Raw genomic sequence first — 272,207 nt, 5'->3', positions numbered from 1 at the left:
AGCAAGTAACATTTTTGCCTTCCATTTTATGTCCATTCCAATATAGTTTTTTTGTGTATGGTCATGTCTAGGATTGAAATGTTTGATATAGTATTCCTTTTTTCTTCATAATTGACCTGTCCACATATTTTTTTTGAATTTGCCTTGCACATATTTCTTTATTTCTCCATTGTTATTTGGGCAATCGTTTAGATTAATGCCCTATTTATTCATCCACTTAATGTTTTGTTTCATCCATGTGCTCTTCCTTCTATCTACTCTTTCTCATGCTACTATTTTTGGCCAACGATGTACCTCCATCTTTTCTATCCTCCTTAAATAACTTAGCAGTTGGAACATAGCTAATGCTTCAATACGGAAAGCCCCCGCCTCCGCTGAGACAATCTCATATGAGATAGATGACTCAATCTTGGGGCTAGCCGTAATCAAATGCTTTTGTAATCTTTCTATTTGTTTCTATTTCCTTGTTAAAGTACTGCTGCCCCATACTTCACATCCATATAATACCACTGGAATCACAAGAAGTCCAAAAAGAGTTTTCTTAGTTTTCCAATCCCATAACTCAGCTCTTCTACATCTATTTTAAAATGAGTATAAGACTTTCCAACCTCTTGAATCCTTTTTGCCCTCCATGTCTCCCTACCTCTGTTGCCAGAAACGTGACGGAAGAAACCCGTTTCGCATTTCAATGACAGAAATGACATTTCCCGTCGCCTACGTCCGTTTCTACCAAGGAAATCCGTTTCAATTACGTTTCTAAAATATCAAACAAAAAAACCGTAAAAGTTCCAGTCAGAGAGCTTTTTAAAGGAGCTGTCCACTTTGCAGGGAGAAGATTTCTTGGGTATTTGGCATGAGTAAATTAGTTGTTTTTAACCAGTCTTTGACAAATATCACTTTACCTGCAGAGTAGTGGCAAATAAACTTATGGTTTTTTATTTCATCTTTTACTTAACATGCCAGTAAAGATTGTGAAAATAAATTAATTGATTATAACTTATCTTCCACTTTCCCTCGGAGATTTTTACCGTAAATTAATTGTTTATTTTTTTATCTTGCCAGTTTTAGTAGGTAAAATCAATTATATATATATATATATATATATATATATATATATATATATATATATATATATATATATATATATATATATATATATATATATATAATACACAACTTTTAAATATTCTTTTTTTTTTTTTTGGTTATGTTGCCTTTGCCTTAAACCATTTCTTTAAAATACTCAAAAGCTTGTCTTTTTTCATATCTTTGTTGGAGACTTCATTGCAAACAATTTATACTCTATCTTGCTCTAATTGAACTCTTGATTTCAGAATTTTAACTCTGTTTGCTCCCATCAGATTTCTTCATTTGCTGGGATTGGTTCTATTTGGTGGTGATTTTAGTGATTCCAAATTTGTTTCACACCATTGATAGTTTGTTCCTTGATTCGATTCGCTTCTAATATTGTGCAGTTTTCGTGTCACTCCAAATTGTTCCATTTGCAAACTGACTTCCAACAATCTTTGCAGTCAATGATATTCGATATCAATTGTTTGTGCTTGTTCGAAAGTGCTCAAAGTTATATCATTGTCTCAGTTACTTGCCAGTAATACCCATTGGCATTCTTCACATGCAAAACCCTAAGCTCAGAACTTTTAATTGTTCTCAATTGCAAATGATTCTTCCCTTACATGCGTTACGCATTAACTCTCCTTTGCGTAATTTGAAACTTAATCACCGTTGCTAGTTCTCTTGTTCTGGCATGATTTCATCTTCATATTTTTATCTTTTTCTAATGTATCTATTCTGATTCTAAAATTTTCAATTCATACAACATGTTGTTGACAACTTTAAAAATTGTGATCATAACGATGTATAAGGATCAATAACTTACATGTTATTATCTCCAAGTCCATACTGCGATTTTGAAGTAAAAATTGGTACAGGCATCTCCTTATACACTGTTCATATTCCGGGCTCTTTTGCCACTGTCTTATCGCTGTGTGGCTCCTCTCATTTATCATGGGTTCAATGTTCTTCATCATCTTATCTGTGCTTGTGCTTTATACTTCTACTTTGCATTCTACATTTTCTCATTGTGCTCGATCACTTGTCACAGATTTTGGATTTGCCATGGCCTTGATATCTCTATAAATAATGCACTCCGGGATTTCGGGCTTTGATGTTGTCCGGAGTTTTGGAATTTGTTTTTCTTTGCTCAGACTTCCGGATCCCGGAACTGCGGGGTTTCGGGCTTTCAAACCTTTGAACCTTCGTGAATTTAGGGATCCGGACTACGGATAGTCATTATTTGTTTCACTTTCAATTTGGGAGTTTCGGAACTGTGGGAACTGTGGGGTTTCAGGCTGTCACTAAATTTTGGGACTCAAACTTTTATTTCAATTCTATGCATTTTTTTCATTTTGGAATTTTAGGAAGTGAGTTAGGGCATGTTGGTTAATTTATTTTGGCTACCAGTTGCTCTTCAATATTTATTTTGCTGCTTATTTTTAAACAAAATATTTTAAATTTATATATTAATAGTATTCATACTAATTTATGTACTTAAATTTTTAAAAAAATATTAGAAATAAAATCTTGAGAGAGTAAATTATGGAGCCACATGGCATTTTTGCTAATAGACAATCGTTGCTTATTTCCACTCACTTTTTCTTCCACAACTTACCCCATGTCTCCATGCGGTTGCTTATGAGCATGTTTTGCTTAAATTAAGCAGCTGAAGTGTGCCCATGTAAAATTCTAATTAAGGGAAAATGAAAAATTGGAATCTTTCCCTATTTTAGTGGAGCAACAGCTACTTAAAATTTGATAATAAGCTTTGGACATGCCCTTATTTGTAATTCCTTAACAATAGTCCTTTACTGCTCAAAACTTTACAAAGCTTTAAGACTTGTTTATTAATTTTTAAATTTTTTTTTTTAAAACTAATTTCAAGTTTTAAATTTAAATTTTGATTTTATTTAAATTTTAAAATTTTTAAAAACTTAAATAAATTTTATTTTTGAGAAAATCAAAATTGAAATAAATTAAAATTTTATTTTTGAGAAAATCAAAATTGAAATAAATTTAAATTTTAAAAATAATTTAAATTTAATTAAAATTCTTGTTCCTTTGTATTGATGTGTGTATGGGCTAATTAGGAGTTGGCCTACTATACTTTTGGTGAAGTAAAATTGTATGCTTGACTTGTAAAATGTCTAATTATTTATGTGACCAACTTATGTCTGTAGTTGTAGTTGGGACTCATATATGACTATTCTAGTTTCATTTTAGAGCATTTCGTGTGTTCTTATTAATGTGATGTACTTCTGAGGATACAAGTTCATATCACGCGATTAGGAAAATGATTCAGGAGGAGATTTTCATATGCATTTGTGCCATTTGAAGAATATCATAAGCTATAGAGAAGAGTGTGTGGAAGATGATTTGATCAATGACAAGTTGTATATTGAAGTCTCTAAAACTATATCATTCATATTATTGAGATTGAGGTCCTAGCTACTAAGTTCCTACTCAAATCTAGGCATGTGAGATTAGTGTCTCTGGTGGGTTGGTGCTCAAACTACATTAAGGGGATGAATATCTCTAGTAGGTTGGTGCCTACTAAAATTGATGTAAGTGATTCATTATTTTTTGAGGTTGGATTTGGATAGTATTTCCAAACAACTATTATCTTCATGGTTTTTCCCATCCTAGGTTTCCACGTATATCTAGTGTTCATTGTATGAATGTGTGTTGATATACATATTTTATTTGTTGCATCATGGAGATAATTAAGTGAATCTGACTTGAAGTTTGAATTGATAAGATATTTATAGTAATTAATGTTGAGCACTAAGTGAAAATTAGATATACTAATTCACCCACCCCCTATTAGTATATTGTGTGCCCTTCACTTCCTACACCTCATTCTCATTATGTCTCTTCGCACTTATTTTGGCAATTCTTCCTAAGCATGTGAATGGCATAACACATGGTTTGTTTGTATTTTGCTAGCTATTTTATTCGCACAAGCCTACTAAAGAGTTATTATTCCATTGTTTTGATACTTTATCTCTAGTTTCTTGGAGAAAACTTCCTCTAATATCCTTTTCAAATTATGAAATATGATGGCATTGTTTCACAATGATGGATTTAATATTAAGATAACAAAATATTCATTTAAGGTGTATTGAATTAACTTGCAAGATAAGAATAAAGTGATGATGAGGAGAAAGAAACTATGTTATTAGGCATACGGTGAAAAAGTTAAGTGAAATTTTACATAATCTAAAGGGATTATTATAAAATACAACAATATTTAAAGCCAACGAGCATAGAAAAAGAGGGATGCAGACTAGGGGAAGTGGTCATGAGAAGTGTGTAAGATGGAAGACCTAAGATACAACCGAATAATGTGTAGGGCTAGTGCATAAGGTGTGGTGAGAATTAGGGGAAGTATTTATTAAAAGTGTGAAGATAGAAGGACAAATGTTAGGATGCATGATAAAAAAGAATAATGAGACAAGCCCAAAAGAAGACTATGAGGGTGAACAATACGACTTTATTAATAAGGTGGAACTTTCACATATAGAAAAATAAGACTAGGCAAGGAAGATGAAAGAGAACTTTAGACATATAAAGAACCTTAAAGAGTGAATTAAAGATGGAAAGAACTATGATTAAAAAATATACAATCCTTATGATTCCTAATGAAGGTTAAGGTTGGAAAATTTCTACCTAAAAAGGGGATGTGCGGGGTAGAGCTTCTCCTGCTTGCGCTAGGGTTTCCCTAGCTACACTGCCTTTCACATCTGCTACAGAGCGCGTTGGTGATCGGGGGTATGGCTGTTTTGCAATTGGGGGTCTGTGTGGTGTTGTGGGTGTGGGTGTATCAAATTCAGTGTGTGGGAAGATCTATTCGTAGGAGTTTGGTCCTGCTTTTGTTCATGGCGACACATGTGGTATTTACCAGTTTGGTGGTGGCTGGTGCTGAAGTGCCAAAGTCTTTTTATGTGGGTGAGGGCTCAAAAATGAAGAAAGTTAATCGCTGCTTCCCTAGAAGCCAAGATTGCCCAGTTTTGGTTATCTCTCCTGATTTAGTTGTAGAAGATGTGTCATATTGGAGTCATCATGCTCTCATTTGCAAATTTATTGGCATCCGTATTCCTCTGTCAGCTCTGGAGGCCTAGATCAGACGAACATGGAAGGTTGATGGTGATATGGATATTATGCTCGTTGTGAATAGCTATTTTGTGGTCTCTTTTTCCAATTTAGTTGATCGAAATCAGGTTTTTGAGGGAGGACCCTATTTATATAATCATGCTGGGTTATTTATCAAACCCTGGCATATGGGTTTTAATTCTACTGAGGAATTGCCTTCTAGGGTTCCTGTTTGGATTTGCTTGTCGCGTCTTCTGCTGGAGTTTTGGAGGGATGATATTCTGCAGTAGATTGTTGCTCCACTTGGGAAGCCTATTGCGGTTGCTCAACAAACCCTAGAACATAAGGTAATTTCTTATGTTCGTATTTGTGTGGAAAAGGATTTGAATAACCCCTTGCTGGATTCTCTTGAAATTTGAATTGGCACTTCTTCATGGGATCAGTCGCTTGATTACAAGTCTCTGCCTTTTCGTTGTTGCGTCTGTCATGAATATGGACATCTTCAGCGACATTGTCCTAAGGTTAATCAAAATTCCCATTCTAATGGTTTCTCTCCTTCTTCACCACCAAAGGAGGCTGAAGCGGACACAGGGAAAGCCTCAATGAGTGATACTGATTTGGGTATGGATAAGGAAGGTTTTGTTACTGTTAAATCTCGGGCAAGGAATCATGGGCAGAAAAGAACTCTCAGAGACAGGCAAACTAATGAGGGCCTCTATCGGTTTGTGGTATTGAATTCGTTGGCCTTAGAGGAGGGAACTCCAGTGGATGTTGTTACAATTAAGGATTCAAGCTCTAAGGCCCAGATTTCACAGGATATTGTTGTGATGAATGACCCTCCTGTTGTGCAAGATCAAAATGTGTCCGTGCATGAGCCTTTGCAAGATGACATGGTTCTTGCAGATTTGGCTAAGGCGGTTTCTGGCAGGGGTAAGGGTTCTTCTCAGAGCTTCGGTGTGCAACAATGCCCTCTCAAGAAAGGTCCCTTTGTACCTTCTTCTACTGTTGGGTGTAAGAAGGATCTTGAAAAGATTAAACTTACTGGAGATTTATTGGTGGAGTCTGGGTCTGTTAAGACCATTGATGCTCACTTTTCTCCTCCTCCTCCATGATTGTTCTCTCTTGGAATGTAAGGGGGTTGAATAACACTTCCCATCAAAAGGATATTCATGACATGGTTGCAGTTCATTCTCCGGACATCTTCTGGGTTCAAGAGACTAAGGTTTCTATTGATGTCATGGTTCAGTACGCTTCTCGTATATGATATTTTGGTCAGTGTCAATGCATTAGGTCTCATGGTAATTTTGGAGGCTTGGCTCTTTTCTGGGATCCTCATAAGATTGTTCCTCTCTGGTGGATTTCTAGTCATTCTTCTATTTCCATGGTTGCTTCTGCTTTAGATTCTGGTGAGAAGATTCTAATTTCTAATGTTTATGCTCCACTTGATATTCGAGGTAAAACCCAGCTTTGGGCGCATCTTAGGTTTGTCCACTCTTGTGCTCCTTATCTTCCTTGGATCTTAGGAGGTGATTTTAATTCTATGTTGATTCTGGAGGAGAAAAGAGGAGGGTTTCCTCGATTGGGTCCAGCTTCTGATCTTTTTCATGCTCAGGTGGATTTGCTTGCTTTAGTGGATGTTGCCCTCTAATCGGATTTTTACTTGGAATAATAGACAAAGTGGAGAGGGAGTGGTTTATGAACGGTTGGATAGGTTTCTTGTCTCCTATTTTTGGGTTGGTGGTGGCTTGGTTACTTCTAAAATTCTTGACTAGAAAGGCTCTGATCATTGGCCTATTAATTTTTCTTCTTCTTCTTTTGTGGCCCCAAATAATCCTTCTTTTAAGTTTCAACTTATGTGGCTTCAGGACTCTTCACTGCATGACTTAGTGGCTAAGTGGTGGAGAGAGGGGGGTCCTGATTTTGGCACAGCTATGCATTTCTTTGTTAAGAAGCTTCAGTATGTCAAGTATCACCTTAAGAGATGGAATGTGCCATGCTTTGGTAATCTTAAGTCCAGGAAGAAGAGTGCCTTGGAACATCTTGCTATGATTACTCGCTAGATCTAGGATAATGGTTTCTCAGATGCTATTGGAATAGCAGAATCCCATGCTTTGTGCAATGTCACTAACACATTTGGGGTCATTTTCCGACGAACTATTGTCGTAATTCCAACATATTATTGTCGTAGATCCGACGAAAGGATGAAAAGATTTTCGTCGGGTTATTCGACAGACAAATTTTCGTCGGAATTTCGACGCATTCTTTGTCGGAAGTTGACACATAATGTGGTGGTCTAATTCGTTGGAATTTTGACGAAGTCGCCAATCTTTCGACGAACCATGCACTGAGTTTTTCGTCGTAGGTACAACATTCCCGTCGGAGCATAGTGCACTTTTTTGTCAGAATTTCGACGAACAATACAAGGAAGCTTCGATGGAAATGATGCACCTGCAACGAAATGTATAACATTCCTATCGAAACATAGTGTCCTTTTTTGTCGGAATTCCGACAACAAATGCAAGGAAGCTTCGACAAGAGTGTTGTGTCTGTGACGAAATATTTCATCGCAGATACAACACTCTCGTCAGGGCCTGTGGTGGGCATGTCCGTCGAAATTCTGACGAACACGCTATATTTAAAAAAAAAACAATTGCCATCAGGGAATATAAAGAATTGCAAATATGGAATATGATTTGGCTTTGTTGGACCCTGCAATAAAGATTCAATACATATTAAATTCAATAAGATTAATAGTGGAGCATGTTGAAATGTGGCGACTGATCAGCAAAGTACTGTACACTCAACATGTATCCTCGCCGGGGTCTGGGGCCGGGCCAGGCCCCGGGTAGGGGTTCGGGGGCGGCAGCCCCCGAGAAAATTTTTTTTGCCGTTTTTTTTGTTGTTGATGAAAACCGACATTGTAATAAAACCCTAAAAAAGGCCGACTTTGTTTGTTGCCCTAAAAATGCATGTTATAAGCGACTGGGATGCTTAAGGCACTGTAAGGTTGATGTACTATTTTTGCTGGATAATAAGAAAGATTGGACGACTGTGTATGGTGGACGTAACCCATTCTGGGTGAACCGCGTTAAATCTCTGTGTTATCTGTGTCTTGTTTTATTTCTTTATCTTTTGTATTTAAATCTGCATATAATTGTTAGTTCATATTTGCTTCGGATCTACTTGAAACCCTAACAGAGCATAATGAAATATTGAAAAGTTCGTTACCTTATTGAGCTTCTCTTTGTTTCAAGAATAGTTTAATATTCTCTACTTAATAGGGCCAACCACGTGAAGGTGGAAGCTCATTTGGCCCTTCCCCCCCATAACATCACTCTAAATTCCCTGTTAACATATAACATTCATTCATTCTTTCATCCATTAATAAAATATAACATTCATTCATTATCACATAACATTCATTAACACATAACATTCATTAACACGTAACATTCATCAACATTCATTAACACATAATTACATTCATTAACACATAAAATTCATTCGTTAATAAATAATACGATTACAATCGTTTATTTATTTTATTTTATTTTTATGCTAAGTAAACACTAAGTGGAGCATCGTTTTCTTCATCATTTTACCCCTCTTCAGTTGTTGTGCCCTTTGCTCGTGATCTTAATGTATGCCTAGTCCTGTACTCACGACAAGGACGCCTAGGCAAGGGGGACTCCGCTGCAATAACAAAGAAATGGGTTATATTTATAAGATTTTTTATTATTGTTACAAGTATTTCATTAATTAAAAGAACATTACAGGGGTGCTCTTTACCTGATGGGGCCACATCATCTTCTTGATCATTTTGTCTAGCCTCATCCTCAACATCCTGAACACCCTCTAAATCCTCTAGAGTTGAAGCACACACAAAAGGTTACATTAATCAATACACCAATTGTAATTAAATTCATTTAAAGGAATAACAATGGTCCTCTTTACCTGATGTGGGCACATCACGAACTTGATGTTGTCTACCTTGATCATGCTCCACTTGTTCACCACGCTCTACATGCTCTAAAATAAAAACAAAAAAGGTTACATTAATTATTACACCAATTTCAATTAAAGATGTTTAATTGTATTAATAATTACATAAAAAAAATTGTATAGCACATGAATACCTCCAGTACAGGGATGCACACTACAACCTTCATCATGTGCAGGTTGTGTTCCACCCTTAGCAGGATGCATTCCAATGCCATGTGTATTGTTATCATTGCTTGCTTATTTAAAACAAATATAGTCACTTTATGTTGGAAATTAACACCAAATAGATTATTGCTCAAGTATTCAATTTTAAATAATTTTTATTTAGCTTATTTACCTGTGTGACAAATGCATTGAAATCTTGTGTTTGCCCACTAAATTCTCTTAGACGTTCAACCACGGCTCCATAGCCTTGCTAGAAGGCAATTTTCACGTCATCTTCTGTGGGCGCTCTATTGAATTTAGAGCCCTGCATTTTTGCTTAATATCATGAATTTTGTTTCTATTGTTTGATTAAAAAAAATGTTTGCAATTTATTATTTCGATGCGATATTTCATTTATTGATACTTCCAATTCATGCGACAACTTTCATATAACCACCAGAGCCAAGTTTGTGTTGCCTGTGCTTTTCTAGTCTTTCCTTAGTTGCCTTCGATGTGTCGGGTAGCCTATGAAAAGTTTGAAATATGTTAGATTATGTAAATATAAAGAGTAATTAGTACATAATTACATTGTTAATAGTATCACATACCTTCCTTCGCCCAGTGGTGTATTTCCTTTTCTCTTTTCAGCTTTCTCCTTTCCATCTAAAACCAGGTCCTTGCACTCCCTCTATGGAATCATGGAGGGACACTCGTACTTTCTGTTCTTCTCTAAATGTGTCCTATATTGGTCCCTCACATACTTTACATATGTGCCAACTTTCTGAAGGACCTTGGTTTTGTTGAATGTGTCATTTCCGAACAACACAACCAAACGGTTTATGAGTTCATCTTTTAATTGTTGATTTTGGGCATTCCATCATGTACGTATGGTGGGCCCAAAGATCTCTAATGTAATATCATTTAGATATTTATAAAAAACATCATTGCCTGCAAAAGAATCTTGGGATTATTAGTCAAACATGAGTGATCAATAAGTAAATTACAATTGGACTATATATAATTATTATTTTAAAGTACTTGGAACCTTCTCTATCTTTATGGGAACAAGATCACCAGTCACCACAAATATGACTGGCAACGTTCCCGTACTAGTAATACGGGAAGATCCAAGAAATGCTGCTAAATTATCACCACTAGTGGCCTCTACATCCCTAGGTGTATGTCTTGTTGCACAGGTCGGTGTAGTACTCGATGACTACATGTTGTGTGTTGTCGACATAACAGTCAACAATATAGGTGCCGATGATGAGGTCGAATGAGGTGGTGAATGCACGGGAACATGGACAACACCTAAAGATTAATACATTAAATATACAATACATTAAATATAAGAGCAGTAACACATTAACGGAAGGAGAGGAACATGTGAAAATGTGAGTTGGTGTATGCACAAAACATGGTCATCACTTGAACTAACTGGAGTACCCTGATAATGGCCACCAGCTTCATGAGGATGCAAAAATTCATGTAAAAACAATACGTACATATTTTAGTTCATGACATAAAAGAGTATAAAATATAAACTATGAATGAACTTATGTTATAATTAAAGATTTCATGACTGCTTACTTGCAAGTTTTGTGCTCTCTCTGTCAATTGTTTCACCCTCTCATGTATCTCATAAGTTTGAGGGACTATGAATAACAATTTAAGAATTTCTTTATTATATTGTTTTGCGTCTTTCTTATCATTTCAATAGGGTTTGTGGAATATGCGATGTCGTCATCGCATAATAGTGAGTCCACCTCTGTATCGATGTTCTCAACTACTACAGGTGCCTTTCCCCGAACATCCGTCTGTGACAAGAATATTAGTAACATAATCAAAATTAATCCAACACCCTGAAGACAATAACATAATAATATAACATTTTGCTTGTATCTAATTTTGTACAATTACAATGAGGTTTACCTGCTCGGTAGAAGTGCCTGGAGCTACATCCCGGTTTGTGCTATGTGTCGGATCAATGTTGCGCTATGACAAAAATTAAATATAAAAAAACATTACTGAAATGAAACCAATAGACTTACCAAAAAAACTTAATAATAAAATGGTATATTGGAGTCATTAATTGGAGCTTGGTTTAAATGGTATATATAAGTACGCACCACCCCACGATAGTAACTTTGTTTGTATCTATGTGATTCAAATTGTAATCGATTAGCAGCTCTTCCCCTGCACTTATTGATTTTATCGCACATACGAATACACGATTTCCCTCGCACACCTTGAATATGCAATTGGGTTGCCTATAAGTTGACCCAAGTCGTGTACTGTTTATAAAACCCGCAACATTCCCTGTTGCTTTTGGCCTTCCGTCAATGTACATAGCCACTCTTTTACTTTGATCATTATCTTTTAGCTGTATATAATTTGCTGACAGTGCATACCTACGCATACTTCGTGTATATCGAACCAGTTGCATCCAATTTTTGTAATTGTAACAGGGTTCGACATACTCCATCAATTCAACGACTTTGTTGTAATAGACCTTTATGTTGTCCATGGAAAATAGGCCCAATCCATGTAATGACGATGGTGCTATGCGATATATCCTCTCGTTAACACAAAAATCAGTTTTTATTAGAGGAAGTTCCTTGGGTACCCATTGTTTCTGTAGAAGTTTGTACCTCAAGGGCACCTTGATGTCGCCTATGCTCTCGTCATCATAAGAACATGACCTCCCTTGAGCAAGAAACAATTCCATGCGTTTATGGAATTTTCTTCTAATCTTTTGACCTCTAGTTGATCTCCCTCTTTTAGACCTACTAAATGTCTCGCTTTCCTCTTCTCTTTCTAAATTTCCCTCGCTCTAGGAAGACACATCTGAAAAATATCTATTTGGTGGTACCTACACTCCATCAAATGAGAGAGATAGTTGGGAGATGGTCGATTGTTATTGTGAGAGGAAATAAATTTTAGGATTCCATGGAGAGAGATGACAAGAAGTTGTAATAGATGGTTCACCATATCTTCTTGATTTTTTGTAAATGCTGCAAATATATTTGAGGGCGGGTTGTCAAAGGTCTTGATAGTCATATTTCAAGTTTTATCTAAAAAGGGAGCTGCCCCTTTCAAATGCAGAGAAAGGTTGTTTATTTGATTGCAAATTATTCAACTATTAGTAGTTTTGTCACTATTCTTGGGCGATTCTTATATATAAAAGAGTGACAAAATCTATTTTAGTAACACTCATTTAGACAGTCGTCAAAAATATCTAAATTGCCCTTTTTGGAAAGATGATTGTTGCAAAAACTATAAAGCTATTATGAAATAATTTCCATTATTTTATCTTTTAGTTTATTGGAAATGGACATAGGCTATAGGTCTTCAACTAATCCTCCATTTATAAGAAGGGGATATAAAATTTGGCCATGCCAAAGGTTGAGAAAATATTAGAAATGCCTACTTTTTTCAAGAATTGTATGTTCTTTGATTTTCACTAGTTTGATATTTTGTGTATTAGCAACTATTCTTAAATGCTTGGTAAAGGATTGAAGGATACTATGTCATGTTCCACATAGTCTTATCGTACAAAATTCTTACCTTCATATTAACTTTGGAGCAATTGTTTATCATCATTCTGAATATTTTGATTTCTATGCACAAACTTTTTTGATCACAAAGAGTATGAAGCTGCAATGTCAAGTGTAATCCTCCAAATGTTCAAGTGGACAAGTAATTTAAGAACTTCACAATTTTCTTTTTCTTAACGATGTAAATATTGAATGCTTATTGCCTTAATTAGTTTTCATATTAACAACACTTGTTGCTCTGAATTGGAGTTTGTGCTTGGCAATCAATAATGTATTTTCCATTTGTGTTTCACATGATTACACTCATTTCAATAAGCCACCATGGGGACCAACTTGGCTAAGTTGGAAGTAGATAGTCATATGTGGGAAATATATTTATTTGTGGCATTCTTAGTTAATTATCTAGAGAATAACAAGACAAATGAATTATTTGTCATGTAAGAAACTCATAAGGAAAGAAATGGCTAGATATCGGTGTTATTCTATTTTTATCATTTTGTCATTTGAACCATTATTTGTTGTTGTAGCATATGTTGACTGTTTAGGATAATAATTATCCTGTTTAGACTTTAAAACCTATTCAATATCTTCTTTGTTTTGCATGAAAAGTAAAGATATTCACTTAGTTTTACATTTGGAAGTTCATTTTTTATTAAGAAACAATTCTTATAAAAAGGCCTGAATGCATGAAATTCAGTCATCAAACTGCTTGTGAGCATCATCAGGCCACAACATCATAAGCACATTAGCAGATGTTCTCTTTTTCTAGCAACTCTTGATGATTCCAACATTAAGGTGTTAAAAAAAATTGATTTCAAGATTTAAATGTTAAAAAATATACTTGTGTTTGAACTTTGGATAAAGATATTGATCTTCATGCGGGTTGATGTTTTTAAGATGGATAGAGTGCAAGATTGTCAACTTGGAGAAAATAGCGACAAGGTAGGATGATTGGATACAGAACGCCAGTTTTTTGAAGGTTTGTATTGAGTCAAAATTGATTTGACAAGCAAGGACAACAGTTTTAGAGGCATAAGAGAATTTGGATAACCTCTGAGTTGGAAATGAAAGGTCACAAATTTCTCAGTAAAATCAGAGGTTTCTTGTTGTCAGGGATTCTCACGGATTGCCAGGGATAAAGTCAAAAAAGCCTTCTTTGAGAAGATCTAAAAGAGGATAATCCAGTGTTTTAAAAGAATTCTGAAGCAAAGTTGCATAGTCCCAGGACGAGAAGATCAAAACAAAATAATCTATGTAAGGTGAATCTTGACAGAAAAGCAGTGGATTAATTTTCCTTGTGAAAAAACTGGAATTCGACAGTGTCCTAGGTCTGACATGCATGATTTTCCTAGTTCACAGCTGGCATGGTGAATAGATAGAAGCGAGCATTTAGGAAGATTGTTTTTGCATGAATAGACATAGCCAAGTGAATTGATTTTGATTATAAATACAATAAGATGGTAGTTCAGTTGGTAGAAGAGAAAATAAGCCTCTTTTATTTCTGAAGAGCGGTTTTTCATCATTGAAGAAGATGATGTTTGAGCAGTATCGTGTATGGAGTTGTTGTGTGCTTGTTGATACCAGATGGATGTTCTTTCTCGTGTGAGTTTTCTTATTGTCAGAGGGAGCATGAAAGCCATTTCTTATCAGAAAAAGCCACTCATGATACATCCTCTGCTTGCACTTTGCCACTATCTGGCAAGGGGTTTGAGGAAGGAACCCATAGGGAAATGAAAGAAGGATTTGTTTAAGTGGGGAGCGATAGCCAGTCGTCTCTGCGACGACATGGAAGTTGCAACCCCTCCCCAACATATTATGTTTCCCTATAAGCTTCTCCTTCCACTTTCTCTGATCCTGAGCATAAAGGTTGGAGATCTTCCTCTAGTTTGGGGGCGATTTTATTTCTTGCTAGGATCTAGTTTCCCTTCCGGAAAAGTAAATTTTGTGTAGGAGAGAACGAAGCATCTCACAGTCCGATTGAAGACATCGGGATGATAATGGCATGGCTCAAGCACTTTTGTTTCTATCAATGTTTAGTTACAAATTGTGATTTTGTTTTATCACGAGTGCCAACGTATGGGTTGTTTTAAGGAATATTTTGTAACAGAATTGTGTATGGCTTTCTTGGCTTGTTCATTCTAGATGACACGTGTCTCTTGCCCTCAAGCTTTTTGATCCCTTATTTTCTATAAAAGGGAAATCAAGGCCATTAGAAAGGGTTCCAAAATCTCTGAATAGGGTCTCTTGTGTAGGTCCGGTCTGCAAGATTAGGTTCTAGTTTTGAGAAGTCATGAGTAAATACCAGAGAATTGTAATGTCATTTTGCATAGAAAAATCGAAGATAGTCATCTGTTTCAAATTTCAAATGGGTTCTTCTGTAAATGAAATGTATTCGGTTATTTGATAGAAGATAGCTTTTGAATTTAATACAAATATAATTTCAAAATCCTTACTCTCCTGTGTATGATTCTATCTTCTTTTGAGTTAATGGAATCAAGGGTTTCATTTGCTTGTTGCATTGTTATGATGTATGCAATTTTTCATTTCATGCTTTAATCCAAGGGGTTAATTAAAATGCTTGAATGAGATTATAAAGGGATAAAGCTTGTACTAGGATTTGATACGTAGTTCGGGTAAGAAATTATAAACAAAATGATATTGTAGTTGCTAAAAGCTGGCTTATTATTAAACCACTCCAAGATGGGTGTAAAGAGAAAGCAAGCAAATAATAAATGGTTTCTATAGGGTGTATTGACTTATACCCGCCGATCCATGAGAAGAATTGTCACCTTGCCTTTATGTAGACTGTGCAGGATCCTCGTCAAAGGGGTTCAGGTTCCTGCATATGTAATTCATTTATCTTATGTTAGCTTACATCTTATATGAAGGTCAATCATAATCAGATTTACATAAGTCACATGATACGTATGCTAAAAATTACATAGTAGACAACATGAATAGATTTATTTCTTGTTACAATATGCAGTCATCATAGTTTATACAATTATTGGAATAAATGGTAAAGAGTATTCTTCAGGACTGTAAAAAATCAATCATTTCATCACACTGCACAATACACAATTAGGGGTAGGTAAAAGTAACTTATTTACTGATTAGAATCAGGTACATACAACTAAATACATGTTTGTCTTAAGCATTTTATCAAATGGTTCACTACCTTGCATAGACAAGGCAACAAACTGTTTGAAAAAATGTCTCAAAGAAATGTGCTCTCATGGTGATGGAATGCCATGACAATCCATAGTAATTTGATTGTCATGGCATTCCATCACCATCATTGCATTCCATCACCATGAGACCGCATTTCTTTAAGGCATTTTTTCTGACAGTTCACTGCCTTGTCTATGTTACCACATTTTTCATACATTGCTTATATTTTTCTTCAAATGTTTAATATCCCATAGGTCAATTTTAATTTTTACATATAATTATAATATCCCATTTAATTATAATTACCCATTTAATATCCCATTTAATTATGTAATTGAAATATCCCATTTACATATAATTATAATATCCCATAGGTCAATTTCAATTTCAAATTACTCTACAAAGCATAAGACTTCGAAAAACTTCATTCCCGCAAGGCAAAGTAGAAGACCATAGGCGCACACAGGAGAGGAGATTCACAAGGTTAGAGAAGGTGGTGAATGAAGACTTCATTCGTGCACGCAGGAGGAGGAAATCAGTTTACAGGTGAGCAATCACTTAGCTTCATCTTATGTGCATTTTATAATATATATGGGATATTTCAATTTCATAGATATATGTAAATGGGATATTATAATTATAAGTAAATGGGATATTATAATTATATGTAAATGGGATATTTCAAAACACAAGAAAATCTGCTTTGTATAGTAATTATAAGTAAATGGGATATTATAATTATATGTAAATGGGATATTTCAATTTCAATTTTTACGTATAATTATAATATCCCATATAATAGTTCTTAATATAAATAGTACCCTTTTGAAAGAGTGCAACTCGTCATTATTTATGCCCTTTGAAAGGAACATAAACTTTCATAATCAGGTCTGCACTTCTTATTTAAATCAGATGTGCACTTCTCATTTCCAATTCAAAACTAGACACCAAGGAACTAGACAAATGCACTCTGGAATAGAAGATTTAAGGACAAAGGATGAGCAGGATTTCGAGGCAATCCTGAGTGAGGATTTGGAACATATTCTAGTGGACGACTAAGGGAGGGTACTGATCTGGATTCCAAACCACAAATTTGGATCCGGACTGATAGAGGTGATCATGATAGATGAAAATAAGGCTCCGATTAACGTGAATGAAGGGACATTAGGAGAAGGTGGCAAGAGATTTGGACACTTCAAATCCAAAGATGGATTTGGTTTTCACGTGATATCCGATTTTTTTATCGTTTAGACAGAGCTTGTTGTTTGATAAGGACAAGAAATCTGCATCTTGAAAATAGAAGGATCTTATTAGTCTTTTTCGAGATTGTTGCCATTTCAAGGGATCATAAGGCTGAGGTTAAATAGGAAGGCAGATCAAGAAATGAATGTAAGAGGAGAATTGAGGGAAAATGGTTCATCACTTTGGGTTGAGCTGCATATGTGCAGAGGAGACATTTCGACAGCAATGCAGGATACTTTTTAACTCAAATGACCTCAGTTGGGATGCGCTGTGGCATCTGGCCAGGGGTATTTTGGGCGGGGAGAGGGCCTGGTGTGATGGTTTCATCTATGAGATGATTTTGTGCCCAATGGTTGACATCCTCGATTCCAAGGAAGCATGCATACATATGATCGATGGCTAAGTAAGATCAGATGATGGGAAGGCGGTAGCAAGCACTATTCTGGACTTGGATTCAGGCGATTGGACTAGTGTTCTAGACGTGTACTTTAATCTGGAACATCACATAGTAGATCCACCAGAGGAAGAGTCTGAGTCAGAGGACGAAGATGCTTGGGAGGCCAGGGCTGTGCGAGAAAGGAAGAAGAATTTCATGGAAGAGGCTTGGGAGGTGTTCCGGGTGGGTGTCAGAAACTGTGACTTGGAGCCCTTCAGGAGATTCCTGAACTCAAATGATAACAGGCTTAGTGCAGCCTCGACTATGTATGTGGTGGAGATTGGTGAAAGGCTCGCTGCAATTTTTTGTTATGTAGAATAGTTTTTTTTTTTCTGTTTCTGCTACTATGTAGCCTGCATATGGGATGCAAGGGAGTTATCCCCTTTTGATAGCACTTAATAATAATAAAAAATTCATATAATTGCAATACATGTGTGAGTTCTGATCTTCCAGTATACTTAAGGTTCCTAGTGAAGACACGTTGGTCGCCTCGCACATCACATACGATGTCTTCCCCTAACATTCAATTTACTGTCCATATACAAAAGAAGTACTCAACACAATCCCAACATTCAAAGAACATCCTTCAAAGCTTTCATAAAGCATACAAACCCTTGCAATACCAAGAACAAGTTCCTTAAAAACCCTAGAAGATCATTGAAAAGGGAAACAAATAATTCTGATTATGTTTGAAATGCACATAAGATGAAGCTAAGTGATTGCTCACCTGTAAACTAATTTCCTCCTCATGCGAATCTCCTCTCCTACACGTGAATGAACTCTTCATTCACCACCGTCTATGAATCCGATCCTCTCCTGCTTTGTCTTGCAGGAATGAAGTTTTTTGAAGTCTTTTGCTTTGCCTCGGAATGAAGTTTTTCGAAGTCTTTTACTTTGCAGAGTAATTTGAAATTCAAATTGACCTATGGGATATTATAATTATATGTAAATGTGATATTTCAATTACATAATTAAATGGGATATTATATGGGTAATTATAATTAAATGGGATATTATAATTATATGTAAAAATTAGAATTGACCTATGTGATATTAAACATTTTTATATGAAATTATAAGTAAACAATGCCAATATATGGGATATTATTTACAAAGAAAGTGCCCCTTGTCCCTTATCCTGCGAGATAATATTTACAAATAAAGCGCCCCTTGTCCCTTATCCCGATGGGTGTTTCAATGTGATTTTCAACCTCGCAGGATAAGGAAATGATAGTTTCCAAAGAGTGCATCTTATCTCACGACACATTTGCATCAATGATCTGGCACTGCGGGATAAGAAGAAGGAAAAAATTACAAAGGAATTCTTATCCTTATGGAGCGACTAAAAGAAACAAGTAGTACATGCCTATCCCGCAATGATCCAAGAGCTCTGTGAGAGGCCCGTGAGATAAGGGTTATCTTAGGCACAAAGGGGAAATCTTATCCCGCAGGGTCTCCAAGTTACCATAATAGCATTATAGGGCAACATGGGACAAGTCAACAAAGAAGGATGCTATGCTTTCTTATCCGGCGCGTTCCTGCAGGGATAAGGAAAGAGTTGCGGGATAAGAGTTATAAGCTGGAAATAAGGGAAAGCTTATCTCGTGTGTTCCCACGGGGATAAAAGGAGTATTGTGGGATAAGACAAAGCTAGTTCAAAGGCTTATCCCACAGACGGTAGGAACATAAAGGAAAAGAGATTGCAGGCGGAAGGCTAGGAGCAACGCGGGATAAGGCTTCCATGGTAAAACACATAAAAGCTTATCCCAAAAGGATATAAGAAGGGGTAAATGACATCGCGGGATAAATATTCCTAAGTACTGCTAAAAACCTCGGGTCTTAAGTCCTTTATCTCCTAGGAAGGCTCCGTGCACGACTGCTTAACCCATAAAGTTCTCCACATGTTCTAAATAATCACTTAAGTGTCATCCTCAAGTGACTCGGTTGCGCGGGATAAGATTTCCTTAGGAAGCACCCCTTGTTTCTTATCTCGCGGGTGGTTTCAATGAGAATCTCAATATTCTGGGATAAGGAAATGGTAATATTTAAAGAGTGCATCTTATCCTGGGACACATTTGTATCAATAATCTGGCACTGTGGGATAAGAACAAAGAAATAATTACAAAGGAGTCCTTATCTCGAAAGAACTACAGGGCAAACAAAGAGAAACACAGGATAAGGAGCGGTCAAAGGAAACAAGCAGTAAAGTCTTATCCCAAAGGATTTCCAAGCCGCTAGAATTGCATTGCGAGGCAACGCAGGATAAGCTAACAAAGAAGGATGCAGTGTTTTTCTTATCCCGTGCGTCCCCGCGGGGATAAGAAAAGAGTCTTGGGATAAGAAAATACTTAAGCAAAAGGTAAAAGGGCTTATCCCGTGGGGCACCAAAGATCCAGAACAATGGTGAAACTCAAAGGTGCGTCACGGGATAAGAATTGTGAAGGGGAAATAAGAGAAAGCCTCATCCCGCGCATCCCCACGGGGATAAGAAAGATGCTCCGAGATAAGAATAGGCTAGTTCAAAATCTTATCCTGCGGATGATAAAAACACAAAGAAAGGGGCTTGTAGGCAAAAGGCGAAAGGAAGGGTTAAGATCAACACGGGATAAGATCTCTAAAGAAAGCAAATAGAAGCTTATCCTGCAAAGATAGAAGAAATGGCTAGTGACACCACGAGATAAGTAAAACAAAGGAAAATTACAACAAAAGCTTATCCTGCAGGAAAGTTAAGATGGCTAATTTGACATGAGGAACTTTAAGAGAATGCCACACCATTATTCAAGGAAGGCCAACGAGCAATCCTGATCATCAACTGCTAGATTGACAGATGAAATTCAAAGATGGTGCCAACGATTACCTCTGCCCAACACGAATGAATTAATGGTGCCGCAATAAATTGAAAATCCAGTGGCATTCTTTCTTACCTTGCATCCAAAGAGATTTCAGAGAAACATAAAGCGAGAAAAAAGGCGAATTTTAGCATTCTAGCGTGCTTCCAAGCATTTTCAGTTGAAGAGAAAACTAGTAAGTGCTTTTTTCCCGCTTGTGTGCATTGTCAGACTGTTACAGTAATATCTCGAGTTGCCTATGTGTGTGCCCTAGAAGTCAGTAGATTTTACTCTTGCATTTGCTTTCCAAGTTTTTAATCAGTCCAAATTGTTAAGATGGCATCCCCTGCTACCAAGAAAGCCTGCGTAACTGAGGCAAGCTCCTCAATTCCCATCACTAAGGCTATACCTCTAGATATGGTTCCCCCCATGCCAAAAATTGTAGGTGCCCCTTCTGTGCAATCAAGCCCTATAACCTCCCCGCAAGTATTAGAGGAGGTCGAAGCTAGCTCCCCTTCGAAAGCGAAGGCCACAAAGAGAAAGAAAAACTGCTCGAAAGACCGTCACTATCATTTCTGATAGTAAATCTTCAGATGAGCCCTCTCCCGCTCCTAAAACAAGGAAGCCCACTCCAAAGAAGATGAAGAGCACCAAGAAATAAACAAGGAAGCCCACTCCAAAGAAGAGGAAGAGCACCAAGAAGGCTTGAGCCAAAGTTGCCTCTGCTGAAACCCCATCCCTTGCACATGATCCTCTTGCTCTAGTTAATCCATCTGCTGAGGAAGCCCCAATTCCTCAAAAGCCAATCCCACAAGGAGAAAACCCTTAGGAGCCAGCCAAAGAGGCTGGTCAAATAAAAGAAAAGACCCCCAAGCCTGCAAAGCACACTAGGGAGCCTTCCAAAGGGGAGTCATCAGCTCAGGTGGAGCAGCCACCAACACAACCTACTTCTCTTCTTGCTCCTGCCATGACCCTTGAAGAGTTGCAACAAGAGGTTGAACAAATATTAGAAGAAATCGCACGGAGGGCAACCAAACAGACTAGGAGCCTATCCCAAGACCTGCTGGAATTATTTGAGGGATCCACAATGCAGGATCATCTAAGGAATGTATTCAATGACAAAGAGGTAGGGTGTAGGGATGAATTCACCAAGGAAAGGGGTAGGGACATTTTTCATTCATTTTATGGCATCAGAGACAAGGACATCCCAATGTGCAACCCCTGGACATTGAACCTTGGCAAATTGGTGGTGCCCAATGTTTTTATAGAGCCTATGCTCATAAGGGGGCTGGAAAAAGCATATGATGTTCCAATTCGGACGATTAGGACTACTGAAGGATATGTCCTACTAGACATCTCTCCCGATTCTATCATTCAATGTTTTGATTAGATAAGACTACCCTCACAATTATAAACATGGATATTTTGAAGAGCAACTATGAGAATAAAAAGGATGGGTACATATAGGATTGTGTTCCTCATTTCATGAGGAAACTTTACAAAGATTTACGGAATTATGTCCTGCCATCTAAAAGGGAGCCCTTCAAGCTTGACTGTTTTCAGCCCTATTTTGTTAAAACCTATTATGCACTAGGGCAGGTCCTTGGAGTTGATTGTGGGCTCACCGAATTTCCCATTGATTTTATGCTGATGGCCATCAACATTAAGCACCCCTCAATAAATGAATTGTATGATTTTTCAAGTTCTATTCATGAGAAGATTGATCAGGGATTGGTGAGAGCTGAAAAATAAGGATAAAAAATTGGAATTCTTGCACTATTCTTTGGTGTGCCACTTAATTATTTATCAAAACAGTGCATATTGCGGCCCAAAGTTGAGAATAAATACAAATGATCCCTACATAGGTATCTCTTGGCAGGTGAAAAGATGGACCCAGGTTTGGGACAAGGGATCTAAGTTTGGTGATTTTTGTGTATTCTTCGACCATTTTGTGATGAACATTTTGACAAGACTTGGGGTAGTACTGCCGAGGCTACCTAAAGAGATAATCAAAATATTGAGAGTAAGGAGTTGTAGGGCTGATGGATATGTCTATCCTGAGGGTGCATTTACCCACAATTTTGGGGATTTCTTCTTTTATGGCTATTGTACAATAATAAGAATTTATGGATGTGAGCAGGGGCCCCAAGTATTGCCTATTGTTGTCTCTCCAAGGTTAGCATTCCTTGAATTCATCTGGAAAATGATGTGGATGGAGAGGGAACAAATCAAATATGATAGAAAGGGAAAATTTCTCCCCAGGGTAACAATTTTCAATGAATTCAGTTGGGGTTGTGAGACCTTGGAGAAGGTACAAAATTGTTTGGTGAAGAATTACAGGCTGAGGGTTTCCCAAGCCAAACATTTTGACCCTGAAGGATGCATAAATGATATTAGAGTGAACAAATTGAAGGAGAAGGGACACTTTCATTCTTTTGTAGAAAGGGAGGACCTAATGAGAAATGCCCATCTAGGTGAGGCAGAGCAGAGGAGGAAGAAGTGGGACCTCATGAATAAATTTGAAAGAGAAAGGAAGCAAAAGGATCCCAATTTTGTAGGTTCCTTCTGACATTTCGGGATTGATTTTGCTAGAATGTCTTTCATGCTAAGAAAGGCAAATGATATAATCAAAGATGAGTTGAAAAGAAGAGAGGTCAGGGATAAAGGAGTTGAATACAAAGAAAAACCAATTGACCCAGCTCCTAAGGCTCAGACTGAGGAAGCATATGCAAAGTCCTCCAAAGGGGGTATACAAAAGGATGAGGAGGTGACAATAGAGCATGTTAGGAAGATTGAAAGAGGAAAGGCTAAAATATCTAACCTTGCAGATATCCAAGAGGATTTTGATACTTCGGTGCCGCCACCTTCTCCTCCAAGGGAAACATTCCAAGATGATGCAAATGTCGAAGTTTTCAATGATCTAGACAGGGCTCTCATCCCAAGCACAATCCCTATAGAAGAAGAAGATGATGAGAGGATTATTGCTTCAAATAACTTTATGGCGGATGGCAATTTTGTTAATACCCTTGAGTTTAGATCATTTTGGCTAAGGGAGAAATTGAAGAACATGTCTGATGAAGAAATAAATTTTGACAAGAACAATTTTGATTGCACTCCTCAAGAGGGCAGAGAAATGGTAGTGAAAAGCGGAGTGCTCCTTGTCCCGGGGTGGAATTTTCTTGTTAGATCAAATCATGCAGTAGAAGGACCCCAATTTTGCCAGAGAGTTTGGAGATCATGGCTCCAGTGTAAATATAAGTTCAAAAGCTTTTTCTTTATGGTCAAAGGCCCCTAGCACTAAAAAGCCCATATTTTTGCAAGGGGTGCAACACAAAACATGGGATGTTGATGTAAGGACCTTACATGACACTACTGCTTCAGAGGTTGTAGCAATTTCCAAGAATGCAACCCAATTTGCTCAGCTGGCAGTAGAGGATTTAGAGCAAAATCATATAAAGCTAAAGGATATGCATGTTGTTTTGAATACCAAGTACAATGAATTATTTGTTGAGAACATTGCATTGAAAGAGCAAATAAAGAAGATGGCAGTTGACTCTTCTGGAGGAATTAGACCCGATGAGCTTGAGAAGATAAACAAAGAAATGCAAAGGGTCAAAGATGAAGTTGTAAGCAATTATTTTAAAATTAGGAAAGATTCAATTTTGAGAATTTCAAATAAAATCATTGATAAATTGGATGAAGTCCTCACTTCATATTCTTTGACATCCAAGCTCCTGAGTCAGCTTGATGAATTCATTGCATTCTTTTAACCAATGAGAGCTACGTGGCTGCCAAAGGGTGAAACCTTGAAGGAGGTTATGTTAGCAGTGAAAAATGTGGCTCAACCACCTCAGATTGTATGGGTAACTTGGAAATTTTTTAATTTATTGAATAAAGAGTTACCCAACATAGAGGAGGAAAGGAAAGCATTGATGGGAATGATTGATTCTTTCCACAGACTCAAAAAGTGGCATGTCCCTACAATTTTGACAGATGACGGGCAAATTAAGAGCTTAGAAGAATGGTAACATGGTTTCCAGGAAGCAATAAATGTCGTTTTGACATCCGTGGAAGGTGATCCAAACCAAGGAGATACATTTCTTAATATTGTTGATAAAATAATGGAAGTAGAGCAAATGTATCATAGCTTTGCCCTAGGAGTAGCAGTTGTGCCTACCCACAAAACAAAGGAATCTATGAATAAATTGCATAGCCTGAAGGGTTTTTCTTGGCCAGCTAATGAGATTGAGGCGCTACATAAAAAGTACTGCTCCTTGGAAGAAGAGCAGCCTGAAGAGGAGGACTAGTCACAGTCTTTCCATTTTTTCTATTCCTAAAAGTTTTGTGTAGGATGTTCATTTTGGGAAAATGATTAGAACACTCAGCAAGGAGCAATCTCCAAGACACCAGCCATCGCATGCCAGATTGAATTTTTTGATTATGACGGAAGCAGATATGAAGTACAGATGTGAGAACATCTTTTGTAGACCCACAACTCGAGCTTCCAGGATGATGCCTTTTCAACTGCCATCATTCAATGCAGGTTGCACACAGAGGTCAAGGTCTTAGGCTTTAGGTCTTTTTTGTAATGCAATTAGATTTTGAGATGTGTCTTCTTTGGCCCGAGGCTTGTTTTGCTCCCTTGTGTTATAAAAGGGAATTCAGGGCCAAGAAGAAGGATTCCAGAATCTTGATTTGTATGCATTAGAGAAACCTTAATATAACAACAAAGAGTCTTCTAGCAGTTTTGGTGACTCATTATAATATTTTCATGAATGTATCAATTTTATATTAAAAATCAATAAAGAGAATATTCATTTCTGGCTCATATATTTTGTGCCATGTTGTATGAATAGTTGTGTTAATGACATACGCAATTTGCCTTCTCCAAGGGGGAATGTGTAGTTTTGGATGGGTTTCATTTCAAGCTAAATGAACTAAATTTTGTCTTGAATACTGCAACAAATTCCGAGAGAGTGTGAGGAGGATGTGAATGCATTCTCAATCTAAAAATTGTAAGCAAGTCTTAACTGTTTAGTATTGGACTTTAATGTTGATAATGTTACTCTATTTGTCACTAGGATTGTGATTTGACTCTATTTTCCCTTAGAACAAGTATTGGTCATACTTTCCCGAAGTCTACAGGTCATCTTGAATACTGCAATAAATTTTGTTTTCATTTCTAGCTAAATGAATTAAATTGTCTTGAATACCGCAATAAATTCAGTGGCATCCTTTAATGCAACACACATTCCCTAAGGTATTATCTACAATAGCTCATGCAAATATCATAGACTTGTTAAAGTATCAAGATTGGAAAACATCATCTCCTCGAATTAGATTAAGAGCATAGATACAAAATAGTATTAGGTGCATCATACATCATAATAGGAATCATTGTGTTATTGCATAACAAACCATTAAAATGACTCATCCATTAAATTTTTCATAAATATCTCAGCAGGGAACACAACATGATGCACAAATATTTGTAATGTAAAAGTATAAATGACTTGACATGTAAAGATACATGTAAAGATAATCACAAAGTAAAAGTCCTCCCACATAATTACAAACAAGTCCTCCCACATAATCACAACATTTAGATTTCACCAAAAAATATCAAGAAATCGATATCAAATAGATAATATTCAAATCACATACATCATACATTTAAATCATGTCATCGATCTTCTTCATCCAACTCTTTGTCTGTATCTTCCGATCCAAAATCAACATTGTAAGGATAATTGGTCATATCATCACATCATCATCATCATCATCATCATCATCATCATCATCATCATCATCATCATCATCACCATGAACATTAACTCCTACATCATTGTGATCTTGTTCCTCTTCTTCGATATCTTCGTCGGGCACATCATCAACTAGTTGTTGATCTTGATCATCATGTACATCATCTTCTAGTTCTTCTGTATCTTCTTCTTCCATGACATTATACTTTACCGACCTTCCTCTAGGATCATGTCTAACAACAAATGACCAACCTAGTTTATGTGGAACCTATGAGTAAAATGCCTGCTCACATTGGCTTGGAAGAAGATAGGGCTCATTTCCAGCTCGTTCAAATGACCTTGTATTCACCATTGCGAATCCATTATCATGTTCAATAACAGTTCTGTCAGGATCATTTTCATTCAATCGTAGCCTGTACCATTGGACGACAAAAATAACTAATTTGAAGGACCCAAAGTCACACTCAAATATATCATCCAAAATCCCATAGTATCAATTTTATGAGACTTGAGGATGTATGTAGCTTCTAGATGAAACATTAGTCACCTGAAATACTGCAGTTATCCCAGAATCACAAGTTTTCTTCGTGTCATCCAACTTTTTGGTGCAAAATTTATGACCATTGCACCACATAGCCTTGTGGTGTTTCACCTGCAATATGTCAAACATGTAAAAATTATTGCATCGCCAGTTGATAAACATATTTATTCTTGGTCGAATGTATGCAAAAAACAACATATATATATATATATATATATATATATATATATATATATATATATATATATATATATATATATATATATACAATTTAAAAAAATTAAATAATATGGGTGATTAAAATATTTATACGTACCTATTTATGTCTTAAACCATATGCCAAATCAATTTCCCTTGGTGTAACATTGGAATCTCCATTATGATGAGCTTCTTTAACCAATAAAGCCACACCTTCCCATGTTAATGCGCGACTAGATTGTTGACATCGTTCAATCCATAACATCATCCAATCAAGATTGTTAGTGACATAAAAATGTAGTGCATTCCACTCTCGAGCAACTGTAGAAAAAATAACTAGAAATTTACCATTGATATATATTGAAGATTAAGAATTAATTAACTACAATATATATAAAAACCAAATGTAAAATGTATTCAGATTAATGTCCATGAACATCCAATAATTACCTCTCACTTTCCTCAATCTACCTTTCCACATTAGGTACTCCCCTTCGAATTTGTTAATGGAGTTGGGATCCCAAATGTGATCTACATGGATCTTTGCCACAAACTTAGGAAGATATTCAGTAATGTACACCATAGTCTGGTATACCATATATCCCTCCACCATAGAACCCTCAGGATGTGCTCTTTGTCGAACCAAAGCCTTCAAAAATTTCAACTGCCTCTCAACTATCCACATTGACCTTGTATGTACAGGTCCGCACAATTCAATCTCCTCAACTTGGTGTATGAGGTAGTGTTCTTGTGCATTGAAAAATGTCGAAGGTAGACACTTTTGCATTTCACACATTAGATGAGCAATTTTTGTCTTCCAAAATTTTATATCTTCTTTATGGATTTCTTTAGATGACAACCATCTACAAGTGATTCGAGATGCAAATATATTAACGAGAATTAATAGAATAATATACAATATATTACATAACAAGTAAAACAAATGGAAAATATAATACCTATACAACAAATTGAACAAATAACACTACTTACCTCATGTATTTTCCAAGATCATATATAACTTGCTTGACATTATTGTTGAAGTGGTCTGGGAGAGATAGAGGTAGAATGTACTGCAACAATTATAAAATGATCCTTTCATTGTTTTTCCAAAACTAGTACTAAACATAATACAATAAAAAGTACATGCAGTAAACAAATATATAGAAAATATACAAGAACATGAATTACCTTAATGAAGGCATGCCAATCATGCATTTTCATCCCTGGCCCAAATTCACTTTTCTTTGTTATGAGATTGTTTATATTCGCAGCAAATCCTGTGGGAAAATGAATTTTTTGTATGACCTCTTTTATAGCATTGCTTTGCTGCTCCGTTAATAAGCAAGGAAGGGCACTTATATTAATTCGGTCTCCATCGCTATTTAATTGAATGACATTTTTAATTGCATGATTGGATTCCCGAATGTCAATACAAATTTTGACAATTTTTTCTTTGTCACGCCTTCCATCCAATATTTTCCATAACGTATTTGTTATATTCTTTCCAATATGCATAGTATCAAACAAATGCACAATTTGTAGCTACTCATCGTACGAAAATCTACTAAATTATTTGGGATAACTTTTTAGTCCCTTTGGAAGGTGGTAATTAATGCCTTGACGACCTTCATGAAGCATATAAGTTTAAAAAGTTAACAACGACAATCATAGTCAATTACAACATGAGTAAACAAAACATAATATAAAAATATAAATTCCAAACATATCATATATTATAGATAGACAATTAGATTGAATGACATTAGCTTGACGATTAATTCTATTATATTCCAGCTTCCATAGGCGAGCTGTTATTATTCGTGGTTTTGATGTAGTCTTAGCTTTGCCACTGAAAAGATGTTTTTCAATAGTTCGATACTTATGATTTTTGTAGAGGAAGTCCCTACACTCATCAAGCACATGATTTCCTAAACTTGTTGAATAACGAGATTTCATCTTTGAACCACAAATTGGACATGCAAATTTTCCCTTTGTTTGAAGACCTACAAGATCATGTATAATTGGATTAAATATGTCAATTTTTATAATTATATATATTGAATGGATTTTTAAAAAAATCCATGATTTATACTTTAAAAAATTAAACATTATTAAAGTGCACAAGCTGAGCATTATAACATACCACAAAAATGTGTTAGCCCTGGGGCATCATGAATTGTCCATACAAGCATTGCATGGAATTGAAATTGTCTTTGTCCTATTGGTCTAGAGATGTCATACATAGTGACACCATTCCATAACTCCAACAACTCGTCGATAAGAGGCTCGATATATACATTCATATCTTTAACTTGGTTCTTACCTAGTTGAATGAACAAAAACATTACATAATTATTATAACCATTTTACTACAATATATATAATTTAATGTACATGACTATAAAATGAAAAAAATACCTGGAATAATCATTGCCAACATTATGTGCTCCCTCTTTATTGACATCCATGGAGGAATGTTATTGTTGATAACAAAAACAAGCCACACCGAGTAAATAGATCTTAGCTCTCCAATTGGATTGACACCGTTCACTGTCAATGAAAGCCTGAGATTACGAGGTTCTTATTTAAAGTGTGGCCATTTTTCCTCTATGTCCGTAAATGCAGAACCATCCGCAGACATTCTAAGAATGTCATCTTGACTTCTATGGCATGCATGGTAATCCATAAATTGCACAAAGATTTCACACCTAAATAATCGTTGCAAACGTGGAATAATGGGAATATAACGAAGAACCTTGCAAGACACCTTTTTTGTTAGTTGATCTGTTTGATATCTATTGATATGACATTCAAGGCATTCTGTTGCAAATTCATGTTGTTTATGATATATAATATGATCATTGGGACATGCATATATTGCTTGATACTCCATTCCAATATCTTTCATAATGGCAGATAATTCTCGATATGAGTGAGGTAGAATATTTGATGGTGGTAACAAAAAATCACCTATCAATCTAGAACCAAAAAAAAATGTTAATATAAAGAATATTAATGGTACATATTTCACCTTTTATTTACTAGTGATGAAATAACAACAAAAATAGATGAAAAAAGATGACATATATGACAGACCTTATCATATGTGAGATTGTTATGTTGGACAAACCATTCATAACCTTCAAGTTCACCAACAACAATACAATAGAGAGAAGAGTTGTTTGGGAGCCTTCATAAAGGGGCTCGTATTCCTTCTCAAGTATAGGTAGATCATGAACAACATCAAAGTCGTCTTGATCATCATGATAAACTGCGCCAGTACTAAATGTGTCATGGATCAATGTATTTGTACCATCATCTTCAACTGTGTTTTCTAGCACATGATCATCTTCTTCCATAGGATCATTATCTTCAGCTTCGATATTCACACCTCCATGTTCCTCCACTTGGAAAACCACATTCTCCGAGTCGTGGTAGTCCATATCATGTGCCCTAGGGCGCCCAACCTATATAAAAATGATCAACATAAATAAACCATGATCATGATCTCATTAACAAGTGATTGTTTATGTATATAAATTGTTAAAACGATATAAACATTTACAAATGCAATCGATATAAACACATATAATGGAAAACTTACCAATGGACGATAATCATGCCCCCCTTCAATATGACCATGCTACCTACAATGTTTCTCAGGTGTTGTGATTAAAAGTCATCTAGTCTTTAAGCCCTTACAATTTTTGTAGGGACAATAACATTTCCCGTCACCTTTTCTTTTCAAGCTAGACCACAATCTAGCAATTGTCTCCTTATTTTTCTCTTCAGTGATATTATCTGACATGAATTTTCTTCACAGGCAAAAAAATTGACCTATGGAAAATTCGGTCTATAACCTTCACAAACCAAGCAAAACGATGTCGCAAGTACAGAAAACATTGTTCGCGCGCGGTTTTTTTTTCACTTTTTCACTTTTCTGTTTTTCGTCGGAATTTCGACGAATGTCGGGCATGATACCAACGATAACTGGTTTCGTCGAAATTCCGACGAAAGCCGGGCAATATTTAAAAAAAATAAACAAATTTGACACAAATTGCCTTGTAAGATCCGACAGAACAAAAGAAATCCCATAGTTCGTTGAAATTTTTTGTCGGAAAATGCACCCAAATGAGTTAGTGTGTGGAGGAATGGGAGCTTTGTGAGGAGATGTTTTGGAAACAGAAGGCTCAGGTTGATTGGCTTCAAGAAGGGGATATGAATACTTCTTTTTTCTACCACTTTGTTCAGGCTCAGCATAATAAGGGATATATTTCCTCTTTGGTTTCCTCATTAGGGCTTCAGATTTCGTCTTTGTCAGCTATGTCTCGTGAGGCTCGTCAGTTCTACTCTGATCTTTTTTTTAAAGATTCCCCCTTGTCGCGGGGGAGGAGAATTTGATTATTTCTTGTATTCCATCTCTAGTGACCAATGCAATGAACGCTTCTCTTATTCGTCTGATTTGAATTCCCGAGTTAGAGGATGTTGTGTTTGGTATGAACAAAGGTAAAGCTCCAGGTCCGGATGGGTTTCCTATTGAATTTTTTTAAGAGTTTTGAAATATTATTAATTTGGATTTATTGGAGGTTGTTTGGGAATCTCTTCATCATAAGCAGATGCTCCATACTCTGAATTCTACTTTCTTGATTCTCATTCCCAAAAAGGAAGGTGTTGATAAGCTTGAATTTTATCGCCTTATTGCTCTCTGTAATGTGGTCTATAAGATTATTACTAAGTTGATTGCAGAGAGGCTCAAAACTTGTCTTCCTCTTATGATTTCTACGAAACAAGGGGGTTTTGTGGCTGGCAAACAAATTCTGAATGGGCTAGTGGTGGCTTTTAAGGTTATTCACTCTATGGCGAATTCTAAGGAGCGAGCTATGTTCATCAAATTGGATATGGCCAAGGCTTATGACAGAGTTAAATGGAGTTTTCTTCAGAACATTCTTTTAGCCTCTAGATTTAGTACAGAGTGGGTGAGTTGGACTATGAGTTGTGTTACCTCTTCGTCTTTTTTGGTGATTGTGAATGGTGAACCTTCAGTGCCTTTTGGTGCTTCTCGTGGCCTTTGCCAAGGGGATCCTCTTTCACCTTACCTGTTTATTATTATGGCTGAAGGTCTGGGCTGTTTTCTTAAGTTTCATACTTCTCAGGGCCTGATTCATGGTTGGCAATGGGGTGCCTCAGAATTCACATCTTTAGTTTGTAGATAATACTACTCTTATGGGTTTGGCTTGTATTAGGGAAGTTGAATCTTTTCGACAAGCCTTGGATATTTACCTTGCTGCTTCTGGTCAGATATCCAATGAGCATAAATCTTCCATCTTCTTCTTTAATACTGCCCAGGCCATTTAGAGGCGGATTGCTCCTATTCTTCAGTTTCAGGTTGGGTCTCTTCCCTTTGTTTATTTGGGTATTCCTCTTACTGTTGGTCGGCATCCCAGGTCTTCTTGGCAATTTCTTCTTGATAAGTCGCATCAAAAGGTTAGTCATTGGACTCACTGTTGGTTATCTACTACTGCCAGATTGACTCTCTTAAAATCTATTATTCAAGCTGCTCCTATGCATTTTCTTAAGGAATTTGATGTCCTCTCTTGACAATTTCTTTGGAGTGGTACTTTGTCGACTGCTAAATGGAGCATTGTTAAGTGGAAAACTATGTGCAGAACTAAGAATGAGGGTGGTCTTGGTTTACATTCTGCTATTTTGAATGGGCAAGTTCTAGCTGCTAAGTTATATTGGTGTTGGTGCACTTGTCAGAATCATCTTTGGGCCTGTATTCTCACCCATAAGTATCTTCCAGATATTACTATGTTTGATGTTCCTCATTATCCTATGGAGGGATGGGGTTCTATGATTTGGAATACTTTGAAATTGGGGGCTCAATTAGTTAAGAATGGGCTCTTTTGGATATGTCATTCTAGTTCTCAAGCTCTTTTTTGGTTGGATTCTTGGGATGGTCATCCTCCCATTCTTTCTACTCATCCTCACCTTCAGTCCCTTTCTGATATTTTTACTGTTGTTGGTTGGGATATTGTTGACCATTATAAGACTGCTCATAATGGTGCATTGGTAGCTTGTTTTCGCTGGAAGTTTTTTTCCGAATGGCCACTTGGAGGTTCTATGGAAGATAGAAAAGAGCTGGCTCAAATTCTTGAGTCTCATGAGTGTACTACCTTGCCTAGGAATAATGTTTTGGCCTTGTCTAGTAGTGATTTATCTAGAAATGTTTTGTTTCTACTGGCTATGCTGAGTTGTTACAACAGACTTTTGGGGGACATTTAGGTCCCTTGGTGGAAGCAGGTTTGGTATAAGCTCTCTTGGCCAAAGTGCAACTTTTTCATGTGGTTGGTGGTTCATAACCGGTGTCTTACCTGGGATAATTTATTAAGTGTGGTTTTTAGGGCCCCTCGATGTGTGTGTTGTGTTGTAATAGGGAAGAGAGTGTTTCTCATCTCTTCTTTCAATGTTCCTTCACTAGGCATATTTGTCATTTATGGTGGGAGTTGTGGAACCAATCTTGTTGGCATTTCTCTTCTTTGGCTGAGTTTTTTGTTAGATGGAGAAAGGCCCCTGCCAAAACCTCTTTTCTTCAAGTTGCTTGGACTCTTGGACCTTCTTTTATTCTTTGGCATATATGGTTGGACATGAACCGTCAGATTTTTCAAGATGTGGTGCTGGGAACCCACCCCTTGTGGTGGAAAATTCTCCACTCTTTGGGAGAAACCATTTAAGCAAAATGTGACTTATCTGAGGTTGTGGATTTGGGTGATGCTATGTTCTACAATCGACTCCATTTTCCTCCTCCACAACGCCAACTCATGAGAAATAGATGTAGACACCCTTTTTGGAAGATAAATCGGGTGGGGAGGTGGTGTCCTCCTCCACGGGGTATTTTGAAAATCAACACGGACGGGTCTTCTCGGGGTAACCATGGTCCTGCTAGTATTGGTGGCATTGGTAGAGATAGCTCGGGGACTGTTCAGTTTCTCTTTTCTATTTATAAAGGTTGTTATACTAACAATTTGATGGAGACTCTTGCCATTTTATTTGCAGTGGAGCGTGCTTGCGCTCTTGGATGGAGCAGGATCATTTGTGAATCAGATTCTCAAGTGGTGGTGAATTTGTTGACTCAGTAGCAATCTGGAGATGTTAGTTGGTAGTTGAGTTTAGTTGTTAACCCGATTCTTTATTTGTGTGATTCTTTGATTTATGTTTCTTTCACGCATATCCCTAGGGAGCGGAATGGTGTTTTTGATTGCCTAGCCAAATGGGCCTCTGAGAACATGCATAATTGGTATTCATGGATAAGGGCCAATTACCCTTGGATTTGCCTCATTAGTTGGATCACTTAGTGGATCTTGACAGGGTTGTTTGATGCCCTTGATTTTTTATTCTTCTGCTTTGAATAAATTTTAACCCCTCCTTTATTTCAAAAAAAAAATGAAGGTTAAGGTTGGAGTAAAAAATAAATAGTATGTTGTGCAAGTGTTTTGTGTTTTGATTGATGCAGGTACAAGGCATCAACACCACCTAGCTTCATAGGTTTGAGCGTGCCTAGACAATCCCTGATGGTGGTATATGGAGATAACATTAAGGCCCAAGTGACTTAACCCTAGTCATCATCTCAAATTAGGGTGATAATCTTGGTCTTGAGTCTACCTTTTCGGCTTTCTATGAAGGCAACGTCTGTGTAACCTATGTCAGTGATCTTTGGTGGTGTAATTTTTGATGGATTTATTTTGGTGATGATTAGTATTGCTGGACATTGTTGTTGCTAGGATATGTTGTTGTCATTGATGTCAATATATTCCTACTCCGGTGATTGCAGATTGGTTTATTGGGATTATGATTTGGTGTATGGAGTATTTCTAGTGTTATTACATCTTTCTGTATTGGTTTAAGTGATCTGGAAAGCTTACTTGATCATATCATATGATCCGGTTTGCAGTTTGTTTGTTTGATCAATGCTTTGCAGAGTTCAATATTTCCTCCGGTATATTCCGATGTGATCCGATCTTGAGCTAGGATTTTGGGAGATTGTTTGGGATGGTCTTATGTATCTTCATTGCAGATGGTTCGTGATTTGGTGCTCTACAAGTTATCTTTCTTTGTAACAATTGTTGCTATTTGAGTATTCTTGACGTTCAGATGTTGATCGATGAAGATTTGATAAGTGGTGTTGGTGTATCTGTTATTGATGATTCTAACGTGTTTTCTAGTGTTTCCTAATTGTGTCCTATTTTTCTTGATGATCCGCATTGATCGTTGTGCGAGTTTTTGTTGATTGTGTTGATCTGGTGATGTTCTTTGTGTTATGCGGGTTTCCTGATGGTGTAGCGTGTTGTGGTTGATTTTGGCGTGATTACCAGTGGTGATGATCATTTGGAAGTTTGATTTAGGTCCATGTTATGTCATGTATATCATTATATTCGTTTGGTGGTCGATCTTTGTATCATGTGATGTAATTTTGTATTTGTAAGTTGAGGGTTTAGCCAACCTTGTTGTCAAGGTTGATGAATTGTATAAATAGGTGATATTGTCATGCAATTTAGGTATCGAGGTTGTGTCAACATTATCAGAGAGTGGTGTATGTGGGAAACAAGGATTCATCCGTTGGTGTGGTGTATTGAGCAGAGATTGGTGTTGCAGAGCAGACATTGTGCTTAGCTAGAACTGTCATCAGGCATTTGCAGATGCTATTATTGCAGTTCATTCCTTCTGGATTGTAGTCTGAGTCTTGTTCTAAGTTAGTGACACTTCCTTGAGGGTTGTAGCCTTATGAGTTATTGTATCTTGAGCAGTGAACTCTAGGGAGTGTGCCTGAATGCATGTGCATTCCATATTGTAATATTTTCACATACTACTGCAGAGTATTATCTTATTGTGGGTAGGTTCCCATCATGGTTTTTCCCTTAACCAAATCTTCCACGTCGAAATCTTGGTGTTGTGTGTTGTGCCATCTATTTCGTTATCTTTGTTGTTGCTATAATTTATCAAATCTATATTTGTGGTTAAGATTGTTGATCCGGTGAAAATTGATTGATCCCCCCCATCTCAGTTTTCCTTCATTGTTGTTGCCAACAAGTATTATTTATGTTCTATTTTATTAATAATATTTATGTTATTAATATTGTTATTAATGATATAAATATTCCTCATCCTTATTATTATTATAATTATAATTATAATTATTAATACCTTTATGTGACATAATTGTTAATATTAGTATTGTTATATTTGCCATTTTGTGGGGGTAAATGATTATTAAATAAATATAATATTTAATGTGTGGGAGTAATTATATTGGTGTTTTATTAAATGTTGTAATTATTGTGTGAGTTGTTATTGTTTAGTTATTTGGTTGGTTGGTTGGTTGGTTGGTTGATCATGGCTTTTGGGAATCTTTTTATGGTTGGTTTTTGGGAAATTTGGGGTTTCTTTTTTGTTGCAACTTTTGGAAGAGATTGGAGAGGATTATTGTTGCTACTTTGGATATTTTGGTGGAGGGTTTTGTGTGAAATTTGGGTGAAACTCTTGCAATTTTGGACTAGATTTTGTTGAGATTTTGGTTGGTAATTTCTTGGAATCGAGTGAGGCTTAGATTGTGAAAGGGATTTGTTGGAAATAAATTGAAATTTCTTCTGTTCAAAGAGGTTCTAGCTAGAATGTGTTGATGTGTAGGATCCATTTTCTTTCAAGCTTCTCCATTTCTTTTGTTTTTTTGAACCTTTGAAGTAGGGTTCTTCTTACTTCTTATTTTCCTTTGAGTCTTTCTTTGTAATGGAAATATGGTGTATTTATTATCATTTCTATAAATCTAAAAAAGTTGTTTCAATTTTTGCTTTAAAATGATAGTTTTTGTGTTCAAATGCAAATTGTTTTCATTGTGCAAATTGGGGGCTCTTTGAGATTTTTTTGTCTTGTTTTCTATGTATATGTGTTTGGGATGGTTTGGTTGAGTTTTTGAAAGGTGATAAGGCCTATCTTAAATGGGTTGTTTCTTAATTTTGTTTTTGGAGTCATTTGGTTACCCGATTGAGTTCCTGAAATCACCCTTATGCAAATGTGAAGGGTTATGTGCAACTACACAGTGTTGGACTGCAAATGTACAAGAATAGCCTAAAAATGTGCAGCATTATCCTATAGATGCATAGGATTTGGGCTCGAGTGCACAACTCTTTGTTTGATCTTGTTTTGGTTCCCAGAGTGTCCTAGAGGCTTAGTTTGATCTTGTACCCTATTTATCATGTATTTTTGGGTCTAATTTCAATTTAATTTGGGTTGAATATCCATTCATATGCCCTTTTATATACTTTTTTGTGGAAAAATATAGTTGATTTTGTATTTGGGAGTCGTTTCATGGTTGAATCCTTAATGTGAAGGCCTAGAGAAGCCTATATGTATGATTATGTGTTTCAGTTATAGATTATGGATTCATGAATGTTATATATGATATATCTATGTCCTAGATGTTTTATGATTCCTTGAATTTAACCCTAGGGAATGGGTATCTAGATGCAATTAGGAAGAGTGGCTCTTGATGGGGTTAGAGCCCTAATCAAGTTGCTAAGGTAACTCATTGGAGAGTTTCTTAATCAAGTGATAACCTAATTAATGAACTAGGTTAAAACACATTAATAAGATAAAATGGTGCCCCACCCATGGAATTGAGTTCTTGTACAGACTAAGGATGGGATTGGGAAGGCTTGGTCGTCTAAGGGATGTTGATTTGGCATAATTGAACCTCCTTGTCTTCATGAAAGGATTGTTCAGTTCTGCATGAGCTGTCAAATGGGGGTTGGGACTCATGTCGAGGCTACCAAGATAACTCATGTCGAGGCTATGTGATGACACTCTTTTCTTCATTTACTTTAGTATCCTATCTTGGTTGGTTGTGAGTGGAATCCTCTAGTAGATCCTTGTCATGTTTCATATTTGTCCTTGTTTTGGGCTTTATACTTGTTTATACCTTATGTTCTCATGAATGTTGAGGTTGTGCTTGAGAGTAGACCTTATTCTCTTTCTTGTTGGATTGTGTGTTTAAGGCCTTGTGTTTATTTCATAAGCACGGTGGGTGGACCTGAGGGTTCCACATGGTCGGGTGGTCACTAGCAACCTCCATTAGGGACCGGTAGACTTGTTCATGTGTGTTAGGAATGATTTGTGTCCTCTTCATTACAGTACCTTTATCATTCAGTTGCAAGTTATTCAACAAATGTAAATGTAATATGATATTATCTTTGAGAAGCATTGTAACTATATTGTAACTGATTCTTGGGCACTCCATAAGGAGGATGGTGCAATTAGATTGATGTAATTAATATTCATTGTAGTGGTAGAATAGTGTTTAGGTAGATCGATGTTGGTATAGACTACCAATATGTAATTTTATGTCTAATCGTATTTACTATTGAAAGGTTATCATAGGAACTTTTTGGTTTGGTGATTAAAATGAACCTAGTTGTAGATGATAATTGTCAATTATGTTATGTAATGTTATAGTAATTTTATTAATTATTTATGTATGCTAGTTGAGGTTGAGTGTGTTGCATAGTAGGACTTTAAGGAACTCACAAAGGACATTGTTTAGAGATGATTACTTATATGATGAGTTAAAACATGCAATGTATTATGTCCGAAAAAAATTATTGTTATGTTATTTTAGTTTGTTAGTTGTTAGTCCTCTAGGGTTCCTTAGCAAGCATTATAGTTAGGGGGGCACATGTATTGTTTTTTTTCGAAGGTGTCTGCCATGTCATAGTTACAAGTGGAACTAACAAAACATTCAAGTTGTACCTTTGATGTCTACAATCTTGTCTATAATAGGTTTGATTTAGTCGGTTTATGGAGGGACTTGGAGTTTGATTTAGCGGTTATTCTTTTTTCCTTCCTCTTTATTGAGGACATGGATAACCATTGGAATTTTCCTCAATTAGAAGATTATTTATTCCATGCGTGGGGGCCTCTAGACACTAGTGTAAAATAAATATTCCAAGAAAACTATATGTTATGCATTCAATGTTCTGGTAGAGAAGGTGTTTTAGTAGTAAATAATATATCTAAATTTACATAAAAAAATTAAAAAAAATGAAATGATAACTAACCTATCTAAAGCTATAGGTAAAACCATTTATATGTAATATTTTGTGGTCAAGATGACGAAAATAAATCTCCATGATGAATGTATGAATGGCTGATTTTATTAACGTCTATGAGACTAAGTAGTCTAAGTGACCAAGAATTGCGGCCATAATTTATCTTCACAATTCTTTCAATGTTGGATCTCCTATAATGGATCTTGAATAAGAAGATAGCAATTTGGCTAATCCTAGCTTCTTCAAATAAATGGTGCATATGCCAACCTTCAAATTGTTTTCATACTAGGTTTGGATATCCTCACAAGTTGTGCACTCCATGATAAAGTGGCATTTCATCTTTGCCACTCTCTTATTACAAAATAGACAAGTTCTCTCTACATCCTAGGCTTTCTTGGGTAAATTTCACCTACAAGTTGGGATAAACTCAAAATATGAAATTTCTCTCATACTACGTTGTGTTTCCTTTAATTAATGCCCCTAAATATATTTTTCACCATGGTACCAAGTTGGGATAAACTCTTTGATGTAGCACTCTTTTTTTTGCCAAATCTGATTTGTCCACAAGGCAGTCCTAAATTTTCCCACCAAATATTTTTTTCTTTTCATTTCTATTAGGAAATTCATGTAAATTTTTGTCACACTTGTTCAACCAATTATTGTTCTACTTCATCCAAGTTTTCTGCCTACAAATTAATTCCTCCACAACTATTTTTGGTCATCAATGTTTATCCATGTTTTCAACCTTATTTAAATAACTTAGTAAGTGGTTTATCATTGATACCTCCAACAAAAAAGTTCCTATTTCAACCAAATGAATTTTATAAAGGATTATGATTTTGACTTTTGAGATTTCTGACCAACAAACCAAAAAGTAATTTCTTGGTGTTTACAGCCCCTCTCTTGGGACAAGAGCATGAGATATTTTTCAAGCAATTAAAACTTAGTGAATTATTATCAACAAATTGATGTGAACATGACCACCTACCTCATTGGTTGCTTTGCCCGTTATGTTATATAATAATCCTGATCAAGAGCAACACTAAAGATTCCTCTATTTTCTCGGTTCATGAGGATTTTATCTTTCGAAAATATTTTTTTGCATGTGGTGAGCTTGTTTAATGTGTTGGTTGATTGGAATGATTCCAATCTTAACAAGTAGGGTGCATGATCCAATTTCATGTCAATATGCCAATCCCCAATATCAAACTCCAACAATCTAGAGATAAAATATTGAGAAAATTATGTAGTCCACCACACTTAAACCATTATAAGTTGTGTACATGTGATACCACCTGAAGCTAAGCAATCTTATTCCATTGCAAATAACCATTCCAAACAAGCTACAAATCCCTAATAATTATGCCCCAAAGTGTGTCACACTCTAATTTACATCTTGTGATAATCTTTCCCAAGCTTGATCTCTGCCTTCCTGCAACCATAAAGTATTGTTGTCCCCTCTTTCTTCAGTTCTTAATTGGAGTGAGTGATTGTTAGTTGTTCGTGCATCAAAGTCACCCATTTAAATTATATCCTTTAGGGTGTTGAATATAGAGATGTCTCTTTTTAGTGAGGCATGTTGGTCTTCACTATTTAAATTTCTCCTCTTCTAGATCTTTGTATTTTTTTGCAAATCTCTAACCAAAACACCAATGAAAACTATGTTCCTTTAACCTTGGACACATAGGTTAAGTTAGATAAATTAAAGCTCCAAGATGTAATAATACACAACAATTATACCATAATAGGTCAACATTAATAGCGATACTTAACAAGTTGGGTTAGGTTCAAACTAGCATATATAGTTTCCTTCCATACAAAGATGAAGAGAAAAATATATATGGATTCTATTACTACTCACAAAACAAAATCACTCTTTGTAAACTTGGAAATATTTTTCTTGCAAACCTCTGACCAAAAACTTTGTTCTTTTAACTTAGAACATGTAGGCTACATTAAATAACTTAGAGCTCCAAGTTGTATGTAATGTCCCATTTTAGGATATTCCTAAATTTTTCCCTAAAACCACAATTCCAATTAAAAATTTAAGAAATTTAATATATTTTAGAATATAAATTTACCAATTGATATGCCCTTTAAGATAATTCTTGGTTTAGTTCCTACACACAATAGTAGTCACTAGAAATTGACATTAAACCATAAGCCAAGATAACATCTAAGCATTATTATGCATCATGATATCATATACATATTATTCCAATGTGGTTTCCTATAACAATCTCATTAGGAATTCGTTGATACATTTGCAAACTACAATCTCAAGTTTGGTCGCCCTTGTATTGCGAGAGCATGGAAGGTGGGTCACCCTTCCATCCTCAATTTACCTTGGAGTCTAATCATCCTTCTTGATCAAGCCCAAGAGCATGGAAGTTATATCTCCAATTCCACCTCTTGGCCCATGAGCATGTGAGGTTGGTCATCCATTCCAACTCAAGGTGGCATACTTGATAAGATTATGAAGGTCAATCTTCCTTCACCTCTCATGAACTTGGAAGGTTGGTCATCCTTCCTATTTCAATATGTTTCTCTAAATTTAAAATGGATTATTATAAGAATCTACTATTATATTTTAAAACAAAGAAATGCATTTATCTTACTCACAAACATCAATAATTTTTGCAAGTATCCACAATGGCATAAATGCATATATATGCCTACAATTTACTCTATCCATTAAATTTATCTTTTCTTCTATTTGCTTCTATTAAATATTTATTTATGATCCCGATTTAATTCTAATTCCTCAATTCCTTTTCCTTTTTATGCTTGTTCTTATATCATTATATTCCTTCAACAAATGAATTTTCTTTCTATTTATATCTTCATGGCGAGAGTCACAACCCTTCATCCAAACCGTTGCCCTTGTAAGTGTACACCTCATAATTAATCAATGTCTTTATGTTTATTTTAATTATTATTTCAAACTTATTGGTAATTTCTTCCCAATAACATTTACTTCTTTAATGAAATCACTCATATCTTTCAATCTAATCATCTAGGATATAATTAAAGGTTGTGATGGGACTATCATAAAGTTGCAACCTCTTTAGTCTAGTGGGAGGAAAAAGGTTGTGATCTTTTCTTTCAATTTGGTAGGGGCGTGACAATATGCCCTTCCCAAGATTTCTTGTCCTTAAGCAATTTCAAAGTGGAATGATCATGGAGAGAACGTTCAAGATGACCATCAATAGAAAAAGGCTTTGTCCATGCAACTTCAACTTTTCTTTTATGAGGATCTATTTCAGAATTCAAGTATTAGAAAGATTGATGATCAATGTATAGTAGAACTCCTTTAGCAACAAATATAGTGTATCCATTTCTTCAAAGCTTGAATTATGACATAGAACTCCTGAACATAGATTGAATATCTCCTTTGGGCATCATTCAACTTCCCACTAAAATATGCAATCGGTCTTCCTTCCTAACTTAGGACCACTCCCATTGCACTAGCATGAGCATCACAATCTACCTAAAAGATTGTTGAAATCCAATAAGGCTAGTACTAGTTGCTCCATCATTTTTTTCTTAAACGGCTCAAAGCTCTTATGTGCTCCAGATGTGCACTCAAACTACTTTTGGTCTCCTCTCATGGTCTCAACCATTAGTGTGCAAATGGTACTAAATTTTCTCATAAAATTTTACTAAAAACTTGTCAATCCATGAAAAGATTTCACCTCTACAATGTCTATTGGTGTCAGACATTCCACAAATGCGCTCACCTTTTTTGGATCTATCTTCAATCCTTTAGTTGAGATGACAAACCCCAAATAGACTAGCATTGTCTTCATGAAGATGCTTTTCTTGATGTTGATCAACAACTTCTCTTCCCTTAGTCATTGGAACACTTGTTAAATATGCCACAAATGTTCTTCCCTTGTCTTGCTAAAAATCAAAATATCATCTAGAAACAATGAGGAATTTACCTAGGAATTTCTTCAACACTTCATTCCTCAACCACAAGAATGCACTTGGCGCATTGGTTAGTCCAAGGGGCATTACTAACCACTCATATATCTCTTCATTAGTCTTGAATACAATCTCTCGTTCATCTTCCTCCCAAATTCTTATTTGATGATATCCACTCTTGAGGTCAATCTTGGTGAAGTATTTTACACCACTCAAACAATCCATTATATTATCCATCCTCGACAAGGGAAATTTGCACTGTACACATCCTCCATTCCCCATCCTTCTTTGGTGCCAAGACAATAAGTATCATACAAGGGCTCAAGCTCTCTTGGATAAGTCCTTTCTTCATCAACTCCTTCACCTACCTACTCGGCTCTGCATTCTTCATCGTTGTCATTTGGTGTGCTACTTTGTTTAGGAAATTAGCTCTAGGCATGAGATCTATGTGATGACTGATACTCTAAATTCATATAAGTCCTTCTAGAACATTCTCTGACACAATATATTGATACTCCTTTAGTAACTCTAAGACCTCTTGTGATACTTCTTCTCCTTTTACGATGACACCCCCTGTGTCTTCACTATCACACTTCCTTGGAATGAGGGAAAAACACATATTTTTGTGTCTCTATCCATCCAAAAGTTTCCTACCATCCACCAAATAGATCTTGGCATTACCATATTCTTATACTCTTCCTCTAGAGGAATCAAGATATGTGTCTTCACATTCCAATCCACAGTGTGGGTGTTCTTTCCCCCATCATGTATAGCCCTTCTATCATACTACCAAGTTCCTTCCCAACAACAAATGGCAGGGATCCATTGGCATGATATCACACAACACTTCATCTTTGTATGAACCCATATGATTTTTTATTATGAATTGTTCACTCGCTAAGATTTTTTAATCATCTTGAATCCAAGCAATCTAGTATGAGTTGATTTCTTCTAGGTGTAGGACCTAGACCTACATCTTATTGGTTAAGACTTTAAGCAAATAAATTGAGGATTAAACTTAGAGAAACATGAAAGCTTGATACCTAAATACTATTGATAAGGCTTGTAGGGATTTTCAATTTTTTCAAACATTTTCTTTAGAACAATAATTTCTTGTTTGATTCAACTCCACCAAGAGTTGTGTATTTTTAACCCCATCAATAACCATCTTTTGCTTCAAGAAATTTGTAGAATCCAAAAACTATTACCAACACTTGTTCAACTCATCTCCTTGAGTAAATATCTATTGCTAAATGTTAATACCATTGTGTACCAGCGGAACAACTTTACATATCATTTTCTAGACCAAAGTAGCTTCATTCACTTTCTATAGTTATGTCATCCTCAATTTCAGGCAAGACTACAAATGGTGTAATCATGTGACACTTCGTTGTTTTAATCTTATAGATGTGTATGTCAATTGTGCAATCATTTTGTTACAGAGCATGCAAGAGGCATCAAACATGATCAACCAACAAGTGGCAAGCTTAAGTTTCCAAGTTCCTTTGTTTCTAATCATGTAAATTACCAAAGTTTAGTATAAAATGACCTATCAACCAAAGACAAAGAAGCTCATTGTATTTGGGAAACGTTATGTACAGATTGGGCTGCCCTTACAAGACTCTCTACAACCAATCTCATGGCATACCCACACTTGTGTTGTGTACATGTGACTTTATGCCTTGTACATTTGATTAAACAGATAAAGTGTTTCATCTTATGCATGGACCTATAATGGGATTACACTAAGTTTGCTACTCCATTAAACCTAGCTTGAATAATGTTATATTTTCAAATCAAGTGTTTCCACACAGAGAATTTTGACAAATCACAATCTTCCATATGTGGTTACAAACGCATAAGTTGGTTGGCTTAGATATTGAATTTTGGTCTAAAACATGCACCATATTTTAATTTGGATGCAATATTATGACTTTTCAAGAAGTGGAAAAGCTACTAGGAAGAGGCATTCTCATAACTATTAAGTATAAAGTAATCATAAACACATATAGAGTAAACATGTTGAAAACACATCAAGCATAAAACAAAGACATAAATACACGTAAGACAAGAAGCGTGCACATAAATACACGTAAGATGCAAATCATACACAAATACATGTAAGACACGAAACATACATGGGAAAGGCCCTCACATATAGAAGTGCAATTTCCCTGAGAAGAGGGCTATATAGTTAACCCTAATTGAATGTTGGATAAAGTAGGTTTGTCTTGTAGGCTAGCATGAACTTAGCTTTGATACCAATTGCAATGTTCCCTTTTGGGATATTCCTAAATTTTGCCCTAAAACTACAATTCCAATTAAAAATAAGAAATGAATATATTTTAAAATATATATTTACTGATTGAGATGCCCCTTAGGAGAATTCTTGGTTTAGGTCCTAAAACAATATTAGTCACTAGAAATTGACATTAAACTATAAGCCAAGATAACATCTATTTTAACTAAGCATTAGTATGCATCATGATATCATATAAACATTATTCATGTTAAAATCCAATTAAAGCAATAGCCATTCCAATCTAGATCCCTATAATAATCTCATTAGGAATTCATTGAAACATTTACAAACCGCAATCTCAAGGTTGGTCACCTTTTTATTGCAAGAGCATGGAAGGTGGGTCGCCCTTCCATCCCTCAATTCACCTTGGACGCTGGTCGACCTCCTTGATCAAGCCCAAGAGCATGGAAGGTTGGTCTTCCATCCCACCTTTTGGCCCACAAGCATGGAAGGTTGACCATCCATTCCAACTCAGGGTGGCATACTTGATAAGAGCATGGAGGGTTGTCTTCCGTCACCTCTCGTGAGCTCGAAATGCTGGTTACCCTTCCTATTTGCAATCTGTGTTTCTCTAAATTCAAAATAGATTACTATGCAAATCTACTATTACATTGTTATAACAAAGAGATATGCTTAGATTACTCAGAAAGATTAGTAATTTCTGCTAGTATTCACAATGGCATGAAAACACATGCCTATAATTTAATCTATTCACTGAATTTATCTTTTCATCTATTTGCTGCTATTAAATATTTGTTTATGATCTTAATTCAGCTCTGATTCCTCAATTCCTTTCTATGCTTGTTCTTATATCACACCATCCCTTCCGACAAATAAATTTTCCTTCCCTTTATATCTTCGTGATGAGATAGTCACAATCCTTCATCCAAGCCGTTGCCCTTGCAAGGGGTACGCCTCATAGTAGTCGCTGCCTTTATGTTTATTTTAATTATTATTTCAGACCCATTGGTAATCGCTTTCCAATAGCATGTAGTTAATCTAAATCGACTTCTTTAATTAAATCACCCATATCCTTCAATTCAATTCTCTAGAATACAATTTAAGGCTGTGATCATATAGTTATAAAGGTTGCGATAGGGATTGTCATAAAGCTGCGACCTCCTTAGTCTAGTGGAAGGAAAAAGGCTGCGATCTTTTCTTTCACCAAAGGCCTGTTATCCTCAATTTGGCGGGGGCATGACAATGTAAGAACACACAACAATCATATCAAGTGGCCAACATTAATAGTGATACCTAACAAGTTGGATTAGGTTCGAACTAGCTTATATAGCTGCCTTTCATACAGATATCAAGAAAAAAAATATATGTTTGGAGTCTGTTGCTACTCACAACAAAATCATTTTGTAAACTTGGCAATATTTTTCTTGCAAAGCTCTGACTAAAAACCATGTTCTTTTAACTTTGGACACATAGGTTAGGTTAAATAAATCAGATCTCCAAGATGTAAGAACACACAGCAATCATATCATAAGCGGCCATCATAAATAGTTATACCTAACAAGTTGAGTTAGGTTCAAACTAGCTTATATAGCTGCCTTTCATACAGAGATCAAGAAAAAAAATGAGAGTCTGTTGCTACTCAAACAACAAAATCACTCTTTGTATACTTGGGATATTTTTGTTGCTTGCATGGAATAGACAATCTGGTATTTTTCAGTTAACAGCAATCATTTTCAGCCCCAATTATATCTTTAAGAGTTAAAAAATTAAACATTTTTATAATATTCTACTTCTAGTCTACTCGTGCCTAAAGTTAAATATTCATATATTATCATTTAAAGTTCAACCCACACAACTTGCACGTAACATTAAACACTACACATTTAAGAAGGAAATCTTCCAAGTTAATGCACACAAAACTCATGTGAAATGTTTTGCAATCGTTCATTTACCATTCTCCAAATCTCTGGAAACCAATATATTCATCTTACACTCATTAACCTCTATCTAGAAGAAGAAATCCCAACAAAATCAAATCCCAATGTGACTGCAATTGTAAGCAAAAACTGATGCATTCATCTAGTAAACTGATGGCTATGTCATTGCTGTAAAATGCTCAATAACCGGTAAAGAAAAATGCAATTCTATATGAAACAGAAATCAGAGAAAGAATCAACAGCCACAACGAACTCAAAAATACTAAAAAGCATAAATGTACACATTACTTAAAGACACAAGCAACTTCGGAGCTTCCATTTCAAAGTGAACCTCCATTTTGTATACATCTGTAGCCCAAAAAATCTGATAATATACAGTCCCTATTTTATACCTACAGTCACTAGACCAGGGAATCTCACAAAAAAAGTCCACTATTTTCTGTCCTGTAAGATTGGTTCCTCATGCAGACTAACAAAACTAGGGAACCTCAAAGATAATTGCATGGAAAGTAATCGATCTGCCTATAAAGTATAAAGGTAAAAACAGAAATGAATTAACAAAGCCAGTTTTAATCCTAGACATAGCATTGTAGAATTACTGAGTTGAGCCACATTCACAATCAAATGATTAACAATTTCTATTTATTCCACTTGTGCTTTTTCTTTGGTCTCTCTCTGTCATTCACTTGTTCTTTCATCCTTTTCTTTGACCGCCCCTTCCATGATCCTTTCTTTGACTAATCAAAAGAATAAACAGTACCAACATATTTAGAAAATATTGATCTCTGAAGACATTCAAAGCAATCAGGGGAGAAAAAAGCATATATCAAATACAGAAGCATAATATAAAAGAAAAAATAGCATGCTTTGGCTTTCAGAAACAGAAAATAAAAATAAAAACTTCAAGAATTCACATTAAGTCGTAGAATTGATGAGTACTCACATCAATTAAGAAGGTCTTCAAAGGATCTGCACTCCTGCCACTTCCTTTCTTAAGCCAACCGGAACTTCTATGTTTATTTTGTCCCATTGCTCCCCTAGCAAGTTTGACAACTTTGCTAGCAGCTTCTGTGGTGGGATCTACAAGATAATCTGGTATAGCACATAGGTGTGATGAAGGTTGCTTCTTGCTCAGTACTTTGTCATGTTTTAAGAGATCTGCATGCCAGGAAAGATATTCCCAGAAAGTTAATTCAAATAAAAGGATCAGATTGTAAAATTAGACAACAGCTATGAATCGGCTAACCAGGAAGCAGTTTATATCCAGAATGACTTCCAAATTAGAAAAAGAAATACAAAAGCAGAGAAATACTGCAAAGGATAACATTTCATTACCCAAATCTTTGGGATTGTCCTCAAAATGAGACTTTAACCTGACCAGCCAGAAATATATAAGAAAATGAACAAACTGATAATAAGGAAAATAGTAGATATGCACATTAACAAGCAAGACATGTAACCATTAGTTGAGGACTTTACCTCTCAGAGTTTAATAATTCATTTCGAAGCTCATTAGCCCGTGCCTCTCTCACTGCTGCTTTGGTCACACTATGAGCAACATCCTACAAAAATAACTAAACGTGAATATAACAGGCAGGTCTACATCAACCAACACTAGGCTACTATTCCAACAACCTAAAGATGAAAAAGTTTTATATTCAAAAGCATGCTTGTGATATTCATTTGTATTATTTAATAATGCAATTAAATAATCACTTCAAAGCCTTGCACCACTTTACCTGAGCTCTATACCGCAGAGATTCAACTGCATTATTTGTCAGCAAGGGAAAAGGTGCTATGAACTTAACAGACTCTATATCTTCATCCTTACCACCACTCAAAGCCATTTTAATTTCTCGGAATATACCTTCTTCTGCTGGAGAGACCTGCAGCGACAATATAAATCCATCATTTCAGAAAAGTATAGAAACATTGCATCTAAGCTAAAAATTATTAAAATCCAAACGTACAACCATCTGTACAATTGGTTATCTGGAGCAAACAGAAGGGTTGGTATGCTGGAGGGCAAGAGGAGAATATGATGTCTCTCCCTCCGATATTCTTCTCCCTGTTTCCAATCCAGCTAGATTTTGCCAGACAGATCAAGGAGGTCCTCAGGCAGCTAGGAAAATTAAAGAGGGAGGCATGTTATCGAAAACAGGTGAGGTTTAGCATCTTCTTACAATTTTCTTATCATGGCTTTACTTTGAAACAGGTTTTTCTGCAAAGAGAGCATATGTTTCCTGTCTAGACTGTTGTTTCTGGTTCCTAGCTCATTGAAAGTGGCTGCCTATATATTTCCATCACAGAAAGTCAATCACAGGTGTTTATGAGAAGAACTTATTTCCAATCAAATGCTGATTGAGGATCTGGATCAAGCCTCTCCAATACAGCAAACCACCTCAGTTCCCAGCGTACTGACCAATGGTTGGGACAGATCTTTGTATATCAGAGCTCCCAAATATGTCATGTCCCCACAATGAGACTCAGCTTTGCGCTGTGAAAAGCAAGAAATAAAAGTGTTTTTAACACTATTTATTAATAAGTAATATTAAATAATAGTATTAATATATTTAATAATAACAATAAAGATTTATTATTTGTGGCTAAGGCAACCTAAGCTAAGATTTTAATTTAAATATATTTTCTTTTCACCACTTGTGCCAACCTGTGGTATTCATATGTGATAAGCGCCTATATAAGAGCTACAAGGAGCCATTTCTCAGCATCACGGAATTAATTTTTTTGATCCCTGCTTAGGGTGTGCCTAGTCTGAGACAAAAACCTCAGCACTAGTCTTTACAGGTAGAACAAAAAATCTACCTGATCACCTGTTTGTTGATCAGAGTCAATTTATTTAACTAGGTTATTCACACATTCATCTGTCCAAGGATCGCTGGAGCTTCCCAATTGCAAGAGGATAAATTCATTGCTGATACCATCGGTTGCATCAAGGAGCATACGCGATATGGAAGGTGGCTCTATTCTGGAACGCAGCTCCTAAATCAAGCAGCCAGGACTAAATACAGTCAGCAAGCCAGATCGACTATCATCAGATCAGCATCAACTTTCAAGCCTCTAAGTGTGCCACTTCCAAGGCACACATCTAATAGCGACAAAGGCCCTGACTATGTATCCCTGCAATGAGCAACCTGACCTTTGTGAACTCACCCCGACTATGAACGCTACAGATTTACTAAAACTGGTATGGATAATTACAAGATTGGCCCGTGTTTGACCTGTTTTCTGCAACAAGTGTATTGATCTTTCTTCTGAATCAAGGGGCCTGTTTTATGATTTCTTGTATGTATTCTTGAACTGCTATTGTATGAAATGTTAAAATGTATTTCTGAACTGAGCTCTGGATCAGTGGTGTTGATTTCTTCACTGTGAACGATCTATTCTGGATTTACAGATTAATACTGAGTTGTTATATTTAAAATATTACTGTTTATTCTGAGTCATCTTTTGGATTTGCAAAGAGTTTTCTGAGCTGGTAAATTACATTTTGTATTATTTGATAATGCGATTAAAATATCTCTTCAAAGCCTCACGCCACTTTACCTGAGCTCTATACCACAGATATTCAACTGCATTTTTTGTCAGCAAGGGAAAAGGTGCTATGAACTTAACAAACCCTATATCTTCATCCTTACCACCACTCAAAACCATTTTAATTTCTCAGAATATACCACCTGCTGGAGAGACCTGCAGCGACATTATAAATCCATCATTTCAGAAAAGTACAGAAACGTTGCATCTAAGCTAAAAAATTATTAAAATTCAAACGTACAACCATCTGTACAATTGGTTATCTGGAACAAACAAAAGAGTTGGTATGCTGGAGAGCACGGGGAATATGATATCTCTCCCTCCAATATTCTTCTCCTTGTTTCCAATCCAGCTAGATTTTGCCAGACAGAACAAGGAGGTCCCCAGGCAGCTAGGAAGAGCAAAGAGGGAGGCATGGCATGGAGAACAGGTGAAGTTTAGCATCTTCTTACAATTTACTTTTCATGGCTTTACTTGATACAGGTTTTCCTGCAAAAAGAGCATATGTTTCATGTCTAGCCTGTTGTTTCTGGTTCCTAGCTCACTGAAAGTGGCTGCCTATATATTACCATCACAGAAGTCACAGGTGTTTATGAGAAGTATTTATTTCCAATATAGCAAACCACCTCAGCTCCCAATGTACTGACCAATGGTTGGAATAGATTTTGGATATCAGAGCTCCGAAATGTTGGGTAAACTTATATATATGGTAATTTTGTGCATACCTCAGCTTCTGAATATTGGACAGCCGTTTGCAGAAAATGCTGGGTGTCCTTTACATCTGTCTCCTTGTTAGTATGCTTAGCCAGTCCAAAGTTTTAAAATTCCCTCACCTATATGAATAGCTGCTGAGTTTTACCTTCGACGGTGAATGCAAAGTAGATATACATGATTTCATTTCAGAAATTTAACAGTTGGCATTGAAAAGGATAGCTCCCATCTGGCTATCTTCATGAAGGGTTGTTTGGCTTTCTCATGGACAACCTCAGAGAACACTATTCATGGAATCATGGCCAAGGTTTGGCTTCTAATAGGCAAAGTTTTGTTACTCTGTCAGTGTCCTTATAAATTCTCTTGTTTTCTAGCAGCTTTCCATCAACCCATATTTCTAACTGTTTCTTTTGGAGAATGATTTCCTAACCTTGTGCCCAAAGATTGTTGTAAGAAGCTGATTATGGTTATACTTCCTCAGTTTGTTGGATCCATGTCATCTAACAGCATGACATTACTCATTCCTGTGAGTGTTGTGCAGTTTCTTGCAGTGTTTTGTCTTCGAGCCTATAGATAATGGCTAGGTTGAACTTTCTGTCTTGTACTTGGATCAGTTCATTTCTAGACCGTACAACCACCAGCCCTTTAATGACTGTCAGGTGTGCTCCCATAACACCTGCTTTATTTTTTTGTAAATGAAGCTTTGTACTTGTTTTATCGAAATTTTACTTCAAAACTAATGTAGGCATGAGAAGAAAGAAAACACACAAGGGATAATAAATATAGGGTTAGACATCAATGGGCCATTTGAAATAAGGTAAGCTGTTCTATGGTTATACCACCACCATAGGTTTTAAGCCATGTTCCACCAAGTTTTTCAAATGGGGATGGGGGGCAGAATGACTTTTCCAAGATGCCAATTTTTTGGGGACAGCAGGAAACAACAATTAAAACAATAGGAAAATGTCAAATATTCATAAAGGCATTCGCCATATTCATATTATGAAATATTAGAGCTGAAATGAGCATTCACATGAATCGACATACAAATTGAGAACATTTCAATGTCTAATCATTTGAATTTCATCATCCATGTGCCCATACTGTTGAATGTACTACCAGAAGAAACATGGAAGCGGCTGGGGAAGCCCACCCTATGGCCACCCACATTCAACCTGGTGGGAGCGGACCAACACGGCATTAAGCCACTCGGCCTGTTGATGGCCCAGCAAGTGACAATTGGTACACAACCATTCTTGTTAGATTTCGTGGTTATTCCCTCGAAGAAGAAAGGCTATGACGCCATCCTGGGGAGAGCGTGGTTGATCAACGTGAGGGTAAACCACAACTGGAAGAAAAATACACTTTCCATGGAGAAGGGAGGGCGGAAATATACCATTGACCTACACACCCAAGATGTTGGCGAAGAGCTCACCTCTTCCGACTCAGACTCAGAGGACTCTAATAAAGGGGAAGGGGGTCCCGATGAAAGAAAGGGTAAGAACGCGATGGAGCCGAACAGTGAAGGGGTGCTCGAATTGGAGGGATGTTCTGAAGGTGAGGTATGCTCACTTAACGGGCTCTTCCACTGGCAAATGGAGGATTACGAAATGTTCCAAAGCTATAGGCTCGAAGTAGAGGAACCAGAGCAACCAACAGAGGTGTACTTGCCGGAATACAAAGAATATTGGAAGGGAGACGCCCCAAACCCTGGCGACGTAGATAATCTGAAGAGTGTTGGCAATGATTGGAACCCTGTGTGGAAGACCGCAGTCTTCAAAATCTTTATTATTCTTCTTCTTCTTATGTACGGGAAGGAGACCGTGGTCCCTGTAGAATTTGTGGTTCCAGGTCTTCGGATGGCCATGGAAAATAAACTTGCCACCAATAGGCCCAAATTGAAACCCTACCACGCGAAGCACGCAGGGGACCCGAGAGGCCGGACGGACACCCGAGAGCCCGAAGGGGGACCCGAGAGGATGGAAGGGGACCTAAGAGGCCAGGCAGGCGACTTGAGAGGCACGGGACAGAAGGAGACTTTTGGGCGAGGAAAACCGAGAAGGATGAAGGGCGATCCCAGAGACAGGGGACCCGAGCCGAAGACTCTTTAGACAATTTCAAAAAAAATTGTGAAAAAAAAACACCACCGTACGGGGCCGTACGGCAGATGACCGTACGGTTGGAAGAAAGAAAGAAAGAAACATACGGTCGTATGACAGGCGACCGTACGATCAAAAAATTATTAAAAAAAATTTTTTGAAAAAAATCGCACGGTCGTACAACAGCGACCGTACGGTCAAAAAAAAAAAGAAAAAAAGAAGAGAGAAAGAAAAAGGGAAAATGGCCACTGTACGGTGGGACCAAGGTGACACCACCGTGCGGTGGAATCACCGACGGTGACACCACCGTGCGGTGGGAGCCACCGAAGGTTGTTGCCGAGACATGAACCCACCACCGCACACCGCACGGCCCAACCACCGCACAACACTGAACACCGCCGCACAGCAAGGGATAAAGGAGGAGGAAGACGCACCGCACGGCCCGATCAACACGCACAACAAGGGTTACGCACACCAACGCGTAGCAGCCGCAAAAGGAAAAAGAAAAAAAGAGACCAAGCCCGCGCAATCCACACAGCCACGTAAGGGCAAAACGACCGCCACAGGTAGACCAAGCAGCCGCACGATTGGAGGTGCCAGTGCTGTTGTTGACTGGAGGTGTGTCCGTATGGTAAGAGGGGTGTAGGCCGCATGATCGGAGGTGCCAATGTTGTTGTTGACCGTACAGGGAGGTTGTATGGCCGGGGTGCCATCGATGACATTACAGTGCCAAAAAAAAAAAAAAAAAAAACGACGACTGCCAGATTTAAAATGATTTGCTGGAGTTTGAAGCCAGGACACTGGATATTCAGAGTGGAAAAGAAGGGTTTTTGGCATCTTAAAATATCACAGAAATGTGCTGCCCCTCGACCCCCAGTTTATTTTGAGCTACAGAAGACCACGGGAAGTGTTGTGGTTGTCCGTACGGTAAGAAAGAAGCCTGACGCTAAGCATTGGCGGGAAGCCATAAGCCATAGAGAGAGACGGATTTGGAGGTTGCGAACAAACAGAGTTTGAGGGAAGGCATTGCAGGTCCGCGCAGTTGTATGACACTAGGGAGTTATTCAGTTCAATTTTTAGCCTTTGGGGAGTGTGATGGAGGATTTGAGGTGTCTCCTAGCATTTGTGCCAACAGATTGTGGCCACCTCCAGGCATGACTGGTACGCTTTGAGGAACTCGGAGTATGTCTCGACTGGACGTGAGGTTGCCTTGGTGGATGCACAGAGGGCTCGGGAGGAGCTGACCACCAGGTTGGAGCCAATAGTCGCGTGAGACTTAGTTCAGCATACCTAGGAGTTGGATGCCGGGAGAGCAGCACGGGTGGCTATCGAGGACAAATTGGCTAGGAAGATAGTATCAATTGAGTAGCAATTGGGGGCAGCTGAGACTGAAAAACGTGTTTTGTAGACAAGTTTGGGTTAGGCACAGGAGGACTATGATGGCAAAGGAAGCAATATTGGTGAAATCCGCACTTGAGCATCGGATGGTAGCAGAAAAGGGTTTTCAGGCGAGGACGCGGGAAGTGTATAAGATCTGGGCCCGACTGGCGTCAGTAGTTCCTGCCGTTCATCTCTATTTTGTATTAAGTCGTCGGAGTCGACTTCTTTTCTTGGGGGGGATGATGTTGACGGGAATAATCATTATGTTATGTTGTTATATTATATTTATGTTGTCGTCGGTAATAATGAGTTTCGGCGGTCAGTTGGTTAGCCGACGGGTAGGTAGTTGGAGTCGCGATGGTTGTGTCGTGCCCCTTCGGCTATTATATATTGTGTACCTTTTCTTCGAAAGGATCATGATAGTCGTGTCAGATGTAATGTTATAAGCACTTATTGTACATGGACTGTGGAATTAATACGGAGGCTGGTTATTTAATATATTTCCATTATGTTCTGTGCATTTACTTTTTGCATTTAACCGTTTACCCGAGAGGGCAAACACATACAACAAAATGAAAAGGCTGAATGTTATGTACCTATGGGTATGATATTGTAGTGCATATAGGTAGACAGAAATGCTAACATGTGGCACACATCCCTTATTAGTTATATTGGGTAAAGTGGACAATTTGTGTAATTAATTTTATTGGGTGATGAGTAGGCCTACATTGGAATTAGAGATTTCAACCTCATCTTTGCCTAAATCATACCTCTAATACCACTTGATAAGATCCACAAACATAACAATGTCAATAAGATAATGTAGAAAATAGATCACACACAACACCAGATGATTGTGGGCCAAGATTCCCTAATATCCAACACATACGAAAACTAGAATTGACCCTTACGATAGGGTAGCACTATACAATACTCCTTATGGAAGAAGCCACTCACCACTATATCTCCACGACATCCCAAATACATACCATACTCTTCACATGTCCTAACAATTATATTCACCTCCTTTATAACCATCTCCTCTTAATTACATAATGGAGGGATTAAGAACCAATTAAAATGCAGGCCTACTCATTACCTAATATAATTAATTACATAAGTTGTTCACATGACTCAATGTAAGTAACTTAAGGGATGTGTGTCACATGCTAGCATCTCCATCCACCTATACACATCATAATAACATAGCCCCAAGTACATAACAATGAGAAGTTACAATTACAAAAAGACAAAATGTATACAATTAGATTTCCTACTACTATGCCTCTGCCTTAATTATTATAATCATTTTCCACATGTCCTAACAATGATATTCACCTACTTTATAATCATCTCCTCGTAATTACATAATGGAGGGATAAACCACCAATTCCAATGTGGGCCTACTCATTACCTAATATATTTAATTACATAAGTTGTTCAAATGACTCAAAGTAACTTCAGGGATGTGTGTACGTGTCAACACCTCTATCCACCTCTATATATTATAATAACATAGCCCTAGGTACATAACAATGAGAGGTTACAAATACAAAATGACAAAATTTATATAATTGGATTTGCTACTACTCTGCCTCCACCTCGTTCATGCCCAAGGCTAAATCAAGATTAGATTCTAAATCTAAGTAACTATCAATATGAGGTACTCCCTCATCAATCTATGTGGCATTTTAGTATCAACATCCTATCACGCACTTGGAATCTCTCATAAAGTCACAAGGCACTATGCATGGCCACCAACTTCTCCACTCTAGTTGAGAGGTAAGCCTATTTGTCTTGACTGGTTGAATGAAGCCATATGTGAACCAATACCTCTTGCTGCTAAAGAAACAGAAACCTATGAAAGGAGGCAAATGGTGAGCATTATCAAGTCTAGTGCATCCTTACCATGCCATGTCCACCATCCAACAAGGTCAATTTGAACTAATGTAGCACTATCTAACCTCATGTCCAATTCGCTAAATGTTGGAGTCTGAAGATTGACAAAGACCAGACATTTTGATCAAAGTTGACTCTTCCTTGCTATACATCTTTCAAAGAGCCTTCATGACCCTTTCTTTCATCTCTTCATCATAAGTAGGCACTTCCCCAAGCCTTGTTGCATACCATTTGGGATTTAGAGTGTAGGCGGCCATACGAAATGAAGTGTTTGTAATGTTCTGCTGCCACAACACAATGGGCCTAATATACTCCTCACATAATCCCAAATCAGAATCCTTGCATTGAATTGCTTGCTTCACCTACCAAAGCAAATTGTCAAACGTCTTTGTAAATCTCTCTAAGAGAAAGAGGGTCTACATCAACATATCTAATGATCCACACAACAAGTGAAATGAAGAAGCAAAAGCATCTACAAAAAAAAAAAATTCAAAAAGAATAAGACTCAAATGACAAAGAGTGTATGCTACTACAAAAATTGAAAATAATTTACAACTTACAAATATTAATAAATTGAAAACTTAGTAAGAAAATCAAAAAATTCTTACCTCGCTATGTAGCGCCAATCATCATTGAGGAACATCTATTTCACACTTTTTCCTTCAACTATGTTCACCTCCACACATCTACCCCTCTATATTAGTCATCCTTAACTATTGAGGCACTCTTGCACCTCAACCATTCTCTCTAACAAAACAAGTAGCTACCATATCTAGTTACCATGGATTTCAGGAATTTCTTGAAAATGTCTTGAAGAGAGCAAGTGAGATATGGTGATTGCAAATGAGCATGTCTATATCTCTTGCTTCTATGACCACTCTCTTCATCCAATCTATCTTTCCTATATCTTTCAATGTGTTGTTCAAACACAACATGAGCTTTAAAAGATGTGTTTCTAAATACCCTGCTCCATCATGTAAGCTAACTTAAAATGTGTTGAATCAGTCACCACTTGTGCAACATGTCTGGTCCCAATCTCCTCTATGACCTCCTTCAAAATATGAAATTGGAAGCTTGTATCCTTGCATTTCCTTGAACAATCACTAACTCTAAAAATGTAAAAGCTAACTGCATATGTGACTGATACTAATGATCGGTCAAGGTCTAATATTGGTCCACCCATTCATGATAATAGTACACCCCATCCTTAGCCAAGTGTATCTTGTGTACCTCATCACCAAATTCACCTTAGAATACTCTCTATCAAGGAGCTTGGTGTATCGTTTATGTTCTCTAGGAGGATCAAACAAGCGGCTAATGTACCTTTGAACAATTGTTTGAAATAGGAAGAATGTGCTTTATGAAATTGGATGGCATTAGCAAAGAAACATTTGGCAATTGAAAGCTGCCACTTCTCATGATTGTATATCGAACATCCCTAAAGACTAGTAGCCTTCTTTTTACCTTGGTGGAACCCTCTCCCTTTGAATCTAAACATCCATGGTTTTGATACGTAAGGATAGACTAAGTTGCATAGCATCTACCAACATGCCCTTATTTCTTGCCTCTCCCTCCATGTACAACTTAGTCACCTTGGCCTTCTCAACCAAAGTTATTTTTTTCAAAACCTTTTACCCCTATCCACCTATCCACAAAAGATGATTATAAAACCTTGAGTAGAAACGGCATAACAACTCTACTCCCTCCTAAAATTTGTTCTTATCTTTTTCTATAGCTATAGCAAATTGCACGATGGGTGTTTTAGGATTGAATGGACCCTTTGCATAAGTTTTCAATAGGATTGAATGGGTGTTATCTGAACCCTGAATGCTCGCAAAAATTCCCAAATATAGGAATAGGGTGATTATAGTAGCCAGCAAACAAAACTTAGGGAGGGATGCCTTATTAGAATAGGGGCCCTCCACACCTTCGAGAAGTAGAAGGGAACGCAAACTGGCCTTTTTTATAACATCTTGAATAAACCCTATTTGATCTATAACACTTACCTTACAACAGTAATGAGATGAAAGCACCCCCCCAACCTATGGTTGTACCCTACAATGGGAAAGAAAAATAATTCGACCTTGGGGAGCCCAACCTATGGGAGAAAGTCTTGTAAACAAATAAGGTTTTACTACAAAACAATCGACACAACCAAGACATGAAGGATAGGCTAGTTATCTAGTAGAGTTTCTACATTTACTTCTTACCAAATTGGATGCCCCTACCTCTCTATAGTGGGTTTAATGCCAAAATATGGTTGGAGATTAAGTAAAAATGAATCATTTAGTACTGCTCAATAGGATGAGAATCGACCCAAAAGATGCTTAGTCCTTTATACCTATTTCACCATTAGGAAAATCTATTACAATTTACTCCAAAGAGATAGATAATTCCAATCCTCACATTATAGCAATCCTAATTTCTATACCATCTTCATAACATAAGTGAGAGGCGCAAGTACTAGTCTTATCTAAATTAAAGTTGAGCATGAGTAGGTAGTTGTTTCAATGCAAGACAAAAATGTGCAGAATCAAACAAGCCAGTGGTGCAGGAGCGCCTAATTTGCCCTCAAGCCTCTATGAGGCTAAGTATGAAAGTTTTGTGTTTTGAAGTGTCAAAGATGTAAATAAGGTCTTTTGGGACCATTTATGATGTAATAAGGTCATTATGACCATTAGATGTTAGATCAAGTCATTATTGGGTCAAATTGTCAAAGTTACTCAAAAATTGTCAAAATTGTAAAAGTTGTCATTATATGGACAATGTGTCTCAATGAGTCACAATTGATATTTAATGTCATGTAAGGGTATTTCATACCTATTTGAACCTATTTGAATCTATTTGAATCATTATTAGGTCATGGAAGTCTTAAGTTTGGTCTACGTTCAATGTGAGCAAAACATGGTCAATTTTGACAAAGTTGTCAAAGCAACTTTTTGAGTTTGTAAACGTATTTAGGGGTGAGTTTGTTAAAAACAGTTAAGGAGGTGGTTGTAACTATTTGAGAAGGCTTGAATAAACTTTATATTCTCTTATTCTCGAGCCATGTAAGGTTGCTTGATATGCACAAAAGAAAATATAAAGAAAAGTTGTGATTCCCTGCATTTTCCTGAGATTTTCCATACGTAGCAGTCTGTTCTTGGACACTTTTCAATACCAAATCTGATTCATTTGCCTTGAAGAATCATTGGAAATGGTTTAGGAATGAATACACGTTAATCTCCTTTTTGTGGCATGTCATTTCACTGTGTTTTGAGAGAGATATAGAGAATTTAGTAAAATCTGCCTAAACCCTTACCTAGGGCAAGCCAAGAAATGCTTTTGTTTTGTTTCCATGTCAAATAAGCCACTCCAATGGGTGGAAAAGCATTGTTTATATGTACTTTAGTTGTTCTATGTTTTGCAGGGCTTCATGTTATCAAAAGCACGTGCTATTATAGGTGGAAATTCTGATTTTCAGTGTCTCAGTCCAATAAGACAGCAAGTTGCTGGTAAAGAAGATGTTCCAAGTGCAAGGGAAGGTTCATTGTGTTGAAGATTTATTGCTGCGAGAGAGATTTTTTGAAGAAGCCTTGCCAGCTGTTCTTATCCGATGTGGAGTGATTCTGTGCTGGCTGCCGTTTCTATTCCAGTATGGAGTTCGTCGGTTGCCTTTCCTCCTTGCATCGGTGGTGTAACCGACCTCTTTCTTTATGCGTGACTCTTGTCATTCCCGCGGGGAAGAGTAATGGCTAGTTCGGGAGAGTTTGTGAAGAGTCTGGTTTTTTTCGTGCGTTGATTGTTCTCTTTCTTGTTGCAGGTTATGACGGATTCCTATATAAGGTTGGTGATAAGTCAGCCGTGGGTAAAGCAAAAGGCATTCCATCATTCTTTTTTGTTTGATAATCACCCTGTGTAATGTTCGGGCTTCATATGTAATGTTCAAGTTTCTTGTGTAAGGTTTGGGCTTCTGTATAATGTTCGAGCTTTTGTTGGAGATCATTTATGCTGCGATCTTCATCATTTTTCAGTCTTCTCTCTGTGAAGGTTCAGATTACTGTGGGTTGTTATATGATAACAATCGTATTTAGTTCTTGACTTCTTATTATTGTATCAGACTTGCTATCATAATAAAAGATTCATTTTGTGTGGCTGGGTTTTTCACCCTCAAGTGGAGGGTTTTCCCAGGATAGATTCTGTGTATCTTGTTTCAGTTTTCTATATTCTGGTTCAAGTTTTAACACATTGAAGATTGTTGAGTGTTAGTGGAGTGTGTGAGGGTGTCACAAGACTGTGCTAAACATTATTCATTCTTGATCAAGCCAAAGTGTCAAAGGTTTTGTTGACTGTTCCCAAACTTGTGTATGACTGTCATAACAAGACAGTGGACTGAATTTACACATATTTTACAAAGTTAAACCGATTGATGGGTTTGGTGTTGGGGTTGAATGCTAGAGGGATAGTAGGAAGGTTCTCCATCTTCCTCAAGTGTATTTGGAGGGTTAAAAACAAGGAGTGGAGCATAGAAGTATGACTGTCCTGTGGGTGTCTTTTGTCCCTGTGAACAGTGTTTAGGACAGCAGGGGGTTATGTTGTCTTTTAGGGTGGATGGGTGGGTTGAGACAAGTGTTTTGGCCATGGAAGAGAGTCTCAATAATGTCTCCATGAAAGTCCTTGGGTAGTTGAAGAGTATTATTTAATGGTCCGATCTGATAATTGGCTTGATTGATGTGCTATTTGATCTTATTCTTCCCCGATCACTTAAGGTTCATTACATAGATCTGCATTCCATTTCATACTTGATTCCTTTATCACCGATTCTAATGATGCTAGTTGACTTGTTATATTTATTCAGATCGAATGTATAGACTATTGCTGAGTTCTTCCCTTTGATCATCTTCGATATTAAATCTGTTGGGGGGGAACGATGTTGATAGATCTCAGTAGGAAGATTCTATGAAGATGAGCATACTTAGGTGTATGGAACGCTGACCGGAATTACTTTCTGTAAAGCAGACATGTATGTCTCCTTCCTATAGATACAACGATCAATTTCATGTTAGCTCGAGAGATGATAGATGGAATATGTCGGAGTATTTCTTTGACATCTTCCCTTAGTTAATTCCTTCCCCTAATCAATAACTAATAGTTAATCTTTGATGTTTATTCAATCGATATTTAATAAATTTTAAATAGTAATATTTAATATCTTATTTAATAAATATTTAAAATTTAATATTAAATATTACTATTTAATAAATCTAGTAATATTTAATATCGTATCAATATTTAATAAATACATAATATTTAATAAATTTTAAATAATCATTTGTTGGTAAGTATTATATTCATTAATAATAATAATTGTTTCATTTAGTATATATATAACAATCAAGGAGGGTACATGACAAATAGCACGCGAAGCCAAGGCAAAATTGAGAAAGTTGAAAGCAAGGGGTTTTAAGCTAGTGTGAGACAAGTTGACTACTAACTTAGACTCCCAATTATCAATTGGAAGATGCTAGCAAGAGGTAGGAGGACTAACTGTGCAACACAAGGCAGGGGAGAGAAACGAGGAAGAAAGACAACGAGCAGGTTGACCTGAGGAGATAGTGGAACGAAGGGGAGAGAGAATGGACAAAAAAGACAAGAATTGAGGAGCTTTCAACTCCAAAGAAGACACGTGGGGGCATTGGGAAGCATGGTAAGGAAAATTGCTCGAGCCAATGGAATTATGACATTGGACCGCCAGAGGAGGGGCTCGAGGTCCGCCTCGCTTGAGAGAGAAGGAATCAGAAACATCAACACAAGGAAAACAATTAGTCCTGTTGTTTGTAACTAGGGCTATATATGGGTTCGGATTGCCTTAAGGCAAAGTCCGAACCCTTTTAGGTCTGGGCCCTATCCTAAAGGGTAACGTGACCCCAAGTCTACGCCCAGCCCTATTCTTCACGCTATCCTAAATACACACGCCACAATAATATCTATTGGCGCCAAAATTTAAAGGAGGCCGACTTGCAAATAAGAGTTAAAGGTGCATATAAATGAAAGACACTTTGCAAGTCAAACACAATCATATTTCAATTGCAAGTAAAGCGAATTAGCTCTGCCTGATAAGGTGCGAATTCACAAGGAGGAGTGCGAAATTATTCAGACTTGTGCGAAATTGTCCAAGAGGACATAGGCTGTTTTGGTACAGACTTGGAGAACTTAGAAGTGCAGATCTGCCATACAAAAGGATCAGATCTGACAAAGAAGCTAAGTATTGGACTTGTGATTTTAGAGGAGAATATATAATCTGACCTGTGGGTCTTTAATGCTGGGTTTTTCCTCCTTGGAGGTTTTCCCAGGGTATGTGTGTTTGTCTCCTGTTTACTTACTTCATTTCTGATTTTACTGAATGTTAACTTATTAAAATGCTACAAATCTAATTACAATCTAGGGCATAATCAAAGGATATAAATCTGATTAACGAACCTAGGGTATAAAATTACAAGTGCAAGGTACAGAGCACAACCTATGAGTAAAGTTTGAGGCACTTGTACTTAGAAAGGAGCCATTGAGAGGAGGTCGTTGCTGGCTAAATGCATGTGAGAGGAAGCTGGAACAATCTGGTAGCACAACAGAGTGCTCCTCATACTTGTCAGCGACTGCAATATCCACCGGAGAATAGATCGCTAGATGAAGGGATTGCCGATGGAGATGAACAATCGAGTCCAAGGAAGAGGAGGGGAGATGGCGCAAGAGATCAAAGTGAGAGGAGAAGCGTTGGGTGGATGAGTTTGCAAGTGAACGGAGGCCTACAAAATGAAGTGTGGAACCATGCAACCATGCTAACATTCCAAGCTACCTATGATGTCCCCATCTCTAACCCAAAAGTTAACAACAATAAGCAATCTTGATAGCATTTATAATTAGTTAAGAATTGGGGAACAAGTACATTGTACATAATACTTTTAGTTGCAAATTATAACAGTCTTATTCCATAAGACTTTACAATAGACCAAATAGATATGTTATCTATCAAAGGATAAAGGCTTGCAAGCATCATGTCATTATCTTTAATAAAATATCTGTATCATTAAATAATTGAAGGTTAATATAAACAATTCGAAGATAAACATGGGTTTTAGAGTTATCATGATGCTCGATCTTCTTAGGCACAAATGCCATGTTGGGAGACTAACCTATAATTGGGTGTTTGAAGCTATCATGCTGATCGTTAGACATATGGGAGTCCAATATTAAATTGAAGTCATCATTATGTACCTACAGCTGGGCGCAAGCTATAAGGAAAAACATAGATTATAACGTCGATGTTATCGCTGGTACAGACCCGAGAATTAAAGGAAGTGATGATATCGTTATTAAGATTGTGATCTCATTATCTCTAAAAGAAGTGAATATACTCTATCAAGCATTAATCGTCATCAACCAAGGAGATTAATGACAAAAGAAGCAGCAATAAGCACTTAATTGTTAAGGAGGATTAATAAAGGGATGTCACCCTTGGTGAGAAGTCGTCCCCCCTTAAAATCAACACCTTCATTCATAATGGCACATGATGTGGTATTAAAGGAAAAAGTGATTCATTTGGAAAGTCGATAGAGGGACAAAAAGAAGGGACTTTAATTGTTTCCAAAGAGGGGCAGTCTAAATCCAGCCACTAGGATGATTCCCAAGATAGGGTAAGGATCAGCATCCCATAAACTTTGAGGGCATGATCCCAAGATAGGGTAAGGGCCTGCATCCCTAAACTTTGAGGGAGCCTATTGTGTTTTGGTATCTAAGCGCTTTGGCAACATAATCATCTCCTTCTTCCTTAGGAATGGGCAGTAAAAAGGGTTGAACATTGCATTAAGAATTATGGATTAGGGATGATAGAATTAATTATCTAGTATGATAAATTGACAGTTTTATTCATTAATGATTGATAAATTATTTGAACTATGACAGCTTCAAATAGGGAACATCACGGATTTGATTTATGTTAAGAAAGAACTAAGAATAGAATTGTCTCCTAATTAATTTAGTTCAAGTCATAGGCTAAGTCACCAGGTTCGAATTCAAATTCGAAGTTCGACAACTTTGAAATTCGAATGAAGTTCGATGAGGAAAAAATTCAAAATGTATTAAATTCGAATTAAATTCATCATATGTAATTTTTTTAATTTTTTAATAAATATATGTAATATATCTATAAAATTGCCTAAATAGTTCAACATTGATAAATAGATTTGAAATCATTACAAAAAGATGACATATTTATAAAATATAACCATAGGAAACATATGCTTTTGTGATTGCAAAGATGTTCTTTTGTCAAAAATTCACTACGGATGAAATTCGAAAAGAGGCAAAAATTCGAAAAAAAAATCGTCATTAAATTCTCTTTATATAAATTTGAGTTCTAAAAAATATCAGAATAAACAATATTTAATTTATATATTTTAATTTAAATTTATCAAATTTTATATAAAAATAATTAAAAATTTGAATTAAATATTTTAAAATATTTAATTTTTAATATATTAAATGTTAAATCTGATAACTTTTATACTAAACATTAATATATTAACAACATTATTAGTTAACATTTATATTAAATTTTAATATTATTTAACATTTTATCGGGCAACACCATTACATCCGGCAACAACTTATATTAGATGTTTAATATTATTAAATGTTTAATAAAGGTTCACATTTATCGGGCAACTTTATGAAGTTTCTTTAATTTTAACATTTACCTATATCCTCTTTCTCCCGATGCGGCCATCTAAAAACCCTACCGGCAGCAAGCATCGCGTCGACCATTGACTCGTAGCCCTCGTACCTCCCAACGGCAATAGCGCACTGGTTATCTGCCGACAGCAAAAAAACACCTCTGCATGTTTCTTGTGCGAATTTTAAACGAATTTTGGCCAATCGAACTTCAACGAATTTCAACGATTTTTATTGCATGTTTTAAAGTTCAGCGAATTTCGAACTTGAAGGATGAAATTCGGCCTAACCTGGTGACTTAGGTCATAGGTGTATTAAAATAGATTAATTATTGTTAAACAGGCCTATACCTAGTAGGGTACATTACACTACCAGCATGGGAAACTTCAGAAGGAAGAGAGATGGGTGTGTGGAAATTAACAGCTGCCAATGGGGTAGATTTTGAAGGCCCTACATGAGCTGGGGAGGAGTAGATAGGACGGGGCAGAGAAGTGTATGAAGGGGAAAAGAATTTTCAGATTCAAATTGGTCAAATTAAGGACATCACCTTGTAGAAGGGCTTGATGGGTACTTGCATCCAATTTGAAGAAGAATGAATGAAAATCAGTTAAGTTATGAGAATGCGGTTTTTAAGTCTATAACAAAGATTGCAGAACTTTGATGTGGAACTGTATATCTTTGCAACTAGTTCCAAGTTTCCTTGCAACTTGCTCTGAGTCTACCTTTTGCATTCAACTGTTTTGCAAGAAGTTCAAGTTCAATTGGATTCGTGAGAAAGTCCAAGTGAATTGAACATTTAAGTTTAGATTAACCAGTTCAAATGAACAGTTTTGATGCCTTGCAAGAACATCAAGCCCAACTGGACTTGCGCAAAGAATCAAGTGACTTGAACTTTTAAGTTTATATAACCGGTTCAGATGAACAATTTGGATTCTTTGCAGGAACGTCATGCCCAGCTAGATTTGCAGGCAACAACAAGTGAGCTTAACTTTTAAGTTTCGAGAGTTGGTTCAAATGAATAGATCTAATGGTGACATCAGCATGATGTAAGCATATGATGACATCAGCATGACGCTAGCATGGGTCAATAGTCACCTGGCAAATGATGACATCAACATTGTATGGTTTGTAGACAAATGCAACTAAACCGGATTTGTATCAAATAATGCTTATTTTTGGCAAGCAAAGTAACTTCCACAAAAGGACAAAGATGATTTAATGATGTAGCTAGGTACACAATGCAAGGGTTTCCAAGTGAACCTAACTATTGAAAAATTTATAACAATCCTGTTTGGATGGATGCCAAACTTCCACAAGATGACGAATGATGATGTCAATGATGTACACAGTGCAAGATTTTTGAGAACAAGTCATAACAATTCCATTTGGATGGAAATTGGACCTCCACAAAAATGGCTATTTGTGGGATCCTATTACCAGACTGGACATGGAAAGTTTCATGCTTAAATTGGGTGTTCGCGGAAATCTTTAGAGAGCTTTTTGAAGGTTTGAGGTGATTTTCTATAGAAATTGTTCAATTGTACTCCTAGGGATTGTTGTTAAGGTGGTTGTTTGCATATTTGACATAAAATTCAAAGCAAGTTATTGCAACGAAATTGTATTGTAGGCTGTTAGATTTTGGTTGTTTGATAAGACCCCATATCTAGACTACATCAAATGGTATCAAAGCATGATTTGTACTGAGAGAAGTGCAACCATTGAAGAAGTTATAGAGGTTGGAAGCGGTCAAGGGTGTCTCAAAGGCTCTAAGGATTTGTTGCAGACATGTGAGAAGGAACCTTGCAATTGCAAAGGGCTGAGAGGTACATTAAGGTTGTGAAAAGGATAAGTACCTATTTTCCACAATAAGTGGGCAGAAAACATAGGTAATATTCAAAGTTGGATGTGCAATATTGAGAAAATGTCCTCAAGAACAATAGTCCCAGAGTGGAGGAGATGTTTGAGCAATTTCAAACAGAGATTAGGAATGAGATAGCTGGTTCAGTTGTAAGCCTAAGAAGAAATCTTAAACATGCGTGTGATGAAGAAAGTGTAGTTGACGAACGCGAAAGAGAAAATGAATGGTTGGAAGATAAAGGAGAACATTTCCCGAGACATCTTGCTAGGATCAATGAAGGTCATAAAATGGAATTCCAAATTATATGATATTGAAATGTTAATAGACTGGATTCGCAAATTAGAGAAGTATTTTGAATTTGAAAATATTTGTGACCCACAAGGAGTAAAGTTGTCACAGATGAAACTTAAGGGGCCTGCTGCACTTTAGTGGAGGGAGTTGTAAAGAGAAAGAATACCGACTGGAGAAATAATGATAACCCAGGCCAATCAAATGGTTACTAGGTTAAAGTCCAAATTTATTCTTGGAGATTATGAATTGGTGTTATTTAGAAAGCTTTAGAATCTGAAACAAAAGGACATGAGTTTAAAGGATTATATAACAGAATTCTACAAGATAGCAACAAATCTAGACATTATGAAATGGATATGGAGAGGGTAGCCAAGTATATAAATGGGTTGAGATTCAATATTTAGGATGAGATGAGTATGCTAAAAATTTCTACAGTTGACAAGACTTACCAATATTCTTTAGAAGAAAAAGAAAAGATGTCCAAATGATAGCAAAATAGTTCAAAAATAAGAGGGAAATCTTCAACTAGAAGACGACAAGCTAGTATCAACAAGGGGAAATACACCTATGAAGAAGAAGCAAGCTCTAAATTGAATAATGAATCAGGTCAAGGAACAAGAGGATGTGGCAACGGCAGCAATGGGTTCTCTAGAACATATTATAGGTAGGGAGAAGTTGGTCATAGAGCTTATGAGTGCCCACAATTACAACAAGAAAATAGTAGGAGTGTGGCTAGAAATCACACGATGATGAGGATGAAGAAAGTCTAGCATCACCAAAACAGGTGGAAGAACCCGAGGAAGGAGAATCTCTTAAGTTCAAAAGAGAGTTAGTGAAACCAACCATGGAGGAGGATGGACCATCTCAAGGAAACCTTTTTCTAACTGTATGCAAATCTAGAGGTAAGTGTTGAAAAGTAATAAAAAACATTGGTAATATTGATAACCTAGTCTTCAAGAAAATGGTAGAAAAGCTAAGTTTGAAAAAGAGTAAACAAATTTATCCATATAAGGTTACTTGGCTGCAAAAAGAACATGAATTGGTGGTGAAAGTGCAGTGTTTACTGAATTTTTTTATTGGGTCATACAAAGATGGAGTTTTATGTAATGTCATTGAATACATGTCATGTTTTGTTGGGGATACCTTGGCAGTTTGAGAGAGAGGCTATCTATGATGGTAGAAAGAATTTGTATATTATTGCAAAGGATGGACATAAATATATTTTAAGTTTATTAAAAGAAAAAGTAAAGGAAGTGAAGGACAGAATTCCTATAGTTTGTTTCAGTTCACAGAAAGAGGAGATAAGGGGGACAAAGGAGGTTGAGATCTGCCGAAAGGAAGTTCTTGAAAACAGAAATACAATCATGATAAAAGACAGCAATGTTGATTTTGTGGATCAGCTGCCTAAAGAAGTGAAGCAGGTGCAAAGAACACAAGTGATCACATCTAGGTACGTGTTGATTCCAAAGAGGAGAAGCAAAGACCACAGGTTGATAAACTAATATTTTTTCATGGAGTATATGGAATATATTTGCATAATTGTTGTGAAGGACAAAAGAGTAGGGATAACCTGCAAGGTGAAGATAGAGGACAACAAAAGGAGAAAGGAAAAGGAAGAAAGGGTGGAGTTAGAAAAATTTAACATGCAGTGAAGGAGAGAGATCAAAAGAATAAGGAAGAAGTATGGATTAAAGAGAAGCATGAGATTGCCATCCCAAGCACCTTCAAATGTTCATGAGTTTCAAACTCATGGAACATTTCACTCATCAAATGTGTCTGACGCAAGAGCATCCAAGTCTATGAGCAATCTTGCATCAATCAAAAATGTTTCAGGTTTTCTTTTCATTTTAGGTTTAGCTTTTTGTGTCTCAATTGATTTTTGGTAGTTGCTTCAAGAGATTTTTTGGATTCAAATTGGTCAAATAATGACATCACATTATACAAGGGCTTAATGGGTACATGTAGTTCCAATTTGGTGAAGAATGTATGAAAATCAGTTAAGCTATGAGAATGTGGGCTTTTAGTTTGTAAGCGAACTTGTGGAACTTTGATGTGGAATTGGGTATCTTTACAACCGTTTCTAAGTGGTTTCCTCACAACAGGTTCTAAGTCAACTTTCTACATTCAGCTGTTTTGTGGGAAGTTCAAGATCATTTGGATTTGTAGGAAAGTAAAAGTGAACTAAACTTTAACGGATTAACGGATTCAAATGAAAAATTCTGATTCCTCCTAGGAATGTCAAGCCCAACTAGATTTGCAGGCAAAATCAAGTGAACTAAACTTTTGAGTTTAGATAACCGATTTAGATGAACAGTTTCAATGCTTTGTGGGAACGTCAGGCCCAACTGGATTTGCGGGCAAAATGAAGTCAACTGAATTTTTAAGTATAGATAACCCATTCACATGAACACTTACAATGCTTTGCGAGAACGCCAGGGCCAACTGGATTTGCACACAAAATCAAGTGATCTAAACTTTTAAGTTTTGATAGTTGGTTTGAATGAATAGTTCTGATGGTGACATCAGCATGACACAAACAGATGATGTCAATGTGACATGGCATGATGCCAACATCAGGGAAAGGTCACTTGGCAAATGATGACATCAGCATGACATCAACAAATGATGATGTCAGAATTGTATGATCTGCAAACAAATGCAACTGAATTGGATGTGTATCGAATAAAATTATAAAGGTTATATTTGACAAGAAAAGGAACTTCCACAAAAGAACAAAAATGATTTAATGATGATGTCAGCTAGTTACAAAATGCAGGGTTTTCTAAGTGAGCTTGACTATTGAACAAATTATAACAATCTTGTTTGGATGGATGTCAGGCTTCCACAAGGAGACAAATGATGATGTTAGTGATGTACAAAGTGCGAGATTTTTCAAGTGAGCCTGACTTAAGAACAAGTTGTAACAATTCCATTCAGATGGACACTGGACCTCCACAAAAGTGGAAATTTGTGGGATATCGTTGGCGAACCAGACTTGTGGAGTTTCATGCTTGAACTAGATGTTTGCAGAAACCTATCAACAAACTGGACCTGCAAAATTTCCTAATTGAACTAGATTTTCTTCTTTGCACAAAAATTCAATTACTTGTAACTGTAAATTTTGCAACAATTTAACTTCATCTGAGCCTAAAGCATAAAAGAGAGTTGTGGAGTTCTTTAGAGAGCTTTTTGGAAGTTTGAGAAGGATATTTTTATTGAAATTGATGTTGAATTGTACTTCTAGGGACCTGTTGATGTGTATTTTACGCACATACGAACACAGAATAAAATACCAAAGTATTTTACTCTCTCTTGAACAAAATCACCTTGTATGCTAAGCTCACTAGAAGTTCATATGATAATTCCAAGGTTTCTACGGTCAGTTCTTGACATGTGAGTAACTCAATGGTTGATGTGAATTGCTGTTTTCACTTGGGGAGTTACGTAGTTGTTCAATATGGAGAATTTTCATTAATCAGATTTGGAATAGGAATGTTGATGACTTAGGATTTTGCAATTCAGCTCTTGATCTAATCTAACAAGGATTTCAAAAACAAAGGGGTCAAAAGGAATAGGGTTTAGGAGTTCCATTCTAAAGCCTAGAATGCAAGAAAAGGGGTGAATGATTCACTAGAATCCTACTAGGCAAAGTCTCATCATCAAATCGAACAATTTGACACAAGCTTAGTGCAATCATCTAAGGTATATCTCATATATGTTCAAATCATTAACATCAAACATTGATACCATTCAAGTTAATGCATGACAATGGGCGTATAACGATTGAAGTTAAGCACACATAAAATTCCAGTTGACCACGCAAGGCACACTTACAATCAGCAAGAGATTAGTGGTATGGACTAAATGGATTCCACACAAAAGCATTCAACAAATTTGTCATGTCCCCTCCTTGATCATTATATATCCTAAATGAAGCAATTATTATTATTAATTAATATAATAATTACCAAAGAATGATTATTTGAAATCTATTTATTTCTTAAATATTATTATTTAATTAATATTTATTAATGTTTGAAATATTCAAATAAAAATAAATTAATATTATATTATAAACACAATTTATATATTTAAAATAATAAATACATAATTTATATATTCAATGTGGACAATGACTAATAAGAATTACCCAGTCTAAATAACAATTAGTATCGACTAAGTACTATCGATGCATAATCTCAAGATACAGATGAATATATTACAGTGTTGGAAAGCATTCAAGTTGTCATTTGAAATCGGAATTGGATCATCACATACACAAGACTTGGAGAGCTCTATAACTAAAGTATCCCCTCTCGAACTATCACTAGGAACAGAAGTAATAGACAATTCAAACTATCAACATTATGGTACATAATCAGCGAACCAATCCAGGCAATGAAATCGTCTTACAAAGTAAGACATCACAATTTCATGAAATCAAACATTATGGTTCAATCGTCCAACGCATATCAGGGTTGCAATCACCTAACTCATATCGGGTTTGCCTAATATTTAAGGGTGCAACAATCTTGTTCACAAACTATTAATTAATTCCAAGGATTAAGTAAATTGGTTCAATAATGATTAAACATGGATTATGAAAGGGCAGCAATTAATTATAGAAAAGTGTCTCTTCACAAATAACATGACTGTAGGGAAAGGGGCATGATCCTCCAACACAGAAGAAGATGTATAAGAAACCATTCTAACGTCCAAGAGGAGGGATGGAAGGATTCAGATCTGACATTTCATAAGATCTCAATACCCAGCAGTTTCGTCTAGATATCGCAGTTTGAGTATGAATTTTCCGTGCAAACATAATAAGCGCTGTAACAACATATACATACATACATATACATACATACATACTTGACATAATATCAATAAGATTATGTTTATATATTTAAAAAAAAAAGCATAAATTATAAATATACATATTATTATGAATATAATGGATGGTTTTCAATAATAGAACTGAATATGATATAAGAAGGGAATTATACGAAGACAATGGAATACATCAGATAATTTACACGCTGCGAAACAGGTAAGCGGTTGATTTACACGCCACAAGGATATATATGTGTGTGGACATGTGTGCCACACACACACATATATTTATGATGGTTCTGTCGTATGAATAGTATACCAATCTCTTTGACAGAGTTATAGTAGGATAATGATATTATCTCATGTATATGTAGCAAAGGATATATGAATGTATGTAGAATATTTATATGTATATAGGATCAATAATGGAAATTAAAGAATATGTAAAAAATGATAATGAAATGTAGAATGTTATATGAATAATGTGGCTATGTGATGGAGGCTATTGGGAGGAAATTCCCTTAGCCTAATTCAGGGATTATGATAATCCCTGGTAGGCAGTATATACTGAGTATCTATATGCATATATGTTATGGCTTGGGTGACAAAGGGTCATCCAAGAAGAGACGGATCTGGCCAGTCCTCTCTGGTAGACTTGGATGATGAGATGCATCATCCAAGGCAAGGAATTGATCATATATGATGGTCTTCCTTGGTGGGCTTGGACGTAAGACGTTACATCCAAGACAGGAATCAAATTATCCTTCGATTTCCTGGTATGGCTTGGAACCAAGATGGGTTCCAAGACGGCAAGCATTACAACCGCCTAAGGACATGTCCCAGTGCCACACTCGTATCCTTTTTATTAAATAAGAATTGAGATTGGTTTTGATTAAATAATTGAAGTTTAATTGCAAATTAGATTAGTTATATGTATATTTGTTGCATTCTAATAGTCTATTTTGCAAGTCAGTGATCTCTAACTAGTAGGGACATTACAAAAAAAATTCATTCAATCTAACAATACTTGAAAGCATATTCTAAATCTAAAGTTCTAATCTAATTTGGAGGCAATGAGAACCACAAATGCATGAAACACTTAAACAAAATCACCATCAATTCGAACAATGACTTGTATTCAAATTTGTAGCATATAACCAACAATTCTCAAAAATCTCTCTTACAAATGAGAGGCAATGGGGTTTATATAGAGCCTCAAAAGAAATGAATGGCCAAGATCATGCCAACAAAGCCCTAAAGTTGCCATAATTAGGGTTTACATAAAAAATGGAGCCACCAACATCTGGCCCAATAGAAAGACGCCTAGTCATCAAGTAAGGAATCTTCTAGAAGATTTCAGCCTGCATCTCTTTCTCTCACAGCATATTCTAGGAATCTAGCCAATACAGAATCTAACTCCTCCATGGAAATGCTAGGCAAAACATCCTCCTGCACAGTCAATCACATCCAACGCATTGGAACAAGCATCTAAAGTGTTCTCCCAATCTGGCATAAGCTTCTGCGAATTATGGACATGAATCAGCAAGGAAACCAAATCATGCATCTGATTCTTCTTCAAAGAATCCAACTAATTGAAGTACATGAACTTCATTTTTTCTCTCAACTCTGCTAAGTGTAGACCGCTTGCATCACTGACATCTACTCCCAATAACTCTTCAATAGATGTAAGGATCTTTGACTGTATCTCTTGAATTGATCCTTCCATCTCTACACAATCATTGCGTGCGTGCTCATAAGTGGATTTCTTCATGGCCAATGGACAATACCAACCATGGAAATCATATCTATCTCCATCATGCTCAACTCCCTCCCTAATCAATGTGGACATAGGAATCCTCTTCAAAACTCTGAGGCGGGGAATAGTCTTCTCCTAAATAGGCTAGAATTCATCCCAAACTCCCTCCAAATACTGTATCCTGAATATGAGTGTTGTTGTCCTCTCAAATGCTTGAACAAATTGAGCAAGGAAATCATCTGCCTGTTTCTTCCCAATTCTGAGAGTGTAGCCCTCGCTGCCTCGTAATCAATATGAAGTCCACGATCAACTGTGATAGGGGAAACAAAGGCAAGATTCTCGCGCCTTATCCCTACAATATACTCTCTAAGTCTAATATTCTCTTCTTTATACTTCTCTTTTTCCTCAATCTCCCTATCCACCCTTACATTGATCACCTGAACTGTATCATTGAGTTCTTGGAACTCTTGCTCTTTTGTAGTTCATACAAGGGTAACCGAAGTGATCTGGAAATCCATAGGAGAAACCGCATCCATAGTCACATCACCAATGGGGACGGCCACCTGCGCAATCCGCATTCGAGTCTCATCTCTAGCTATGTGTGAAAGTATCTCAACCCTCCTAGGCTCTTTCTCTTGATTGCTCCTAGCTAGGTAGTCATCAATATCATTAATTGGCCGCGCCTCTATCATCTTCTTACTTTTCTCCATCCTCTTCATTAGCCAATCGAGAATAGCAGTCATCTCCATCCCATCATCAAGACACATCTCTCGATCAAGTTCCTTCAATGTCGAGATAACATCACCATCATCATCATTGTCCTTTGTCAAATCATACACGTTCTTACCCAAGCTAACCTCCAAAAGGACATTGGGAGACCTCGGCTATTCATCATCTTCATTAGGTGGTGCAGATGTGGCTTTGGCATGCAACTCCTAAGTATTATCTGGTATAATCACTGTGTTGGAACATTGTTCAAATTCTCCATTCTATTCCAGCATTTAAATCTCCTTGATTGATGAGAAACTGAGGGGAGACAAAGGAACATTAGGCTTTTGCTTCTTCTTTGCATCTTCAATCTTCTTCCCCTTAGCCCTAGTTTCTCCTAGTGTATTCTTCCTTTGCTTTGGATCTTGACTCTCTTCATCTACATGAATCCTTATATCACTAACTGTTCTCTGATCTTCTTCGGAAGAATACTCCTCCTGTTTCATCTTCTCATATGTGAAGATAACACCCATATCTACTAATCTGTTCATTTGCTTGTCTACCCATTCTCTGGAGAAACTCATGACTTCTCTCATCAATTCATTCAAATCTGGCGCTTCTGGCTTAGACCAACTAGGCAATAGCATAGACCTCTTCATTTCATTTTCATATTGTGGATGAGTATGATCCTTATCATCCAATAATTGATCAGGAATGAGAAAGAGTTCACACTTTCTCATGAAATCCACAGACATCCTGGACCACATTCTTCTCTTCACTACTTGCTCGTCCATCAGATTGGCCCAATAATCTTCAATGTCCTTCTTGTGTATGACTCTATCTCCTCTAATCCTTCCAACCTTTTTGTGCAGATAAAATCTTTCTCTTTTCATGTATGTCCCAAGGCAATAAAATGCAAGCTCTTCAATCACCGTACTAGCTACAGCAGCGGATTGTCATACTTCCAATGTTTTTCCTATGGAAATAGGAAAAATCATCCCAATTCTATGCTTTTCCTTTTGGATGAAATCATATTCCAGAAGTTGTCTCACCACTTCCAATAGGATCATTCTTGTTGAGACATGGACCAGCTAGGACTCGAACCTAGGACCTTCCAACGCTGTTGGAGTGCTCTACCACTGAGCTACTGGCCCCTCTTGGACCACTCCCTCGTCGATCCGGGTATGGCTTATTTCCAACACCAACACCACCCCTTAAGCCACACCTCTCGTGATCTTGGGGCTCCTAGCCTGGACTTGGCTCTGATACCATGTTGAGACATGGACCAGCTAGGACTCGAACCTAGGACCTTCCAATGTTGTTGGAGTGCTCTACCACTGAGCTACTGGCCCCTCTTGGACCAGTCCATCGTCAGTTCGGGTGTGGCTTATTTCCAACACCAACATTCTGAGGATCGAACTAACGCTATCCATCAACACTCCCTCTTAGCTAGGGAGGAATCCTTCTCAATATCTGAGTCACAAAGTGACATCCACCATGGCTAGTCCCAGAGGGTGAATAAACACAAGTGCTAAGTCATGGAGCCTTTCACATGACATCCACCATACCTACTCGCAAAGGGTGGAACAAGAGTTGAAACCTCAAACTTCTCTCATAGAGAAGAATGCACAACAAGGGCTGATACCTCAAACTTCTCTCATAGAAGAATGCATAACAAGGGCAAATACCTCAAACTTCTCTTAGAGAGAAGAACGCTCAACAAGGGTTGATACCTCAAACTTCTCTCACAGAGAAGAATGCATGACAAGGGCTTGCACCTCAAACTTCTCTCACGGAGAAGAATGCATTATAATACATATCAAGTAATCACTGATGCTGAGACTCCCTCTCAACAAGGGCTTCATTCTCCACGAAAATGCACAAATTTCACTTTCGCAAGAGGCTTGGTGAAAATGTCAGCCGTTTGTTCCTCAGTACAAATCTATCTCAACTAAACAACATTCCTTTGTACCATATCTCTGATATAGTGATACTGAATCTCTACATGCTTCGTTCTATCATGAAATACTGAATTGACTGAGAGCTTCACACAACTTTGGTTATCACAATGTATGGTAGTAGGCTCCAATGATTGTCCAAACAATCCTGCAAGGAGCTTACGAAGCCACACTGCTTCGCGAGTTGCCACACATGCTGCAATGTATTCTGCCTCTGCAGTGCTCAGAGCTACTAAAGACTGCTTCCTGCTACACCAAGAAATCATAGCAAATCCCAAGCTAAAACAACAACCAGAGGGCTCTTCTGATCAGTAACAATCCCTGCCCAATCAGAATCAGAATATCCTTCAAGAATCAGGTCCACATTGGAAGAGTATTTCAAAGCATATCCAACTGTGTCATGCAAGTATCTTAAGATATGCTTGGCTGCAACTAGATGTATCTATCTAGGTTCACTCACGAACTGGCTAAGTGCACTCATTGCATAGCAAATATCTGGTCTAGTGTTAACTAGATACATCAAGGACCCAATCAATTGCCTATACATAGTAGGGTACACAAGATCTGAACTAGTTGCAGCTTCCCTCAATTTCTTCAAGTTAGTTTCCATTGGTGTGGAAATAGATTTACAATCTGTCATTCCAAATCTCTTCAAGATATCAATGGTGTATTTTCCTTGACTTAGGATAATCCCATTGGGCCTCTGCCAAACTTCCAACCCTAGAAAGAAGTGCATGAGTCCTAAGTCCATCTCAAATTCAAAAGTCATCTCCTTACATCTATCAGTGAGATGATCTTCTTTGGTAACAAATAGGTCATCAACATAAAGTACCAAGATCAACATATCACCATTGAATACCTTGAAGTAAAGGTTTGGATCAGCATCATTCTTGCAAAAACCCAAACCCACTAAGTATCTGTCAAATCTTTCATACCAAGCCCGAGGACCCTGTTTAAGACCATATAGGGCTTTCTTCAATATACACACATGAGACTCTTTCCCATGAATCACAAACCCCTTAGGTTGCCTGTTTTATCTTGTACAACCACTTGGAAGATACAACAGACTTCCCTTTTGGTCTAGGCACGATATCCCACACATTGTTCTTGAGAATGGATTGATACTCCTCATCCATTGCACTTTCCAAACTTAATGTTTTGCGGCTTCCTCTACACTATAAGGTTCAGAGTCAATAAGATTACACATTAATGCAACATAACCAAAAAATCTTTGTGGTCTTTTGCTTTCTCTGAATGTGCCTCTAGGAGCGGCAAACTGTTATGCTTCCTGCATAGTGTTTCGTGCCCAAAGAGGTCTCTTTCGAGACACAACAATATCTCTAGGCCCATCAGTGGGATCCAAAGGTTCAATTGGGTCATTACTCATATCAGGTTTTGTAGTCTCCCTTTGAATCTCAGGAGCATGATCAACATCCATGTCTTGAGGGGTCTCATCATCTATCTTCATGCATGAGCCCTTTGATTTCTTGAATGCAACATCTTCCTCAAATGTGACATCCCTGCTAACTTCTATTTGCTTCTGACCAGGAATGTAAATACGGTAGGCTTTGGAGGTTTCATTGTAGCCCACAAATATTCCTCTCTTGCCAGAAGGCTCCAACTTGGTTCTCTTGTCCTTGGGAATATGAACATACACAAGACAACCAAATATTCTCAGGTGGCTGATATCAAGCTTGATACCTGAAAAGGCTTCTTCAGGAGTCATATTTTGTAATATCCGATGAAGACATCTATTCTAAACATACACTGTTGTTGTTCTAGAGGCGTCTGCCCATAGAAAAATCTGAAGGTCTTGATCATGAATCATAGCTTTTGCAGCTTCAACAATAGATTTGTTCTTCCTTTCAACAACCCCAATTTGTTGAGGCTTGTAAGGAACGCAGAACTCCCTCTTGATCCCTGCCTCAATACAAAGATCACAAAAGCTACCCGAGGTGTACTCACCTCCATTATCAGACCTTAAAATTTTAATTTTCTTTCCAGATAAATTTTCTACAAGAGCTTTAAACCCTTTAAACCTACCTAGGACTTCATCAGACTCTTTAGACCTTAAGAAATAAATCCAAGTCTTCCTAGAGTAGTCATCTATAAAAGTTACATAATACAAACATCCACTTAGGGATGGAATTGACATTGGACCACATAAATCTGAATGTACAAGATCTAGTATTTCTTTAGACCTACTTTCACTGCTATGAAAAGGACTTCTAATATTTTTGCCCATAGCACAACCTTTAGAAGTACCATCATTTACATGAATAAGTTTAGAAATACCTTTTACCATCTTCTCCAATGATGGAAGAGCCTTGAAGTGAAGATGTCCAAGTCTTTTGTGCCAGAGTTCGCTGGAACTGGAAGAATCATGAATAAGAGCTTGAACAGTGAGAGTGGAGAGTTTGTATAAACTCTCATGTCGATTTCCGATCACACGAGCAGTCTTGATGCTGGAGTTCTTGCTTTCCTTCAGAAAATGCAATTTGATAGCCCTTATCCTCCAAGGCTGAAATAGACACAAGGTTTCTCTTGATCCCTGGCACGAACAATACATCACTTAGTGTAGAGAAACTCTAGATTCAAGGTTTAGAGATGTAGCACCAACTCCTCTTACAGCATAGCGTGCATCATCCCCAATAATAACTTGGAGATGTGACTCTTTCTCCACTAGATCAGAAAGGTTCTCCCGATGACTGGTGATATGTCGAGCGGCTCCACTATCAATTAACCATGTATCACTGTCCGTAGGAACATTGCTTGATAATGCTGATATGAAAAGAAAACCATTGGAGTTATCTTCAACCTCTTTCTGAGATGAGACTTGATTGATGTTTGCTCCTTGATGACTAGGTCTTGTAAAACCAATCCTTTGCAAATTGACCAAACTTGTCACACCTAAAACATTGGATGCAAGAGAGATCTTTCTTCCTCTTCCTAGAATCAAGTGCAGAATCTGATTTGAAATCTCTATTCTTTTTGAAGTTGCCCTACTTCCAATACTTACGTTTCTTGGTAGATTGAGTGGCAAGAACATGAGTATCTTCATTTTGAGAACTCTTGATAATTCCTCTAGCAGTCAATCTTCAATCTTCTTGAATACAATCTACACGGAGACGATCAAACTTGGGTAGTTTGGATCTTCCACTTATGCTTTGGATAAATGGCTCCCATGAATGAGGTAGGCCATTCAAGGCTAGCATGACAAGGTCTTTGTCAATCACTTGATCCCCAATTGCGCTTACTTGATCTCTCAATTCTGAAATTGTCATGAAGTAGGTGATGACTGAATCTCCTTTTGTCATCTTCACTTGGTGGAGTTGCTACCTCAGGGCAAGAGCCCTACTCACGTTGTTAATCTCATATAAATCTTCCAAGGTTTTGAACATATCTCTTGCAGTTGTCATCTTGGATATGAGAGGCACCAAGTGATCCCTCACGAAGTCGATTAATATCTTCTTTGCTTTGATGGCATTTTTCTTGAATTGAAGCTTCTCCTCATGATCTTCAGGTTCGGATAAATCCTATTCCTCCACGAATTGAAGAAGATCATTTTCTTCAAGTGCAATGAGCACTCTAAACTTCCATGAGGTGAAGTTAGATGCGCCTTCAAGCCTATCTTCGACTTTAAGACCGTTCACCATTTTCGAGACTTAGAGATACTGCTCGATGGAGAGAGAGGAGAGAATACTTAGAAGTTTTAGGTAATCTTATCATGATCATCTTTCACCGTGGCTCTGATACCATGTTGAGACATGGACCAGCTAGGACTCAAACCTAGGACCTTCCAACACTGTCGGAGTGCTCTACCACTGAGCTACTAGCCCCTCTTGGACTAGTCCATCGTCGGTTCGGGTGTGGCTTATTTCCAACACCAACAATTATGTTTGTAGGATACCTAGGAAGCCTGTATGGTTTGGATTGAAATCCCTGAATCCTTAGGTATGTGAAAGTGGGAAACTGCATGTACCATGATGCATATTGTTCAATTAATTATGTTGCCTCTTTGGACAACCTCCTGTGAATTCCGCCTTGCAACATCCTCATAATATACATGGTGAATGCATCATTCACCCTCCTGTAATCTTCAATTCTATACATGCCCAACTGTGGATAGCATTCATAACTTCTGTATTGCCCTTGTCCATTCCCGACTTCACCTTTGCATATTAATCCTTTGTATGTGACAAATCGTGCAAGCATATACACAAGGTAAGAGGTCATAGCAAACGACTTGGATCTCTCCACATTTCTCAACTAGAAATCCAGATTGTCACAAAAGATTTTTGACCAATTGATCATTGTTCCTCTCAGACAATCCTGGATAAAATAGAACATCCATCCTTCATATAATGCACCTTGTGGCATCCCCATCACTCTGTTCAATAGGAAAACCAAATCAGAATATTCTTGCTTCAAATATGTGCATGTGAGTGTCTTGGGTGCCTTGGAATGATGAGGCCTCGGCTTGATCATCCACTCCTTGTTTACAATGGTCTTGCATGCATCCACCTTCGATTTATACTTCGCCTCATACTTATCCTTCGTCATATCCTTCATGTCTACACTGCAGGGAATTCCAAACACTTCGGCAATTGCGTCCTCAGCAAGGTAGGCAATGGTCATGCCCTTGGGAGTCTTGATCATTCGGGAGAGAGGATCGTAATGTCTTGCACACTCCAGGATCAACTCGTTGCACTGTATTGATTGTGGAAATCCAGCAACACCATAAAACCACTCTTCATGATGTTTGCATAGGTAGGAGAGGGAATTTGGTTCTTCGTCCCTAAAATCCTTTGCCCAATAGGAAGTGCATGTTTGTATCTGTGATCTCCTTCCATCCAGATGACAATTTGGATTCTGGATAGAATCCCTCTTGGACAGTCTTCAATTGCTCCTTCCAAACTCCAATCTCGGATTTTGACATGGTACCTGTACGAAGTTGGAGGTCAATAACTTCGGAAAAATCATCTAGATAGTGTTGTGACGTTTTCACACATCGCCCCTTTGCAAATGGGGACCCCCTTCTTTTTAGGCCCTCCCGGTTTTTTGGCTTGCGTTTTTGTGGTCTTTTCGCAGCAGTCTTGCCAATCTCTCTGCTTTGCAAGTGTTTGGGGGTCATATTGATTAAATCTGCTTTTTGTTTGAGCGAATTCGGCTAAGTCTAGGACTCGTTTTGTGAATTTTAGGGTTTTTGCCTTCTGTCCTAGATTTTAGGGGTTTCTGTTAGGGTTTTGGAAAAACTGAACATACAACTGGAATCAGGCCCTTCAAGGAACCTCCCAGTAAAATTTGAGCCAAAACGGAGCAACTTTCTATTTTTACAAAGTTCCTATTTTTTAGGGATTTTACTAAGTCTCGGATTGGTCTAATTTTGCCAAAAATTAAACTTACTATTTTTAGTAAGTGCTTTTCTGACCTATTTTGCCCAAACCTTGACATTTTGAAACACTTACTATTTGGAAAAATCTATTTTTGGCAAGTTCTTCACAGGAAAACACTGAAAGCTGAATATCTCTGAAGACTGAACATTCCTGAAGACCATTTCTAAATCCAAAAGAGTCAGAAGGCAGACAATTTGGGTAAAAAAAAATGGTTAAGTTTGGAACTCCTATTCCAAAAGAGGAAAGCATGCAAAATCATCCAAGTCCAAAAATTCACAGCAATCCACCAATGTCATCCTAATCCGAAAATGGCCTGAATAATTTGGAAGATCTTCTAAAATCCAAAATTTGCATTATGATTCCTATGGACTTGAAACCACTCTCAAACATCCTGACAATATGAAATGTTATATTTCATATATATATCCTGACGAAGAGCCTGAAATGATGGAAAAATCCATGAACATGGTGAAAATGCGCCCAAGACTGGGTTGGGGTGCTAATTTCAAAAATGCATTCACAAGTGGAAAAATCCACTAGTCCATGGACAGGGCCAAAAAGCGCCCAAGACTGGGCAAGGGCGCTAATTTCAAAAATGCATTCACAAGTGGAAAAATCCACTAGTCCATGGACAAGGCCAAAATGCGCCCAAGACTGGGCTGGGGCGCTGAAACCAAGAATACATTCACAGGAGGAAAATTCCATGTATCCATGGACAGGACTAAAATGCGCCCACGACTAGGCTGGGGCACTGAATTCAAGAAGGCATTCACAGGAGGGAAATCCATGAATCCTTGGCATGGTGAAAATTTCACCCAAGCTAAAAATTGAAATTTTACCTAAGGCACGGAATCCAAGGAGTCAAGGAGGAATAAAAAGCAGAATTCCCCTCAGGGCGAATTTTCGATTATCCTATTTTTAGACACCAAAGCCCGACCAAATGTGGAAAATTTTATAGATTCAAAATCGGGGTGAAATTCTTCATCCAATGAACCTGGCTCCTAAATTTTAGGAGGATCCCTAAAAAATATGGATGTTGAAAAAGAGACATGGACAATTCACAAAGTAATGGAAATTCCTTCCTTCAGGACATAATTCCAGGAAAGGTGAAAAATTGACTAAGTGTTGGAAGTTCCTTCATGACAGAGTTCCTGAAAAACACGAAAATTTGGTTAAGTGTTGGAAATTCCTTCCTTCACGACGGAATTCTTGGAATTGTGAAAATTTGGCTAAGTGTTGGAAATTCCTTCCTTGAGGACAGAATTCCAGGAAAGATGAAAATTTGGCTAAGTATTGGAAATTCCTTCCTTCGGGACAAAATTCCAAGCAAGGAAGAAATACACCCAAGGATGAATTGAACATAAAATTTCTAAGGCAAGGAAGGAATCAGGGACGAACTAAACAAGAAATTTCCCCTCCAGAGAAAAATTTAAAAAATCCATTCTCGAGCATCAAGTCACATCCAAATTTCAAAAGTTTTACAGATTTGGATTCGTTGGAGAATTTTCTCTCTCGTGGACCGTGGAACCCTAATTTGGAAATTTTCCGAAAAAATAGGAAATGTGCAGAATTGATGAAAAACCTTCTTCAAGCAAGGAAAGTTGAGGACACTTCAAGAAAATTCTTCCTGAATCGAGTTTTCCCTCTCCAACAATTCCAGATGTGCAGGAGCGGATATACGACGACAGAGTCCATTTGCATGGCGAGGATCTATTGAACGCATGGCAGTATGGTGGCGCATTCATTGCCGGAATATTTGACCAAATGGCGACCCGGTCATTGCATGTTGAATTTATGGCAGATTCCTTTTGCATGCAGTCGCCGCATGTGGAAATGATGGATCATTTATGACATATTGGGGTGATTTTTGCATGGATGAATATTCAATGCATGTTGGACGAATTTGAAGGAGGTGGTGCATTTAATGCGCAGTGGATGCTATTTTGGGTACTTTTGAATTAATTGTCTATGGGCATGATGGGTTATTAATTGGAGATTCCCACCTTGTTGCATCATGTGTGGAGAATCTTTTAGGGAAAACCCTAATTAGGGTTTGCATGTAATCATGGCCCGAGGCCTATATAAAGGGGTGACCCCCTCATTTAAAAGGGAGGGAGCTTTGTATGAAATTGTTGCGATAAGTTTTGAGATAATAACAGTGAAACATTGTTCTCTGATGGTGTCCACTTAAATTATTTTTTCAAAGCTTGCATGGTTTCACCTTCCTCACTTAGAGTAGAAGTAGTATAGTGCTTTGATTTCAATGGAGAATGTAATGGTGTTTGATGAATTTCCATGGTTCATACTTTTTGCATCTTGCTGATTGTAAGTTGCAGTGTAAAGTTAGCCTGAGCCACTAAACTTGTGCTAAGTTCGATTGTGGATGGTCGTTTGGATTGCATTGTTTTTGGGGTATTCAAATGTACTTTCTCGATTTGAAAATCCTCTAGCATCCCCAAAAGATTGCACCGGTTCTTGCAGAGTTGTAGTTGATCTTGGCGAAGCAGAGCTTGGTTTATTTGGAATTTGTCCACCAGAGCACTATTCATTGTTATCACTGCCCTTAGGAATAAATTTAGATCCTTCTGATCCCTTTCCCTTTTACTTTCAGTTCATTTTAGTCCATTCGAAGCAATAGCATCGCAGAATTGCCATATCCGATGATGGAGTTCCAGCCACAGCAAAGAAGTGAAAGAACGATGCACACGTAAGGCCTCTTGGATTACCAGCAATCACATCCGCCAACTGAGTCACGTCCACGCATTGAAGGAACCTTGGAGTCGATTGTTTGAACTTCTTGCAATCTTAGCATGCAATCGTACTTTGATCAAGAGAGAGTGAAGTGACCATTTGGCAACTTTATTCTGTGTTAGACGCTGTCATAAAAAACACGTCAACAGATAGCTATTTTCAGAATTAGATAAATTCTGATTTCTAATTATTTGAACACTTCGTAGGAATGGAAATCGGGAATTTAAACTACATTTCTAACGAATTCTGAAAATTGGACATAAATTGATAAGCATAGAGTCAAAACCCTCATAAAACCTCTAAAAATCATCAATTTCAGACTTAACTAAGTCTGAAGACATTAGTATACTCAGAAAATTCATCGAAAATCTAGGTCATAGTAGTATACCAAATCTGGAAATGTGCTAAGAAAGGTGTGAAAAGTCTGATTTTCACTCAAAAAAATGTCTGAAGACACATTTCCGAGCTCACTAATGGCTGCAAACAACCTGCAACACTTAAAATTAGTCACTTAAATAATGTTGCAGCCATGTGGAATGCAAATACTTGATGAAAATAACCTTCCCAAGGTCAAAACAATCAAATTTGGGCATGAATGAAGGGCTGTTAAAAGAAATTCAGTCTGAAAAATGAAGTTTCAGACTTATCAGCACCTCAAACAATGATGATAAACCCAGAAAATGACCATAAACTGTCATAAAAAATGCTCTCCCAATGAAATCGCCCAGCTTAGAAGGTGGCTGGAAATGGAGTTAAGTTTGAGGACGGCCTGCAACAATGGTGTTTCAGACCTGCAACATCAATGACGACCTCTGAAAATGTTCAAAAAACTCTCCAAAACCGTCCTTAGCCAAAATCGTTTTAGTATGAAATTGCTGGTAGGTGAAAAATGTGTTTTCAGCCAACAATGGAGGTCTGATCAGCTTCAGCTATGGAGGAAACGCAGGTCTGAGAACATTTGCAGCAAGGAACAATAATGGTGCCTCCCAAATGCAAATCTTCCACTCCAAAAAAGGAAGAAAAATTCTGTCAAACAAAATCGCCCAACTAGGGAGAATGGCACCACCCAAGGAAAATCGCCCAAGTATAAAAATCGCCTTCCCAACTTGCTCCAATGGCTCCCAAAAAAAAATCGACCAGGTCTGATTGGGCATAAAACTGATCTTCAAAACAATCTTCAGCTCCAATGGTGTCAAAAGACACCACACAAAAAAAATCGCCTAGCTGGAGAAAATCACCCAACTCAGCAACTTAACCATCACCATCAGCAAATATAATAATATTATAATGCTGGCCAGCCTCCTTTAAACTTGTTTTCACCACACAAGCAATGTGGGATAAAACTTTGCATTTTATACTTGCCTGGGGAAAATCGATTTGCTTCTAGAAGTGTCTAATCATTAAATGATCATTGCCAATCATTAATTAATTGTTTTGATTTTTAAATAATCGTCAACAATTGCAAAAACAATTATATTTGGGGCTGATTTATTAAAATTTTCGAAGTTTAATTCATTTTAAACCCCCTGGGGTAAAATCGACCCATATTGGGAAAAAAATCCCAATCAAAACTTATTAAAATTTGCTCTTCGGGGAAAATCGCCCCTTATTCAGATAAAAATCCCAATCAAAATCAATCACATTTGCACAAAAATGTCTCCAGGGGAAAATCGCCATCCATCTGGAATTAAAATTCCAACTTCATTAAGTCATTAAGCTCAAAAAATCACCTTAGGGGAAAATCGACCCCTATCTAGATAATTATCCAAATCAAATTTCATTGCACTTGGGGAAATTCACCCCTCATCAGGAATAGTCATCTGCATAAAAATCCTCAGAATTTGCTCATGAATAGCTCTAGTGGAAAATCGATCATCATCAGGATCTTGAATTTCAAAGCCATTTGCACTCCCAAGGGAAAAACATGGGTCAACAAGAGGATTTCCAAACACTTAGTCAAAATTTACCCCTCTGGTGAAAATCACCCTCCATCAGGAAACTGAATGGGGGAAAAATAAGATCCATCGGAACTCTAGTGGAAATTCATATCCCATCAAGATTTTGAGTGGGGGAAAATCAGGGGTCATTGGATATGTGGGGGGAAAAACACCTCCCATCAGGAATTTTGACGTTTAGACCCTTAAAACATAAATTTTCATCAAGAATTTAATAATTTAACCACTAAAAATCATCCAAACACTTCAAATTTCATTAAAACGCATCAGGATTTAGCTAAATTTACCCAAATTTGAGCGAGACAAAAGGAATTTTATCGAGATAAAGTGCAAATCTAACGTGAATAACCTTCTAGGAGCAAGAAAACAACCCTCAAAGGACCTTAAAATACTTGGGCACTAAAATATCACCAACTTGAACGTTTAAAACACATCTACGCTCAAAAGGTCTACACTTAGACAAAAATCTAGGATCACTACAACATGTAACATTTTACACACTTGATCCTATACAAAATTTCAAAAACCCTAATAGCAATTAGGCATGATCACATTTCAAAACTAGAGACTCGAACATTGAAAGCTCAAAATTGCCAGTCACGCTGCCAAAACCCTAAACTAACAAGATGCAGAAAGCAGGAGAGGGGGTCCTTGTTTGTAATGCAGCCATGTGTTAAAAGGTCACAATAGGACCGTTGTTTGCATGTTTGAAATAAAATTTAAAACAAGTTGTTGCATCGAAATTCTATTATACGTTGCTAGATTTAGGTTGTTTGATAAGACCCCCATATCTGGACTACATCACCCTACTATCTATAGAGGAAGAGAGATTCCAAATCTATAATGGGCATTCAATCTATGCTTCTTTTCCCTCGCCTCCTTTGCTAGTAGAAGCGAGAGAAAGCCCTACTCTATAATGGGGATTAGTGAAAGCTATTGCTCCAGGGAAGGAGTCAATGTATTTGTAGTTCTCACTCTAGTTTTGTAGTCAACTAGTTGATTATGACCTATACAATGTCGCTTTCATTCTACTCGGTTGGTTTATCTATTTCTATCCCTCACACACCTTCATTCAATGTATCTATTTGTATTTCACTAGCACACATTGTTACTAATCAACCATGCTTTAACAATAACTCAAGGTAATAGTCAAATTCGCATCTACTAGTCTCTATAGCTAAAGTCAACCAATGACCCAATTGCTTTAGTAGCTTACTGTGATGTGTTAGACCAAGATGATGAACTAGATATAGACCTAGCCCTTTTAGTTTTTAAAGGAATTGCTTATTCCTATTAAGTAGTAGTGGATGAAGTAGTCAACTTAGCTAGTAATTCAATCATATCTACTAGCAACTGCCACCACGAGACCACTTGATTAGATCTTGCTAGTGCCACCTATAGTCAAGGCATTTATGGATGTGTGATGCTTGGAGTTGTCGTACACTTGTCATCAATTGAAGAAGAAAGAATGAGTAATCCATTCCCTATCGAATCAGTGCCTGATCAATCTTCATTAAGGATAGCCTTACCACTCAATCTAATGGGCAACAAGGATTTGGACCCTATAGGTAGTAGGTGGGTGGATCTGTATGTGAGTACAATTCTGAAAGCAATCTTGGTTTCACAAATGCATGGTAGAGCACTTGTTTGTTCAGCCACCCATGCTCTGCAAATGTATTGACTAATGCAAAGACACAAGGAATTGTAGCATTCTATGCACGTGAAACATTCATAAGAATAAACCAATATTGGTGAGCATCACAACTCCGTCTACAGATGCTAGAGCCCAGATGAACCAAACCCCACAACTACCTGCTTTCCAAGGCCCTATCTATTCTATCATGTCCCCCCAACAGCCTAAGGTTCCTCAAATAAAATAGATACAAAGGTATCTTTCCTCGAGATAGGACAAATAGAGGTGGAAACTCCCTTTACCTTATGGCTTCTTTTTTGAATCCTAATATCTTTACCTTCCCACCCCTTATTGCTACTCAGTTTTTTTTCGTTTTGTTGGAAACACATATCTAAGTGCAAGTAAAAACCAAAAGAAACTCTCTAACTGTTTAAAACTTTAAAAGACACAAAAAAAAATGAGGATTTGTGCAAATAAACAATGGAAGGTAAACTTACCTCAAATGATGTAGTTTTGATGCTCTCTTCTCATCCTCTCACTTTGGTTCTCTTTCTTTGTTTTTTAACCTAATTTATTGGTTTGGATAGGGGTGTATGGGTATAGCTACCCAGTACGACAGAGAAAAAATTCCTTCGGTGCGGGTATGGGGATGTGTGTGTACATGTGTGCATGCATGTGTGTGTGTGTGTTCAAAACCATAAATCATAAGAACAACGATACAACATATATTTCTGAAAATTGTAGATGTTTATCTTGCCACCAATGTAACATTAACACCTGGAAAGGGTTGAAAATTTGCAGAATCAAGTTGTTCAGCTAAAGAATGCAACCTCTGACAGCCTCTCTCTCTCTTTTCGCTAAGGGATCTAAGACAGCCATCTATCGGAAAACAAGATTCCCAAGGTAGGACAAGCTTAATGCTTTGCATAACAGTCTACTAGAAGAGAACCACAAGATTTGATATCGACATCACTAAAAAAACTGATGCTATCAACACAAATGTCCAATGAAACTAAAAAGTAAAAGGGAAAGTAGAGAGAATTTGACTGAGGCAATATAAACATCTACAATTTTCACAAATAGTTGCCCAAGGTCATCCTAGGAATGTGTTGATGTGTTTTTTACGCACATGCGAACACAGAATAAAATACCATAAGTATCTTATCCTCTCTTGAACAAATTCACTCAAATGTTGAAGATTAGCTTAAGGATCACTTGAGAAGACTCCAAGGTTCATGAATGTAGGGTCACTAAGTGTGGATAAGCTTAGTTGATTTGATGTGATTATGTTGGAATCACAAGGGGACTTACATTCGGATGCCTGAATGCTTGATTTGTTGGAACTTAGGTCCTCTCTACTCAATTGGAAGATAAAAAAAAGAGCAAAAGGAATAGGGTTTGAGAAGTCTATGCTATGACCTACTGGGCAAGGTCTCACCATCAAATAGAACAATTTGACACAAGCTCAGTGCAATCTTCTAAGGACGTTTCAAGATGTTCAAATCAATATCATCAAACATTGATCACCATTCAAGTTAATGCATAAGCAATGAATGTAGAACAATTCGAAGTTAAGCTCATATCATTCCAGCTGACCACGCAAGGCACACTTACAATCAGTAAGAGGCTAGTGGTATGGACTGGGCGGATTCCACACAAATGCATTCAACAAATTCTTCCATTCAATCTAATCAACATGAAAATAAATTGAAAAGTAGAACCATGAAGCTTTTTGGAAAAACAAATTTCACCATAACTTCAATGAAAAAGTTATCTCATTTACAAGTCATACCAACAATTCTTCCATCTCCTAATCCACTTCTATTCTAATTGCTATTCTACTAACTGTCTATTTCTCTTTTCACTATTCTAGTGAACTATTTGCTGACTATTAACCTTTACAAATGAAGAGTTTGAGCCTTCTATAGTGCTCTCAATAAAATTCAACGGCTCAAATCAATTTGAGATCAATGGCCGAGATTTTACAATGATAACCCTAATTAGGGTTTGTTACAACAAACTCAATTCAACCAATTAAATAATTACAACACCTTGGTATGACCAATAGATGATAAGGGTAGGTGCCTTGAAGTTTGTGCCATCACTGGTGAATCAGGTACATTGCATCTAGACATGTTGATGTGGAACCCCTCTAATTGGTGAGTGGTGACTGGGATGCCACCTCAATTTGCACCTCGTAATCTTGATTTGATTGATCTCTTCAACATTCTCTAGCTTGCTCAAGGGAATTAATAGTTGAGTCCTTCTTCCACCTTGCCTTGGAGTGATTGTATGACTTCTCCTTAACACTCCTCTGATCTCTTCATGCCTCCAGGTTGTGGCGAGAATCGAGATTCTTCTTTAGGTATTTTGTGCTTGTAAATGAAGCCTTCCCTTTGCATGCTGGTGTAGATCTTGCTCTTGCATTAGTAAATGTTTTTTGTGTAGGCATCTACTTGTGCTCATTCATGAAGTCTCCTTGAGGATATCTTCCTTATAGCTTGATCTTGATGTTGACATTTTCTCTTTAGGACACTTGTTTTGATCCTCCTCCAACGTGATTCTCTTCATTTCTTTCCTCATTTTCTGCAAAATAAACAAATAAGCATCAAACACACATGATTTATAGCCTTTTCAAACTTCCATTTAATCAAAAGTACATGCTATAGGTGCAATTTGGTCATATTAGAAGGCACTACACATATCTTCAAGGAATCTCGGTCCTAATCATGGACAAGGTACATGGGAGTTTCACTTCAAATCGAGAGTAAAGGACATGGTTTGGAAGAAGTTCGCTCTGGACCTTGAGTGAGGTACATGGACTTGGAAATTCGCTCTAAGAGGCTTGCAAGGTACATGCCTTGGTGTTGATCCTTACTCTGATCCCTTCAATTCCTTTTCACTTTGTTGATTAATGATTTTAGCCTTTAATTTTCCAATGTTTTTGCATGAAAGTATCACCAATTTTACCTTCAAGAGCACTTATGGAGAAAATTCGCTTCAATCCTTGAGCAAGGTACACGATTTCATGAAATTCGCTCTAGGGCCTTTGTGAGGTACACTACCTTAGGAAGAAATTTGCTCTTGATCATCAGCAAGGTACATGACCTCAAAATCAATTCACTTCATGTCCTTTGGGCGATTAAGGTAGGTGTTTCGCTCTATAGGTCCAAAATGATAAGTTCGCTCTGTGTCCTTGATGAGGACAGGGCCTATATTGAAAATTTTGCTCTTTGTCCTTGCTAGGGACAGGACCTAAAGTGCAGCTCGCTCACTGTCCTTGGTAAGGACAAGGTCAAGATGTGAAGTTCGCTCCTTGTCCTTTCTAAGGACAGGTCCTATATCAACATTTTTCGGTCCAAAACCTTTGCAAGGTACATTCTCATCAAATGAGCTTTATGTCTCATGGGCGAACAAAGTCAAAGCAAGCAGTCCGCTCTATGTCCTTCCCAAGGATAGGCCCAAAATGATAAATTCGCTCTATGACCAGCCTAAGGACAAGACTCACAAGAGAGTTCGCTCTATGTCCTTCAGAAGGATGGGACCTAAAACAAAGTCTCGCTCTAGGACCTTAACAAGGTACATGACAACGTGGTCAAGGTACTTAGGCAAATTTGCTCTAGTGAGGGAGAAAGGTACGCATCCTTAGGGAAGACTCTTGACTTAGTCCTTTCACCTGTCTTTGCTTAATTTGTTCAATCCTCAAGTCTCTTTTGCAACACTTGATGTCCTACTTCACTCCACTCATGAGACCAACCTGATATGATGACTCTCTAGCTACCTGAGAAACTCTATCCCTTCAATGCAAAGACTAATAGCAAAGACCCTAAGACAACCTAGAACTGAGCAAAAAGGAATAACCTTAGAAAGCGAAAAGTGGGGGTCCCCATTTGCAAAGGGGCGATGTGTGAATACCTCACAACAGAACACCCAAGCAATACCCTGGATGTATGTAGGGACAAGCCCGAACTGTACCAATACCAAGATGAAACTGGTACACATAACTGGACTAAAAACGGAATACCCAATAACATAGCTTTTTACAAAATGCAATACGGCCGCATGAGGAAGTTTTGGGGTTTTGCAGTGCTAGTATCTTTGCTTAAGGTTTTGGGTGGAGGTGTGAGCATCCTTGTGGTCCCCCTCACCTTCATTTTCTTATCTTCTTGTTCCTTCTAATTTGCTTTTTTAAAGGCTAGGCTATAGGAGACAGCTAGTCATTCCTAGAACAGTCAAGGGCCGTCCAGGTACTCGAGTGTTTCCTACCATTTCTAGGAGGTTTTTTTCATCATAACATGGATGTTTTCGATTATTGGGGGATGTATGGGCTGTGGAGGGTCATTTCCTACCCATCCCTACATCCCCAAAGTGTTTCCAATGTGGGATAGGATCAAAATACAAGGATGTGTCCCCAAGGTTCCATTTTCAATTCAATGTCATTGAGGGGTTGCAAAACAGTATGACATTATGCTCTTGCTTCCATGCCCAATCCAAATTTCCCTTATTAGAGTTTAGTAAAGCCAGAAATTAAAGAAATCTTAGCTGCTGTGAAAGTTTTTGGGGAGTCTGTGATGAAATAATACAAAGAGGTGGACAAAATTTAGCTGAGGAAAATTTCCTTCAAAATAAAATGCCCAGTAGACTAGCAGCTTATGTGACCACCAGCTATCAAAATTTATAAGGGTGTACAAGATTTTTTTTTTTAAAAAAGAGAATAACAAAAAGGATGAATTTATCACACCAGTAGGCTAACAAATCAAATTTACTTTATCATGACTATTTCCTTCCAAGTCTGATAAAGCACATCTACATGCACTGAATGGTGCCATAAAAGTGAATGTAGTCAGAAGCAGGAAGACAACTTACAAGTGAGACTGAAGCACCAGTGTTGTAAGCTCTTCCAGTTCTTCCAATGCGATGTATATACCCCAAAGCACTCAGAGGCATGTCAAAATTTATGACCTGTAAATTAGAGGATAAAAAAACATTAAATAGATGATATAATTGTTATGCTGTTAGTTCTGAATCTAAGGAAAATACAAAATAATTTATGCTAATTATACAATAGCAGGTACTTATCATATACAAAACACTGGAATGCATATAAGTGTCAATGGTTACTGTTGATTAGAAAGGAATAGATTCATTCCATCCAATTTTATCAATCTTGGGACTGTCCAAAAATCAAATCAAAGACCAACTCAATGTCACATGAATTTACTCAAAACAGGGCATGTCCTCAGAACATGATAATAATTTCAGTGGACTTAAAAGTAAAAAACATGCTAAAAAAGTAAAGAATACAATAATTTTATTTTTTTAATGACTTAACAAATAATCTTTAAATTTTCTATACAGCAAGTAATCCTTCACAAATTTTACCTACGACCAAAAATAGGTCAGTAAGACAAATCTATCTACTTATTACTACTAACAAAGTGAGTGCTTTTGTTGTGACTCACTAGAATACATATATCTGGAGTTAATATGTACTACTCTTAAAAAATGATAGAGCTCTGGGGTGGGGCACCAACATCATGCACAGGGGAGAGAGTATTTCCTTGGTGTCATTCAAGCATAGCTAGTCACTGCATCACGTTTAAATATAATACTCACGAGACTGAAAGTTCAAACTTCAAACAGTAAAGTGACAAGCTTGAAGAAATACCATATCATACGAGAGATAAAATCATAAATCATTAAGATAAATAAAATCCTGTATTTCTTAAAGACTATATACTAAATAAAAAAATGAAAAATCTTGCTGATAATGGAAAAAAAGGGACCAAACCTAACACTAATGGTGCATGTTTATGCAAATGCTACTGCTTTATGCTTGGCTTCAAATTGCACAAAATTGCCTCAAGGCTCAACAACATCAAGCAATATTATTATCTCTTAAGAACCTCTAGTCCTAGATGATCACACACTTAAGGGCATCCCAGGACCCAAATAGTCCCTGCTAAAAATCTACACCCTCATAAATCCTCTGACATCTTCAAGATCAACATCCCAGCACGTGACAGGTCCCTGCAGATTCTCCGTAATCTTCCAGTCACATATGACACCAGTATGAATTCCATCCATAACCTCCACTCTCTGTTTCCATTGATATGAAGATATAAAAGAACCAGTTCTTTGGTCACAGAGAACCTATGATTCTCAAGATGGTCAAATACACACAAGGGTGCCAGAACTAGTCCATGCAAAAGACACTAAACCCTCCTCATAATCATCTATAGCATCCTCAAAACCAACATCCCAACTTGCAGTAGCTCACTGCAAATACTCTGTAATTTTCCTTTGATTAACATGCAAGCCATTATGAATTCCAACTAGATGCTCTGCTCTCCTTGCAGTAGTTGTGTTTATCTTGATAAATTAGATGAAGCTAGTAAAAGACCAATTCCTCTGTCATAGAGGAATTAGGATCCTCTAGATGATCAAACACACTCAAGGAAACCCCAACAATTCCTTGCCGAAGAATCACACCTTCCTCCTAACCATCTTTCACATTTTCAAGATCAAAATTCCATAAAGCAGTGGATCCTAGCAAATACTCTCTAGTCATTCTTTGATTAGGATAACTAAGAAAACAAACAAATAACTAAGTTGTTTAGGTTTTGGGTATAATTTCCGTGAATCCTCCACCACCTAATCTAGTTCCTCTGTGCCAAAACTTCTGCGCCTTTAGCTTCATTCGGTTTGTTCAAAGGGCCACTAGCTTCTATAAAAAGAAGAAACTACTCCCAAAGCTTTATTGTTTCCTCAATATATATCTGTGTGGCCTCCTCATTATAAATCTTGTCAAAAGCATCATAAGAGCTCAATTTATCTCATCATCATCAAAGCAAGACACTCTTCCAGACCTATCCAACTACCATTTTGGGCTCATTGCATATTTGCCATGTGCAAGAGTTTGTCCATACAATCTCTCCACTTGCATTGAAATATGGATCCAATCATCTGATTAAAGAATTATAATGAGGGATATTTCTCATGAATTTTATCCTTCACATGGTTCAACACACTATCAAATGTTTCATATACTTCTTTACGTGTAGATGTTTATGTGCATATAATGGGTCACCTAGACTATAGGGTCAATTAATAAGAACACATATTTACAATCTTGCCACCAATCATCATTAAAAAACTAATCCCTAATATTTTTCCCTTCTTTGAACTTGGGGCTCTCCCTACCCTAACCATTCAATTCTTTTACAACCATACTCTATAGAGGTGATTGCACGTGAAGCATTCCCTCCAATAAAATAAAGTACCTAACATTCTAGTATCAATGTGATTGTTGATTTCATCTTCATGTGTGTCTTCAATAAGGATGTATGGTGGTTGTAGATAAGCTTCTGCATACACCGAGCGGTCTTCCTCCACGTTGCCATCTTCGAAATATTCAACATGATTCTGACAATCAAAAATCAAACCCTGCTAGCTTCCACAATCAAATCACAACCAAATCTGATTCCGGGGCATATCAAACCACGCAAGATTTTTCTGCCAATTTGGTAACATAATAGAGCTATATTATTACATTTAATGGCTTTATAAATTCCTTCAACTTCCAACTACCAAAAGTACACAACAACTAACTAGCATTGATTTAATCACTTAAGTAATAACTAATATCTATTCAATAATTTAACATTAATTTATTATTTATTATTATTAACTCACATGTCATGCACTAATTCCTAACAAGTAAACAAGAAAAGTAAAATTTTATCACAGAGCATTACACAAGCTTAACAAAGAATGCTCTTATATTATTACAGAAATCAGCACCTCACTGAAAACTGTTCAAAAAAGGTGTATTTTCAAAAATTCATGTGGAGGAAAAGCACAAAAAGACCAAAAATCAACATTATCAACTATTTTTTCTCTTGTTCCCCCTTCTTGGCTATATGTACTAGTTTCTTGACCACCTATGTGGGTGGTACCTGTTGTGACCTAATTCACACATCGCCCCATCACAGATGGGGACCCCCTTTTTTTTTGCTTTCTAGGTTTTTGTCTTAGCTCTGCATATTCAAAAATCTTCATTTTGAGAGAGTTTAAGAGTTAGAGTTTTGAGGTCATCCTGAGTCACATTAAGAAATCTCACTCAGAATTGCATTTAAGTGTTGTCAAAGTGTTCAGAAGGTCCGAAGGACGAAGATCGCAATTGCTTTGGGTCATTTATGACAACCTGCTATTTTTAGAAATTTTTGCTTTTTCTGTTTTTTGAAAATGGCATATGGGTTTTGTTCCTCAAGTCATTTCATTACTACCCATATTGTCGGAATTTGAAAATCTTGCCTCTAGGTATAAAAAGCAAGGCTTCAAAAATTTTGCTTTTTTCTAAAATTAGGGTTTTGTTCTTTAGGTCGTTTTGATCTTGCCCATGTCTTCAAATTTGACAAATTTTGCTTCTAAGTGTAAAAAGCAAGAGTTTGAAATTTTTTGCTTATATCCGAGATTAGGGTTTCGATCCTCATGCCAAATTATTCCTACCCATGTTCTCAGATTTTGTCTTTAAGGGTAAAAAGCAAAATGCAAACCCTAATTAGGGTTTTGTTCCAAAAGATTAGCCATATTATCACTACCCATGTTCTCAGATTTCAAAAATTAGGTTTCCAAGTGCAAAAAAAAGCAGAGTGGGAACCCTAATTAGGGTTTCTATTCTAGATGAACCAGCAAGGTATGAACATGGCATGAATACTGATGATCAAGTCTAAAGGAAGGGATTGGCAATGGCACATTGAAATTTTCGCCTAAGTTGAAGAAGTAAAAATGGCAGATAAGTTCGACAAGGCTCAAGGTTAGGCAAGTGGAATGGCAGATGATCAGTCAAAATCGTCCAAGGATGTCAAGCATGGAAGATGTTTAAGCAGGATCAATGTCTGTCAGGGCATAGGAGAGTTGTCTAAGTAAAATTGTCCGACAAATGTTAAACTCCTACCAAGGGTCAACTAACTCATGGCGAAAGTTAACAAACTCCTACTCAAGGTTAAACAAATGAGAAGCCAAGGCGTGAAAATGGTAAGTGTATGCAACTTTCATCATGTCCAACACCCTCCAAAGTCTGCCTTGTCCTAGGATTGACAAAGTCCGCCTTGATGAATCATGGCACAAGGAATATAAAGTTCGCTCAAGAAGACATGTCAAGCATTCTTTAAGGTTCACCTAAGGTTGACAAAGTTCGCCATCGGAAGAAGGATAAAAGCGAATAATAAAAATGTCCAAACTCTTTCCAAGTTCGCCTAGACAAGGAGGCCTTCCAAGTTGGCAATAGAATGATGACATGGTATTTCAAAGGGATTGAAAATGGCAAGTGTGATGACTTGGCATCCAAAGGCAATTAAAGCAATAAAACATGTGACATGTCAAAGACCTTCCTCAAGTTCGAATTCTAGAAGGAGATTAAAACAAATAAAACTTTCTAAAAAGTGATGGAAGCTTCCAAAGATGAAGTTCGAACTTCCTAGAGAAAGAATAAAACAATACAACTTCCTAATTTTGCAATCATCTTCCAAACTTCCTTCTAGAAGAAAGCAAAGGAGTTCGAACTCCTTAAAGGTGGAATAAAGCATTAAATCTTTCCTAAAAATACTTTCTTGTGTGCCAAGTAAGAAGTTAAGATAAAGCTTCTAGAAGCCGCCCAAGAAGCTATAAAGACAAGGTTTTACTAACACTTCTCTGCCAAATGGAATAAAGCATTAAATCTTTCCTAAAAATACTTTCTTGTGTGCCAAGTAAGAAGTTAAGATAAAGCTTCTAGAAGCCGCCCAAGAAGCTATAAAGACAAGGTTTTACTAACACTTCCCTGCCAAATTCGAGAAGCATAAGTCTATCTCCAAAAATCGCTAAGGGTGATCAGAGTAAGCAGCTCAAAAACATAAAAGATTATCAGATTCATGAGAAAACCTGATCATATTATCAAATTCACCTTGAAGAAGTGAAGCAAATTCAAGAATTAGAAGGAAATAAGTTCGATATATTCCTCAAAATCGCCATTGGTAGCAGTTTGAAGGTGTAGATTCTGCCTTGATCATCTCCAGAAGGAGAAATAAAGCATGTTCAAGGGTTTGAAAGGGACAATCAAGAAGTTCAAGTTCGCTATTAACAGCAGATTGAAGGTTTGCTGATAAAATTCTGAATTCACCATTGATCATCCTAGAATCCGCCTTGGGAGAGAGAATCCAAATCTGCACAGTCTCCTTAGTAATCTTCAAATCTGCACTTCACCTTGTCCAAAAGACTATCAAATCCACCCTTGATAAGAAAGCAAGACAAATTTGGAGGAAGATACATACCCAAGACTCATCCAAGATCATCATACACAGCAAATTGAAGGTTTGCTAAAGATAAAGCGATCATATCCTATAATATTCTAAGAAATACTTTAACAGACTTCTTGATGATCTTTCAAGTATAAAGTGAACTTGTGTAAACCCTGCCCTGCCAAGTAGAAAGTAATCTAAATTCACATTTACAAGGATTTGGAAGCCAAACAGAATTGCCCAACTGCTGCAATCATGATCAGTGAGGTTGAAGATAACAGAATAAGGGTTTGCTAAATATCCTACGTTCTTAATCATCTCCAAACCCACCTTGGAAGAGAAAGATTGTTCAAATTTGATACACGTGATGATCTTCCAAGTATGATACAAACCTGTCCAAAGCTTATAAATTCCGCCAAGAAAGAAAGAATCCAAAGTTGAAATTTATCTCACAAAACGTGGCATGGCATGATCCAAGTCCACCTAGGGTAGGACAAATAAAGCATCACGTAAATCATGATAAAGAGCATGACAGAAATACAATACAAATTGTCTAATCAATCTTGAAATTTACCATGGATAGCAAATTCCCTAACCCTTCTAATTTGCTAAGCACAAGGGAAGGATGGTTCAAATTTTGTCCAAGCAGGATCAAATGGTCTGATCATGTTCCTAAATCTGCTTATGACTGTCCAAGACATGAGGAATCATGTATAAATTGAACTCCTATCTGCAGTCAATAAAGATGGCATGAACTAACCAAACCCCTACCTAGGGTAACATATTGAAAGTTTGCCTATAAAGTATGAAGATCAGCCAAAGATAATTGACCAAAAAAAAACCTTCCAAAATCTGATCATAGAGATGAATTAGCAGGACAAACAAGATCCAAATTCAAGAAAGTTAAAGGAAGGTAATTGTCCAATTGACATGAAGCATGCCAAGACATAGGATGTGCAAATTGAAATAAATTCCTTCCAAAATCACAAACCTTAAGGCATGAAGAAATTGTCCAAACCCTTGCAAGTTAATCATGCACTGACATATTGATTCATCCAAGCATGAATGGAATATGTGAAGATACCTAGCCAGAGACTTAAAATTGAGAACAAATTTGCCATGCCAGAAAGATAAAATTCTGATCAAAATTCACATAAAATCAGACCAACATGTTGGGATTTAAATTTGTCGCACGAAATATTTTTAATTATTTTCCAAAATTCAAAATAATTCTCAACACTGTGAAAAAAATTTCAAAATTCAAAATTTCTAGAAAGTTCTAGAAGATTCCTGGATAAAATCGATTTTTTGAGAAAAAGAAATAAAACTTTCCATTTTGGAAAGATTAAAACAGAAAACAATAAAAATTATTTAAAAATAAAAAAACAATAAAACAAATCAAAAACTTCTAAATTTAAGAACCCCTAAACTCTATATATTTTCAACCAATTCACTTTAACAATTCATTATTCAGGTTGAAAATTTTGAAGAGCGTTGAGGAGAAGTTTTCTCTCAAATTTTATAAATTTTGGACTTTTGAAGAAGAAATGTCCAGAAGAAGATTCTTCTAAGTGTTAAAGGTTAAGAAATTAAGCACTTGTCTCTGATTTTAAGGTAGATTTTCATAATCAGAGGTAAATTTCAATCATAAAGAGGATTCAAAAACTCAATTTCACTGAATTTCCTCACCTTTCTGTCTTATTTTCTCAATTTTCATCAATTTCTTGACCAAACCCTTCAAAGACTTAACCTTTTAATAGGCTGAAAGTAAAATTTTCAGAAAAAAGAATTTAAATCAGAAATAAATTCTAAAAATAACATGGAGTTTTCATGTGTTTTTACAGGTAGCAATGAAGTTCGCCAACAAAAGAATATAGCTAAAATCCAAAATCAAATCCAAATGGAAGAATATCACTAACACAGACCTTGGACATGTTGATATGGAGGAATTCAAGAAAAGAATGTATGGACATGATGGTAACATTCCTACACCTATTGCCCGCAAAATGATGCACAATGGAATTGTCCAGGCAGCTGGATTACCACCAGCCAAAGAGTGTGTCGAGCTGATAGTCAAATGTGCTTTGCACAATAAAGCACAATCCAGAGAAATCATTGCACCAAATGGAAGAGTCCTGGAAAATCTTTCAAAATTGTCCATCCAGGAGACATTTGGTATACCAAAGCACAGTAAAACCACCTATAAGACTAAGGAGCAAGCCCAGAGGGTCTTGTTGACGTGTTTTTTATGACTACGCCGAACACAAAATAAAGTTGCCTAACGGTCACTTCACTCTCTCTTGATCAAAGTGCGATTGCATGCTAAGATTGCAGGGAGTTCAAACAATCGACTCCAAGGTTCCTTTACGCTACGGACGTGACTCAATTGGCTGATGTGATTGCTGGTAATCCAAGGGGCCTTACGTTTGCATCATTCTTTCACTTCTTTGTTGTGGCTGGAACTCCATCATCGGATATGGCAATTTTGCAATGTTGTTGCTTCGAACGGACTAAAATGAACTGAAAATAAAGGGGAAAAGAGTTTAGAAGGATCTAAATCTACTCCTAAGGGCAGTGATATCAACAGTTAATGCTTCGGTGGACAAATTCCAAATAAACCAAGCTCTGCTTTGCCAAGTTTAACTACAACTCCGCAAGAACCGGTGCAATCTTCTGAGGATGATGAAGGATTTTTATATTGAAAAGGTGCATTTGAATACCCAACACAGCGCAATCCAAACGACTATTCACAATCAAACTTGGCACAAATTTGGTGGCTCGAGCTAACTTTACACTGCAACTTACAATCAGCAAGATGCAAAAAGTATGAACCTGGAAATTCATCAAACACCATTACATTCTCCATTGAAATCAAAGCACTTTATCTAACAACCGAGAAAATAAAATTCTACTCAAAGTGAGGAAGGTGAAACCATGCAAGTTTTGAAAAAATAACTAAAGTGGACACCATCAAAGAACAATGTTTCACTGTTATTTTCTCAAAAACTTATCGCAACAATTTTATACAAAGCTCCCTCCTTTTATAAATGAGGGGGGGGTCACCCCTTTTATATAGGCCTTTGGCCTTGATTACATGCAAAACCCTAATTAGGGTTTCACCCCAGAAAATTCTCCACTCAAGATGCAACAAGGTGGGTATCAGCAATTAATAACCCATCATGCAATTAATAACAAGGTGGGTACCCAAAATAGCATCCATTGCGCATTAAATGCACCACCTTTTTCAAATTTGCCCAACATGTGTTGAATATTCATCCATGCAAAACTCACCCCATTATGTCATAAATGCTCCATCATTTCCACATGCGACGGCTGCATGTAAAAAGAATCTGCCATAAATTCAACATGCAAAGATCAGGTCGCCATTTGGTCAAAGATTCTGGCAATGAATGCGCCACCATACTGCCATGCGTTCAATAGATCCTCGCCATGCAAGTGGACCCCGTCGTCGTATATCCGCTCCTGCACATCTAGAATTGTTGGAGAGAGAAAATTTGATTCAGGAAGAATTTTCTTTTAGTCTCTTCAACTTTCCTTGCTTGGAGAAGGTTTTCCATCAATTTTCACCATCTCCTATTTTTTAGGAATTTTCCACAAATTAGGGTTTCAAGGAGGGAGAAAATTCTCCTACGAATCCAAATCTGTAAAAAATTTGAAATTTGGATGTGATTTGATGCCCGAGAATGGATTTTTCAATTTTTTTCTCGGGGGAAATTTCTTGTTCAGTTCATCCCTGATTCCTTCCTTGCCAAGAAATTTTATCTTCAATTCATTCTTGGGTGTGATTTCTTCCTTGCTTGGAATTTTGTCCCGAAGAAAGGAATTTCCATTACTTAGCCAAATTTTCACCTTTTCCAACAATTCTATCATGAAGGAAGGAATTTCCAACACTTAGCCAAATTTTCACATTTCCTGGAATTCAAAGTCCTAAAGGAAGGAATTTCCAATACTTAGTCAATTTTTCCACTTTCCTGGAATTCTAACCTGAAGGAAGCAATTTCCAACACAGCCAAAATTTTCACATTTTCCAAGGTTTCTGTCGTGAAGGAAGGAATTTCGATCACTTAGTCAATTTTTCCACTTTCCTGGAATTCTATCATGAAGGAAGTTAGCCAAATTTTCACCTTTACTGGAATTCTTCTTCTTGGGCACAATTCTTCCCTGAGGAAGGAATTTTTTGAATTTTGAAATTTTCTTCCTGAACCTTGATTTTTTTACGTCTTGCTTCCAACCTCGGGCACATTTTGGAATTGGAGAAGAAATTTTGGAAATTTGTTCTTTGAGGAAGGAATTTTTTGTGCTCTTTGAAGTCATCTTGTCCAGAGGAAGCTTTTGACCAATTTTTGTTCTTTGAGGAAAGAATTTTTTGTGCTCTTTGAAGTCATCTTGTCCAAAGGAAGCTTTTGACCAATTTTTTCACACCTATTTTTTTAGGGATTTCCCTAAAATTTAGGACCCGAGTCCAGTAGAGAGAAAAATCTCTCACGATTCCAAATCTGCAAAAAAATTCGGATTCTAATAAGTTTTGGTGTCTAAAAATAGATTTTTAAAAAATAATTCCCGAGGGGATTTTTACTTTTCATTCCTCCTTGACCCTTGGATTTTCATGCCTTCGACAAATTTTTTAATTTTCCAACTTAGGCGTGGAATTCACTTTGTGAAGGAATTCATCATTTCATCCTTGGCCATTTGATTCTTGGAATCCTGCTTCTACCATGGATGGAATTTTGACTAAGAGGAGGAATTCATCAAATCTCTTCACCTTCCCTGACTCCCTCTATTTGGCGCCTCCATTACTCATAGGCGTAATTCTTCATTGGAGGAGGAATTTTGAACCTTTTCCATTCTTCCCTGACTCCCTCTATTTGGCACCCTCCTGAGGAATAGGGCAGAATTTTGTGCTTGCCAAGGATTCAATGCATTTCAGTGAATTCCTAGGTCACCTCATTTTGGCACACTATGACCTTCATGGGCGGATTTTTGACCTTGTCATGGAATTCACAATATTTTCCATTTTCCACATTGACCTTACTTTGGTGCCATACAAATGTCTTGGGCGGAATTTTGCTAGGAGGAAGGAAAATTGACCATGGAGGAATCTTCCTTTATCAGAATATATATTTCATATATATTGGCAAGATGTTTGAGAGTGGTTTCAGATCTCTAGGAATTATAATGCACATTTTGGGTTTTAGAAGATCTTTTAAATCTTCAGACTTCGGAAAATTTCAGGCCATTTCTGGATCAGTATGACATTTGTGGATTGATGTGAATTTCCAGACAGATGATTTTGCATGCTTTCCACTTCTAGAATAGTAGTTCCATAACCATTTTTTTGATCCAACTTGTCTGCCTTCCGACTCTTTTGGATTTAGAAATGATTTCAGGAAGGTTCAGTCTTCAACGTCTCCAAGAATGTTCAGTCTTCAGTGTTTGACTGCGAAGAACCTGCCAAAAATAGATTTTCCCAAATAGTAAGTGTTTCAAAATATTAGGGTTTGGACAAAACAGGTCAGGAAAGCACTTACTAAAAATAGTAAGTTTGATTTTTGGCAAAATGAAGACATTCGACTCAATAGAATCCCTAAAAAAGAAACTTTCTAAAAATAGAAAGTTGCTCCGTTTTGGCTCAAATTTTACTGGGAGGTTCCTTGAAGGACCTGATTCCAGTTCTATGTTCAGTTTTCCAAAACCCTAACAAAAACCCCTAAAATCTAGGACTAAAGGCAGAAACCCTAAAATCGACAAAACAGGCCCTAGACTTCATCAAATTCACCCAAACGAAAAGCAAAGTTATTCGATTTGACCCCCAAATACTTTCAAAGCAGAGAGACTGACGAGACTGCTGCGAAGAGACCCGACAAACCAAAGCCAAAAGACCAAGAGGGCCTAAAAAGTAGGGGGTCCCCATTTGCAATGGGCGATGTGTCAAAAGGTCACAACAGGTCTATGATAGTCAGTCTGAACTTTGTGTTGTGAATGTAAACAAGTCTTGGCTTGAGAAGAAAAGACCTCAAGGAAAAATGTCAAAGTATTTGTTGTGTCCATTCTTCAAGGAAGAGTATGGTGATATCATCCTACTATTGAATAGGGTAATGGGCAGCCCTAAGGGTCAGCTATTCGAGACATAGATGTATTATTTCATGGATGAAATCACCTCAGTAACCAAGTTATTCAACTGGTCTCACATAATCAGCGATAACCTCCATAAACAATTGATGAACTTGGAAAGGACAAAGACATTCCACATGAGTTCTTATATAACTTATCTGTTGGCTGCAACTTACAGATATTCAGGACTGATTTGTAAAGGCATAGTAGGAGGTGGTGAGAATGAATTCCGATCATATGATTGTTATCCTCAGCTGCAACTTAAGGACAAAAGTTTACGAGCCCATGATGCATTCCTGATGTACATCACAAGAACATTGCAAGGAGGTACCCACAACATACTTTCTCATGAATCAGAAAGTCTAATCAGCAAGTACGAATCCTAGTTTATCAAGTTTCCAAAATTTACTTATATCAGAATCCAAGGTTTCACTGGTTGTCCTCACCGATTGCCAATCTACCCAACCAATAGGATGGTCCTGTTGGAAGTTCTCAAACAGTTGGAAACATATCACAGCTTCAAAAGAGTAAGGCAGAAGGCAGCGATATCTTTCCCATTCTTCATTGGAAATATGGAAGAATCTTGTTCAACTGCGCAGGGAGCTGTGAGTGTCAGGCTAGAGATGCAGTAGTATCCTTTCACATTCTACCAATCCAGAACCAATTATGATCCTCACAATAACATCAAATCAGCGAAGGAGGAAAGATTCAGACATCAAGTAGATATAGAAGATTTCTAAGCAAATGTTGTTGATGAGTATGAAATCAAGAAAAGGTTATACTCCAGGCTATCAATAAATTTCACCAGAGAGACTCAACCTTTTCTCATACCTAATCAGTTAGAAGATAGAGGAAAGCATACTCAACCTGGCTTTGATGAGCATGCACCTCTTCCTCCTATCAAATGGTCGGCACCAGAGCATATAGACTTGACCACCTTGATGCGGTCAGTCATGACATATACAAAGTGGTGGGTTAATCAGCAGTTTCACAGGCTGGAGCAGAAGAATATAACTTTGACTTATAATCTAATGGGAGTAGCAGAAGGATATTCCTCACATGAAGAAGCAACACAAAATACCGGATCAAGCGAGAGCGCTAAAAGGAAGGGGAAGGCAGTTGAGAATGAAGAACCTGCTCAGAAGAAGCAAAGGATATAACCATCTCATTCCGCCAAATCAAGGAATGAGAAATACATATTAAATGTTGATGAATCGTTGGCTGAAATAGAAATTCCTTCTTCAATTGATGAGGAAAATGCAAAATTAGTCCATCAGGAAAATGAACAGCCACCATCTCCTACTGGCACAGAAATCCTAGAAGCAGAGCATGACACAGATATTGAAGAGGAAGAGTTTCAAGAAGGGATGATTTCTGCTCTTTGGGGTATTGCACATGATATAGAAACAAAAGATGAAAAGAGGTAGAGGGCATTAAGCAGCCCACTGTTCCTGAATGGCCGAAAGAGAGATTGAAGATGAACATGCCAGTAGTAAAAGAACAAGAAGAGGATGACATGGCAGATTTCTTGGCCAGGTTAGAGAAAATTGTTGTGAAGAAGCCAGCCAAGAAATTTTCTACCATCCAGAGAGATGAGACAGGCAACCGCACAGTGCAGATAGTTGTACCTAAGGCGAACAAAGCAAAGGGAGACATTTCTCCTCATGAGTATGAGATCACTACTTTTGACTTAGGCCCAAGCACAAAGGCCCAAGTAAAAGAGGACTTAGACAATTCCGTTGCTTCCATGAAGGCCAAACTGGATGAAGAGACACAAAAGAAAAATGAACATAAGAGAGATGTTGAGCGCTTGAAAGAATATATTCGGCAGTTGACTACTAAGCCACTTAATCAAGCCAATCCAGAGGTTCTCTCACTTTTGGATTCACAGCAGGCAATCAAAAGTTCTGAGGAAGATGTAGAAACAGCCAGAGAAACTAGAGATTGGATAGAAAATATAAAAGAAGCAGCCATGTTCATAGAAGGAATCTCGTCAGCATACAATCAAACTTATTCTTTGCTTTCCACGATTGAGAATATGGTGGAAATGTGGGCTGACTTCCAGGATGTCCAAAATAGAATCATACCATCCCTTAAAGAACTGAAAGGAATTTCATCTCAAGAGTTGGTTGATCAGAAGATAATTGAAGCAGGGGCTGCCTATGACTTTTGTTGGTTGAAAATTTTGTACACCTCAACAACTGTACAAAATTATGGATTTCAGCCACAGCGTGTGAGTAAATACTCTCCTAATTCAAAGGGAAGGGTCCCCCTATCTAAATTAATAAAAACAGATGGCACGACAGTTTTCCTTCTTTCAAGAAAAACTATATTCTTTCCTCTTCACAGAAAAGAATAGCAATTAAAAACAAATATCAGTAATAACTTGTACCATGAAATAAGAAAGAGGAAATGAAGTTTCCTGAAAGCCCAAAGATTTTCATCACTTCCTACGGGATGGGAAAACAATATCAAGCTCAAAGTCTTGAATATCTACGATCCTATCAACCCTTTGTAATGATAATTTTAAAAACCAAATGCGATATATAGCAGCACAAAGTCTGCAAATAGAATGCACTTCTAAAGCTAATCTATTTGAGAATCTATCACAAACACAAAGTCTTGAGATACTTCTCAACTCTAATTGTAATTCCTAAACTAATTCCATTCCCAATAGCTACAACACAAAGTCTGCAATTAAATGAAGTGAAGCTTTTTCTAACAGCCTTCCACAATCTTCAAAATAAACACAAAGATATGTCCCAAGATGACGTAAGAACACAAAGGGATAAAGCAAGACTTCAACACAAAGTCTGAAATTTCTTACTTCTCGTGTTACTCAAAGATAGCAAATTTACAACTATAAAGCTCAAAGTCTTTATGAGTAGAAAATCCTGCAGAGTTTTCTTGCTTTCCAAAAAGATAAAAAGATACAATAGACCCCCTCAAGTATTTATAGGAGAGAGGTCTAGAGAAAAAGGTGGGAGGATCCGAACTAACTTGAGAAATTCTCTCAACCACCATAACTTATTCCAACTTCTAACTAAGAATTATTCAAGATTACTCAAGATTACAAGTCTTGTCCTAAATTGACTTGTAATCAGCTTACTTGTAATTACAAAAGTGCAAGTGATCAACTTGCAATTACAAAAGTGTTTCTACAAGTACACTTGTCAAAAGAAAAACTACAATTCTGAAATATAAACCAAGTGTTGAAAACACTTATACAGTAGCATGTTTCACCATGTATTCTTCAAACTTATGGATAATTCCTTCTAGCTCATCAGGATTTGGCTCATGGGTGTTCTTAGCAACAATCACTATTTTGATAATGGTATCGCTGCAACTAAGAACCGTAGGATTATGCTTCTCAAGAGTAGCCTGGATTTCTTGCAAAAAAATTTGGTATTTCACTAAGGCTTCGATTGATGCAACTGAAAATTGTTCATTCTGCCATTCCTGCTGAATCTTGCTTCTCAAATCTGAAAGGACATCTTCTTTTGGCAACAACTCCATATTCTGATTTACAATTTTACAAGAAACTCTCTCACAGTTAGAAGTAATATCTTGCAACACTTCCAATGGCAATCCCAAAGTATTATCAATTTCTTCAATAAGTGATTTCAAGACAAGGGACTTATTTTCTAGAAGTTCTCCAAATTCTAGATACATGGTTCTAGTAGGAAGGATGCCATTCTCCTAAAGAACATTCAGTTTTTCTTGTGGCATCTTGTGCCAAATTCTCAAGTTAATTTCAGCCTTTACCAGATACTGTTTGAACATTGCAAAAGTCTGATTCAATTTTTCTTTGATCATTTCCAGCTTGACCATCATCTGGAAAACCTCCTCCAAGACTCCAACACATAGATCAGTAATTTGATCTACCCAAGAATCTAGTGCTTGCACTTTCTAGGCAGCTCTTTCAATTTCCTGAACTGATTTTGTGGTATTGAAAGAAGTCGAAGGATTGGTCCCTTCCTCAGAAGACTTGGTGATCTTCTGAATAGCTAAGATGAGTTGCAAATTCTCTTCCTCTAGCTTGTCTTTCTTCGTTAGGAGTTAATCATATCGTTGCACCAATGATGTCATTGAATGCTAAGCATCATGCATGACAACTGCATGTACTTGTTTACCAAGCTCCACCCTTGTGATTTTGTAGTCTGAAGCTCGCATCTCTTCATGTGGCTTATCTACCATTGGTTCAACGATCTCTGCAACTTTCATCTTGTTGCTGTCAACTGTCACTCTAGAAACTGTCATAGCTCTTTTAGGAACCTTGGACTTAGTTTGTTTGACTTTGAGCAGCTAAAAATCTAAAGCGTCAGGAGAAGTCTCCTGCTTCTTTCTCTTAGTAATGAAAGAGCTTACCCATGGAGGTAAGGCCATTGAAATTGCCTCAAAAGCAGCTGGAGGTGGGGAAGAAGCAGTTTTTGTTTGAACTCTAGTGGTCACCTTGGGAGAGATTTATGTCTGGACAACAACCATAGCTCGTTCAGTCACTAGAGGATGTGATGCCTGCAACATGAATTTATCGAAACTGGAAGTAAAAGTATCAATCTCCGATAATGTCAAGCCAGGCAAAGAGACCTAGGTAGGATTATCCTCAAAGATATTCAGCAAATCCCCCTATGTATGATCATGAGAAGATTTTGTTGTCATTTTATGACACCCTCGCGCCATCAGTGAGAACCAATCAGAGACATGTTCCATGAACCAGTGCTGCCCAAGTTGGTCAAGGAGAGAAGAATCATAAGGTGTGAAGTGTTGCCTTGTCTGGAGGAAGTTCCTCCCTTGGCCATCTCTTTCTCCTTTTCTCGGAACTCCGGAACCCCAAGGTTCCGCAGTTCTTTGCCCTTGTCTTCTTCCTTCTTCCTGCTCCAGAACTTCGGAACCCCGAGGTTCCAAAGTTCTTTGCCTTAGCCGCTTTATTTCCTGCTCCAGAACTCCAAAACCTTGAGGTTCCGAAGTCCGTCTCCTCTCCTTAGCCTTTCTCTCTTTTTCTCCGGAACCCCGAGGTTCCGAAGTACCTTGTCCCTTTTCCCTTTCCCTCTCTGGAACTCCGGAACCCCGAGGTTTTGAAGTTCCTAGCCTTCCTTTCCTTCACCATTTCCCCTAAGCTTCTCCTTTGCCCACAACTCCGGAACCTCGAGGTTTTGAAGTTCCCCTTCTCTTTCCTATTCCTTTTCCTCTCTTTCTCGGAACACCGGAACCCCGAGGTTCCAAAGTTCCCTTCCTTGCCTTTCCCAGAACCCTGAGGTTTCGACGTTCCCTCCTCCCCCTTCTTTATTCTTCTCCCTGAAACTCCGGAACCCCAAGGTTCCAAAGTTCCTTCCCCTTTTGCTTTCTCTCTCTAGTTCCTCTGGAACCCTGAGGTTTCAAGGTTCTTCCCTTGTTTTCCTCACTTCGGGAGTCCGAGCTTCCAAAGTCTTCGGGCTTCCTTCCGACAGGCGACACTTTTGGATGGTGTGATCGACACTCAAGGCTTTTAATGCTCCAACAGCTTGGTGACTTATGCACCTTCTTTTGTGAAGCCACAAGGGTGCATTTAATGTTTTTGGCAATATTTCCATCAAGGGAGGTACGGGGCCATGCTTGGTGACTTGTGTCATGACTGCATACTCTGACTTTGGAAGGTCAATCAATCCACCCTTCTCAGAATTGCCTTTTGTGGGTATGGCTAGGTTGCTTGCATGTACAAGTCAAGTGCATGCACTTCCCTGCACTTCCCGACTGACATGCAAGGGTCATGATCACCATTGTAACCCATTTTTCTATATAAGGTTGTTCAGCCTCATTGTAAAGGGTTCTCTCCCTACTGCCTTGAGCTTTCTTATCTTCATCAAAGGTGTATGTTGTGACTCTTCTCTCTATATATGTTGTATTGACTGGTTTTTTGAGTGTGACTTGTGGGAATCCTTCTCCCCTCTTGACACTTAGCAAAATTCCAACCTCCATACATGCGTCTGAGTCACTTATGCAACTGAAGTTTGTGCATCTCTTGGGTATTTCAGTTGATTCCTTGTGCCATTTCGGGTGGGGAGAGGAACAATCTCTTATCTTGGTGCATCACCTCCTTTTATTTCAAGCATTTTCTTTTCCCTTTACCTCTGCAAAATTGTTAGGATAAGTCTAGGAGTTAGTTTTGAAGTGTTGAGTTGGTTCAACACCTGCACCTGGATTGAGAAGGAAGTCAGCCTTCTCCGGAGATTCAACCCCCTTGCGCAAGGTCCCACACTTCGGGGTTGTTTCCATGTTTCACAAGGTTGCTAAGTTGATAGCTCAGCAAGGGTGCAAGCTTTTGTGATAACAGTTTTTGACACGCCTGGTGGGACTTATTCAATTCACATGCTAAGGATTTAGTGTTATTCTTAGTGTTTTGGCCTCTACAGGCAGTTATCTCACTAGCACTTGGCGACTCTGCTCAAGGACCAATTCGTGCTCACACAAAGTTCATAACTCTGGGACCCCGGAACCCCCAAGTTCCCAAGTCATCGTAACTCTGCTTACTCCGGAACCCCGAAACCCCCAGGTTCCCAAGTCATCGTAGCTCTGCTTATCCTGGAAATCCGGAACCCCCAAGTTTTGAGGTCAGTAAACCACTTCGCTCCGTAAGTTCAGAACCCCCAGGTTCCGAGGTGCTTAGGCTCGGAAACTCGGAGCCCCCAGGTTCCGAACTCCCCAACTTCCTCACTCCGGACATCCAAGCTCCCGAGGTACCGAAGTGGTCACACTCAGCAACTCCGGACCTCCGAGCTCTCGAGGGCGGTTGCAGATTTCATGCCCAGAATTCATACAAGGGCATCTTCTAGGGGCAGTTTCCAATTCATAGAGCTTCCATCTGCAGGCTCTAGAAGGAGGAGAGGTAGACCTTCATTATCACCAGTCAGGGGTGACGAGGTTGTAAACACTCCATCTCCCAAGTCTCGTTCTACTCCTCCATTTACAAGACCTTTTCTATCAAGGGCTCCCACCACTCATATCAATAGACCATTCTTTCACATGGCAAGAAATCAAGTCTTTGTTACCTTCAATGGGGGGAGTACCCTTGTTTTGACTCAATGGAATGACATACTAGTGGCTGCGTTGAAGAGTATACCATACTTCAATGGTGAAACAGCTACTACACCCATTGAGCACATCCAAGACATTGCAAACATCTGCTCTGTCCATAACATCACTCAAGACGATGTTGCTGTCAGACTCTTGGCCACATCTTTGAAAGGCAAAGCCTTGCAGTGGCATAGAAGGTTGTCGTCTAGCTCCATCCACAATTGGGATGAATTGGGGGAGAAATTGTGCAACCATTTTGAAGACAAAAGTGATCACCTATCATTTGTGGAGCAGTTAACTACGATCAAGAGGGCACCCCACGAGTTCATGGGAGATTTCAATTTCAGATTCCATAAGACATGGAATAGGATTCCTGCTCTAGTGAAGCCATCCCCAAATCATGCCTCCTTGTATTACCTTAGAGCTCTCAACAACGATAGAGCTGTCATGGTACAATCGATGGGTGGAGCCTCTCTACCGGGTGCATATGACAGCCATAAGAGCAGAAAATTGTTTGATTCAAGCTAGGAAGATAGCTCCAAGGCCTCCAATGCCTCTCTTCCTAGAGGCTCCTACTCAACAACCCACCGTGGCTCCTATCCCCATGGCTCCCGCAGGACAATCATCCACGCCCTCTACGTCCTCTAATGAGCTCCATGAGGTCAAGGCTCTATTACAAAGTTTTGGAAATGAGTTGGTAACACTAAAAAGGAAACAAACTCAGTATAGCAGACCTTACCAAGCACAAGGTCAAAATTATCAGCAAAATAGGCCAGCCTTCCAAGGGCAAAACCAATGGAGCAATGCCAGGCCTTTGAATAGTGTGAACCCCACAAACGCAAGCAACTCAAAGGCGATAGTTCCAATGCAAAATAACCTTGCCCAAGAGCAAGATTGGTGTCAACCATGTAATCAGCCACACAACCAAGGTGCATGCCAAAATGGAGGGTTTGTCCAAACCTTAGTGGTGCAGGATGAGCCGACCACTTCTAGCCAGCAGTATGACCCAAATCAGCCTAGTGTTGGCACTCAGGCTCACTTGCAAGAGGATTCCACCTTTGTCAATTGGCAAGAGGCAGAATTTTGTGGTTTGAACCAAACAAATGGTGAGTCCATGCTGCAATATGCAAGGTCAAAGAAGAGAACCATGGAGGCTACCTCACCTTCAACATCAGTCCAAGCTCCAACACCCAATGTAGCCATCCATGATACAAGCGAGAGTACCATGCAAGCGAGCAAGAGGCAGGAAGAGGCCCAAGTCGTCCAAAGAGCAAGAGTAGACCTTGTAGCCTCAAAGGGTCCTCTAAAATCAGCTAGTGTCCCTTTCAACATAGTTGATCAGATGAAGAAGGCCAACCTCAACATCACTATGTGGGACGTCATTATGTGGGAGGCCCTTTCAATCCCATCATAAAGGGATTTTCTTAAGGAGGCGCTGAAGGATGTCGATCAGTCAGGTGGTGAGGCAGCAGTCAAGGGAAAGGCAGTATCCACCAGTTTGATGCAACCCAAGGAGGAAGATTCAAGCAAGATCAGCAAGCCTCCCCCTTTCTATGTCTCCTTAATCATAGGAGATAATTTGGTTCACAACAACATGATAGATTCAGGAGCTAGTAGCTCAGTCATGCCTAAGAAGGTAGCTGATCTTCTTGGCATAGAATACGAACCTGTGACCAAAGGGGTGGTCCAATTAGATGGCACTTCTATAAAGACAGTACGGGTGGTAAAAAATTTGAAGTTAACCTTGCATGCATGCCCTGGTTGCACTATCTTGCAAGACATATCAATCATAGACCTTCCTGCCTTCTTTGTCATCTGCTTGTCTAGAGACTTCATAGCCAAGATAGGTGGGTACCTGTGTTCCGACTGGTCCCATATGCTATTTCGAACAAGGTATGGTACCAAGGTCACCATAACGGCAGAGCCCATTCCCAAAACCACATTGAGCCCTACACCCCTAGCCCTATAAACATGAATTGCACTTTGCATGAAGAGGGGGAGGAGTGTGTTGTCCGTGAGCCTGCTACTCTCTTGCAAGAGGTTCCTAATTGCTTGCTGGACGAATGGGCCAATGTTTTTCAGTTTGATCCATTAGCTGAGGCTGAAGAGACTGGGCTTGCCACCTACTGTATCCATGAAGAGGATACTCCTATTCCTAACCTCATCAAGACGCAAGGAGATTCAGAGGGGTTATGGAACATGTTTTTTGATGGTTCAAGAAACAAGAATGGTGCAGGCTCCGAGGTAATGCTTGTTTCTCCTGAGCAGGAGAAATATTTCTTCTCATTAAGGCTTCAATTTGGTTGCACTAACAATGTCGTTGAGTATGAAGCCTTGATCCAAGGTCTCCAACTTGCACAAAGCAAAAAGATCAGATCTCTGCAAGTATTTGGAGATAGTGAGTTGGTTGTTAATCACATCCGAGCCCAAAGCGTAGCAGAGAACAACCTACTCAAATCATACAAACACAGGGTTTGGGATTTGATTGAAGGATTTGAGGCCTTCAATATCCAAAGCATTCCTAGAGGTCAGAACAAGCATGTTGATAGGCTTGTAGCGGTTGGTGCTCAGTTCGACATACCAGCGCATGTTGCACGAGAGAAAGAGCAACACATCAGACTTGTTGTGAGGCCTGCTATCCCGGACAATCAAGTGAATTGGCAAGTGTTTGAAAGCGATCAGCAGATCGTCAACTTCTTGCAAAATGAAGCAGAGTTTTTTGCTAAAAATCTGTCCAAGCTGCACGACCAGTATGGAGATCAAATCATGCAACTCAACTCCAACAAGTTGCCAAAAGGTCTAGTTACCTTGGAGGGCATTTTCAACTCGGATGATCAGTTGAAGAAGAGGATGAACTTGACTGCAAAGAGGGGTGATTACAAGCTAGTTGTTGTTGCTGAGGGTAGGTCCTTGAACTTGGGCAAGGTGTGTTCTTCAACCGAGCAAGAGGCTTTCATTGAGCTTTGCGAACAATATGATGACATAGTTGCTTGGACCTATGAAGACTTGAAGGGTTTTGATCCTAGCTTAGCCCAGCATACCATAGAGCTAAACCCGAATGCAAAGCTAGTAAGACAGAAACAAAGGCCAATAAACCCCAAGATTGAGCCACTAATGAGGAAGGAGTTGACAAAGGTAATAGAAGCCAATACCATCTTCCCTATCAAGCACTCCTCCTAGGTGGCCAACCTTGTCCCTGTAAGGAAGAAGAATGGGGAAATCAGATTATGTGTAGACTTTAGGGATCTCAATAGAGCCTCCCTCAAGGATCACTATTCCCTTCCCTCTATGGAGCAAATTCTCCAAAAGGTCAGTGGCTCAAAAAGATTTTCATTCTTGGATGGGTATTCAGGCTACAATCAGATCTTGGTCCAAGAATCAAATCAATACAAGACTGCATTTACTACTAAGTGGGGCACCTATGCTTATCGTAAAATGCCCTTTGGGCTGACCAATGCAAGTGCCACGTTCCAAAGAGCAATGGACATGGCCTTCAAGGGTGTATTAGCAAAGTTTGTGCTTGTATACCTTGATGACATAACTGTTTATTCGAAGCATGCAGCTAACCATCTTGGTCATCTTGAGTAGGTGTTCATGAAATGCAAGGAGTATGGTGTGTCCTTGAACCCTAGCAAGTGTGTATTTGCTACTGATCAAGGAAGATTGCTAGGACACATCGTATCCAAGGAGGGTTTGACCATTGATCCAGAGCGAATGGAGGCTATTCTTTCTCTTTTACTCCCGAGTCACAAGAAAGGATTGCAAAGTTTCCTTGGTAGGATCAACTTTGTGAGGAGGTTCATTCCCAACCTTGCCACCATGGTAAACCCCTCACTTCCATGTTGAAGAAAAACTTGGTTTTCAGTTGGACCAAGGAAGGAAGGGCCGGTTTCGAAGAGATCAAACAAGCAATTGCTCAGGCCCCTACCCTCGTCAATCCTAATTATGAAAGGGATTTTATCCTCTATACCTTTGGAGGAGAATACAGCATTTCAGTTGTCCTAACACAGCTGAACGATGACAAGTTGGAGCAACCTATTGCTTTCTTTAGTGAAGGGCTAAAGGACTATGAACTTAGATATAGCTATGTAGAGAAGCAAATCCTCACTGTTGTAAGGGCATTAAAAAAGTTAAGGCACATGTTGTCCAACAGCAGGATCCAGCTCTTGGTTCCGCATGCAAGTGTCAAGGATTTCCTCCTAAACAAGGATATCAGTGAGAAGAGGGTTGGGTGGATAACCAAGGTCATAGAGTATGACATCAACATCAAGATCACCAAGCTTGTAAGAGGCAGAGGCCTATGTGAACAGCTTGTCTCATCTTCTGAGACTACTTCAGAGGTCGCCCTTGTGTTACAAGAAGATCAACCAACTGACAACAACACTCAATTCAGTTGGGTAAGTGACATGACCACCTTCTTAATGGAAGGTAGATACCCCCAAGGTCTGGACCGGACCAAAAGAAGACACTTCAGGTTACAATCCATTCCCTATACCCTAGTGAATGGCACTCTTTTCCGAAAAGACTCCAATGGAGTCTTACTAAGATGCATCGAGCAAAACCAAGTCAGCAGACCATTAGAGGAATTTCATGATGGCTCTTCAGGGGGCCACTTCTCTGCAAGGACTACGGCTATCAAAATAATGAGAACTGGTTATTACTGGCCATCCTTATTCAGTGACTCACATAGATGGGTGAGGAATTGCAAGAAATGTGCTCTCTTCTCTAGGAAGCAAAGATTTGCTGCCGTACCTCTTCACCCCATCCAAGCAAATCAACCGTTCACCCAATGGGGTTTAGACTTCATTGGCATGATAAATCCACCTTCCAATGCTGGTCATAAGTGGATCTTGGCCGCAACAGATTACTTCACTAGGTGGATGGAGGCAATCACATTAAGGGATGCCACTGAGGCCTCAATGTTCGAATTCCTTGAGGGAATTGTGACAAGATTCAGTGTCCCCTCCACCATCATATCAGACAATGTCAGGGCATTTGTTGGAACCCAAATCAGTTCTTGGGCAATTAAGCATGGTGTATACTTGAAGACATCATCCAACTATTACCCTCAGGGTAACGGCTTAGTTGAATCTTCCAACAAGAACCCCATGAGGATAATTAAAAGGACAATTGAAGACAATTTGAGGGCATGGCGCACTACGTTGAGGACAGCCTTATGGGCTGACAGGATCACACCCAAGAGGGCGATTGGTAACTCCCCTTTCATGCTAGTATATGGGAAGGAAGCAAGACTCCCAACTTCCCTGGAGTTACCCTCTCTTGAACTAGCACATCAGCTGGAATTAATAGAGAATGATGCCATGACACTAAGACTAGATGAGCTGATGGAGCTGGAGGAGGTTAGAAATCGGGCTATGCATACACTTGAGACTCATCAAAGACAGGTCAAGAAAGTTTTTGACAAAAAGGCTACTAATAGGGTCTTCAAAAAGGGAGATCTAGTTCTCAAGTGGGATGCAGACAGAGCCAAAGCTGGGCGACACTCCAAATTTGATGCTATCTGGAGTGGTCCATATGTCATTACTAGTTGCAAGGAGGCCAATGCATTTCATCTCTCCAAGTTTGATGGTGAACTTCTTCCAATCCCAGTGAATGGGATTCATCTCAAGCCTTGCTTCTAAAGAGAATGTTGATGGGTATGTAAATATTAGACTAGAGGTTGTTTTGCTTTCATAAGTGCTTATGCACATGCCGCATTCTCCTTAGGAGGGTATATGCTCTAGTTTTCAATTTTCCTCCAAGTGATGGCACACACATGTTTGGGTCTTTCGATGAGTCAGTGCCCAATGGATACTCAAGGCTTCTGGACTTCATGCTTAGCAGGCAAGCATCCCGCAGAAATCGCCAAAAATGTTGTCATTTAATGACACCCTTGGTCCATCAGTGAGAACCGATCAGAGACATGTTCCATGGACCAACGCTGCCCCAGTTGATCAAGGAGAGAAGAATCATAATGTGTGAAGTGTTGCCTTGTCCGGAAGAAGTTCCTCCCTTGGCCCTCTCTTTCTCCTTTTCTCGGAACTTCGGAACCCCGAGGTTCCGAAGTTCTTTCCCTTGGCCGCTTTCTTTCCTACTCCAGAACTCTGGAACCTCGAGGTTCCAAAGTCCATCTCCTCTCCTTAGCCTTTCTCTCTTTTTCTTCGGAACTCCGAAACTTCGAGGTTCATAAGTACCTTGTCCCTTTTCCCTTTCCCTCTCCGGAATTCCAGAACCACGAGGTTCCGAAGTTCCTAGCCTTCCTTTCCTTCACCTTTTCTCCTAAGCTTCTCCTTTGCCTGGAACTGCGGAACCTCGAGGTTTCGAAGTTCCCCTTCTCTCTCCTATTCCTTTTCCTCTCTTTCCCGAAACTCCGGAACCCTTAGGTTCTGAAGTTCCTTTGAGCAGTTCTCTGGAACTCCGGAACCCTGAGGTTCTGAAGTTCCCTTCCTTGCCTTTCCCGGAACCCCAAGGTTTCGACGTTCCCTACTCCCCCTTCTTCCTTCTTCTCCCCGGAACTCTGAAACCCCAAGGTTCCGAAGTTCCTTCCCCTTTTGCTTTCTCTCTCTAGTTCCTCCAGAACTCCGGAACCCCGAGGTTCCGAGGTTCTTCCCTTGTCTTCCTCACTTCGGGAGTCCGAGCTTCCGAAGTCTTTGGGCTTTCTTCCGACAGGCGACACTTCCGGATGGCCTGATCGACACTCAAGGCTTTTAATGCTCCGACAGCTTAGTGACTTATGCACCTTCTTTTGTGGAGCCACAAGGGTGCATTTAATGTTTTTGGCAGGATTTCCATCAAGTGAGGTACGGGGCCATGCTTGGTGACTTGTGTCATGACTGCATACTCTGACTTTGGAAGGTCGTCAATCCAACCTTCTCAGAATTGCCTTTTGTGGGCATGGCTAGGTTGCTTGCATGTACAAGTCAGGTGCATGTACAAGTCAAGTGCATGCACTTCCCTGCACTTCCAAACTGACATGCAGGGGTCATGATCACCATTGTAATCCATTTTTCTAAATAAGGCTGTTAAGCCTCATTGTATAGGGTTCTCTCCCTGCTGCCTTGAGCTTTCTTATGCTTTTCTCTTCTCTTGAAGACTTGTAATCGTTTGCATTTCTGCAACTGTACGATTGGCTTTTGGCCTTATGATTAATTGAAGATCACCAGTCTTGCCTTCTTTCAACTTATGTATGTTGTGTATGCTTTATTATCTTCATCATATGTGTATGTTGTGACTCTTCTCTCTATATATGTTGTGTTGACTGGTTTTCTAAGTGTGACTTGTGGGAATCCTTCTCCCCTCTTGACACTTAGCAAAATTCCAACATCCATACATGCGTCTGAGTCACTTATGCAACTGAAGTTTGTGCATCTCTTGGGTATTTCAGTTGATTCCTTGTGCCATTTCGGGTGGGGAGAGGAACAGCCTCTTATCTTGGTGTATCGCCTCCTTTTATTTCAAGCATTTTCTCTTCCCTTTACCTTTGCAAAATTGTTAGGATAAGTCTAGGAGTTAGTTTTGAAGTGTTGAGTTGGTTCAACACCTGCACCTGGATTGAGAAGGAAGTCGGCCTTCTATGGAGATTCACCCCCTTGCGCAAGGTCCCACACTTCGGGGTTGTTTCCATGTTTCACGAGGTTGCTAAGTTGATAGCTCAGCAAGGGTGCAAGCTTTTGTGATAACAGGTTCCACTGCTGAAATCGGAATGACACTCTTTGCATTCATACTTAATGGAACAGGATCAATGTGGATGGTGGAAAAAGAATCCACATTCGTGTCAAAAGGAGACATAGGCAAATCCAAAGGGATTTGAGGAGGAACCCCGTGAGGGGACTCCGAAGTTGTGGACCTAGGAGCATCATCTTCTTGCTGCTCTTCTTCTGGATCTTCAGGATCAATGACATGAATATGAAGTTGTGATTTCTCTTTCCCTTTCACTGTCACTTCTTCGGGAAGAATCACGATTGCTCTGCTGACTCTCAATTTGATCGTCGTAGTTGAAGAGGAAGCACCTTCCTTGTTATCAACTCTGATTTAAGACTTGCGTCCGATAGGTCCTGTAGAATCATCTTCTTTTCCAATCTTGATTTTGATGAGCCTAACACCATTGCATTTGAGCCAAGCATTGGTGATAGCTAAGACAGGTTGAAATCTATCAAGAATGGAAGTGCGTTCCTTTTGTGACCATTGAATATATGGAAGTGGGGATTCACCAACTATTTTTTCAACATACTTGGAATCGAGTACATTCCCATCGTCAGCCATTCCTTCAAGAATACTAGCAAGGTTCAAATCAACAATCTGTTCAAGTGTGAGCCTGCAATAGTCCATCCTACGGATCTCCTCTTCTGTGCGAAGATCAATCTAGATGTCCTCTTTGCGATGCAGATGGATGAAGGATCTTTTAATCCTTTCCTTCATGCCCCTGTAATCAAAATCTGCTCTCGGTTTGAACATTTTGAGTTTGATCTCCTGCATCTCAATCTCCATTGCTCTAGCTTTCGTGGATGTCATGAGAGAATATCGACCAATCTGCAATGGGTTGTTAGAAGATATTCCCATCCCAGCCTTATGTCGAACTGATTGTTGTGCATGAACTTCCATGAGTTGTCTTCCCAATTCCATAAGAATGATTTTGTCGGTTGGATATCTTGGAAGCATGTATGGCTGCCCACTGTAGCATCCAACTCTCAAATAAGTAAATGTAGGGAATTGAAAGAAAAAACACCCGTACTCATTTACTTTCTCCCATACAGCATCTGACACTCTTTTGTTCTTCAATGTTCTGTTAAATAGACACATGTAGTGGCCATAGAAAGCATCCCGAACTCTCCTGTAATGCAATCTGCTAGGTCTCAAAGGCAGCTGATCATAGTAATCCCACACAAGCACAAGCGAGCGATCACCCTTGGTAGAAAGACCAGGAAAGTGTCTGAGCGATGCTGCTATATACACCAAGTAAGAGTTCATTTAGAACGTCAAAGTGGTGAGAACTCTAGCAAGTTGTTCACACAAAGCATCACTAATGATTTCACCCTAGAAGATGTGCTGAGACTGTCTAATAAGTACAATGAAAGCCATATGATCTTCTTGAAAGGGGAAAAACTCAACTCTACCCCTAAAGCTTTTAAAAATGGAAGGATGCATAGACAAGAGGTTTTAAAGACTGAGCTTTTGACCAATTTTGGATCTTGGGAGACACATTACAATTATGCGTATGGGAAAAGACATACTTGCAGTCGGGCTTTTAAATCCCGATTGCAAGTAAACTTGTAATGAATGAATGTGTGATAAGTGGTAAAAATTGGATTTTCTGATTTTGGCATGAGGGAAATGAAGCTTATGACCAAGGACAATAAGTGCGGATGGTTATGAATGGAGTTTTGAAGAACTTTTTCATTTTGACTGCATGAAAAATGGGAAGAACTTTCACTTGTAATCAGGTTTTTAAAACCCGAAATTGAATGGATAGGATTCATAACAACTTTGAACTTTGAAATTTTGGCAAAAGAAGATGAAGTCTTTTCAACCAAAGGGAAAAATTGACATTTCCAACTTACATGAAATTGGATTTTCAAAACCCGAATGCAAGGAGATGGAAATAATACAAAGGGGAAAAACAATGCAATCTCCAAATTGCATTCAAGATGTTGGCAAAATGGGAAGAACTTTCACAAATCTGAATTCAAGCAAGAACAAGATATTTACAAAGCATAAGCAAAAAACAAAAACAAAAACAAAACTGAAAATCACATACGTTGCTTGAAGAATGCCCTAGACGAAAGCAAATGAACTTGCAAGAAACAGAATTGCTCTTTAAATAGGAAAGGAAACTCCCACGTTATGATTGCAACCAGCAAAACAAATCGGTTTTGTCTTCAAACCTTCCCACAAAAAACGGCTTAAAAGAAGAAGGATGCTTGATCTCAAACACTCATAAATGGAGGACATACAAAACGTGTTTTGTAATGTGGAAAGAAGGCGAACTTCATGCTCCAAGACGTGGTAACAACCAGCAAAGACGTCTTCCAAAAACGCCTTCAATAATGCAAAACCTAAGTTGTAAAATCGGGTAAGGGAACGGGGACGGGTACGTGGGTACGAAACGTCGGTACGACATAATGTGTTTTGGGGGGTTGGGTACATTTTCGATACGTTCATACAAAAATAATATATATTTATGAATACACACATACATATACATATGCATATACATATACATATACATATACATACATACATACTGTATGTATGTATGTATGTATGTATGTATGTATCTACACACACACACACACACATATATGTATGTATATGTAGCTAAAAAATAGAATTTAGTTTCTCATATACCAATATATATGTTAAACAAAACCATTACAAATTTCAAATTTGGAAATATAACATACTAATTTAAATTCAGCTTTCAATATCAAAAAGATCAAACTAGAATCTCATGATAGATAAGTTCTACATTTACTAATCAGCACTGTAGGTCTTAAGAATATCAAAAAGATCAAACTAGAATCACTAAACATTTCGGCATCTAAAAACAAGAACCCTGGACGTACACCCAAGAGATTCGTTTCAGAATCCAATTCTGGTACATTTCGTACCCAGAATCGCCTGAAAAATCCCAATATTCAGCAACTTAGTGCACAATGTGTTTACTCTATCCGATTTTAGTGAAAAACGTGGCAAGAAACATTGATTTCTAACGATCTTGCATGCATATTGGACGGATTTTGGGGAAGAAATGCCACCAAAAATGGATTTGGGAGAACAAATGTGCAGGTCAGGTTCTTGGGTTGCAAATACAAGTAGCAAAATGCCCTTCGAAGTTGTAATCAGGTTTTCAAATCCCTTCTACAAGTTTTAAAAACTCACTTTTTTTACTTCTAAGGCAAATTCGGGTTTTTAAGGGAGAAGAGCATAAAAATAAAGAGCGTTTCGACTTGCAATGGGGAAATAAATCCCCTACAACAACTAAAAGAAATAAAAACTCAAAAAGACTTGTAATAGGGAAATAAAATCCCTATTACAACAAAAAGCACAATGTAGGAACTTTTATGAGAACTTACAACTTCTCATTAATCTTGTATTTTTAAATTGACTTGTAATTTGTCCTAAAAGTTCCTACAAACAACTTAAAAGACAAAAAGGGAAATGGAAAATAAAAAGCAAGTTACAAGTAGCAAATTAGAAATAAAGTGCACTTGTAATTGCTAGAAAAAAACCCCTACAAAACTAAAACATAAAGGAAATTCTAAACTTGCAAAGGAAAGAAAATTTTCCACTTGCAGTCCAGAAAATACAACCCGATTTTGAAGGAAAAACATAGCAAACAAACTCGAAACGCAATAAAATTTGAAACACGGATTGAGGATGAACCAAAGATCAGTCCAGTTTAACCAGAAGCAAAAATTTTGCCTCACGAAAAGTGCCTTAGAGTAAAAAAATTTATTTTTTAACAAAAATTTTAAAGGGGTTGTCCAATTTTGTGAATGCAAAAATACGGAAAACAACTTCTATAGTTGGCACTGGACTTTGGTTGCACAGAATGAGGTCTTGGAGAAGGTGAAAGATGATGCTGATAGAATATAGAAGGACAAATAAAGGCAATTCAAGACAAGATCTTCCTTGTAGTTGCAGAAATGATAGGGAAAGAGACCATCCAGGAGAGAGATGCAGTTGGAGAATTTGAAGGCCATAGTTCAAGACATCTTTGCCATCACAGGATTAGTCTTGAAGAATAATTTTGCTAAGGCGTCAAACCTCATCTCCATTAAAGATGCCTTCCACAAACAGGAATTAGACTAGGAGATCACTTTTGCTCTGTGTGCAGGCGACTTGGAAGGGTTAGAGTTTAGGATCAACATGTTGCCACATGTCACAATGGAGGAAGTGGACCAAATTGTGTCTAAATTCATTGAATATCAGAAGAAAGGTGTACAATCCTAAAAAATAGCATCTTTTGCCACTTGTCTCTCTTGAAGTTGATCTTGGATTTTATTTCAAAAACTTTATCTAGGGTTAGGTTGTTTAGATCTCAATCGTCGATCTTAGATTGATCTCGATCGTTTATTTTGCTTTCAAAAACTCTATATAAACTCTCATTCTCTCATTTCATTGTGTGGTGGAGAGATTTATGAAATTGTTGCATAGAGCTATTCGAGTAATAAAAAATTCATTATCAGTATTGTTTTGAAATCTTTTTATTGCTAAATGGTTGCATGGTTGCATATTCCCTTCAACACTTAGATTAGATTTGTTTAAGTAATTTGTTTTCAAGTTGTTAGATGAATGATAGATCTGATAGTATTGATTGGTGAAATCTTGCTCATACTTTTGTTGGATGGATGATTTCCTTTCAATGTGTAAAGTTAGCCTAAGCTTTTAATATGGATGTTTAACTTCTACTTGGAATGATATTGTTCAATTGTTGGTATTCTTTCTAAGTGTGAAAATCTTAAACATAACCTTAGAAGATTGCACTCGCTTTGCATAGTTGTCCAAGTGTGGTGAAACAAAGTGTCGTTACCGGTTTCACCCAGTCTTTACTGTCTCTTGAGTTCATAGGAATAGCTTAGAAGTAGTATAGAATCCCTAAACCCTCATCCTTTTATCTTGTTTTGAAGTCCTAAATCAAAAAATCAAAAAACATAGAGCATAAATTGTCAAATCTGCCTAGGTTCAACCTGTGAATGATAACAGTTGATAAGTGTAAGTCCCCCTTGAGATTTTCAGCATACACTACCCGAAGGGCTATCCCACTAAAGTCGCTCATTCGCACATATAGACCTTGGAGTCACCTTGTGGTCTTTCTCGCAATCTTGGCACAAGTAGTGATTTTGTTCAGGAGAGGATAAAGTATCCTTGTGGTATTTTATTCTAATGTTTGGTAGATGATAAAACAGACACCAACAGTACCTTGTTTCATATTTCTTTGCTTTTGTTTTTCCCCTTTGTATGGCCTTTCTACGTTTCTCTTCCTAGAACTTTCTATTGTAAACTGTTGAATCTAGAGTCCCATTGACCAGCTTCTGGTTATCTGTGGACATTAATATAATTTATTTCTTTCTGTAGAAAACAATGCCAATCATATAAGACTCAAGGCATTTGACTCTCCACGAACATAAAAGACAAATTTTTAAAACATTAATTTAAAAATTAGGATCAGGCACGTTGAAATTAAAAAGTCAACAAACAAGATAGAATCCAAGCTTATTAATAAATTCAATTAAATAAAGAAAGCATTGATCAGTATACCGTATGAACATTTTTGAAGTCAATTCCTCTAACCACTCCATATTCAGAATCCAATACCCTCTTCTGGTGTTTTTTTGATCTTTTGATGGGATGCATAACCTGTTCAATGGGTTCCTTCTCAACTTTTGCAGGTTTACTGCCATCTGTTGCTATCATATAATCAAACATGCCTGTGTTGAACTCCTGTAAAATAGCTCAACATTAGATCAAGTGAATGCAGGAACAACTGAGAACAATATTCCCATTCTCTGAACTCTATGCTTTACATTAATAATCTCTCACTCACTCTGTTTAAAATTCTTAAGAAAATATGCAAATTAGATAGACTGCATAAACATCAACTAAATGCTTAAGAAACAAAAGTGAAACTTCTGATAGCTTAAAAAAACACAGAAGCATACTACCACATGTAGCTCATATATTTTCTGCCTCAGCTAATACAAGAATATAAATTTATCATACTACGGCCTCTTGAACTTTACATCATAAGCACGCAACATTATAGATACAAGAATCATACCACTAGTGTGAATATTGTCTGTAGACATTCACACTAAAGTAATAAGACAAATCCGTGCTTAAACCAGACGTAAAAGCTAAAACATGAAAATAATCTCTAAATCTGTGCTTTGACAGAACAAGATTAACTAAAGCTCTAAGGTTGTCTTAGAAAAGATCTTCAAAACACATAGAATACAAGTGTTAATATCATAAGGAAAAATAAAAGACACCAAGGTGGGAAAGATGTAGGTCATCAGCCAGGTCAGCATATAAGCAAATAATTCATGGCAGCGATCTTCACCTAAGTTTTCCAAACAAAAGTCTGGGTTGGAATAAAGGTTGTTGGTAGTTAAAACTTATACCAAAGAAGCCAGAAAAGTCATAATAGAAACATTCATGAAGCTTTAAGAGAAATCAGAGACAGAAATTCAGAGATCAAGGGGATCACTCCAATCATGCCTTCACCTTGTACCTCAGCTTCAGCCCAGCACCTTTCAGTGCCTTCAATTTTCTCCCCAAAGCAACCACCCGACTGAACTATATCATCCATTCCCAGTAATTCCATTAGATAGTTATCAAGGAAACATACAACTCTGGAAGCAGGAGATAGAAATAGAACCTAATTTTAACAAAGTGCATTGTGTCAACATTGTAATACAATAATAAATCACATGCGTTACTAAAGGAATATTTACATTACAGTGTGATCTACTTCATGCACTATGAAGATAACACACTGACTGTTCCCACCAGTAGTCACACCTACATTTTATAATTCTATATGTACTTACTTTATCTAATTGGTTCAAGTTCTCTACCATTGAAATGATTTTTGTCTAATGAGGCAGACCCGCATACTAAAAACTATGTCCATCATGATTATATAAATCATTTAAGACAATCCGTTTTCTCTATTTTGGTGTTCTCGTATATGATCTGCTGATGACTGCATGTAAATTCCAGCAGAGTACTCTATTGTTCATCTTAATATTATGCATATTCTATTTTATTATGTATTGCATATATACATTTTGTGTCCCGTATATAAATAAATGTGTATGTTCCACATGAATTTGAGTGTATTCCAATTAGGTCTTATACACAAGATATTTTGATTCCAATCAGTCAGTGGAATCAGCCCTCACAGCAGGCTAATGCACAGCTTCTCCAAATTAAGGCAATAAAAAAAATCCCTCGGTCAGATTTCTAGAATGAACACATTATAGATATAATCCTCCTATTCTGTTCCAAAGGTATAGCCCTCTTATTCTATTTTTTAATTTGAAGTCAAATGATATTGTAAAAATCAGTATGTTGAGTGAAAACATTTGTCTTATAAAAATTAATCAATAATTTGATTACAACAACGCTTATCATAACTAGACAACACATTTTTAGAAAGGTCATTGCTAGCAAGAAACATAGATCAGATTGTTCAGCTGACATGAAGCTATATTGTTCTCTAATGTCAAAATTGTTGTATGCAGGCACTATATATAATTGATGTTCTGTAAAACACATTTTTGGAAAGGTCATTTGTAGCAAGAAACACAGTTCAGATTGTTCCAACTGTCTACAAGCACTGCTCTAAGAAAAGCACAAACTTCTCTAATGTCATAATTGTATGCAGTTTATATAATCAGTGTTTTCTAGTATTTTGTTTTGATCAAGTCCATTACTTTCCAAAGCAACTTCAAGTTTTTCACTACTTTCTAAGTGTATTCCCATTGTTGCTTTTTCCCTTTCAAAGCTTTTCAGGGATAAAATCATGTCACCACAAAGGCATGACAAAATTAAATCTAGTTGTACAGAAGATATTAACCATTTTAAAACCAGAAGATCAGCTGCTTTTGTAAGGCAACAGGTAATCTATCCCTTGAAAATTTGCAAAATAAGCATAGTTTGTTCTCAGCCTATCATTACAAGAATTCATAAAGTAATGCAATAGAAAAAACTATTGTTGATGGCTATACCTCAAGCATGTGAAGCCGTGAGTTTTGTGGTAACTCTGCATTGAAGACAGCAGATTTCATCCCAAACTGTAAAAACACCAATGCCAGAAATAACAAGTGAGTTTCAAACAAAAACATTTGAATATTAAAACAACAAACTGTGGCTATTATGTTCTTAAGATATAGACATATTTATAATGTTCTTAAGATTAAAACAACTATTTGATGTAGACAATATCATGTCCAGATTTAAGATATGTGTCAGTTGTTACTACTATAGTATTATTGGTTATAGCATGTGGTCAGATATCTTTACACCAATTCAAATATTATGGATCCATTTAGTGGGCTGAATCACTTAAATCTTACTTTATATGCATCTTGATAAGAGAGTTCATTTGTATCTAATCGTAGTTCAGTTAAGCTATACGCTTAGTGACCCTACTCTTATACTAATCTATGAATGCATATTGTTGGCAAGTTGTGTTAGGACTGTTTTGGGCAGATTTTCTCATTTTGGTTAGCTTAGCTTTTCTCCTGCTGTTTTTAAAATTTTGTCTAAGGCTGCTTTCCTTTAAAAATTGCCTAACCAGTCATGAGTTTAATTGGAAATCCTTGTGGCCCGCGACGCGATATGTTATGGTCTACCTGTGTCCTAGGTGGATTAAGTTTTGTGTCCCCCCGCCCCCCCCGCATGTAACTTTAAAGGGTTTGTAATTGGTCACATACCTGAATTGTCTTAAAGTGGGCCTCGATCAGCAGAAAGGTTTGTGTTGGCACTAAGCTGTTATCTGATGTGGCAGGCAAAGTGTATCAAAGTTGTTTCTCGGAACTCGATGGAATTTTTATTTTATCCTAGCCGAATCCCGAGTCGAATAAGCCACGTAAATGTTTCTTGCGGAACTCGGTGAGCATGGTGTCTCGTGTTCAACGAGTGCCCAAGAGGAATGTCATGACTCCAACCAAAGGTTACTTGGCACTCGGTGAATGAATTGTCTCTGCTTTGACGAGTCCCGAGAGGAAGACGAATGAGCTGAATGTTGGTAACCAAATAGGATCCAGTGTGTCAACTCGGGCCTCGCCAAGATAGCTTTTGTGATCCTGACGAGTGTCGAGAGAGTTTAACAAAGGCGATGAGGCAAATGATGTGACTGATAGTTTCCTCGAGTATGGTTATTTGAATTTCACCGCTTACCGTCAATTCTCTGAGATCAACGGTGCACGTTTAAACCTATGTAAAAGCCCATTTGCGCCATCATTATTCACACGAACTTCATTTATGAAGAGAGGATGGTTTATTTGAGTTTAGAACAATTCTGGTCACAAATTGCTGAAAAGGTCTGATGCGGAGTTGAGAAACCAGGTTGTGAAGGCGTCTAGGCGGCCATAAAATCAGAAAGCGCAAGCAAGATTGAGTAAGTCCTGTTACCTATCTCTGTAGTTTCCTTCAAAGAATGGGATAAGAATTAATTGTAGCCCTAGTTAAAATATTATCAGTCTAGGGTAATCTTGGGACATGTTGGAATTATCTACCTCTTCGAAAGCTTCACAGTCTGTAGAACCCAAGGCTAAAAGACAAAAAAGATAAAAACCTTCACGATGATTTAATTGCTCAATTGCCTGGGTCGTCTTATAGACCTAAGACAGGGGCTGGTGTTGTGAGGTTTGTGGACAAGCAATCTGATTGTAGGGAGAGCTATTTTAGGGTCAAAGGGCATCATATCTTCAAATGTTTTTATATGAAATCGGAGTCTGCAATTCCTGAATTCAACCCATGGAGATTAGGACTGGCTAGATTAGTCGTTCCTAATGTTTTTCTCAGTGTGGACTTAATTAAAGCGTTGGCAAAGTGTTATAATGTTGAAGGCCGATACATCAGGTCCACGAATGGGAGGTTGTTAGACATTAACAGGGATACAATACTAGAGGTGTTTGGCTTAGAAGACTGTAGGGATTGCAATACAGAGATTAATTTGGAAAACCTCAAGGCCGAATATGATGCCATAGAGGGGTTCTTCAGAAGGAAATGGTTGCCCATTCACAAACCTAGATACAGGGATAACTTGCAGAAATTTGCTAGGAACGAGCAGCCCCCATACAAGGTGGACTTGTTTTGCAGATATTTTGAGCTAACCTATTATGCAATTTGTCAAGTGTTGGGATATAATGGGGATTCTATGATGCCTAAGGAATTTATGTTGCTTTCTTGCGATGTATAAGGTGAGACTAACTACAAGTGTTATGATTACTCCCAATTTGTTGCAAATGCATTGCATGAATCACTAGTAGGAATTCAGCAAGGAGGTTCAAAAATAACTTTCAAATGGTACTCATTACTGATGCATATGATATTGTTCCAAGGACATAAGTATGGTGTATGGGACCCTTTGCTTAATGTAAGGCCTGTTCAAAAGGGAGTCAAGGTGCTAGTCCAGTTATGGACTGCTATTTGGGACAAAAGATATCAGCATTCTCAGGCTCTAATGTTTGAACAGTACTTTGTCAGGAGCATATATATTGCATGTGGTATAGAAGTTCCCCGGTTGACAAAGCAAGTAATGAATTTCTTAAGACCAAAGGGGAAGGAAAAGGAACTCAATGTGAGTATTGACCACAATTGGGCTGATTGGTATTTGGACGAGCAATATACATACATCAGGATGTATGGATTTAAAGGAAAACCACATATGCTACCTCTCATAGTCCCAAATAGATTGGCTGCTTTAGAAATTGTATGGCAGATGTATGAGGCTTCAGCTCCTTTTAGAAACAGCCAAAAGGGATCCTTCTTGCCCATGTGCCTAGTGATTGGTGATTTTGAAATCAATACAAATAAAGGTTTTGAGGAAGCCATTAAATTGCTTATGTCTTTTCACTTCCCACTAGGATTGACAACTCGAGAGTTTGACCCAAAAGGGTATTATACTTATGCCAAGAGGGCAATGACACTGGGGAAAGTTCAACATGAGTTTGAACTCAGAGAGGAATTGATGAGAGATTGTGATTCTTAAGAGAAAGTACAGACAAGGAGATCAATGTACTTTAAGGTACAAAAGATTGAAAGCAAGAAAAGTTTCGAAGACCCTTCTTATGTAGGACTCTTCCCGGAAGAACGTGACAAAGTAGCAAGAATGGAAAAAATAATTCAAAATGCCCCTATTCTCCTTGCTAATTCACCTATTCCTCCACCTCCATCTCCAAGACCTTCAACTTTTGAAGTAAGTGGGTCAATTGACATTCCTCCTTTAGCTAGGATGTCTCTGACACCATCTTTAGGTGTTAATTTATCTCAGGAAGATGGGGACAAAAGCAGATCCCAAGAGGAAATGGAAGTAACACAAGAAATAAGGTTGCCACCTTACATTCCACCAAATGAAGATAATGATGACTTGATCCAGGTAAGTAGCTATTTAACAGAAGATGTGAGAAGAAACGCTTCTGAATCTTTCATATCTGATGATGAATTCATTAAGTCTCAAGAATTCAAATTGTTTATTTATAAGTGGAAGGGCAAAGAGATTAACAGAAATTCCTAGTGAGCAAAGGGATGAATATAACAGAAAGTTCCATGCAGGGCTCAAGGAGGAGTTTGATCAAATGACACCCAAGAAGGGGAGGATGTTACTCAAAGAAGTTGGATGCTTGATTATCCCTGGGATGAATCTATCCTCAAATATTGTTTTTGACAATCTGAGGAGAGAGCGAAAGTTCGATTGTAGCCTTACGGATGAAGGATATGAAAAACTTTGTTTTGGTTCAGAATTTAGACCTTCTGACAAAACTCTTTCCACATGGTGTATGTATCCTAAGGGACAAAGGCCAAAATTGATTAATGGCATGAATGAAGTAATTGGACAGTTCATGGTGTACCGGCTTAGGGATATTCATGCTAGTGATGTAGCTGATCTAAATGTGAATGTTGCATTATTTACTCAAGCAAAGTTTGAGGAGTTGAATGAAACAATTGCATAGATTACCCAAGAAAACATTGAGTTGAGAGAAGCATTAGGAGCTTCAAAAGGGAAAAATTTGTTGTTGGAGGATGAAAATACTATTTCAAAGTTGCAAACTAGCCTCATATATGAAAGAAATAAAAGAGAACAGACTAAGAAACAAATGCTAAAATTGCAACATGAGGTAATGTGTTTAAAAAGGGATCTCAGAATGAACAGGTTTACATGGGGCCAAGATTATATCAAGAGTAGGGTGGAACAAATGCTACCCTATTTACAGATTACATGGATAAGATATCAAGAATTGTTTCATGTTATGCAGAAACAACGGGCAGTAGAGATCCATTTAAAAATTACTATAAAATACTTGTATCAAAAGCAGCAGCTACTTCATTGTATATGTGTGTTTGTTGAATCTGTTGGTAGGGATGCTCAAATATGGAGAGACAAGTTGAATACATTAGAGCCTATTATATTTGAAGCTAATGAGTTGATTAGCAATCACTGCAGATTTCATGATTATATTGTCCAAGCTTTGAAAAGGTTCACCAAGTTACAAAGTACTCCCATCCCTCCCTTTATAAAAGAAGGCGGAAATCTCAAGACGGAGCATGAATGGGAGTTAGAACTTAGAGATTCCATTTTCCGCAAAGTACTAGATAAAGTTCTTGATGATGTTGATAGGGTAGTGGAGAATTTGCAGTTACAAGTGAGTGGTCTATACCAGTTGGAATATAGCACCACGATATTGAATAAAGCAAATGCTACTTTGGTGACTCCTTCATACAGCACACACATGGATGCTTGTCAGAATTTCCTTTCTGGAGAGATGTGAGTCATAAGGAATACTTATGCCACATGGAGGTTTTCTTTTGCTTTTACGAAATTCTGTTACAATTCAGTTAAGTTGTCTCTTGCTTATGTTAAGACCGATAAAAGGGGTTGTAACCAAAAGGGGAATGATGGTAAGGTTAGATAATGACAGGTGGTATAGGATTGGTTGAAAGCTTTCGTGCTCCCTTGTTTTCTATAAAAGGGAATTCATGGCCATTTTGTAAGGGTTCTGAAATTTGAAATATAGAAGCGGTTTAGTTGAGTTCTTGGAAGCAAAGTTAGTTTTCTAGCATATGAAACTGTTATACATAAAGAAATTAATATAAATATTCCAGTGAATTGTCTCATATCTGTTGTTTTTCAGTTGAATGCTTTTATTTGTTAAGGACAAATAGAACTGTCCCTATGGGTTACTGTAGATGTGTAATATGATATTTAGGTTTTCTTCAAGGAAAAAATTAAATTCTAATAGCATGTTACAGCAACTGAGGAATGATTATGATGGTTTAAAGTATGATTTACGAGGGATTATGATAGGATATATATGTAAGGCATTTATAGTCGAAAAATTAGTTGTAACTCTTGTCATTCTGTCAGGAATTTGACTTTGTGCCGATGGATAATACACTGGTCTGATGCTATGTTTGTTCAGTAACCACAACCTTTTTCAAGTAACCGTTCTTCAATTTATTTTTGTTTGTAGTAAGGATTCTGGTTCTCAAGTGATAATTTTCTCCGAAGTAAGTGGAATAGGGCCAATTCTAGATGCTTACTTGCGTTAATTCAGTATCATTGAGAATCATCTGTTTTAAAAAGCAATACCAGTATAGCATGCTGTATTTTTTAAAGTGTTGTTGTAGGTTAACCTGCCTGGGTCTTGCAGAGCCCGAATTGTAGAAGGATTGTCCATCTTGTCGTGATATCCTTGTCAATTGGCCAATGATCTTGAATTCTTGTTGAAGGAAGAAGGCTAACTCTTAGAGAAATTCAAGAAGTTATTTGGAAACACCAACAAGTTGTAAATGGGATTACTAGTTTAGCATAATGTAAATTGGGAGTTACTTAGAATTAGTAATATCTACAATTATTTTAGATGAAATTTTTTTGTTATAAAACAGTCAAATGTTGTAGATCAATATAATTTTCCCCTGTGAGTGAGATAAAGACAGTGTACTGCAATGAAACTAGGAATTCCATAACATTATGATTGATGGAATAGCTACTACAAGACGATCAAAATAAATTCAAGCATGGGATTGATAATTAAAATTGGAATATGATCTAAATGTAAAGGAAATTAATTATATGATCTTTCTAGGGTTGCCAATACAAAAAAATGGGTTAAGTTTTCTTAAAACTAAAAAAGTAATTGGGTCAGAGCCAATACAAAATTTGAGAACTAGTGCATAAGGGCAAACCCTTGCATATTAATACTATAACCTTTGAGGGGTTATGATTGTGAGGCAATATGTGGAAAATGTCACTAACAAATTGATTGTAGAGAGTTGATATCCCAAGGTAGGAAACATGGCTTGTGCATTTTGCAAGTAAGACAACTTTAATTCATTAGGCCAAAATCTGTTTGTGTGAGTGACAAATGTATTTGTAAAGGAAGTTGTGATGAAGAGGAGCGAACATCAGCACACTAGTGCTATACACTAATGAATACAAAATCATAGTATTGAGTGCAAAGAATAAAAATGAATGTAGTTCTAAATGATATATATTTGTTGTTCCAGGAAACACTTTACCGTCCAATGACAAAATCAAAAAAGTGCACATTTGCTGCATAATTTACTAATTAATGTTCCCTAAGGATGGGCCATTACAAAGCATGATTTGAAGCATTCATAAACAATTTGGAGTGCATTTGGACAGGTATTTTCTTTGGTTCTTTAATATTTTTTCTGCCTTTTATATTTGAGAATTCAAAAGAACCAAGACCCTATTAGCATGTTACTTATTTTCTTTTCTTTTTGCAGTGTCTAGAATCTATAGTGTGCAAACTGCAATGCAAGGCAGAACGAAGCCTACATGATGCATGACACACCAAGTGCTATCAAGGGTATGATGACCTGCAATTATTTTGGATGTAATGTAGAAAGGAGGTAGCAATCAATTGAAATACCACCTTGCTCAAAATTGCTAGCCAGATATCAAGTTGTTTACCTCAGTGCAGCAAGAAGTCCAACAAAAAACTTTGTAGCTATGATGAGAATAAAACTAAAAGAAAGAGAACAACATAAACAGTTGAATCAATGATGAATTTCACAGCCAGCCCTCATCCATCATAAAGTTTTTTCTTTGGCCCATGGGTTCAGAGTTCCTCCACTCACACTAAGGAGAGTTTAAGCCATATGAATTCCTCACCTAGCTTCTTAATTCCTCAAAATGTCCCAGGCACACAACCTTGATTGAAGTTGTTGCGTGGAATTGAGAGAAGCACCATGAAGCAAGGACAGCTGTTGCCGGGAATAATCATTATGTTATGTTGTTATATTATGTTTATGTTGTCATCGGTAATAATGAGTTACGGCGGTCAGTTAGTTAGCCGACGGGTAGGTAGTTGGAGTCGCGACGGTTGTGTCGCACCCCTTCGGGTATTATATATTGTGTACCTTTTCTTTGAAGTAGGATCATGTTAGTCGTGTCAGATGTAATGTTATAAGCACTTATTGTACATGGACTGTGGAATTAATATAGAGGCTGGTTATTTAATATATTTCCATTATGTTATGTGCATTTACTTTCTGCATTTAACCGTTTACCCGAGAGGGCAAACATTTGGCGCCGTTGCCTAGACGAACTCGGGAATGGAAGACACGGATGGCGCACAGACACAATGGGCCTACCCGTTGGTGAAGTAAACCCGGAGGCCGATGACGCGCAGACAGAACTTTACACAGGAGAAGACACGGCAACGCGAGAATTTTCAATTTTGCTCCAGGTAGCCATTCAGACACACGTTCGACGAGAAGCGGCGGAGGCAGAAATCCCACCAAGTGCCGTGTGGACAGCGCTGGAGGTTAGCCCGACAGTAAACCGGTTGATGAACCACCTCCCCCGGTTGCTTGCACAGGCATCGCTGGCACAACAAGCCCGCCTGGAGGAGATTGCCCAAGAAGAGCGACGACAACAAATCCTGCAACGCTACGAAGAGAACAGCCGACGGGAAACGGAACGAGATGGCGCCAGGCCAGGAGGAAATTGAACCTTGTAATAATCCCGACACACTGCTGATATAAATTGTGGCCGGAAGGCAAAATAAAAATAAAAATAATAAAAGTTTTTTTGTGTACATGGCGTGTATGGAAGTGACTTATGCCCAATAGACTAAATAAGGACAAAAATAAAAAGATACAGAGTGACGAATGGGAAGTGGCACAAACCGCGTTGAATCTCAGACAGCAGATAGTACGAAGGCGTAGGCTAAGGCAGCTTGCCGAGGGACGACTGGCCGAGGGGTTGCCCGAAGGGAACCCAGGAGGTGTCACGGAGGTTGCGGAGGCAGAGATAGACGGAGAGAACTACACTGTTGTAGGGCTGCCAGAAGGAGTCACGGAGGGTGCCGAAGGAGAACTCTACAGTTCGCCAGAATACCACCGTAGGGTAAGAAGTCGCGAAGAGTTGGTGGAACAAACAAGGCTAAGTCTAAACCTGATCGACGCTACCAAAGACTTGCTAAAGAATTTGTCCATTTCAGAGGACAACCGGAGGGAGACAACGAAAGGTGACGGTACGACCGAAGGTGCCGAGGGAGCACAAGGGTACCGTACGGGAGGCAATTTGTTTGGTTCGGTGTCAGCAACTTTTTCCGGAGGACCCACAAGTGGAGGTTCAGTTGCAGGAGGCGGAGGATCGCCAGGTACAAGCACACAAGGAATTAGAGGAGCGAGACCCAGTGGTGGGCTGGCGAGTAAACAAAAATTGCCAAAGTTCACAGGGGAGGGCAAGGAAGACCCCTTACGACACTGACGTACATGTGAAACCATTTGGTCCGCCAACGGAGTAACAGACCAGGATGACTGGGTACAGCAGTTCCCAGCCACGTTACGAGGAGTTGCCATAGATTGGTACTCCGATGTGGACAAGCAAAAAGTGGCCACGTGGGCCAATCTACAGAAGGAATTCACGGGGGAGTTTCGGTTGCTCCGTGATGACAATGAAATTGTAACGGAGATATACAGTACCAAACAAGGTACCAGGGAGACAGTACGGGCATATAGTCGGAGGCTGAAAGAACTCTTGGGTAAAATGGAAAGCCAACCCGCAGATGGATTGAAGAAACGATGGTTCGTTGAAGGGTTGAAATCCTCCCTACGGAGGAAGATGAAAATTGTACCCCCGACGTCATATGACGACGCTTATAATAGGGCGATGGACCTGGAGAGCGAACACAAAACATCAAAGAAGAAGAAAAGTAATAAATCCTCATTCGAGGATAATGACTCTTCACAGGAAAGCAGCAGCGACGACGAGGCTAGCAAACGGGTGCAATCGCTCCAGAAAGACATGGAGCGAATGAGAAAGGAATTCAAAATAATGAGAAGCACTGGTCGGAACGAAGGGGACATATGGTGCACTGAGTGCAAAGAGGAAGGGCACACAAAGGGTACTTGCCAAAAGAAGGCATTCTGTGAGATTTGCCAAGTGATGGGACACTCCACCAAGGAGTGCCCATACAACATGAAAACCCGAGGTACGCAAATGAACCAGGTGTTGTTCACGGAGCAGGCCACAACATCCGCACCAGCGGGTACCGGCCAACATACTAACACAACGGCATCATCTGGAGGATACCGGGACAACAGACGCGGCGGCGGAAGGAATAACAACAATAACAATAACAGAAGCCGTATCCAGTATGATGCCAAGGGCCGGCCAATTATCCAATGTAGGGCCTGTAATCAGTGGGGGCACTTCGCCCGTGATTGCACAAAGGAAGCCACCCCTCAGCACCTCTGTCGTTGGTGTGGGCCAAGGGACCATGAGGACGCAAATTGCCCGCAGGCAGGGGTTAATCTCCTCAACATTGAGAAGGCTAAGAAGACTAGTGAGAAAGAAGTACTGGCGATCACCCGCGCCCAGACGAAAAAAGCCACTTATCTCGACCCCCGTACGGAGAAGGAGAGATTACGGGAGGCAAAGGCCAATATTGAACGTGAGATGAGGACCGAACGACGGGACAACGAGGTGGCGAGTACATCATCCCGTACGGAAGCGGAAAATAACATCATTGGGCAAATCTTGCAGATGGAGGTGCCGATAAAGGTAAAAGACCTTCTAGACTCTATGCCACAATTGAGGACTGCCATCCTCACCAATGTGCAAAGCACCGCAGCGTCGAGTGCACCACAGGTACGGGTTCCCGCCACCGCATCGTCGAGTGCACCATAGGTAGGGGTTCCCGCCACCGCTTCGAAGAGTACACCACAGGTGGAGGTTTCCGTCAGCCCTTTGACTGACCCGATGTTACTAGCCTTGAGCAGTGGTAGACACCCAGCTGTGGTAGAAATGGGTATCCGTGGGACCATTCTGAAGGACACCATTGTGGACGGTGGATCTGGGGTGAATGTACTACCAGAAGAAACATGGAAGCGGTTGGGGAAGCCCACCCTGTGGCCACCCACATTCAACCTGGTGGGAGCAGACCAACACGGCATTAAGCCACTCGGCCTGTTGATGGCCCAACAAGTGACAATTGGTACGCAACCATTCTTGTTAGATTTCGTGGTTATCCCCTCGAAGAAGAAAGGCTATGACGCCATCCTGGGGAGAGCGTGGTTGATCAACGCGAGGGTAAACCACAACTGGAAGAAAAATACACTTTCCATGGAGAAGGGGGGGCGGAAATATACCATTGACCTACACACCCAAGATGTCGGCGAAGAGCTCGCCTCTTCCGACTCGGACTCAGAGGACTCTAATAAAGGGGAAGGGGGTCCCGATGAAAGCAAGGGCAAGAACGCGATGGAGCCGAACAGTGAAGGGGTGCTCGAATTGGAGGGATGTTCTGAAGATGAGGTATGCTCACTTAACGAGCTCTTCCACTGGCAAATGGAGGATTATGAAATGTTCCAAAGCTACAGGCTCGAAGTAGAGGAACCAGAGCAACCAACAGAGGTGTACTTGCCGGAATACAAAGAATATTGGAAGGGAGACGCTCCAAACCCTGGCGACGTAGAGAATCCGAAGAGTGTTGGCAACGATTGGAACCCTGTGTGGAAGACCGCAGTCTTCAAAATCTTTATTATTCTTCTTCTTCTTATGTACGGGAAGGAGGTCGTGGTCCCTGTAGAATTTGTGGTTCCAGGTCTTCGGATGGCCATGGAAAATAGACTTGCCACCAACGGGTACAAATTGAAACCCTACCACGCGAAGCGCGCAGGGGAACCGAGAGGCCGGACGGACACCCGAGAGCCCAAAGGGGGACCTGAGCGGATGGAAGGAGACCTAAGAGGCGAGGTAGGCGACTCAAGAGGCACAGGACCACAACAGGAAACCCTTGGGCAAGGAAAACTGAGAAGGATGAAGGGCGATCTCAGAGACAGGGGACCTCAGCAGAAGACTCTCTAGCAGAAAAAAAAAACGAAAAAAATAAATAAATAAATAAATTGAAAAAAAAAAAAAAAAAAAAATCGTATGGTCGTACGGGTCAGCTGACCGTACGGAAAAAAAGGGAGAAGAAAGCCACGGTGGAACCATCGTACAGTGGGACCACCATGCGGTGGAACCATCGTACGGTAGCACGTCCACCACCGTGCGGTGGAAACCACTGCTGTCGCGGAGCACGAAGACATAAACGCAGCCCCCGCACAAACAAACACAGTCATACGGTGGAGGGTGTTGACCGCACGATTGGAAGTGCCAGTGCTGTTGTTGACCGTACAGGGAGGTTGTATGGCCGGGGTGCCATCGGGGACATTACAATGCGTTGCCCCCAGACCCCTAGTTTATTTTGAGCTACAGAAGACCACGGGAAGTGTTGTGGTTGTCCGTACTGTGAGAAAGAAGCCTGCAGCTAAGCATTGGTGGGGAAGCCATAAGCCATAGAGGGAGGCGGATTTGGAGGTTGGGAACAAATAGAGTTTGAGGGAAGGCATTGCAGGTCCGCGCAGTTGTATGACACTAGGGAGTTATTCAGTTCAGTTTTTGGCCTTTGGGGAGTGTGATGGAGGATTTGAGGTGTCTCCTAGCATTTGTGTCAGCGGATTGTGGCCACCTCCAGGCATGACTGGTACATTTTGAGGAACTCGGAGGTTGCCGTGGTGGATGCACAGAGGGCTCGAGAGGAGCCGACCACCAGGTTGGGGGCAATAGTTGCGTGAGACTTAGTTCAGCGTACCCAGGAGTTGGATGCCGGGAGAGCAGCACGGGTGGCTATCGAGGACAAATTGGCTAGGGAGACAGTATCATTTGAGTAGCAGTTGGTGGAACCTGAGACTGAAAAACATGTTTTGCAGACAAGTTTGGGTTAGGCACAGGAGGACTGTGATGGCAAAGGAAGCAATATTGGTGAAATCCGCACTTGAGCATCGGATGGTAGCAGAAAAGGGTTTTCAGGCGAGGACGCAGCAAGTGTATAAGATCCGGGCCCGACTGGCGTCAGTAGTTCCTGCCGTTCATCTCTATTTTGTATTAAGTCGTCGGAGTTGACTTCTTTTCTTGGGGGGGATGATGTTGCCGGGAATAATCATTATGTTATGTTGTTATATTATGTTTATGTTGTCATCGGTAATAATGAGTTACGGCGGTCAGTTAGTTAGCCGACGGGTAGGTAGTTGGAGTCGCGACGGTTGTGTCGCACCCCTTCGGGTATTATATATTGTGTACCTTTTCTTTGAAGTAGGATCATGTTAGTCGTGTCAGATGTAATGTTATAAGCACTTATTGTACATGGACTGTGGAATTAATATAGAGGCTGGTTATTTAATATATTTCCATTATGTTTTGTGCATTTACTTTCTGCATTTAACCGTTTACCCGAGAGGGCAAACAACAGCAGCCACAAATGTTTGGTACTATGATAGTAAATCATTTATTATGCAATCTGCCCATCTTCTTGGGGTGCATTAACCATTGACAATGCAAGGTTTGAGACACCAACTGCATGCGAGTTCAATAGATCAGTACAGAAAGCTGTCAAAAATACAAATTTAAATACAAGATCAAAATAGAACATGGCTGAAAAAGAGCTGTACCAATTTATACGATAGGTAGGCAGCTGGCATGAAAAAGACTACATAGATGCCTCAAGTGGCATATTGGTGTTCTTGAAGAACATAGATGCCTCACACATAGTCAAAACTACATAGACTTTGTGCAATTTATTGGAGAGGTGATCCAAGGGATTAGGGTGGTGAACATTGTCCAAATTCCCACCATCAACATGACTACATATCATGTCACACGGGAATTCTTTAGGAGAGGCATCCCATTACTTTTTGGAGCCATTGTGCTACTCATTGCCTTGATTTAAATGCTTAATAACATTGCAAAGACTGGATGGATCAAAAGTGTGGTCAAAAGTGCTACAAAACTTAAGAAATTGATCTACAACTATACTGGGGTACATATGTTAACGAATGAGTGCATTTACAGTATGAAGCTTGTGCAGTCAAGAGTGATCCAATTTGCCACAAACTTTATCATGTTGCTAAGTATTAGAAGAGCAATAACTTCTCTCAAATTTATGTTTCTAAGCAATCCACAGTTGGATTTTCCATATTCCAAAAAGGATGAAGGGGAGGTCATCAAGATAAAATTTGATGCGGTTTTCACCAAAAGCATAGAAGAGTTACTTAAGGTAAGTAATAAACTTAAGTTTTAGACGGAATTTTTTATTTGTAGTTATTTTTGTTCATTGTTACTATTTTTTTAATTTTCTATTGATTTAAAATATTTATTTTCAAATTTTTAGATGAAAAAACCTTTGGTCAAGGATCTACGTTTGGTTGATGGGGATAAAATTGCAATGAGTTATCTCTATGAAGCCATGGATACAGCCAAGGAGGCCATGTGGCATTATCATGGTGGATACAAGAGAAAATATTAAATCATCTAGTGAATTACTGATAACAGTTGAATGAACCAACTCTACCAGTCAATAAATAATGGGGTATTTCTTAAATCCCAAGTATTTCTTCTCAAATTCCCTTAAGGCTGATAAGGAGGTCATGGCAGACCTTATCACATTCGTAGAGAGGTTGACACCTGGCAAAGGCTTCAGAGAATAAATTCTAGATTAATTGCTGGTCTAGAAGATTGTAAAGGCTAAGCTCTTTCCTTCATCTTTATACATTCAAAGGAGGGCAACCCTACTGCAGACTAAAAGCATGAGCCTTTCAATCACACTTCTTTGATATATGCAATTTTAGTTTAATGCCACAAAGTCATACGTAGCACATAATTTCTTAAATTATTTATTTGTAAATTTGAAGTGGGAATATTATCATGCTCAAACACCAAACCTTCAAAAGCTAGCCATTCATGTTTTGTGTCAAGCTGGTATTGCTCCTGAGTGTGAACACAATTGAAGCCTGTTTGAGAGAATTCACACCAAGAAGATCACATACTCGAGGACTAATTCACTCTTAAGGAAGATTCAAGTATACATTCTAAGCTCAGGGCTGGATACTACTAGTAGTAGGGATAAAAGTAGAAGTTTAAGCCTGTAGTTGTACAAGTAAAAAAATATTTGATAATCAAAATTAACTCGTGTTCTCAAAATACATTCTTTATATGTCTCATCCATTATTTAAGTTTATTTTGTGTATTTCTGGAAAAAAAAAAATTGCTAGTGGTTTGAGTCAATTTTTTGGTTGCTGAGATTTTTAACTACAATAGTGCTTATTCAACATCATATATATACCTGTATTACAAACTTTACATGGTTTTTCTGATAAAAAGTTATTTTTTCCTAAGGGTAGATAACACTGGCATTGTTGACACACATTATTTACCATGTGTGGCTTTGCCAATCCCAGTGGATCATCATCAAACATTAGACAAAAGCAATTTAATGTGTCTTTTTTGGCAATTAACAACATTGATTCCAACTTCATATCTACTTACCCAAGATAAATATTGTCTTTATTGTCGTTTTTATTGTTATTGCATATGGTAAGATTTATTGCATTGCATTTAGTTGAAGAATTGAATAATAACAAGGAAAAAACTGCAAGCAGGAACCTTGGTTCCAATTTTAGAATAAATCATTAAATTGACCAAACACACCTGTTCAAGGAAGAGTTTCAACTTGAAACCTGCATCAATTGAATTAACAAAGATCAAAACTTTCTTCTGAACCAATTCCAGTTTAAGAAGGGATAGAATGTATAGCAGTTTATCACGTTCCTCACATGCAATCTGCAATATGGCATGTACAATAGAGAATCAAAAAGATTTCACAATAATGCACGTAGAATACATCCTATAAGAGACTTTGCAGGCACAGCTACTCTTTAGATAAATGTTATTCTTTGCTCTCTTAACTTCTTAATAATGTAAAATGTGTTCCCAAAAAAAAGGCAATCTGTAATTAACCAAACAGAAATTCAGGTGGGTCAATAGATCCTCTGGCAATGATAAAAAGTCAATTTCCTTGATTGTAAACAAATAATTGATAATTAACAAGGCACCCATACCCAAAATTGTTGCACACTTTTGGGAACAATTTCATTATCCAGGCTTCCCTCCACTTCGGTAAGTGTCAGAACCACAGGACTGTGAAGCACAAGCTTCTTTATCTTCTCCACATCTGCACTGGCAATAAATACAATATGAAATGTTAAAAACTTTAAACCAATGATAAGAAACATAACAATCTGTTAAACTGGTAAAGAACTCCACAGTCAACAAACCCGAAAATATCAAAATTCATATGGAACACTATGCAGAGCCAATTATTAACTTTTATATATTGTCTAGACAGTAAATGTTGCAAGCATTTATCCTAATTGTTATAGGCCTATCTTTATCTTAGTTGTTGTAGACCTGCATTTATCCAACTGTTATAGAACTGACAAATAAAGAAACAGCTACTAAATGGCGATAAATCATAAAATTAAAATTTACAGTATGTCATGCCCCCGCCATAAGGAAGATGTCACCACTCAAGAAAATAGTCTTATTAATAAGACTTCACCATTTTCTGCTTTCCTAAAATTGAATCAAGCCATAAACGCCCAGCGATCCATGGGCAAATGCCGCAAATCAACCACAGCAACTAAATTGAGAATGATTTAAGGATTGCTACACTAAGTAATGAGGTGCTATTACACCAAACAGCCAAAACCTGGGCAACTAAGGCTGACTACTACTAGAAATAGAAATAATAATAATAATAATAATCGTTCGGGCCAACTATACCTAGGAAAAATAAATAATTATTGGCAGAAAAGTGGATAGCATACAATGACCGACTAGACTAAGGATTAAGCAATATTCAAATAGTAATATTTACGTCCGACTGAGTATTGTTTAAGGCTAAGTCACCAGGTTCGGCCAAATTTCAACCTTGAAGTTCGAAATTCGCCGAACATGAAATATTCTACAAAAACCTTAAAAAATTCGATTAAATTCGAATAAAAATTTAGGGTAACCGAAAACCGTTTTTTTATCTTGCGTTTTAGGGTTTCGTCGAATGGGTTTCCATTGCTATTGTAGTCACGGGAGTTGCCAGTCGCGGGAGTTGCCAATCGCGGGAGTTGCCAATCGCAGGAGTTGGCAGTCGCGGCCCACGGGAGTCGCCCGACCTGCACGGGTAGGCTTCCGCTTATCCTCTTTTTAAAAAAAAATAATTTAGGTTTAATAATTAAATACTATTAAACAATAGTATAATTAATATTTTTTAGGTTTATTATTCTATTATATAATATTATACAATACACATAATTGATGATACACATTTATAATATTTATTTATAATGTTTGTATTGTTATTGAATATTATTATTATATAATTTATAATTTTATATTAATAGTTTTTAATTTTATATTATATATTTTTTTATTTTTTTTATTTTTTTTAGGTTTAATAATATATTAATATTATTATTATTTTATACAATATGATTTTACAAAATACACATAATACACATTTATTTATTTATAATGTTTATTTATAAATTTATTACATATGGCGAATTTAATTCGAATTTTATACATTTCGAATTTTTTCCACATCGAACTTCATTCGAATTTCATAGCTGTCGAACTTCGAATTCAAATTCGAACCTGGTGACTTAGGTTTAAGGCAGCGGTCAGTTTGAAGAGGCATCTCCTTTCAAGAATAAAAAGACCCTTGGTAAAATCACACCCCTACGTGTCCCTTAAGGGATATAAGAGGAGAGTCTTCCATTGGAGAAAGGGCATCAAGGAAAAAGAATAAAAACAAGCATCTGTATAAACAGGAGCAGTGGCATCTAAATCAGACCAGAAATCCTTACTATTGCAAGCAGTGGCATTGTTACCCATTTGTGGTATGCATGTAAATGTGCTTAATATATGAAGCCTGATAATGTCCTAACGCAGAATCTTCACATATTAATATAGGCTGTAACATGTATGACTATATATAATGATCTATTTGATCTCTAATATATTGATATAGGTGGTAATGTGAAGTGTCTAGATTTCCAATCTATTTGTCAATTTGCTGCAATCAACCATGAGGAGGTTAGAAAAAGGAATACAAGGAGGGGAAACAGTTATGAGATCCTCTTCTAAGCACACCACCTCATGGTCGAAGATTGATAGTCCCATGAGGCCAAGGGTGTGCAAGAGGTACCCCACCCTTGCGCTTAGAAGGGAAGGATGCTCCGGACACCCTATTGTAGTTTCCCCACAAGCTTCCTCCATGGTTGATTATTGCATTAAGGAGTCCCAATCATATAAAGGTGAATAAGGGTGGTATGATGAGGGGTAATGGCTGTATGACACCTCACTAGATACACCACCTCATATGACATGGCAGAAGGCCACATGAGGCCAAGAGGGATGGTATATCTACTCTTGGGCCTAGGGTGAACGATCACTTTGGGCACCCTATCATGTCTCCTTATCCTAACCCTTTAGAATTAAATATATAATATAACCCTAGTAGGAAAGACTTATTTTATGGATTATGCTTTCAATAATTATCTAAAACAATTGCAGAGTCTCAACCGGGAACTATCTTGTTCAACAATTTAAATTGGTAAATGATATCTCTAACTCTATCTAGCTCTATTAGATTTCTTGCTTTACTTGGAATTGTGATTTTAGGGCAAAAACTAAAGCATTTACAAAAGGGGACATTACACAGTAGCACTAAACATACAGGAGAAGATAAGTCCCCAGACAAATCAAGGTCTAGGCATAAAAGCACAATCTTGTAATGTAAGGTAGAAGCAAACCATTCCAAAAAAAGAAAAATTGGAGCATCCACTGAAATTGTAGAATCAAACCAAATGCAGTATTATCATGGATGCAAATCCAAGGAATCCTTATCTACAGAACATAACAGATAACCCTTAAATTTGAAATTCAACTCAAACAATTTCTGGAGCTATAAATGAAATATGCTGCAAAAACCATTATTGGATTCACAATCATCTATTTTTAGTAAGCTATAATGAAATATGCTGCAATAAAAACCTTATTGTTAGTAAGAATATTTTTTGATAGTACTAAAATCAAGTCTGTTATGGAAATTTTTCCCCAAAGTAAAAACAAATGTTGTTTTTCAATGTAAATGACCATTTGGAATTAAAAGGGAGAAAAAAGTTAATTTTTATTTGACCCTTTGGTTAGAAAGGAGATAAAAATAGAAATCAAATCTAAACGACTTTAAATTTGGAAAGGGGTAAAAAAGAAGCTATGTAATATCTATCCAATTACCTTTGGTAAAGGTTTTAGAAATAACTGGTTATTGGGAAAAAATAGTCCTGAGAGATTAACATGACAAAACAATTGGTTAAATTCATTGATATGAAACAGTGTGATTTTTTGAAAACCACCCTTTGAAACATTATATAAATCATTTATGAGAAATTTGGAAAACATAGAGATCATTCAAAGAAGAAAGTGGTTTGGCAGGCTATTGGCATTGGTAAAGAGGCATATAGGTGTGTCCAACTCAGAGTACAAAATAAATCCAGGATTCTTTTAGCCAGGGCTATGTACTGCGCAGTATATATGCTATGCTCCAAATAGAACTATTCCTTCTGGACTGTCATAGCTAAGAGGCCAAAACCACTAAGATCTTCTTCAGGTGTGAATAGCCATTTCAAAGGCTTTGTCAGATAATATTACTTAGCATTTTGATCTGAAATATAATATTTGAAAGTTGATGATAACAAATATAAGCTTCCACTATTCCTAATCTTGAATTTCATATTTTAAATGTTGATTTGTGTATTTATTAGAGTGTTGTTTTTTATTAAAGTGTATACCCAAAACAATACTACATTGTTTCAAAATATTGTTCATTTTGTGATAACCAAAAAGAAATGCCACTGCCATCCATGGTTGCGAATTTCATATTTTAAATGTTGATTTGTGTATTTAGTAGAATGTTATTTTTTATTAAAGTGTATACCCAAAAAAATACTACATCGTTTCAAAATATTGTTCATTTTGTGATAACCAAAAAGAAATGCCACTGCCATCCATGATTGCTTGAATTTTTTAATTTCAACAAAGAAGCTCTTCTTCCTCTCTGATTTACTCTAGATCAAAAAGGTCATATTTTCACTCCCCAATTTTATTCTCAAATTATATTACTGAAATAAAACTATTGCTACATGTATTTCTATCTTCCATTTCTACAGCTAAAACTATAACTCATATTTCTTGACATACTATTGCCAAAAGTTTTTATAAAGATCAAACGGTATTACAAGCATTAATGTTCTTATTGGATTAAAATTTGCAAACATTTAGTAATTGTTAGCAGCTTTTATTCAGCTCCAAACAATTTTATTTTTTATTTTTTTAATCAAAGTCATTTCTCAATTGCAAACCCTTTTATGATAAGGAAGTTCAACAAGAATTAGACATTATAAATCTGTTGTACAAGAATATAAAGATTTTTTTTAATGCTGTGTGTGGTAATAGTTTGCTACTATTCTATTGTTGCTGCTTAAGATACCTTGTGGCATTCTGTAATGTCCCTTTCTGAGTGTAAGTGTGGGAGGACTTATTAGCCTATTTAATTCATATAAGCTATACTCGAGAAAAAGGGATCTAATTAGTTAAATTATTTAATATTATCCATCAAAAAAAATTTATATAGGTAATATTATTTAATTAATTTAATGTGTATAAAGTGACTTTGACAGTTATTTAAGAAAGAATTTAATAATCACTTTATTATTTCCCCAGCTAAATTAAAATATTGAAAAGAGCGAGAATTAGAAAGGTTTTTCCAGAAGCTTCCGGAATTGCTATAAAAGAGCAGTTTATGGCTCATTTGAGATATGCTTGGTTTTATTTTTCTCTTATTGATTTTGGAGAGCTTCATTGAGCTTGAAACCCTAGGACGAAAACCCTACTGGGAATTGGATTTGGTGGTGTGACAATTCTACCCTAACCAGTTTGTTGGAGGAATTGCATAGAGTTCTCACAATGGATTCATTAGTTTGTTTGTCAAATTTGTGAAGTCTCTTTCAAAGAAAATTTTGTAGACTTGGAGATTTATTGATATTTTGTTATTCATCGGGTAAGAGTTACATTGGACTCTGTGAAGATAAGTTATTTTATATATTGGAATCAGTTTATAAAGTCTAGATGATGAGTGAGCAGCTTCAACAAATTATGAGAAAATGTTGAGCGCCATTTATTTAATGATATTATCATTATGAGTCGATTCAAATGAAAGAGGAGGCATATATTATTTGCATTGGCGTGGCTTTCCTGGGTATTGTTGGATGCTTTATGAAGGAGTCATCAGAGCTACAAAAAATAAATCCTGGCCAATATTGAGATATTTATATAGCCGCTGCAAGAAGAAGATTGTGGGATTTCATTGGAGACCTGTGAGGCCTTGAACCAATTGTGGAAGTGAGTTTTCAGTTTGAGGGTAACCTGAGGAAGGGCGTAATAACTCCTATATCAGACGTCTTGTTGTGCAAATCTATTTTCTTGCCATATCATGAAGATCCAAAACCATTTTGTGGCTTCTTTAAGAGGCATTTCGGAGCATCAGTCAGACACCAATATGAATGCCTGCTTGTGGGGAAGTGCTCACTATTGATATCGCATCTTCAGCTTCTATCAATAATTATTGTGTGACCAACTTGGTATATTGCTGCAATTTAAAGGCTTTATGTATGAATTTATGCCTAGCACTTTCCAACACAGGCATAAATATCTCTGTAGATATCTACATCAATTGAACTTATATGTAATTTTCATCTCTGTTGTCTTCTGCTGAAAATAAAGGTCAGGGATTTATTGTCTTGAAATCTGCTATGTCCTGAAAGATTATGTGTTCTCTTTCTTGGTGTAAGTTTGCTATTTCTGTTATTTTCTTTTATCTATGAGCACAAATATCATCTGGCATGTTGAACCATACAAACAAACAAACCAACTAATCAGAAAAACTGAGACTCAAAATAGCAGTACAGAGACTAGACTACATTCAAGTAGAAAGCTTTGTGATTGAACAAAATATCAGGAAAAAAATTAAATAGGGGTCTTACCAGGTTCTTTGACAAATCTTTGTTTTAACCTGCTAAGTTATTAGCCTTCATCAATCCAATAACCTTATATGTGTTTTGTGAAATATTATATAGCACAGAGATCCTAGGAATGTTATAGCATATCATTAATCACATTTACGTTTATAACAAGCTGATGTACATTGGAGTTCACTGTGTGACAAGTTTCAGCAGTATAAACACCCTATTGATAGCATTGAATTGATTTGAAGAAAGTTGATCTAAATTGAATTCGTAATGGATTCAGAATTGTCCCAAAGCCTAAATTGAGTGATTGTGTGAAGTGATATGAGCTTTGTTTAGAGGCAATTGTGTACTTGTTGCCATTCTAATTGTATTTGGTTATTCAAAGGATCAAAGTAGGCATTGATGCTTATGACAAAAATTTGAGAAACAAGATTATAGATGAATTTAAAGAAATGGATTCACTGTGATATTGAGTGCTACATCCACACTTATTTGACCGAATATTTGATGAACCTCAAGCTACTAAGGACAAGAAGTGATTTACAAGGACAGAATTCTTGAAAATGTAGCTAGGTTGTATCACTTGATTGGGCCGACCTAGCCTGGTAAATTTTAATGTGGCCTTCGGCCTTAAAATTTATTGTGTATGTGCCTATTTGGACAAATTAATGTAAATTGTAATATGATTTGAGTCAGGCCCTACTTGTGCGACTTGGGTTATTTAAAAATGTAACGTGTTAAAAGGGCCAACCCAAATGTGTCTGATATATAGGGCATGACCTATATTAATGTATAACGTGTGGACCTAATTCAGTTTGGCGCCACCTCTAATACATTTGATTGTAATTTAATCTATGCTAGCCAACTTGAAGAATTAAAGGTTAAGTCGCCTATAAGTACAAAGTACTTATCATTGTTCAAATCATCCTTTTCCAGCGAACTATCTCTGAAATACATCAGCGAATTTGTCCTTATCTTCAGCAAAGTATATTTGCATTAGGACATTAGCCTATAACAGCAGATTCACATCTTGAAGTCAGCGAACCTGATTAAGTTCTTTTTGCTGAGTGAACTCCATATTGCACTGGCGATCTTGTGTTTCAGACTGCCAAACCTGCTAAGGACAGATCTGTTATCATACTGTGCAAGATAAGTTGTCCTAAGCGTCTGCCATTGTAATTATCTGCTGACTGTGATTAATCTAATATAATCAGAGATTTCTTGCTGGGTTTTTCGCCTCCAAGAGGGAGGTTTTCCCAAGGTACTGCTGTGTTCTTATGTGTTATGCTGTTATGTGTTGTAATTCTTGTCTTTGCTATTTATTTTCAGTCTGATCACTCCTTAAAATCAACATGGTATCAGAGCCAAGTTCATACTAACTGTGATCAGGATTATCGGGAAGTCTTCATCCTCAGTCTATCATTCCATTCTTCAGTCACCATGGCATCATACATTAGAGCTGAAGATAGATTGGATGGTGCATCAAATTTCACTGCATGGAAATTAAGAATCATGATGGCATTGAATGATCTCTCTGAGTTCATCAGCAAAGAATCTTCCGAGCCCTCAGATGAAGGAGAAAAGGAAGCTTGGAGAAAGAAAGACTTTCAAGCTCAAAGGATAATAGTGGATTCCATCAAGGATCATATCGTGCCTCTCATCGCCAAGCTAAAGACAGCAAAAGAAATGTTCGGCACCTTAGAGAAGATGTATGAGATCAACAACACCAGTCGCATCCTATCATTGAAGCAGCAGCTTCACCACATCAAGATGGCAAAAGAAGAATGTGTGGCTGCATACCTCAAGAGGATTTCTAATATGAAGGATCAGCTCACTTCCGTTGGGAAAGTTGTTGAAGATAGTGACCTATCCATGTTGGCTCTCAATGGTCTTCCATCATCTTGGGAAGCATTCATTCAAGGAATCAATGCAAGGATCGAACTCCTACAGTTTGATCGCTTGAGGACAGATTGTTTACAAGAAGAGTCACGGCTAATTGCAAGAGGACTTGAGCATGATCATTATGATGTGGAAAATCAAGTTCTTGCTTCGCATATGGAGAAAGGTAAAGGAAGAAAGTGGGATAGAGACAGAGGTTCTGATTCTGCTCCTAAAGCAAAAAGGAAGAAGGACTTATCTCACATCCAGTGCTTTAATTGTAATAAGTTTGGTCATTTTGCTCGGGATTGCAAAATCAAGACTTCTCTTGCTTCCTCTGCAGAAGTTGTCATAGGAACTTCTCAGAAGGAACAGAAGTCAAATGAAGACTTCCTTTTCTAAAAGGAAGCAAATGTCAGAAGGAGCTTCAAAGGAAGCTCATCAGCTTCAGAGGGAGCTTGTTGGTTTCAGCTTCAAAGCGAGCTTGTTTCAGCTTCAAAGGAAGCCATATCCTTGGTTAAGGCAATCTTCCAAGAGAAGATTGAGGTGCAAGCCCTCGGTTAAGGCAATCTTCCGAGAGAAGATTGAGGTGATAGCCTCGGTTAAGGCAATCTTCCGGGAGAAGATTGAGGTAAAAGCCCTCGGTTAAGGCAATCTTTTGGGAGAAGGTTGGGGTGAAAGCCCTCATTCCACCCTCTGCGAGTAGGTATGGTGGGTATCATGGATGAAATTCCATGATGAGTTTATTCATCCCATGGGAGTAGAATGGTAGTAGTCACGATGTGACTTGATTGATCAAGGGATCCTCCCTAGCTAAGAGAGAGTTGAAAATCTAGCTAGGTCGTATCCCTTGATTGGGCCAACCTAGCTTGGTAAATTTTAATGTGGCCTTCGGCCTTAAAATTTATTGTGTATGTGCCTATTTGGACAAATTAATGTAACTTATAATATAATTTGGGTCAGGCCCTACTTGTGCGACTTGGGTTATTTAAAAATGTAACGTGTTATAAGGGCCAACCCAAATGTGTCTTGCATATAGGGCATGACCTATATTAATGCATAACGTGTGGACCTAATTCAGTTTGGCGCCACCTCTAATACATTTGATTGTAATTTAATATATGCTAGCCGACTTGAAGAATTAAAGGTTAAGCCGCCTATAAGTACAAAGTACTTATCATTGTTCAAATCATCCTTTTCCAGCGAACTATCTCTGCAATACATCAGCGAATTTGTTCTTATCTTCAGCAAAGTATATTTGCATTAGGACATTAGCCTATAACAGCAGATTGACATCTTGAAGTCAGCGAACCTGATTAAGGAGAAGCAAATCTCCTTTTTTTTGCTGAATGAACTCCATATTGAGCTGGCGATCTTGTGTTTCAGACTGCCGAACCTGCTAAGGACAGATCTGTTATCATACTGTGCAAGATAAGTTGTCCTGAGCATCTGCCATTGTAATTATCTGCTGACTGTGATTAATCTAATATAATCAGAGATTTTTTGCTGGGTTTTTCACCTCCAAGAGGGAGGTTTTCCCAGGGTATTGCTGTGTTCTTATGTGTTATGCTGTTATGTGATATAATTCTTGTCTTTGCTATTTACTTTCAGTCTGATCACTCCTTAAAATCAACAAGAATTGTTATGGAACTTCTTCCCCAAAATGAAGAAGGATACTATTTTTCCATAAAAATGACCCTTTGGAATTACTAAAGGGGATAAAAGTTATTGTTATTTGATTCTTTGGTTAAAATGGAGATGAAAATAAGTCATATTTGAATATCTAAGTTTAGAAAGAAAAATAAGTTATATAATTTATATACAAAAGGCAAAACAATTGATATAATTTCATTGAAATATGAAAGTGTATGATGGATTTAAAACCACCTTTTGAAATACTCATAGTTCCATGGAGTTTCCTAATGGGGGGATGCTGGAACGAGTTTCGAGGACAAGAGGACCAAGAGCCTAAGTTTGGGGATGGCAAGGGGATAGTGAGGGGGTGGCGGTGCTGAAATACATATAGTACTTGAAAAAAAAAGTTATAAAAAGATGTATAAGAATTACAAATGAAACTTTGGCAAACTAGTAAAACTTAGGAACTCTAAACTTTCACATGAACATTCACAATTTAACATTGAACATTGAAAATGTTGAATTTGAATTTTATGTTATATTCAAGATTTCATTATAATGATTACAATGACAAATGCTCAAAATAACAAAATGGAGTGAAGTGAAGCCTCTAATCATCCCCAAACTACTTAGCACTAGAACTATTGGACTCCACATGGTCAAGCTCCTCCAAACTAATACCAACCAGCACCCTCTATGTAGCATCTTCATCAATCTATGTTGGCTCCTCTATCTCTACATCCCACCGCAATACCGAACTCTTCTTGCACAATAGTGTCTTGTTGTCAATGAGGCGCAAGACACTATGTACAGCCACAAGCCTCTTTGCTCTCCTAGAGGTAAGAATGTTCCTCTTAGAGGAGTGGATGAAGTTATAAGTAGACCAATTCCTCTCATGAACAGAAGAACTAGAAACCTAATATAGCAAATGAATGGCTAGAGAGATAGTCAAAGAAGTCGGTCCATGCATAGTCCAGCGCGAAAAAGGGTCCTCTTGTGTCTTAGTTTCCCTATCCATCTTGGCCTCCTCATAATAACCCCTAATTGTTGCAAATGTTGACTGAAATGATGTCAGCATGTACTAGATCATACATCTTTTGGATAGCCCTCATGAACCTTACCTTCACGTCAACATCATGTATGGGTGTAACTCTACCAAGCCTTTGCATGTACCACTTGGGGTTCAATGCAAAGGCAGCCATGTGCAAGAGAGCTTTGAGCTTCTCCCATCTCTAATGAATGATTGGCTAAATGTGCTCATTGTAGAATGCTAATGTGGGGGATCCTCTCACACAGTAGCATTCATTTGGTCTAGCATAAAATCAATGCACTTATACACCTCTCGAAGGATAGGTGCATTGACATCCCCAAATCTAATAACCTAGAAGACTAGAGTAATGATGGAGACAATATATTTTCATCACCTCAAAAAACATCACTCTTCACTACATCCTTCACCTTCCTCCCTTGCTTTGTCTTGGACTCGAGCCACTGATTCTAGTCTGATGTCATAACAATTAGTTGAAATGCCTCTTGCAACTCAAGCATCCTCTTCAAGAGAATGATATACGATGCATATCTAGTCTCAATAGGTTTCGAGAATTCCTTCTTAGATAAGGTCCTAAAAAATGCATGTGAAGTGTGGTGGTTGCAAATAAACATTTGCACATCTCTAGCATCATTGACCATTACTTTGACCCAATCAATCTTTCCCATGTTCTTGAGTGCATTATTCATGGTATGCAAACAAGGAGCCCACCAAATATGTCTATAAGCTGCCTCAATTAATTTCCCTACAGCATTGCACACATGGGACATATCTGTCAGTACTTGTACCACATTTTGTGGTCCAACCTCCTCTATAGCATCTTTGAGGATTTGAAACTAAAAAAATCAATATCCTCTAAACAATCAACTACCTTAAGAAAATAAAGGCCCTTTGAACATGTAACCATGATATTGATGAGTGGACAATGCCACATGTTTGTCCACCCATCTATGATAATGTTGCATCCACTTGCAAACCAAGATTCCTTCATTTTCTCCATTAACATATTTTACTTGGAATAGTTCTTATCCAAGACTGTGGTCCTCAATTTTGTCTCCCTTAGTGGCACAGAGAATGGTCCTGCCCTTGCTACCTTCGCCATCGCCTCCTTATAATAAGGAATGGAATTCCATTGGCAAACAAGAATTTGTCAATGGCATCATCCACCTCATCCTTTAATTGTGTGGACATTAAATTCTGAATTAATAATCCCCCTCTTCCTCCTTTTGATGAGATATACTCCATCTATCTAAGGTTTCAAGAGTATATTTGAGCAGAGCAGGCTACAGTCCAAGATATTTGGAAAGGGTGCTTAGAGAAGGAAAATGATATTTTATTGTAAAAAGGGGAAAATATCTATCTTGGGATGGTAAAAAGTGCATTCCCAAGGTTAGTTATTTCTCCACAACTACCAAGGAACTCTTTTCAATGTTTTAGCTCCGTGCAATGCACTTTGGGGGGACAGCTTTATGGTAGGCAGTTGGTTAGTGAGTTGGGAGGTATGCTCCTTATTAACTAGGCATGGGTAGTCATACTCTTTGGGATGAATCTGGGCCACTTGTATTGTTTAATCTAGGCCATTCATCCATTTTTGAAATCTGATTTGAAGGGGACTAGTTTCCCTTATTTTGTAAGAGAACTCTAGAATTGTTGCAAAAACACTACAAAAATATTTGCAGGTTTTATGGAATTCCAAGCTGTTCATATTTCCTGTGAGTGCATGGTTCTTTCTTCTTCATTTAAATTTTTGTAATGTATTTTGTTTACAAGTAGTGTATTTGAGAAAATATTTGATAGGGATTTTTAGTTCATACCATTAAGGATTGGTTGAATGTCAATCCCTCTGCATGGTTAATCTGAACATATTCATGCATTCAGTTCGGCTGTTAAACACTTTGATGAATGTATATTTAAGATTCTGCATTAGTGTTTAAAACTTTCAAAATCCAAGTTTCCTTTGAAGATTGTACCAAATTATACTAAGTTGTGTTTAACTGGTGAAGTATAATATGATAATGTTAGGATCCCCATCTATTTGCCCACATACACTATTTTAGTTAGATTAGTTAATATCTACTACTTTCTCTATCTCTCTTCTTCCTCTTTTTATTTTAATCTGAAATTGCAGACCATAAAACAGCATCATGCATATGAAGAATCTGATGAAATCAAGGCCTGTAGAGTCTTAGGGACCTTGTATGAACCCTGAAGCTCATTCTATTCGTAAAACGTAAGTCCCCCTCGTGTCTACCAGCATGACACAGCAACTTCTGAGCCATCCCACAGTCAAGACCTGGTGAAATGAACCTTGAGGTTGCTTTTTAGTGATCGTTTCATTAGCATTGGAACTTCCTTACACAAGAGAGAATGGGATTGCTATTGAATTCTATTTTGTGTTGACCGGAAGGAGTTGAAGTCCGACTTCAGATGTATCAACAGTATTTATTTGAATGTTATTTTCTATTAAAGCGTATACCCCAAATAATATTGTTCATTTTGAACTTTGGTAATAACAAAAAAAATTGCCCTAACATTAATTGAACTCTGATAATTCAAATCTCTTTGATTTTATACTCTAAGAAAAGTAGCATTATAAAGTCAGCCTGCACTTCACAATATTCAGCAGGCCAAGGATTTGTGTAGCCTCAACCATGTCTTCAATATCCATAAGGCTAGATAACACTCATCATTATTCAAACATACAGATCAAAAACTTCCATTGGTAGACACCAAACTCAAGCAAAATGACCCTAGAAGTAAAGAAATGGCTTCTCTAATCATCCTATGATCATTCATTCTCTCTTTCCCTGTTTCACAACTCTAGACATCTACAATTACCGAGCCTGCTCTCCCCTCAGGGAAGGCCATGGCCTTATCTGCAGATCCTCGTGCAACATTTGAATATGATGTCTCAAAAGATAGGCTCACCCCTTCTCGAGAAAACTTCCTATGATATCTTAGTAACCATCCTCAAATGACTGCCCTCAGATCTTCCTTGCCCGCCAAAAAGGAAAATGGCTCCTACCTGAAGATGGGTTCCTCGTACAATTGAATTTCCCTTTGAGAAAGTTCAAAATTGACTGGCTCCTAAACCAAAAGGAGCTTATCTATGGTTTCTAGTAGCTTAACAAAAACCCAAAACACTAAGATGTCAAGAGTAAGTCTAGAAGCTGCCTGGATCTGTAGATATCCAAATGATACCAAAATATACTTCAGGGCCATCTTCTTGAAAAGATGTTGAGGAAGTCGTTTTTGCTAGATGAATAAAGTAAACTAGAACATGAGAGTTCTCATAGGCAAAAGGAAGAAGATAATGAGTTTCACAAAAATAAGAATAAAGACACAGATGCAAACAAAGAATCTCAAAAAGAAAGACAGAAAAAAGATGTGCATTCATTGCAAGATCTTCAATGCAGGTGCAAGGAAGGATCCAAAATGAGATGATCATTGGTTGTAATATCTATAAACCCAGGTACCAAGTATAGCTTCATCAACAGAGATTTGGCAAAGCATCTGTAGAACTAGCAAAATAGCATCAAGGTAAAAAAAAGTTCATGTGAAAAGCCCAAAGCATTTGAATATTTGATAGTCATTACAAACAAATCTAATTTTCATGCAAAATCTGTGGAAAGTTTTGACGTGTCCTTGGATCATCTTGGATGAAGATATGTGGAGCATTTCTTTCACTTTACAAAAGAAATTTATAGATCTTTAGTGCAGAAAAAATAAGTCAAGTTCAACAGAAGCCTAAGAGACGTGTCTTACCTAGAAGATATGGGGAAAAACATTTAAAGAAAAGAAGAAACAGAGCACTGAAAATACTTATCATGTAAAGGAAACAAACGGAACACACAGCTGAAGCGAAGGTATCAAAAACCCTTCACTAACTCAAGAAACAAAGGAACATGTGGAAGAAAAGATTTAACACTCAAAAGAAATAAAACAGGAGGCTAAGCCTACAATGGTTGAGGCATATCAACATTCACCCCATCATGAGAGGCAACAACCAAAACAGCATGGCATGGAAAAGAAACCTGAAACACAGATATTTTTCTACACATTCAAAGAGAGTGGGAGCTATGGATATTGACAGAAACAAAAGAGTGGCACTTAGGGAATATGGTATTGTCAAAAGCCATCGCCAATTAAAATGGCATATGGGTAGATGAATGATCAAGCAAAGTATCAAGCATATGCAATATTGGATAAGTCAAAATATTTGGTTTCATCTCAAGTTTTGAGGAGAAAAAACTTTGAAGGGGAACGGCATGTTGTGTGTCTAGACTCTACACCCATAATATCATTAGTTAATAATAATATATTGTATAGACCCTTTGTAGAGTACAATGTATTACTTTAGTGGTTATGCATTAGCTGAAAAGTGGAATGCATATCAAAATTACTGTTGGTTTAATGTGATCACTTATTTACGGTTTATGCTATAAGTTTGCCATACAGTAATCTTATCACAAATGGTATTTTCAAGGATCTCATGCCATACCAGAATCACCAGTGATCAGGTGCAATAAGCATTTGCCAAACAAGTTCATAAATTTTGTTGCCATAAATAGAGAGGTCCTAATCAAAATTAGAATGCAGCTAAAAGAGGATATTAATATTCCTCATGCAAATGCTTGAGAAAAATCAAGCACTAATAAATAAAGACATGGTTGATTGTTACAAATAATAGATGCTTAAGTAAAAAAATGAAAAAACACAGATTCATCTTTTGAATCCAAAAAAAATGGTATTCTTCATATTACTGCTGAAACTCCCTGAGATTCATAAACTTTATTGTAGAAAAATTCAACAAATTCAGACCCACCATATAATGGGTAGTTCCAGAATATGTTCCCAAATGTGAAGACAAAACACTTATGCTATTATACTACACGAACCTGGTAGTTGCAGACATCAAAAGGCACTGACAACGAGATGGAATATGAGGAACCAAAGATTTCAGGTCATCTTCATAGCCATATGATAAAAGAAGATCTGCCTGAAAAAAATAGAGTGATGAGTTGAAATCTTCAGAAGGTTTTCACATTGAAATGCTTAAAAAAACTTATTATAATGAATGATTTATGGCAACACATTCCAAATAATAGCTTCACCATAGATACGAAATGAAGAGGAAAAAATGTAATAAAAAGCTCTAACTGCTGTCCATTAACAATTTGCAAGCTATACAGGATGTATCATAATTTGCCATGTATAGTAGATCTAAAATTACTAGAGGAGATACAAAGCAAACATGCCAAATAAAGACTCCTGAGTATTTATTTTGCAGATTCCAATAGACTATTGATGACCTCCAAACTGTATCGAGGACACAAATAATTGTGTAATAAAAATATTCAATTAATAATTTAAACATCATTATGTATAATAAGTTGCATTACACACTGAAAAATGATGATGCCCAAACTAAACCAGACCATGTGTTAACAGATGAATTACACCATAAGATGAAATGGCAGGCATTCTTTGAAGATGAAGTGAAGAATTTGATCTAAATTTTCCATTGAAGGCCATGCATCCATTAAATATGCTTCAAAGTTCAAAAGATGAAATTCCCTTCAAGGAAGACATTTCCCATGAGGCGCAGATAGAATGGCAGCAAAGAATGTAACTTTTAATAAATTTAAATCTGTGTCCTCCTTAGACTTGTTGACTGACTTTCTAAGTATCAAGAGCCACATGATCTTAGCAATTATGTAGCTATAATATCTACTATCTAGTTATATAAAATGCTATAATGTGTCAGGAATCTCAATTATAAAGGTGGAATAGTTTCAGTGTGAATTATCATTGAAGTGAACACATCTTAACCATAAAAAGCTATCATAGAAAAAACAACCATCTATTGCCATTCTGTAGGCTTTTTCAAAGCTATTTATATGGATTCCAGACCTCAGATTCAGGCCTCAGTACAAGCAAATTTAACCAACCCAAAAGGTTCACGTTGGAAGCATAATCTACTAGATACGTCTGAATCTCGTAACAATGAGAATTACCAAAGGGTATGACAGACCAAACAGATTATCAGTGATCCAATACATGAAAGGGCAAGAGAGGCTGATTCACATGTGGAGCACAAAAATGAGGAATTCAAGTTCCTAGACTAACCAAGCACGAATTCACCATTGTTAACATCATATTCATACATATAAATGTATACACACACACACACATACATACATATACGAGCTCAGTTTGCACACATGGTCATCTCAATAAGTATATCAGCAATATAACTACTTAATGTCAGAATCTTCGGGGCATGTTTCAGCTATCAACGTTGTCCTTATTTCAGTTATTATTACAACTCACAAATATGTAAAATTAAAGCAATCCGCATAGTGTCTATCTTGTGCCATACATTTCATGCGTACAATAACTATTTCTTGATCCTTTTCTATGTGTAATGACCCCTTCTCTGGAGTCCTTAATTAACCCACAAATATGCACTTAGTCAAAAAATTCACTTATTATTTTTTTTGAAATGAAAAAACTTACCTAACCAATAAATTTTTTCTTACTGATTATAGTTTTATTATTGAAGTGTAACAAGTCAAATATCTTCATAATCTATCCACTATTATAGTTTTATTATTGAAGTGAACACGTCAAGTATCTTCATAATCTATCTACTATTTGGAACACAAATAAAATGACCAAATCAATTAATATGCTATAATTCTTAATTTACTATTGATGTTTCTCCACTTTAAATTTTAGCACTCTAACTTAATAATTTATTCCAATTTAGAGATAGTAGCTCTATAGCTTTACCAATGTAATTGTAAATGTATTGTAATTTCCAATTTAATGGACAAGTTATATGCAGGATGGTGTATTTTAATTTTGATATTATGCCTATGACACTAATATTGCTATCTTTCTTTTACTGCAGGTAAGGAGGATGAACATGTATCGATTTCAATGTCATCTCCTTTGATTGGAATGATGTATAAATAGTAGGATGGCCACGATCAAGTGGCACCTTGATCGGACATGTCTTTTAGACATGTCTGACCAAGATGTCACTTGGTCGTGACCCTTACTAACATCAACCGATCCATAACTAATCGGTGCTATAAACATACCCGATAATGAATCGGTACCATTGTTAATAGTAACAGTGCTTTATAAACATATCCGATCATGAATCAGTATCATTGTTAATGGTAACAATGCTTTATAAACATATCCGATCATGAATCGGTATCATTTGTTAATTGTTACAGATATAAAACATACCCGATAATGAATAGGTATCAAAGCATATAATAATGGATTAATATAATGTAAACAATAACAATAGCTGTTAGCATTATATGCTATCGGGTTAATAGCCCGATAGCATTCAGATTGACGCTTAACGTAGTTAAGCAGGTCGTCAATCTAATCTATCATCATCCAATATCGTTATAGTCTGATAAACATAAAGCATGAATGAGTAAACTAATAACAGAATAGAGGAGATTAATGAGTAAGGAGAGTCTTATCTTGCAAAAGCTACTAATGCATTAACACTCCCTCTTAGCTTTTGGAAGATAAAGTAACTTGCATCACATTTCTTTTTCAAAAATGTCAGTCTCCAAGAATATATATCATCTATACATATGATATGAAGTACCATCAGAACATAGGATACAAATATAAAACATTACTCTAAGTATGTGACATAGAGTATCACCCAACCATGTGATATAAAAGATTCATCATTTTATTGTGACAAGATATCACCTAAACACGTGATATTAGTATTGCCTAAACACGCAATACTGAGGATAAACATATGAGGATGGTTAAATTCTCATCTTTATCCAGGTTGTGATATGTGCACAAACATTTCATTCAAATGTTTTATCACAACACCATCATGGCACATCCATGACATACCATAGATCCAACATGATAACTGGTTTGAGAATCATAAGATCGTCATCTTATGATGTCTGCATACAAGTGTTCATAATCTGAGAGATCATCACCTCTTAGATATGAACACAGGGGGTAAAACCCAGAATGTCTCAACATGACAAAAGAAGTTTACATTTTCAACATCTTATTTACAAAGCAGATTACCTTTCTATCATACCTAAACCCTTTCTGAAGTGATCAACCTTCACTTTGGAAAGTGGTTTGGTCAGAATATCTGCAGTCTGATCTCCCCTACTAACATATTCTAATTTGATCACATTTTTGTCTACCATGTCTCGTACATAATGGTATGGGATCTCAATATGTTTGGATCTATCATGGAACATTGGATTCACTGAAAGTTTTATGCAACTTTGATTGTCGCAATGGATGATAGTAGGTTTCATCGGATTACCAAACAATCCCACAAGCAACTTTCTAAGCCATACCGCTTCTCGGGCAGCCATGGAGGCTGCAATGTATTCGGCCTCGATGGAACTTTGTGGTACAAAAGACTGCTTTCTGCTGATCCAAGATATCATGGCTGATCCCAAACTGAAGCAGCACCCAGAGGTGCTTTTCCGATCAGTCATACTTCCAGCCCAATCTGAATCTGAGAATCCGTGTAGATTAAGATCAATTTTCTTAAACTTGAGACCAAGGTTTAAGGTGCCTTGTAAATATCTCATAATGTGTTTTACTGCTACCAGGTGTATCTCCTTTGGCTCACACATAAACTGACTCAAGGCATTTACTGCATAGCAGATATCTAGTCTTGTATTTACCAGATACATAAGAGACCAATCATTTGCCTATATAGAGTGGGGTCAGTAGAAGGTGATTCTGCTGCTGCTTCTTTAAGTTTATGAAGATTGGTTTCCATTGGAGCGGTCATAGGTCTGCAGTTGAGCATTCCAAATCTCTTTAGGATGTCTAATGTATACTTGCCTTGATTTACAACAATGTTGTCAAGATTCTACCATACTTCCAACCCTAGGAAATAATGAAGGAATCCCAAGTCCTTCATATCAAATTCTTTGCATAGCTCTTTCTTGCATTGATCTATAAGGTGATCTTCTCCTGTGATTAATATGTCATCAACATATAAAATCATTATTAGCATATCACCTTTATTCTGTTTGTAGTAGAGATTAGGATCTGCATCATTTTTAGAGAAGCCTAGTTTTGATAGTTATGTGTCAATTCTTTCATACCAAGCCCTGGGAGCTTGTTTGAGCCCATATAGAGCTTTCTTGAGTCTGCATACATGAGATTCTGCATGATGGATCTCAAACCCTTCAGGTTGCTCTAGATATACTTCTTCAGATATCTCTCCATTAAGAAAAGCTGTCTTTACATCCATTTGATGTACCTTCCATCCCTTTGCTGCTGCAATGGCTAGTACAGCCCTTACTGAGGTATATCTGGCTACAGGAGCAAATGTTTCTTCATAGTCTATTCTTTCCTTTTGAGAAAATCCTCTGGCTACAAATCTTGCCTTATATTTTTCAACGCTGCCATCAACTGCTTGTTTGATCTTGAAGAGCCATTTAGAAGAAACAACAGACTTCTTAGTTGGCCTAGGAACAATTTCCCATACATCATTTTTCATTATGGATTGATACTCTTCAGACATAGCATCCTTCCATACTTGATGTTTAAGGGCATTTGTTACATTGTCAAGTTCGTTTTTAGATAGATCATTCATAAGAGCAACATAGCTAGTAAATTTATTAGGTCTTTTGCTTTCTCTGAAGGTTCCAGAAGGAGCAGCAAACCTCTGAGCTTCTTCTACTGTTTTGGTGGCCCATAGTGGTCTTCTCTTGAGATTTCTAGGTGAGTTTTCATTTTCATTTTCAGTTTCATCTAGATTCTCCCTCTGAAACTCAAGGGCAGGATTTTCATCTAAGTTAGAGGTAGGTACATAGATTTCAGGTTCTATGAAGTTCTGAGCTCTTTTAAAAGCCAGGTCCTCTTCAAATATTACATCCCTACTTAGTTCAATATTTCTTTGACCAGGTACATAGATTCTGTAGGCTTTGGAGGTTTCACTATATCCTACAAGCAATCCTCTTTTTCCAGAAGGCTCTAGTTTTAGTCTCTTTTCTTTAGGTATATGGATATAGACAGGACATCCAAATATCCTAAGGTGGCTAATATCAGGCTTAATCTTAGTGAATACTTCCTCAAGACTTTTGTCCTCAAGATGGGAGTGAGGGCACCTGTTCTGTATATATACAACGGTGCTGGATGCTTCAGCCCAGAGATTTGTGTTAAGGTTTTGATCTAGGATCATGGCCTTGGCAGCTTCAACTATAGTCCTATTTTTCCTTTCCGCTACCCCATTTTGTTGGGGGTTATAAGGTATAGTAAGCTCCCTCTTAATCCCATTATCTCTACAAAATTCTTTAAATGAATCTGATGTGTATTCTCCCCCATTGTCGGTTCTTAGGGTTTTAACTTTGTTTCCTGAGTGGTTTTCAGTTAGTGATTTAAATTCTTTAAACCTAGAGAGCATCTCTTCTGATTCTTTACTTTTCAGAAAGTAGATCCAAGTCTTCCTAGAGTAGTCATCAACAAATATTACATAATACAAGAATCCCCCTAGAGAGGATACGGACATAGGTCCGCATACATCAGAATGAACTAATTTTAGAATTTTGCTAGTTTTCCTAGTACTATTTTGGAATGCACCTTTGGTATTCTTACCTAGGGCACATCCTTTGCATGCCCCTGAATGATCTTGTTTTAACTTGGGTAGACCTGTGACAAGGTTTCCCATTGAAGATAAAGCCCTAAAATTCAGATGGCCTAATCTTCTATGCCAAACTTCATTTGCATTAGTGGTTTCATGGATTAGGGCTAGATTGGGTTCCGTGCACAGCTCATACAAATAGCCCCATCTCTGTCCAATGGTCTTTGCCTTCTTGATGGAGGAGTTCCTTGGCCAAGCCAATACTTTGTTGTCCATGAATGTCACTCTGTATCCGTTATCTTCCAGTGCCGATATAGAGACTAGATTTCTTTTGATGTCGGGGACATATAGTACTCCTTCAAGCCGCAAGGTTATGCCTGTCTTCAATTTGATGGTGCAGGTTCCTACTCCTCTGACTGGAAGTGTGGAGTCATCTCCGATGGTTACGTCCTCATCACTCTCCTCTGTCATGGAATCAAGTACTTCACTAAACCCAGTGATGTGCCTGGATGAACCACTGTCAATCACCCATGAGTTGATTTTGTTAGAAGCTTGACTTGTGAGTGCTGAGTAGAATACGTATTTCCCGGAGTCATCTTCCCCTTTAGTCTTTCCTGCTTTGACAAATGTAGCATGTTTCTTGGTTCTTTCCGGGCATTTTGCAACGAAGTGTCCGAACTGATCACATCTATAACATTGAATGTGAGATAAGTCCTTCTTTGAACTATTCTTGCCTTGACGACCTTTTCTCTTTCTAAACTACCTTTTCTTGTTTTGCTTGGTGTTTAGAACTTGCAGGTCTTCATCTATATTCTTGTGTTTCATTCCCATCTTGTTCAATCTTGATTCTTCTTGGAGACAGTCATCCCTTAATCTTTCAAACTTGGGATATTTGGACCTTGCACTGATTCCTTGGACGAATGTGCTCCATCCACTAGGCAACCCATCTAAAGCAATGAGTGTTAACTCTTTGCTTTGGATCTCGTAGTTCAGAGTTGCAAGTTCATCTTTTAGAACTGATATCCGCATGAAGTAGGCATTGATTGTCTCCCTTTTGTTCATGGTGATATGATTTATTTCTCGTTTTAATGCTAGAGTTCGACTTGCATTTGATATCTCAAATGTGCTTTCAAGAGCTTTGAACATTTTATAGGTTGTCTGATGTTTTCTTATGATGGGCATTATGTTGTTTCTCACCCCATCAACTATTATTTTTATTGCCTTTTCATTTCCCTCAATCCATGCTGTTTTGTCAGGTTCATTTTCGGGTTGAGCATTTTTAGTTTGAACAAACGAATCCACTTTGTTCTCTTTTAAGATCATTTGAATTCTGAATTTCCAGGCTGAAAAATCATCGCCACCTCCGAGTCTGTCTTCGAATCTGATAGCACTGGCCATTTGAAGAAATGTGATGTAGTATATAAACTTGTTCGAATTAAATAGCCTCAAGTTCGATCAACTTGCTTCTGATAACATGTAAATGTATTGTAATTTCCAATTTAATGGACAAGTTATATGCAAGATGGTGTATTTTAATTTTGATATTATGACTATGACACTAATATTGCTATCTTTCTTTTACTGCAGGTAAGGAGGATGAACATGTATCGATTTCAATGTCATCTCCTTTGATTGGAATGATGTATAAATAGTAGGATGGCCACGATCAAGTGGCACCTTGATCGGACATGTCTTTTAGACATGTCCGACCAAGATGTCACTTGGTCGTGACCCTTACTAACATCAACCGATCCATAACTAATCGGTGCTATAAACATACCCGATAATGAATCGGTACCATTGTTAATAGTAACAGTGCTTTATAAACATATCCGATCATGAATCGGTATCATTGTTAATGGTAACAGTGCTTTATAAACATATCCGATCATGAATCGGTATCATTTGTTAATTGTTACAGATATAAAACATACCCGATAATGAATCGGTATCAAAGCATATAATAATGGATTAATATAACGTAAACAATAACAACAGCTGTTAGCATTATATGCTATCAGGTTAATACCCCGATAGCATATTAATGCCAATATGAATCGACATTAATATGCTATCGGGTTAATAGCCCAGCCCGATAGCATTTAGATTGACGCTTAACATAGTTAAGCAGGTCGTCAATCTAATCTATCATTATCCAATATCAATATCATAATTATGACCAATGTTATAGTCTGATAAACATAAAGCATGAATGAGTAAACTAATAACAGAATAGAGGAGATTAATGAGTTAGGAGAGTCTTATCTTGCAGAAGCTACTAATGCATTAACAGTAATGCCCTCACTTTAATCAACACATTAGCAACCCCTTTGCTGCCCCCTGTCGTCCCCAAAAATGGCCCGAAAAATCAAAGACTCAAAAACACATACTCCTGTCCCATGTTGTCCCCATCCCGAAAACTCAGAGTAACATAGTTTAATATTGTTATTCATTCCTTAATCCATATACATAGAGATATTCAAATTTGTTATTTTGATTTTAGGTTCAAACACTAAATGGCATCATTAAACTTTCTGTCACAAAACCTTTAATTTGATAAGCCAATGTCTAAAGCTATTTCGAGATTCTAACTCAATCTTCAAACGATCCTAATTTAAGATTCTCCAAATATACTAGCTTTAATCAAAACCATTTATAAATACAAAAAACATATTCCAAGCCTCCAAAATTCTCATTTTAATGCACATCTTTTGATAACCATGCATTAGATTCTAGTAAATAATCATGTTACAAACGATACAATTTTTAAGATTCTAATTTGTACTGTCCCCTTTTCAAATTAGGATTTAATAAAAAACAATAATGATAAAATTATAAATATAAAAGAACAAAATTAAACATAGCCATAACTAAAATTTAGTTAAGTTTAATGAATGGTCAAAAGGCATAAGATGAAAAGTTGTGACTCCCTCAAACATGAGATATAAAAGGTTGAAGAGAACTTCATTTGAAAGGGGGATAATTTGAGAATCAAAAGTGAAGATCTGATTTAAATAAGAAATGCAGATCTGATTGTGAAAAGTTGTGTCCCTTTCAAAGGGCAGAAGTAATGAAGAGTTGCACTCTTTCAAAAAGTGCTAATTGTGAAAGGGTGTGTCTCTTGCCAAAGGGCATCCATAATGAAGAGGTGTGACCTCTCCCTCACATTGAGAGATATAAAGGAAAGGAATCAAAAGCATCCAGTGAGAGGACCATCGATCAGATCAGATGACAACTTAAGTTACAGAAATTGGCAGCCTCATAGTAGAGGACATTACATAATTTCCTTTAATACAATTATCGTCTATTAGCACTTGGTCATGGTCTCAATTCCACTCTGTTGTGACGTAATCACACATCGCCCCATTGCAAATGGGAACCCCCTCTTTTTTGTTTTGCTTTTAGTTTAGACTTTAGAGTTTTGGTCTCCGGTCTCTAAGTCTCAAAAATCAATCAAGTTTTGTGAAATTTGGAGTCATCAGAGTCAAAAAGTGAAGGAATGGTCGAAAGAATGTTTTAATGCTACGGATGGTCTCAAATAGGTTGAAGGAGTAAAATCGCAATTTCTTGGGGTCAATTCTGACAACTTGTTTTTTTAGGAAATTTGCTTTTTTTGCTTTTTCTAAATTTAGAAAGTTTTTGTTTTTGGCAATATTGGGCCAATTCGGGAACCTGCTTTTTCAGCTTGCTTTTTTCTAAAAATAAAAAAATGCTTTTTGCTTTTTTCGAGGTTTTGGATGGTTTCAGGTTCAGAAGATCTGTCAAGTCAGAGGAATTCATCCTGAATACACCAATTGTGAAATAGTTTTCGAATTTAGAGTCAATAAATTCCTTGTTCAAATTATGGAGGTCGCCTGGAAAGAGGAAAATTTTCAAGCAAGGATCAAGCCATGGTGAAATTTCCTTGGCCAGCAATGAAGTCTGCCCAAGAAGGGGTAATAAAGATGATTAAGTATAGGCGCTTGGAAGCGGAAAGGTTGAAATTTTGGTTAAGTATACAAATTCATAATCCAACCTCAAGTCCGCCCTAGCAAGCATGGTAAAGTTCCTCATCAACACATGAAGTCTGCCCTAGGTGGTTAGAAAAGTTCCTTGGCATTGTGCAAACTCCGCCCAAGCATGATTAAAAACTTCCTTGGCCATGTGCAAAGTCCGCCCTACCCCATGGTGAATCTTCCATGCACACTTGCAAAATCCAATCATGCCATGGTCAAAAGTTCACTGGTTAGCATCCAAGTCCGCCTAGACAAAAATTTCAATAAGAGAAAAAAATCATAAAATTATAAAAAAAAAACTGAGTACAAGGAGAAATTTGACCAACTCATGAAAGGAAAGAGTTCAAATTTGGCTAAATTGAAAGGAAATAAAGCAAAAAGGTTTCTAGAAGAGAAGCTTCTAAGGAAAAAAAAAGAATTGCCAATAAGTCTTAAAACCAAAAAAAAAACACAAGGAAAGTTCAAATTGGAAGCCTAATTGTGACTAAGTTCATTGCCTTCAAAAATTCATTAAAACAGAAAAAAAACAATGCAGGGAGAGGTTCGAGTTCTCTATAAGTATAGGCCTTGGCAACTTCACTATTCACACTTTTCTCTCATCCTTATGAAGTTCGAACTTTCCAAGGCATCTTTCCAAGTTTTTTAGGCAATTTAGGGGTGTAATTGCAGGTTTCAAGAAGTTCTAAGGAGAATTCAAGTCATTTGAAGGTTGATCATCAGCATCCTCTAGGAATCTTATCCATTTCTTGCACGTTTGAAGCTCTTCTAGGGCGAAATTGTAATGTCCCCACTTCGAAATAGAATTTAATAATAAATGATAATAATAAAATTAAAACATTAAAAATTAAATTAAAATATAAAATAATATAATTAAATATGATTAATTAAAAATTAATTAAGTTAATGAAAAGTCAAAAGACATGAAAGGAAAAGTTGTGACTCCCTCAACAATGAGATATAAAAGGGAGAAGAGAACCTCCTTTGAGAGGGAGGATAAATTGGAAATGAGAAGTGCAGATCTGATTACGAAAGGCTGTGTCTCTTTCAAAGGGTAGAAATAATGAAGAGTTGCACTCTTTTAAAGGGTGCTAATGGTGAAAGGGTATGTCTCTTGCCAAAGGGCATACATGATGAAGAGGTGTGACTTCTCCCTCAAATTGAGAGATATAAAGGTAAGGAATCAAAAGCATCTAGTGACATCACCATTGATCAGATCAGATCAGAATTGTTATCGAGTTACAGGCAGTAACATCCTTGTTCTTGGTTGTATGCATGGGGATGTGCTTAATATGTATGCTTAGTATATGAAGCTTGATAAAGCTGTTATGCAGAATCTAGTAATAATATTGTTATAAACTGCAATATGTATGACAATCATACTTAATATCATATATATTCATAATACATTAAAAGTTATTGTACTTATAGTCTAATTCATGTTATTATTGTCAACATTTAAGAAGATGGGGATGAGATGTTCCAAAGAGGGGCAGTCTAAATCCAAGCAATAGGTTAAGTCCCAAGATAGGGTGGGGATCAGCGACCCATAAGCCTTGAGGGTATAGACCCAAGATAGGTAAGGGCTTGGATCTGTAAACTTTGAGGGAACCTATTGTAGTTGGTCTGTAAGCGCTTTGGTAACATGCATAAACCTTTCTCCCTTAAAATTGAAGTAGTAGCAGGGTTTGATATCTATATTAATCATCTAATGAGGAAAATAGATAAGCACTTGTTAATAACTAATTGAAGAATATCAATCAATTTTAATATATTGAAATAGATTTGGTAGGGGACATTACAGAAATTTTGGAATTTTACCTTCCAAATTCTCTCCTTTCTGTCTAAATTCTCACTATCAGATTAATACATAATGGTTCTACACCAAGATTTTGAATTTCATCAATAAGAAGTGCTTTTTGTGTGCTTCTGTAGAGATATCCTAAATCAAACCCAATTTTCATAGAGATGCATATCCCAAGTCCGATTTTGGGTTGCCTAATCTGATTTTCATCTCAGAAAATGCTTAAAATCAGGCTCTATTCTTAAAAAAAAAAAAATTCAGAGTCTGAAATTCAAGTTCCAGAATGTTTGTGAGGTCTGATTACAAGTTCTGGGACCTTTTCCAGGTCTGATCAGACCTAATTTTGAAGTTTTCTGAGTTTGATTTTGGATATCTAGGGTTTGCATAAGGTCTGATTCTGATTTTCAAAATCCTTCCCAATCTGATTTTCACTCCAAAAGGTCCAAATTCCATGATATTTCAAAGTTTCTACGTCTGATTTCAAATTCTGGAAAATTTCTGAGTCTGATCCTGTGTTTCCAGAATGATCTTAGGGTCCAATTTTATTCAAATTGGGCTAAATTCCATGATTTTTGAAATAATCTAAGTCTGATTTTTATTTTCAGAAGTATTCCTAGGTCATATTTCCAACTTTAAGTACAAAATTAGACATAAATTTCATAAATTCGGAGTCAATTTAGCTATGATTTTTGTTTCTCGGACCATACTCAATCTGATTGAGTCTGATTTTCAAAGTTTAATCAGAAAATCAGAGTTATTCTTTCAAAATTTGTCAAGATAACATCAAGCTTATTTTGTTTAACTTAGAAATTTTTCATATTTTAAAGTACTTGATGACAACTCAAGGAAGAGGTCATTCTGAAGAACAAGAAATTAGGCAAGCTTCTGTAATTTTCTTAGATTGTTATGTTTTGTCTGTCGTTCGGGTTTCGTTGCCCTGCTCTGCTGGACTAGTTGGCATCTTTTTTGCGGATGGGTCCCGGTTGTTTCTGATCTTTCTTGTTTTCTGTTAACTCTGGGTTCCTGGTCCCTGTAAAACCAGTTTTCCCCTTTAATCAAGACAACTCAAGGAAGAGCCTTCCAAGAAAGTGTCGATGAAACAAGGAACCAGTTGAAAAGATGATGGAAGAACAACATTCATGCTTCAAGATGGAATCCAAGGATGAATGGGGCAAAGAAAGACTCACACTTCATCAAGACATTCAAAAAGATTAAGTCATCCAAGAATGAAAGGCTCTACATCGACCTTCCAAGTCCAAGGCAGAGAATTTTAGAAGAGTTAATCATTTCGGAGTATGCTTCATATGATGCAATTGGAACAATGTTGAGTATCAAAAGATATTGCCTAAGGCATCAACACTTCTTCATGATGAGGAATCAAATCTGCAAGGCAAGTTGAGGTGGCATCCATATCATCAATCAACCAATCCAAGGGTTCCAAGTCACACATGTCCAGGTGCAATGAACCAGACTCAACAAGTGGCTCCTATTTTCTCATTGGTTATCCAAAGTGTTGTAATTGTCTGATTGGCCAAAAGAGTTTTTTTGCAAATAACCCTAATTAGGGTTTTATCTGTTAATCTTGGTCGTTGATCTTGCATCAATCTAAGCCATTGCTTTGTAAAGGGGTGTGTAAAGTTTTGATGCCAATAGCTAACAAGATGAGAGGGGGGGGGTGAATCATACAAACTTAATCTTCCATAAAATCAACAAATTCAACCTCGGTAACTTATACCTCAGCAATATAATCAAAAACTGCTAAACATGCAAACTCATAAACACATAATCATCACAACACATATAACACCAGATTTAACGTGGAAACCCAAATAGGGAAAAACCACTGTGGGATTTCGGACCCACTAAGAAATATACTCTTCTAGAATATGCTCGATTAAAAGCAAATCCTGTTAAAGATTACAAACACATTGCTAGATGTGACCCGGTTAAGGGATTTCCCTCAGACCTGTTAGGATCTTCACTTTGTTAGAAGTGACCTTGTCAAAGGATTTCAAACATTCATTTAGAATGTTACCTTGCTAGAGGGTTTACAAATAAGACTATTAAGTCCACTCGGTTAAGAGATTTTCTGTCACTTACAAAATAAACAACAATAATAAATATATCTGCAACTTCACATCTGAAATGCTAAAGCAGATTCTTATTTGCTCAAAATAGTCTTGTCATAAGACTTATCTTGTCCCTCTACGGGGCTCCTTACTCTGTTATTCAAACAGGTCTTCAAGCTTCTGTGCTCGGTAATCACTATGTAGCAACCCTGTGCTTACACTTGCCCGCATACATTGTTCATCAATAATTTCTTATTTATAAACAATTTGCTAACCACTGAATCTCCTTGATCACATTTCCTATGATCAATCTTAGCCATCAGATCTTCAATCTTGACTAGGTTCAATGCATCCTTCGATCTGAAAACGTTTTACCTTCTCTTGGGACTTGCATTCCTTTCTTGGAACTTGCACAAGGTTATTGCAGTTCAATATGAGTTGTAGATCTTCCTGCCGATCTCCCATTGCCATAGATCCTTAACAAACTTCATGCACGGCATACCAATCATTTAATCAACTCCAGCTCATCATTGTCCTTCATTAAATAATGTTTTTATCCATCCAATGCGATCTGTCATAACTCGGTTGCAACTCGGTAAATACTAAACTTTACTCGGTAGACATTCCGTCTTCATTAACCGATATCGATAACCTTAGGGTTTACCGACTAGGTTCTTTACTCGGTGACATAGTATAGTATTAACCTTACAATCAACAACATTTGTAGGATATCAAAACAATCTAAACATCATGATCTCATCATTGTCTAACTCGGTAATAGTTGCCCATTGAATAACTTATTTCTCCCTTTTCTTATCACATTCTTTCTGTGTCTTTTACCGACATCTTAATTCTCTTCAAATCAATCTCCTCAAGATATGGCAACATCATACTGAATCAGAAAATCAATTTCTTGACATCAATGACAAAATAATGTTATAAAAATCGTTATCATCCTTTTTCAGTTATATCAAATAATCTTCAACAACCTTCTCAATATCCTTAATGAATATCAACAATCTCCTTCTATTGAAATGCCAACAGGGTGCCTATATTCCTCCTCTCATTTGTAAACAGAGAGATTTTTGAAAAATTGTTGTAATAATACTTCTTAAGTGCTATGACATTATTCATTGTTCAATTGTTGGCGAATTGTCTACCTTTGCAAGTTAGCATGGTTTTTTGGCTCTCAATAGAATAGATTTCATTCCAAGTTGTTAGATTGAATGAAGGATTTGATAGAAATGCTCAATATGGAATAATGTGTTCATACTTTTGATAATTGGATGATTTTCAGTTATCGTGCAAAGTTAACCAGAACCAAAAACAAAAACTTAACTTCTATCGCTCTATTCATTGTTGAAGATGTTGGTGAATATGAATGATGTGAAATCTTTTGAATTCCTTCGAAGATTGCACCTTTCTTGTGTAGTTGTTGAATTTGGCGAAGCAAGAATTGGTTTTGGATTCCACATTTGCAATTTATGTCTAAAGTTCATAGGATTAAATTAGGATTAGAAGTAGCTTCCTAAGCCCTCATCCTTTTTCCATTTTTTCCAAGTCTTAGTATAAGTAGGATTGAAAAGAGCTTATTGCAAAATTATTTCAATAAAGAGAAAATTATAAGTGTCAACAATTAGTAGAATCCTTTGATTGATTCACTCCTCGAACAATTACGTAAGTCCCCATTGAGATTACCAACATATCACAACGAACCAACTGAGACTATCTGCATGAATCTGGAACCTTGGAGTCGACTTTGTGATCACACAGCCAATTTGTTTAGCTCATAGAAGATTTTGATCAAGAGAGAATAGGATATCTCAGAGTATTTTGCTCTGAGTTGCGCGTGCATAAAAAACACACCAACACTCTCTCAATTCAATACAATGGGTTTCAATTGGACTTCGTGAGTTATATTGCTTTCAAAAAGGATTTATTTTATTTTATTCACTAAGTCTTTATAAAGTGCTTTTTAAAAATATCCCTCCTTTGCCTAGTAACATGAAGTTATTTTTAAAAGAGGGGCCATTTGACATCCAAAATGGATGCCTAAGGAAGAGGAGAAATATTTATTTTATTGAGCTTATTGCTTCCAAAAGGGGACGTCTAGAAGGAATAATAAAAAATAAAGTGAATTTTAAATGTAAGAATAAAACATAAAGTGAATTTTAAATGTTTCATTTGAGAACTAAAAAAAGTTTGAACTTCTTTGGAGATTTCAAGTTTCAATTTTGGAGGGAAAAGGTTTCAAATTGAAGGATGGTTACCCTAATTTCCTTTACACTCTATATATTCATGTTTTCAGCTCTCATTTGACATTTGCTTTTGACAACTTAAGGTTATGCCATTGGAATGCTTCTAGAGTTCATCTTTGTTAGTTGGAGGACGAAAACCCTTTGCTAAATCGTTGGCTTTGATGGTGAAAGACCCACCCTAGCTGATTGGAGTTCAGTGATCAGATCTTACAATGATTTTGCCTTGATTTGGATGATTATGGAGTTGAATGAATGAAAATAGATTCACTATTTTTGATGTGTTTTTGTTGATTTTGGTGTGGTGTGTGGTATTTAATAGTGTGGTGTGAGTTTAGAGATGATTAGATTCAATTGATGATGATTTTTTGAGTAGCTGTGAATCAAAGAATTACCCGGATTCTACTCTAGATGGCTAGAATTGGAGCAGGGTCCAAGCTTCGTCCGCACCTGGGTTCTCCCCAGGTGCAACCCACGCAGCTGGGTCTTCTGTGGGTCGTGCAAATCAAGACCCGCAGAGGACCCAACCACCTAGGTCGCACCCAGAGAGAATGCAGGGCGAACTCGAGTGGACATGTGAGAACCCAAGCCCGTGGGTGCCCAAAAACGGGGCCACGGGTCAAAAAATGATTTTTTAATTAAAAACAGCTTTTTTATTATTTTTTTTCCTTTCAACCCTAATTTAGCCCTTATTATGCATTTTATTCCTCTATACACTCATTCTTCTCATTTTATTTGCATCTTTCAAGTTTTTTTCTCTCCAAGCAGGTTTTAAAGCTTTTTGCATTTTTCTTCGAAAGTGTAGGCTACGGAGGTGTGAGACAAGCATCAAAGGTATAGGAATCATTGGAGAAGGAAGATTTAGCCATCAAAGGTGAGTGAATATGAATTTTTTCAATAATGTTTTGTTTTCTATTTTTATTTTAGGTGCATTATTCATATAATCATGCATAATGGCTTAGACTGGAAGTGCAAGTGCAAGTGCAAGCTCTACTTCAATTGCCCAAGCCTGAACTCGACATAATCCCTTTAAAATTGACGTCGATTCACCACTTTGGCATTATACAACAATGATCAAGCAAAAATTCAGGGGTGAGAGTTCTCTTTGGCAGTGTAACGATTGTGGCACTAAGTATACCAGCTCATACTATCAAGTGAAAGGTCACCTTTGCTTCATCCTTGGACATGGAATTAAATTTTGTAAGGGATCAGATGGCAACAGGCTGCCAAAAGCTCTAGTCATAGAATATATTAGAAAACAAGAGAAAGATGATAGGAGAAGTGGCAAACCAAAAACTAATCATCCTCTTGCCAAGGCAAGCTCGAAGAGACCTAGTAGTAGTGGCTCCACAAAACCAGTTGGCCCACATCCTTTCATGTCAATACCACCACCTTCTACACTAGAGAATGTTATGGTTACACAGAAACGAAGCCCATTGGATACTGCCTTCAAAAATGAAATCAAATAGATTACAGATCAAAGCATTGGGCATTGCATTTATGGAAATGAGCTTCCTTTCAACGTTGTTAAGTCACCTTAATTTCAGGACATGGTGCATACCCGTTATAATACACCTTCTGATTATGTTTGTCCAAGGTATGAAAAGGTGTGAACCACCTTATTGGCAAACGAGAAAGTTTTCGTAGAGACGCAATTGAAAGTCAGCAAAGATACATGGCCGGAAACAGGTGTGCCCATCGTTTTTGATGGATGGAAAGATTGTATAAAAAGGCCATTGATCAATGTTATAGCAATGTGCCCTAAAGGGGCAATGTTTTTGAAAGCGGTGGATTGTGATGGACAAAAGAAAGATGCAACTTTCATTGCCAATATCCTCATAGAATCCATTGACATGGTGGGGTCTAAAAACGTTGTCCAAGTCATAACGGACAATGCTAAAAATTGTAGGGCAGCTAGGTCTATAGTGGAGGCTACATATGGTCACATCTTTTGGACACCATGTGCAGTCCACTCACTCAATTTAATTATGCAAAAGATTGGCACACAAATTGATAGGGTGATACAAGTGTATGCGAAGGGTGAGGAGATTCAAATGTTTGTGACTAATCATCATATGTCACAAGCCATTTTCAAGACCTTCTCCAAGTTGGAGTTTTTGAAGGTAATTACTAATTTAAATTTTTATTTTTTAGTTTTTAGTTTTTAGTTTTTATAGTTGATATATGATGTGTATTTTGTTATGTCATGTTAGGTTGCTGAAACACGATTCGCATCTCACACGCTCATCTTAAGACAACTTGTGAAGGTGCGAGAGACCTTGAGTTCTATGGTCATCAACACCTTGTGGAGTGTATGGAAGCAGTCCAACACAGAAAGAGCTCAAAAAGTAAGAGCATTGATCCAAAATGACAAATGGTGGTATAATGTGGAATATGTTTTGAATTTCACCGAACACATCATGAGCATGATTAGGTATGTTGATACTGATCACCCATGTTTGGGTGAAATTTATGATGGCATAGATTGCATGGTGGAGAAAATAAGAGAAGTGATAACAAAAAAAAGAAAATGACCCAACGGAAACATTTTTCCAAGTTGTGAAACAAATTGTTGTTGACCGTTGGAACAAGATGACCACCCCCTTACATACCTTAGCATTTCCTTTTTCACCAAAATTTTATAGTGCAAAGATGCTTGCAACACCAAGGAGGGTGCCACCATACAGAGATGCAGAGGTTGCTACTGGCTATAAAGTTGCCTTTAAAAAAGATATATCAAGATGAGGGGACAACAAATATTGTCTTGAGGGAGTTTGGCCAATTTGTATCTACAAAATATCATGATGTTGTAGCTCTTCATGCCAGATATGGGATGGATGTTGATGAGTGGTGGTATGTACATGGTCAAGGCTCCATTTTCTTGCTACCTCTTGCAATTAAACTTCTCTCCCAAGTATGTATCTTTTTATTTTTTATTTTTTACTTGTATAGTTTTCCAATTCCATTTGATGCTATCATATTAAAATAATTTTATTTTATAATTTATAAATTTCTAATTATGTTTTAACTTTTAACAGGTTGCAAGTTCTTCTTTAGCTGAGCGGAATTCGAGTACATACTCCTTCATCCACTCAGTCAAACATAATCATTTGGGTGCAAAGAAAGTAGAGGATTTGACCTACATACACTCCAACCTTCATTTGTTGTCACATAAGAAACCTGAATATAATGCGTGTGGAATAAGGAATTGAGATCCAGCCCTTGGGTGTGCTGATTTAGATGCTACAGTTGCACAAGTGCCCAAGTCTCTATAGACGAGGCAGCTATAAAACTTGAGGGAGACACAACTAGTGGGAGTGGCATTCCAATGGATAGTGGTTCAAACGATACTGAATTCGAACCAAATGATGACCTTGGGATGGGGTTTGATGCTTCAGATGAAGATGAATATAGAAATTAAATCCCATAGGCCATATCAATATGGCTTGTAGTTTGAATTTTCATTGTGTCATGACATTTTGAAACTTGAATATTATCATTTTTGCAAATCATGAATATGATATCACATTTACGATATATGAATATTTATTGGCAATTATGGATTTGTCATTTATGTATGGGTAAGTTACATTGTATGGATTGTATCATTTGTAATAATGGTAGTGATAGTTTATATTTTATAATTATGATGTTTGAAGATGTACCCATACCCGTACCCAGGGAAAAAAAATTGTCGATTCCACGATCGATTCCACAATTCCATACCCGAATCTGTATCCGTACACATACCCAAATCGGTAACTTAGAGAATTACTCATAATTCTTGAAGGCTGAAGGCTATCATTTTGGGTATCATTCCATTGGATTTGCCATAGCTGGGTAGCCTCTTTAGAATACTCATTTTAAGTGTTGGGCAAAGTTCTGGTTTTTAAGACAAAATCGCCCTTACAAGGAGGCTGTATTTTTCCTCATCTTGGGTTTCCAGACTGAACCAAACAATCACAGAGTTCTGCAAATTGCCTTTCTGAAGTGTCCTTGCATAGTCAAGTAGTTGGTTGATGAAAAGAAATATTTCGGAGTTGTTTGGCACTTGCATTTATGCTTTCCTAAGGAGCTGGAATGTATTTGCTGTTCATTTGAAGACCTGAAAATGTGATGTTTAGCCTGTGAACAGATCTGATATTCATTTCTTGAATCTGATTTCAGTTTGTAAATCAAATCTCTTTGATATTGTAATTGAGTTGTTGTATGCTTTGATGTAATGCAAAAATATCCTCTTCCAATACTATGTTATTACCATACTTGCAATCATATTGTTGAATGAAACTTGAAAGCAAAACACTTCTGCATTTCCGTATGATTCTAACAACAAATCAAAAAAAAATCAGGGGTGGACATTATACAATCTTCTAGATCGTTAGTAGATATGATGAGTCCTGGGAGAATGATATATTTTAGTTTTGACATTTGCCATGATTGATATTCTACATCAATCTTGGAGCTAATTAAATATTATTTTTGTAACAAATTACTCTATCTTGTTTAAAATAAATTGAATATTGTATATAATAATTGTTAATGTTTGTAGCTGTAGAAGACTTCATTATACCTGCGATGGTTGTGAAATCTTCTTGCTGATGTTTTTCTTTATCTTGTCTCAACGTTTCTCAGTTTGTCTATATTGTTCGACCATATTGAGCTCTGTGGTTGATTCTATGGGTTTTTTAAATGCTTCAAAGAAAGCTGTAAATGTAACGATTTCCTATGATAGCCGTCACCGACCATCGTGTTTTGCTAGTGCCTTCATGGGAGTCTCGTGCTTGCTGGCGCGTCTTCTATCCTTATTGTATTTCATCCGATAAGAGGTTTACCTGTGAGGCTCTTCTTGATGTCCGTTTATGTAACGGCATGTATGTAATTGCCGATAAGCTTATGGCGTTTTGGCTTTTTGTCTACCTCCAACAAGAGATATTTCGAGCCTTGTTTTTTCTATATAGGAGTGTTAGCAGTTTGTTTTGTGGGCGCGTGAAGTCCATAAGGGAGACGATATATATTTGTGCATAAGTGATCATCCAGGTGAAAAGTTTTTTTGGATAGTATCTCCTTCAACGACTCTGCATTTTCATCAGCATTTTTGTATCTTCTCTGCCTCCTCGTATATGATTGATGTATGATTATTTCATGTTGCAAAGAGCTTATGTGCTAGTCGTCTTGTAGAAGCTATCAGTTTTTCTGAGATGTTATCGGCTTCTTCTGTTGATTGTTAAGTGTTAACAATCATGTTTAGATCATTGCTTGATTAAGCTTGAGAGCTTTGTATTCAAATTTGTGCCTTCAATAAAAGTTTGATTTTTGGTGTGACTAGGTTTTTCACCCTCAAGTGGAGGGTTTTCCCAGGATAAAATTGTGTGTATCTTGTTCTTGTGAGATTTTAAGTTTCAGATTTTTGAGTCTTACCTTTCTGGTTCTGATTTTAACATGGTATCAGAGCGGGTCTAAAGAAAAGATCCAGAACCAGATTGCCTAGCTTTGAAATATTCTTTGCTTAGCTTGTCTATTTTCAGTTTTCAACAATGGTGAATGGACTCAAAGTTGAAGACAGATTGGATGGTGCATCAAATTTTACCTCATGGAAATTCAGAATCCTTATTGTGCTTGAAGAGAATGTTCTTCTCAACTTTGTGAAGTCTGATGTAAATGAACCTTCTAATGACACTAAGAAAGTACAATGGAGAAAGAACAATTTCATGGCAAGAAAGATATTGATTGATTTTGTTAAGGATCACTTGGTGCATGTTATATCCAAGTTGAATTCAGCCAAAGAGATGTTTGAGTGCCTTCAAAGCTTGTATGAATTCAACAGCACTAGTAGAGCTCTAGCCTTGAGACGTCAACTCCTTCATATTAAAATGGCTAGAGGTGAATCTGTTGTTTCTTTCTTTATGAAGATTACAGAATTGAAGGATCAGCTCAATGCTATTGGAGATTCTATTGAGGATAGAGACCTGGTTATGTTGGCCATGAATGGCCTTCCTCACTCTTGGGAATCTTTCATTCAAGGTATTAATGGAAGAAATGAACTACCCAAGTTTGATCGGTTGAGAGTTGATTGTATTCAGAAGGAATGCAGATTGGAGGCAAGAGAAATTGGGCGAAAATCTCACCATGAAGAAGATCATGTTCTTGCTGCCCATACTTCTAAAAGGAAAGGAAGAAAAGAAAATTTCATGAGGAATAGAGATAGGAATTCTGATTCAGCTGCTGAACCTAAGAAGAAGAAAGATCTCTCTAGGATTCAGTGTTTCAGATGTGACAAGTTTGGTCATTTTGCTAAAGATTGTCCCTCGAGACCCAAGCATCAAGTTGCTACTACAAATGTTGAAAATGCTTCTCCTCATAGAGAATCACGTGAAAATTCAAAGGGTTTCTTATTTATATCTGCTCTTTCAAGTAATGTTCCCTCTGATAGTAATACTTAGCTAATTGACAGTGGAGATTCTCGCCATATTACAAGATATCGTGAACATCTCTTTATCTGATTGAAAATGATTCTCATTTGCATGTTATTATTGGTGATGATGCTTGTTATTCTGTGAAAGGAGCTGGAACTACATCTTTTCACCTAGATTTAGGAATCCCTCTTCATCTGAGTAATGTGTTGTTTGTTCTTGGAATCAAGAAAAATCTGATTTATATTTCAGCGTTGGAAGATAAAGGATACCAAGTTGCATTTGTTGAAGGCAAAGTTCTTGCATGGAAAAAGAACACTAGTATTAAGATAGCTTGTGAAATTGGTGTTCGGCATGAGAGTCTATATAGACTTTCAGCTCGTCCTATTCAAGCTCTTGCACATGATTCCATGTCTTCTAGTGAGTTGTGGCATAAAAGATTCGCCCATCTAAATTTCAGAACTCTTTCATCTATGGAGAAGATGGTCATTGGTCTTCCTAAGCTCAATCAAGAACATGATGGTGTCTACAAAGGTTGTGCTCTAGGTAAGAACATTAAAAGTCCTTTTCACTCTAGTGAAAGTAGAGCAAAAGAAATTCTAGAGCTGATTCATTCCAACTTGTGTGGTCCTATGTTTGTTGCTTCTTTAAGTGATTTTTGGTACTATGTTACTTTCATTGATGACTTCTCTTGTAAGACATGGATTTATTTTCTAAAATCTAAACAGTCTGATGAAGTGATGTCTAGATTTAAAGAGTTCAAAACTCAAGTAGAGAATTTGTCTGAAAAGAGGATCAAATTTTTAAGATCAAACAATGGGGATAAATATACTTCTGGTGTATTTCAAAATTTATGTATTGAAGCTGGGATTAAGAGGGAGTTTTGTGTCCCCTATAATCCACAACAAAATGGAGTTGCTAGAAGAAAGAACAGGTCTATAGTTGAGGCAGCGAAAGCCATGATCCATGATCAAGGTCTTCAAACCTTTCTTTGGGTAGAAGCTTGCAGGACAGTTGTTTATATTCAGAATCGTAGTTCACATCAAATTTTAGACAATATGACTCCTAAAGAAGCATTCTCAGGTATCAAACCAGAAGTTGGTCATTTTAGAATTTTTGGGTGTCCAGTTTACATTCATGTACCTAAAGATAAAAGGTCTAAGTTAGAACCTTCAGGCAAGAAGGGAAATTTCGTTGGCTACAATGAATCTTCAAAAGCTTACAAGGTCTACATTCCGGGTCACAAGCAGATTGAAATCAGCAGAGATGTTTCGTTTGAAGAAGATGTAGCTTGCAAAAGATCCAAAGGGACTACTATGGAAATTGATAGAGAAGATCATGAGGCTTCTCAAGACTCGGATATTGTTGTCCTTGATCTCCTCCTAAGATTCAAAGGGAGACTCTTGAATTAGAAGATCCTATTGATCCTGTTTAATCTCTAGATTCCATTGCTGGACCAAGTAATGCTTCATTTGACAAAAAGAGACCTTTGTGGACCAGACATACTATGCAAGAGGCTGAAAAATATTCAGCCCCTCATGGTACTTTCAAAGAAAGTAAGAGACCTCATAAGTTTGCAAGATATGTTGCTTTAATGAGTCATATTATTGAATCCGAGCCTTCAAGTTTTGAGGTGGCTTCAAAACAACAAGTATGGAGAGATGTCGTGTTGGAAGAATATCAATCCATTATCAAGAATGACATTTGGGATATTGTTCCTAGGCCTCAAGGTAAATGTGTTGTTTCTTCTAAGTGGCTGTTCAAAATTAAACATGCAGCTGATGGAAGTGTTGAAAAACATAAAGCTAGATTTGTAGCTAGAGGTTTTTCTCAAAAGGAAGGTATAGAATATGAGGAGACATTTGCTCCTGTAGCTCGGTACACTTCAATCAGAACTATCATTGCTATTGCAGCAGTTAAAGGATGGAAAATGGATGTAAAGACGGCATTCCTGAATGGGGTAATTGAAGAAGAGGTATTTATTGAGCAGCCAAATGGTTTTGTGATTCATGAGAAAGAATCACATGTATGCAGATTGAAAAAGGCTTTGTATGGCCTTAAGCAAGCTCCGCATGCATGGTATGAAAGAATTGATCATTATTTATTGAGCTTGGGTTTTCTCAAAAATGATGCAGATCCAAATATCTACTTCAAGGTAATTGATGATAAAGCATTAATTTTAGTTCTTTATGTTGATTTATTCCTTACTAGAGAGAATGATCTTATTCCTAAATGTAAGAAAGAGTTAGCTTCTGAATTCGAGATGAAAGATCTCGGTCTTATGCATTACTTCCTTGGTTTAGAAGTATGGTAAAAATCAAATGAGGTCATCCTAAGTCAAGGGAAATATGCCATTGACATTTTGAAAAGATTTGGTATGTTATATTGCAAGTCTATGTCAACTCCTATGGAAGCAAATCTGAAAAAGTTACATGAGGTTGCAGCTAGTTCAGATTTAGTTAATCCCACTATGTATAGGCAATTGATTGGATCATTGATGTATTTAGTCAATACAAGGCCTGATATATGTTATGATGTTAACACTCTTAGTAAGTTCATGTGTGAGCCTAGACAGATTCATCTTGTTGCAGCTAAACATATATTGAGATATGTGCGTGGTACAGTGGGATATGGTCTGAAATATACTTCTTGTGAAGGTCTGAACTTGGAAGGTTTTTTTGATTCAGATTGGGCAGGGTGTGTACCTGACAAGAAGAGCACTTCCGGTTGTTGTTTCAGCTTAGGTTCAGCTATGATTTCCCGGTGCAGCAGGAAGCAATCATGTCTGGCTCAAAGTACAACAAAAGTTGAATATGTTGCAACTTGTGTAGCAGCACGAGAAGCAGTGTGGCTTCGAAAGCTTCTTGCAGGACTGTTTGGGCAGCCTTTGAAACCAACTGTGATTCTTTGTGACAACCAAAGTTGTGTGAAGCTTTCCGTTAATCTTGTTTTCCATGATAGAACCAAGCATATGGAGATCAAGTATCATTATTTACAAGATATGGTTCAAAGGAAAGCAGTTGAGCTCAAGTACATTTGCAAAAATGAGCAGACAGATGACATTCTCACCAAGCCACTTCCTAGAGTGAAGTTTTCTTATTTCTGAGATAAACTTGGTATTGTGGAGAATGATGCTCTTGTTGAGAGAGTCTCAGCTTCATTGATTATCATTTCATATTGTAATGCATTTTTCTCTATGATGGAGAAATTTGAGGTGAAAGCCCTTGTAATGCATTTTTCTCTGTGATGGAGAAATTTGAGGTGGAAGCCCTTGTTGCTCTTGTCACTCATGGGAGTAGCCATAGTGGATGTCATGTTGAGAGACTCCATGACAACATCACGTTGAATGACTCCGTGATGAGAGCTTGTGTTTATTTCACACATGGGAGTAGCCATAGTGAACATCAAGTTGAATGAATCCATGATGCTATCACGTTGAGAGAATCCGTGATAAAGTTTTGTTTTTTACACATATTGGTATAGCCATTGTGTTTGTCATGTTGAGAGACTCCATGACTTGAAAATCTGTAAATGATATCTCCTTTGCTAAGAGGGAGTGTTAATGTTTGTAGCTGCAAGAAACTTCATCATACCTACGATGGTTGTAAAATCTTCTTGCTGATGTTTTTCTTTATCTTGTCTCAACGTTTCTCAGTTTGTCTATATTGTTCGACCATATTGAGCTATGTGGTTGATTCTATGGGTTCTTTAAATGCTTCAAAGAAAGCTGTAAATGTAACGATTTCCTATGATAGTTGTCACCGACCATCGTGTTTTGCTAGCGCTTTCATGGGAGTCTCGTGCTTGTTGGCGCGTCTTCATTCCTTATTGTATTTCATCCTATAAAAGGTTTATCTATGAGGCTCTTCTTGATGTCCGTCTATGTAACGGCATGTATTGTAACTGCCGATAAGCTTATGGTGTTTTGGCTTTCTGTCTACCTCCGACAAGAGATATTTTGAGCCTTGCTTTTTCTATATAGGAGTGTTAGCAGTTTGTTTTGTGGGCATGTGAATTCCATAAGGGAGACGATATATATTTATGCATAAGTGATCATCTAGGTGAAAAGTTTTTTTGGATAGTATCTTCTTCAAACTTTGCATTTTCATCAGCATTTTTGTATCTTCTCTGCCTCCTCGTATATGATTGATGTATGATTATTTCATGTTGCAAAGAGCTTATGTGCTACTCGTCTTGTAGAAGTTATTAGTTTTTCTGAGATGTTATCGGCTTCTTCTGTTGATTGTTAAGTGTTAACAATCATGTTTAGATCATTGCTTGATTAAGATTGAGAGCTTTGTATTCAAATTTGTGCCTTCAATAAAAGTTCGATTTTTGGTGTGGCTAGGTTTTTCACCCTCAAGTGGAGGGTTTTCCCAAGATAAAATTGTGTGTATCTTGTTCTTGTGAGATTTGAAGTTTCAGATTTCTGAGTCTTACCTTTATGGTTCTAATTTTAACAATAATAGTGGTCACAGGTCAAACTATGGGGAGGATAATTGCTTCACTTAGGTACTTACAAGTCCCTGCCGACCAAAAGTTTGTCTTAATGCCTACATGGTCATATGACAATTTGCATTCTAACACTCAAATATATGTTTATACTTAAGAATTATTTTAATTATAACCAATAATAATTAGATACATCTATTTAAAAGACTCTGAAAGCATTTATAGCTTTATCAGATGGGGAATATTCAGTTAAGATTGAAACATGGATACTTTGATAAGTTGGACCTATTCTCCATTCAACACATGAATTTTAAATTTTCCTTGAGTGCATGAATCAATGTGGATTTTATAGTCATAGGTGACAATTTGAGTTAATTCAATTTCTTCAAATCCATCAAGAAAAAAACACCAATTAATAAAGTTTAATGTTCGCAAAAGTACACACCAATACATGCACATATATATATATGGTTAAATGAATATGTTGTCATGATGCAAGGTTATGTATTGTTATTAGGGTAGATATAGCTAAGTTCACATTTTGTAATGTCCCCTTCCTAATTTGCCCTAAAATCACAATTGCAAAAAATTAGGGTTAGGGTTACATCTTACTAAATAAATATCTCTTTAATAATGTGATCTTGGGATTTTTAATCCTGCCATCACATCATGAACAACACACACACACACACATGTTAAACATTATGGTTAGGTAATATTACAGAGATCATTCGTGAAAAAATCTATGATTGGAGCAAGGAAATTATATGTTCATCATACACAGCAAGTCTGATTTGTATGTGAATCTCAGTCATAGGAGATAAGGAGTAAGGAGACATGGTAGGGTGCCTTAAGACAGCTGTTCTTCCTCCATGCAATCCTCCTCCACACATCCACGGCTGGAGATCCTTATGTTCATAACAGTCCCTCAACATTGGGATTGGAAGGGAAATGGCAAGAGGGTGCCCTTAGTCATTCTCTCCCTTTCACAGTGCAATAGGGTGCCTCAATAGCTGTTCTCTCCCTACTGGTCATTGTAGCAGGGTGCCCTAAGCTATTCTCCCTAATTGCAGATTCCTTCCTCCGTTACCCTACCTGATGGATTATTGTAATCATATCATTAAATGCATAGATGTTAAATTAGATAATTAAATTTTCATGCATTTGATACAATTATACATCATATATTCATGTCCACATATACAGGTATATGGATAAATATTGTATTCATTTCTGCCTACCGCAGTAATTTTATTGTACCAATCGGTCTGTTGTGACTTGGGGAATTCTACTGATGCTGGAGAGTCAGATCTGCTTCCTGCGAATTTATGATCCCTGCTGTGTTTTGAAGTTATGTTTTATGTCTTAGTCGATATTGATTTGTTTGGTTGCTATTTTTCTTAAGTTGTAATTTCCAATTGATTGACAATTAAATTGTGTCATTTTAGATGCTTTTCTTGACCATTAGCCTCCGTTACTTATATTCTACTTGCAACGGAAGAGACATGTCTCTTCTACCAACGCACCTCTTCCTTATTAAATCATACCTTCCTCTTTGTTAACATTAATTACATTCACACCTTTTGGGAGGTAATTGTATCGCTGCTTTATTAGCCTCTATTTACAAAATCGTTAGTCTTTGGCTATAATAATATTAATCACTGTTATTCTAACAGTGATGGTTGATTATTATTAATATAAGCTTTCCTAATGATTCGATCATCATACTTGGCGAAAGAATCAGTCTCTTACAATTTGTATATTATACTGTTCCCTTCAATAACATGCCCTTGCCTGTCATCACAGAACAAAGGCTCATATTGCTGCAGAACTTTTGTCTTAGCATACTAATTTATGGATAAGGTTTTCCTGAAAATCATGAGGTCTTATGAATTTTCTGATGTTTGTCTAGGTATTTCATGTCGTGAACATGACACATTTCAACAATGCTACAAGGTAAACTTAAAGCATAACAAGAAGTAGGGTCATCATATGTGACCTATATAATATCACCATAAAGGGCCTATATATAATTTATTACAAAATTAATTACAATAGTTGTATTGTCCAAGTTCATTAGTAAACTAGGGACTTATCTTTAGCGGTTAGTAGTTCGTTTATAAATCACAATTTCAAAACTTATCAAGTTTATCTAAATTGATGCATATGCCCATTTATACATATTACTTAGTTCAAAAATCTATTTTATAGAATACATGATTAAATCAAAATCAATAATCCCTATTAAAATTAACTCATTGTTATATATGTTATTTGTTCGTATTGTTTTGATTAATTAAAAAACAGGTTTTCAGGACCTGAAACCTTTACAACATAGATAGAGAAAAAGCACTAAGAAGAACAGTGCTTTAAAGTCCGCATACAAAAAGACTGGCCAAAAGACCAGCAGACAGAAAGAACAGCTTAACAACAAAAAACAGCAAAGAAACAAAGAAGGCACTACACAGTAATTTTCTTCAGCAAATCCTCCGCCTTAATCACCAGCTCGTCGTAGGTGGCCCCAACAACTTTCAGGTCTTCCAGATCCTTGTTCGGTTTCTTTTCCTTCCTCTTGCCTCTAGTGCGGGTTCTGGGGCCTTGAGCTTCCCCTGTTCCTTCGACTTCTAGGTCTATGTCCTAGATTTCCTTTTCTTCATCCAGTTTGTTGATGAGGGTGTGGGTGTTGTTAGCTGAGATCTTCAGGATACTTAGGCTCTGTTCAGCAATGTTCTTCAGACACTCCTCCATTTTACCAATTTTGGTAACGGTATCCGAGAGGGTTTTATCGCTAGTGTCAGCAAGGCTCTTCCTTTCTAGCAAATCCTTCTCAATCTTCTCAAACCTGGGGTTAAAAGCATCTCTGATGTCTTCAGCTTTGGCAATGGTGTTTTTCAGGTCCTCAATATAGTCGACCATAGTGTTCCCTTCCCCAGTATTAATGGTTTCCAGGATCAAGACTTTGTTGCAAAGAACCATGCAAACCCTCAGGAGGAGGACCAAATGGGGGTGCAGCTTTTCCAGGGGTAACCTATTCCTCTTTAGGGATGTGGAGGGCGGAAATTGTATCAGCAGCCCTAAGAGTCTCTTCCATGGTCACCTTTTCCAAACTCCGATCAGCTTCCAGGGCCTTAGCTTGCTTGTCGGTTGTCGGGTCCTTACCAGTCTCCTCTTTCTTCTTGTGCTTTTTCCTGGTCTAGGTATGGTCTTTTGTTTTCTTCTTCGGCAACCCTTTAGGGTTGTCCTTTTCAGAGTCATCCGAGTACTCCTCTTCCGAAGAGATGCTGATCAGGGGTCTGCTTTTTGGCTTTTTGCTCTTAGAGGAAGAGGGTCTTGTTTTACTGTATTTCCTCTTCTTCCCAGTTTCATACTCCGAGACATCAGTGCTATCCTCTGTGTCAATTGAAGAGTCACTGTCGGATTCCTCCTCCTCAGAAAAGGTAGAATCAAACATCTCTTCCTCAGAGTCCACGGAGGGCTGCATCCGAGCTATTTGGTTGGCTTTTAAATGGTCATAAATTAGGACCATTAGGCCTTGGTGCATAGCAGAATCACCCAGAGGATTCTCCTTATAGGCCTTGAGGGATGCATTCATCGAGCAAAGCAGGAAATAAGGGAAATTAACCTTATCATTGTGCCTAAAGTGGTTTAACAGAACAAAGTGATAACCATAAACTTTCGTAAACCTACCATCTAGAGTGATATAACGCATTAAAACAAAGAGGATTTCCCTCCAGGGTTTGGCAAAAGCCCTGGGCGGGTGGTAGGTTTTGCTCAACTTTACCAGTCGTTTTTTCTCTTTCTCCATTTCCGGGTACCTTTCAATAGCTTCCCTGCTAACCTTCCTATCTCTGTAGAAGTTGCAACCTTCCCTTGTGAGGCCCGTAGCTTGAGCAATTAAGTCTTCATCGATTTCAACCATTTGATCGCCCATTTTTAACATGCCCTTCTCCCAGTTCTTGCAGAAAAGACTCGTAACCATACCATCTCGACCATGGAGTCTCTCCATGAAGTTCGAGAGACCACCCTGCTGTAGTATACCCCAAACCTCTTCCTTCTGTTTCCATTCTTTACAACTACTTGGTTCATATCTCCTCCTATTTCCACCCATGATGTCGCTGCCCACGGTCAAATTTTGAAGCTTGCAGAGCAAATAAACCAGAGAGCTTTTTGGAACTATAATAGTTACCCAGAAAGCGTGAGAGTTAATGGCATTGATGTTAGAATGAGTGATATTCTCATTATTATAGTAACTCGAAGTACTCACATTAGTACTTTTCATAATTATCCTGTCCATCAAGAATCTTTGGAGTGCTTCTATACCTCTCATTACTAATGATTTGTCTGACGTCTTCGGGGAGTCCGCATTCACCCATCCACGTCGTAATTTCCTCACTTTTAACAGCCGCATTGGCAGCCCAGTCAGCAAAGTCGTTGGCCTCTCGGAAGATGTGGGATATATGGCAATTTTTAAAGGTGCTAATAAGATCAATAGCAGAGGTGATTATGTTGTGAATCGACCATGAAGGTTTTGAAGTCCCCTTAAGACACTTTATAATATTATTTGAATCCCCTTCAATCCATAGATAGGGGCAATTCCACTTTTTAGCTAGGAGGATGCCTTGAAGAGTTGCCATTGCTTCAGCTTTATGGTTGGTTTGGGTTCCAATAGGGATAGCAACCATTTCCTTACAAATTCCTCTGTCATCTCTCAGTATAGCTCCACAACCTGAAGGACCAGGGTTACCTTTGGCAGCACCGTCAAAATTAACTTTGAACCAACCTTGAGGAGGGGTTTGCCATTTAGCTTCAAGCCTTTTATTGTGGTTGTTAGGACCATCAATAATCTTCATATTCCATACCCTCAAGATGTTTGATTCCAGTGAGTTGTTCGAGTAACAAGGACCCTCAATGATCCTTATATTTTCCTGAATCGACCATTGAATTTTCTGGAACACAATATCCTAATTAAGGGAGACATATCCTGAATTTTTCTGGAATTTGTTCGTATTGTTATTGATTAAGGAACAAACAAGTTTTGAAGGGACCCGAAACCCTCTAACAAAGATCTATTACAATACACTACTTAAAGATATAACCGTTTTGAAAAGCAGCCAAAGGCAGTAAAAGACCAGCACAAAACCAATAACCATAGAGACGACAGCAAAAAGGAGAACCTAGTTCAAGTTTTTAAGGGCCTCTGCGGCCTTAGCTTCCAATTGTGTCATGTTGAGGGCTATCTTCTTCAATTCTTGTATTTCTTGATTAGGAGATTTCTTCTTCAGATTGGCTCTAGTCCTCTTGGTGGGCCCAAAAGTATCACCCTATTTCTTCTCTATGGATTTCACATCAACTATAGTCCCTTCCTGATGGAGGTCATCCAGTTTTCCAACCATTGTGTTTATGCTTTCTACAGAATTCTTCACAACTTTGTGACTGTAAGTTACCAAGGAGATGAGGTTATCATTTAAGGGCCTCTGCGGCCTTAGCTTCCAATTGTGTCATGTTGAGGGCTATCTTCTTCAATTCTTGTATTTCTTGATTAGGAGATTTCTTCTTCAGATTGGCTCTAGTCCTCTTGGTGGGCCCAGAAGTATCATCCTATTTCTTCTCTATGGATTTCACATCAAGTATAGTCCCTTCCTGATGGAGGTCATCCAGTTTTCCAACCATTGTGTTTATGCTTTCTGCAGAATTCTTCACAACTTTGTGACTGTAAGTTACCAAGGAGATGAGGTTATCATTAACAATCTAGAACTTGCTTTCCAGTTGTTTCAATCTACCATCATATTCTTTCTTTAATTTCTCTTCCAAATTTGAAATTTTGTTGTCACAATCTTTCTTAAGGTCATTCATTGTGCTCACCGTCTTCTGCATAGATTCAACAATTGATTTTCTTTGCTCAACACTCCACTATTTTGCACCTTAATTGTCCTGTTTACTTGTCACAGCTCAAAGTTTTAAATTCATTTCCTTAATTTCATGGAAAACCCACTTAAACATTCTGAAATTATCCACAACAGAATCACGAGCAATGGCCAAGACATCATCAAGGTTTTCTCTGTTCATATTGTTAAAACATTATATTTGTAGTTATTTATTTAATTATATTTAAATATTATATATTCTTAAACATAGAGATATATGAATATATATTATTCATTCCATATATAAATAATATATAATATCACTATATCATGCATTATATATACATATATATGAAATTATAAAATTGTCCCAGGAGTTGAGCTTAATTGGAGAACCCAAGCTCAAGTTCCTAGAGGGCCATCTAACATGGAATTCAAAGTGGTGATTTTTGGTATCTATAGTTGCCTTCTAGTGTGTGTGCTTGTAAGGAGCTTGTATTGGTCTCACATAGATGCTCAGTTGAGCAGAATATTTGTAAATGATATTCAAGCAAAAAAATTACTAAATTATATGATTTTTTAATTATTTATCATTAATATAAAACTATATTTAAATCTAAAAAAAAATTGAAATCAAAAAATATCAATGCAATGTTTGAAAAATTGATTGCTCAAAATAATCGGATTAATTATTCAACAATACAACTGTATATAATGAGTTTACAAGACGGCATTCTAAATTAAGAACTAGTCGTTTAAGTGAAAACTAAAAAGCTAAAAACTTAAAAAAGCTTAAAAAACTAAATAATAAAAAGCTAACTATGTGTCTTTAATAAAGAAGCAATAGTTACTTAAAAGAATAAACAAACAAAATAAGCCGACTAAAAAGCTAAATTAAATCGACAACTAAGATGACCAATAAGAATAGAACATGACCATTATAGAATAGATATTAATATTATTTTAATACCCTCCCTAATGGTCATCGTACTCAATACCCTACAGACGACGCTGCAAGTCTTTCAATCACAAATGCAAAGAGCACTCTGTTTCTACAAAGACCCTCCCAGGATCTACAGAATGTAAATGACCAAGAGTACCAAAAGCCATCCAAGCTAATGTAGCCCTCACATGCGAATTAGAGATTTGGCACACACGAATTATAGAAGCCTGAAACCATGATTTTGAGGAAAAATCGGCAAAACCTTTTGCAGAAGAGTACTAAGCATTGTTTGCTCCAGCAACTCCAAAACAGACTGCAAGATACAATGGCTGCAGATGTTCGCCCTAGGAACTCCAAGTGTGACCCAAACTTGACTGCAACAAAGCACGATTTTTGAGGAAAAAAACCGTCAAACCCTGAGAACTTCGCAAATCACAAAATCCCATACGAACTTCGCATATTACGGACGATTTTTGAGGAAAAAATCAAAATAACCAACAAACAATTTTTGAGGAAAAATCGTGAAAACCTAGATAAACAAAATCCCATGCAAACTTTGCGGATTACAAATGATATTTTTTTAAGGAAAAATAAGAAAACATGTGAACAATTTGTGAGGAAAAATCGTGAAAACCCTAAAAAATGTCGTGCAGGAAAACACCAGACATCACACGACAAAAACCCTGATTTTTGAGGAAAAAATCAAGCAAAATCCTCCCATGATTTTTGTGGAAAAAATTAGAAAACCGACAGACAATTTTTCAGGGAAAAATCGTGAAAACCCTAGAACCTGTAGGACGAGGCCTTGCCCAAATCAATCTGATCAAGGCAACGATATTCAATTATTGTCAACATGCTCTGTTTCCAGGTGTTGTTGCAGCTGTTGAACTTTTGACTGTGTTCCAACATGATGTTGGTCAAAGATGTCATCACGAAAATCAAGGTTGAACATGGTCAACCTAGTGAAGGCAAGAGACAAAAGAAGCTGACTAAAAATCAGAATAGATGCAAATACACAAAGAATTTGAAACCCTGGAGCAAAATTTGAGGCATGAATCCCAATGCACAAATTGCTGAAAAAACTCGGAAATTTTCCTGCAAACCCTAGATGGCAGAAAAATAATCAGCAAAAAAATTGCACAGCTCCCGAGGCAAAAAAAAAACTGGGCATGGAACCCAAGGCAAAAATCTGACATGGATCTCGAGATTAAGAACTACAAATAATAGCTTGTTAATTTTTCTGAAAAAATCTGCCAAAAAAACAAACGATTTTTGTTAAAAAAACCGTAAAAAAAATGTAGCCAAAACCCTAGGTCGCGATAGGGGCCAAAATCTGCAGAAAACGTGAAAAAATCGCGCCGGTCATCGCACAGACAAAAAAACCCTAGTCGTGGAAGAAAATCCTGTAGAAAATCCCGAGCGAAAAAAAAAACATGCCTTAACCGCTATTCGCTCCACACAAAATTTCGCGACCAGAACACAGGCGTTGCACAAAAATGCGGACGAAAACTCCGTGAAACACCAAAACCTCAGCAAGAAGACTGTGCCAGGCAAAAAAAAATGGAAATCGCGAGACCAAAATCATGATTTTTGGAAATAAATCGCACGGAAATAGGGACGTCGCCACGCACAGAGCCGACGGGAATAAAGCACGGACTAAAAAAACGCAAAATAAAGTGGAAAACCCTAGCACGAAATTTTCCGCCTCAAAAAATGCGAAATCTGCATATGATAAAAAACCAACAATTTTTTTTCCAAAAAACCCTTTAAAATTATTCCTTCCAGCAAACCCTAATCGTAAATCAGTAACCCTCGAGCCAGCAAAAGAAATCTTCAATTCAGATTTTTTTCATAAAAAATTTTCTGGATGTTAAATCCAGGTAGAAGGGCTTACTTCGCCAAAACCTAACAAACCCCATCGACCCGCTCTGATACCATGAAAAATTGATTGCTCAAAATAATCAAAATTAATTATTCAACAATATACAACCGTATATAAAGAGTTTACAAGACGACAATCTAAATTAAGAACTAGTCGTTTCAATGAAAACTAAAAAGCTAAAAAGCTTAAAAAAATAAAAAATAAAAAGCTAACTATGCGTCTTTTAAAAAGAAGCAATAGTTACACTTAAAAGACTAAACAAACTAAATAAGTCGACTAAAAAGCTAAATAGCTAAATCAAGTCGACAACTAAGATGACCACTAAGAATAGAAGATGACCATTGTAGAATAGATATTAATATTATTTTAATAATGTTATGCAACATAGCACAAAGTTAATATCAGTGGCTTGTGTAAGCCACAAGCTTGTGAAGGATCATGGCCCTATACACAAGTTGTGCACCCTAAGTGCAGGGTCACAACCTCTCACAAGGGCATGCCTTGTTGGGTTAGCCTTTAAAACAAGGTTTGCCCAATGAATTACAACCTAATATTTCTCAAATAGAAACTAAGAAGACCAAAGCAAATTGTGGGACTACAAGTAAACACAGAGGGAGGAAATTTGAAGCAACAGATTATATGATTATGCTCAAGATTCAATGCATGAGGGCTCCAAATGGACTAAGCAGGCCCTTCTTTCCATAAGGAAAGGAAAGTACTTTCTACACGCAGTAGATTCTGCTTTACCTCCTTAATGAGATCTTGAGGAGCTTTTTGGGCAGGCTTTGGATGCTTTCTGTGGGTTCACGTGATTGATGATGCTTTCTGTGGGTTCACGTGATTGATGATGCTTTCTGTGGGTTCACGTGATTGATGAACGTTGGGTTGTTTGCTATAATTTCTTGTTTTTAGGTACTTTAGGCATCCTTGGATGTATTTCTTTTGATACACTTTAGTATTTTTTTTTCTCGTGGATGAGGGCCCCAAAGGATTTCCTCAATTTACACAAAAAAAAAGACGTTTTTGCTTGTACTTGGATCAGCACTAAAATGAGATGTGTCAAGCTAAGAAGCAACTTGGATACTTCTAGTAGACATCCCATCTCTGTTCATAAGAAACTTGGCAAGATTGATAATATCAGAAAGTTGTTTTTCAACATCAGGCTCTGCCAATCTATCTGATTCAAATGAATGACTAGCAAATAAAATTGGAAAAGAATTCTAAATGTTTTCTGTAAGGGTGTAAGACTATAATATAATCCAGATAATCTATTTGATATATGTTCTTTCCTGTAATGTCCCCACTTTGAAATAGAATTTAATGGTAAATATTAATAATAAAATTAAAATTTAAAAGAATAAAACTAGAATTAAAACGAAAATATAAAAGAATATAATTAATAATAAAATTAAATTTAAAAGAATAAAAATAAAATTAAAATGAAAATATAAAAGAATATAATTAAATAAAATTAAGGATTTAATTAAGTTAATGAATGGACAAAAGGCATGAAATGATAAGTTGTGACTCTGCCAAATATGAGGTATAAAAGGGAGAAGAGAGCCTCATTTGAGAGGGATAATTTGGGGAATCAGAAGTGCAGATCTGATTGTGAAAGGTTGTGTCCCTTTCAAAGGGCAGAAATAATGAAGAGTTGAGCTAATGGTGAAAAAGTGTGTCTCTTGCCAAAGGGCATACATGATGAAGAGGTGTGACCTCTCCCTCACATTGATAGATATAAAGGAATCAAATCATCCAGTAACATCACCATCGATCAGTTCAGATCAGAACTGTTATTAAGTTACAGGCAGTAACATCTTTGTTCTTGGAGGCATGCATAGGAATGCACTTAATATGTATGTTTAATACGAAACCTTATAATGTTCATACTGTCATATCCCCCGCCCCCCAATATTCTGGTTAGAGGAGTTTTAAACATATTCACGTTTTATTATGAGCAACTGATAATGATTGCAATTAAGGGTATCACTCCCTTGAGGAAGAACAATCAGATCGAAGAATGATTAGTTAAATTAGTGATAGGATCCTTGAACAAACAACCAATAATGATTGACACAATTAAACAATAACAATAGAGGAGATTATCAATGCTGCCAGCAGGGATAGGAAACAGGAGCAAGCAGTGACAGGTATGTATTTGGTACTTTCTGATCTAATACTATAATATGATAAAACAACATCTTCCATATTATAATCATATTTGTATATCACTGAATGTGAACTGCTGAATGTAATGTTAATTAAATTGATGGCAATAATAACATAAAAATGAACAAGCAATTTAAAGACAATTTCACATAATATCACTGTTTTAACACAATATATAGATTTATATCTCTGTCAATGAACCCAAGGATGAATGAGGCAATCAAATTCAGTTTGCACAATTTGTTATCATATTGTAAGGGAATAATGGCAGATAATTATTAATACAAATTATTACTAACAGGAAGCATTAATGACAATATAATGTAATGGGATTTGTGACAACTATGATTATCATATTAGAATTAAATAATGAATATAATTGGAATAACATAAATTGTTCATTACATATGAGGGACCCTCTCTCAAGTACACCACTCCATAGTGGATGCCTAACCCCTGCCACATGGAGCCAAGAGGGGTGTAGCATCTGCTCTTGGGCTTAAGAGAGGAGGTGGTTGTGATGAGGGGGAACAGCGATAGGACACCTCACTGGGTACGCCACTCCATGATGGATGCTTAACACCTGCCACATGAAGCCAAGAAGGATATAGCATCTGCTCTTGGACCTAGGGTGGAGGGTCTCTTGGACACCCTATCCAACTAGCCTACCCTAGTGCACTAAGATATTGGATAATAAAGAATGGCAACTAACCTACAACCTGATTTTATCTAACAAATATGATACTAATGGTAATTAATACATTAAAAGTTTATATCACTCAATCTAATTCATTAGCATATGTTTCAGTTTATAAGTATTACTTCATCTATGTTCTCTAATTTTGTGTTGCAGGAAAACAGTATACAAAGGTACTCCCATAAACTTAATTAACTATTTTGGATTTGAGCAAATTTAAGTTAATTGAAAGTATAACTAATTAGGGGACATTACATTCCCCTTAATTTAAGCTGTTTTTAATTTGAATTTTTATATAAATATTTTTAGTACCGTTTTATTGTCTGAACCTCCGCAATCCCCAGAATTTAGCAAAAAATTTGCCATCCCCCCATCCCAAAAACGCAAAGAAATATTGTTAAACTACTATTGTATCTAGTTCTGTACGAAAAGGATCAAATGATAAGGTTGCATTATATTTCACAACAGCAAGGACAATGTACAATAGCATGCATTCAAATTCCAAAGAAAGCTATCTTTTTGACATCTCTCAATAAGAACCAAGAACAGCATTGAAATATGTTGGAGACATGCATAGTCACATTCAAAGGCAATTGGACTCAATAGTTAAGACTCAAGAATATCAATAAGGCACGTAAGGAGGCTCTTTGCATCAAGTTGGATCAGAAGAAGGTGCAATAAACAGGATTTTGAAAAGCTGGTCAAGAGGTACTAAATAAAAAAGGCAAGATGAATGTCACTATCATCCAAAAAGAGAAAAACACTTACTTATCGTGATCACTGCAACAAGAATGTACATGCAAAGGAAGAGCACTGGAAACTTCATCACAAACTTCACCCCATGTATTGAAAGCAAGAGTTTTCTTTAAAGAATATGTCCACCATGATCAAGAGGCAAGAAGTAGAGTGCAAATCAAACGCAAAAGAGAAGCCAAATATGCATCTCTATATAAAATACAGTGAAGAAAGAGGCACTCAATGTGAAGCTTGAGAAGCCTTTTGAGATCAAAATCCAAGTTAAGACCATAGTGCTAAATGCTCTCTTTTTGGCTCTCGAAAGAATCTGATCTCCAAAGTATTGGTTCAAAAACTTGGAATCAATAAATCTAAGCATCCAAAACCATACACATTGAGTTAGTTGCGTTAGTTAACGATGTTATAGAACTAATTAAGCATCCTTAGTTAACAAAAATTCCTATTTAAAGAGATGACCTAGCATCCTTAGTTAACAAATGTTTCCATCTACAAACATAATCTATTTATTCATAGGGAAACAGCCTATTGTATGGGTTACTTGACTCAATAAATTACCTACTACCTCTCTTCCATCTATTCCAAATTCCAATAACTGAATATTTTGTTGATATTCTATCTTCACTATGCCATATTCCGCACATCTGTAGTCCATTGCCTAACAAGTAGTATTGGAGCATCTTTCCAAAACTTGTGATATACTCAATTATTGCAGGCTTGTAGTCTTTAAATTCAACTAAAATTTGCTAAAACAAAAACAATTATTGCAGGCTTGTAGTTTATAATTAAGAAAGGAATAGGGTAATAGAAAAAATAATCTTGCAGAAGAATCCAGAAAAATAATAATAGGTTCAAGGGAAAAATGGATATTTAAGACAATTAAAATAACCTATGCAACAATCAAATGGCACGAGCTCAAGAGGCAATTCACCGGGGCTTTCATAATGAAGACCCATGTTCAAAACTGGAAGAGGCATGTTGTGTGCTCATATGTACAAATGTCAAATGGTGAATCAAGTAACCTATCACATTCAATTTTACGTGTGACATACCTCAACTAACAAAGCCAGCTGGAAGTCTTGGATGCATTTGACAGAAGAGATTCCCCTCAGTTGTGGCACATACACCAAATGACACCTTACTAGGGAAGTTCAATAATATATGTACAATGTAAAATGTTGAATTGAGTAAACCATCATATTCAATAATAGGTGTGACACAACCCAACCAACAAAGCCAAGAGGAAGTTTTGGATGAATTTGACAAAAGAGATGCCCCTTAATTGTGGCACCTGAGATGAAGGAGACCTTTCAAGGGAGTTTACTAATCAAAAAAATACCCTACACAACCCTAAAATATTAAATAAATAGAAGTTCCACCGAGTCAACAAAAATAATAGTGTACCAAAATATAGTCAATAATTTTTAAAAGCTTCTTTCATACCATTTACATTTTCACTTTTAACAAAAGAAAGGATCGACATCAATGGTAGAAAGCACGTCATGCAAAGTCTTTGAAGGAATATTTCTCAAATTCTATGTTACCAGGTATGCCCTTAGTGCATCCCGCACTCATACCAGGTATGTCTAGGTACGGGTTTGCTCAAGGATATGCTTGGGTACATACTTGAGTGTCTGGGTAAACCCAAGGTATGTATTGAGCACACCCAAGCGTACCCAAATGCGCTGAGCACAAAAAGGAACAAAAAAAGACATTTTTTTACCTTCTTTTTGCATCCAAAAACCCTAAAATGCACCTAAAAGAATCATTTTGCCCAACGCAAAGATCATTTTGCTCTCTTCAATCTCTCTTCTCTCATTTTCTCTTAAAAAAATTGGAGGCATAGCGAACCCCCACTTCAAGCACATGAAGAAACAAACACCTTCTATCATTGGGTTTTCCTCACATCTAACACCTTGTGCAACTTATCATTGCTGCCCCTCAAACACATTAGGGTCTCCATTCCCAAACCCCCACTAGTTAGTGGGATCTCTTGTCATATGAGAAATTTACAGATAATAAGGGGGTTTGGGAGTGGAGACCAGAATCAAGAACTTAGACAACTAAAATTATCACTATTAAATGACAACCGATAAAGATAAATATTAAATATTTAAATATCAATTGGCATTTAATATTTATCTTTATGACTACCATTTTGGCATTTGGCATTGATAAATGATAAATTTTCATACTATCAAATGTATTTAGTTTTACAATTCTGTATATTTCTTCTCCTTCTTCATTTTTTCTTTATTTTCTTTTTTTTTTTTGTATATATAGACATGCACACATACGAACATACCCAAGGGCAAAAAAAATTGCATGTACCCATGTACCCGATTCTTGAATCCGGCAACTTAGCTCAAACATGTCAAGGTTATACCTTGTGGGTAATATGTCAAATGGTAGGATAACTTATGGTATGAATTCAAATGTTAATTAGGGATATTTTTTATAAGCTAGTCTAAGGGAGCAACTTTAGAATAGGAAACTAAGTTATTGAAGGCTGAACCCAAATATTGAAACGATGAGATCTAAAAACTAACCAATTAAAATAAAAAAAGGTATCTTTAAAAGTTTTTGACTTGAAAAATGTTTATAAAACAATATTAAGAAAAAGGATGTGGAAATTATCTCATTGTAAAATCACAATCAAGCACTTTCAAATTATTTAAGTGTCTCAAATCAGCAAAGAAAATATATGAAAACCATGTACCCACGTATCAAATCAGCAAAGAAAACAGCCTGTACCCATGTACCCAATTCTTGTACCGGCAACTTAGCTCAAACATATCAAGGTTATACCTTGTGGGTAATGTGTCAAATGGTAGGGTAATTTATGTATGAATTCAAATGTTAATTAGGGATATTTTTTTATAAGCTGGTCTAAGCGAGCAAGTTTAGAATAGGAAACTGAGTTATTGATGGCTCGACCCAAATATTAAAAGATGAGATCAAAAAACTAACCAGTTAAAATAAAAACGTATCTTTGAAATAATATGACTTGAAAAATATTTACAAAACAATATTAAGAAAAAGGATGTGGAAATTATCTCATTGTATAATCACAATCATGTACTTTCAAATCATTTAAGTGTCTCAAATCAGCAAAGAAAATATATAAAAACCAGACTTGATATGGCCAATAATCTAATTTTCACCAATTTATTTATGTTTTGTCAGATAATGATATCCAAACAAACACAAAACATTAGGATGAAAAAGAAACTCAAACTGAAGATTCATTACATAACAACACTCTGTCAAATCCAGCAACCAATAGAAATGCTCTAAGCTCTAATAAAATTCAAATAGCAAATCTCCAAAAAACAAAAGTTTGTGATGTATCGACTACCTTGTCATCCTGAGAGCATTTGTTTTCAACAATAAGGTTCTGAGAATTTATTGAATTCATGTCAAAGATATTTCAGTTGTCAAGATTCATATAATAATTTACAAACATAATCTATGCATTCAAGGCCATTAAGTATTGCCCTTGCGAAAGCAAAATTAGTATGGATTCAAATCCCGTATCATTATCTGAACTAGAAGTATGAAAAAGACCTTCATACATCCAGAGCCCATGATTGATAAGACATGGGACAGAGAAACACAAAATATTATTTTGGCAGCCACTAGCATCCCGGTCCAAAACAAAGTAATATTTCAACCAGAACAAACTATTATTTGACTGCCACTGGCATCCTAGTCCAAAACAAGGAAGAGAACATGGTAAATTTAATGGAGCCATATCAATATAAATTTCCCCGCAAACAATCATCTAAGTTTGTCTAGCATATACAAGCTAAAGAGTAACTGCAAATGTTCCCATAACTCTTGAACTAGAATCATTATATTTATGTCCAAAATTTAGGAAATTACCTCATCCAAAACTAATGTTGAAAGTGAATCCTTAACGGACGAAACATGTAAAACTTTCTTTGCAATACAGGTTGCAATGCACGACGGTGTTGCCACTACAATGTCTGGTGGCCCAACTATTGCAGTCCTCTGCAAATGGAAAGACAATAAGCAATTTCAGATTTACTTCTGGTTACCGATATCATGCCATTTTAGAATTTTTTGAAGGATAAGAAAATAACATATTCATCAATTTGGTGCTAAAGTGAACATGAACCATCAAAAAGTTCAAACCGATGTATCCCCTAACCATAACACAACATACTTCCTACCATAAAAATGCTTAAAAGCGAAGTTCGTCAACTATTTGGATGACCCGTGCTATTTTAAATTGGTAAACATCTTTGCAATTTATTTTGACCACCAGAAGAGACTCTAAACTAATTTCAAACTCTAATTTGAATATCCATAAAATAAAGTTGCATTTGTTATCCAACAAATCACAGGGAAAAAAAGCTACCAAATTGGAGATGGACATGCTGCTTGTCAATTGAACAACTTTCCAAGAACCTTTGCAGTGCTCCAGTAGAGACGAGATTTCTGTGTGAACCTGAAACACTCAAGTTCTAACTTTTTAAAGTTCTAACTTTTTAAAGTTCCAACTTTTTAAAGTTCTAGCTTGTTGAATGTCTAAATGCAAAAATGCACTAAGGTAAACAAAAATCAACACCGTTGATCCAAGAGCAATCCAAAAAATCATGTGTACAATGGTTCCAATTTGATTTGAGTGACAGACACTGAGTTAACATTACCTGCTGGCAAAGCTCTCTGGTTGGCACAAGGACAAATGCACTTGGACCACTCTTAATTTTGTCGCTGCATGAAAACAATTTTTGAAGCAACGGAAGAAGATATGCAAATGTCTTCCCTGACCCAGTTTTTGCCCTTGCAACAACATCTCTCCCTTCCTATCAAAACCAAAAACCGAAAAAAAAAAATAAAAAACGTTGTAAAGATATTTTCCAGCATCGATCAAAAATCAACATTGCCCTTCACTTATTAGCAAACAAAATGAGTTTTCCATTGAACTGAATTTGCCCTCTTAAAACCAAATTTCCACAATGGAAACCTATAACTGAAGCTTGCGAACAGACTGACACTTCAAACAATAGTGAAAATTAAACGAGATTTATCAGCCGCCTGAGCAGGCTAATCCATCATTCATCTTAAGAGCGCTGATATTTTACAAACGTGTAACCAAGCTAAAATAATAAGATTCCAATGAATATACTTTATATGTTTATTCAATATGCAGTACAGAGCAAATATGGAAGAGTAAAAGATGAATATGAGTAAATGCGGCAGAGTAACTCACCAGAATTAAAGGAATGGCTTTAAGCTGGATAGGAGTAGGTTTTGTAATATTCTTTTTGGCGAGGGTTCGAATCAATCGGGCGTCCAGCCCCATGTCCTCGAAGCTTAAATCTTCTTCTTCTCCAGTACCATCCATTGTCTCTTCCTCCCCCTCCTTACAGTATACTTGTTTATGTTTATCTGTCTTCTTCTTCACCCCTCGGTGGTGCTTCTGGTTCCTTTGCCAAAGCTCACCTACCTTCAGACGATGATAAACGTTTTAAAAAAATCTCTGTATCAGCTCTTTCTTGAGTAGGCTGGATTATGGAGTATCAAAACCCTGCAAAACCTCTTTACTAAAATTTTATAAATCAAATTTTATTCATAAAGGTCACACAAATCGGCTGTTTTTATTAGGTTGAAAGTAAACAACCGATATTAGTTCACAGTCTCGTATATGTATATAGCTTTTCAGCTTTGTTTTTTAAATACCCTATTTTATCTAATATCGTGTTCAGCTTTTATATTTCGACATCTAATTTTTAATAATAAAAAAATTAACCTGAAATTTTAAAATAATATATAGCTTTTCAGCTTTTTTTTAAAATACCTATTTTTCCTAATATCATGTTCAGCTAATTTTTAATTAGAAAAAATTAACTCAAAATTTTAAAATAACTAGCTTATCTATTTTAAGAATATAGATAAAATATGTCAAAAGATATCATATTTGTTTATTATTCAACTTAAAATTCATCATGTTATTATATTTTATAAAATGCCACGTAGGGGAGAGTACTTATCGTCATAGTATTGTAATAAAAATATTTGTTCTAATTTTTAATTAAAATAATTTTGAATTGTAATAAAAATATTTTTTTTAATTTTTTAATTATTATAATTTTCAATCATTGATATTTTGAAATTATATTAGTATAATTATATTTATGTGATATTAACTATAACTCTTACTTAATAAAATAATATAAATAATTGTAATATAACACAAATTTTATAATGAAAAAATATATATATTATAGGTAAATAGTTGGATAAGGCCAACTCTCATTTATATTAATAAGTTCAAAAATTTGCATCATATTAATCAGCATATAGCAGATGTAGCCTCCATACCACCTAATCTTAACTTGTAATAGCCACCTACTATCAGTAAACCAATCTTCTGTAATATTGCATCAATCTGAGGAGATAACATTTCTGAAAAATATCTCCTCCCCCTATAACTTCTATTCCCTATCTATAACCCTTATAATTCAAAATGGGTTTACAAAATAAGCTATAACATATATTTTCGACACATATAGAACAACATATATATAATAACCTGAGCTAGATGACCCCTATTCATTTTCTTCGACCTCTTCATCTTCAGCCTTTGCGACACCTAGCTCATCTCCCAGGGTTTGTTGCTCCATCTTGAATCGATACACAACAGGGCATTCATGGTTGCAAGCAAAATGGACAAGTTCCCAAGCCTTTGCCATGAAATCTTTTAACTCATCCTCCAGCCATACATCGTCAAATTTTGCCGCATCGGAGCTTTCAATTTTCATTGGAGACCCAGGTTCATTATCCAACATACCTTCCTCTCTCATGTATGAGCTAACCCAGCCATCCTCCTCACTTTCAACAAAACCCGTCAGCTTTTGCAGAAATATGATGTTCGTTCTGATTGTTGTCCATCTCTTCTCAAATTCCTCCTCTTGCAATGTCCTAATAAAGGGGAACATTTGAATTTCCTTATCCCCATTTTTCACCACATATTAATTCTATGACATGGGAATAGTTGATTGCCCAGAGACATTGTCCAAAACCCCATCTATTTCGTCCAGAAATTCATACTTAAAGAGGGTTTGGCATAGCTTCTTCGCCTTACCCTTTTTCACTCCAAAAAACAACAACAATGCAAGGAACATTGTGGCAATGTCTAATATTTTTCTTAAGAGTATAATCCTAATTTAATTTAAAAAATCTATATAATTATAATTATAATAATAATAAAATTAATCTTAAATTTAATTATTTATTTGTAGTGTAATATTATATTATTTTAATTATATTTATGTAATATTAATTATAATTGGTCTTAATAAAATAACTATTAATAATTATAAAAGTGAAAATAGACATTTTTTGAATGACTTAATGAAAAATATTTAATTTTTTTATTATAAGTAATTAAATTATTTTGTATATATTAAAATGATTAAAAAATTGGCCTATTAATGGGCTTACTTAGGCTAATCCAGAATTTGAGAAGGTGAAGGTGGTGGAGTGGTCCAAGGCGAGGGAAGGATGGTATAAAATAAACTTTGATGGGGCCTTAAAGGGTAACCTAGGACCATCGAGAGCTAGATTTATGGAACAAGAATGGGAGGATAATATTGTAAGAGTTGGAGCTTCAAAACTTGCACAGGGAACGAACAATGAAGCTAAGGCTTAGGCAGCTATTGAAGCATTGAAAATGAGGAAACAATTGGGCTTCGAGGAAATACAACTTGAAGGAGATTCCTTTATTATTATTAATTCAATAAAAAATGGTGAAATACATGCCAGGAATTTGAATAAATATATAACCGTTTCCGAGTATTTATTAGAAATTTTTAAGGAATTTGAATAAATATATAACCATTTCCAAGTATTTATTAGAATTTTTTAAGGAATTTGAAGTTGGGCATGTGATGAGATCAGGGAACGACATGACGAACAGGCTACCCAAATGGGCAGTGACTGTTGATAATGGGCCAAAAAGTACGGTGGAAGATTTTTGTAATCTTGAGCTATGTCTCTGAATTGAAATAGCATGCCACCATTTTCATAAGCTATTAATGAAAGGGTGTGGTGGTGAGATGATGTGACATGGGTAGGACTCGATGCTCACAATTGAGGACAGGTTGCGACTACATTTTAATATGGAGGCCACCTTTTCCTTGATTATGTCAAGGCAACAATTAGCATTTATGGGCAAAGTCACTAAAATAAGAATGAAAAATATTTTCAAATTTGATGAAAAAATTTTCATTCAAATCATGGAAAACACAGGTATAAGACGAATATAGACATTGTGTCAATTATGGCAGCATGGGGGTTGGAGGTTGGATGGAAAGAAGATGTTGAATGGGTGTTGAAGGGTTGTGTGGAAAATGATTGGTTGTGTTGGTCCAAAACAATAGGTGTTAAACACAACATTATACTCAAGCTTAGAGATAAGTTCCTAATTGGGAAACTATCAACAACTCGACTATCTTGGCTCATTTATCTTATCAGTCTGAGGACGTACAACTTGAAATGGGACAGCAAAATATATGCACCGAGTTTTAAGGAACATGTCTATCCTATTCTAAACAAATGGAAATGTCAAATGAATCTTCGTAAGGAAATAACTTGCTTCAAGATCATAACTCAAGAAAACTATGCCAACTTTCATCAACAAAATATAAGCTCTTCTAGCCTATGTAGAAATAATTATTTTATTTTTCTATAGCTACAGGAACAGACACAAATTATCAGTCCAGTGGCTGCAGGAGCAAACAGTGAACATCTTACCAGAACAGAATTAAATTACTTCGGAAAATAAAGTGGATAAAAATAAATATACAAAATCCTCACCAAGTGGGCCCCCTTGAGTGAGTCTCCTAAATTAGAAGTTACAACAGAAGTTAACTATGAAGGTCGCATAACCATATCAAAACACCATAAACTTATTCACGATAGTAATTCAAAATCAACTTGACAGTATAATATAGTCTGATATCAAAATAGCAACTAACTAAACTAGGAAACTTTAGAAGGATCTATATAACATTTATCCTTACAACAGTTTTCCACAATAGTCGCTCCACTCCTAATATCTAGGTGGAAGCTTTTATTTAGAATATAAAGTATAAGAGAGCTAAGAAAGCAAGACTTTGTTTCGTCCTTGAACATTTGTAAATATTCCCTAGATTTTATCTAACACATAACATGGTTATTTAACAAAATCATTAATAGAACATGATTGTTCTTGAAGGCTCCTCAATGACTTCAAATAGCTAGTGCCCAATTTGTAACAACCTTTGACCCTTTCATGCCTTGTTGTCCAGTCTTGTCCATGTTGCCATGTTGTTGATAATAAAATCTTGTTTCATCACAAAAAGTCTTTCGCGCGGCTGCAGCACCAAGGTTAGCACAAGTACTTCTATTCACATTTCATGACCATTCATTACAACACATTTATCATCATACAAAGAGAAAGTAAATACTTATATTTGCATTCATAAGGTTCATTGTTTGGTCATAATGAAGGTTTTAAACTATAAACAAGATGACCACCGTATAGACTTTAAAAGTCAGTTGAAACATAATATAAGATCCTAATATAAGAGTCCCAAACATGATAAAATGACTGCAAATAAAGACATAAAGTAGGGCTCATCATTCCCCCCAACTAAAGGTTTTGTTGGTCCATCAGCAAGAGGTTTTTGGTTCTCTTTCCAAGTGAGCAACTTGAAATCTGCAATAGAAGTCTCTCCTCTTGCTTTGCAATAGGACTCTAATAGAACCCTTGGTCCTTTTAAAATTTCTCCATCTGTCTTTTTCCTACTCTACATCATAGTATTGAAGCTCCTCCCAGTGTGGAACAAGCCACCATAACCTAGGTGGCTGAAAGATCAGTGGTATCCATTTCTCCTGTTGAGTCCAACCCAAATGAATGTAGGTAGCTACCCTTCTAAGTGTCGCATGGTAATTCTGAGTGAATGAGGCTCTATTCTTTTTAGATCTTCAGGCAACCAGTTCCACCTATGAGCCAAGAGTCCATATAATGCCCTTGCTATTGTTTTTTCCATTTGCTCATATCACTATTGTATTCAACTCCAAATTCCGATGAATGTTTGTTGATATATCAACAAACTTTTGTCGAATTACTGACGAAATACCCAAACGATTTTGTAGCTAATATTTTGTTGCTTTTTCGACGAACATAAATATGTCGAGCCTCCGACGGATTATCGTCGAACAGTGGGGCGGTTGGAGCTAGTTTTCGTCGATAAATCAACGAAAATTTCATCCAACTTGCAATGAAAATAATCACAAAATATTGTGCAATGTCTCTTTAAAGGTGTCAATATTCCAACAATATTGACCAAACATTTCGTTGACTTTACGATGAAAAAGCACCAAATGTTCGTCGATATTCTAACGATGTCAACTAAACATTTTGTTGACATTACGACAAAATGATTGTCGCTTGTACAACAACTACGTCGGACGTTTTTGTTTTTCGTTAGATGGGGTTTGTCGAAATTGTGACGAAACCTGTAGTTTTCAAACAAACAAAAAATATTCGTTCAAACTCCCTAGGTGCCTCCAAACCACCAAAGATTGGCTTCAAAAGGGAGTGGTTCACCGAGCCATTGTCTGGAAAGGGATGAGTGATGTCCATCTTGAGATTAACAACTTGAGGATGGATCATGTGGGAGGGTTGGATGGTTTCATTACTTTCTCTAAAGGCATAAGGAATGTTTATTACAACAACATTGCCAAACTAAACCATCATGCTATTGTAGTTCTTCAATAGATTTATTTTCTTGTAAATTATGTCATGTGCTTATATTTCAAATGCATAAGACAGTTTTGTAAGACTTTGCTTTGAAACTCAAATTCTATAGTAGAAGTACCAGATATATACAAAAACATGTTATATATTCGGCTAACAAATTTAAAATGGTGTTGTTCTTTATAACTATTAATTGTAAGCCACGCGTACACCTAATTTTATGAGGAGAAAAATGATATAATTTTCTTTGGTTGAGTAAACTATGAATGGAAAGAAAATATATGTAATTTGGCACACAAAAATTAAAGATTTCATGTGACAAAAATGATATTAGAACAATTTAAAAGGGAAATTTATACCGTATCATGTGTGTGCAAAAGTCAATGAAATTGTGTTGCAAAATAATATGATAGAATGCAACACAAAACTTCATGTCCTGAAGGATGGAAACCCCAAGTTCTTATGTTTCTAGTATGGTTCTCTTACTCTCTTTGATCCGATCAGTAGACTGGTTAAGCCTCTCAGTTGACATCAATAATCTCCCCCTTTGATTTGATGATGCCTGAATCATAACATATCAACAAAGTAATCTAATAATAAAAAAATTGAAATGGAACATTTCTCCATATGTACAAATACTTTGTACATGTGTTCCTTAAAATTGAAAAATCATATACAAGCACAAAGAAGTAATGTGACAACCTTGATAGTTAATAGTTAATACCCAACAAAAGCATTAAATATCATCCCCCTAGTGGATTGTATAAAATTCACATTTAAAAGTCAGAATTGTAGACTTGGCAATTGATAGATGGGTGATATTGATTATCGAAGAAGATGCTACTTATACAACATAAATTTACATAGTTCTGAAGATATTTTTGTAGTCCCCCAAAAATATACCTTTTCTAAGAAAGAATCATATGTTTGAAGACAATGAAAAATAGAAAAGTTCAAACAAAGGGAATTCACAACTATCTTATGGTCAAAAAAGAAAGATCTCATAAATTTTATTTGGTTTGAAACAATACCATTAATGCATCACTCATTCTAGATTCAAGCAACTCATCTCTTGCACTTTGCGAATCAGCTAAGGAAGCCTTCTTCACATCTCTTTTCAAGTTGTTCAGGCCAGATTTGTATTCCCTTAGTTTGGCAAGCAAGTTGGCCTTTACACCAAGCTGCAAACTTCTTGCCTCAAGATCCATTTAAGAATCTTCAAAACCCACAAATAGGTCATAATATGGTACAATATATTATAATATGAAAAAAAAACCCAAAAGGAACATAGAAAATATAAAAAATAAGCCTATGTTGTAAACCAAGAAAAAATAAAGTCAAATTAATTGTGTACCAAAGACTCCTATAAAAATAATTAATAAATAAATCATTATCATCAATTTAATAATAATAGAGAATAAACCTTTCACAATTTGATAATATAGAACCACCTATTTTCATGGGTTTTTATTATAGGACCACCTACTCCTACCCAAAATTGGCACCTTCCCGTGTGACCCAACTGACACCCAATCCCTTCGTTTCCTTGCAGAAAACATCCAGAAATGGTTGGTTGTCTCCCTCGACCATCAACTACCTCCTAATTGTTACAAATCTGACCCATACCCTAGTTAGTCACACAAAGGGGCAAGGCTCTTGACTAAACAAAGCCATGGGGTGAAGAAAAATATCCTTACCTGGACAACAAAACATTGATCTGATATACTCGTCCCGTACTCTGCCAACAAAGCCTCTGTTTCAAACATAACACCTCTACCAGTTGCAACATCTCTACCAAGGGATCCACCTAAATCCTACCCATAAAATAAAGAAATTATTTAAATCCTAATTGGTATACTCATATTGTTGGTGCTTCGAGCTGAGTTCATTATACTCACAACAGGTTTTCCTGTTACAATTGCAGGTGAGTAGCCATGGAATTTTGAGTATTCATCTAATATCTAGGTCATTGTATGTGTCACGTAAATTTTACGAGTATATTGATAATACAAACACTTAAGACCACCTCATTAAGTTACACAAGAGTAATCAGATAGAATAGATCAGGTTATATTCCATTAAAAAGGGGGGCATAAAACCATGAAAATACATGTGATTTGGTACCCATATCAGGAGGTGAACATCTGTTTGGATACCAATCAAGTCGTGTATCTTCTAAGTAAAGACACGAGTAAGTCGCTATAACTCACTAAGGCTTAAATTCCCTGGGGAACAACCAATGCCACCCTTAGCCCCTCCATACAGAATAATCTCTCAATTGGAAATATTGTGCCAACTGGAATCCCCTGCAAAAGTTGTCATCCAGGGTAACATATGAGATGTGTTAAAAAGTAAAATAAGTACAAAGGGTGAAGCAAAGAGAACTAATGAATATCGCATAAGCTTAAAAGTGCAGCATAATGAAATATTGATAAGTGCATTACCTTATTGAGCTTCTCTTTGTTTCAAGAATAGTTTAATATTCTCTACTTAACGGTGCCAACCACGTGAAGGTGGAAGCTCATTTGGCCCCTCCCCCCCCACCCTCACATCACTCTCAATTCCCCATACCCGATCATATAACATTAATCATTCATCTATCCATTAATAACATATAACATTCATTCATTAACATATAACATTCATTGTTTTAGTTTTTACATATTTTTGTCATAATATGATTACAATCAATTTTTTTTCTTTTTTCCTTTTTTTGCAGCTAAATAAAGAAGAAGTGGAGCATCATTGTCTAAATCATCTGTCCCCCCTTCAGTTGTTATGCCCTCTGCTCATGATCTTAATGTATGCCTAATCGTGTACTCATGACATGGAGGTCGTTGCAAGGGGGGGTCTATTGCAATAACAAAGAAATGTTAAATTGATATATTTTATTATTATCGTTACAAGTATTTCATTAATTAAAATAACATTAGAGTGGTGCTCTTTACCTGATGGGGCCACATCATGTTCCTGATCTTGTCTTATAGCCTCATGCTCAACATGTTGAACACCCTCTAAATCCTTTGGAGTTGAAACATGAAAGGTTACATTAATTAATACAACAATTATAATTAAATATGTTTAAAAGAACATTAGAGTGGTCCTCTTTACCTGATGGGGCCACATCATGTTCCTGATCTTGTCTAGCCTGATCATGCTCAACATGTTGATCACACTCTACATGCTCTAAAGTTGAAACACGAAAGGTTACGTTAATTAATACACCAAATACAATTAAAGATATTTAATTATATTAATCCATAATGTGTTTTGTATAGCACATGAATACATCCAGTACCGGGATGCACACAACCATGACCTTCATTTGTAGGTTGTGCTCCACCCTCACCAGGATGTATTCCAATGTCATGTGCAGTATTAGCATTGATTGTTTGTGTTTAAAACAAATAGGCACATGATTACTTTATGGTGGAAATTAATATTCAATAGATTGCACAAGTATTCGTTTTTAAATAAACTTTATTGAGTTTATTTACCTGTGTGTCGGATGCAGTGGAAGCTTGTGTTTGCCCAATCCAGAGTCTTAGGTGTTTAGCGATGACTCCGTAGCCTTGCTGGAAGGCAATCTTCAGGTCTTCTTCTATGGGCACTCTCTTGAATTTAGATGCCTGCATTTTTGCATAAGATCATGAATTTTGCTTATATGGTGTGACAAAATCAAATTTGTTTGCAATTTATTATTTGGATGCAATATTTCATTTATAGATACAATTCGTGTGACTAATTTCATATAACCACCACGACCAAGTTTGTGTTGCCCCTGTTTGTCTACTCTTGCCTTTGTTGCCTTCGAAGTGTCGAACAACCTATGAAAAGTTTGAAATACGTTAGATTATGTAAAAAGAAAGAGTAATCAATATATAATTACATTTTTGATAGTATCACATACCTTCCTTGCCTCGGTGGTGTCTTTCCTCTTTTTTTTCAGCCTTATCCTCTCCCTCTGACACTAGGTCCTTCCACTCCCTCTCTGAAATCATGGAGAGAAACTTGTACTTTTTGTTCTTCTCTAAATGTGACCTATATTGGTCCCTCACATACTTTAGATAGGTACCATATTTCTTAAGGACCTTGGTTCGGTTGAATGTGTTATTACCGAACAACACAAATAAACGGTTAATGAGCTCATCTTTTAAATCTTCATTTTGGCCATTCCACCATATACATAAGGTGGGCCCAAAGATCTCCAATGTAATATCATTTATTTGTTTATTAAAAACATCATTTCCTGCAAAAAGATCATGGGACCATTAGTCTAAAAAGAGTGATCAATAAGTAAATTTCAATTGGATTATATATAATAATAATTAAAACATTTTAAAGTACATGGAACTTTCTCTATCTTTATGGGAACGAAATCCTCGGTCACCACAAATGTGTCCGGAAATGTTCCCATACTAGTAATACGGGAAGATCCAGGAAATGCTGCTAAAACATCACCAGTACTAGTGGCCTCTACATCCCAAGGTACATGTCCTGACGCATGTTCTGGCATGTGTTCATTGCCAAAGGGTGTACTAACTGATTCTGCCTGCTATGTGTTGCTGACATTTTAGTCAACAATATAGGCATGGATGATGGGGTTGAATGATGTGATGTATGCACAGGAAGATCAAGATCGACACTTGTACCAACCCCTACTCCCCGGGCAGCACCCGCAGTACCTTGATCATGGCAAACAACAACATGAGGACGCAAAAAATCCTGTAAAAACAACACATATTATAGTTCATGACATAAAAGAGTACAAAATATAAAACCATGAATGAACTTATGTCATAATTAAAGATCTTATGATATCTTACTTGCAAGTTTCGTGCTCTCTCTATCAATATTTTAACCCTCTTATCTCATCTGTTTGAGGCACTATGAATAATAATTGAAGGATTTCTTCATTGCATTTTTTGGGGGTCTTCCTTATCATATCCAGAGGTTTTGCGGAATATGTGATGTCATCATCCATAATAGTGACTGCACCCCCCTATGGATGCTCTCCTCTACTGCTGGTGCCTTTCCCCGATCATCCGACTGCGACAAGAATATTAAAAATATTATCAAAATTAACCCAATAAACTTACAAAAAAAATAATAATAAAATGGTGCAAAGGCACCCAGGCATAAAGATATCTTATGAGGTCAAAGTACTCTTTTTTTTCTTATTTGTAATTTTCATACATGATTTTTAAGGTCATAAAGTCCATTAATATAAAAAACAACTCAATTGTTAGGCTTGAAGAGCCATTTTGTACCAAGAGACCTAATAGGTCTTGATAGAGTCAAATAAGGTCAAAATATCCATAAAAGGAATAATTTTTTTTGTAATTGATTATATTGAGTCCATTTTTGTCATTTTGGAAACATCCAAGAAAGATATGGTTGAAGTTGGCAAAGTTGTGTAAAAAATGCAAAAGTTGCAAAGTTGCAACATTGCCAAAAAGTGCGAAAGAGATGTAAAATGTCATCCATCGGTCATGAGTTGGTTGGAGAAATTAGAAGGAATGGAAATTAGTTTTTAATGGTTTATAAAACCATGTTTGGTCGAGGTCAAGAGTGGAGGAGCAGTTTGGAGGGCATTTGACAAAATTTACCCATCAAACCCTCAACTGTCATAAAGGTTTAAAGGGTTTCTGACTGTCACAGAGACAAGAAGGCTCATAAATGTTGTATTTTGAATTTTCAAGATTTTATAATGATGGTATAATGAAATATCTTTCCAATGAATCCTTTCTTATGCATTTTCATGGAGAGTTTGAAGAGATATAGTAGTTTTTCTAAAAGCTGTTAAAACCCTTTGTTTTAACACAGTTTGTGGGAGGCCCTAGTAACACTATTATATTAATGGACAGGTGATTAATGTGATTCGGTAAGTTTTTGATATTTTACTATTGAATGCAATAACCACTCATGCTAAGGAAGTGATAATATGTTTTACTGGATATATGACTGTTCATCTAATTAAGGGTTTGTTTTAAATAGAGAGTTTTGCAATCCTTTATACTGTGATTAATTGGTTCCTTAATGATCGGATTTGAAAGACTGATGTAATGAATATTTTTTGCTTATCATTGAGAGTGGATTGATTTATAGTATGTAAGCCTTGAAGGCTTCAAAACAATAGGATTCAGTCCCAACTGCGTTTTCTTTATGAAACATTGTGATCAAAATCAAAATGTGATCAAGTAATGAAAGTAAGGAATCAATAGTCCTAATTGGAGAAGGTAACATGAAACAATGAGGTAAACTTGTTGGTTAGAAGCGCTTGAAGATGCATCGTGATTTGTGCTCTAGGTCATAGCCTTCGTCGTACAATCAATGTCTCGTTGTGACAAAAATTAAATATAAAAAAACATTAGTGAAATGAGACCAATAGACTTACGAAAAAAAACATAATAATAAAATGGTATATTGGAGTCATTAATTGGAGGTTGGGTAAAATGGTATATAGTATGTACCACCCTATAGTAATTGGATTTGTATCTATGCGATTCAAATTGTAATCGATTAGCAACTCTTCACCTGTAGTTATTGATTTTATTACACATACGAATACACAATTTCCCTCGCACCCCTCGAATATGCAATTGGGTTGCTTATTTGTTGACCCAGGTCATGTACTGTTTATAAACCCTACAATATTCCCTAATGCTATTGGCCTTTCATCAATGTACATAGCCACTCCTTTATTTTGATCATTATCTTTTAGTTGTATATAATTTGTTGGCAGTGCATACCTATGCATACTTCGTGTATATCGAACCAGTTGCATCCAATCTTTGTAACTGTAATAGGGTCTAACATACTCCATCAATTTAGTAGCTCTGTTTTAATAGACCTTTATGCCATCCATGCAAAATAGGCCAAAACCATGTAATGACAATGGTGCTATGCGATATATCCTCTCGTTGACACAAAAATCAATGTTTATTGGATGAAGTTCCTTGGGTACCCATTGTTTTCATAGATGTTTGTACCTTAAGGGCACCTCGATGTCGCATATGCTCTCATCATCATAAGAACATGACCCCCCTTCAGCAAGAAAAAATTCCATGTGTTTACAGAATTTTCTTCTATTTTTTTCACCTCTAGTTGATCTCCCTCGTTTAGACCTACTACATGTCTCACTTTCCTCTTCTCTTCCTGAATTTCCCTCACTTGAGGAAGACAGATCTGAAAAATACCTATTTGGTGGTACATGCACTCCATCGAATGAGAGAGATAGTTACCAAAAATTCCATGAGGTTTTTCATGGTCCATCAAGACGTGGGTGTGCATAACTATAAGGTGACAAAGAGCATCTACAAGAGATCGTGGACTTAGTAGAGGTTTCCCGGAAGATGGACTTAGTTTTCGACACCCTTCAACTTGCCGAGTTATTTTTCATGGACTTTGATTTGATTTCAAAAGCATTGATAAAGCTAAGATGTATATCATCTTATGTTGACTTGTGACAAGAGAATCTTCTTAGGGGGGTTGTAAGTCACATTAGGCGAACAAGGAATGTAGAGGCAGATATTTTATCTAAATGGGCACTCACATTCGAAAAAGAAAGTGAAGTCGGATTTGAAGATGTTAGATAAGATTTCAGGGTGCCGATTATTATGAGTTTTTTAGATCATAAATGCAGGGCGTACTCTTTGGTACTCTTATAGAGTCAAAAAGATGATGGGGGAGGGACAAGGCGATCACAGACATTAATTGGGAAAGATATTATTAATGACACCAATTTTGAAAGGCATAGTGGGTTTAAATGTGAGTAACCTCGAATTTCATCTCGCATTTAGTGTATGAAGCAAGTTAGAAGTGAGACCTCAGAGAAGTGAAGGGGATTTGGTGAACGTTGAGCTGAAGGTGATATCTCTTCCTAAGAAAGATGGAGGCAAATTTCACATTGAAGATGAAGAAGCAGATTTGGGCTTTTCAGGGTGAGTTGACATTTAGATGGCTCGAAGGTCTTTTTAACTTCTAGGATGATTATCTTCCACATTGTGTTTTTCTGATATTGGGGAAGGTGTTTATAATAATGAAACATAGATATCATACCAGAATGGATATATATTCACTCGTTCTGGCTTGGGGATTGGAAGTGGAGGAAAGCATTGCAGCAGTTCGTAGGGTGGTGGAATTTCTTGTTCTAGAAGAATTTTGTGAAGGGTTAGAAACTTGCTTGGAATGGATAGTATTAGGTGAGGGGTTTGATATAGGTGAGGGAGAATAAAATGAAGATGAAGGGGTGAAATAAAATATCATACCCTTCCTTTGATGGGCGTCGAGCATGTGTGCCTACCATCACAAGGTGGAGGCAAAGAATGGATGAGAGGCAATGAAGTTGTTAATTCAGATCAAAGAACTAGATGCAGTCATTGCAATAGCCAGGGAGGAGGCAGAGGGAGCCAGAAGAACTCTTCGACCAAGGAGGCTAAGAGTGGGGGTGGTGTCGAGGTTGGGAGCGCGAATGAGACTGGTCAGGCGTTGAAGGTGGCTTTTGAAATGCTGCAGCGATGGTGACAAATGGGGTGAGGTTTGGTTTTTATGTTTTTTGGCTAAATTTTTGTATGTAATTATGGATAACGTCTGGTAGTAAATCTGGGGGTGGGTTGTAGCAGAAAAGAGTTTTTTGTGAAAATATTTTGTATTAGTTGTATATTTCCAATTTTGTAGAATGGCAATTTTTTGGATAGGAGAATAGACAGTCAACATCATAATGTAATGACTTTTTATATTTAATAAAATACATATTATTACCAACCAAAAAAAAATTGATTTGACATTTTAGAATAATATGCACATTTTTTTTTCTATTGAGTATAATTGATAACAACATATACAAAGTAACGCGAGTTCCATCACCACACCCAACCAGTATGCTCCCAAATAGGAGATCAGTATATAGAGATAGTTACATCATTGAGTCTCCTTGATTAAGGTTGATTGCATATATTCTCCTTGTTTTGGGTTTGCCACAAGATCAAGTTATTTAACATGAGATCAAGTTATTCGAATCACTTGAGTTATTTAATTTATGAGCTAAAAGACTCTATAATGAATGGTTCATAAGGCACAACGCTTGTCGTAGGTTTTGCCAAAAATACAATTTTCTGCCCCAATAAGCCTTACCCACTCAATGTAAAAACACACTACCATTTCAACCTTATTTAGTAAATTGGAAGGATTTTATAGTGGATTTGAAGATTAATGAGATTTAACCAAAATATAGAATGCAACACTTACATTGGATTTGCTTGCACTTGCACTTGTTTGTCCTCTTTCTCCCTCCATTTTTCAATTTTCGGCTGGCTGGATGCTTTGTGGGCGGCTTGGTATTTTGATTGATCCTTGCAGTCATTATGCCAATGGGGGTTCTGTTGGGATTGCTTATAGAAATAGATTATACCTTTTGTATCGTAGCCCCAAATCTTCGCTCCTGCACGCGCAGGATTCAAATAACGAGCTAAATGGACTATAAGTTCATTTCTATGATTTTAGAAGAGAAATTTATATAAATTAAATTTAAAATACAATTTGGGTCCAATTATTTTCCTTCATTTTAATTATTATGTAAACTTGAAGCACAAAATGTCTACAAAAGACTTTATTTGAACACCTCCTAGAAGATATCACAGCCTAAAAATAATAATCTAATAATAATGCTAGATTAGAAATTGATTTGACATTCTAGAATAATATGCACATTTCACTAAATTAATGTGTTGTAATATTATTTGTCCATTTTACTTAGCTTTTGATTAAAGAGTTTGATCTAACATCTAATATCATGTAACATTTCCTCTAAGTAATCTCTTTAGTTTGCACGAATAAACTTCTTCACAACTTAAATATAAGATAGATATAAATATTTAAATATATGCCAAGTCAATAAGAGTGGATGTTGCAAAGTATCTAGGTGGTAGATAAGGATATGATGATATGGTTGAGTCTTTTCTTATGCCATGACTGCTTTTAATAAATCATGATTTTGGGTCTATTTTAAAATGGATAGTTTAAACATGATGTGCTCTTCATATATGAATTATTATCTTCAATGCATGGTTCACAAGTGGGACATTTTAGTGCTATAGGCAATTTATAACAAATGGGTGGCCCTAGGAAACTCATGTAAAATATCTAAAAGTAACACTTATCTTTCTAATATCAAGCCTTCTAAAAATAGTGTTTTATTAAACTTTAAGTAAAAAATAGTGTTAATATTTGCTTTATAGTCATGGTTAGGGTTTAATGTCATGGTCAGAATTATGTTAGGGTTAGGGGTAGAATTATGGTTAGGGTTAGGGTTTGGATTATAATTATAAAAGGTTTTGAGTTTACAAATAGGGTTTTGGTTAGCATTAAGGGTAGGGTTGGGATCATAATTATAATTAGGAGTAGGGTGAAGATTTAGATTTAGTTAGGGCTGTGGTTAGGATTAAGGTTAATATTAGCATTAGGATTAGGGTTTGGTTTAGGTAAATGATTGTGGTTAGGGTTAGGGTTTAGGGATAGGGTTACCTAGGATAGGGTTGGAATTGTGGTTATGATTGACGTTTACATCATGGTTAGTGTATATGGTGAAAATGGATAACAATAATAACAATATTGAAAGGCTAAATGAATTCAACCACAAAACCCTAGCCTAAAAATCAACAAAGATCCACCATAACATATGAAGATTACCTAAGACAATGCAAATCAAATGAAATCACAAAGATTATACCATCACATGTCCAATAGGGTTTGGATCTCCATTCTTCCTATCTCCATTGATCTTGCTTGATATATTTGCTCTCAGATTTTATGTGCACAAGAGCTCAACAAAGAACGGAATGTGGTTGTAAGTAGGATTGTAGTGTAGTCAATTGCATAAGTTGATCATTAGACTCCGTGATTAGGGTTTGATAATGAGGGAAGCATCTCCTTATATAGAAGACACAATAAGAAATGGAGGGATAAGATTGAGAGGTGTAAAAGGAGGTCGGCTATGATTAGAGGGTAGGTAAAAGAAATAATAAAATAATGAAAGGGGTAGGTAGTGTATGAATTAAGAGATGAATGACATGTGTCATGGGTAGAAAAGACTAATGAATTAATTAAATAAATAAAGATTTATTTAATTAATAGAAGAAGTGGAATCAATTAAATAAATAAATTATTTATTTAATTTAGGAAAAAGGTAATTTAAATAAATAAATGTATTTATTTAAATGAGAAATAAGGCTAGAAGAGGATAAATGAATTAATTAAATAAATAAAGATTTATTTAATTAATAGAAGAATTAGGCTAAAGTAATTAAATAAATAAAATATTTATTTAATTAGACATGACAATTTTGGGTGTCTACATTTTGCCCCTCTTTGAGACAATGCGGCTTGTCGCGTTGTTTCAAAGAAGATAAGATGAACTGATACAGAGTTGCCCCAAGATGGGAATGATATGCCCCCTCGAGAGATTGGATGAAAATGTCTGGAAAGATCGCAGACAATCTCTCGATAAGAAAGAGAGGCTAGAATGGACTGACCGGATAAAGTGACAGAGTCATGGGACAAAGAAGACTGACTCGGGAAATAAAGGCTAGGGTAGTCTATAAGATAGACCACGGGGAAAATACATCCTCATTGTCATCTACACATCCACGAGAGCATATTGCAGAGCGAGAATAGAGCAGGAGCAGTCAGTAGCGATGGCCTTCACTCACAGATTCGACTGCGTTCGCCGATTTCAGAGGCCAGCAGAGGCAGGAGAGCCGGTAAGTACCACCAAACCTCCTCGTACTTTGACACATTTAATTTTGTCATTAATGCATGCTAGACAGGGTGATAAATGCGCTTAGACTAGGGTCCAAAAAGTGTCAAAAACGTCCAAGTGCGTCTGCGTTGGTGCCAGGCGCGTCCGTGCTCGCGAGGCGCGTCTGTGTTTGTGCCAGGCGCGTCTGCGTTGGAACCCGCGTCTGTGTCAATTGCGGCCGCATCTGTGATGTGCAGGCGCGTTTGTGCCAAGAAGGCACGTTTGTGCAGCCCAAGCGCGTCTGTGCAGAGCATAAGCACGTCTGTGTCAATCAGGCGCGTCTGTGTTTTTCAGGCGCGTCTATGCAGTCTGAAAGCGCGTTTATGTCAGGTAAGCGCATTTGTGTTTTAAAAAGTGTGAATTTGCATCTTCTAGGTCAAATCGACAGTTCTGTGATGAACATACGCTGTCGATTGGATAAGCTACTGAGAGGGTACACTCAAGCAGGTCCTCTAGGGAAGACTAGGATATATCAAGGCACTTTGCGATGAACAGTGAGTACCAAGATAAAGTACTTTGTGATGAACAGGGAGTACTAGAGTATGAGCAGCACTTTGTGATGAACAGGGAGTGCAAATGTGAGTAACACTTTGTGATGAATAGTGAGTGTCACACACGTAGTACTTTGTGATGAACAGGGAGTACCACTAGGATAGAAGCAACACTTTGTGATGAACAGTGAGTGTCACTGGGGTAGATAGCCATATGCATTTAGATAAAAAGTAGCATTTTGTGATGAACAATGAATGCCACTATGACTGACATGAGTGGTTTGCTTGATTGCAGGAGTATTTGCCGATGCTGGAGTCACGGGAGAGATTCCCGTCGACGCAAAGGTTGCGACCTGAGTTGTCGTTTGAAGACAGAGCTGCCATCGAGGAGTTGGGATTGAGACATGTGCTGTATGTGCCCGAGTTTCGGGCAAACATGGGTTTGTTGACTGCGCTAGCTAAGAGATGGCACTCTGAGACGTGCACGTTCCATTTGCCGATGGGTGAGATGACAGTCACCCTAGAGGATGTCTACAGGATATTGAGGATACCGATCGATGGGGAGCTGATCCCATACAATCGAGATGGCGACAGAGAGGCCCTGAGACGAGTGTTCCAGGACCTAGGACTGGAGATGAGGGCAGGACACGTGGCATGGGATACCATGACAGCCACAGGGTTAGCATTGCCGGCAGTGGTAGGAGGAGCTATCAGTGGGTTCCTGTGTCCAGATAGGGCGACATGGGGGTTGGCTGTGGGCTGGGGAAGAGCACTGGAGACGCTGGTGACGCAGCACACTAGATATGCCTGGGGACCATGTGTGCTGGCCCATTTGTATTATGAGCTTCATCAGTTTGTTTATCATGGATCAGTAGGATTGGGCTGTGGAGTTACATTGCTGCAGGTATGGGCCTATGAGCATCTGCCAGTTACCCGACCGATACACTTCAGAGGCAGGGGACATGGACGCAACTTTGTTCATTTGTACGATATGATCACATCGCAGCCATGGATTGGCAGGCTAGAGTATTGGCGGCGAGTGATAGATGACATTGATGAGGTCATATGGAGACCATATCTGGGCTGCGAGCAGTGGGAGGATGACGCAGTTGAGCTACCGTACACCTTCCGGAGCAGGTACCTGATTGGGCGGATGCCCTATGTACTAGAGAGACAGCTTGTAGATAGGATTGGCCGACAGTTTGGCCGGATTCAGAGGATGCCCCGGGGCTCAGGCATGTATGCCCGCATAGTTAGAGATCAGGCATAGTTTGGGCCGTTGTTGTTGTATGATCAGGCAGTGACACAGCTGCTAGAGATGATACCTCTATCCTAGGACATGTGGCCAGAGATCGAGGACGTCGACATGGATGCCGAGTACACAGCTTATTGGGCAGAGCATTCGTTCCCACGGTTGACAGATCCAGGAGAGGCATTGGAGGGAGATGGGGGGGAGATGATGATGATGGTGGAGGTGATGGGGGCAGAGGTCAACGGAGGAGGAGGGGAGTAGTTGGAGAGAGGCAGGTTGCACCTCAGAGGGAGGGTGGAGAGGAGAGGCAGGCTCGGGTGGTGAGGGGTCGCGGTGGATTGCCTTTATAGGTGCCAGCAGCATAGGGTCCCAGGCAGGTACAGATACAGGGACAGTGACAGAGACAGGTACCTGTACAGGCACCAGTACAGGTACAAGTACAGGCACAGGGACAGAGACAGGTAGAGGCAGAGGGGGCTGACCCAGTGGAGGATGAGCTGCTAGATCTGAGGGAGATCTGCCAGGGCCAGGCAGATGAGATCCAGGAGCTGGAGAGGGAGAGGGATCGGCTCAGGATGAGGCTTGGAGATACTGAGCAGGAGCGAGATCAGGTTATCCAGCGCTATACAGAGGCTGAGACAGCACTGAGGGCAGGGAGACAGGCAGCGGAGGATACAGGGGCAGGATACGCTTATGTCCTACGGGCAGGAGAGGAGATAGCCTACTGGAGAGACCTCTACTATGGTACAGTGCCAACAGATCAGCGGGCGAGGAGCTTCCATAGACTGTCGCATACAACGACAGCTACGGGAGGGAGCCGGAGGAGACAGGCATCGAGTGGTGGGGTTATCGGTCCTCCACCACCACCAGATAGAGGGGACAGGCAGGATGATCCTGGGGCGAGTCCTTCAGGGGCTCAGATTCCATCGAGGCCAGGTGGCTCCAAGGGGGGGAGTTCATCATAGCCATAAAGGGCTCCCTTTGTATCAGTTTTGTACCATTTTTGTATTGTAGACACTTGCGGGTGCTTTTGTAGCCATATGATTTTGACATCATTGTATCATGACACTTTTATATATATATGAGATGATTCATCTTTGCGGCAGCTATATGCATGTGTACCTATGTGATGAGATGTTCTTATGTGATGTTTGTTTATGAGATGGATGCAAATATGTATATGATGCAACTCAATATTTTTGTTCTTTTATGTGTTTATATGTGTATGGATGATGCAAATGTGAATGTATGTAATGCAAATGAATACGATAATGCAAATGCAAAATGTAATTTGTGCTAACAGGTGTTGTGTGCAGGATGTGATGCAGTTTGTAATATCTATCTGTATGTATGAAATGTTTATATGTGGTAATGCAGGTGCAACTACATGAAATGCAAATGTTTTTGGTGTGTCATTATACTCAGTCATGTGATAGTAGGCTACGCGGACTCGAGAAGGATGATGGAAGTCAATCAAGAAAGGGGGATGGAAGACAGAAGATATGAAAGTGAAAGAGCTTCTTGCACGTTATCATCATTGAGCTTTATTATGGCAAAATAGGTTATGACAATCGAGGCATATGTTCGACCCAAAAAGTCATTGTACCTGTTTCCATGGAGATAAGACAGTCACAAACAAGGAATGCCCCAGTTCACACTAGACTCATAGTGTCCTTGTATCCTTGGACAAGTCATAGCATTACTAAGAGACAATCCACAGACAGCAAACACAAATAGGTGACGATACCCCATCCTCGCCTTTCTAGTCAAAGACATCCTGGAGATAGAATCTCTAGTCAGAGACATCCTGGAAAAGCTAAAAGACATGTCACCAAAAGATGAAATCAAAAGAAAGCCAAGACTCGACACCAACATCCACTGTAGTCCTCAAGTTTAGTGTCTCTTGTCACTTGTATAAGTCTTATTTGATTGTGGTCACAATGTTTACTTTCACAAAAAGGATAGATAACACTGAACCATATGTTGTTCGAGTCTGTTGAAAGATTTGATTTGTTGAAGCCCATTGTTGCTGCTGTGTCTCATATGAAACTAACTGAATCCATGAAACTGATACTTTATTGTGGAGAAGATGAAACTTTATTGCGGATCTGTGATGCAAATGTTGCTTTATTGCGGATTGTGCGCGGATAGACTGAAGAAAGCTGGAAGAAACTGTACTCCTCGAAACATGTGATGTTCTCAGTTCCACACCCATCACTAGACGTAGGTTTTGCCTTAGCCACAGATAGGATCTGGTTTATTATGGATGGAAAAGGGAGGTTTATTATGAATGGCTAACCAATCTTGGGTAGATCAATAACAAGCCATGATGGGAATGGGTAAGTTTATTATGAATGAATAAGTTGTGAGTGTGTGAAAAGTGAAAGGATGAAAGTGAATCCCGAAGGAGGGAGGAGCAATGTCTCTACGCATGGCACTGGTGACCCAGTTTTCACCATGGTACTTGCCCAGGGCACCACCGAAGTGGTTTTCACTGTTGGATGAAATTATTTCTCTTTACTTTTTTCAATTTTTCAATTTTTTTTGTGTCACAAGGCGCCTGTTTGCTAGATTTTCACCCAGTAACGATTTTTTTTTGTTTTTATGATTTTTTTGTATATTTGAATTTTTTGATTTTTTTGTATTTTTGAATTAGGATATTCCGAAGAGCTATGTGTAGAACCTGCGAAGGTGCATGTTGTTGATAGGATCCTCCAAAGGTTCACCTTCTGTAGTTGAAAGCTGATATGCACCAGATCCATATGCTGCTGTAATAATGTAGGGACCAAGCCAATTTGGTTCGAACTTGCCCTTCTTCTCTCTGTCTTGTTGATTTTTAGGATTTTCTCTGAGAACTAAGTCACCTACCTCAAATGTGCGAGGCTTGACTTTGTGATTGTAGCTGCATTGTTTCTTGACTGAATGATGTGTAGCTCGAGTGACTGTCTTCCTTGATAAAGGAACTGAGATAGAAATACTAGTGTGTGGACTACACAGGCCTGTATGCGTGTCACCTGAAGAAGTTTGGGCATCCCTGATAACAAAGTCCTTTGAGGAAGCTCCATTAAAGGTCCATGACATATCGCCAGAAGGGAATGGATGTGTGGAACAAGTGGATGAGTGATGAAGGCTTATGATTGTGAAAAGAAGTGAAAGTAGGATAGCATGATGGAGACTTAGGATCAACAAGTATGCTTTTTGATTTAGAATTGTAGAACTTTTGCCCCTAGTTATTTTGGTATTAGTGGAGATCAACTCTTGTTCTTTTTCTTTCATAGGATTTTTATCCTTGACTTTGATTTTTGCAGAGTCCAATAGCTTTTGATTTTGATTTGGATTAAAGGACTTTTCTTTATTTTTGACTTTTAGATTTTTCTTTTCAAAGCTTGATTTTTGATCCCCAATTAGTAAGGGCTTTTGTAATTGTTGTTGATCCAAGTCTGGGAGAGGAGTGGATGAAATGGTAAAGCTATGTGAGTTCTCAAGAGGGCTGGCGATATGCTCAATAGATTCTTTGTTGGAACCACTCTTAGGACTATTGATATCAAGAGTTGCTTGCACCACTAGAGGAGATTTGCATTCAGACTTAGTAGCCACAACACTAGGTGGTTCACATCCAATTCCTTGATATTGCAAATTGTTTGTAGGTTGTTCTTGTCGACTGAATACCTTAGGAGATAGTGGGAGTTGTTCAACATGAAAAATATACTCACCACATCCCAGGTCTTTAAAATTGAACTTTTCTTTGAGCTCTGCTTGCTTTGATGTAGAAGCTTTCAAGGATTCTGGATCCACATATGCCGATGAAGGAATAGCTTCTCGATTGGCTGGAATTGTTATTTCTGATCTAGGTCGCAGATTATTGCAATATATAAATGGATTTGGATCCGCTTTGACGGTCACTTCAACTCCATTGTGTGGAAACTTGATACATCGATGATATGTAGAAGGGACTGCGCTCATCTCATGAATCCATGGACGTCCCAAGAGTATGTTGTATGTGAGATCTAGATCTAGGACTTGACAAACCACATCCTTTGTAACTGGCCCAACTCTGAGAGGTAAGGTGATTGTGCCTATGCTCTGCACAGACGCGCCTGGGTGACACAGACGTGCCTTCTTGGCACAAACGCACCTGCATAGCATAGACATGGTCGCATTTGACACAGACGCGGGTTCCAATGTAGACACGCCTGGCACAAACACAGACGCGTCTCGCGAGCACGGACGCGCCTGACACCAACGCAGACGCGCCTGGACGTTTTTTGACACTTTTTGGACCCTAGTCTAAGCGCATTTATGACCCTATCTAGCATGCATTAATGACAAAATTAAATGCATCAAAGTACGAGGAGGTTTGGTGGTACTTACCGGCTCTCCTGCCTCTGCTGGCCTCTGAAATCGACGAACGTGGTCGAATCTGTGAGTGAAGGCCATCGCTGCTGACTACTCCTGCTCTATTCTCGCTCTGCAATATGCTCTCGTGGATGTGTAGATGACAATGAGGATGTATTTTCCCCCGTGGTCTATCTTATAGACTACCCTAGCCTTTATTTCCCGAGTCAGTCTTCTTTGTCCCGTGACTCTGTCACTTTATCCGGTCAGTCCATTCTAGCCTCTCTTTCTTATCGAGAGATTGTCTGCGATCTTTCCAGACATTTTCATCCAATCTCTCGAGGGGGCATATCATTCCCATCTTGGGGCAACTCTGTATCAGTTCATCTTATCTTCTTTGAAACAACGCGACAAGCCGCATTGTCTCAAAGAGGGGCAAAATGTAGACACCCAAAATTGTCATGTCTAATTAAATAAATATTTTATATATTTAATTATCTTTAGCCTAATTCATCTATTAATTAAATAAATCTTTATTTATTTAATTAATTCATTTATCCTCTTCTAGCCTTATTTCTCATTTAAATAAATACATTTATTTATTTAAATTACCCTTTTCCTAAATTAAATAAATATTTTATTTATTTAATTGATTCCACTTCTTCTATTAATTAAATAAATCTTTATTTATTTAATTAATTCATTAGTCTTTTTCTACCCATGACACATGTCATTCATCTCTTAATTCATACACTACCTACCCCTTTCATTATTTTATTATTTCTTTTACCTACCCTCTAATCATAGCCGACCTCCTTTTACACCTCTCAATCTTATCCCTCCATTTCTTATTGTGTCTTCTATATAAGGAGATGCTTCCCTCATTATCAAACCCTAATCACGGAGTCTAATGATCAACTTATGCAATTGACTACACTACGATCCTACTTACAACCACATTCTGTTCTTTGTTGAGCTCTTGTGCACATAAAATCTGAGAGCAAATATATCAAGCAAGATCAATGGAGATAGGAAGAATGGAGATCCAAACCCTATTGGACATGTGATGGTATAATCTTTGTGATTTCATTTGATTTGCATTGTCTTAGGTAATCTTCATATGTTATGGTGGATCTTTGTTGATTGTTAGGCTAGGGTTTTGTGGTTGAATTCATTTAACCTTTCAATATTGTTATTATTGTTATCCATTTTCACCATATACATAATCTGGAACTGTGATTACCTTGTTTGCCACAAGCTTCTTGAAAACTGACTCAAGTGGTTCTCCCAATGGAGTGTACTTCCTTCGTGATCTAGAAGTTGTTTGAGTATTCACTTGATTGTTTGTAGAACTTGATCCAGAAAAGATGACTTTGGGTCGCACTGTGTTGGCATCAACAACACCATCATTGACTATATTCTTGTTTTTATTCCAAAATCTTGGCTTGTCTTTTCCTTTAAAGTCATCTTTGTTTTCCTTGAATATCTTGATGACTCCTTGTTCAATTAAGACCTTTTCTGTCGCTAAGCCTTTTTCAATGACGTCCTTGAAAGTGGACAAGCAAGCTTTTATTAAGTCATAACCAATGTCTTTGTTAACATTTTGGGTGAACATTTCTACCATTTGTTTTTGTGGAATTTCACAAGAGCATCTGCTGGCTAGATTTCTCCATCTTTGTAAGAATGATGCAAAAGACTCTCCCTCCTTTTGCTTAGTGTTGCACAAAGTAGTAACTGATACGTCTGTCTCTATATTGTAGGAGAAATGTTGAATAAATGCCTCTGCTAGATCACCCCACGACTTAATTTCAGGTGGTAGTTGGGAGAACCATTCCATAGCTTGATCACCTAAGCTTTGTGCGAATAATCTCATCAAATATGTCTCTTTTGCTGCTACCTCAATGCAAGCTGTGAAAAATTGTCTTATGTGTGCCTTAGGATCCCCTTTTCCTCTATACTTATCAAATTTAGGCATCACAAAGTGTGTAGGAAAAGGAGGCATTGGAATGCTCTTGTCAAATGGATAAGGACATATGTCTCTCATTGTGTATGTTGGCTTTGATGTGTTTATGTCCTCCATTTTCTTTTGTAAGTCCCTGATTTGTTGCTCCAAATTGTTCTTAGGTGGAGATCGACTTCCTGGACCATACCCCATGGTTGAGGCACCAATAGGAGGAGGAGCATGTTGCATATATGGATGATATTGATCATACACATGTTCATATGGAGGAGGTCTATAGCGATGCTGCGTATATGGACCACTTGGTATAGATTCATGTTGAGGAATGAGATATCTATTTTGTCCATGTATACCATACTCTACAGGCATGTCATGTTCTAATGTGTTGCCCCCAAATTTGACACGGGGTTTCCTTGTGTCCAAATTTTGAGCATGCCTTTGAATATCCCATTGCTTTGGTGGTTGATCCTTAGCATTGATATGTGATTGAGCATATTTTTCTCCATAAGACTTCCATAATGGTCTGCGAAGGTGAGTATCATATGTTTGACCATGTGTATGTGGGACCTCTAGTTTTTGAAGCAAAGCTGATGGTGATTCAGGTATCATATGTGGTCCTCTATTTCCTCCACTATTAGGTCTCCTTTGATCCATGTTGGAGTGAGGTTGTTGCAAAGGTTGATTTTCCATTATTTGAGACATGTCAAAATCATGAGGTATCTTGGCTCCACTTTGTGCCATCATTTGTAAAAAGTATTGTCTATCCCTCCTCATTATTTCCTCAACCAATCGATTGAAATGGGGGTTCATAATGGATTCCTCCACATCTGCTGAAAGTACTGAAAAGTTGTCCATATTGTCATTGTGTGTAGCATTGTTGTTTATAGTGTCCATGTTCTCAACATTTGGAATGTTTCTATAGGCATCCATGTCAGGTAATGTAGTATGATCGGAATTGAAAAAGATCTCATTGTCATACTCATAAGAACTCATGTTTGCGGACTCTTGAGCCTCTTTAGTTTCTCTCCTAGATATTTGAAGACGGGTTTCAACCATGAACTAGGTTTTGACCAAGATGTGTGAGACTAGATGAAAATGGACAAAGTATGGGAGACCAAGAGTTGGATGGAATGTAAATGAATCTGAGGTGTACTTGCAATGTCCAAAGTGTAAGACCAAGTATGTATGTAGTAGAGTAGGTGTGACTTCCAAAGAGAGGATAGTTTCTCTTGATGAGGTAAGTTGACCTTGACTCTAAGTAGGACCAAATGAGACCCAAAGGTAAGAAACCTTGATGAGGGACCACTTAGCAAAGTGTTGTTGTATGTAGTGTGTTGACAAAGTATGATGAGGACAAGCAAGTGACCTTTTGACTCAAGTTTAGACAATTGTGAATGTAAAGTGAGATGTAAAGCAATGATGGACTTTGTGAGACCCAAGGACAGGTTGAATGTTAGATGAAACCCTGGAGAAATGACCTAGGAAGCTCAAGAATTCTGAAACTGACTGTGTTTGTTTGCTGGACTGTAATAGTTTTTCAATTCTGGACACAAACGCGCCTGTATACTTCACAGACACGATTTCCCGACACAGACGCTGCTTTGTTTAACACAGACGCGCTTCTGAGTTTTTTTTGCAAAGTGTAATGTTGATTTTCGTGGACACAGACGCGTTTCTGCCCTTCATAGACGCGGCTAGACAACACATACGCTATTATGCCCGACACAGACGCGTTTCTGCAAATTTTGTGCAATTTTTTCCAATCTGTGAAGTTGTTTTGTTGTGACCAAATCTGACTGTTTGACTGTTTTTCATGACAAGAGGACACAGTGTAGATGAAGACCGAATGTTTGCAAGTGTCTAGACTCAAAATGACTCCAAGAAAAGTGTGTTGTTTGATGTAAAAATGTTTTGCATACACTTGAAGACACAAAAGACACAATGTTTTGCTGTTTGGTCTTGAATGTTTTGAATGTTTAAAATAAGTCAAATACAATTCTTATGGCTGGCCAAGATAATAGTTGTTGATCCCACATGGGGTTTTACCCCCAAGGCTACGCTATTCAGAGCGGATACTTAGATGCTTGACCTCACTGGCTCCACCCTCGGCACTCACTTCTCGGGTCAGCCAAGCATCAGTCCCCACGAAAACTCCCCGTGGTGAACTTTGTATCTCTACTAAGAACTCTATGTGTGTGGGCCGCTACCAGAGGTCCGACCTCCTGCCCCAACAACTAGAAGGATTTGGGCCTCTAAAACAAAATGGTGCTAGTAAGGGCATCCGCTCGTGTGGCCATACATGCGGCACTTTCAGCTCTGTAAATACAGAAGGCTCCCAGCCGGTAGGGGTTACGCCCTACAACTGATCAAATAAATTTGATCAAATGGGTTTATGGAGAGACATAGTGTCGGTATGAACTAATCAACACACGTTATTCATAGTTTTCACCATGAATACATTTATTTATAGTGGTTCGGATGAGGTGGGTTTTCCTCGCTACCACTTGGGTCGTTCTCTTCTCACTAGTAGTCCTAATGACCACACGGGAAGACAGGCCCTCTAAAGATTAAACAAAAAGAGCCTATTGCTCAAGACACAAAAGACAATGATTCAATTTTAGTGCACCAATGGAAGTGTTTGCTAGTCTATGAAAACAAGGCACACAATAAAAATCCAAAAACCCTTGCCAAGGACCTGCAACAAAGAGTTGTTAGTAGTTTGGATTGTTTCAAATAATCACCCCTTCTTGCAAGCACACAAGTTAGGTAAATTTTAAACCCAAAAGACTTTGTGAAAATAGGGGCCTTCAACCAAACGATTTTGCTTTCAAGACAAGCTACACCAATTTCGTTAGCTAGATCTGAAAATGTTAGGTCAAAATAAACCAAATCTGAAACCCTAAATGCAAAATCCGAAAAACTGAATCAATGCAAATCAAAAATTTCAAAACTGATAAACACAGATGCGGTTACCCTCAACACAGACGCGACTGGGTAACATAGACGCGGTTCTGTGAGACACAGACGTGGCTATAGAACACAGATGCGTCTTCTAGACACAGACGCGGCCAAAACCAGCGCAGACGCGACTTTACAACACAGACGCGTTTTCCTGAAACCTGCAAAATAAAATAATGCCAAAACACAGACGCGGATCCAGATGTCGCAGACGCACCAGAAAATCAAAAATGCGATCTGAAAGTACGCAGACGCGGAAATGTCGAAAACGTCAAATCTGCAACTTCAAAATACAAAATCTGCAACAAGATGTTAAATGCAAAAAGGGACAAGAGTTCCACCGGGCGTGCCAAAATGTATATGGTGAAAATGGATAACAATAATAACAATATTGAAAGGCTAAATGAATTCAACCACAAAACCCTAGCCTAACAATCAACAAAGATCCACCATAACATATGAAGATTACCTAAGACAATGCAAATCAAATGAAATCACAAAGATTATACCATCACATGTCCAATAGGGTTTGGATCTCCATTGATCTTGCTTGATATATTTGCTCTCAGATTTTATGTGCACAAGAGCTCAACAAAGAACGAAATGTGGTTGTAAGTAGGATCGTAGTGTAGTCAATTGCATAAGTTGATCATTAGACTCTGTGATTAGGGTTTGATAATGAGGGAAGCATCTCCTTATATAGAAGATACAATAAGAAATGGAGAGATAAGATTGAGAGGTGTAAAAGGAGGTCGGCTATGATTAGAGGGTAGGTAAAAGAAATAATAAAATAATGAAAGGGGTAGGTAGTGTATGAATTAAGAGATGAATGACATGTGTCATGGGTAGAAAAGACTAATGAATTAATTAAATAAATAAAGATTTATTTAATTAATAAAAGAAGTGGAATCAATTAAATAAATAAAATATTTATTTAATTTAGGAAAAGGGTAATTTAAATAAATAAATGTATTTATTTAAATGAGAAATAAGGCTAGAAGAGGATAAATGAATTAATTAAATAAATAAAGATTTATTTAATTAATAGAAGAATTAGGCTAAAGTAATTAAATAAATAAAATATTTATTTAATTAGACATGACAATTTTGGGTGTCTACAGTTAGTGTTTGAGGTAGGGTTTGGTTTGGGTTAGGGTTTGGATTTGGATTAAGGTTAGAATTAGGGTTTAGGATTAATTTTGAGATCATGGTTGTAAGGGTTAGGATTTAGGTTTAGCATATGGTTAGGGTGAAAAAATTAACACGCTGAAGCAAATTAAAAAATTGAGCAACCACTTAGAAGCAAAACACAACCACAACCTATGCACCCCTAGATACATAGTCAAGTTATTATCGAGATCAACACATCTCCAAGCCACAAATGGGAAGGGCATACAAATGCAAAACAACAGAATGGGGATTTTTTTCTTCCTTCCTTAAATTATGGATTTGCCTTTCTAGGTAGTTTCATTGGTCTAACCAGAAAACAAATTCTCTATATTTTCATCATAAATATTAATTATAGAATGGTTTTTCATCTAAAATTCCATTGTGTTCCCACTTTTGATGATATTATAGGTAAGGGGGTCACCATCTAAAAATATCTTAATGTTTCAAAAAGTCCAACAACCAACACATGTTGTTATACCACAAGGATATTCAATAATCCAAAATCATCCAAAACATATGTACACTTCCTTGGGGGAGATTATCAAAGTAGTATTTCAAAAATCAGTTGAAGCTAACCTTATGAAATTCCCACATGCCATAGTTTTCAATGACAATGCACCCAAACTTACTTGATACAAAGAAATTAAATACTTTTAGCACTTTCATGTAAAAGGTCATTCTATGTCCAGATGCATGAAACATAATAATTCTAGCCATATCTAATCAAACACAATGAGAGTTTGGGGGATGGCCATGTATCTCATCTCTCGATGAACAAGTCATGGGTACCTATTATGATCTTTTTCTCAAGAATGATAGAAATAGACCTCTATGTCAAATAAAGGATCATCTCAAAATATTTGTGCAACCAAGGTCAACACTAGTAAGTTGTCTATCTTATATGAATCAATAGTGGGTTACATTGAGGAAACCTATCCATAAATTAATGCCATTACTATTAAAAATCCTAATTGTGTTGCTAACACTAGGCACAATTAGGTTACTACGAAGAGGGATTCTCCTTCCCAAAAAGTCACCCAATATTACATCTTAGAGAATCTTAGGAAGACTCTAGCATAGTTATCTATCTTGGAGATTCTTTTATACTATCCATAGGGACATATTGTATCACGCCTTAATAGAATCATAAGTCCCTAGTGATATTAATCTAGATCAATTTCAAGCCATAGTGGGCCAGCTTTCCTCATCTTATCAACCTATGTTTAGTCTAGCAAATATGTCATTTTTTGATCCATCAAATGTACCTACTCAATACAATTCTAATTTTAACCTAAACCCTAACGCAACCATGTCTATCATTCAAAAAAGGATCATGAAATTTTTGTAACCTTGAAATTTCATAATGATGCTTAGTACTCCTGACATGTGAGTCATCACCAAGCTTTTGTATTTAAAAGGGTGAAAGGTTGAAGCTACAAAAGTTTTCTTTCATCTATCATAGAGCCCCACATCTCATCTCCATTATGCCCCAAATCCTATGTAAAGCATGCATGATAAGACCCAAGGAAGATCAGTAAAATAACCTTCATTGAGCAACACTTTATGTATATATCGAGATAGCTTACCCGAACTAACAAGTTAATGATAAACATCAACATCGGGATAGCATTACCAAACATGAGATCTTAACACCTATCAGAATAACCAATAAAAGCAAAATGATATTTTTTTGTGATTTCGATAGAACAAGTTATTCCGATAACGTTACATCGATATAGTTATACCAAACACAACACTTGAGATGTCTATTAGAATGACTACCAAAGGCGGAGAAGCATAATTTTGTAATGCCAATAGAGTAAACTAATCTGACATGTGTATTTCAGAATATGTTATGCCGATACAAGTTTTATCAGAATCATATACAAGATCGGGATAGGACTAGAAGGATATTTGTTGGCATGATTGGCATAACTAATAAAGATGAGATGATAGTGGATGATTGTATCGGTAGAAGAATGATGATGATATGATCAGTTATTTGTGTTGTCATTGATGAAAACCTAATGTTTGATGATGGTTACAGATGAACTTTGATGTCTAACTTATTGGCTAAGTAATTTGGTCTAGTGGATTTAGAATTTGTAAGTATGACAGGGTTACCGACAGGACTGAGAATTAGGACTTCAACCGATAAAAGAAAAGATTTTGATGGGATTGGTAAATCGGTGATAGTTGGACTTGTGGTTTGAGAAATAAGCTTTTATGATGGATTTTTGTATGTGACCGAAACCGCATCCTATGTTGATTACCGAAAGGCATGTTTTAAATTTATAATGGAGTTGTGCTAAGGTTTTAGGACCGGTGATGAATTCACTCAACCAGTAATGATTTATGTTATGATGGTGATTGGTGGCGAGTCTACATGAAGTTGATAACATGACACAAAACTGTGCGATGAGTTTGAAAGATGTTTTGGCGCATTTGGAGAACGAATTTCTTGGGAATCAGCAAAACGCTTAGTAGAGTGTTTTGAGGATACATATAGGATTTTCGTGATGGGTTACGATCAACCAACGGTTAATATTGCATTGCAATTTATTGTAATGATCTGTATAATGATCTATGATGATCTCTTATGATTTGTATTATAAATTCAAGATGTAATTAGGTTTTGTGGCCGACCTAGTTGAGATGGCTATTTAGGGCGACACAACTAATGTTTCATGTGTCGATGGAATTAAGAGAATGAGTCAAGCCGTCCCAAAGAAGATAGAGATCTGCTTGAGTGTTGCAGATTGTGAAGCATAACTGGATCTAATTTAGCAAGTTGAAAGTGCAAAGTAACAGATCATTTTTCACTATTGTTCTCTAACAATTACAGCAACATAAATCCCTTAACTAGGTAGGTCCTAAAAAGCTTGTGCCATCTAAGTCCCCTAACAGGGCAGCTCACAAAAGAGTGTTTAAATCCTCTAACCAAGTTGATCCAAATAGATCATTAAGCTCCCAAGCTGGAGTGAAAGGCAAATCCCTTAACAGGGTGACTCCTAACAGGGTTTGCTCCTAACCAGGCATATTGTTAGCTCTTGACAGGGTGTACTTAGAAAGAGTACAAATTATTATGGGTACCAATCCCCATCGTGGTTTTTCCCATTTGGGTTTCCACGTCAAAAATCTTGGTGTTCATGTGTGGAATGTCTTTTTATAGTGTTTATGTTTTCATGCATTCTTTTTTATTACCGGTTATGATAAGTTTACTATTGTTTATCAGAGATCAATAAGTGGTTATCGATAATGTTAATGAACTGATAGATGAAGTATTCTGATATGATAATAAGTCAGTATGAGTATGTGTTGATTAAATATCTAGTTGGTGAATATTTTGATTGATAAGATTGCATAAGTGGGTAACAAGTGTATGAGATCTCCTAAAGGGTTAGATTCATTGATTTCAGATTTGTTGTAAATGGTTTTTGATTTGAAGTTATAGATTGTCTTAATACTGATTCACCCCCCCTCTCAGTATTAACTGAATCTTTATAGGATTAACACTATCGATATGATGCAAGTTATCCCGATAAAAGAAAATAAGAGGAAATTTATCAATAAGCATTGAGTAGGCTCATCGAAGTAACTAATGAAGTCGGGATAACACATTAACATAAATCTGACAGTTGAATTTGTATCGATGACAAACAAATAAATAGATATCAGAATAGTTATTTCGATCATCAATTCCTAATCGAGGAACTGACATCGGGGAAACCTATGGCGATGAAAGAAAATGAAGATGGAGTCCCTATTGGTATAACTAATAAGATCGGGATAATGGATCACCAATGATTTGATAGTATAACTTATTCTGAAAGCAAGTGTGTAATATGACATCGATACAACTATTCTGATAGCATACTTAACTATAATATCTATATCAGGATGACTTATAGTGATAAGCAGAATCAAAGGTAAAAAATTTCATCAGGATAACTTGTGAATTCGGGTATACAATTTTTAGAGATGTTGATGGTTAAAGTAATACCGCTAGGCATCACTCAAGGTATGATTGATACAGTTAACCCAAAACTTAGGATCGAGCTAGTAATGACTTGTCGGCATAACTCCTACCGAAATGACGTAAAAGAAAAGTAGTTATAGACATCGCCATATTTATCTGCAGCGACAAATTTGTCAGAATGGTGCCAAACTTAGAAGCATTGACAAAAAGAGTTAAGCTGATGTCACAAGTACACAACACAATTCAATTTTCAAAAAGACTACTCCATTGATTAGCAGGTTGAAATATTTATTATTACATGAATGGCATTCTCTAAGAATACATTTAGGTAAGAATACATTTAGGAAAGTTTTCGCACCAGAGTTGCAGACATTTTGAGACAAAATTGGAGTGGGTCGAGAAGAATAATAACAACAAACAAGTAAGTATCTCGAGCAATTCCTTTGTGATTTCCTCAAGAAATTAGTTGAATTTCCTGTAGAATGGAAAGTTCTAGTAGTGTCAAGAAGAGGCAGAGAGGGGAAACAAGTAAGGGTAAAGGGAAGAAGCAGAAAACTGATGAGGTGAACATAGAAACTCAGGTAGAGGAGAGAAAACTGAGCCAGGACTTGTTAGACCGATTGCCTGGTTCTACCCCTAAACCTAAGAGGTCTGCAAAATGGAAACTAGAAGACAATTATAACAATGTGGGAGATGTGCATACAACTATTTGGGTTATGAGTTGTTTTTGTTCTATTACCGTAGGCGTGACAGTCCTGAGCCGATTTGCAACCCATGGAGATTAAGCTTGGGAAAAATAGTTGTTCCCAATGTTTATGTTAATTTGGATATACTGAAACTGTTGGCACAAAACTATGACCCCAAGAAGAGGGCAATTTGCAGTGGAGATGGGAAGCCCTATTTTTATGTGTTAAGAGATGCAATTTTTTAAGTTTTTGATTTGCCTGGGATTTACGATCATCCCATTATTCTTGAGGATTTGTTGAAGGAATACCGAAGGTTAGACACCACCTATACAGGATGAAGGTTGCCTCTTCATATGCTTAGTCCTGATGCACAATTGGAGTCAGAGGAAGAACTTGCCTTTCATGTGAATTTGTTCAAAAATTACTTTTAAGTATACCTATTACTCAGTTGGCCAGGTCTTGGGGTTGAACACCCTAGATTTCATGATGATTGAATCCATGGTCATTGCAACAAATGTTTGGAGCCTGAATGCCAGAGAATTTGACTATGCTACATTTGTAGCAAGACAGCTTGATATAGGGCTCACTGCCATTAAGAAGGATTCTTCCAAAATCTACTTCCTCCATTATTCTTTGCTAATGCATATGGTGTTATTCTATGATCAAGAGTTTGGTCTATGGCCCGAGGAGATGAGAATAAAGCAATTTGATGATGAAAATCAACCTTTTCCATTCCAATTATGGACTTCGATATGAGATTGCAGATTTGTTAGATCTAGTTATATTCGTTTTGAAGAGTTCTTTATAAAAAGTTTATACAGGTTCTATGATCACCCATGCAATTTTGCAATTTCAAAAGAAGTTAAGAAATTTATGAGGCCTGCAGACTTTGGGGGGCCTGAGATAGTTCAACATAATTGGGGTGACTGGTACTCTTTTATGATGTAACAATGATTAGAGTCTATGACTTTGAGGAATCTCCACTTTCACTGCCCAAGACAGTGCCTGGCATAGTAGCCTATTTGGAAATCATTAGGCAGATGGGAGTTTCAAATCACATGCATTTGAGTTCACATGACAAGCAATCCTTTATGCCTAAAACTTTATATGTTGGAGAATTCACTGTAACTGGGAAACAAGGTCAAGATCTCACATGGGATAAACTAGCCCATTTCAACTTAAAGTTGGGAGAACCAAGGATAGGCTTTGACCCTGAAGGATATATTCATTTAGCAAAAAAGACACAAAAACTTGGTGAATATGTGCACATCCCATATATAAGGGATGACTTGATAAGAAACATGGATAAGGAGGAGGTTGAATTGGCCATTGATAACCATAATAAAGAAATGGAGCTAAGGGCGAGAGAGATGCAAACAATTGATGTATCATCTTCCAGCAATGAGGGATCATCAGAAGGAGATGCGATTTTGTTTGAGAAGCTCTCCAAGACGTTGATTGAAGATCAAGTGTCCTCGGATAGGGATCCAGATGAAGAAGTGCCCATAGAAGAGGATCCAAGGTAATTGGTTTGTAAGGATTTTGTGTGTGATGACAATTTTGTAATCTCTTCTAAATTTAAGTATTTCTTGTATAAAATAAAAAGTAAATCAGTTAGGGAGAGTGTTGGAGAGGTGAATGCCTCTAATGAAAACCAATTATTGATTGATTTGAGAAGTGAAGTAGAACAAGAAATGAATCAAATGACTCCTGAGAGAGGAGGAAATTACTTGAAGATGCAGGTGTCTTAATATTTCCTGGATGGGATCTAAATTCAGCTCTGATATTTGATAGTTTTCTCCATGATATTGATGCAAAACATAAGTTGTCTCTAGAAGGTGTGATCCAAGTGTACATGGGGTCTGTGTACAATCCAAATGAGCACTCTATGTTGATTTGGTCTTTATATTCTCCACACAAAATACCCACGGTGATTGATACACAAAAGGCCTTTGGGCACATAATGACTCTGAAGGTTGGAGAAACATATCCTATAGTTACAACTGATCTAGGAGTAAATATTGCCAAATTGAATAAGGCACAGATTCAATTGCTGCTAAGAGAAAATGAGTTTACCAAACTTGAGAACATTAGAATAAATAAAGAGATTGATCATTTGAGAGAAATGTTGAAACAAAAAGAGCCACAAAAACTATTGACACAAGATGAAAGTTCGGAGCCCCAAACCAAAGCTAGCAAATTGAAGAAGAGAATCTTCAGCTCCAAGCCCAGTTGAGAAATGTCAAGAATGAAACTCTATCTATACTCATACAAAAAAGGTTCACAAATTTAATGGTATGGATGGATAAATATTGGGATATGTACTTTAAGAATGAGATTTTCATCGAGGAGCACGAGAGACTGGATGAGCGACTACATGAACGACTTAAAGAGATTCAAGGCAAAGATGAAGCAGACCCTGAGGCTGTGTAGAATTGTGAACAACTGATAAAAATTCATAAAAAATATATGAAGGCTCTGAGATCTTGAGGGTGCTGATTTCCTTGGTGATGGATCAAATGACATTCCTCCTTTGCTTAACGAAGATGGAGATCAGAAGGAGAAAGTGGAATGGATTAGGGAATTCCAACAGGTGCTCAAGGATGCAATGAAAACTACCAAAGCTAAGGACACTGACAAAGTGGCAAACTACATAGAGGGCATGGTGTTGATGGAGGTGGAGGCACAAGACACTGTTCATGACTGTGCTACTCATTTCAACGAGAAATACTTGGCACACTTAACCAAAGTGCATTTGTGCCGAACTAGATGATAACTACTTTCATTTAAAGATTAATGTTTTAATTTGTTTCTAAAAGACTTTTTCAAAGGGTGTAACCCTATGATGTGTTATAAGTACTCGATGTAATCATTTACAAAGGACAAGTTGATATAAGTTTTTAAGCTTTTACAGATTAAGTTCAAGTTTCAAGGAATTCTCATGTTCCAATCTGAACAAGACTCTTCAGAAGTAATATACAGAAATCCGTTTCCTTATTTACAAATGGTGTTGTGGATGTTTTCGTTTTAAAATCAATTCTTTGTTGTTATTATCTACAATTGATAATTGTTACTTTAAATCTCTATGTGAAGAAATCATATGTTATTATATGGTTGGATTATCAGGATACATATGGCATAAAAATTAAAAACATCATGAATTAATTATGTAACCATATAAGTCAAATATAATTCTATCAAGAAATCAATATCAAATAGATAATATAATTGCATAACTCATACATTTCAATGTCATTGATCTTCTTCTTCATCCAACTCTTTGTCTGTATCATCTGATCCAGATTCAACATTGTAAGGATTGGTCATATCATCATCATCATCATTGATATTAGTTTCGATAATGTCATCATCCACATGGATATCATCTTCATGAACATTAACTCCTACATCATCATAATCTAGTTCCTCTTCTTCGACATCTTTCGTGGGCACGTCATCAACTAACTGTTGATCCTGATCATCATCTTGTAGTTCTTCGGTATCTTCTTCTTCCACCACATTATACTTTATCGACCTTCCTCTTGGATCATGTCTAACAACAATTGACCAACCCGGTTTACTTGGAACCTCTGAGTAAAATACCTACTCACATTGGCTTGGAAGAACATAGGGCTCATTTCCAACTTGCTTGATCGATCTTGTATTAACCATGGTAAATCCATTATCATGTTCAATAACAGTTCTCTCGGGATCATTTTCATTCAATCATAGCTTGTACCATTGGACGACGAATAAAACTAATTTGAAGGACTTAAAGTCACACTCAAGTATATCATCCAAAATCCCATAGTATCAATTTTCTAAGACTTCTGGATGTATGTCGCTTCTGGATGAAATATTAGTCACCTGAAAGACTGCAGTTATCCCAGAATCACAAGTTTTCTTCGTGTCATCCAACTTTTTGATTTGAAATTTATGACCATTGCACCACATAGCCTTGTGGTGTTTCACTTGCAATATGTCAAACATGTACAAATTATTGCATCGTTAGATGATAAACATATTTATTCTTGGTCGAATGTATGCAAAGAAAAAAAAACTCAACATATATATACATCAATAATATAATTGAAAATAATTAAATAATATGGGTGATTAATGCATTTATATGTACCTGTTTATCTCTTAAACCATATGCTAAATCAATTTCCCTTGGTGTAACATTGGAATCTCCATTACGATGAGCTTCTTTAACCAATGAAGCCACACCTTCCCATGTTAATGCGTGACCAGATTGTTGACATCATTCAATTCGTATCGTCATCCAATCAAGATTGTTTGCAACGTACAAATGTAGTGCATCCTACTCTCGACCAATTGTATAAAAAAAATGAATTTCACAAACGACGTATAATTAGTTAATTACCACGGTATACGACCTTAATTTAGAATTGATGTATATTGAAGATTAATAATTAAATAAGTACAATATACATAAAAACCAAATGTAAAATGTATTCTAATTAATCTCCATGACCATCTTATAATTACCTCTCACTTTCCTCAATCTACCTTTCCCCATCAGGTACTCCCCTTCAAATTTGTTAATGGAGTTGGGATCCCAAATGTGATCTACATGGAACTTTGTTGCAAACTTAGGAAGATATTCAATAATGTACACCATGGTCTTGTATACCATATATCCCTCCACCATAGAACCCTCAAGATGTGCTCTTTGTCTAACCAAAGCCTTCAAAAATTTCAAGTGCCTTTAGACCATCCACATTGACCTTGTGTGCATAGGTCCACACAGTTCAATCTCCTCAACTTGGTGTATGAGGTAGTGTTCTTGTGCATTGAAAAATGTCTAAGGCAGACACTTTTGTGTTTCACACATTAGACGGGGAATTTTTCTCTTCCAATAATTTATATCTTCTTTATGGATTTCTTTAGATGACAACCATCTACAAGTCATTCAAGGCATAAATATATTAACGAGATTTAACAAAAACATACAATATATTATATAACAAGTTAAAAAAATGGCAAATATAAGATCTATACAACGAATTGAACAAGTATCGCTACTTACCTCATGTATTTTCCAAGATCATATATAACTTGCTTCACATTGTTATCGAAGTTGTCTGGGAGAGATAGAGGTAGAATGTACTGCAACAATTATAAAATAATCTTTTCATTGTTTTTCTAAAAGTAGTAAACATAATAAACTAAAAAGTACATGCAATATACAAATATATATATAATATACCAGAATAATTACCTTAATGAAGGTATGTCAATCATGTGTTTTCATCCTTGACCCAAATTCACCTTTCTTTGTTATGATATTGTTTATGTTCGCAACAAATCTTGTGGGAAATCAAATTTTTTGTATGACTTCTTTTATAGCATTGCTTTGTTGCTCCATTAATAACCAAGGGAGGGCGCTTATATTAATTTGGTCTCCATCGCTATTTAATTGAATGACATTTTTCATTGCATGATTGGCTTCCTAAATGTCACTACAAATTTTGACAATTTTTTCTTTTTCATGCCTTCCATCCAATATTTTCTATAATGTTTTTGTTAAATTCTTTCCAATATGAATTGTATCAAACAAATGCACAATTTGTAGCTTCTCATAGTAGGGCAACCTAGAAAAATTGTCTGGGATAACTTTTCAGTCCCTGTGGAAGCCGGTCATTAATGCCTTGACGACCTTCATGAAGCATATAAGTTAAACAAATTAACAATGACAATCATTGTCAATTACAACATGAGTCAACAAAACACAATATAAAAATATAAATTCCAAACATATCATATATGATAGATAAACAATTTGATCCAATGTATAACCTTGACGATTTATTCTATTATATTCCAACTTCCATAGGCGAGGTGTCATTCTTCATGGTTTTGATGTAGTCTCTTCTTTCCCATTGAAAAGATGTTTTTTAGTACTTTGATACTTATGATTTCTATGGAGGAAGTTCCTATACTCATCAAACACCTGCTTTCCTAAACTTGTTGAACAACGATATTTCATCTTTGGACCACAAACTGGACATGCAAATTTTCCCTTTGTTTGAAGACCTACAAGATCATATATAATTGGATTAATATGTCAGTTTTTATAATTATATATAATGAATAGATTATTTAAAAAAGATACATTATATCTACTTCATAGAATTAAATATTGTTAAAGTGTAGTCAAATGTTATAACATACCACAAAAATGTGTTAGCCCTGGGGCATCATGAATTGTCCATACAAGCATTGCATGGAATTGAAATTGTCTTTGTCCTATTGGTCTAGAGACATCATACATAGTGATTCCATTCCGTAACTTTAGTAACTCATCAATAAGAGGCTCGATATATACATTCATATCTTTAACTTCGTACTTACCTAGTTGAATGAACATAAACATTACATAATTATTATAACCATTTTACTGCAATACATATAAATTAATGTACATGACTATTAAATGAAAAAGATATAAGTCATTATGGAACAATAAGACAAATGAGATGCTACTATATTAAAGAAAATTGATGTAAACAAATACCTAGAACAATCATTACCAACATTATGTGCTCCCTCTTTATTGACATCCATGGAGGAATGTTATTGTTGATAACAAAAACAGGTCACACCGAGTAAATAGATCTCATCTTTCCAAATGGATTGACACCATCCGCTACCAATGAAAGCTTGAGATTACAAGGTTCTTCTTTTAAGTGTGGCCATTTTTCCTCCATGTCCCTAAATGCAGAACCATTTGCATGCATTCGAAGAATGTCATCTCCACTTCTATTTCGTGCATGGTAATCCATAAATTGTGCTAATATTTCACACCTAAATAATCGTTGCATACGTGGAATAATGGGAATATAACAAAGAACCTTGCGAGGAACCTTTTTTTTTAGTTGATCTGTTTGATATCTACTGATATGACATTCTGGGCATTCTGTTGCAAATTCATGTTGTTCATGATATATAATATGATCATTGGGACATGCATCTATTGCTTGATACTCCATTCCAATATATTTCATAATGGCAAATAAATCCAACTATGAGCGAGGTAAAATATTTGATGGTTGTAACAAAAATTCACCTATCAATCTACAACAAAAAAATAATTTGTTAACATAACGAACATTAATGGTACATATCTCATCAGGTAAAATATTTGATGGTTGTAACAAAAATTCACCTATCAATCTACAACAAAAAAATAATTTGTTAACATAATGAACATTAATGGTACATATTTCATCCTTTATTTAGTAGTGATGAACTAACAACAAAAATAGATGAAAAAAGATGACATATATGACATACCTTAACATCTGTGAGATTGCTATGTTGGATCCATTCATAACCTTCAAGTTCACCAGCAATAATACAACAAAGAGAAGAGTTATTTGTGAGCCTTCATAAAGGGCCTTGTATGCCTTCTCAAGTACAGGTAAATCATGAACATCATCAAAGTCATCTTGATCATCATCATGATCAGCTACGCCACTAAATGTGTCATGGATCAATGTATTTGTACCATCATCTTCAATTGTGTTTTCTGGCGCATTATCATCTTCTTCCATAGGATCATTAACTTCATCTTCGATATTCACAACTCCATGTTCCTCCGCTTGCAAATCCACATTCTCTGGGCCATGATAATCCATATCATGTGCCCTAGGGAACCCCACCTTTATAACAATTATTGACACAAATAAATCATGATCATGATCAAGTGATTTTTAATATATATAAAAAATATTAAAACATTATAAACATTTACAAATTCAATCAATATATAGACATATAATGAAAAACTTACCAGTGGATGATAATCATGCCCCCCTTCAATGTGACCATGTTGCCTACAATGTTTCTCGACTGTTGTGATTAAAAGTCTTCTTGTCTCTAAGCCCTTGCAATTATTGCAAGGACAATAACATTTCCCGTCACTCTTTCTTTTTAATCTAGCCTACAATCTAGTAAGTGTTTCTTCATTTTGTTCTGCACTAATATTATTTGACATGATTTTTCTTTACCAAGCTTGAATATTTATATAAATTGTCGAAACAAGGCTCCGATCAGCAAACCCACCCACAAGGCCTTCTTGGCACAATGTCTCATCAGAATTTAACACGTAATAAGGCCAACTTCATGGATACAAGGCTTTAATAAAGGAACAACATGTTCTTCAAAGTAACAATACTCTTGATCAATAGGATAGTAGAGAACAATGAAACCATGCTTCAAACATGTTGCTTTACACATCCAATCATGATGTCAATGCACCTTGACAAGGACTATGAACTTTGGATTCAAACTTTTGCCACATGGAGAAGACTCTAGGAACAAAGACATTAAACCTTGTAATGCAACCTTTTCCAATATGCTTTTTTTTTGTAACAACACCCCATCAAGTTTGTGAACTTACTGTCAAGGATCAAACTTACAAGCTTTTGTATGCTCATTACAATTGTTCACCTTCCACATGGATCACAAGGGGACCCAAGGTACTTTCATGGATGTCTACATGCACTTGAGGCAACATTCAAAAGGTCCTCAAGGCCTATAAACAATGGAAGACTCCAAAATTTTGAAGAAGTCATACCTTTAAAGTTTACTGTGAGGACAAAACTAAATAGTCATCATTTGTTCATCATTATCAGATAACCCCATACAGTAAGTAATAGTACATCTGTGATAATAATTATGGTTCTTTAAAATGAATACAAAGTGAGAGACAACTGCACTTAACAAAAGAAAACTTCCAAACTTTAACTATCATTGTTTTTTGGGACAGTTTGACAGTGGCCTTCAAATCAGAGACTAAAACAACATAAAAATTCCTTGTCAAGTGACTGTAGAGGAATGTTTGGATTACTCGCAATATTATGTCAACCTCAAGTGCCAATTGGAATCATCAAATAGGTTTGTAATTAAACATATTAGAACAGTCGGCTAGGGCATCAAACCATATACCCGTCGCCCGACCACAAATTAAGATGGCACTAGTAGTTGGAAACAGGTTGACTTTAAGTGTTCAATAGAATATTGTCGGACTAGCGACGAACATTATCGTTCATCAAAATTTTGACAAAAGTCAGGGGCCAATTTAAAAAAAATATTAAAATCTCACATTAAATTGAAAGGTACCCGACGAAACAATAAATTAATTGACTATCATCGGATTTTGACCTCAAATGAGTTAGTGCCATTAGAAAATTCTTCTCTTACTGTCAACACTGTCATCTTAATATCAGGTTTAGAGGTTATTTGATTCCACTTGTAATAAATTTCATCAGGGTCCCTTACTTAGACTCTCAACGGAAATGGAACAATTTGCTCCATATCTAAGTATTCCCTAGCTTGTTCACCCCTGTTATTTTCAATCTGGATATAGGACATAAACGCTCTAAGATAAATATCTCCAATTGTGAGCAATGGATTCCACTGTGGGGTACCTAGGATGCCATAGTTATGGAGATAGAATTCACACGGTAATTTTTTCTATTGAGGAGATGAAGTGTTATAAGCTTTCACAAATTCCTCGGGAGTCATCAAAGATGAATTTAACTCGGACAATTCCCTGCTTATCTTATATGAAAGATGCAATTATTTTAGGTAAAGGGAGTATACCCTAGGAGGTGGTCTACATTCAATTGTGTGAGGCAGTAAAGTAGCTATTTTATCTATTCTATCCTCCAATTTATTTATTTCTACATCTTTTTTTTTTAATTTGTCCTCTAACACTTATTTCTCTTCCGTCCATTCCTTCTCCCTCTTTTCTAACAATTCCCACAATTCAAAAGCGATTGAAGCCCAAGAAAATGAGGGGGCCCATGTTTACTTACTGTGATTATCATCCTTTGCTCCTCCAAATTAAATTTTCTTTAGATAAATCTTTAGAATGGGATGCTTCTTGGTCTTTGTTTTTCTCCTCACTCGCAGAAGAAGATGGAGAGGGAAGTTCAGGGGAATTCCTTTTAGGATTTTTTTCTTCCTCAGTATCTGAGCTCTAGATGTCAATATTTTCTCCTTGAGCAATCTTGCTTTTGAACTTCTTCTTTAGTCTGTGGTTTTTCCTAGTAGGACGTTTTCTCGAATAAGGTTTATCTATTTGCTTCCATTTCTTACCAGTTTGACTTGCTTTAACAACTAGTTTCTTCAATTCCTAATTTGCTGCAGGGAGTTTAGACTTCTTCACTTTTTGTTTTTTAAATACGACTGTTTTAGTGTTGGCTCTCTCAAAGTAACACCAAAAGGATTAACCTTCACTCTTTTCTTCACCGTTGTTTCCTGTATTTGTTTCTTATTTTTTTTCTTGGCAACTGCTAACCCCTGTGCCACATGAGTTTCTTCTGCAACTTTTTGAGCAGAACCCTCATCTTCACTAGGAATTTTAGTTGCTTTGGAAGATGAAGCACCTGCAACTTCTTTAATACTAGGTACCTACCTTAATGTCTAAGCTCTAGTTATAGCAAATAGATCTACCCATCACATTCAACTAGGGTTCACTCAATTAACAACTGGATTAAACAATTCCGAGAAACTGACTGAATGTTACATTTCTGCACTTGGGTAGCCATATGTTCTAGCATATTATAAAGGAAGTTAGGAAAATTCATGCGTTTTCCATGCCTTAAATGACTCAACAACTTAAAATGAACAAAATGCAACTATGATTGTCATCTTCACAAGTGAGATACATAATAACAAATGTTACCTTGTGGGCCTACAGAGGTGGAAGTGACAATCGACTTGTCCCTTGTTTGGTAACATGCAATGGAGGGTCACCATGTTCTATAAACTGAGCTCTAGCGGACCTAGCATCTTTTGTTTCAGTAAATGGTTCTCTATTACTAGGCAGGCCCGTGACTTGTGAAATGGGTTCTTCTAAAATAGGCACTCTTAACCCTTTTACCACTACCTGGTCATCTTTTAATGTTTATGAAAACTGTAGAGAAACACCATCATCAAAGGTATGTAGCTTCATAAAGTAATGTAGCCACCCACATCCTCTAAACAAAGGTTTACAATCTTGGTCATCCAACAAAAGACTACGATTTGTAGGTTCATGACGAATTGGAGGACCTCCCATTGCCGATACAAACACCAACTTCCTCAAGAAAACCCCTATGTTATGCTGAAATTCAAATATGAATTCCTTTCTTTCTGAGTCTTAAGAATAAATAATAGGATGCACTTATGACAAAGCTTCTCATATGTAACAAGGAATTTATTTTAGCAAGTGTAATAAAAGGTCACATCACGCAGTGTTGCTAATTTTTATTTTTTTTGTTGCTAAAATTGGGGTTATCTTGACATCATTAGAGTGACGCAAAAGTTGACTTAATAACCAACCCAAGTTAACATGTCTACTAAAATTTGTACAAACTTAATAATGATAATATATTTTAAGCATAATTGATCCCCCCAAACTTAAGGTAGACGCAGGTGTCCACACATGCGGACGGGTAGGAGAACATAATGCAATTAGAAATATAACCATCAGTGAAATGAGAAAAAAATATGTAACAAAGAAGTATAACCATGAAAGGAAACAGAAAGTACTTACACGATCAAATATAATACCATGGCACGCTTGGATGACTGTTAACACATGCAAAGCAAAAGTATTTCATTGTGAAATATTAAAAAATGATTGTGATGACAGAATTGGAAATGGAAGATAAGAAATATGAGTGAAGTGGAGGTGACATGGAATGAGATGGAGAAAAGAACTCCACATAGACATAGAGTTTTTTATTATGATGAATGCGTACTGTGTTTAAATTGATGGTGAGTCCAATGGATCACTAGCAGTGGCTACAGGAGAACCAAAATTTTAAAATTCTTGAAATTGCTACATAAATTCCTCCTTAATGTTTGGCCTATGATATAGATGAAGAGATGCCCATTGACTAGGAGCCTGAACTTGGCGTTATCAATTGTGGCCAATTTAACTGTGCCATTAAAATATACTTGTCCATTTTCATATGGACCAAGGCACCTGGTTTGTAATTTTCCAAAATTATCCTTATATATAGAATCATATAATAAAGTCCAATCTCCTGCATGAAGTTATTTTATCTTAATATATCTGTCATGTCATTTGATGCGGTGTTGTTGAACTTGAAGTGTATGTTGCAGAGTTGATTTCCTCAACTCATCCAGTTGATTGAGTTGTAGAAATTTCTAATAGATCCATTCCCAAGTCTAGTGAAGTAAATAGAGTTTTGTGTTCAAACTATATAGGCATGACTGTTGTTTTACCGTACACTAGTTCAAAAGGTGTAAACCCCGTAGTTGTTTTCCAGGAAGTTCTGTAAGCCCATACCACTTTTGGCAAGCGATTGGCCCAAACTTTCTTATGGCCACAATCTTTGTCAAGATGGATTCAATTTCTCTATTGGTCACCTCAGCTTGGCCATTGGCTTGTGGGTGATAGGGAGTAGAATTTTTATGTTTGATGTTATATTCTTCCACCATGACAGCTATCAAGTTAGATGTAAATTGAGCACCTTGATATGTACCAATTTCTCTAGGAACTCCACATTTGGTAAATATGTCTTCATATAAAAACTCTGTAACTTTGTTGTCTCTAGCATGCTTCATAGCCTTGACCTCTACCCACTTAGTAAGGTAGTCGGTACATACAAATATATAGGATTTTCCATTAGATGGTGGATCAATTGGACCTATGAAATCCATTTCTCATTTATCAAAAGGTGTGACAACAACCTGTAGGTGTGGCAACAACCTGTGGGTGTAAAGGCATTTCATCTGACCTTCTTGGGCGGACCATTCACTGACATCTATCACATTTCCTCGTATAGTTGGTTGTATCCTTGTGGAGAGTAGGTCAGTAATAACCTAAATTGAGTAACTTCATTGTTGTCCTTTTGGCTGCAAAATGTCCTCCACAGGGTTCATCATGATAGGCATGAATGTAATAACCCACCATAATTGTTACAACAAAAATTGAGTATTCTTTTTTTTTGTTTAATGTAATCATTATGTTTTATTCAATTGCATACTCTGGGCATCCATCCATTTAGGATTAGGCATTCATCCATCTGGGATGAGCATCTAACCATACGGGTTAGGCAATTGTCCATACGGGACATAAGATTCCATCTATCCAATACAGGATAGGCATCTACCCATATGGGGTAGGCATCTATCCAAATGGGATAGGCATCTACCCATACAGGGTAGGCATCTATCCAAACAGGATAGGAGATGCTCTGGCCAGAGACTTAGACTCATCGGGACCATTCGGGTCCTGAGCCACTCACTAAGTACTACACTCTTCTAACAAAAGTGCACCGAGGTTGTCGTCCTTAGGAGTAATTAAAATAATACAAGCTTGAATTCCGCCTCGAAATTTGGCTTAAAGCCTCGGGAAGTCAAGCGAATCCATACGGGATTCCTTCCGAGTATGCATTGAATTTCTTTTTCAATTTAATTATCTTATCTTTCAATTAGGATTCTTACTCAACCAAGCCTAGACCCCACCTAGGAACGCCTGAGTACGTGGGACAACTCCATCCCAAGACTGCCTACATACCCACTTCGGCACGGGATCAAAGCGTAAAGTATGTAGTTCTATTTTCTATCCTATGGTTTGATGTAAACTAATTTGTGGGTACGCAACCCTTTCTAGGGTCAATATCCCAGACAGTTTCTCTACGATTGCTACCCACGATGGTAGCGCTTAAGCGAAGGCTCAAGATGGCCTATTGCTTGTGGCCTAAAATAACTAGATCCTAATTCTTATCATGAGTGTCACCCTTGACCAAATTGCAAATCACCAATATCCCTTCAAGATAAAAAAAAAGAAATCAATTTCATGAGAGCATTTAGCTTGACCATCCCTAAAAGGGGTTTACTATGGTTTATGTCAACGGATGTGAAAATCATTTAAAAGTTATCTTATTAAATTATCGATCCAAGGGGGATTACCCGGCCCTTGGATTTTAACTTCCAAGTGTCCCTTATTACTCCCTGATGATTTATAGGGACGATGCCACAGACGTCGTTAATGCAACTTTATTAGGCGTTAAGTGCAGTAGTTCAACACGACGACATTACCCGTAAGCGTGACCCAGAGGCACCGTATATACCGAACACTGCTAGTTTTGGTTTTCCAACTTCCTTTGTTTAGTTTCTAAACTAAGAGCTTATGAAACATCATGCTTGAAATATAATTATGAAATGGATGTACATAATTTAAACTTTAAATACTATTTGAAAAAAAGGAATATCATTATTCTGCAATTAAACGAATTAATACATGTATTGGCATGGTAATGATAATTGTGAACTTGTGTGTAATTGCATGAAGATAAAGAATGCAAAATAATATAAATGCAATGCAAAAGTAACGTCATTTACATACAAAATGTAGAAATGTTTTCTCCTATCGCGAGACTAATTAATTATAGAGTTACTAATTCCACATGAGTGATTAGCTTATACTTTTTGAAATTTTGGGTCAAATTGAAATAATAAGACTTATTTGTTTTTAAGTAAATCAAAATCATTGATCAAATAATCCAATAATTCCCTAAAGGAATTGAAACAATAATTTGATTTCCATCTTTTGCTAATTTAAAAAAAATAAAAAATTAACTAAATAATTATATAAAATAAAATAAAAAAATAAAAAAAACTTAAATTTAATTTAAACTATATATATAAAAAAAGATAACTTAAATTTTATTTAAAACGATTAATTATTAACATGGCGAATTGTTTAATGTAGTAATTAGGGGGGGGTGGGGACCACGGGTCCCATCATCCCCTGCGGTCCTGCATGCGCAGGCCCGTAGGGAATGAGGGGGCCGCGTGGTCCCCTCCACTCCCCTGCGGCCACTTACGGTGACCGCAGGGTAGTGGGGGGTACCATTAACCCCACGGTTTTCAAAACCCCCGCCCTGCGTACATCACATTTTCGAAAATCGTGCAAACATAAATGCAATACGCTATAATGATAATGTGGCATTAGTATTAATATGTTAACATTGGAATAATCACTATATATATATATATATATATGTATATAAAAATTCTAATTTATAGTTTAATTTAAATAGGTACAGAAAGTAGATTTTTGATAAAAAGGATAAAAATACTAAGGTAAACAATAAGGACTCATTCACAGGGTGAATAATCCAGAAAGTTATTCACACAGATAAACAATCCAGGAAGATGAAAGATAGATGATTATGCTGGGAAGTGTAATCTCATAAAATCTACAGAGATAAACTTATATGTTGTTTCCCCACAGAGATTTATTCTCAGAGATAGACAATCCAGATACAATATTCGTTTCCAGCCATGAAGATAGATGAAATATGCTAGTAAATGCAAGCTCATAGAGTGTGTTTTTTAATCTGATTTTCAATCTAAAACTTACAGAGATATACTTATATGTTGTTTCCCCACAAAGATTTATTCACAGAAATAGAAAGAATAATCATACAGATTTAAATATTACAGGGAGAATAATTGCAGTAAAATCTCAAACCAGACATAGAGGAAATAATCACAGCGAAATCTCTTTAAAGGATGAGATTCAGATAAACAATAACCAGAGAGATGATTCTAGAGAAAGGAAATAAAGATGGTTCTGATTTAGTTCTTCAGCGAGAATCAATCTAAAACTTAATAAGAGATTTTAAACAAATTCCTATCAAGAATTTGAAATATATGGATCTAAGTTTAAAAAAAATTGAAACTAATGGATCTAAATGAACAAATGAAACTAATTCTTATCAACAAAATTTGAAACAAATGATTTCTAATTTCTTAACAAATTAATCTACTTCTTATCAAAAATTTGAAACTAATGGATCTAATTAATCTAATCTAATTTGCAGCAAAGATGAGATGCATGAAAAATTAAATGGGAAGAACCTGGATGCTTGAAATTGGTGTAGAATCCCCTATGAATCTCCCTTGATCCTTCAACTTGAAAGAAGTCCTCCAAAGCAAAAATCTTAGTTGAAAAATGAAATATGACTACAAAAGAAGAATTTACTTGAAGAAAATCTTTATGGAATTACCAACTCCTTTTTTGAAAACTTGTACATCTTTTATAAGAAAAATCTCCAAATTCCACTACCTAATTTTTTAATTGAAAAATAGAGATTCTCTCCCAATTTGGCCTTCATGCAAATTGATTAGACTTAGTGGGAGGAGTTACATGCAAGGTGGTGGAGAAGCCTCTAGAAGCTTCTTATTCTTCCTACAACATGTGCCATTATTTGGGTGAGGAGGTTTAAATAAACAATTAAGAAAAAAAAAAGTATATTTTCCATGTGTGTGTGATTTATTATTTTTATTCCTTTATAATATTCATTCAATAGTTTAGCCAAAAGAAATATAATAGAGTTTGTACTTTAATCCAAAGGTGATAAAGGAGGGTTGTGACAATGAAGAATGTCATATGTCTTATCTTCTCGAATACACCTCCTCATGACATTATCTGGTCATATATAAAATAAACATCCAGTGACCCATGTATATGGAAAACTCTTTTCAATTAGGATCCTTCTATCCTTTGGAGAGAAATGTGAGGGTACTTTGCTAGTAACAAAATAATTAGCTATATCAACATACCAAGGTATATGAACAATAATAGAAAAAAGATGTTCATCTGGAAAGGAATCATCAATGATAGGCTCTTGAGGCTTATGTGTAAGTCTTGACAAGAAAACAACTACTACATCTGCTTTACCTAGCTTATCTATGATAGTGATGTCGAACTCCTGCATTAGATGTAGCCATCTAGCAAGTCTACCCGAAACAACTAGTTTATTCATGATATATCTGATTATTGTGTGGTCAGTATAGACATATACTTGGTAGCCTATTAAGTAATGTCTAAATTTGTTAAGGGCATATATTACTACTAACATTTTTTTTTCTGTTACAGTATAATTCAATTCAGCTCCCTGCATGTTTTTGCTTATATAGTAGACTGCATTTTCAATGGCTCCATCTTTCTATGCCAAGACTGCTCCAACTGCATAGTCAAAAGAATTAGTATAAATAAAGAATAGAAGATTCTATTGATATCCTTGGAGGACTGGTGCTTCAGCAAGGGCAATTTTGAGATCCTGAAAGTCTTTGTCACATGCTAGTGTTCACTGAAAATCCGCATCCTTTAGCAATAGACCATACAAGGGACTTGCTATACTGCTGAAATTTTTAACAAATATCCTATAGTAACCAACATGTCCCCAAAAACTACTTATATCATTTTGCTTGGTGGGAATTGGAAGAGTTTTAATTACCTCACTCTTAGTAAGATCCACTTGAATTCCTTTAGCTAAGATGTAGTGACCTAAGACCACCCCTTCTTGCATTATAAGGAAGCATTTCTCATTGTTCAATGAAATATTATGATCTTGACACCTCTGCAACACTTTGGACAAGTTATCAAGTGTTTCTTGAAACTCATCTCCATAGGTGGTAAAATCATCCATGTAGATCTCCATGCAATTGTGAGAAATATCTACAAAGATGCTTAAGACTTCCCTTTGAAAGGTTGTTGGGGCATTACACAATCCAAATGGAAGAACAAGGTAGGCATAGGTTCCCCAGGGACAAGTGAATGTGGTCTTGTCCTGGTCCTCTGGTGATATCTGAATCTGATTATAACCACTAAAACCGTCAAGGAATGAGAAATACTTCTTTCTTGCTAGAGTATCCAGAACTTGATCAATGAAAGGGAGTGAAAAATGATCCCTTTTTGTAGCTTTGTTATGTTCTTTATAATCTACAGATACTCGCCATTTTCCATTCTTCTTTGGAACAATTACCAAAGGGGAAACCCATGTTGCAAGGTGTGTGCCCTTGGTCTCCTTGTGTAGTGCAACACAACGCTCGGGTTTGTGACATGGCTTAACCACCTCCTGTGGATTCTATAAGTCTATTTGTTGTATTAGGCATTATTAGGCTGATCTTTTGGTGCAACAACAACCACATTTGTAACAAGTGGTATCAGAGCTGGGTCACAGAATCATAGCCCGCTTGTGCTAAGGGGGGGATTGTTGCAAGGTGTGGCCTTTGGTCTATGTGCAACAAAAGTGGTGTGTTTGTGACATGGCTTAACCGCCTCCCATGGATTCTATAAGTCTAGTGGTTGTATTGAGCATTGACAGGTCGATCTTTTGGTGCAGCGACCACCAATCCCAACAAATATTGTTGCAAGGTGTGGCCCTTGGTCTATGTGCAGCAAAAGCAGTGTGTTTGTGACATGGCTTAACCACCTCCCATGGATTCTATAATTCAAGTAGTTATATCGGGCATTGATAGGTTGATCTTTTGGTGCAACGACAACCACTCCCAAGAAATGGTATCAAATCTTGGTCACAGGTTCAAACCCCTTGCTTGCGCTGGGGGGGAGATTGTTGCAAGGTGTGCACCCTTGGTCTCCTTGTGTTGTGCAGCGCATCACTCGGGTTTGTGGCATGAATTAACCACCTCTTGTGGATTCTATAAGTCCAGTGGTTGTATCAGGCATTAATAGGTCGATATTTTGGTGCAACAACAACCGCACTTGTAACAACCCATTCACTATTTGAAATATGGTAGATAAAACCTGCTTCTAATAATTTTTATAATTCAGTCTTTACAATTTACCCAAGAGCTGGGTTGACCTGTTTGTGGCCATCTGTTTGGCTTAGTTTTTTCTTGTATGTATATTCTATGAGTACATGGTTTGGGATCCAAGCCTATCATGTCAGTGTAGTCCCAAGCAAATGCAGTAGTTTTATCCTTCAATAATTGTTTCAGGGAATGCTCCTACTGTGCATAAATATTACAATTCACAATTAGTTGCTTCTAAGGGGCCACTTCTATCTGTTTAGTAATTTCCTTCATGGAGGATTCATTCACTTTAGATAATTTTATTTCATGGGGCAACAAAGTATGGACTAGTGTAGGGGTAATCAAATTAGAACTAGGCAGTAGTATTTGTGATGGACATACAAAATTGTCTGAAGTACCTACTCCGGTAGCATCTACTGCACATGTATTATTTAATACCTGTGTCAAGATTTTAACTTCATTATGCAATTGTAGGAGAGGACTTATGTCAAGCATAATTAGATTTACCACAAACTTGCCATCTTCTTTAGGCTCATGACCAAGATTAGGCCAAATGATTTTTTTTGACTCTTCATGGGGTTGAGCTGGTGGATAGAGTGTTAATTTCTTTATATTGTCCCCATTTGAAATAGTCATATTTACTGATTTGTATCCTATATAATCATCTGCAGTGGCCAACCAAGGTCTTCCCAAAATTATTGGATACCCCCCTAAGGTAGCTTTAGGGGATAAAATCATGAAATCAGCTAGATACTCCCAAGAATCAAGAGTTACTACAATGTCCTCCATCATACCATTTGGCTTAACAGTGGAACTATCTGATAGTTGAAGGATTGTATTAGTAAGCCTTATATTTGTCAAATTTAGATGCTGCATGATATCCTTTGTCATGAGATTAATAGCAACTCCTAAATCAATGAGGGCATTTTGAACCATCACTCCATTCATCATTATTCCAACCATAGGGCTACCAAGGTCTAAATACTTAGGTATAATCACTTTCCCTAACATAATATCAACTTACTTCCCCATTACATGAACTGTTGTAGGATCCTTCTTCTTCCTCCCAGGTTTCTTAAAGCATGCCTCTCTAATAGCTTTACTATATATGGGAACATTTTTAATGGCTTGAAAGAGAGGTATTTTAACACAAACATGCTTAAGCTGATCCAAGAAATCAAAGGTTGGCTCAAAGATGGGCCTTGATTGAGATAATCTTTGAGGGAATAGAGGATCTGGGGCTTTAGGATCTTCAGTTGGTGAGACATGATTATAATCTACCTGATCCTCTTCTTCACTAGATAATTTTGTGATAACATGAGTAATAAGTGGTGGTAAAGTTTTTCCTTACCGAAGATGTACATCACTAATGCTAACTACATATGTAGGGTATTGATTGAATTCTGCTAGATACACTGGTTGTTGTTGTTGTGTTTTATTATTGGGATTAGGAGTAGGTTGAGATGGTAATTGAGTAGGTCTTGGTGGGACATTGGTAGGTGCAGGTGGTATAATAGCTGGTTGGCTAGCAGATTGGTTAGGTTGGAGATATCTAGCTAGATGATTAGGTCGTTGTTGTCCTTTCCATGGTTGTGATTATGGCCAATTGGTTTGTTGTGGCTATCAATTTTCTAGGGGTGGTTTCCATTGAGCTTGGGGTCCAAACCAAGAGTTTGGCTGATAATTCCATTGTGGATTTCCATAGTTGCCAAAATTTAGTGGATATTGAGTTTGCCACTAATTACTAGGTGCATAAGAATATGGACCATTAAAAGATAAGGGATCAGGTGGCATGCCTTGTCTTGTAACCCATGGATTCCTTTGTGCTACATAGAAAATTTGGCCCTCATCATCTTATACTGGATGAAATTGTGGTTGATTAGGCTTCTTGTCGATGGTTGCCAATTTCTTGCATCTACACTCCTTCTATCTACAATGAGGACATAATTCGGCCAGCATTGCCTCTGCAGCTTCTTGCTTCTGTTTTGCCTGAAGAGTATCAATTTGTGTGGCCATGTTATTGATAATATCCTGTTGAAAATCCTTGAGAAAATTATTCAACTTTGTTCTTGAGACCCCTAAATTGGATTTGTTGCCTGATGTAAACTTGTATCCTCTAGACCTTTTCAATGTAGCTCTTGAGTAATTTTGACAGAGTTGTCGTATTTCATCCCAAGTTGCTTGGGTAATATCACCACCTCCCATAAGGTTCAAAGCTTTAATCCATTCATCATCGATTCTCCTTAGAAGACCAATTTATGAGAATTTGGAGTTAACTGATTATGCTTGGACTTCTTCAAATTGAAGGGAAACCTTTCTACACAGTCTTCCAGGGATTCCTTATCTTTTTGTTGCATCCACAATATATCATATCCCCTTGTATCACTTCCTCTACAACATTCCTTGTATTTGTTGAGCAATTTTTCTTTCATGGTGTCCCAATAAGCTATAGAATCTTCTTCCAAGGACATAAACCAACATAGAGCAGAGTCCTTCAAGGTAGAGGGAAACAAATTAAGTATGTGTTCATTTGTGGTATAGTCATAACTTCTGCATAACACATCAAACTCAAAAAGGAAGGTGTATGGGTCTTCTGTAATAAGGCCATAAAATTGAGGGAGAGCGGTGGGAGGAATGTTCTTCAGATTGGCATTGGCTCTTTTTGGTGGAATAAGAAACTTAAAGGTCAAGTCAGGAGGTGGGGGTGGATTGCTACCACCACCTCCACCACCACCGCCAAGGCCTTCCATTTTGCCTTGGTAAACTACTAATGAAGCAAATGAATTTTCTACAAGTGGTGGCTCAGGTGGAGGAATGAGGTTGTCTAGGCCATTATTATCTAGGTCTCCAAAGAGTTGTGCAAATGGATTAATTTATGGCTCAATATTTGGATCTCTAGCTAGATATTCTTCAGGATGATTCTGACTGGGAATAAATCTCCCAAGGGGATCTCTTCTTCTATGCATACAGGGATTGTAGAACTAACATTAAACCTGCATGAATTACATAAATAACTTAATCTATTCTAGGAAGTAAAATACTGCTATAACAATGACTTGGCAAATGAAATTCTATATTACTATAAACTCCCTGCTTGTCATCGTCCCCGACAATGACGCCAAAAATGTTGGTCCAAAACAATAGGTGTTGAACACAACATTATACTCAACCTTAGAGACACAAGTTCCTAATTGAATAGCTATCCAAAACTCCACTATCTTGGCTCATTTATCTTATCAATCTGAGGACGTGCAACTTGAAATGGGACAACAAAATATATGCACCAAGAGTTTTAAGGAACATGTCTATCCTATTCTAAACAAATGGAAATGTTGAATAAATCTTCATAAGGAAATAACTTGCTTCAAGATCATAACTCAAGAAAACTATGCCAACTTTTATCAACAAAATTTAAGCTCTTCTAGCCTATGTAAAAATAACTGTTCTATTTTGCTGTGGCTGCAGGAACAAACATAGATTATCAGTCCAGTGGCTGCAGGAGCAAACAACGAACAACTTACTAGAACAAAATTAAATTACTTCAGAAAATAAAGTGCATAAAAACAAATATACAAAATCCTCACCAAGTGGGCCCCCTTGAGTGAGTCTCTTGAACTAGAAGTTAAAACAAAGGTTAACTATGAAGCTCGCATAACCATATCAAAACACCATAAACTTATTCAAGATAGTAAATATGCTTCTTATTTAGAATCAACGCGACAACATAACCTAGTCTGATATCAAAATAACAACTAGCTAAACTAGGAAACTTTAGAAGGATTTATATAACATTCATCCTTACAACAATTTTCCACAATAGCTGCTTCACCCCTAATATCTAGTTGGAGGCTTTTATTTATAATATAAAGTCTAAGAGAGCGAAGAAAATAGGACTTTGTTTCGTCCTTGAACATTTGTAAATCTTCCCTAGATTTTCTCTAACATACAAGATGGTTATATAACAAGATCATTAATAGAACATGGTTGTTCTTGAAGGCTCCTTAATGACTTCAAACAACTAGTGCCCGAGTTGTAACAACCTTTGACCCTTTCATGCCTTGTTGTCCAGTCCTATCCACGTTGCCATGCTGTTGATAATAAAATCATGTTTCATCACAAAAAGTCTTTCACGCGGTTGCAACACCAAGGTTAGCACAAGTACTTCTATTCATATTTCATGACCATTCATTGCAACACATTTATCATCATACAAAGATAAAGTAAATACTTATATTTAAATTCATAAGGTTCATTGTTTTGTTATAATGAAGGTTTTAAACTATAGGCAACATGACCATCATATAGACCTTAAAAGTCAGTCAAAACATAATATAAGATCCTAATAGTAGGTATATAAGAGTCTTAAGCTTGATAAAATGATTGCAAATAAAGACATAAACTAGGGCTCATCAGGTTGTATGGTCTGCATTCGATGTTATAAAAGGTAATTTTGGGGGTAGGATTTATGCCTGCACAGGTGGCCAAGGGCACTGATGAGGAGACTCCTCAACAACTGATGTTGTTTATTCACTAGGCATAGGGTATGAACAAGGATGAGTGTCATGCAGAAGCATATATCGGTTGGGATTTGTTGATTCATTACTTGCGGGCGAAGGAACGAGAGCGAGCCAAAGGAAAGATGAAGACAAGGTCGGTGGAAGAACCAGAAGCAAAATTCAAGATGAAAGACTAGTGGATTAATGGGCCTTTGGAAGCAGTGAGGAAGAAATCAAAAGAAAAAAACTATTTTTTATTTAAATCTTGTTTATGTAGTTACTTGATCAATTGTTATATGTTTTAAACTGTTAAACCGTATACATGAGTGTATAGGGTAGAATACTGGTAAGCGAGGGTAGGATTTTGGTTGATGTTTTGTTAGACTATGGACATCATTTTGGAGCAAATTTTGACAATGTTTATTTTTTATGTGGGATAGATGATACTATAGCTTATGTACTTTGTTTTGAATATCAATAAAATACATATAATTACCAACCAAAAAAACTGATTAAAAAATTTATGATTTTCAAAAAGTATTTAAATATAATTATTTCAAAGAGATATATAAAATACAATTATAAAGAATACATATAATAATTAGATTTATTTTTTTAATAAAAATATTTGTATTTAAATTTTTGTTTAATTTAATTTAAACTGAAACAAATCTCTATAATTGTTTTTATCATCTATATTTTGAGATAAAAAAGAATCATTAAAATTTATATATCTATTTAAAAAAAATATTTTATTTACAATATTATAAATAATAAAAAAGGATAAAAACTATTTAAAATAGACATTTCTTTTTTAAAAATACAAAGAAATCCAAAAAAACCTAAAAAATCTATCATTCCTAAAAAAATTCTCCTATAACATCAATTTTTTAAAACCAATTGTAGTGTAGATAAATAATTTCTACAATATCTTAAATTTAAAAATATAAATCTCAACTTTACAAAAATCAAGTTTATGTTGAAAGTAAAAATAATAATAATTTTTAATTGGTGCAAACTAATTGATTGATTAGGCTTCAGTGAAAGCAATAGTATTGCCCGGGGCAAGTACTAATACTAGTAAATTATTATTATATTATGATCAAACTAGTATTTTTTTTTCAATAAAAGTGGGCAAGCCACTAAACTTTTTTTTATTATATTTCATAATTTTTACAACGAATTCAAACGACATATCGACAGGAAAGAACCCGCAAGAAAACCTCCGGTTATCGCCTTGAACAAAAAACTAAACTACCCTTACAAAATCTGTTACATATCCAGAAGACCCACCCAACCCCATACCATTGAAACTATACAAAGAGGTCCCATAGGACATGTCTAGATACAAAGCCAACTAGCTGCAAAATAAAGAGTTCGATAACAAAAAATCTCCTTGAGAAGATCGTGTAGAAACACCAAAGAGCCCATATACTTATATCAATTGGGGAGCATCAACTGGTTACAAAATGAATAGCTGGATATCTAAGAGAAACTCCTCACGAAGATCAAACAGAGGTACCAAGGAGCCCATAAGTTATGACCAAATCTCCAGCATGTCAAAACTGAATAAAGCCAAAATTATCCATATTTGCATTAAAAAACCATACCACAACTCCAATATATAGTAGTTAGACATGTAAAAACCAAGAACTAGTGCTTTCAACCGGAGGATCATGAGCTGCATTTGGAGGAGGAACAACCCTTAGAGGGAATTCCAATTGAGCAGGAGCAGAGAACAAGAAACTCAAAGAAAGTAACAAATGCAAAGCCTCAAAAACAACCCAGGCTTTGTCCACAAACTGATCAGAAACCCGATACATAAGAAAATCCATAGAAGCCAGTGTATCATCCATGGTATCACATATCAACCCCATTCTTAATTCAAACAACAATTGACCAAACCAACCATTACCCAAGAGCTCATGGCGAGGAAGAAAACCACCATAATAAAAAGACCTCACATCAAAATGATAATTATCCAAGGTAGAAAAAACCATATCCCGATTACATACTGATGGAAAAATGAACGTGGAAACCAGGAGGTAGACCAATTCAACATCAAGTAAAACATCATAACAAATAGTAACAAACCGAGACAAAAACTCTAAATAAGAAATATTAGGGCAAATTTCCAACCAACGACTCCCCAAAAGCTTGCAGAATCCAAAAGCCACCTTAGGAGAAAACAGGTTAAAAACCTTACCAAGCTTCTCATAATTATCCACATTATCTTCCTCCAAAACCCCAGATTCAAGCACCACTCTATACATTCCAAAAGCCAAGATAGTCGACATTTGCAGAAGCAAACACTCCAAAAAATCCACAGAACATGTAAAGCAAAATGCAACCTTCCACAATCTAAATAAATGAAGTAAAAACACATGGAATAAATAACAAAAGGCTGCCATCAACTTACCATCATGGTGACAACAAATTTATGATAAAATATCATTTACAAACTGCAATGATATGATATTTCATACTGAATAACAACATTTAAAACCTGACAGCCATCAATAAAAGCCAAGTGGGAGAGATCGTAAACACCAACAAATGATTATAAACATCATAGAACAATGTCGAACCTGCCACAACCAAATGGTAAGATTTGCCAGAAAATATGCCACTGTGTTCATTTCCCTATAACAATGACATATTAAGAAGGAATCAAAAGAATCTAATTTTTGTAAAATATGATCAAGCAAATACTGCAACTTCCAACAATTTGATTTCTTCTTCATGACACTCTAAATAATAACCATAGAATCACCCTCAATCACTATGTTTTTGATATTTAAAGAGATTGCCATATCCAAACCCAAGGATAAAGCTTGATACTCCGCAAAATTATTAGTGCTAAAACCAATATCATGACATTTAGCAAGGATGAGTTGCACATTATGATAAAAAATAGCCATCCCAACGTCTGCCTTCCCAGGGTTTCCCTAGGAGGCACCATCAAAATTAAGTTTGAAATGTCCCCAAGGAGGAGGTTTCCACTTGGCCAACAACCGCATCGCACATGAATTGTTACTCTTGGAGACTGAGCCATGAGAGGGTAAGATCGAAAGGGCTTCCAAAAACCTAGTAACCCTATTATCCCAATGGGAAAAGGAAGGCTGATTACCCAAGTTATTATAAATATAAGACAAAGCAACCTCCAAAATAGAGGCTTCTATTTTTTGTAGAACATCCGATACAGAAGAACTCACTTTTTTGAAAATCCTATTATTTCGTTCAAGCCAAATATTGCAGATGACAATAGAGGGAGAAATAACCCAAAGGCATGCATAGAAACAAGAGGCAAACATGAGAGGCCAAGAGCAAAAGTGGGAAGCAAGATCCTTACCAATAATAAAAGATAAGCCTAATTTACTCAGCAACCAATTCCAACAGTCGTAAGCAAAATTACAATGAAGAAACAGATGTGAAGAAGACTCGAGGTTCTTATTACATAGAACGCATGGAAAAACCACAGTAATGCCTAATCTATCCAACTTCATACCTATTAGAACTCTATCTTGGATGGCCAACCAAGCAAAGGTGCCAACTTTAGGTAAACAAGCCGAGTGCCAGAACAACTTATAAGGCCAATAAGAGCAAGAATTTGCAGGTAAAAGGGAGATATAACCATCCTTAACAGAGTACTTACCAGAGGCATTCCCAGTCCAAATAAGTTCATCCTTAGAATCCGAGAGAGTAACAAACCTTTCACTCATAATCTTATCAAACTCTACTTTCAAGTGCAGATCCACATCAAGGAAATCAATCGACTTCCATTTGGCCAATTTAAGAGGACAATTCTGAACAATATCAAAATAATCTACCACAAACACACCCCAAAGAGAGGTGAAGAGACCCATCAAGGGAGATCAATCTCTAATACTAATCAAAGAGCAATGTCCATTCCATGATTCATCCCAAAATCTAGCTTTCCTTCCATCATGAACAACCCATGAGAGATGGGGAATAATAATCGCTCTACATTTACATAAGAAATTCCAAATGATAGAACCAGAAGGTAAATTGGAAAATTTGAAAATACTCTCTTTGGGACCATTATTTAGATATTTAGCAAACATAATTTGAGCCCATAGAGAGTTGGGATCAAACTAGTATTATTATATTAAGAAAATTGGTCAAATAAATATAGATATTTTAGTATTATTATATTTTAGCATAATAAAGTTGTGGTGTTGTTGTTTTTGTCATCAAAGTTCAAAACTTGTTGGGGTGGTATTGTTGAATGTTTAAATGGGGATGAGGTACCCTATTTGTGACCCCACTAGTTCATAGCTTCTAGTCAAAAGAACTTACCCCTTATACAAATTTGACTTGTAATATGTAAGGAAACTTGCAACCAACTTTATGACAATTTCCACATAACCCAATTTAGATTTTAATCAAATCAACACATAGAATCCACATGTAAAGAATAGACAATATACCCATAAAAATGTGACACAAGATATATCCTGGGAAAACCCTCACGAGGGAAAAAACTCAGCCTCCAAAAGCATCATGCACCATGTATTATCAACAATGCATCCATTACAATACAACTATGGAAAGCCTTCAAAAACCCAACCATAACTAAGCACTCCATGTGACCAAGCATGAATCCACACATCCAATGCCATGCTTACTCCTTCACAAATGCTAACCTAGCTAACCTAAACAACTACCCTTATGGTTGCTTTTATAAACACAAGCTCCCACAAAACCACCAAGTGGCATTACATCAAAACCATGTGCCCAAAACCATGGGACAATAAAATATAATTTTTTTTCTACGTACCCTTGACCCACATTTAATATTGGGTACTTCATCACAATTACATTCCCTAATATTAAATAAATACAATATAATAATACCAATGTGTCAATACAACTCATCAAGTGGTTACAAGAATATTTCAAGAGAATCTCTACATGTTGTACGTCCATCTAGGTGCTCCTAGGTGCAACAATATAATATAATTCCATGTCCACCTCACACAATAATAAAATAATACAACAATGAAATATTATTATGCAAGGTGTACAACACCATTTCCCCAACATAATCCATAAATCTAATCCAACTATATGTTTTTTCTTGATTGTTTCTATCTTTTGACTCAAGATTGTTTTCGTGCAATATAAATTTGACTTCAGGTATTATAAATCTAATCTAGATATATGTTTTTTGTTGTTTGTTAAGGGCTCTAGGTATTATAAGATATCTTAGGGAGATCTTCAAACTATAAGGGTCGAGTTCTCTTATACTAATGTCCTTGATTGGAGAAAATTTATGATTATAGAAATGACAAAAGACAATAACACTATTCATCAATGCAAATGTTCTAGAATGATTAGATGCATAATTAGATTCCTTTTAGTACTCCAAAATAAAATGTTCCTAGAATGATGCTCCTTGTAATGCATAATTTTTTTAATGAATAATCAATTGTGGATGAATGCACATTAAATGTCTTTTAATATCAATCTACATAATAACTTGATGTGAAAGTGTATACTAATTTGAGTCATAATGGTAGTAGAATAAGAAAGAGTTAGCTTATATTTGATTGACCCAAGATAACATAATGTTAATTTGGGAATAGGGAATGGAGATCATATTAGAGAAGAGATGATTCAAGATTTGTCGGGCATTCTTAGGGTTCTAGGAAGGATTTTAGTCGGTTTGGAGGAGAAAATCAGTTCCTTTTTCGTCTGGAGCATTATCATAGACAATCATTTGAAAGAAGAACTTAAAAGCAATTGGATATAATTCCTCATGGAAAGGAGAAATAAATGCTCGCAGGAGCTCAAATCAACAATCCTTTATGGGGAAAAACTCAATATCATTTCCAAATAATATACCAATATTTCCTCTCTAGCCTTCCGAGATTCCAACGAATCCTCCCCTGCCTAAGAAAGCTTGGACAACTAAGCATTGGGACATCCATAAGAGAAGAAATGAAACTTTGAGGTCATCTTATGGGTAGAAGCACAAGCCCTTTTCGGAGCTACGATTAAAAACTCATTTTTCATCTGATTCTAGTAGGTTTGGCAGACCTGGCAACTTTTCTTTTCGTCCATCCTTCCCTAACAACATCCCTCTTTCTCATAGATTTGGGGTTGGGGATGGCTTCAAGGATTCCAGATTAGTCAAGAAGTTACCAAAAGAAAATCATTTATGGAGACCTCAAAATAACAAGGTATGGGCTCCTAAGTATTCTTGTTCTTCTAGGGAGCAAGTTGCAGAGAAAGAAGAAGAGATACAGTCTTTCCCATTGGTAAAAGAAGTTTCTACAGATGGAAAAGTAGAGTAGAATAATAGCTCTTACACTAATGTCCAGACGGATTCAGTTAACTTGGAAAAAGGAAAAGAACTTGAGGTTGGGAAAAAGAGTAAAGACTTGAGTACCATATTATTAGAATCTTCTCTCTCTCCTTAGGTTCAAGACTTTCATCAATGAGCACTAATCTGTAAGTTCTGGAAAACTTCTATTGATAAAAAAAAGTTTATTCCAATGGGTTTTAGAAAATTGGAGTGGAGTTCCAGAGGTATTTCTAATAGATCAAGGGAATGACTTCTTTGTGTCACTTTTTGAATCAAAAGAACATAGAGATGTTTTTAGAATCAAATCTTGGTTCTATAATTGCTCAGGGCTTCATATGCAAATCGGGTATCCAAACTGTAGACACCTAAAAATGTCTCATTGATTCTACACTAATTATTCATCTATTTAATTAAGTAATTATGTAATTATTTGATTAAATTAATTATTTCTTCTAATCAACACCCTTGACCATTACTAATTATTCGCATTTCTATCAATTCATCATTTATTCAATTAACCCTATCTCAATTATTAATTAAATATAAATTATTTAATTAATTGCGATATTTTCCTTAGTGAAATAATATTTATTATTTAATTAATTCAATTTCCTATGATTAAATAATTTATTTAATTTATTAACTTAATTCTTCCAATCCCCAAATTCTAATTCTAAATAATTCCATCTAATTTCATTTCATTTTTCCCCAAATTCGAATTTCACTTTATTTCAATTAATTTCATTTCTTCCAAATTCATATTTCATCAAATCTAAATTTCAGTTAATTTCATGTACATTTCAGCATTCGAAAGACCAAATTCAAATCCAAATTGAAAATGAAAATCAAATTTAATTTCAAAATCCTACAACACAAGCTAAAATCAAAACTAATTGATCAAATCAGTTATCTAATCAGTTAACTCATCAAAATCATATTTTTATGACTAATCAATCATTTCAGTCTTCTAATCCATCTATTTAGTCTACTGATCAATCAATCCACTTATCTCTCCAATCAATTCAGTCATCTGATTCATCAACTAAGTCAACTGACTAGTCTATTCAGTTCACTAGCCAATCTATCCAGTTGACTCCTCAATCAACCCTGTTAATGGATCAATAAAAATGAGTTAACAAATCAATCAATTTCAGTTATCTATCAATCAACGCTTGAGTTCAAATTCTCACCCCTTCTGTGTTGAAAATCTATAAATTCAACCTCATTCTTCAATTCAATCTAGAATCACAGTCTTCAAAGCTATTGCCCATCTTATGCAGGAAATCAGTGCAATACCTGAGAGTTGCCTACATCAACAATAATGGAAAATAGAAATGGAAGCCTTGCTATGTCAATTGAGGGAGTTTTAGATAGATCTTTCTTTCATTTCAATTGATTTTACATCATTCCATTGTAATTCAGGAATAATATTAATTAGATTAGAGTTGTGATTCGTTCTTTGATATTTGATTATGTTATTTACACTTATTTTACCCCTAGATACATTTGGTGAACTCAGCGTGAAAACATGCTAATTTCAATTGTTTGTTTAAATTGATTTTGTAGGTCCGTACACAAAAGGAGATCCTGATATCGCAATTGCTTAAGTAGAAATTCGCATTTGATAATATTATACTGCAATTGATAGCATATTACACCGCAATTGATTAGTTCCTGCACCACAATTGCAAAAATAGTTTGCAATTGCCTTCGGAAATTGCAAAATTAATTTGTCTTATGTCGTTTTGTCATTATCTAGTCTTGCGCACCTAACCCAGAAATTTCATTAAATTCTAGAAATTTTAATTTCTGCATATAAAATGTATCTAATTCAATGGCAAGAAAGGTGAGATTCTGAATTTCAGGTTGTAAGGAAGGAAAACCAACATAGGAGACAACAAAGGATGTATCTAAGGCTCTTAAAGGCAGAAAGGGAGCTTCGTGAAATCGAAGAAAAAGAGGAGATTGCTCAATATCACAGAAATATCCACTGTTTCTTAGCCAACTACAAATGTTACGATGACATTGATGTGATGGCTCAAGTGGTGTGGGATAATATCATTGCAGAATAATCCTTCTATCTTCTGTCTTTTTCTGCTGTTTCTTAAAATTCAATTTTTTTAAAATTTTTTTTACTGATGAGCAATTGATCAGTCATCACATTGCAATTGCTTAAACAGTAATTCGCAATTGATCTGACATCAATTCACATTTGCTCAGTAGGTAAGTTGCAATTGTTAGATTAGATTTTTTTCATTCTGTTTTAGTTCAGTTCTAGTTTTTATTAGAATTTCTTTCTGTCTGTAAAAAGACAGAGCTCTATAATTGGAAAATTATGCCGAATAGTCCACCATGTGCTTACTAACATCATTTTCTGTAGGGGTAGCTTAGAAACACTTCAGTTTGGTGCTAATAAAATAAACCACAAACAAACTTGTCTTCTTTTTCACAATTGTGATGAAAGTTAAAACTAAACTCCATGCTTTTTTGGAGAAACATCTCCAAGTAGATTAGAAAATAATTGTGATAAAAGGTTAAAAAGAACCCTCTTTAGTTTGTGGTATTTACCACTTACCAAATCATCTTTCTTCTTCATGTCTGAACAAAAATAGTTCTAGTAGTTTGGTTCATTCAAATCCAGATTTAATCTTTATCCCCTTCTTCAATCCTTGTCAATTCAAGGAGGATAGGTTTGAAGCTTCATAACTCTTTCTCAAAATCTCTTCTCCTTATTCTCCTATCGAATCTTCCTAAATGAGTTTGAGGAACTTTGAGATTCCACAAGAGAATGTTTTCTTAAACGAATTGGAGGCTTTTGTCCAATCTTGGTATGAGAAAGTTTAAGATAGAATCTTAAAGGAAATAGCAAATCAAGTGCTAGGGGAAGATCAAGGGATAAAATATCAAAATCATCATCTTTAGATAATAGAAGCTGCCAACGCAGAAAGTGCAAATGAAAAGTTACCTATTCTAATTCAAATAGTGGGATGGAATAGTAAGATATCCCTTTGTAAGATCAGTTGTGAAGAAGTATGGTTGCATTCTTATTCTCCAACTCCTTCAAAATTATACTGGAGGGTATTACTTTGGAAGGAATCGAGTTACAATGCTGGAGAGGATTTTCAGGGAAAGAAGCAGGACAATCTAACTAAAAACAAAATTACCTTCTAAACATGCGAGAAGTTAGCTAAGAACAAGAGATGATTGAATCTAAAGGTAAGGAAGTGATGATTTATGTAAAGAATGGGCTTGAGATGGAAAAAGAGTTTTCTTTTTGAAAAAGCAAAGACCTTTTCTTAAAAATTGGCATTCAAGGCTTGGAAATGTATATCTTTAAGAAATGGAGAGTGCCTTGGATAAAGGATGTAGAAAGCTGATTACAAGGTTAAGCATTGATAAAAAGGTTGAGGAAGCCTTAGTAGATCCTTTTTTATACTTGATAGAGAAAAACCTTCAATTTTTTAGTGGAATTGTCCCTCAACCTAATATAAATAGATTGAGGGAGTTAGGGGATGAGTTTTCCACCCCTCAAAAATCCAAAAGAGGGAGGCAATTGGGTAGATCAAACAAGCAAAAAAGGAAATCAGGCAGTGGATGAAATTCAAAAGCATCAATAGCCCAAAGTCTTATTTTAGTCTTGTAAAGCGGAAAATCGCGATCGAACCCTAGTTGCTCTCCCCTCTTCCAACTCCAAGGAGAGAGAAGGGAGATTCACTAGGGTTGATGGTTTTCACTTAGGGGAGAGACTTTACATTCAAAAGAGGGGTTGAAACCCACAAGATCCAATCCCACACAATGCAAGATTGGATGCTAAATGTGTTTCAAGGGTTAAGAAAGCAAGGCTACCCTCTTTTGTAAAGAATGTTGATAGAAAAATTAAGCTAGGAATGCATAGAAAGTGACAAAGATTCGCTTATAAACTAAGATAGGGATATAGGATGAAGCTGCGGACCTGGAATTAGCAGTAAAATGTCGATACGGCGCTGTCCTGCAAATTTGAGCAAAAGTTGTCGGGACGATGGCGCTCGGCGCCACGGTCCTCCGAAAAATCCACGAAACGAAGGGGGATCTGTTCGTCTCTGCACAAGGATTCCAAATCTTCAATTTTAGCCGCGTACCTGCAACCTACACACAGAAAAGTGAAGACGATTGGGGGGTTAGGGATTAGGGGTTTGCCTTTAGGTCAAACCCCGGTTTTGGAATTAACCAAGAAATGAGAAATTGCTGTAAATGTAAATGTAAAACAAGTACTAATACCTTGTTGTAAGGATGTTTGTATCCTTATGTGCGAAGGTATAGATGTTGTTGTTTGTTGTATGTTGTATGTTGTATGTAGCATGTAGTATGTGATATCCTCTTCAATGGTTGAATCCTTGTCTTGAATGCAACACTTAGCCTTGAATGGAGACTTAGAATGAATGCTTGAATGCTTGAATGCTTGAATGCTTGAGTATAGTTTCCATGCTTGTACACATATGTCCTTCTTACCCAAATGGGAGAGGCAAATGTAGTTTATATACTTGTCATTTAGGGCTGATAGACTAATTTTCCCGACCTTAGGCCGACCAGGAAAGTTAATTTTCCAATTTGCAAACATAAAGACCCGAAGTCCAAAAGAGACCGGGCCCAAAATAGGACCCAGGGACCAGGGCGCTAGGCGCCATGGTCCTGGGGACCAGGGTGCTGGGCGCCCTGGTCCTGAAGGACCAGGGCGCTGGGTGCTCTGGTCCCACCTCCCGGGACAGCAGGGTGCAAAGGAGGTTCAGGCCAGGGTGCAAGAAAATGCAGTTTTTGGTGTCATAATCAGGTTTCGGGGTCTCCATTCAGGTTGCGTGTTGCGTCGCCATCATGAAGACCAAAATGCAGTCGAAATTGCAAGTGTCGCAATTTTAGGACGCTACATTTAGCCCCCACTTTAGCGGGAGTATAAGCGTACGCTCATACTTCCGATAAAGTACAAGGAAACAACATTGAAAGACTTTCACCACGTCAAGGAGGCAAGATACACCAAGCCCCCAGTGGACTAAGGATCTTACGACTTCGATTGACAAAGTAAAAGGGAAGATCACGAGGGAGAACCATGACTGTCAGTAGTAAGGTTCCCTCACTATGAGTCATGCAAGAAAGATATCAAAAAATTTCAAGGCAAGGCTAAAATTTCCAAGAAATTTTCAAGTATCTTGAAAAGATATGAACGGGGATGTATGCCCCCCTACGTTAAAGTGATCGCACACGCCTCACCGAGGGTGATTGCTTTAAGGTAGTGATACATATAAGAATGAGAAAGGAAAGGAGCACGTTATCACAAGGATTTAGCCCCCAAGTGTGAGATAAGCCCAAGGATAATAGACACAAAACACAAAGCACCAGGTGACTTCGCTTTCCTCAGGGTCAGTATGCTGTATGATAATTCATGTATATCATATGTATGTATGCATAATTGTTCTTCATTCCCCAATCAAGGAAGGTCACCTAGAAGAAGGGAACACATG

At 37.0% G+C, this 272,207-nt stretch overlaps 1 protein-coding gene and 1 non-coding gene across 4 annotated transcripts; both read right to left on the bottom strand.

The window, feature by feature from the left end:
- Positions 1-47,498: 47,498 nt before the first annotated feature.
- LOC131038546 (DEAD-box ATP-dependent RNA helicase 16) lies at positions 47,499-203,553 on the bottom strand. Of its 3 annotated transcripts, XM_057971010.2 has the most exons (15): positions 203,108-203,553; positions 202,545-202,700; positions 202,253-202,342; positions 201,754-201,882; positions 158,853-158,953; positions 143,370-143,487; positions 142,960-143,091; positions 127,958-128,023; positions 125,484-125,666; positions 93,628-93,723; positions 49,015-49,161; positions 48,755-48,837; positions 48,611-48,648; positions 48,219-48,433; positions 47,499-48,012 (listed from the first exon to the last, which is right to left on the bottom strand). In XM_057971010.2, exons 1-15 carry the CDS (start codon positions 203,240-203,242, stop codon positions 47,914-47,916), a joined length of 1,788 nt encoding a protein of 595 aa, XP_057826993.2. In that variant the 5' UTR covers positions 203,243-203,553; the 3' UTR covers positions 47,499-47,913. The 3 variants fall into 3 exon arrangements, with proteins under 3 accessions (XP_057826993.2, XP_057826994.2, XP_057826995.2); XM_057971011.2 differs by lacking the exons at positions 202,253-202,342; positions 202,545-202,700 and having other exon boundaries at positions 203,108-203,529; XM_057971012.2 differs by lacking the exons at positions 93,628-93,723; positions 125,484-125,666; positions 127,958-128,023.
- Positions 76,350-76,420, bottom strand: TRNAV-AAC (transfer RNA valine (anticodon AAC)). The gene has a single exon. It is a non-coding gene; the product is annotated as a tRNA-Val (tRNA).
- Positions 203,554-272,207: the final 68,654 nt, after the last annotated feature.

This window comes from Cryptomeria japonica, chromosome 10, assembly GCF_030272615.1.
Source record: "Cryptomeria japonica chromosome 10, Sugi_1.0, whole genome shotgun sequence".
Taxonomy (NCBI): Eukaryota; Viridiplantae; Streptophyta; class Pinopsida; order Cupressales; family Cupressaceae; genus Cryptomeria; species Cryptomeria japonica.
Note: the sequence above shows the minus strand (reverse complement) of the source record. Positions and strands in the feature narration are given on the sequence as shown.

Coding starts and splice junctions, on each gene's coding strand:
- LOC131038546 (XM_057971010.2), bottom strand. CDS start 203,242: ATGGATGGTACTGGAGAAGAAGAAGATTTAAGCTTCGAGGACATGGGG. Junction 158,954..201,753: donor CAACATTAGTTTTGGATGAG/GTAATTTCCTAA, acceptor TATTTTTTTCAG/GCAGATCTTCTTTTATCATA. Junction 93,724..125,483: donor ACTTCAAAAATGTTCATACG/GTATACTGATCA, acceptor TCTAATTTACAG/GTCATAAATTTTGACATGCC.